This window comes from Falco biarmicus, chromosome 6 (genome assembly GCF_023638135.1).
Source record: "Falco biarmicus isolate bFalBia1 chromosome 6, bFalBia1.pri, whole genome shotgun sequence".
In the NCBI taxonomy this organism is placed as follows: domain Eukaryota; kingdom Metazoa; phylum Chordata; class Aves; order Falconiformes; family Falconidae; genus Falco; species Falco biarmicus.
Window position 1 is genome coordinate 41,711,291 of NC_079293.1, and position 288,358 is coordinate 41,999,648.

At 40.7% G+C, this 288,358-nt stretch overlaps 4 protein-coding genes and 1 long non-coding RNA gene across 15 annotated transcripts; 3 read left to right on the forward strand and 2 right to left on the reverse strand.

The window, feature by feature from the left end:
* Positions 1 to 10,562: 10,562 nt before the first annotated feature.
* On the forward strand, positions 10,563 to 90,515 carry AGPAT4 (1-acylglycerol-3-phosphate O-acyltransferase 4). Of its 4 annotated transcripts, none has more exons than XM_056343664.1 (9): positions 10,563 to 10,701; positions 25,690 to 25,920; positions 54,012 to 54,181; positions 63,862 to 64,023; positions 66,266 to 66,419; positions 73,029 to 73,131; positions 75,289 to 75,364; positions 80,576 to 80,774; positions 87,675 to 90,515. In XM_056343664.1, the coding sequence occupies exons 2-9, from the start codon at positions 25,743 to 25,745 to the stop codon at positions 87,764 to 87,766; spliced, it is 1,134 nt and encodes a 377-aa protein (XP_056199639.1). In that variant the 5' UTR covers positions 10,563 to 10,701; positions 25,690 to 25,742; the 3' UTR covers positions 87,767 to 90,515. The 4 variants fall into 4 exon arrangements, with proteins under 4 accessions (XP_056199639.1, XP_056199642.1, XP_056199641.1 ...); XM_056343665.1 differs by lacking the exon at positions 10,563 to 10,701 and adding an exon at positions 33,655 to 33,727 and having other exon boundaries at positions 25,785 to 25,920; XM_056343666.1 differs by lacking the exon at positions 25,690 to 25,920 and having other exon boundaries at positions 10,578 to 10,701.
* Positions 90,516 to 91,707: 1,192 nt separating this feature from the next.
* On the reverse strand, positions 91,708 to 168,226 carry MAP3K4 (mitogen-activated protein kinase kinase kinase 4). Of its 6 annotated transcripts, none has more exons than XM_056342781.1 (27): positions 167,411 to 168,223; positions 151,152 to 151,342; positions 144,179 to 145,560; positions 139,671 to 139,913; positions 136,127 to 136,273; positions 133,220 to 133,377; positions 132,706 to 132,822; positions 132,181 to 132,280; positions 132,008 to 132,091; positions 129,534 to 129,800; positions 127,493 to 127,642; positions 126,281 to 126,442; positions 123,183 to 123,316; positions 119,687 to 119,765; positions 117,593 to 117,659; positions 113,279 to 113,375; positions 112,214 to 112,330; positions 107,882 to 107,982; positions 106,660 to 106,740; positions 105,009 to 105,200; positions 104,266 to 104,336; positions 102,410 to 102,526; positions 100,511 to 100,670; positions 94,207 to 94,329; positions 93,557 to 93,663; positions 93,169 to 93,348; positions 91,708 to 92,254 (listed from the first exon to the last, which is right to left on the reverse strand). In XM_056342781.1, the coding sequence occupies exons 1-27, from the start codon at positions 167,476 to 167,478 to the stop codon at positions 92,234 to 92,236; spliced, it is 4,716 nt and encodes a 1,571-aa protein (XP_056198756.1). In that variant the 5' UTR covers positions 167,479 to 168,223; the 3' UTR covers positions 91,708 to 92,233. The 6 variants fall into 6 exon arrangements, 4 of the variants coding, with proteins under 4 accessions (XP_056198756.1, XP_056198755.1, XP_056198758.1 ...); XM_056342780.1 differs by having other exon boundaries at positions 117,581 to 117,659; XM_056342783.1 differs by lacking the exon at positions 112,214 to 112,330 and having other exon boundaries at positions 117,581 to 117,659.
* Positions 168,227 to 198,304: 30,078 nt separating this feature from the next.
* On the reverse strand, positions 198,305 to 206,796 carry LOC130151880 (uncharacterized). Its single transcript, XR_008822783.1, has 3 exons — positions 206,662 to 206,796; positions 206,217 to 206,315; positions 198,305 to 205,601 (listed from the first exon to the last, which is right to left on the reverse strand). It is a non-coding gene; the product is annotated as an uncharacterized LOC130151880 (long non-coding RNA).
* A 14,477-nt stretch (positions 206,797 to 221,273) lies between these two features.
* Positions 221,274 to 250,519, forward strand: LOC130151943 (plasminogen-like). 2 transcript variants are annotated; one of them, XM_056344732.1, is made up of 19 exons: positions 221,275 to 221,394; positions 222,756 to 222,891; positions 223,527 to 223,633; positions 229,687 to 229,801; positions 230,850 to 231,013; positions 231,536 to 231,665; positions 231,790 to 231,908; positions 233,355 to 233,517; positions 234,398 to 234,528; positions 235,340 to 235,499; positions 236,997 to 237,187; positions 238,177 to 238,325; positions 239,045 to 239,138; positions 241,126 to 241,243; positions 242,297 to 242,371; positions 242,922 to 243,062; positions 246,437 to 246,543; positions 249,053 to 249,198; positions 250,207 to 250,519. In XM_056344732.1, the coding sequence occupies exons 1-19, from the start codon at positions 221,346 to 221,348 to the stop codon at positions 250,363 to 250,365; spliced, it is 2,454 nt and encodes an 817-aa protein (XP_056200707.1). In that variant the 5' UTR covers positions 221,275 to 221,345; the 3' UTR covers positions 250,366 to 250,519. The 2 variants fall into 2 exon arrangements, with proteins under 2 accessions (XP_056200708.1, XP_056200707.1); XM_056344733.1 differs by lacking the exons at positions 246,437 to 246,543; positions 249,053 to 249,198; positions 250,207 to 250,519 and adding an exon at positions 244,190 to 244,411 and having other exon boundaries at positions 221,274 to 221,394.
* Positions 250,520 to 259,330: 8,811 nt separating this feature from the next.
* On the forward strand, positions 259,331 to 287,286 carry LOC130151944 (plasminogen-like). Of its 2 annotated transcripts, none has more exons than XM_056344735.1 (19): positions 259,331 to 259,440; positions 263,549 to 263,684; positions 266,140 to 266,246; positions 270,713 to 270,827; positions 271,682 to 271,821; positions 272,701 to 272,821; positions 272,942 to 273,060; positions 274,364 to 274,526; positions 275,127 to 275,257; positions 276,010 to 276,175; positions 276,915 to 277,081; positions 277,994 to 278,142; positions 279,664 to 279,757; positions 281,299 to 281,419; positions 282,142 to 282,216; positions 282,578 to 282,718; positions 283,814 to 283,920; positions 284,821 to 284,966; positions 286,596 to 287,286. In XM_056344735.1, the coding sequence occupies exons 1-19, from the start codon at positions 259,392 to 259,394 to the stop codon at positions 286,755 to 286,757; spliced, it is 2,409 nt and encodes an 802-aa protein (XP_056200710.1). In that variant the 5' UTR covers positions 259,331 to 259,391; the 3' UTR covers positions 286,758 to 287,286. The 2 variants fall into 2 exon arrangements, with proteins under 2 accessions (XP_056200710.1, XP_056200711.1); XM_056344736.1 differs by having other exon boundaries at positions 272,704 to 272,821.
* Positions 287,287 to 288,358: the final 1,072 nt, after the last annotated feature.

The window sequence follows — 288,358 nt, forward strand, 5'->3', positions numbered from 1 at the left end:
TCTACAGGATCAATAACCCAAGAGGGTAGGAAGGACAGCTAGTAGACCCAAAACATCTGAAAATGCCCTGTGAGATTTGCCAGTCTGTCTGCTAAAAAGCCCCTCAGCTCTGTCGGTAAAGCACAATGTAAAGGGCCACAGCCTCCTCTAGTGTAAACCAGTACCTAGTGTCATGGAAACTCATGGAGCTACACCAGGTTTACACCAGTTAATCAGTTACATCTGTTCACAGTTCATGCCCTGATAAATATTTAGCCAGCAGAAGGCAAGGTGCCCTATACTCCATCGACCAGATGCATGTCAGGCCAGGGCCCAGCTTCCTCTCTACGAAGCTGCAGGTCCATCCCATTCCCACCTGCCCCCACATCACACCACAGAGCTGCAACCACCTTCCCCAAAGTGATTTGTAGTCACTCAGGTAGCGAGCTGAATGCAACATTAAGGAATTCAACTCTTGTCTAATTAAGACGATGCAATCAACTGGTCCACAAACACTTAAGGATCTTCTTACTAACTCTATTTTTATCAGCTTGAGTGCCAGACACTTTAGTGTGAGGTGATCATTAGTGCTGATATTTTAAGTCAGAGAAGTTTTATCTTACTGTATTTTCCCTCATGAGCATTTGCTCTCTGCTAACCCACTCCTTCTGCCATTACTGTGCTGGCTTCCATTTGCTGCTAGCATCCAATATAAAGTCATTTGCTCTAAATTACTTTAAAAGTACTGATGGTCATGCTTCCAAAAATACACTCTTAATAACCAGCTTCTAGGCACAACTTTAGGATACAGGAAACTACAAGAAAAAAAAAAAAAGGAACAAATTTGAATTGTTCTTAAATGAAAAAAATTGGGAAAAAGGTTGTCAAATGCTACTTTCTTGTGGGAAGATGCATATTGTCTATTTGCTTACCTTCATTTCCTAAATCAGAAATGGCCTTTAGGTTCCCAAAGATATTTATAATAAAATAATTTATGTATAAAGTTAAACAACTGCTGCTGCCCAAACCTCTCATTTGTTGCCTCCATTTAGCTGTGGATTAGTAGTAGTAGTATTTTAGCAGCTCTTACAAAGCCTTATTGTGCTTCATATTGTCTAGCATTACAGCAAAAGAGGACTGTTCATGCCCTTAAGTGTCATGACCCAGGTGGCTGGTATTTCCTCCCTCTCACCCCCTCTTGTGAGCTCTACTGTAGTAACAGAGTGTCATGGTTTAACCCCGGCTGCTCATTAAATACCAAGAAGCTGCTCACTCGCTCCCCCCTCACCCAGAGGGATGGGGAGGAGAGCTGGAAAGGAATGTAGAACTCGAGGGTTGACATAAGAACGATTTAATAATTGAAATAGAATAAAAATGAAAGAATAATAATAACAACGATGACAGTTATAATGAAAAGGGGGAGGGAAAGAATAAAATCCAGAAAGAAAGGAAGAAACGTGGTGCACAACGCAACCGCTCACCACCTGCCAGCCGATGCCCAGCCACTCCCCGAGCAATGATCTGCCCACCCCGGCCAGCCCCCCTGGTATATATATACCAGGCATGACGTCCCACGGTATGGAATACCGCTTCGGCTAGTTTGGGTCAGTGGAGCTGGCTGTGTCCCCTCCCAATTCCTTGTGTCCCTCCAGCCTTTTTGCTAGCAAGGCCTGAGGAGCTGAAAAGTCTCACATCAAAGCCAAAACACAGCACTGTACTAGCTCCTAAGAAGATAATTAACTCCATCCCAGCTGAAACCAGGACACAGAGCAACAGCTGAAGGGCAAGTTACTCTTGGAGACACATCATATTCCCACAAGGTCCTATTCCATTAAGAGAAGAGCTGAAACTTGATGGCAAAATCCACAAAATACTATGAAGGCAGCTGGCCCCCACCAGCTATGACACACAGTGATTCAGCCCATGAGCCCAGGAATCCCGTTTGGCTGTTGGATGGAGCACACCACGCTATGCAGGAGCCTTTACCACGCGCGGTGTTATGCAGCCTGCACTTATTTTTTCACATGCTGGAGAGTCCTGCACATGCAGGGCATTGCTGTTTGAAAGTCCTTACGTCTTGATGAGTGAACGTAACACTGGCTGTAAGACCCTTATGCTGCACTAAACTGAGCACTGGCAAATTCTCTTGTCTTTGTAGAAGCTTTGTTAATTTCAAGTGGATTTTGGGAAAGTCCCCTTGGCACAGATCTGTGCAGGAAGGAGGGTCTAAATAGGACTGCAACTGTTTGACAGGGCCGGTGCATAGGATTTGTTTTCAGAGCTCATCTCTTTGCCTAAATAAGGTATATGAATTAAGAAATAAAAAAATATTTCATACCTGCCAGGAAGACAGTCTTCCCTCTGGCAACAGAGTTTTTAGTTAGTTGTCATGATGGTATCACACTGCCTGATGTAGGTCTTGTAACAGTGCTAGTGTGAGGTAGAGATTTTTCAGCCATGGGTTTTGGAATTCTGTTATCTGTGTTGAAATAAGCACAATTTTTTTTTGATTGTGATTCCCCTTGTGAAGAAAAAGAGAGATGAAAAGAAGACAACAGGACTGAAGAGACATTTCCAGTGTACAAACAAACTCAGACTGCTAGGTCACTGATGTTTCAAACAAATGCTACAACTCATTGGGGGTGGCAAGAGAAAGCAGAGCCTAGGGAGTCAGCTGCAGCCATCTGTCTCCAAGGAGCAGCTGGTGATGAGATGCTCTTATTAATGAAATAGGATTGCTCGGTGCTGTTGATTTACTGCAGTTAGTGTAGCCAATTATGATTCATGCTACCATTATGGCTACCATGCCTGGGAGGCAGCAGGCTTTGTTGGTAGTATTGATAATACTTTGGACACCTGTGGCTCAAAAAAGGTGTGAAAAGCAGTAGATGCAGAGTGCTTATGTAGACTGTTTTGTGGTTGAATTGCCAGGTGACTGTCAGATCTCAGAGCTCAAAATTTCCTGGGCTAACGATTCTTACTCATCTGGGAGCTGGTGAGTAGGAAATGACAGTAGCTATGTTATTCAGATTGGAAAAAAATATGAATCAGTGGGGTTTGCAGGATTAATAACAGCTGCTAGCATAGAAGTGAGCATACGAGTAAGACGCTGACAAATCATGCTGAGAATGGTTGTGCTAAACATGTAGCTACATCAAACAGCTGGGGCCAAGTTTGCAGACCCAGGAGTTAGCACGGACATGGGCTCACCAGGCTGCGTGTGCACAGCAAGCCTGTTTTTAACATTGATGGCTTCAGCTCAGGGGCACCTGAACTCCTGTGGGAAACGACAGTTAGTACAATGACATTAAGGATTCTCTGCAGAGCAAAAGGTGTCTGTTAACAGCAGTCCAGGTCCTTCAGCCCAATCATTTTTTAATACGTCACACAAAAAAAGATATCTGGCATGTACTGCACTCAGCTTTAGTACTTCTGTATTTCCTACTGCATTTTCTATAAAACTGCATTGTTGATGTTTTTACGCCGCCTTCTAATACAAACACATGCCTAGTCAAAGCTGTTCTGATGCTGGGCTACAGAATCGGTCTTTCTCAGAAAACAGTCCCCTCTGTGTACTGTATGTAACAGTCTTCATGAGGCATTTTTTAAACTTGTGGTTGTGACACTCATCTGACACAAGGTCCTGGGTGTTTCAGACCCATTTGTGAAGTCGGAAGCCCTCTGATGAGGTCTCACCTAGCAACTGTCTAAGGTACCGCCTTAGTATCTTAGTACCCGGTTTAGGTGGCCATCTCCAGGAGGTTTGCCCCTCCAGGACCAAGTGGGAGAATTGCCCAATTTCTGGCTGAGCCATGTGGGCATTTAGCCAGAAGGTCACTTAGCACAGTTTCCTACTAGAGAGGTATTTGGAGCAGGGCGTTTGCCTCAGGCTTGAGGAACATAGTAAATTGGTGACAAGGGACCCAGCAATCTCAGGCAATGTGATGCTCAAGGAACTTGAGGATTGGTTTCAGGACAGCCTGCCAATGGTTTGTAAGAGGTTGCTAATTACTATCAATTGCAGTGATTTTTTCCAAAGGAAGTGGATTGCAATTGCAAATTCATAATTGCAATTTCACATAGACCACAAAGGAGTTGTCTGAATAAGCAGCCTTTGATTCACCACCATCTTCTGCTGGATTCAGACTGCTGACTAGCACCATACCCTCTTGTCACACCCCTAGCTATCCCCCAGGTCCCAAGCGTTTCACTGAATCAAAGAACAGAAGGGAGGAAGATACAATGGAGCAGCTTGTGCCATGAAGCAAAGATGGAGGGGCTGATTTCTAGCATACAAAGAGAATCAGGGCCCTCATACTGAAACAGTGCCGGGGTTGCTGTGATTTGTGCTGGAGGCCATACGTAGGACTGAGGCGGACAAGAATATGGACAGCACATGGGGGCAACCGGAGGCAAAAGCAAGCTCTTACATAAATGACCTGATCTTTTGTGTCTGATAGTGCTTATGAAGAGGCTCTGCCATGGCACAGTGGCTGGCACAGTCCTAGAAAGAGAAACGGTGTGGTATCATCACTTAGTTTGCATCTGCCAAAAGGCAGCCTGGGATTACACGCCTTTCTCACACTTCTGGCAGATCCTTTGAAGTTTTGCCCCATTCACAGGCTGCAGGACAACAGGGCATAGTACAGAACTGGAACCAAACATGTATAAAATATTACAGTTAAGGATTCAAAAGTAAATAATTAGTAGATGCCAGCAAGGCACACACAAAATCTTTCACACTGAGGCAATTTTACTTCAGAAAGTATACTTTTAGCCATGTTTTCGTCACAGCCTGCCTTAAGAGCATTCTACTGTTTGACATGGCCTAAGCACCACAAGGCCTAGGCTCCTGAGAACTACTTTGTCATTTTTCTCACAGGTGTCCAGTCTGCTTTTCATTTCCTGGATCCTTTCCTTTTTGAGCAACTGCTGTTGAGGGATGTCTTCATCAGATTTCTACCTATTTTATGTAAAAACATTCCTGTTTTAAGGTTTTCACTCTCATTTAAGAGTGTCATATTCAGGAACTATTTTCCTTTTCTCTGGAACCTAGTACTTTTCTTAATACAGCATCCTTATGCAATAGCTAGTTCTGGAGCTGTGTCTGCATCCACTGAAATCAATGAAATGCCACTGGGAGCAAGATCAGGCCAAATCACAGGAAACAAAGAACTAAGGGATCAAGGCAGGAAACCTGTCTCCAGCTGTGACATTGGAAATACGTAGGTTTCCAAGACCATAGCTTCAGAGGGGAGAATGATGAACTTGAAGAAATTAGAGGAAAAGTAGTGTCCTACATGCTTTTCACACAGGACTGAATGTATAGTGTACTGTGTTTTTTTCAGTGGTATCACAGGTACTTGGCAGCCCAAGGCAAAAGCAGTACAAAATCTTATCTGACTTTCATTCCTTTTCTCTAAGTCCTGACCTTCTAATGCTCTTTGTATGCTCTGGTATCATGTCTTATGCAATCTGTTTCTGCAATTTAGTATGAAAGATATTGTCCCAAATGTTTTCATTCCTTAATGTGCATAACAGACATTTACAAGAACTGTAAGTATTCAGCTTTTACCCAATTACCTTTTAGCAAATGCAGGCTCACATAGCTCATCCCTACACATTATCACAGCATAAAGCAGCCTTGTCTTCATCATACCGAAATAATTATTTCCTCTTATAAGTGATGAGCAAAAAGAATGGTTGTGTGGATTTGTTTCTGACTGTTAACGTCTGTGTAACTACATATGCAGATTAGGTATTGCTCTTGAAGACCTGGAGAGCAGCCAGTGTGTCTCTTCCCCGGTAAACTTGTTGTAAACAGCGTTATGCATAAGCAGCATTGGTTATTACCAGGGCTGAGCTACTTCAGCCTCCAAGTCATGCAGACTAAGATTTTGTTCTACAGTTTCTTATCTCTGCTTCTGGAGGACTGGCAGTTTCCTGAGTACCCTCTAAACAGCACTTACTTTTTCAGCTCCAAAGTGATCCTTTGGAAATTTGAGGAATTTCACCCCCTTGCACAACCCCATGACTGTGACACTAACAGACATTGGCATCTCTGTGTTTCCAAGGTGCCATTGAAGCCCTCACCATTTTGTACTTTCTGAACCATGTCTGATCAGAGCTGCAAGATTTCCTCCTGCCACGGGGCATGGCGGTGGGTGTCTGTGCACATGTGTGTGTGTGTGTGTGTGTGTGTGTGTTTGTGTGTGTATGTAAAATTTCTGCTCTGCATCTGCATATACAGGTATCTCTAAAGCCAGTCACCTGAGCCACCAAGTTTGGGCACGAAGTGGTCCACATAGAAGTCTTCATTTTAATCAAGTTTTAAGAAACCAAGGAAGAGAAACCTGTGGCATTTTGTATTAGATACATGTGTGGAGAGAAACAAAAGCCCCTCTTCTCACAGGTAGGCTCAAGCTGCATACTTGAAACAGCTGTGGAAATAATATTTGCACATGTGTAAAGAGGAGTGTTTATTTTGTTGATGTCAGTAGGTGTGGAAATATTTGGACTAATTCTGCAAACAGTAATTTGAAAACCTTTTTGTATGTTGTGATCCTTGGTATTTATTAAAGGAATGATATTCTTTAAAAATGAAAAATGCACCATAATTAATTAGTAGCCATGGACTTGTTGCAGAAAATGAAGCATGCTGAAAGAAAAAACATGTTAAAAGAAACATATTTTTTCTGCATCTCAGCCAATATTCTTTCTATATGTGCTACACTTTGTAAAGGGTCAAATTGGACAGTTTGGAGCTCATATTCCTGTAATGCTTAGGCCATGTCAAACTTTTTTTTTTTTTTAAAAAAAATCCTCACACAGCTCTTTTGCTGATGCATATTCAATTAAAGAATGAGTCTCTTCGAAAGCTAACTGTGGCCCCAGGGTTTAGTTTTAACAGGATGATTCCACTTGTGGGTACCATGTGGCTTCTGTGCAGGGAAGTGGGGTTTTCTATATAAAAACAGTGGATCCACTGTATAGCTGAGTTAGAGAAGCTGGCAGGTGTCACAGGGTTAGTCCGCACTAGAAAACTTGCCCTGAAAAGCTAGTTACGCAGGCTACGTGTGTGCGTGTGTGATTTTCAATGCCAACCCCCGACCCTAGAAAATTTAAATTGATAACACCTGCATCTGTATTAGTACTTCTATCATCACAACACTGCATTGTATCAGTACCTTTCATTTCTGGTTTCCATACTTAAATAAACTGTTAGCATATATTAACCTATGTACACATATTTTCATCTGGTTTCCTAAAGGAAAAAATTGTGCAGTCATGCTACATGCAACAATCCTTACAAGAATTCCTGAACTTGTTAGCTGATTTTAATCAACCCCAAAAAAGCAGCAGAGATCTCAGACACAATTACTTTCCCACAGATTTCATAAAGATGGATAAATGAAATACAGGAAAGACTTCCTGTTATTGCCTGCATGGAGGGACAGCCTGCAGTTCAGCCTTTATTACACTTAACCTACACAGAAGAGGAATATTATGAATGCTTTTAAATGCAGGAAAATGTGTCTTTTATAATCCGCACTTTATTAGATACTAGAGAATCTAACTAACACACGCAGCCAGAGCAAACTGGGCTTTCTGAGCCCAGCAACTCACGGCAGCATATCACAGCATATCCCTATACAATATCTACCTTACCAGCAACAACACAGGGGTGCTGCCTCTAGAATGGCATAGCTAGAACCACAGAACTTGCCAGAACAGACAAGCTTTTGCCTGCAATTAAATTTGTGAAATTGAATTCACAAGGCACTTAAAAATACGTGTGGTGATCAGAGTTGGGATCCAGCTGTTAGAACCAGCAAGCAGTTAATTTCACTTCAGCTACCAGAGATAGCTGGGTTCCTTACTAACTGGAACTTGTGCTTTGCCCAGCAGGAGACTGGGGTGTGTTTTTTGTTGCTGTGGTGGTTTTGTTTCATTTTTTTCTTACAGGGAAACTCATTGAAAGTTACCCTTTTCACACACAGTGAGAAATGGCCTTAGGATAGCTGGGAGGAGTCATCACCTGGTTTAAGTTCATAACTCAACTCTTAAGTCTTGCTCAATGCAAAAAGGGTATTTGCATGCCCACAAGCAACAAGGAAAGAACTTCACTGAGGCTGCAAACTCAAGCACTCAGAACAAAGAAATGCCAAAACTGAGACCCGAAGAAACTTGATTTAGCTGCCCTTGGCCATATAGTGTGGGGTTTTTTAATTAGCTGTACAAATCTTAATATACTCTTCAGCACTTTGGAGGGTAGAGCAGCTTAAGGAAAGAAAATCTGGTTCCTTTTTATCATCCTTGTTCATAGCACCTACAAAAATACACAGTGAGGACCCTGCAAACCTTGTTTTTAATACATAAGTATTCTTTGGCTATGAGCTTTCCAGTCTTAATCTTTACCATGGTATCTCACAGCTTCATAACATTAATATTTACCTTTAAAACCCCAATTTAAATGAGGGGTTTATTATTCATAATTTCCTGGTTAGACTTTTGAGAAACAGATTTAATGCATCAAAACTAGGATTTCTCTCTCCACTGGAGAGTTTTCTCAGGTGTAAAGCATCCATAAATCCTATTATATTCAGCCGCAGCTTAACACTAATGAAAGCAAGAAGCCTGATTTTTATTATGGCTACCCAGGAAATGGGGAACATACAAATAATCATCTGCAGAGTCTGGTCTCAAGGCCAAATAAGTAAAAGATGTTCGGGCACTACCACATTCAGCATCAGGGTGCCTGACTTCTGGACCCTTGGCTGTCAAAACAACACCTAGATCCTGAGTGAGATGCCTCAGAATAATATCCCAAAAATCTGTACGTGTAGTACACAAAGCTGCTTAAAGTAACTAGTAGGGGAATGCTTAGGACATAACTATGCTACGAATGCAGCCACTCTTCAGAATAAGAACCTTATTCAGGGATCTTAAGTCTTCTCCCTCTGCCTGGAAGTGTCCCTTTTTTAAAATGCTGTGGCTGCATCTTTTAAAAGACTGGCTGTGACCAGTCTTTTAAAGTATGGCAGGAGAAATAGGCTTTATCAATGTCTTCCCATATAACAGTTCAGCAGTTAGACCACTGGCTTGTGAATGCCAGTGAGCTGGATTCAACTCTGTCGTGACCAAATAGGAGGAAGGTTGCTAAAGCTTCAACTCCTGAAGAGTACACTCACCCACCCCACCAGCAGGAATCTGTTAGGCCCAGATGGTACTGCTAGGTCTTAATGGCCCTGACCAGCCTCACCTGGGACCTCCACTTACACACTCTGCCAATGGACCAAGGGCTCCATTTAAGCTCAGGTCTGAGCCTTTAGTACCTGCCTAAGCTATCTAGCAGATAGATGTGTTTTCAGTTTGGTCTCCTGCCTTGTTTCCTGGATGGCTCCATGTTGTAGCCCTATCTCCTGCTGCTCCTGACTAGATTCCCTGTACAAACTCTACACCTGATTCACTGCTTCATCTTGTCTAGGGCTGTCAACGGGTGCTGCACTGTGCTGTGGATGCTCTGTTCAGATATTGTGGGGCAGTGCTCTGGCTGGTAAGGATACTACCTGCACTGTGGTCACCCTCTGCTCTAGGCTTCAGCAGCAGCCTTGCTCTTGCTGCTCTCTGAGGGAGCTGTTGTTTTTTGTCCTTCCTAAATGTGGTATCTCTGTGAGAACAATTCCCTATTGCTCCCTAAAGAATGTCCTCCAGTGACTAGTCCTATATCCACCTATATAGACTAGGTGCTTATATCCACCTTCTGCACCTGTGTAATGCATATTACCACTTCCATAGTTCAGTGTTTCCTTCAACTAATTATAAAAAATAATTTAAATTGAGGGTAAACAGTAATGCTAGCTGTTCTGGATCAGGGGCTCTGCTCCAGCCAGCTCAGCCCAGCCCTGGTGCAGCCCCACACTCTGCAGACCCAGTGGCGCCTCACCCCAGGCATTATCCCCTCCCAGCGCTTTGGGTGTTGAATAGACTCTGTTCTTGCTGTTTTCTATTTGGGAAAGCTGCTTTTTCATTCCATTCAAAGCCTGACAGCAAATGTTTGCATTTTCACAGAGTGAATGTGGTGTGTTGGTGTAGTCGGTGCTTGGATGACTGCCACCTGCATGTATTTTTTTCTCCACGGTACTCAGGCCACGGAGCTGGTGTTCTGTTCCCCAGTTTCTACTCGAAGTGGCAGATACTCACAGGTGCCCTTCAGCCTGCGACAGCTTGCAGCCTGCCCGCCGGGAGGGCTTCCGCGCGGGCACAGCCCAGTCTGCTCCCTCCAGCGTTACCCCGCGTTTGCCCCCGTAAGGGACGACGAGGGGTCAGCCCGGTCACCGGCGGCCCTCAGGGGACGGGGGCTGCCCTGCGCCCCTTCCCCCGGGCCGCCGCCGCCCCCCCGCGCTCCTCGGCGGCAGAGCCCCCCCGCTCCCCTCCGGCCTCCGCCGGGCAGACGCCCCGAAGGGCAAGCGAAGCCGGTGCGGGGAGGTGTCGCCCCATCCCACCGCCCCCGGAGGAAGTGACATGGCGCGGAGGGAAGGCGAGGGGCGCCCTTTTCTTCCTGGAGCCGCCCGGCGGGTGGAGCCTGGCGGCCCCGCCCGAGCCGGCCGCCTCCCGGCGCGTGCAAACTAGTGGCAGTTGGTGCGGCTCGGCTGCCGCCCCGCCGCCCGCCCGCTCCCGGCGCCTCAGCGCGGCACGCATGCCAAGGCCCGGCGGCGCCAGGTACGTGCTCTTCCCCTGGCGGCCAGCGAGCTCCTCAGGTGTGGGGCTGTCCTCCTCCAGCTGGCTTGGTGCCCATTCGGGAAAAAGCAGCCCCACACCAGACCCTCCCCGAAGCAGCCGCCTGCCGGTGTGCCGTGGCTGCAAGGCGAGGGGCCGGCGGCGTGTGCGAGCGAGGCGGGGGGCGGCGCGGCGGGAGGCGGGCTGCGGGCACAAGTTCCCCGATATATTCGCCACCGGGCCGGGTCTTTCTCCTCCCCCCCACCCGGCGCCGCCGCCCGGCCCCGCCGCGCCGTTTCTCCCGCGGCCGCCGAGAATTTTCCTGCCGCCCGTGGGCCCCTTTACGGGGCGAGCGCTGCCCTCGCCGGGGTTTCCGTGGAAACAGCCGAGCTGCGGCGGCCTTGCCCCGCCGGGCCCCCTCCGCCGGCGGGCGCGGGGCGCTGCCGGCCGGGCGCGGCAGCCCCTTCACTTTCCTTTCGGGCTTCCCCTCAGGCGGCGGCGGGGCCGGCGTGGGGGGGGGGGGGGGGGGGTAGGGCGGTTGCCGTGGAAACGGGCGGGTGCGCTCGCCCGTTCGCTGCCTGCTCCCCGAAGGCCGTTCTTGGCGGGAGCGCGGCGAGCCGCGATGGCGGGGGGCGGGGGGGGAGTGCGAGTGCACAGTCAGCGGTCCTGGCGCTGTTTTCCCCGTGGTACCTGGAAGTGGGTGAGCCGAGGCAGCGGGAGCGGTGGTTAGGCGGGGAGAGGGGCCGTCCGCCGCCCTGCTGCTGTGTTCACGTGCTGTAGGAGCTCTGCCTCCCATCTGGCTGTGGCTCTTCATAAAAGACTTTTCAGCCGAATAAAATAATGGCCACGAACTGACCAGGTCTGTCGGCTGGTACCGTGGTGCAGGGAAAACTCCAAGGGAGCTATTGTTTAAACCCGAAGTAGTCTTTTGTAGCTTTTATTTCAACAAGTGAGCACTCACTCGTATGGCTGCAAAGACAACCAAGGAAGGAGTCTGAACAACGTCACACGGAGGCTTCTGCTCTTGTTCTTTGTTATGTGCTTCTCAGAGTTGCAAGTGTTTCGAGACCATGTATAAACATCTAAGAATGATGTACCTTACACAGGTGCTTGTGTGGGAAAGACCAACCTTGCTGCTAAATGAAAACTGAAATACTTAACAAGAGGTGGAAGTATGCAAGAAACTAAAACCAATAATAATAATAATCTCCCAGGCTTTTCTTTAAAAACAGTGATGCGTCCAGCTCAGGAAGTTGTACCAGGCAATTGTAGCCTCAGCTTGTACTGATAATCAAGTCACACTAAGAGTGTGTTGTGAAAGAATTAAAAGCTGGTGGAGTGGAGAAACTGACGTGGAACAACTTAAGCTGAAATTTGCAGTCTTTTTTCTCTAAGTTCTCATGTGAATGATAAGATTACTGTAGGCATACAGAGGTCTGTTTACTGTGTGCCATGGCTACCTCTGTTTAAAGACTGACTGCGTGTTTGCTGTCATTTCCTGACCGGCACCTTTCTTGAGCTGTTTGTATCTGATCTAATGCTGTGTTTTTCCAAATACTATGGATTAAAGTGTCTTGGTTCATTTTAGGAATTTGTGTAAGTATTATGCATAGCTTTGCTCTTTCCTATTAGTGTTTTGCATAATAATGCCTGAATAAGTTGTATTTAAAAATGAATCTGTGTTTTATGAAAGACGGAGAGCCAGGATTCATGTGGAAGGATACATCTGAAAGTCTGAACAGAGAAAGTATTGGAAGCTGCTGATAGGTAAAGGTTGCTCTTAAGCAAAGTTTGGTTGTGTTGTTGGCAAGCACTTGTAGCAGATTTTTAGTAAGTGCTTCACAAGAAGCTGTAAGTATTGTATTTTAGGAGGGGGAAAACTGCACAGAGATGTTAGCACTTGCCCAGAGTAAGGTAATTAATTGTGTTTCCTGAAACCCAGTATATATCAGTTTGGTGGGGAGATTGTTCCTTCAGTAAGTCTTGCGTCCAGCCAAAATCCAGAGTCATTGAACAGTGTTCATCTTCTCTCTGGAGTGAGGCATGCTTTCCTGGAGTAATGGTTGTACTTCACTTACAGTTTATTGTACTCACTGTACCATAACAGAAAAGAGCTCTGTAGGAAAAGGATTCTTTAGCAGGTGACGGATGAGAACCCTATGACTGTGCTCTGCCCTACTGAAAAGGGGTGGTTTATTGCTTTCTGTTGTGTAACCTGATGTTATTGCTGGAAGGTGAAGATGGAATAATGCCCTTTGAAATCTCTTCGATGTAGGAAGACACTGTCACAGCTGTGCTGAGGTCAGCAAGATATTCTTGTGTCGCAAATGTGCACTTTTGGCCCTTAAGACCAAATTACTAATACAAGTTCTAAGTCTAAAGTCGAATATGCACTGCATGATGTAGAAGAACCCTTTCCTAACTAATTGCATCGCTACTACTGCTGTTGGTATGTCCTGATAAGGGAGCAGATGAACAAGAGGGCAGCAACACACTGTAGTGCACTGTGCATGTGCTTTAGTTAGCGAAAGCTTTTGCAGATGTGGGCCTCCCTCATTAGGGAAAACACCGTGTGAGTCAAGGCAACTGTCTCCTCAGGTGTTTGATTTAGCTGTACTGAGTGCAGTGGGCTTTTTTGCAAGGAAACTAGAAATGTGACTGAGAGCAGTACCCTGTATGCTTTGTGTTTCAGCACTGGTACGCAGCAGCTGAGTATGTGTTTCTTCCCCAAGTGCTTTTGTCTGTAGGATGGTTTTGCCAACCCGATTTGGTTTAAGGCATTTGGAAGGTTTGCCTTCCAATCTGTTGTTTGGTGGTCTTAAGCTCATTCACATCTGATTGTGTCATGAGTACCCTGATCACCTCTGACTAATGCTTATGTGCTGCTCGGAAACTGCTGACTCACTTCGTTTTTCTGCTGTTCCCCTGTCCTCCTCCAATGCCTCAGACTGGAGATGTGGCAGGTTCAAGGTAAGGTCAGGGAAAGAGGAAATGGAAGTGAATGAGAGTAACTGTGTGTTGTGGTAAGGATGAAGATGCTGTAAAGACCCCTCTTTGGTAATGTGAGAAAAATACGTTGGCTGTAATGGTTTTCCTGAAAAGGTATATAAACCATGTGTTTGGAACTGGGCAGAGCGGTCTAACTGTAGTGAGCCCAGAGATAGGAGATGCTGGATTAAGGTCCTGCTAGAGGTCTGCTCTTCATTGTGAACTTAAAGCCTTTTTACTTCTATGCCTCTGTTTTCACCTTCAGCCCTTCTGTCTGTCTTGCTGTGTTTTGCCACGAAGAGCTTAACACTGAAGTAATTTTCTGCTGCTTGCAGAAGGGCTGGCCTCGCTGGAGGTTTCTGCTGTAGCATAAATAAATGGAACAGGGAAAGACAATTAACCAGGTCTAGGCTGGAAAGAAGTCTGAGGTAGAGGTCACTGTGAGAGGGTTTACTTGCCCGAAGGTTAGGAGCTGCAGGCAGACAAGCACGCTGATTTCACTTGCATGTGTGACTGTTTATTAACATCAGAAAAAATTCTGACATGCACCAGATTTAACTTTGTTGGTTAGATTAAAAGGAAATTTCAATCACATTTTTCCAGCAGGATCCAGGTGAATGAAAAGGTTTCTCTGTGCAGATTCAGTTTTTAGATTATGCGTGTTTTTTCACCTATCAGGAAAAAGTGAAGATCTCACTTAAAACCTGCTGTTAAAGGCAGGGAAAGAACATATTTGGGGGAAGTCTATGTGTAGGAATGGCACACTATTTGATCTGTTTCAAGCGGTAACAACTATATGAAAGTTAAACTGTGTCCTATTTCTCCCGCATCTCCATGTTATCCCTGTCCTCACACATCATAGTTTGCCTCTTACCATGTTTTGCAGCACTTTGGAGAACACCATTAGTACAGGTGCTGCTTTGCACTTTAGGAAGGTCTGGAAGCATTCTGTCTGCAGCAGCCTACATCTGCACTTGAAGGGGGAAAACCTCATAAATGATTCAAGTTACAGGTGGTTTGTCAGGGCTTAACAAGACTTTAGATGATTTTATGGTTCTAAGGATATGTTTAGACAGTACCAAAACTTGCACAGATATTTACATATCCCTTTCCCACCCCACTCCGCCCCCAATCTGGTATTAGTGAAAATTACCATAAAACAATGCAGTAGCATCAGTGTTGCCAAATGTGCAGATGGTAGGCTGGAGCGATACCACTGTCTTCCCACAACCAACAAATGTAAAACAAGCATCTGGAGGAACAAAGTAACTGAAAGAAACTGTCCGTTCCTGTTGCCCAATAGTGGTAGAGGCACAATAGGGTTATAATTAAGCAGAAAGATAACTAGGAAAGTGCTGTTCCCAAGTTCGTTGAGCCTTCAGCGTGTCATGTTTAGTTTTTACATGCCTGTGCCTCTGAGACTATGCATAAATACTGCATTTCACCCAAGATGAAGACAGAGAAAAGCTTCGTTCTGAATTTAAGCCTTGTAAAACTGTCTCAAATTTGAAGTTAGCAGGACAAATGCTCAGACCCAGGCTTTTAAAAGGCTTTAGGCACCTGAAGTTATGCTGAGTTACAGAAAATCTAGGTAGGTGTTGATGTACCTGATGCTTAATTTAGTGAAAATTTATAAAAATGTTACTGGATTCTTACCAGCATGTTTAGGAATCGTAATGTCTGCACATTTGCCATCCAGTAAGGTAAATGCTGTTGGATCAGGCACTGTTTGTGAATGTTTTTGTTAGAAGTTTAAGGTGGTTTTGACTAGCTCTGGTATTAAGTGCTGAAAATACAGTTCACTGATTAGTTATATCACATTTGGTTGGCTGTTTTTGAGGGATAATGTTTTCCAAACAAGGACTACTGAAACTTGTTGAGAGATTTCTTTTGGCTTCGACAGTACTTGAATCTGGTCCAGAATGAAACCTCCCTTGATAAATCCAGTGCCGGTGATAAAGGCATTTATTCTGTGAAGTTCTCAGATTAAATCAGGCTGTTAGGGGATTGATGATCAGGGAGAAGGAGGAAGCAGGAAGTATTTTGAGTTCATGGTGTAGCAAAAGATTCTGAACACTGGTGTCTTGGAGGTAGAGATGAGTGAAAACTGGTGTGGAATGAGACTGCTGAAATGTGGGTAAAGCAGGCACCATGTTTGTTTGGATTTTTACCTGGCACCTGGATGTCTGTGTTTTTGTGTGGGTGCAACTGAGCCTTTCACTGAAGCTGGGCATCTTATTTTTTGGAACCATGCCAACCACATCTCAGCTGTAAGACACATGTTTTTCTAAGTATTGGGTGTTACCTCTTTAAGGCAGGAGGTGGTTTTCTTTGACTAATAAATCTGGAAGCTTCTCTGCCACATCCATTCTTCAGAAAGAAGCATTGGAAAATACTTTAACGAATAAATATTAATGTCCTGTGTATCCCTGTCTTGGTGTGGCTACATCTTTTGTGTACATTGTCATTTCCAATTTTGGGATGTGATTTTCATAAAGGAGAAATTCAGCTGCTTCATACTTTTCAGTGTCGTATGATAGAATACATCCAAATTACATTAATGCTTAGAGGTTAAAAAAACCCCTTATGAATCTTTTTAACACTTTGGTAGTATTCAGAAAGCATACTAATGATTTTTTTCATATTAATTAAAAATATGCAAATGACTTAGCTGAAGGAGGCAGTCTACTGTTGTGGAAGATGGAGAAAACCCTAGCAGCTCACTTGGAGCTGTAGTCAGGTGTATAGCACTTTTCATTTCCAGCACTGTTAACAGCATCTTGTGATTTGTACTGGCGACTTTTGGATCCCCTCTCAGATGAGGACAGCACTGTTCCCTCATATCCCTCTGATTCTGAAGCATGGAGGATGTGGTCTGTCCCATGTGCCTGTTGCATCTGTGGCAGCATTGTCAGCAGGGCTCAGATCTGCCAAGTGGGAGAATATGGCTGTCTCCAGGAGGCCATGCTGCTCTTGGAGAGAGAGACTATGGCACAAGTATTTATACTGGCTTGGGGGCGGGGGGGGGGGGGGCAGTAGAAAACTTACTAGCCCACAGTCTGGTGATGGAAGTGCCACTTGTAAATCAGTGATACTGCCACCGTGGTGTTTTTCTCAGCTCAGTGATTTATGCCCTATTTCTGCCACTTTCCAGGTCTTTTGGTTTTATAAGATTTTTTGCTGCCACAAATGCTTTATTATTCATTAATTGCATTTTTCTGGCTTGCTTAAATAAACAAAACAAAAAAGCCGCACAAGTTAGGAATCAGACTTCTAGGAAAAGGCTTAAAGAGACTTCCCAGAATTAAAAAAATGTAAGTCACAATTCCAGAAAATATAAGAGGTCATTTTATGGAAGCATACTGAGGAAAGGATATTATCCTTTTCCCAGTGCTGATGATTTTTGTCTTTTGACTGTTGTCCTTGAAGCATCTAGCAATACCTTTAATTCCTTCATGGGCAGGAATAATGAGAGTTGTATGTTTGTGTGCATGTGCACGCAATACTGTTGGTTCGGTGCTGAAGCTGTAGCTTCTAGTTTGTAGTATAAAGTCATCCAAGTTGCTGAATACTTGGTTTTCATTTCTTGAGGAATGGAGAAAGTAAGGCAAAGTAGAGTTCATCAGCACACGTCTGGTTTGAACCACCTGCATTTATACCTGTTGTCTCAACTGCTGCCACTGAAGGTCCCTGGCGGAAGTCTGTTCCCTCTCTGCTCTCTACATGTGGCCTGTTAGAAGCTGTTGCAAGGGAAACTTGAGCATGGGCAAGAAGGCAAATCAAGGAGGATTAAAAGTACCATTTTGTTTGTTGAAAGCTGGAGCCTGGGAAATGCAGGTTCTGGAGATGGATTTGTCATGTGACTGTCACAAGCTCTCAAAGAATGTTGTTCCAAGTTCCCCATGTGTAAGATGGCAGCAAGACAGATCTTGCCAAGCTTACTTCACTAGCATCTTCTAAATGGTTGTATATTTCCACGTGAGAGAGGATAGATAAATTCAGGAAAATGGAAAAAAATCCATAATCCTATCCTTAAAGGACTTGATTTTGCATACAGAGATGGACTAACTTATGCTTCTAAGCCTCCTGTGTGGATGTGAAATATCTGCCTAGATACAACCGCTTACCTGTATCAGTGGTGTGGAAAGCTGTCTGTTGCAAAACCAGAGTTGTTAGGAGGCGATACTTTTGTAGTCTAACTTTGTAACTAACTCATTGTGGGTAAGAATAGGAGATTAAATATTTAAAGCTTTGAACTGAACATGTGATCCGTGTTTCCTTGTTGCCTCACATGTAAAGCTGGTTTAGATGTGGGAGAAGTATTTTCTTTGAGAGTATAGGCCAGTTCCTGTACCTTTTACTGACCCTTTGTGTTGCCGTGAATGTAATTTACAGTTCTTTAAAGCAAGATGAGCGATCAGTGTTTGGCAAGCACAAACCATGAGTCTTCATAGGAGAGACCTCCTTTCCAAAGCTTCTCTTACCAAGAGCATGTTTGGACTCCCAGCACAATTTAGAAGAAAGGAAAAGAAAAAAAACGCCAAACAAACCCAAGACTCCCAGCAACCCTGGGTTTATACCTGCTCCTGAAGAATCTGGTTTCTGCCTTCCTCCCTCCCCTCCATTTCTTTGGGCTTGTCTGAAATAAATGTTTTTGTAATAACTACTGGAGAAGTTAGTAGCTACTCTTGTGTTGGATCTGTGTCTGAAATGCCCAGTGCAGAGGTGGTCAACCATGGTGCTGTGCACCCTTGATGCTGGATAAATACCACAATGCCGATGGCAACATCCTGCTGTACTGTCCCTGCTGTCTCATTTTTAATGTGTTAATTTCCCGTGCAGGAGTGGTGGTGGGGATCTCACCACTGAGAGATTTCACACAGGCCATGCACTGAGGACCAATAGCTTAACTAGACAGACTCTGCTCTCTGTACCTCAAGTGTGCAGTTGCCTCAAATGGTCCATGACTGTTCTGTACACGGCTTCATATATCATAAACACAAAAGCATCCCTACCTATGTACGAACCTACATTATTTATATTTGAGAAGGTTTAGTTTGTTGCAGTCTTTCAGATTCTGTTATCTGGTAAGCCACCTGTACTTTTGCAGCAAGTCAGGTCATTCACTGAAGTGACTTGTAGAAACACATTTTTTGGGGGTGTGTGTTTTTTACAGAGGATGGTGCCAGGTGACAGTAATGTGTGGGCCAGGTTACCTTTGACTAAGCACTTAATGTTGCCTATAAGAGCAAATACTAAATTGGCTCTAAGCACATGATATAGTTGCTTGTCCTAGACTCTTTGCTGTTGTTTACCCTGGTTATTTTTGAGGAACTATTCAGGTTGCTTATATTTGTGTGACAGCGTAGCCCACATCCTGCTTAGATTCTCAGTATACTTCCTTGTAAATTTTTGTTTGCTGTGCAGTCATGCTCCCTTGCTCAGTCCCTAAATTTGACTTGTGTATGACATTGCCCTTGGCATCACAAGTAACTTGTTAGGTTAATTGCCCCAGGTAAAGTAAAAGAGGAAACAAGGGACTCTGTAGTCTGCAGACCTGAACTCCAGGGCTGAACTCTGATAAGACTCCTCCAGGCCTTAAATATCTTAGTGCAGCTCTCTTATTTTTCCCAAGCAATTTGCAGATAATTGTGCTTTGGAGAAATACACACACACACATATATATATCTAAAAATGTGTTAAAATACAGAAACTTGTGTGGGATATGGTTGAAGAACAATGCTTGGCATGCTGGAAAGAAGCAACTTGCCTTTGACTGCTGTTTTTGTGAACTTAATGTTCTGCACCTGAGAAAACTGCTGTACTTCACCCTGACGTATTTTTTGAGGATCTGTCAAGGAGCTTGGAACAGAAGCGCTTAACTCTAAGGGGTTTACTCTCTTCCAATAAATGCCTCCCTCATCATCAAGCCCTGCAGTCCCTAAACACGGTGCCTCCAAGGAGTTCTGTATTGCCTTATATTTAATACCAATTCCATATGGCTCCTTGTTCAGCTCCCTCCTTCCTGAGTATTTCATGCTTCTGGAAGAAGAAGCAAGACTGAACTTCTCACCAGAACTTGGGCACTGACTCTTCATCTTTCCCACTCCTTCCCATGTCCCAGGCTGGAGTCATACGCCCTGCCTCACCGTATAAACACTTTTCTTTCTATGTGGTAAGGGGACAAGCACTGAGGCTGTCAGGGCTAACAGCAGTTGTGCTGTACATTTTACCAGCCGAGAGTTTGCACACACCGAGAACTTGTGTCCTGGTAGGCGTGCAGAGTTCACATAGCTGTTTTGCTCTATATTAGATCACAGCCAGAAGAAAATACAGAAGGGGAAGAGGAAAGCATTATGATATGGTAGCCATTTTAAAAAAAACCCTGGATTACTTTCATTTCCTCTGTTTATACTCTGTTATGCTAATTATCTCTCTGCTAAATAGAAAGTAAATAAAAATTCAGTTTTATAGCAAGTCTATAAAGTAGAAATCATAAAATGTGCTGGTAGAGGCCATTCATTCTTCAGCCTTTGAAACAGCCAGACTGACTGATCCTTCCTTTGTAGTGGTGTCTGTTACAAAATATGCAGTTCAGGAATGCATGACTCCTCAGGAAAACCTGTAAACATTCTTAAATTCCCTTAACTTTGTGGGAAGGACTGAAGATAATCTCAAATTCTTCCCTGATTTGTGTTTTTTCTGGGGAGGTGTGGTGGCTTGACCTTGACTGGCTGCCAGGTGCACATCAAACCTCTCCCTTGCTCCCCCTCCTTCCTCAGCTGGACGGAGGAAGAAAATAAGATGAAAAAACCCATGGCTTGACATAAGGACAGGAGATCACTCACCGGTTACTATCATGGACAAAACAGACTCCACTTAGGGAAGATTAATTTATTGCCAATTGATAAAAGAGTAGGGCAATGCAAAACAGAGACAAAACTAAAACTACCTTCCCCACAAGCCCTGCCTTTCCAGGCTCAGCTTGACTCCTGACTCTTCTGCCTCCCCACCTCTTTGGACCCTGAGCAGCGCTGGGGTATGGGGAATAGGGCTTGCAGTAAGTCTATGGCCGTTCTCTGCTGCTCCTTCCTTGCCCTGTTCCCCTGCTCCTCCTGCTGGGGCCTCTCCCACAGGGTAGGGTCCTTCAGGAGCAGGCTGCTCTGGCCGGGGTTCCCTACAGGCTGCAGTTCCTGCTCCTGAGTGGGCTCCCCTGTATGGGCTGCAGCTTCCTTCAGGACACCTGCTGCATCGTGGGGTCCTCCACGGGCTGCAGGGTGGATATGTGCTCCACCATGGTCCTCAGTGAGCTGCAGTGGGAAAATCTGCTTCACCAGGGTCTTCGCCACAAGCTGCAGGAGAATATTTGCTCTGGCACCTGGAGCACATCCTCCCCCTCCTTCACTGACCTTGGCTGTTTCTCTCACATTTTTCTCATGTTTTTCTCACTTTTCACTCCCAGCTGCTGTGCAGCATTTTTTACCCTTTCTTAAGAATGTTATCATAGAGGTGCCACCAGTGTCGCTGATGGGTTCAGCTTTGGCCAGCAGTGAGGTCCCTTCTGGAGCTGGCTGGAACTGGCTTTCTCTGACGTGGGGGGACAGCTCCTGGTGCCTTCTCACAGAAGTCATCCCTGCAGCACATCCCCCCCCATCAAAACCTTGCCATGTAAACCCAATGCTGGAGGTAACTCTAGTAGTTGCCTTTGGGGAAGGTGGGAAGTGATTCAAACCGTAGTTAAGCATGAAGCAAATAGATGGGTAATTCTTCCTCCAGACTTGGGTTTGTGCTGGGTTTGTTTGTTTGTTTGTTTGGGTTGGTTTGTTGGGGTTTTTTTTGTTTGGCATCTACAGATATGTTTTCCTTGAAGGTGAATACATACATGGACACAACCTCATTTTTGCTAACTTTTGACGCTCACTGGCAAAGAGAAGAGTTTCCCGTGACTTGCCTTGCATATGTATTTTGTGTACAGAAGCACTATTAAAATGGACTCTGATATGAAATACAGTGCTGCTATCTGTGCTGTTCTCATACCAACTGAAATTCACTTAGGGGCATTACTGAAAGTACTGTAAGCTGACCTGAGCATATTTTCATAGTCTTACTCTCTAACGTGTCCATCCAAGAATCTGGTTTAGATGAGAAAATGCAAGAATGGGCATCGTCATTATATACTTGGTTGTTCTTAACTTGCAGCAAAGTATTTAAGGACTTTATCAAAGAGCAGACATAAGTGAAAACTTTGGCGTAGGCTTGAAACATGCTATTCTGAAAAAAAAAAAAGCCAAACCAACAGGTATAGTGTTGTCTTGTCTCTATTTGTAAGTATGAAAGATATTAGCTTAGTCTAGGTGCTGTCAGGTAGGTACTGTGTTGCTTTCCACATGCCAGGGACTCTGCTTACTATCTAAACTTTGGACAAGGTGGGCGACAGTTTTTGCTTCATTCTTGTGCTTTCTGTAAAAGTGCAAACAGTAGTGTTCTTTACAAGATCACTAGTTGTAGTCTCAAAACTCTTACAGACTTTGAAGTACAAAATAGGATTGTTAATTGGCAGCATCCTCTGTTGGAAGGGAGGTGTTCACCTTGCTGTATCACTTCTGTGCCCTCCTGGTCAGCTGTTCTAAGCAGAAGGAGATGCTGAGATTAGTTGTAGTAGAAAACATAGTGGATCTTGCTGAAGAATGAAACTTGGAAGGAAAAGAGGTAGAATGAATAGTGGTGGAGTTTGCTTTTAAACCTGATCCTGTGATCTCTTAGTCACATGAATAGATGCTTGTTGACTTTTTCCCAAGACAGACATTTGAGGTTTGAATCTTTTGTTTTATATCCAAAGGAGAACGTCCTTATCTGTTCTCGATGCTCTGGCTGGCTGATTTTTCCTGATTTGTTTTAAGGGGTGTTCGATAGAAGAGAGCTTCTTGGCAGCTCTCCGATCTTAATAGCTTCTGAGAAAATGCATTGATTGGCCCTTTTGTTTTCAAAAGATTGCTGTAATTTTCAGACATTATCTATAAGGAAATCAGTGTAATTTATTAAACCAGCATCATGGATTAAGAATTAAAGACCTGCTTCTTTTATCACTTAAACTGGTGTTATGTTGATGTTACCCTTGAGGAACTTTAATAAGAGAGCGAGCAAGTGGAAGAAGTTCCTATGAACTCTTAAAAAGCAAATTTCTAGACCTCTTTCATAAGCTCAGAATTGAGTCTTGAAAATAAATTTTCACATTTTTGTTGCTTGTACCAATAATAAACGACATTTCTTGGAGTTTGGGTAATGAAAAGAGTCTGAAAAGTGTCATATTAAAAAAAATGTTCTAAGAATGAGCTTATGCCTGAGAAACAGAACACTTAGCTAGCATTCTGCATACAGTGCTTGGGTTGCAGATTTTTTAGGGAAAACAGCTTGCATTTAATCAGAAGAGAAAATTAATCTCGTCTCCCTACTTTTCTGAAAAGCAATTTTTAAGCAGTGACTCTTAATTTCTTGTTCCTCTTTACAAGCAAGTTAGGTTAGGTGCATTTCAGTGGTATTGCTTAAGTAGATTTTACTCTGCCTTTAAAACATATCTTAGAAGTTTTACAGAATTGAAATTTGATGACTGAGGTATGAAAGTGAGGAATAAATTACTTTCAAACATTGCATTGCAGCTTTGTAAAATTGTAAGATAGTAATTATACTTTATCAGAGTCATCTCATTTTTGTTTATTTTAAAACTGTGAAGTTTTGTTTTAAAGACCTGGTATGAAGTAAATGATTCACATTAACATAACATTTTTAACACAGTTTGACTACTATTACAATGAAAAAAAACCCCAAGGAATGGGTGGGCTAAACTTCTGGTAATTCTTCCTTGTCAGAGAGCCTGTTGATCATCGGCTTACTATTGTAGATTTCTGTTTATTATATCAAATACTGAATTTTCAGATCTCCATTGCAAGTAGACTATGCTTTAATCTTATTTTATGCATTATTATTTTTTTATCCTGTCCCTTACTGATCTCTGGGAATTGTATTAGATTAGAGTGATCCTGTGGGATGGAATTAAACAGGCCAGCTAGCACAAAAAAACTTTTGATCAGTTTTAGCCAAGGACCCTAAGATAAACCCAGACATCAGGGTTTTGGGCACTGCGCAGTCTTTTAAACCATCCACTTTGAACTAACTGGTTGCTTCCATTCCAGTTGTTTTAAAGAAGTGATCTAATCCTGCTACTTGGTGAAGTCTGACTTAGGGAAGTGACATCTTGTATCTTTCACTGTAAACTTACTCAAAACCTGGGTTTGCTTTTTTAAAACTTTTTTTAAGTGTTTGGCTCTGTCTTCAGAGTGTGCAATGGAGGGCCTGGGACATGAACCACTGCAATGGTTCCTACTAGACAACATTTCTCATTCTACTTGGCCAACAAAACCAAAGCATTTGGTCAAAGCCCATGCTAATAAATTATCTGCCACCCTCAGAAACATGTCTTTAACAGAATGGTTGGTTAAAACTGGAAAAGCTTTTTGCAAGCATCATGACAGTAGTTACTACAATGAACAGAGGCCTGTGCTGCCGTTCTGGGCTACATACAGATGGTGTCTGCTTTGGTACTGAATAGTACAGCAAGATAAAGAGAACAGTCTGTGATACACAAAGGGCACATTTTGCCTGCTAATAATAGGCTTGGGACTGCCATCAACTCTTTATATAAATTATACAACAACACAGTTTCTTGTTCTTAAGTTTTTCTTCATCTTCCTTGCAGTTGAATACCTGGCTAAAATAATTTCCTATGGCTTTGCAGCAGTTCTTGTTTGTGTGCTTTGTTACGGTAAGCAGAGTCAGCAAGGGCAGTAAAACAAATGTTTCAGGACGCTGATCTAGACTCATTGTGTCACATAATAGGGTCTCATATAAACTCAAAAGATGGGCATAAAGATTTTTTTCATCAGTTAATTCACTGGGATGGTGAGAGCTGCTGTTTTGTTACTGCCTGTGACTGGCACATTCAGAAGTACTGTCTCAGGTCTTCCTCAGAGAGAGAAACAGTGGAGGAATGGAACAGGATGGCAGCATCTCCTGCTTGACTGTATTGAGAAAACTGGGCTGTTGTTTACTGAGAGGTCACATCTTTGTATGAGACCACCTGCACGAGACTAGTGTTGGTGGTAGTGATGTTGAGGGGACGTCAGTATGGTATTTGTAGGCCAGAATACTTGACAGAGTACACTTCCTCTGAATGCTCAGCTCCTAGGGTTGGACTGGTCCTTTCCAAAATTATACAAACGTTTCTTAAATAACCTAAGAGTTGATTTTTTTAATATTTTTTTTTTCTTCTGGAAACACTGCTGGGTCATGAGTTAGTACTGTTATTGATGTTTCCTTTCTGGGTTTATGGAGTATAACTGACAGAATTACGGTGTCAAGGAATAGTTGAACAAACTGTATGTATTGTGCATAGCCAAGCTTTTATTCTCTTGTCAAAATCAACCGGTATTTGACTGTTTCAAGGGAGCAAGACAATAATGCTAAAATTAGGGGCTGCTGCTTTTTCTTGGTTGGGGAGCATGTGGCATAACCTGTAGAAGAGGACACAACTTCTAACAAAGCTCGTGTTTACTTTGGAGCAGCTCTTGAAGATATCAGAAGCCACAGTATATGTCTTATGAAGTACAGAGAATTCAAATCAAAATATAAGTGCATTATTTTCTCATATTTTATCAAGAAAGACCTGAAAGAGGAGTACTGCAGTCTATGGGATGGAGTCATATGCTCTTCGGTTTTGCAGAATTACGACTGAAAAGTAAAAGTCTCCAAAGCCAAATGTAAATTAATTCAGAGATGTAGTATTCTCTTTCCGTACTTACTTTTGCAACTATTGCCATCAGGCCTTTTTATACAATAGAATTAACTTTCATTTTAGTGTATTCAAGTATAAAATGGGAAGTGTATATTAACAGTTTGTTTATAGACATAAATGCACTCTGTAACCACTGATACTATTTGGTTTTGCAGGTTGTCTTCTGAATATTGGGTCTGAAGGTACCCTCTTGCTTTGTCAGCAAATCATGGACATCGTTGGCTTTCTGAAGTCTCAATTCATTTGCCATCTTCTGATCTGCTACATATTTATAGTGTCAGGACTGATCATTAACTTCATTCAACTCTTTACACTTATACTTTGGCCAATCAACAAGCAACTGTTCAGGAGGATCAACTGCAGGCTGGCTTACTGCATATCAAGCCGTAAGATTTCATTTTGTTTTTAAAAGTATTTTCATATTTTGTCTTGAAGGAATTGGTAGGAAAGTTCTGAAACAGATTTCAAAGTAACCTATATAAAGGTCATTACTGCTTCCTACAGCACTTGCCTTTGTGTGAAGAGGTGTATGCTTTGTTGAAATGTCCTGTTCTGCTGAAATGTGTTGCTCTTATATCGGGATGCTTGCGTGACTCAGGATTTCAAAGAAAGACTGCCTCTGTTGTTTGGCTAGCCATCATGTTCTATTAAGCCAAATGAGAAATATTGACCAAATAATAACTGCACTTGCTGAGATGTGTTATCTGTAAGCTTAACAGTGTTAAAAAGTCACTTCCAATAATGCTTTCAGTCTTCTTGTCATGCGTGATTTTGCTTATGATCTTGGTTCAACTGTTTCATGTGTGAATATTGTTCAGGACTGGGAAGTAACAGTAAAAAAAGGAAAAATCTTTGATTCCATTTGTGTCTTTCTTAAGCCAGTTGTAAACTCCTGTTTCTTTGAACAGGCATTTCAGACCTTAAGCTGCATCTGTATGTATTCAGTATATGCGTGTAGTTACAATGTAGAATATAGCAGGTAGGCTGTAAGCATTGAAAGAAGCAGCAGTTGCATTTTTTTTTTTATTTTCTGGGTGGGATGGGAACATAAGCTCAGGATATTACTTGTAGAAAGACCAGAATTGTGTAACAGCTGGGAGACTTGGCAGTTCACTGACACTGGACTAAACAGGTAATTCCAGTGGAATGAATGAGACCTGTATCCATCCAATTCTCCTTTGTTAGTAGGAGGTCGGTTGAATCTCTACCTGTCAACAGTGGATTGTAAGAGCATGTGTAGTTTTCTTGATATTATCAGTCTGCTTATATATTTGTTTTTAAAGAGCTATGACTGCAGTTTCAGTACTGATTTATAGCAGTGCAACTTCTGACTTCCATATAATTGCTCTCAACTTACAGTAGAGAGCATTCTCCACAGAAGCTGTTTAAAACTATGGTAACGTGCCAGCGTTCAGTAGCTGGGAGCGTGCTGTTACGTGTGGCAAACTTCTTGAGAGATTTCCCTGGGCCTTTCTGAAACTGAAAAGTACTTTCTAAAAATGAAACTGTTGCAAAGTGGATGCCTTTTAAGGCTCCCTAAAAATGATTCAAGTGTGATGTCATTGTCACTGCTGAGTGTGTTACGGAGAGTTTCGTAACACTGAAAACTGCCCTCCAACACAGTGTTTAAAAATGGTGCTGTAGAAATGCAACAAAATGGTATCCTTCAGGTCACCTGTTCTGCTACTAGGAACCTGAAAAGGGGAAGAAGCATTGTTAGGATTCATAATAACTGCTTATAAACTGCTTGAGATAAAAATCTACCACATGCGTCAAACTGGAGGCCACTAGGGATTATTTCTCCCTTATAAGTGACTCTGATGGGCAACTATTCAGAGCATTTTTTTAAACATACTTTTGACTTAAATGTTAAAGCTGAGTCAGCATGTATAGGCCCAAATAAATTGAGGGTGCTTGGAATAAAGAGAGGACGTTCCCACTGAAAGATTTCATTTTTGCTGTCCGTGTGTATGTCCCTAAGTAATGAGTTTGCAAGTACTATTCATTTGTATGTATGAATAGCGGCATGAATATGGCTGGATTTTTACCTTTTCTCTGGTAGCATAGTGTTGAAGCCATAGAGTGTAGAAGATACTGGACAGCTGTATAAAGGTATATATAGGTATTTTATTAATATTTTACATGCAGTGTCTTCTGCCCCATTCTTCCTCTTGGATACTTCATGCAGAGACATCAGCTACTCCAGAGTCTCCAGACTGAATCCTTTAGCTGCCCTCAATCTAGTTTCATCGATGCTGGGGACCGATCTCTGTGTAAAAGCGAGTAATACTGCATGCTTGTCCTTGGTTGGGCGGATGGCTTTGTACTCAGGGTTGCTGATCTAGTCTTCAGTGTTGATGCCACTGGAAAAGTTTGTGTTGTGAGGTTTTTGCCCAATCATGCTCAGAACAAAGTAGCTCTGTGTTAAAGACAATTATTTTAGCTTTACAACAGAGCAAGCTAGCATTTGATATGAGTCACTTTTATCTGAGTGATATTTGAAAAAGCTAAAATGATAGTTAATTAAAAAAAGTGTTTGGAAGAACTGAAGAATGCAGTAGACCAATTAATCAAAATGCATTTGTTTTTCTAGCAGTGTATGTGTAAGATAATGGCCTTTGCAGGCCATTGGTGTGCTGACTGATAAATCAACTTAAGTTGGATCTGTATGGGTGTGATCAAAGTCACGGAAACAGCCTACAGTTTGAGACAGTGAAACCTGGAGAACGTAGAGGCATGTGCTTTGCAATGGTGACAAGTATCATGTTTCTTTGAGCAGCTGTGATTTATTATCCCAGTGGCTATATATTAGTATTGGGGAGAACTTTCTAATGATGGCGTTGTGAATGAAAAAATACTGATTCTCATAAACTGCTGGTTTTTCTGTCATAGCTTTTTATGAAATTTGGATTGGGTAAATGTTCTTTAATTGAAGATTGGGAGCCTTGTTCAGCTTGGGTCTCCTGCTCCCCAAAGGATGTGTTAGCCATTCACCAGATTTTGCAGTTTAGGTTGCTTTTATGTCTCCAAGGTACCATCATATGTTTTACCATCATAGAATGGTTTGGGTTGGAAGGGACCTTTAAGATCATCTAGTTCCATCCCCCATGCCATCGACAGGACACCTCCCACTAGACCAGGTTGCTCAGAGCCCCATCCACCTGGCCCTGAACAATTCCAGGGATGGGGCATCCACAGCTTCTCTGGGCAACCTGTTCCAGTGCCTCGCCACCCTCACAGTAAAGAATTTCTTCCTAATATCTGATCTAAATCTACCATCTTTTAGTTTAATGCCATTACCCCTTGTCCTATTGCTACATGCCCTTGTAAAAAGCCTCTCCAGCTTTCTGGTAGGCCCTCTTTAGGTACTGGCAGGCTGCTATATGAATAAACTCTTCCTGTTTGATCCATTATGGAAGCAAATATTTACAAGGTAATGGTTAGGTCTAGTCCTCCTTGCTCTGTATGTCTTGACCTTTACTGAAGAGTGTTAGTTGCAGAGAGTGGACATTCAACTTGAAAAGAACAGGTTTCTCTCTGTGTTGGTCTTGAAATGAGCTAAAAGACTAGTAAGTGTTACGCACCCTCGGTTGTGTTTTAAGTTTAAAGAAACAAAACAAAACAAGCAAACAAAACAGAAACCCAAAGCCACTGGGCCTCTAACTTTCCGAAAATATTATCTGGCTCCAAGTATATATTTCCTGACTCATTCAACTGCCTGTTAATCCCTCTTTTGTAAAATGAAAACCCTGATGAACTCTCCCTAATACTGAACTCCACAGAGTGCACCTCTAATAAGGAAATTGAACACTGCAAACCTCAACGAGGTGGTACCAATAAAAATGTTAAAAGTAAGTGTGCTTGAAAGTTGGCTTTAGAATAAAGGTTGGGCAATCAATCTATCTTATTTTTTTATTTTTTAATAATTCAGGGACATCTTGTCCTCAGTCTTTCTTTCCAAAAGACTGAGAGCTAAGATGTATGCCAAGGAAGGAAGCACTTAGTGTGGAATACATCACAGTTCTCATGGATGCCATTTATGCCTGAATTGGAAGAGGTGGGAATAAACCTTCCTCTTCCCTCTTACCTGAGGACAGCAAACCACCACAAAGGGTACACAGAGGTTTTCTGCCGTAGCTTGTAAAGTTGTGCCTAACAGAGGGGGAACAGGTTGTCTTGGGTATTAGTGCTGTGTGTGCACATGGCTGCATAGCCTGCTGGGGCAGTGGGAACTGAACCTGTTTGTGCTTGGTAGGCTGGTGCAGTGCTACCTCAGGGTGAGCAGAGCAGAGCTCCTGTGGGCTGTTTGGGGTGGATAGAACTCTGTCATGTGCCAAGACTATGAGAATAGGGTGCACACATACAGGACAAATTACTTCTTTAGTGGTGCTGGGTGTATTTACTCAGGAAGGTACTTGCCTGTGAGTAGTGCAGAGGTTGATAACTTGTCCTCTTGCCACCACTCTGTTGGGGGAAAATTAGCTTCTCCTTGTGCCAAGATCCACCTTGTGCTCTCAGGGTGAGTGGCAAACTGGCCTCCCACTGACTTTTTGCACAAGGTGAAGTTTGCATAAACAAAAGATCTGCCAACAATGGCACAGTTCTGTGGACAGGTGCATAAGGGCTTTAAAAGCAATTGACTTAGCTTCTAATCTGCCTTCATAAATAAATTATAGTAGTACTAATACCTGTCTTTGTGCTATGAAAGGGGTGTTATTACACCTCTGGGTAAAGTTACACTATGTGGGCTGCAGTTTGTAAATCCCTCTGAGGGGAAGGCTTTTCTTTGCATGGGAAGAGGCACCCTGATACCTGCTCACTGACTGCAGCAAAAAACAAGATGCAAACCGATTCTTCCTAGGACTGAGCTTTCTAGAAACAAAATCAGAAGAAATGGAGACCTGCTTCCGGTTAGTCATCTTGGCTGGCTGTTAGGAGGCAGTAAAGTTGATTTCTTCCATGTACAGCTATAGGTTTTCCAATGTGAGAACTGGGCATCCAAGTAAGACTCCACAGGTAGTATCAGGCCCATGTTAATCCTCAAGGTTATTTTGTTTGCCTGCATGCAACCCACTGCCCACCTGGAGTTTGGAGGAGTCCATGGCTGTTTTGCTTGTTGTTCATACCAGGGTGGTGCTGGGGCAGAGAGGAGAATTCTGTCCTCTGGTGCAGTTGAGTAGGTGGGAAGAGGTGGGAAGCATGAGGGCCCTGGCGAGGCTGGGCCTTTTTCTTCCTCCATTTACCTCTACCACCTTCTTACACTGCAGAGGAAGCAGTCTCCCACTATTCAAAGTATGCCACAGTGCCCTTAATATAATCCTGTAGTGTTTTATTTTACAAAGCAAACTGAGTTACGTTTGTCAATGTAGATGTAGCAAAGGCACTTGGGACTGTTTTCTTAGCCTGTTTGCAATGTTGTTCAAAGCAGTCTCTGCAAAATGACTTGTTCTCAAGTGTTACTTGTTCATGTATGCCTTTGTTATCTTGGTTCTACAGACCACATACATATGAAGCCATGGGTAAAGACTATGAAAAGTTTACTGCAAATGAGGGAAAACCAGAGGCCAGATTTGATAGTCGTACAAAGAGAAAATGTTGATTTGAACCTTTGAGGAGCTAGAACATCACTTTAGCCTTCTTGTTTTCTCCCAAGCCACACCATGTGGATGCCTGTAGAAACTGAGTGTACTGGGGAAATGCCTGTGTTATTTTTAACCTAGATCAGCTCTGCTGCTGAGGGCAGGATAGTTATGGTAGCATGGAGATCTGAGTAGGGAGGTGCCCAAGTACCTACCTGGGCAGTGAGGTGTTTGTTGCAGCTTGCATTGAGCTCCATGGCAGTTTTATTCTCAGCACTTAGGCTACCTTGGGTATCTTCAGACAAAACATTGCCATACCTCTTTTCTGTATGTCTTAGGTTTCTTCCCATGTTCACTGCAAATCTGAAGTAGGGGTTTGCATGTCAAACTGGGGGGTTGCCCTGCTTGTAAGTTCCAGACGTTAGTGTTGATCATTGAGCTGTGTACAATAAGGTTGATGATTAGCAGTCTTTAAAATGTACTTTTGTTAGAATGATGAATATAATTGAACCTTCTGATTCTTTTGCTTTCAAAAATAAAATTCATAAGGATATATTGTGCGTCACAGATTTTGTTAAATACAAAAATATACTTGGAGCAAAGAGGAGAGTTTATGTATGTGTCATCATATTGGTAATGTTTAATTTTCAGACTTGCTCTGTCTTCCCTTCCTTAGAAGTAACGTAGTAACATGCATAACACTGCATCATAAAAAAAGTTCTAGTGAAAAATGAGCAAACTGACAGGAGCGATCTCACCTTTTGTTGCTAGCAAGGACTGTAATATCTGAGAAAGTAGTCTCTGATTTACTGAAGCCATCAAAGGGCAGCAGGAGTATTGCTCTGATTTAGAAATAGTGTATAAGTTATGAACTCTGTAGCAGTTTATTGTTAGCTTCTAAAGCTAGATTGCCTTTTAGTGTTAAAAAAATATCCATTAATGTAGGGCAAAACTACACTCCAGTTTTAAGCGGGTCATGTATCTAAATTTTATGACTTCAAGGTTTTGTTTTTTGTTTGCCCAAAACATACTAGTAGTCTTGCAAATAGCTCTCTGGATTGTAGCTCTCCAGAAAGCACATCAGTTGGTAAACAAAATGTGTCAGTATTTGTTCACAAAATAATGCTGAGAGATCAGTAGGTTAAGTGTTTCAAGATATGAAGCACACGGCAGCCTGTATTGGTGTGTTTTCCAGCTCTTGCTTGCTGCATTCTGGAGTTTGAGTATTCTTTTAGGGATGGAGGGGCACAAAGTAGACTTAGGGACATACACTATAATACTGAAATATGAACCTCTTGACTCTTCCAAGTCATAGGCTGTACAATGCTATCGGTGGATCATTCAGGATCCATTTTAGGGGTAGCCGGCAGAACACATAAGGGGTTTTTTGTTGATGCGATTCTGAAGTGTTTTCTGTTTGTTGCTGAGTATTTTGTCATATGATGGCATTGAGTTGTTTGAATTACTGTCCCACAGGCTTGTGTGTGCATGACCACATATGAGCATATGCAGTTTCCTTCTGGTAGATCATATTTGCTTTTATCGTTGATTTCCCGTTTGATGCCTTCCAAAGGGTCCAGGTAGATTGTATCACCCTGAAGTGAGTTTTGCCCTCAAACAGTTTGTTTCCTTTGCTTTGACAAAGTAGGTGTTTTGTTAGAGTAGAAGTTATCTAAAGTGTCTTTTACTCTAATTCATTAATGCCTTCCTCCAGCCTGCGTCCTAATGCCTTTGTATACCTGTTACGTGCTTGCGGCAATCCTGCTAGTTACCTGCACCGTTCCCCACTCAGACCAAACCTTGAACTTCTCTACTTCAATTTGGAAAGGCTGAAGGAGCCGATTGCTGCAGTAGGTTCTCCATTATTTTGCTTATGGAGTAAGACAATGTGTTTGTTCTCTGCATCCAACACAGCTTGAACTTTCTTTTTTTTTTTTTTTTTTTCTTTTTTTTTTTCCTCCAGATTGTGTTAGTGGAATTGTATTCATCGCTACAAATAAGTCCTCTTGCAGGAGGGACCGCAAATGCCTCCATATTTTCCCTATTACTGTTGACTTGCCGTATCAACTAACGAAGTTTCAGTCTCTCTCATTTTATGCCACTTGTAGGCATTGTTACCCAGTTTTCGTCATGGCTCAGATATTGACAATGAGCTTTAGTGGATCAGCCATGACGCTGTGCTGACTGCAGGCACGCTGTGTGACCATAGTGCTGTTCTATTCATGAAGGTGTCATTGAATGACATCTATGCATGATCTTTAGCAGAGGTCCTGATTCAACCTAAAAGGGATATGGTCTGTTAATGACCAGCTCGTAGTTTAGGAGGAAGGGGCTACTTTCTGGGAAAATAGAAGTGAAAAAAAGCTTTTGATACTGATGCTTTGTATCCAAGACTGCTGAAGAGCTAAAGAAGCATGTAGTCTGATCTTTAATGAAAAGAGCATCTTTGCTGTCACTGATACTATTTTGCTGTTGCTGGAACATTTGTAGAGGTTGTTTGTCTTCATTTTCCTTTTTTTTTTTTTTTTTTTTTTGCCTCAGATTCCTGATCTGAAGAAGGGTGATGGTGATAGCCTGCAGACTGGAGAGAGGGATGGCAGGGAAGCAATAGAAGGTGAATCACATTCTGTTTGGTGTCTGGCATCTCACATCACAAAGTTTCTAGCGTCTCTTGTTAAGCATTAGATCTGGCCAGCAAGCTTCCTAGATCCCTGAATTGGGGTAAATCTGGAGTGTTTGTATGAAAGTACTTCCATCTGACATGACATAACTTAGGAACATGGTATTTAATGATCCAAGTCATAGCATAGAATATGGAAACATTAATGTTTGTACAAGTTTGGTGCTACAGTTGTTTATTCATTAAAAGTCAACATCACGGTCAGAGGATCAAATTCTTAAGAGACACTGTATTTGTAGAAACCCTGTTTTAGGTATAGGCTTGATTTTAATTGCTAAAATCGTACTAAATTTGAAGGATAGCCTCTCTATCCTATGTAACCTTCCTGTAAAGATGCAGAGAGTAGCTCATTGATCACCATCACCAGTTACAAGCAGAAACAAACTAGTGGTAATCCAGCCCTGTCTGGGGAAGAACACTACTACCTCCATAGGCAGAGCTGCTGGGGAAATTTTAAATTCTTCTGTGTTTGGTCGGGGAGTAATAGATCTGCTGGTACAACATCCAAGTGAGGTGCAGCGTGTCTTGTGTCATTTGCTATTGGTGGACTACATCTTCTAGCTCCCTGCTCCCTTTTGAGCAATGTGCATCACTGAAAGTGTATAACCTACATGATTCTCCCTCTCCCAAAAGCATGAAAGTCATGTAGCAGCAAGTTGTTGTGGAGAAGGTTTTTGGGCTCATCCTGCAGCAAGGATTTCAGCAGCTGGTCCAGTATCTGGTGTCTGATTAACTTTTTGCAGGAAAATTTCCAAACCAGTAGGAAGCAGTATTTCCTTTCAGTGGGTACTTGAAGTTTTTGAGTGTGACACTTGAGATGAAAGATCTTCTGAGTGCACATGCTTGGTACTCCTCTGTGGCTGGGTGGTTATTTCCTGTGACTTGTTCGCAGTCTTCAGGTTAAGGCTTTTTACTTGTGGATTATGTTGTGTTCTCGTTTTGGAGACTGTTGCAATGTAGCAGGGTCTTGTTGGGGAGTCTAAATATGTGTTGCTGAATTTCCTTTACCATCCATCTTGGCATGGTCTATGATTAAACATGTTTCTTCCAACACCGTGCTCAGAACTAGGAATCATTTAACTCTGCATTAGAAACCAAATGGAAACGTATGCAATGCAATTATTTGATCTGCTTGGTTTTGGGGAGGCAGTTACTGTTTTGCCAGTTGCATTTTGGTCCTTGCTGAAAGAATGTTAGAAACAAAACAAGGAGCCAGAAAGAGATTACAGTGCAGTTGTTTGTGGGTAGATTGTTTTGCTTTTCTGTTAGCCCACTTGTATTAGTATTTTACGTTTGTGTGCTTTTTCTGTACTCAAGCAAATTGCATTGGAGTGTCACTAACTAACATTTCCTTTCTCTTGTGGTGTTAAAGAAGTGGGAAATACCCTTCAGTCTGATTATTCTTCATTTCACTTAGCTGTGTTTCTAAATTGAATCTCCAGTATGTAGCATCTCTTGAGTGTGGGGTTTTCTTTGAAAGTTAAAAAACAAGTGAGCTTTAATACATGAGGGATTTTCCATTGTACGTAAATTTCTTACTCCTCATTGGTACTTAACGTGGCTCTGTGAAAACAAACAAAAAAATAATCCAGGAATCAATATGCACTGCCAGTGAAAGATTTTGATGAGTAAATGTGTATGCTGCCTGTGTTAGGTAAGGAAATATAGCGAGTGATTGTACAGACTTAATTTCTTGCTGCAGCTTCTAAAGAAGCTTACCCTTTGTTTTTTGGGAAAGCGTGGGAGATCTGCAGCTGTGAGGCTTTTGACAGGGGTTCTCATTAATATAGCTTTGCTGCTGTAAAGGAGCTCCTTTCCTGTACCACACTTGAATGCTGTGGAGAGTCTTCTATTGGATTTTTTTTTTCTTAAAGCAAACAAACTCATACCATTCTCTGACATTTTCCAGGCTTTTCCCCTAGCTCATGGTGTCTCATCTAACAGTGTGCTAATACTCTGCTGTTTTGCTGAGGACTCTATATTTGCAATGTAGGTATGGAGAACTAAAGAATCTGTTACTTCCTTCAAACTGGAACCATTTATCTGAAGGGCCTGTGTGCCCTTTTGTAGTGCTGTTCTTTGTACAAAAGTAGAAGATAGGAAGGAGGATGCTAACTTTGCAGTATTCAGAAAAGTGCTTTCATTGGCTGCATTGGGTTATATTTCCAGAAATTGAATTCAAACTGATCTCAGCTGAATTTTTATCAATGAGCTGTCCTGTCCACCAAAATAAATCAATTAAAGCTGATAAAGTCAATATTTGACCAAGTATTGCCTTTTCTGCACGTAAAGAAGGAGGAAGACACACAGACAAAATAGCTGACATACCTCTTTAGTTCTGAGATGTTCTTAGTTTATCTAGAGTTTAAAATTCAGACCACAGTACATTTTTCTCTTGGTATGGCACTACATTTTCAGTATTTTTTAAATACTAAGACTTCAGAAAATTTCTGGTTAGATTGAAGCTTATCATAGAGTTTATCTTCCTTGCGTCTTCATAGACTCTGACTTGATGCTAGAAATCTGCATTACTTCATGCCTAAAATTCAGGGTTTCCGAAAGGAGATTTAAAGCTTGTAGCTTCCTGTAGATGCATGCGGTTCTCAGGCGAGAATTAGAAAGGCTGGAATGCCAGATCCATGAGTCTTTGAGACAGACTTTATTCTGGTAAGAAGTGATAGATTTCTTCATGTGGAAAGCAAATGATGGTTGATAAATAGACCATTATGCAAGCGCAGGTGAGCAAAAGGGCAACAGTGTCCCAGGAGCATCCCAAGCTGTGTGGGTTGCACTATTGGACTTAGTGACTTAATGTGAAAGACACGACCTGATACATGCTGCTACTTGACATACAGGCCATGTAAATAAGTCCTTGAAAATTTCTTTTTCTGTGTTGGAAATATGGGATTTTGACCTCTATTAAGAACAGTGGTATGCTAGGTTCTTCCTGTGTTACGTAGGATGTTGGAGTGCCATAGTAATCTACAGGACTGTTTTTCAAAGGTGGTTCCTGTGAACAGTGTGAGAAAATTGAAAATACTATTGAATACTTTGTCCCGGATGGGTTGGGAATGATAATGCTGTCTCTGACCTTCATACAAAGGTAAGAGTCAGGCTGCTGTAGTCTGTCTTTTATTTCTAGCTTGTGTCATTGATTTATTGCTGTAGAAAAGTCCTGTAATCATGGTTGCATTTTTAAACATGGAAGACCAAAAAAGTGATAGGAGGGTTGTCTGCTTTCATATATGAGCAGGTGGGTACTTTTGTAAGATGTCTTTCTTGAGATATGAAAAATAAATATTACTGGAGGAAACCTGTGGGACCAACCTGTGGGTCTGGAAGGGTACTTTTACTGAATTCTTGTGTTAGCGTTGGAAGTACGTTCCTGCTGCTCTCTTTGGTGCCTCGTTAGGTCTTCAACAAGGAGTCAAGTGCTGGCCTTTGGAGGTGGTCCTGATGGGCTGAAGAACTGGAGGAAATGCCTGCTTGATTGTTATCTGCATTGACTGGTCCTGTTGCACGAGGAACTGCTGGTTTGTTGAAACAAAAGAGTATTGCTAAATTCCTTGGGGAAGAAGGATAAGAGGAGCCTTCAAATGTGAGACAAATATCTCTGACACGTGGCTGTTGAATGATTAATTTCCCCAAAGGTTTGAAAAGAGCATTTCAAAATACTGACTACTGCAGATCTGTATGTGTGTTAAAGCCATTGTACTTGCGAGGCTGGCTTTGTTCTACATGCTGTGTAACTTGCAAAGAAGAAGCTGTTTTGTAGACAGATTGTATAGGGATGAAAGACAGAAAAAAACTGTGAAATGAAATTTTTGAAGTGTGCAGCTATTTTTTTCTGAAGGGAGGGTTGCTTTTAACTTTCAACATGGGGATAGTTTAAAAGGAACAGTGGCTAAAGACATGTACAAAACTTGTTTCCATATTCTTCCACCCCCCTAGCTCAGGACTGCACTAGAGAAGGCAGCAGCAATTGAAACCTCTTGTTTCAAGAATACGTATGCTGACTTCAGCTAAGAAAAATTGTGGTTTACGTTTTGTGTGTGTTACGTTAGAAAAAGAGAAGCTATTTGGTCAAACTTGAATGATCACTGTGCATTTTGAGAAGGGAGGCAAAATGAAAATGGGAGCTGGGGGGAAGGTGAGAAGTGAGGTGGTGTTCCAGTACGCATGCAGTAACTGGAAGGGTCCTGTGTAAGGCTTGTGCCAAGATCAGAGCTGCTGGCTCAAATACTAGAGGCATGCCTTAATGTCGTACAGGTTTTAACCACAAGTTCTCAGTTCCTGTCATAGACCCTACAAGAATCTGAAATACTCTAACTTTCAGGATATGTTGAAGGCTTGCGCATTTAGGATCTTGCATTAAATCCGATTCTGACCTTGGTTCCCAAAGCAATTACAGCTTGGCTGTGTTACAGGAATGCAAGCTTGGCCATATTAAACTGTCATTTTATCTTGTTTGGTATGTTATATCTGAGAAAACATTGATGACACTCCATCAAAAGGGTGAAACACTTTTTATCAATGAAGTGTTTGTTGTCTTCATTCTGTAAGAAATTGAAATGGATTGTGTTCATGGAGCTGAGGCACAGCAAGAACCAGAACTATCATTGTGTAATGTCAGCCTTCAGAATTACAGCCATAATGTTTCAATAAAGCAACATATTTTTCACTTATTACACTAATCAGTTCATGCATGTGTACATGCAGGTTTTAATTCTATGACTAAGCAAGCATTGAGGTTCTATTGCCAGGAAGATCAAACCACAGGTAAAACTTTAGCTTTGTAATGGGTGTGATGAGTTTAATTCATATTTTATGTAAGTCAGCATGGTGTAAGTGACTGCATTGGAGTTGAGGATAATTGGTTTTATGCCAGTCGAGGATCTGGCTAATTTAAGTAAATGTCGGTGCATACTTGAGGCAGGAATCTGTATACCATCAGTCTTTGGTTTGGTCTGGTTTTTAACAATATATTGTATCATACTCTCTCCTAATCTGTGATTTTTATCTTGAAGTTATGTTGCGAAATTACTAAGTGTTGGAAGGAGTTGGTTGTTGTTTTAAAGGTTTGCTTGTACTTTAATATTCCAAATAAATATTCCAAATGACACACTTCTGAAGTGTTCGTTTTAGCATATTATTCTTTGCCAGTCAGAGGCTCCCTCTGCATAGAGCATGCCTTGGAGCAGTTATCAGTGAGCTCAGCTTTCAGCAGCCTGTGTGTGCACTGTGCCATATAGAAGAACACTGCCTTGCATGCTTGCCTGGGGACTGTTTCCATGCGCTGCGTGCCCTGCCTGTGCTTTCTACATCTAAAAGGTGAGCAAAGGCAGTGGGCTCTGTGGCCAGCCTAGGGCTCTTGTGCCCTCCACCTGGGGATGTTAGATGAAATCCTGCTTCCTGTCGATATGCATCGTTGAGTTGTGTGGGCTTTGCTTTACAAATGGACAGCTCCAGTTAGAAAATGGAAGGTTCTTTTAAAACAGTTTTGAATCATGTTTTAGATTTTTTCCCTTTGCTCTTTAGCTATTTTTTCTTAGCTAAGAGCAGAGAGAGAGACTTCCTTTTCAGGTTTGGGGTGGTCCCCTTGATCTGGACCCTCTGGAGAAGAAGCTCTACTCCCTCCTGTGCGTCTTCCTCTGCAAGAGGATGTACCTTTTGCACAGAGTTCGTAAATCCAAAAGTGTTCCTTGCTGAATGTTTTTTAAGATCTGCTTTTTTGGCCCACTGCTGTACTGTATCAAGGGCAGATATGATGTGCTGTTGGACCTGGATTTGGGGGACTCTGGGTTGAGTTTTTCCCTATGGAAGCTTCATCCTGCAGATCCAGGCTGTTGAAGGAGCCTTTGCATCCCATCTGGCTGGAGCGTTGTCCTCTGCTCCCATGCTGTTTTTTTTGCAAGCTTCTCAGTCACACCCTCAGCAGCCAGAAAAAAATCGAAAGGGGTGATGCTCACAGCAACCTGGGTCATCGAGTGATTGCTGTCCTTCAGCTGAACTTGCTGACATTGCTTCTTCCACTGCTGTCAGGGTGCATGACAATTCCAGTTGGAGAAAGATCTGAACTGGTAAAAATTACACAGGTTTCAAGTAACAGGCCCATAATGAGAGGGCTGGAGTATCTAGGTTCTTCCTGTCCCTTTTTCTTGGTTCTGTTGTGGTGTAAGCTGTTGCAAAGACAATGAAGCAGCAGTGTTGGTAACACAGGGAGGTTATTGTCTAAACCTTCAAATAAGGTTGGCAAGTTCAAATGCTAAATAGTATTTATTTGCACTGGCTTTCCAGCTTTTTAGGCTGAGACTTTCAGAGACGATCCGAATGGCCTGCATAGAACCTCTGAGACCTCAGGCACAGTGTCAGCTGGCAACCTAACAGCTCTGCAGCCTGCCCTTGGTGGGTCTGATATAGCACCAGTCCTGGTTGCTGTGCTTGTCTTAATTTCAAGTGGCTGAAGTCCTGTGAGAAGGCCAGGTGACCATCACGAAGGAGGGGTGATCTTAAAAAGCTGTAAGTCTTCCTAATGCAAAGAGGAAATGTCAGCATGCATGAGTTAAAGCAGAGTATTTCAGTACTTCAGTCAGTTGTAAATCAGTAGTGTGTATGGCCTAGAGGGAAGAGGATAACTTTGTCTCCATCACCTTGCAAGCTGATAAAACACTGCATCCAAGTCAGTGAGTCACATGGTTTCTGTGGATCTTTTAATTTTGAGAAAATTGGGTCAACAAAGGTGGTAAAGATAATTCCGAAAGGAATTTTCTAGCTAAGTTCAAGGAAATCACTGACTCTTGCAATTCTTCTGCCTTCTGTGTTCTGTGATTTCTGTACAGTTTTGATCAGTTTGTCATGGGAGAAAATTCTGGTGCCTGATATACTTTGTGTAATATTGTATCCTATTCTTAAATCTTGAAGTTTTTCCTGTTTTTTTTCTTTTTTTTTTTTTCTGTGATTCTGTTGTGCTAGAAATCCTTTTTTTTTCCTTTTTTTTCTGTGATTCTGTTGTGCTAGAAATCCTTGTGATAAAGTTGAAAGAAATGTCAATAGTGCATATGCATCTGATCTTGTGATACCTCTTTACTTCTTAGACATCCATGCCTTGTTTGTATGATAAGTCTTTATTTTGCTGCTGCTGTGACAGGTCAGGTTGTGCCTTTTAAAAGAAGCAATAGCTGTTCCTCCTCTACCTACTTGAAATGGTATGTCTGGCTGTTACTTTTCATAATTTGCAGAGCTTTGAACAGGAAACTGTCTCGGGTTATCAGAGAAGCACAGCCTGCCTTTTGTAACTGACAGAGGCTGGGTTTTTTGGAGATTGGGTGAAAGAGCATAAACTCAGAGCCTGCTGATTATGCAAGGTTCCCACATACCATATAAGCTATACCTGTGTGTCCTAGGAAAATTATTCAAGGCAAGTAATTCTAAAGATACAACACTGTTGCAGCAGACTTGCAAAAGCAAGAAGCTCGTTCCCTCTGTGCACAGTATTTCTGCAGCATTACATTGAGCCGCTGGGCTATAAAGCAGGAAGCTAGTAGTGCCTTATTTTATGGACACCCTTTTAGGCTGAGCAGTGAGAGATTAGGCGAGGTAGTGGTATCTTTGCACCTCGCTTGCTGGAGCACACGAGCTGCAGGCTGGCTGAGCAGGTAGTGATGTTCTGCCTGTGGATTTGTTTTCTAACTTTCCTGCTGCACTTGAGCTTTGAGGAAATACCAATGCAAGTACCATCAAACTAAATGAATTGAGAGGCGCTGGTGTCCTTAGCTGTGGTATAATATTGTTGTATACTTTGAGTGTATGTCTGTCTTAACAGAGTGTACTATTTCCCAGTTGTATTACACTGTTTGGTAAGAAAAAGTGGGGATTTTTATATATTTATATATTTGAATAACTTCAGCTTGAGGGGTTACACACTATACCCCGTACAAAAATCACAGCTTTATGTGTACTTGATAGGTGTATTTGATCTGTAGTACTTTATTTTTAATTCATGAAAGCCATTTGTTTGATCTGTAGTTTCTGACCTTATTGTCCCTTTAAGGAACACTTTGTGAAAGTCACTGTTCGGGATTAAGAAGCTAAAATAAGCACTGGGACATGGTCATGTCTCTCAAGACCTCACGTGATGAGATGCTGTAAGACTACAGACAGAGACAGGGAATTCATGGAGTGCAAGTGAAAAATGAGTAATGGTTTTGTTCTGAACAATGTTCTCAAAGTGATAGAGGTTCCGTGGCCATTCACCATTAACTCGGATGACTTAATACGGGTACTTGGTCAGCTTTTTGTTTCCAGTCCTGAAATGCAGATAGAATATCTTGTGCCTAAGAAGTCTAAGTAGATATTATCTGCCTTGACTTGTCTAAAAATAAATTTTGTAGCATATTATTTCTGATAATATGTGGGTATTTCTTATGAGTGTGCTAGTTACCTGAAATCAAAAGCCAAACACAAACATTATTGGAAAAGTACAGAACCTTAGGTACCATTACCCCTAGTTTTCTTGTTCTGCTGTTCTGCAGAGATTGTACTTACTTCTTTTTATGTGTTTACACCTCTCTGAAATGTAACTCTTAGTAACAAGGCTTTATTTAAAAGCACAGCAGATTTTCTAAGGATTTAAATTACCTTTTGCTCGGTTTCCTAATTAAATTAACTTTTCTTCCAATTTGTGCTAGAGAATGCTTTCTTTCGCAACTGGTAGTCTCTTTTATCATCAGTCATTTTTCTCTGAGATAAATTCACATCCTCACTCATTAAACGTGTTGATGGCATGAATTTAGAGCAACAAAAATAATGGGATTTTCTCTCTTGATGTGCCATTTTGTTCTGAAATAGTTTCTTTCCCAAGTCCAAATTTTAGTTTCAAATCAAACAAAAGAGGATAAACTTGCTATATGTAGAAATTAAACTGTTCTAAGAATACATGCTAGAAGGAAAGAAATTATGTGAAAATAGTGGGGATTTTTCCTAAATATCTGGATTAAACATGAAAGATTCACTTAAGAGTCAAAAAACTTTCCTAATCTTTAGATGATCTAATTAGTACATAAAAGAAATACATATGGCAAAAAAAGTCACATGAGTGTGTAAGCTGTGTTTCTGAGTGAAACTATGGGTCCCTAAGTATGGGCAATGTTGATCACCTTATTAATTAAGGAAATGTAGTGATTCATTGTATCAAAAGTTGACTGTGATAGAATAAATACAAGTTAGGGCTATGATATCTATTAACTTAGTTCAGTTGCTTTTGTGTGTACTTGAATTTTCAGATCCTGCCTCCCCTCCCCACCCCGGCCCCAGAAGGTGATTTTCAGCTGAGTAGTCTTTTGGGAAAGGTTCCTGGCTGGTGCAACCCTGCTTAAACAGAAGCCTTTGCAAGCCATTGCTCCAAGATAGTGACTTCCTTCTTGCCCAGTGAATACTCATTGTAGCCTGTGGTAGTGTAGCTCTGCTGTGTGTTTTTCAAGCAGCGATGGAAGCGAGGAGACATTGGTCCGTAAGACAGTCCGTTTGGAAAATCACACTCTTCTCCCCCTCAATGACAGGAAATGGTACTAGAAAGGAGTTCCTGCATCATAGAAGTAGATTTGTACTGTTTCTAGCAGCAGTATAATATACTCTTTTTAAGATAAATCTTGTTCAGTTTATAAAGCTGTTGAATATTTTTAATTTGCCAAAGTAATTAGAAGAAGCCTCAGAATATGTTTTCAGTCGCTTTTGACATGGTTGTTCTTGTGCTAGTGGTATTTAGCTTAAATTGTTCTTTTTCTGCGCTGTTAACCTCCTGCATCCTTAAGCCATATTTGTGGGAAGCAACACAATCCTCTTTCAGCATTTTTTGATAGCTAGAGTGAGCCAAGCTCTTCTATTTCCCAGACATCCTGATAGCCCTGGTCTGCATCCTGCTTTGTTTCAGCTTTTCCTTCCTGAGCATGGATGCCTGGTACTGATGTGCTGGCCCACAGTTTCTCTCAGTGATGCAATGTGTTATTCCCTTTCTCTCCAAGAACAAACATCCTAATGCTATCTTTTTCCTTCTTAAAGCTTCATAATACAAACAGAGCAGAAACTTTCAGTGGCATTCTCTCCCCTGTCGTTTCCAAATTATGAGGCTCTATTTTATGAGTTCTGCAAGGCATCATGCAGTGATTAGTCCTATCAAAATTAATTCCATTTCTGTTACCTTACCTCTCAAGGTCATCTGATTCTTAAAGTGTGTTCTGATTTTGTATTAGCTATAAAATTTATTAATTTGCATTGAATGTTTTAGGTGTCAGGAACACTTGGAGGAGATGTTTCTTTATTCAGATTGACCAAAAGGCAACAAAAACAGATAAATGCACTTTTTAGTTTACTTCTCCTTTACAGATGTTTACTAATCTTCATTTTTCCTTTTGTTTAGTAGCAATTTCTTTTATTGTACCATATGAATGGTTTAGTGTAGCCTGGTGCATTAGATTTGAAATCTCTTTTTTGTCTATAAAATCAGAGTTATTAGATAATGACATACAGACCTTCCTCTGAAAAATTACAGAGGGATTGTTTTCCTGAATTCCAACTCTTGCAGACATATCTTCTTGTTTGTTTGTTACGGTTTTGTTCCCATGTAGTACTGAGGCCTGATTACTATGGCTGTAGTTACTCTGATCATTTATCAACTCATCAGTTTTACTGGTATGTTTCTACTCTTTGCTGTTTTTAAAAACATAGTTCCATTTCACCTCTGATTCAGTATTTTGGGAGGTAATCTGGGTCTACCTGACTTTAAATTAATTAGATTGAGTTTTGCATTATCTTTTTTATTTCCATACAGCTTCCCTTCCTTGTTGCTTTCTCTTTGGTGATACTGCTGATGTAAAAATGTTTTGTTGTTGGGACGCTCTTGCTTATCTAAAATTTCTCTCATCCTGGTTAAGAATGACTGAATCATTAGTCATTCTTAACAGTTAGCAGCCTTAGTCATTAGTCTGCTCACCATTCAGAAACCAGAATTTAATCATAAAGGCCGAGTTCTTTACAGTGGTACTGGGTCTAGCTGGTACAGATTTTTTTTTTTAATTTGTCTTTTTTTGTGATAGCCTGTATGGTGCTGTGTTTTGCATTTGTAACTAAAACAGTGTTGGTAACACGCCAGTTTTTTGGCTGTTGCTGAACAGTGCTTGCACAGCTTCAAGGCTTTCTCTTTTCCCTTGGGAGGGGATGCAACCAGGAAAGCTGACCCAAACTGACCGAGGACATATTCCATGCCATGTAACGTTATGCTCGGAAAGAAAAAATGAGGGGAGGGCTGTTTATTGGAAGGCAGCCATTACCTTGAGACAGGTTGGGCGTCTTTCTGCTTGTGGTAGGTGATTGCTTTTGTGTCACTTCTTTTGGGTTTCTCCTCCTTCTTGTTCTTTCCGTTGCTTATTAAACTGTCTATATCAACCCATGAGTTTTCTTGCTTCTGCTCTTCATAGTCTCTTCCTGGCCCCCTGGGGATGGGGGAGGTAAGTGGCTCACAGAAGCACAGCTTTGCTTAGCTGCTGACCAGGGTTAACCCATAACATACGTTTTTCTCAAATAATATGGGGAAAAAAAAAGTTCCTTCTGTAATCAGATGAAGTATGGGGGTCATCCAACAGAATTCTGGGTCTGTCCCAGTGGAACAAATTTATCCATCCATTCCCCTACTCTCCCATTCACTGAAATCCAAACCAACCTGGCTTACTCATGCTGTCTTTTCACAGAAAGAAATGCCAGGGCCTCAGTTACTGATGAACAAGAAGTAATACTCTACTTTGTTTAAAACTTAGATTGCAGTCCTGACTGGCACTTCCACTCTGTCTCTCCTAGCCTTTTTTGTACTAGAAGGTGGATTCTTTTTCAGCCCGTACCATGCAAAAGTTTACAGATGTATCAGATGTTTCTTTCTGATCACTGAAATCCTGGTCAAAACTGGTAAAATTCTTTAACTGACTGTGCCCATCTGGTGACTCCTGTGTTTTAACAGTAGTTGTAATTTTTTCATCTTGTTACCTAGTGAGTTTTTTGCTTGTGTTTGCATCGGCAGTTACTTGCATTTCTTTCCTCTGTTTGTACATGCTGTAAGTCCTGTAAATAGCTGATGCTTCTTCTTAAAGTTTAAGGTATGCCAGATTCTCAACTTTTATTTAGAGCAAGTTGCTCCTAGCCCTTCTGGTATCAGAAAAGGGCCTGAAAAGAAACTGTAAAGATTCAAATACCTGGTGGCAAGTTCTTGTCCATATATTTGGCATTTTATAAAGGTTTGGGAGCAGATTCCTAACCACTGCATAATTATTTGAGTTGATTTTTTGAGTCTATCAATTTAAGATGGCACTTGCTTATGTTTAATATAGGTTACCCTGCTCTCACTGAAGCTTCTGTTTTTGGGATTTAGACAGTAATATGCCACCCCTAACCATGAAAATGGGAACTGGAGTAATCTTATCTACTGTTCAGCCAAGCTGTCGTTGCTGCAGCAGCTTCATCTGTGGGACACAGTAGTCCCTGCACACTTCTGGGCAAGGTGTGCTGCAGGGTCATACTTGATGAAGGCATACCAGGAGAGGGATGCGTGATGGATCAGGTGGTATTTTCCTTTGTACTAGGGTGGGTCTGTGTGCCAGAGTATGAAAGTTGTTTGGTTGTCTTTTTAGAAAGCGGTTGCTGCGCAAGCCCAAGCTGTCAAATACTGTATTACTGATCACTGCAGAACACGTGACACCTCCTTTTAAGTATTCTCACCTACTTTTTTCATGTTTCCTCTCCCAGCACTCATCTCATATGACTGTCAGTGCCTGTAGAGATGAATGTACTAGACTTCCTGGTTTGTGTACATCAAATACTGAACAATTTAATAAAAAGCATAATCTCATATTCACGGAAACCTGACCTCAGCTACTGCTCGCTAAGATAAAATGCTTCCTTCTACTAAGTACAGAGCAAAACTCTTCCTGATACTCCTTATGTACATTTCTTATTCAGGAAAGCTGCTTCATAGTACAGAACCACTGAGCATGCTTCTCCAGAATGCCTTCTGCATCCTAACAGGCCACCTCAGAAGAATGTATTATTGAAGTGCATCCTAGAAACCTATGTTAAACTTGAAGAAGGCGATGTGTAGTGTATAAATCCTTCGTTTTGAAATTAAAACTTACTTTAGAAATAGTTGTGTGCATGTCGCAGTCAAGATAGCAGATGATGCTGGTTGCTTAAGAAAGACAGTTTGTGCAAGCTAGAAGAGTAGGTTAGTGCTGTTAAATCAGTACTGACAGTTGGAGCCCAGCCTGCTTTTCCTGGGGGCAGTGGGGATTATCTGTGTGAAGCAGGATGTGTTAGACATCATGAAGTACTTCGATGGATGATGCCCGTCCACATGGATAACAGGAGGGTGGTAGTGTATCTGCTTTTTACTGTTTGGGATGATGTTCAATTGGCTGAAGACAGTTGGGATAGAGTTAAGAAAAGTGGATAATATAAATGATTTGCAGGCAAAAGTATTGTTTTTTATTAGACCAGTTGGCATACCTGGAAAACTGGAAAGGATTAATATGCAGAAGGCTGCCTTCAAGCTTAAAAGAGAAATTACAATGTTCAGGTTAAAATCAGACTGTGAACAGTTGATGGAAGGTTAATTTATTCATCCATTAGCCTGTGAGAGGAAGAAGGGTTGGTACCTACGGATTTGGGGAGAGTAGGGATACAGGACAAAGGAAGACAGGGAATTATGTATGGAACACTGATGTTAGCTGAAGGTACATGGAGGTGATGGAAACCATAACTTCATAATCATCCTTTACAGCTATCTTCTGACTGGTTTTAGTATATTATAGACTAGGCTTTTTTTGAGAGGAAGCAGAAGTTGGTCATGAATCCACCAACATGGAAAGCATGCATGCAGGCTCAGGACAGATGTATGTTGTTTCTTCTTTTCAGTTAACCTTCTCCTGCAGAGAATATCACTAACTTACTCCCCAAAAACTTTTTTGGGGTAGCTGGCTAGCTGGAGTTGGTAGGTTTTGGACTTTTTGAGGCTGTCATTTCTTTCCTGTTGATAACTAATTCCATGAAGAACTGAACGTTGAGGTCTTTATTATAAACCTAATGGTCATAATATACCATTCTTAACAGTTAAAAGGTTTACTCAGCTAGGTAATGACAGTATTTCTTAAATTAAAAGATATGCAAGCTTAAAAATAATAAAACCTACAAGTAGGCTGAAGATACATTACGTTTTTAGTCTGTACATATATATAAAGTTGCTTAAAAGAAAGTATTGAAACAAGGCTCATGTTCCTTTTACGCAGTGACTTGCAGTGGATGGACTGTAGTAATTTTTAGTTTGCTAAGCAGTTCCTCTGTGGTGGTGCTCCTGTACACAGGCAAAAGCCGGTGGTGGTGAGATGGAACTGCCTGGTTTCTTGCTCATACAAAGCAATTGTTGGTGTCATAGGAACTTGCCAAGTGGCATGTTTTCTTTCACAGTTTGTTGGTACTGACTCCTTTGATCAGCATATGCTATACTGTCCTCAGTCATTTGTGGCAAAACCAGCACATTGTCTTTGTTGGAATATAAGATTGGTGAAGAAAAGTACATTAAAAGAATTTCTTGCAAGCAAATGCTGAAATAAATGGGTCTTGGAGCCAGAATGTATGAGAGGGCTGGGCTGTGTTTATCTCTTTCCTTGCAAGTGCACCCAGTAACTTACTGTGATGGGTGGGGGATTAAGAGTTGTCATTACTGCCTTCCTCTCTGCTGGTAATTTCTGTCCCTAAAAGCGCAGCCATGTAATTCACTGAAGTGTTACTCAAGGGAGTTGCTTACAGGATCTCCTGTGGGGACTGGGGCAGAAATCTCCGAAAGTGGACCTGCAGCCAATGGGGAAAGGTTTTGTTGGTTTTTCTTTTTATATTTCTGTGCGTGATTTTTTCCTCACATCAGCTTCCCACCTTTTGCTTCAAAACAGCTTTAAAGGAGCAGAAAAGAAGTCCAAAGATAATAGCGATTATTTTGCCACCTCGGGTAAATGGAGGGCAGTTAGGTAGTAGATAGTGGTGCTGAGGCAAGAGGGGGCGGGATTTTGGTTTTCCTTTCTGTTTAAACCAGTCGATTTATGCATTTTCCTACAGGAGGCTGAAGACCAGGACTTCTGTCTTGGAGTGGACCAGATTATTACACCTCATTGGTGCTCACATGCATACCTGCATGTGTTGTTTGTGCAGAATAAAGAATGGAAGGGAATTTGCTTTAAGTTGAAGAGTTGATGCCTCCTCTGGCTGGGCACTGTGAGGGACCTCCCCTTCATCTTGGGGAAAGGAGGAAGGCATTATTTGTTTTTTCCCCAAGAACTAGCTTTTTGTTCCCCTCACAGGAAGTACGTATATGCTTTTTTATAATAATGTTATTTTAAATGTGTTACAGTGTTCCAGCTCTGAGCTCCAATTGTTTCATGTACCTAATCAGTGCAAGCTTACAGCAGAACTCCTGCCTTCAAGTTTTCCTCATAATTACTTGTAGCTCCTGCAGAGAAGGGAGACCAGAAATAAATGACTGGTCTGGTTAGATGGCATAGTGAAGCACTGGAATAGTCTGTGTAAGGAGGCTGTCGAGTCATCAGTACTTGGAAGTGTGTTGAAAACCTCCTAGGCAGCTTTGCAGTTAATATAGTAGCTATCATTTAGGAGTTTAATCCTCTTTGTGGTACACAGAGGGCATTTGAGTAGTCCAGAGAAGATAATAGACTTGCTTTTCTTAGTTACCTGTAGACTTAATTCATTCTATGGAAAGTATTTAAGAGGTGCACCTAGTAGGTGCAGTCTGAAAATCTGGAAAGATAGTAAGATATTATTGTAAGTAATTTTTCCACTGACAGGCATGGACTGGACTACACTATCTGTCTGTCTTTAGCCTTATTTTTACATATTTTTTTAAATGCTTTCCCCATCCTCAGTATTCTATGCATTGTGATCATTCATCATGCAACCATTTACCTTGTCTGGTCTTTGAAAGGGTGGTCATAGCTTGCCCACCTGTCTTGCTTTTTATTTGTACTGGAGAGTTTACTATGCTTTTACTGTATATTCCCATGAAAATTTTGAGTTCTCTTCCTTGATGTTGTCTTGATACATAGGTTAAAGAAAACGAAGAATGTCATATAGGGAAACAGTTCTGTTGCTCTTTAAAACAGGTTATGAACTCACTTGAGATCTTCAAATTATTGTACTTATTAATACATAACTGTGCTTTCAGTTTCAATTTTAAATAGTCATTTTATGGTTAATCTTGTAAGCAAATGTTTTCATGGCTTATGAAGAATCGTTAGCTCAAGAAATTACTAACAACTTCTGTAGAACAGTGTCAACTGTTTTAATGACTCATTCCTGCAAAACTTTGAGGTGGAAAATAACAAATCTCAGTAAATTATGTGTGTGTTTTCCTTCTTCCCTTAAATGTTTTTTCATGTAACTAGTTATAGTTCAGGTCAGCCTTGGAGATGTTTTCTTTTTAGTTATTTTATATTAGTATAAGTACAGACATTGAGGCAGTTCAGATTGGTGCAGTGAAGGGCTAGGAAACAGTTTACTTTCATAGTAGGTAGGGTCTGTTCTGTGTAGCAGGGTGAGGGGGGGTTCTTTTATTCCAGAAAGGTAGAAAACCTCAAAATTCTTAAGCAGACAGTGTGTCCATATTAGGCATTTGAAGGCAGGTTTTCTCCCCTAGCACCAGCATCTCTTGAAGCTAGTTGTAATGTACTGCAAGGATGCTGCCTTCAAAGCAGGAATAAGAGATCTCAAGTTCTTTTGGTTGTTTGTTTTTTATCTTCCTTTGCATTATTCATATGGAAGTCCATGCCTGTCTGTGGAAAAAATACTTACAATAATAACTTACTAGCTTTCCAGATTTTCAGACTGCACCTACCAGGTGCACATTTTAAACGACTGGAGGAGTTGCTTTGTAAGGTGGGAACCCCTGTGATGTGGGTGAATGTGTATTTACCAGCTCAGCTGTGATGTTCAAACTCTAAAACCTCGTGAAAGGAGGTGGGGAGAAGCCTTAGAAATCTTGGACCAGCCCTGGCTGGGAAGAAGAGAATTTCCCCCCTATACAGATTGATTTTTAGTTATACAGTCTGACTGATCTACAAAGAGGAGGAAACTTGCACTGATCATCTACACTGTGAAGGAAGGAAGGAGAGAGTGTGTACGAGTGACCTTGTGCTGCTGAGCCACCATGCAAGTTGCTGGGATAATACATTTCTGTGGCCGGTTGTGGAAGTAAGCTGGTGACGTGATGCAAGAGTAGCGCAAACTAGCACTACTAATCACTGCTTGAGAGCTGCAAAGAGAAAGGAGGCTGGGAAGAAGGGGGAAGAAAGAGTAGGGAAGATGAGGGGAAGAAACATGTTAAGAACTTAAAGGCTGGCAGATGGTATTTACTGTATTTAATACAGAGGCATTCAGTGCCTGCTTTGTCTTTTTGTGACAACTGCCTGAGCACATCAGTGACAAACAGGCATGCGAGATGAGGAATAGAGACCTGTTTCTGCAGTATTTATTCAAATAAAAATCCTGCTTGTGTGAAGCCAGAAGAATCAAACCACCCATAGAAATATTTTTGTCTGTGCTTTTTTGGAATGTATTTGAGACTGAGGATGTGTAACTGAAGAGCTCTATGCATATGACACACCCGTATAGTGAATTTGTGATATATTAATAGTTCTGTTCAGATTCGTTAGGAAAAGACAGAATTTTAAAAACCCCACACTTGGAAGTGCAATGTCTTTGAAGTTGTCTTTTTCTCAGGTAAAGTTTGGTGGGTGTTTTTTTTTTCTCTTCAAGAGGGCCTCATAGTCATCATCTCTACTTGTTACAGGCAATAGGTTTAATGGCAGTAGAGGTTAAAAAAGAGAAAATCCCATCTGGTAGTCATTTCTTCTTTTAGTTGGATTACTAGTTAAATGAAAGACAAACTAATCCTGCAACTAGCTTCCTTTCTTTTCTGTGATTGTGTGGGATTTTTTTTGGGGTGTTGTGCCCACCCACCTACTCTCCACCCCCCCACCCCCACCCCCAGTTATTCAATTTTGTGGTATTGGGGAGTGGGGGGCATTTATTTTCAGTACAAATCCAATAGAAAGCAACACTTTTGGAAAGATTTAAAGTTGTGAGTGTGCGCCTCAAGGCAGCTGTTAACGGGGAAAGTCTGGAAGCGCAGTTGTGTATATGCTTCTGTGTCCCCATAGCGTTCTTGCTTTAGCTTTTATTGAGAAATCAGCTTCCAACAAGTGAAATCATTGTTCAGTTAACGTAGGTGGTTGAGGTCTCACTCCACATCTCTGGCTATTGCTTTAATGCATACTAGCATGCATGGAATAATATGTGCTCCTGCCACGGTAGTAGTTACCTGCCTCGATGAGAAGGATGCAGGGGAACTGACAAATCAGTCATTTATCTGTACCATAAATATAGTTTTAGCATATTTAGGTAATTAAGAATAGAGATTGTTTATTAGCCTGGCTGTAACATTAATTCATGTCACTAATGCCAGTTCTCCAGTGTACAGCACAGTGTCATCTGAAAGTTTCAGGCAATTAATTTCACTAATGATGACTGAAAATGTAGATGACTTGTTCCTAGCTGTTTTCTGTTTTCGGTCACTAGTTGAGGCCAGTGGGGGGCCAAAACTGAAAGGATTTCCGAAGCATTTCAAAAACTGGCCTAGTCTTGATCTTCTCTGAGGTGAATGAGGATTTTGTGGTGCTTTCAGGCTTGCCTGAAGCCAGGAGAGTATCTGAGATGTCTTGTCCTTGCAGCAGAGACATTCATATGGCACAGGTATGCTCTGAGAAGGAGATACGTTTCACTTAGTAAAGAATAAGCCCTCACATTAGCCATTTGCTTTGGTGCAGAAGTTTTGTGATAGCTTTGACAGGAAGTAAATGCACCCTTAATTCCTCTTCTTTACCATCATGACAGACAGCTTTCATTTAGCCCCATGGTCCCCCCAGTTCAGGACATGGGGCTGCTTGCGGAGAGCCACTGCTTTAGGTTTTCTTTTTCCATCTCCATGGAGACAGAACTCCCCAAGCTTGTTGGCTTTACTCACTTACTTCAACTTTCCATGCCCCAGACCAGAGAGACTTTGCTAAATGAAGGTTTGATTCACAAGTCTTGTGGTCAGGCTTGTAGGTACAAGCAAAACGAATACAAAGCCTGCTTCTTGTCTGTGCTTGATAACGGAATAAGCAAATAGGAAGGTGAAAGCTATATATAGTCACTAGGAGACTGCTGAGAAACCACTCTCCAGCTCCTAAGTACAGCTGTGTTTTAGACAGCCCTCACTGTCCTACCAATCCCTGTATTATTTCTTAAATTAGGTTTTGGGAACAAATCTGTGTGCCAATCCAGAGTGGTTTTGAGATATTTAACAGTGATTTCCCTGTTTCTTCATCCCTCCCTCCCCCCCCACCCCCCCATTTGCTTCATCAGTTCATCAACCAAGGGATGTGCAGATAGTTATACTACTAATAACTGTTCTTGGCTCTACACACTTTGCTAGCCACCCCACCGGCCTTGTCTTTGGTCTGGGGATAGATGTTCTTCATCCAGTCTAAGCTGTTGGCTTTGATCTGGATGATTGATACACCCCTGTCAAATGTAGGATGCATCAGTTCTAGCAGGGCATATGGCTGTTAACAAGTTAAGAGGATGATGCATAAGATGTACATGTAACAGACGTGGTTCAAGATGTCTTGTCCAAACTGTTTTCTGGTCTATAATTGTACAGTTTTTAGAGGAGCGTGAGGTCCTATATGTGGCAGGAATAGTTATGTTTGTTTCTCCTGCAAACATGTTCTGTTCTGCATGTAATTTTGTTGTACTGTTGTAAACCATAAATGCTAATTCTGCGTGTACTTTGATAAAGTAATTTGCAGTTTTCAAATAAATTAAACTCCTTTTTCTCAATATCTCTGTAGAAAATTTCTGCTCCCTCTTTCAATTCAATCTTACTTCCCTTTCTTCTTTGTCTGTACCTTGCTGTACCAAGATGTGTGACTCTGTGGTTCATGTTCAGCTTTTCAGCTTCATTACAGCCCTTTCTTTGCCATGTGCTGTTGAGGTGACTGATGCTTTTCAACATATTACTAATTTGTGGCTTTGCATATACTATGTACATTCATATGTTTCTTGTTCTTTATTCCAGAGATGGTGATGCTGTTGGAATGGTGGTCAGGCACCGATTGCACCCTCTACACTGACCCAGAGAGTTACCACAAATATGGGAAGGAGAATGCCATCGTAATCCTTAATCACAACTTTGAAATCGACTTTCTCTGTGGTTGGAACTTCTGTGAAAGATTTGGGGTCTTGGGGGTGAGTTTTGTTTAGCATTTAAAATAAACTTCCTCTTCTTGGATGCAGGGAAAAAAACCCAAAACACAAATCCTTTGTGGTTTTGAAAGTTGATAGATCTCTGCTCAGATTTCACTCAGCCACCATCCAGAATTAGAGAAGTGAACCTAAAACAATGCAGTGCAAGTATATGTCATACTGAGACGGGATTGCTTGGGCATTCATCGAAGTTTTAAAAGCATTGTCATTAAAGCTGTTGGAGGAGATGTTTTTTTTTTTTTTAACCTGTGGAGGCCATTACAGTTGTATTTCTCTGTGTGCTTGCTAGGTAGCTCTTAGGGTTCATTGTGCTGCAAAAAGATGAGCTGTTCTGTGATTCGTTCCCAATAAGTTGTAGAATTTGTTTGCATTCTCCAGTACAGTCTTAAAAATCTACAGGTTTCAGACACGCCTTCTCTCTCTCCTGCTTTAATTAATGCAGTGAAGAAAGGAGAGGTGACTGGGGAGGGAGAAGGTGAAGACAACTTAGGGCCAAAGGAGTTGGGACTGATTGTGCTTGGCTGCAGGAGGCAGACAAAAAGGCTTTTGTTATAACATCCAGCTGTACCCTGCAGCCCTGGCAGACAATGGCCCTGCTCTTAACAGGGTCACAAGCATGTGTCCAAACTCTGTGTTTTACAGCTTGAACTTCTATTAGGTGAAGCCATTAAATGCTATAATTTTTTGTTTGATTGTCATGGTTTAACCCAGTAGGCAACTAAACACCACACAGCTGATTGCTTACTCTCTACCCCCAGTGGGATGGGGAAGAGAATTGGGGGAAAAAACCCTAAAATTTATGCATTGACATAAAGATGGCTTATTAAAACAGAAAAGTAAGGGAAACTAATAATAATAACGATAAAACAATTAGAATATAGAAAACAAGTGATGCACAATGCAATGGCTCACCACTCAGACTGATGCCCAGCAAGTTCCTGAGCAGTGGCTGCCAGCCAGCTTTCCTCCTAGTTTATATACTGAGCGTGACGTCATATGGTATGGAATATCCCTTTGGTCAGTTGGGATCAGCTGTCCTGGCTGTGTCCCCTCCCAACTTCTTGTGCCCCACAGCCTTCTCGCTGGTGGAGTGGTGTGAGAAGCTGAAAAGTCCTTGACTTAGTGTAAACACTGCTTAGCAACAACTAAACCATCATCTTATCAACGTTATTCTCATTCTATATCCAAACCACAGAACTATGCCATGTACTAGGAAGAAAATTAACTTTATCCCAGCCAAAACCAGGACATTGTTTTTGCACATTTAAAAACTAAACTTCCTTAGACCTGTCTGGCACCAAAAGGAAAAATAAAAAAAAATAAAGTCTTTCCCTTTTCCTCATCAGAAAACTGCCCCTCCTGGCCCGAGTTGCAATGATCAATCTGTGCATTGTTCTGCTTCTTTTGTCTCTCTTCTCCTGTACTGGCTTTCTTGTTTCTCCTTACAGTCAAACTACCATAGTCCCAGTAGGTTTATAATGCTCTATCAATGTGGTTCTGTTTTTATCAATGTCGTTTTAGTTTTTTTGCTGTTTGTGGAGGGGTGGAGTGGCGTCCTTTCTTGCATGTTGTTAGGTTTGTGAACCATGGTCCTCTTCTAATGACTCAGATGGCATGAGGTTCTCCACTTTCATGAAAGTTTTTGAATGGCTGTGGAAGAAGGTCTAGCACAAAGAACCAAAGAAGGTGCTAAGAATTGGAGAAGTGTGTGTGGACAAAAAGCCCAAGAATGACAATTCTAACATTTATTTTACTTATTAATTTTTTCTTTAATATGATACTTTCGGAGCATCCATTGAAAATTCTAGGAGGCACTGGGTTGACAGTGCTGAATGAGAGCCAGAGAGCCAGATATCTGTTTGTTTATAGTGGAGAAGGAGATAACCACATGAAGAAGCAATTCTATGCTTGCTTTTACTCTTGCAAGTTATTGTAACTATTGAGACTGTCTTGCTAGCTGCAGCTGAACTCTATGCAGCTGGATATACTAATGTGTAATTGTTTGCAGCACCAAACCTTAGAAGATTTTTTTGGTTGTTGTTAGAAATTAGAAAAAGGAAGCAAACTTAAAAAACCTAGGAGCTGACAGGAATTTCAGGCAAACCTGTGTTCAGCCCAAACTGTTTATTACTTACATCTGTATTCCACTTGTGAGCTTATTTGGGTTTTTTGGTTTTTGTGGGTTTTTTTGTGAAGGGATCTTCCTGTTTTGTTTTCAGTCCTTGATACCCATCAGCTACATCTCTTTGTGCGGCCAGACCTCAGTGATGTGTGCAGGAGGGAGGGAACATAGGGGTACTTGATGCCAAGTCAATATCATGCTACTGTGGACAGCAATGGATGTCCTAGGGAACAGCTGAATCCTGACTCCTCCTGACAGAGGCGGCTGCAAAAAGCTGTAAGGGAAGCAGGAGCTGCCTGCCAAATTGGCTTTCTGTAGAGTTAGAAACATCACAGCCCCAACAGGACGAAAATTTGTCCACACCAGTGTTTTCTAGTAAAAGACAGGGCAGCTGTTATGATCCTGAACCAGGGTGACTGTGATGGTTGTGTTGTGGATGCTCTGCTTTTCCACCCCATGCTGGTGCAATGGCTGGGGGAGATGCTGACTCCGGTGTCTGTGTGTTGCTCTGTTGTGTAAATAGAGATGTGGTTTTGGTGACAGGTCCCTGTGGTCTGCTGTGCCCTTCCATTTTCCTGCCTGTGACATTCCAGTCTTAGGACTTACCTTCTTCTTAGTGGTGGACAGCATAGCTGCTGTATCAGCATTTGAACACTTTAGTAGCATTTTGTTTCTTCAAGATGTGCGCTAAGCATCCCTTTGAATACAGACCCACTGGACACCAGAACTTGAAATCAGGACAGAGGTGTGTTCTGTGGAGGGAGGTTTTATTCAGGACTTACACCAAAAGCACGTTAATATGCTGTCTGCCAATATTCACTGTACCCTTCTACTTCATTGCTTGCTCTCTCCAAGCAGTGATAAAATAGCTTTTTTAGTAATTTCAGTAACCCTTTTTTCTGAGATGAAGACATTTATATTAGCAAAAATTGCCTGTGCTTTAAAGCTAAACCTGCTAGTTTATCTGTTCATCTTCTGGTATCTTGAGTTTCAAGTTATTCATGCTGATGGTCTTTCTACCTTGGCAAAACATAAACATTACTCTGAGTGGCTCATTATGTTGGCATCAAAATATGTGCATTTCTGAGAGCCCATAGTTGTTTATTTCTTGTCAGGGTAGACAAGGCAGAAAACCATTATGAAAAATTGGTTGTTAACTATCTTGCTTTAAGTTTCTCATAAAAAAATTGCTAAGCACATGTAATAAATTTTAACCCTGACTAACTGTTCCAATGCCAGGAAACCCAAATTTTATTTAAAAGTTGTTTATGCCAAAGCTTGCTGTTGGAAAAACTGAACATGCCCCTAAATATAGGTGTGAGAAGATACTTTGGTAGGTTATTGTATGGCACCAATAGGTGTGTGAACACAGTAGTTTGCTTGTACATTTTAATATATTAATAGATTTTAAACTAGGTTTGAAGGGGGAAAGGGATAAAACCAGACTTGCTAGAGATAAGCCTGGGGGCGGCACGCCAGTGTTTGAGATCTGGTGTGCTAGCCCGGTCCTTTGGTCTGCCATCTCAGTGGAGGTAGGGGATGGAGGTCCGTGTGACAGCAAAGGTGCAAGGGTTATTGATGTGTTAGAAACCATGGAAGTGCCTGAGAATGGTCACATAGGAATTAGGGCTTCTCCCCCCAGAAAGGTAGCGGGATCAATAGCCAACTAATGTGCATCTACACCAATGCATGCAGCATGGGCAACAAACAGGAGTTGGAAGCTGTTGCGCAGCTAGGAAACTATGATATAGTTGCCATCACAGAAACATGGTGGGATGACCTGCACAGCTGGAGTGCTGCAATGGATGGCTGTAAAATCCTCAAAAGGACAGGCAAGGAAGGAGAGCTGGTGGAGTAACCCTGTGTGTTAGGGAATGTTTTGGTTATCTAGAGCTTAATGATGACAATGGTATTTGTGTTTGTGGGTAAGAATCAGGGGGAAAGCCACCAAGGCAGATATCATGGTGGGGGTCTGTTATAGACCACCCAACCAGGATGAAGAGGCAGACAAAATATTCTGTAAGCAGTCTCACGATCACTAGCCCTTGGTCTTGTGGGGGACTTCGACTTAACAGATGTCTGCTGGGGATACAGCAGAGAGGAAACAGTCTAGGAGGTTCCTGGAGTGTGTGGAAGATGATAACTTCCTAACACAGCTGGTGAGTGAGCCAACTAGGGAAGGCACCCCCCTGGACTTGTTGTTTGTGAACAGGGAAGGATTCGTGGGTGATGTGATGGTTAGAGGCTGTCTTGGGCATAGAGGTCATGAAAAACTAGGTTTTGATTCTCGGAGAAGGGGTGGGGGTGGGGGTCAGCAGAACTGCTACTTCAGAATTCCAGAAGGCAGACTTTGGCCTTTAAGGAGACAGGTTGACAAAGTCCCTTGGGAGGCAGTCTTGAAGGGCAAAAGAGTCCAGCAAGGCTGGACATTCTTCAAGAAGGAAATCTTAAAGGCGCAGGAGCAGGCTGTCCCCATGTGCAGAAAGATGAGCAGGTGGGAAAGACGACCACCCTGGCTGAACAGAGAGCTTTGGCTGGAACTCAGGGAAAAAGGGAAATTTTATGAGCAGATCATTTTGAGCGCTGTCATGTGGCATGTACAGGACAAGCAGGAGATCAGGTCCAGTTAGCCCAAGTTTGAAAGGCAGGTCCTGCTTGACTAACCTGATCTCCTTCTATGGCAAGGTGATCCACCTAGTGGATGAAGAAAAGGCTGTGGGTGTTGTCTGCCTGGATCTCAGTAAAGCCTTAGGCACCATTTCCCACAGCATTCTCCTGGAGAAACTGGCTCCTCGTGACTTGGACAAGTGTATTGTTCACTGGGTAAAAACTGGCTGGACAGCCAAGCCGAAAGAGTGGTGGGGAATGGAGTTAACTCTAGTTGGCAGCCAGTCACAAGTGGTGTTCCCCAGGGCTCAGTGCTGGGGCCAGTTCTGTTTAATCTCTTTATCATTGATCTGGATGAGGGGATCGAGCGCACCCTCAGTAAGTTTGCAGACAACACCAAGCTGGGGGCAATGTTGATCTGCCTGAGGGCAGGAAGGCTCTGCAGGGGGGTCTGGACAGGCTGGACCGATAGGCCGAGGCCAGTTGTATGAGGTTCAACAAGGGCAAGTGCCTCGTCCCACACTTGGGTCACACCAGCCCGACGCAGCGCTACAGGCTCAGGGAAAAGCGGCTGGAAACTGCCTGGTGGGAAAGGGCCTGGTGGTGCTGGTCGACAGCCAGCTGAGCATGAGCCAGCAGTGTGCCCAGGTGGCCAAGGTGGCCAACAGCGTCCTGGCTTGTATCAGAGACTGTGGCCAGCAGGACGAGGGCAGTGATCGCCCCCCTGTACCCGGCACCGGTGAGGCCGCACCTGGAACCCTGTGTTCAGGTGGGGGCCCCTCACTGCAAGGCAGACACTGAGGTGCTGGAGCGTGTCCAGAGATGGGCAACGGAGCTGGGGAAGGGTCTGGAGCACAAGTCTGATGGGGAGCGGCTGAGGGAGCTGGGGGTGTCTAACCTGGAGAAGAGGAGGAGCAGGGAGACCTTATTGCTCTGTACAGCTACCTGACAGGAGGTTGTAGTGGGGTGGGGGTCAGTCTCTTTTCCCAAGTAACAAGTGATAGGGTGAGAGGAAACGGCCACAAGTTTGTGCCAGAGGGGGGTTTGACTGGATGTTATGAAAAGTTTCTTCACCAAGAGTGTTGTCAAAGCATTGGAACAGGCTGCCCAGGGAAGTGGTTGAGTTACCATCCCTGGAGATACTTAAAAGCCGTGTAGATGCGGCACTTTAGGGACATGATTTAGTGGTGGACTTGGCAGTGTTAGGTTAAGAGTTGGACTCGATGATGTTGTCTCTTCCAACCTCAATAGTTTTATGAATCTGTGATCCTAAATTATGTATTTGTTCATGTAGGCAGCCAAAACTAAATTATTATTTGTATTTAATACAGCATTTTAGCATGTGCTTGGGCATACATCCTCTAAAATATTGCTATGTTAACCTTTCCAACATGGAAAAGTTTTATTCAACGTGAAGCATTATAAATTAGGAGCCTAACTAAATTTCTGGAACGATGGCTTCGAGGGCCTAAAGAAACACATCTTTCCATCTTGATGTCCCAGAGAACATACTACAATGGAGTGCTACATTTCAAAAATAGGGCAAATGGAATCATCAAAAGTATGTCAATGCTGAGGGCAGCTTGGAGAGCAAATAACCTATGAGGCAAAGTGCTGGTGCTGCTAATGGTTTGTAGCTACAGTGCATTTGTTTTGAAACTGTGGAATAAATTCGTTAGACATCCTTAGCTTGCAGCTTGATTTTATGCTGCATCAAGAGGCGATGAATAACTGAGGCTGGATGTATAAATCAAGAGTTTCTTTCGGTGACAGCATAGCTGTGCAAATGCATCTGAAGTAAGCTTGTAAAAATACTTTTTTTTAATGTGATGTTATTGCAGTCATTCACGAAAGGAGAACTTCATGGGTATTTCCACCTGAACACACTTGGCCAAAAGAAATTAATCTGTATTAAAATGCTATTACTGTAGACAGGTTATCCCCGTCCAGTGATAATTTCATTAAACATCTGTTAAGAGTTACACAGTTCTGAGCACTGAAAATGTTTGACTTCCTTCATCAAGGCACCTTACATGGAATAAATCAGCACTTCTTAATGAATTTATTCTGTTGAACAAGCTGAATTTGAAGGTTAGAGGTGAGTGTCACATACTTAGCAAAGCACTTTGTTAAAGGTAGTAGCTGAAGTCAACCAGAGCTACGTTTTTGCCCTTGGATATTTATACAGGAGCTGTGCATGAGTAGGTGACTGAAACAGAATAGGTTGTAGCTCTAGTTATTTTAAGAGAAGATCGTAGCTTCTGAGGGGAGGCCTAATGTATTCCTCCCACATGAGAGCTATTCTTGCCAGTATAACGCACTAAGGGGTTTCCTTTCTCTAATTAGTTCTGTGTCATTAGCCTTTCTTCTACTTCTAGGATTGATGGGGCGCACAAAATAGCGTAAGGTGCTTTAGTTTCTTTTAATGTACATCTAAGAAGTTGTACTCTCGTGTGTCTAAAAGAGCACTTTTAAAAATGCATCTGCACAGAAAATTATGAGCGTGTGCCCTGAGGAAGAGTGCAAACATCTATTTGGCTTTTGTGGTTGTACCTGCGCTCTGTGACACCTTACCTCACAATATAATTTCTGTGGTTTACCAGGGAAAAAGAACCAAAACGGTGGCAGCTTCTCTCCTGCCCCTTAACTCATATGCTTTTAAAAATATGCAAAACATTAGAAAATAATAGAAAAGTGAAATAGTTACTTTAACTTCTTTTTGGACTAGGATTCCTGTGTTTTAAATTCTGGTAGGGAGGACTACTGGATTGTTTTTTCTGACTCTGTGCTCTGGAGGCCCTGTACATTCTATGCAGAGCACATTTGTATTTGTTCATGGTAGGTTTTGTGATACTGAACACTTACTGTAAATAAACTTCAAGAGCATAGGGTTTTTTTCTTTTCTTGGAGGGTGACACTGGTTGCTTTTTGCCTCATTGAGCATTGGCTCGTGCTACGCTGTGGCTGATGGCTGCCCTGGTTGAGGCTGAGGTAATCTGTAGTTCCCTAAGGTTTTAGTCCTCCCTGCTGGGCTAGAAACACTTTACATGACTGTTGCGGTTTCTGGGGCAAAGCCTTGGCTCCACTAGCTTCCTCAGGCATGTACAGGGGAGAGAAATGGAAGAGCGTATGAACTGGTCTGTGAGCTTTGAACGAAAGCTGTACTGTATGTGGCCTACAACAAAAAATGCTCTTTGGAGGCTTTTAAAGCTGTATGCTAGAACTATTTAAACATATTTTGGAAATGAGAAAATGACTGGTATTAAGAGGAACTGAGAAATGGAAGAACAGTAGTGTGGAAGGGCAAAAGAGAGAGCTAAGGAAAGTCATGGGAGGAAAGCCTGTTTCTCTGTGGCCAGTTTGGGGAGCTGGAGGAGGAGGCTGGGCTCTGTGTTACTGCTGCCATGCAGTAGGGACTGATGTCCAACATGGCTTGAAGCTGAAATGGCAAAAGGCATGCTGAATCCTATGGCTGCTCCTTGTGGGAAAGTGGGGTTTGGACACCTGATCTGGGCTCATCACTGAAATTCTTGAATGGTCGAGAGGGAACACTTCATTACAGAGTGTTAAATCATTTGATGGTTCCTGCATTCAGGAATACTGCATAACAGAATTGTCTCATGTTATCTTCTGCTTTGCTTCTGTGTAACAGTTGATAGTGAAGCTATGTGATGTGCACTTGCCTTCCAGTCTTAGGAGCTTAATTATTTAAGGTGTTTTCTTTTTCAAGGAAGAAGAGCAGATGATAGGAATAAGCCGAGATAAAGAATTAGGTCAAGTCTCTTCCCCTGGTAACCAAATGAGCAACAGTGACCAAAAAAAAAAATTTGTTCGTGGTAATTTCTACAGTTAAAAATTCCTACTTACTCAAATGCGATGTCCTGAAACTCATTTGTAGAGCATTTTGATGAGATAGCTTATAATGATATCTTCGATAGAAACTGGACTACAATTGCTCCACCTGTCCTCTGAGAAAATGTCTCTGGTTTCCAGGAAATGCCGAAGCAACTATTTCTATACACACACACACATGCCATTTTATTCTCTAAGTAACGAAGTGAAACAGAAGACAACTCACCAAGGCAGGCTAGCTTGGAGGACAGGAAAGGAGCAAGTGGAATAATTTCTGCTGCACAAAGGGATGCCAGTTTGAGATGATCACGGAGTTAAATTCTGGAGTAGAACTTGAGATTTGAAACTTGCTGAATGCTTGATAAACCATAGGCTGCCTGTGGAGGATCTGGACAAACACTTCAGTTCTGTCATGCCTGTGAGACAGGAACAGTACTTCCCCACCAGGAGTTTGCTTTGAGACAGATTCATTAGTGGAAGTATTTATGCTCTTCCATAAACAAACTTAAACGCAAATTAAGTATTTTTCTTGCTGTTGTTGTTTCTAGTGTTGTTTAAGGTTTATTCCATTGGTAAACCATGTGCATGCATCAATATATAGTTGTGTATCAATGGCTCTGTGACTCTGCTTCTCATTCAGAATAGATTTTTCCTGTCATGGTGGGATGTACCAGCTTTGGGGAGAAGTGTAACTGTAAAGTATCTTAAAGGAACTTGAGTTGCCACTGCCCATGGCCCCCTTGAATTAAGAATTTTGATTTATGTGGTTTGGATCTTTTGCATAGATTCCTCAGTGGTTGAAGGAATTTAGCTTGTGGTGTTTTGGGTTTCAGGGTTTGGGTAGGATAGACACACACACATATATTTAATTCTGGAAGTCTTCTTTCATGCATGTGTCTGAGATTAGATTAGATTATTCTGTCGTATGAGAAAAACTTATTTGTTTTGCTTTTGCACTGGTGTTAAAAACTGGGACTGGTCAAGATCGAATCAATACATTAGTGTCTAACAGTGCATGTGTCATAACCACAGAGAACTCTTCAGTGGCGTAACTGTTTTACTTGCTCTGACTGTCCTGCAGAGTTCCAAAGTGCTTGCAAAGAAGGAGCTCTCCTACATGCCTGTCATTGGCTGGATGTGGTATTTCCTAGAGATAGTCTTCTGCAAGCGTAAGTGGGAGGAAGATCGGAAAACAGTCATGCAGAAGTTGCTGAATCTCCGGGACTACCCTGAAAACTTTTGGGTAAGTGATGACCAACAAGTGGAGTGTGAGGTTCTGTAGTGCTTGGGAGGGATGAAGGGCATAGACAGTATGTGATGGTTGCCAGGTTGCTCCAGAGAACTGTAATTCACGAGCTTCCTGGCAGTATCAGGAGAATATTCTCTAAGAAATGAACTCTCTCTTGAATTTCTCATGTAGTAGTCTGTCTTGCCTCGATTCTTCCTCTGTAGTATGGAGCCTGCAGATGTTATTCCAAAAATGTCTCCACTGTGATCCATTCGGTAGACTTTGTGGTCCTCTAAATACAGGAGCCGGAGAGGGGTAAATGGTGGTTCATGGTGGTGTAACAGATGCACGTGACAATGTTGTATTGAAACACATTAGCTGTATTCTTTACCTAAGCTCCCCTCGTGCCCTAGATGGCAGAGCTCATACTAGTATTTTCTCCTTCCTTTTCCCTGTGATCCTGCCATTCCTGTGAAGTCGCTAGCTCAGATGTGGCCCAGTAGAAGTGGAAACCACAGATAAGCACCTGGTCTGGGGCCATTAGGTGTGTTACAGGGAGAGGATTGGTGCCACCTTTCTGTAACAGGAAAGTTATTTTTTGCATCACCATCATTTTTTTGGTATTGAGCTTGTCTGGCACTTCCTAATGTGGGAACGCAAAGCCTTTGAGTTTTTTCTCTTCTCAATAATCAGAGAAATTCTAGTTCTTTTGAGCTGGTGATGGTGAGAGAGGGATTCAGTTAAGGAAATGGTATTCTTAAGCAGCCTCTCAAAAGCCTATAGAAACTGTTGCTTAGGAAGTGGCTTCCTAGTGAAAGATGTATATGCTGTGTCTCATATTTTCAGAAACAAAACTTTTTTTTTTTAAATTGTCATTGATTTAAATAAGAGCTAAGCAATCAAAACTAAGTTCTGTGCTTCGAACGATTAAATGACTTCCAGGCAGGACATTGTCTAGTAAAGGAACAATTCTTGGTTTCTAGTCCCAGCCTCTCGCACAGGGATTTGCTTGTGCTCTGTGACTCTTAAAAGGTGTTGAATACCTTTCTGTACCACCTACGCAGTTCAGCTCCAATTCGTGAGCACAAACCACCAGCATACTCTGTATGCTGCTGTAGAGGGATTACTAAGGAGGAACTACGCCTGCAGTAAGGGAGATAGAGTTGCTGACATACACCAGAGGTTATTGCAGTGTGGACTTTTAATCTGCCTTTGTATCATGACATAATGTCAAAAGGCACATCAGCAGCACTTTGGAAGGTAGAAAGACAGAGCATGCTAATGGGGCTAGGAGAATTTTCTCATCATTTTAGGTTTCATATAGCTGTTTAACATGATGCATATGATCATTGACTAAAAGTGCTCTTAGATGATCTGGAACTGAAGTTGGCTGCTTGGCTAGTTTCTTCAGTCTGTCTTTGTTGGCTAAATCTTTGCTATGGGTTATGAGAACTTAGCTTGTGCAATTTGGTAATGCTCCCTGATGTTTTAGTTTGCATTCAAGCTTGGCAGAAAGCATGTGAGCAAGTGGTAAATCTCCAAAAATCTGTTTTCTCTCCTCGGCCTGCCAGTGGCAAAATTGTAATCATGCATGTCTGAGCTCTGAGGCTTGCATCTACTGCCTTGCATCTGTTACCAGCTCGGGCATTGGCATCCAAGTTACTGTCTGCAGTTGTCAGTGGTCCTCATGCCATAGTGAAAGCAAGTGGGTTGGAGTGAGGGCAGACAAGCTGGGCACTGAAACATCTCCTAGAAATGCGTTTGGTTTAGACACTTAGCAAGTTTTAGATATCATGACACTTGAATACTTCACCATCAGTGAGACATTTGCAACAGGAGGCATGCTTGAAGTGTTTTCTAACATCTCCATCATTAGAGATGGAGTGACCTGTTTAGAGAAATAGTGTAATTTTGATAGCAAGAAGCAGAGCAGATGTTAAAGCCTAAAGGCTAGATAGAGTTCAAACAAGAGCATGGCAAGTTGGATGGGTGCAGGTAATTGAGAGGGTTTGGGTTTTTGGGCTGTGTTGTATTTTTCTGTTGTTGGTGGGTTTTTTTGTTTGTTTGATTGGGTTTTTGGTTCTTTTTTTTTTTATTACTGCAGGGCAATTAAATTACGTAAATGAGTATGTGGCTACACCTGTCTTTGCTAGGAGTGTTCATTTGGGCTGTGCTGTTGGGAATTAGAGAGGCCTCTGGTTAGACAGATGTAGCAGACCTGAGTTGCTGCCTAACTGTAGTTCTCTCTTGGTTTCAGTTCCTGATTCATTGCGAGGGCACAAGGTTCACAGAACAGAAGCACCAGATTAGCATGCAGGTAGCCGAAGCCAAAGGCCTGCCCAAGCTCAAGTATCACCTACTGCCACGAACGAAAGGATTTGCTGTCACCGTGCAGTGTTTGAGAAATGTAGGTAAGGAAAGTCACAGGCAATAATGCTAAATGGTTATTTCATCTAACTGCTGTCACTTTGCCATGCTCTTCTTTTCCTTGTAGCATATGTCCTAGCAGAAAAGCCCTGGGACCCTTCTGACCTTTCTTCCACTAGCCTGCAAAAATTAAAGATTAGGTTTTGCTAACAAAGTCCTGGGCTTCTTGGTTATTTTTTTTAATTGTTTTGTTTTGTTTTCTGTTGCTGTGAGTCTGCATCGGGGGATCTCTAGTTGCATGTTTCATACCTATTACCAAAGGGTAATATTTCTTGGTATTTACTAAGCAGTCCTGTTCTAAATTAAGCAAATACATCACTAGAGAATCTGAGGCCCTGTGTCTTAAATTCTCGTGGTAAATATCTGCCTCAAATAACACCATTTAAAAATCAAAAAATATTTTGCTTTAAATTTCTGTCTAGATGTATTTTAGAGGTTCTCCATGGAGCTGGGGGAGTAGAACTTGACTGAAGATACATGTAGGTGAAACTTTAAAATAAATTATGTCTACATTACAGAACATGAGTAAGTTTTTCTTTGTTAACATTGTTCTGAACCCCCCACCCGCCAGTTATTACTTGCGTTTGCCAACTTTAAAGTGACATCAGTAAGAACATGGCACATGTGCCTTTGAAGTGATTTTTCTTTGACTAACACAAACCATCAAAGTCATGTACATTGCGATGTACTTCATGGGCAAAGGAAAGACAATGCTGTGTATCCATAATGCTGCAGTATCTTTGGGGTTTGGTAGATTTGTGCGTTGTTAGAAGGCTGATATAGAAGAAAGACAAAGTGGTTAGTGGTTTAGAAGAAAATGTTCTAGCTTTACTGAAGTTAATGTCAAAACTTCTTTTGTCTTTGAAGACATGTTTTCATGTGGCATATCTGGGATAGCTGCTGTAAAAAAAGCTTTGCAGTCAGCTGTCTTGCTATCTGTCAAGTTTTTTCTACGTATCCTCTTGCAAGTCAGGTAGATGATAGCACTGTTCCAGCTTGTCAGACATCCACAACTTCCCACCCCTAAAATGGATAGCATAGCTTGGATCTATCCTGATATGAGAAAAAGAGGTAAGTTATGTGCAGCATCTAGTAACTCCCTTAAGGGCACAGTTTAACCTTTGCTTTGAATAAGGGTGACCGTTTTGCTGAGGGTGGGAGGAGGAAAGCTTGGAAACATAGAACATCTGAGTCAAAACTCTTTGACCCCCAGTGCCCTGAGCTATGAATCAGAGACAGGTTATTTTGGTGTCAGTTTTGTTCTTTTCACTACTCTGTGTAAAGCAAGTGAAACATGGTATGATTGTGGACACGTAGGTGATTTGTGGGAAAACATTTCAAAAGGAAACAATTCTAGTGAACCCAAGTGGCATTTATAAAAAGTTTTGGGCATTCATGTAATGCACTACAGTAACACTTCTCAGGATCCTGAATATTTGAAATACCTTCAGAAAAAGAAGACTCAGATTCCTAGATTACTTATATGCTTAGGGAAGTGTATGTCACTACCTCATTCCAGAAGCTGGGACTTGCTAGATTAAACAGGGTATGGCTAATAAGAAGGTAGTATTTCCCTGTGAGGGTTCAAGGAGAAGCACAGAGAGTCATAACTTCTCATAGATAGTTTTTATTGAAACTCTATAGCTTAAAAACCCAGCCAACAAATCTCTGAGGGAAACAGCTGATGACCCCAGACTGGTGTTAGAAATTCTGGGTATGCTGTTATACTTGACTTGTTGCTTTTTGCAATGAGAAGGAGATAGTAAGTTACGCGGGGTTACTATATGTGTCTCTCCTGCAGAGACAAGGAATACATGTGAAGAGCATTTGAAAGACCTTTGTAAACAATACCTTATTTTTAGAGCTCCTTGTAATATTAATATGGGCAGGAAGTCCACAAATGTGTTTTTAGTAGAGAGCATTATGGAAGTCTCTTTTGACAGTCCATAATCTAGAAATGTAAGTTCTATCTAGAAATTATTCCTTTCTTGCATGAATACTGATAGGATTTGACCACTTATCTCTGTTAACCTGCACTGACATTTGGTGCCCATGTTATAGCAGTAGCGTATTGTTGTAGGTGTCAGTATATGAGGAGGCTGTATGCTGTAGTAATTTGGGCAATTTTATTTTTTTTTTTTAATATTTATGTTGGTAAATAGTACTGTTCGACTTGTTCCCTGTAAGTCCCCAAGTCTCATTGTTAGGCTCTACCTTATAATGTGGCCTGGCAAGTGACTTTATCCCTCTATTAAAGCCTCAAATTACTTGTTCCAAAGAGCATCAGTGTGACTGCTGAATTGCTGCTCTGCCTGTGGCATCTCTAACGATCTACAGGAACGACTCTTGCAGGCTGACCTCTCTCTGGTGATACAATTCACATCCATTTCAGTTGCCAGGTTTGCAGTGGGGTATCCCTGCATGTCTCTGAAGGGAGAGACTGGTGCTGAGCTGCCTGAGCCCATTCTGGGGGCTGCCACTTAGGCTGATGCACTTTCTGCTCTTCCACAAGGGGTGGTGGGCCTGGCTGCAGTGCCTTGCTAAGGGAGGTAGGTGCAGCATGGCATAGCAGCGGAGGCAAGCCAGGTGTTTGGATCCAGTTCCAGGCTGGGTGTGACAGAGGTCAGTGTTTCCTTTTTCCCCTATTCTTTGTTCCTTCTTTCTGACAAAGGGTGTGGTTCAGCCTCTCTGAGGCTGTAGTACTATAGGATGGATGGATGCTGGTTTCTGTGGCTGGAGAGGTAATTCACCCACAATAGCAGTGATCACAGATTGGTCCTTTTTGAAACTTTTTATCAATTCTTAATGCTACCTGGTGCAGCAGTTTTGTGTTTGTTGCAAACAGGCATTGGTGACATCAGTTTGACAAGTCCCTCTGTTTTGAAAGACTGAACTTCAGAAGTAGTTTATTTATAATGTGCATACATGGGAAACTACCTCCATACCAGTGGTGCCATATCTGTCAGAATAAGCAGGTGTATTTGGATTAAAATATTTCACACAAAAGAACAGGAAAAGAACCTGCCCTCGTAACTAATTTCTTTCATAAGTGATACTGGAATTCTTTTTAGAGACTTACTTTCACAAATTCGTTTGATTCTTGAAGGAGTGCTTTTAATATTTTTATGAACTTGTTCTGCTATTTTTATCCGAGGCCATCTCTACTAGTTTTGTAGTACAGACACAGTCCCCAGAAACTTCATTTCTAGAAAGTGTTTCCTGTCTTAAGCTGTTAGGTTGTGGAGTTTGCTATGTGTACTGTTCATAGAAGCAAATGAAAATACAGATCTGTTTGTAAACCACTCATCCATTACTTACAGTAAAAATAAATGTCATAAATACTGCAAAAGATACATTAACTGTTACTTCTTTTGCCTGGCTATGTATCAGACAGTTCCTTTCAGCTGTTTCTATTTAGTTAAGACTTGTATTTTAAAACATGGCTCATGATGGATTGTAGGTAATTCCCAGTTGTGCATGCTGGGAACTACTGTCCTAGAGGGAATGCATGAGAATAAATTCCAGGGTGATGTTCTCACAGAGTTCAATATGACGGTGTTTGGGAGTTTTGTAAAGACTTTTTTTTTCCCCGTGAACTGCACTTTAGTCCTGGATTGTTTTCAGTGTTAGTGAGGCTCCTGTCATCCTCCTGAGCAAGCTGCCAGGTTTGGGAGAATGAATGATTTTTGACCAAGAGCAGTGAAATCAAAGGATTGTGTCAAGGTGGCCGTCATACCAGCAGTACAGTGAATTCAACCATTTCTTCCCCTCCCTTTCCCAGTCTTCACTTCAGACCACTGTGTGCTAGTACAAAGCTGTATGTAGGCGTACTCATTGCCTATAGATTGATTTGTCAGATGATCATTCTGGCATAATCCACCATGTCCACAAAATAATGCATGAAGTTTGAAAGGACTGTTGAGGTAAGAAAAATCCTCTCTAGATATGTAATCCGAAGATTTCTTAGGTCAAAATTAAGAAATTAAATTCTTACGTATGTAGCGCTCTGTCAGAATGCTGTACAAGGAACCAGAAGTTAAAGATTGGAAAAAAAGCTGGGCAGATATTAGAAAACAAACAAAAAAAAAGCACCCCTTTTGTCACAACAGCAATTCCGATGGAAAAATTTTGTTTTCAGTTATGATCCGTTCTGAGCCTTTGCAGAAACTTCCAAATACTGAATTGTGGTTGGTTTTTTTTTAATGAAAAAGATGTTTTAAGGTAACTCTCTTGAGAATTTTTTTTTATTTCACAATTGAAAGAAAACTTCTCAAACGCTGCCTAAATTAGTCTGAGAGTGAGACAGTTACGTTTTCAAGATACTGTGGAGGTATTTTTTTACTTGGTTTAGAACATGAAATTTCTGGACTCTTCAGCTTTTGGATGAGAAGGTCATGAGATGTCAAATTCTAATTATGTAAATACGAAATACACATTTAATGAGAAACTATTCCAGTGTGTGACACAGCACACTAGTGCTGCTTTGACTCTGGAAGCTTTCTGGCAAATTTTAATTCTGTGCAGTCTTTTTCTTTGACACTTCTACTGTTGTTCTTTTCGTATACTTTCAAAATGGAAAAGCTTAAGTCTTCCTTTATTTTCTGTATGGATGTAACAGAGGTTTGTTTACTCCTGCATATGCTGTTATTGTCTTGAATTTGGCACTGCTTCACACCAAAAGATTTCAGTGTGATATTAAAAAGGACTGGACTGAATACCAAAACTACAGATCGGTTACAAATTGGAATGGGATATTTTTCCTGGAGTGAACACTCTGTGTTCGCTCACTCTGTGTAGGGCCATCAGCACATAAAGATGTTCCTGACCAACTCTGCAGAAGTTTTTTCAGAACAGGAGAAGCATCTTCCAGTGTCTCTGAACAAGCACACAATTTGTATCAAAACTCAAAGTAGACATCTTCTAAGAGATGAAAGAGTAAGTTCTGTGTTCATCATACTTTCCTTTACTACATCCCTTTTGTTGTTAGAATAATCTCATGCTATTAAAGAATGAACTAAGAAGCTTACCCTGTATAAACCAACTTGAGCTCTTGTCTTCCTTCAATTACATTGGATTAGTAAATTAGAGTAGATTAGTAAAATCCTTCTACACTAAGAAGCTTAAAAATGGAGGTAGATAATTTCTTCAGAAAAAGCCATTTCCTACTTACATTGTACAAGGGAGAGTAGTGTGCTTGAACTAGATTTTGGTTTATGTGTTGTAGTTTTTATTTTGGGCTAAAAACCTAACTTTAATAGGAAAACAATGAGGGATACAGCAGTGGCAGGGTTTTGGCCTCTGTTTTCAGGATTTCCTTGCAGCACTGAAGCTACTCTTCTGTTCTGTGCTATGAGCTCTGTTTTGCAGTAACGAACGATGTGGTGAGTTTGTGGGGGCGGGATGTTGTGGTGAGCCTATATTTATCTTTCATAGCTATAGGGGCTTCAAAACCGAACACAGATCTGTTCTGTGTAATAAAAGGCTTTGTTAGGTGGGTCAGAAGCTCTCACAACAAAGATTTGTCGCGGTGTGTGTTATGGCAGAACTCTAGAGCCCAAAATGTAAAATATGAGAAGCTACATGTGAAGTGCATATTAGTCACTTTTGTGACCAAAAAAAAGTGCTGTCATTGATCTTGGAATTCGTACCACAATGCGCAGTTAATTTCAGTGTCAGGAAGATGAATTGCTTTCTGGTAATTTTGTGACATAAGGAAAATAGTATCTCTAAGGATGTGTTCAAAGAAACTTTTTTGAAACACTTCATGTGGTTTAAAACAGGGAACACTTTTTTTTTTTTTTTTTTTTTTTCTGTAGAAGCTGCTTGTTTATGCTGTCTTGGTTTAACTACAGACCACCTTTGCAAACACTTTTACTGTTACTACACAGAACTGCAGGAGCAGCATTCTTGAGGCTGAAAGTTTGGCTGCAGTTTTGTTCTGTGGGATTTGGATGTTATATTCCTCACGTGCAGCAGCCCAGCTGACACAGGTGGTCAGTTAGTCTGTCTCTGCCTTTGCCGTACAAGTGCCTCAGTTATCAAATAATGGGCATGAAGGAGACGACGTTTTAAACCCAATTCATGGCTGCATTAAGCCCTCTTGCTGTAGGATGTGTCCCACGTACACACTTTACCCATTCTGAGTCAAACTGTATATATTTTTCATTGTTTATAAAGTGTGTATCTGCCTGGTTATTTACCCAGATTTGCGGGGGATTTGCGTCATTCACAGTAAGTGGAGAAAGCTAATAGTTTTTCAACCATTTGACTCCTAGGATGTCCTAGGTATATTCACTGTCAGAAACTGTAACTGTGTTCCCTATGCCCAACATTCTGCACCTGATGGGGAAGGAGACAAGGGTGGAAAGAAAATCTTTCTGTTCTACTGGTGCAGCTCCTGAAAGGGTCACTGCTTATTTGGCTTCTTAAAGTGTGCATGTTGAATGTTCCATTGTCGTCTTTACCTTGGTGACAGCTCACACTGTGGTGCTATTGCTGATGACTTCATATTTAAATATACTCCTTGTGTGAGAGAGAATGACTTACTTCCATTTTATTACTACAGTAACCACATAATCTTTCTCTTCTTGTAGTTTCTGCTGTCTATGATTCTACTCTCAATTTTAGAAATAACGAGAATCCAACATTGCTGGGAGTTCTAAATGGAAAGAAGTATCATGCAGATTTATATGTAAGGCAAGTAATCCATATTTTAATTACTTTTTGGTATATAGGAGTGCATACTTACAATCACAATAGCATAAATAAGGAAATATTTCCAAGTAGGTAACAGATAGCAAATCTCTGCCAACCTGGCTTAACGAAACTGCAGATAAAACTCATATGGGATGGAAGGGTTTCTTGTAAAGTTCTGTGACTATAAATATGTGGGGACCCTATAAAAGTGTACAGGATCTTTTGGTGGTTTTGTTTTGTTTTGTTTGGGTTACTTCTTTTTTTTTTTTTTCTTTTTTTTTCATTTGTGTGTCTGTTTGTCAGCTCAGCAGCAACAGTGGGGCCTCACTCACTCTGCCAGAATTCCAAACATCTACTGAGTGTTGGGAGGGAGTAGCTTTACAACTGTCTCTGACACCATAGCTCCCACTGAGGTGGAGGCCGAGCTCAGGACCGTGCCCGTCTCCATTTGGTGTAGTTGGTGTATTTGACTGCTACTCACTCCCTGCCAAGAAGGCGGTTGTTTAATGGAAAGTTACCTGCATTCTGTATCATTAATGTTTCTATAAGTGACGAAAACCCCAGTTGCTTCCCATAATCTTAATGAGAATGGGCCAATTCCAAGGCCCTTATTCCCAGGCCAGGTTCTACCAGCAACACCCATGCTGCAGGTACTCAGAGTATGTGATGGTTTAGGGTTGGAGCATAAGAGCCTAGAATTAATCCCACAAGTGACCAGGAGTTCATCATAACGCCTTTATAGCTATAATTGACAGGTCCAGTTGGTTTATGTTAGGTACCAACATGCAGTAGAGTATGCTGGCCTTTTCTCCTCACCTTCCCTTTTCTGTCTGTTTGAAAAAAAATACTTTCTTCAGAACTGATTTTGTGCAATGATAAAAAGAAACTTTATCTTGATTCCTGGACGCAACATGAGTTTGCATTCCCCCTTGGGTCTCACAGGTAGCTCAGCCTAGTGGCCTTTTGTTGGTGTACATGGCCTGCCTAGCTAGTGTTCATGGAGGAGCAGCTGGCCCTGCACGGGCTGACCCTTCTTCCAACAGCGTAGAGGTGTGTGTCTTGCTGTGTCTCCCTTTACACCCTTCCAGCCTGCTGCAAGTCAGTCTGGCAGAGCATGGAAATTGCTTTTCGTGACTTGGGTTAGCTCTTTGGCCTTCTGTTCTTTGAGCTTTCTGAAAAACTCACAGGCAGGGTGAACCTCATGGCAAAATTTCTTTTGGCAATTAACTGGGGAACATCACAGATGTTCTTCAATATCATCCATATTTGCTTATTGAAGTGCTGTAAGTGTTGCACTCAGTAGGAGTTTGTAAAATTTGGATGGCCTTGTTTGTCTCTGCCTAAATTGTGTTGGCTTCTAATGTTTGTCATGACTTTCTTAAATAAAGGAATAAAATAGTAGTATCACATCTCTTAATCTAAGTTTGTGTCCCAGCTGTGAAAAGTGCACTCTCCTGTGCCGAAGGAAGTTAATTTGATGTTGCTCTTAATGGATATTAATTAAAATACATGCTATACTGAAAAATGTAAAATTCTTAAATATGATATTAGCGTATCTAAATGATGATGGCAAGGGGATTCTTTTCTGTCACAGGATTATTGACCAAAATTCATGAAATATGATGAAAACTTTTTTTTTTTTGTCAAGAGAGGGTTTCCCAGTGATAGCAGCCATTTTGCTGGAAATTATCCAACCAAGCTGCACATAACAAAAATTATAGAAATAGGAATGTTACCTCAGAAATACTAGAGTGCTTTATGCTTGGTGTAAGGAGAAGAGTTCGGGATTTTTGTCTAATGCCTAGCTGATTAAATACAGACCTGAACTCCATAGGTAGCATAATAAATTAATTCATTCAAAAACTTTGTTTGGAAACAGAAAATTGCAAACCTTTATCTAGAAAGTAGCTCTAGTGAGCTCAAACATAATGCATTACTATTTCAGAAATCTAAATTTCTGAATTTCCGGTGCATCTAAAAACTGAAGGTGGCTGTAGAAGCAAACTATACTTTGCTGATCTGGGAGCTGTTACCACAGATTAAAGGTGGAAAATGTAGTGAGTCTCCTTTCAGATGGATAATTTGTCTGTGTAATATAAGTGCTTTTCATGGAGCTGAAGTATTTGATACTCAATTTCTCTTGTTTGCCATTGGCAGGCGGATTCCACTAGAGGAAGTCCCAGAAGATGAGCAGGAATGTTCTAACTGGCTCCACAAACTGTATCAAGAAAAGGTTGGGTTTTGTCTGCACAGCACTTAAGAGCTACTAATGCTCAGTTATTTCTCTACTAGTAGACCTTTACAACGTGCATGTGTAGTGGTCTTGCTATGGGGACTTGGGGTGGGTTGTTTGTTTGGTTTGTTTTCCAGCATGAGTGCTGTGTTTCCCCAGACATGAACTGGTCTTGTGCTGTCAGTCATGATTGCCTTTACTTTGTATTTGAAGAGCAACAGAAAGAAAACTTAAGCAAGCTTCGATAGAGTAGTTTTAAAATTCTTTAGAAAGTTGCATAAGGTTACAAAAAACACTTTCTCCTGGCTGGTAGAAAGATGCCCTTCCCCTTAAGGGCACCTCCTAAATCAAGTAGTGGGCTAATGAGGTATGTTTCGCTTTAGTGTATTACAGGTTTTGTGCCTTGTTTTACCCTGTCTTTTTTACCAAGGCAAAGATCCAGCGTTAATAGGACAGGCTGATAAATTGCATTCACATTGTGTGCGTAGAAGGCATGCATTTAAGATTCCCAATTACATGGGATGGGGACAGAATAATAATGACTGTGTGTTTGTAGATGCCTGCTGATTTATATTATTTTATTCCAGATACTTTCATATGCATCTTTCAGACTTTCAGAATCTGTTTCTCTTGGGTTTTGTTTCTATGAACATATAAGCTAATGGTTGGGGGATGCGGTCTTCGAATACAGACAGCGCTCCCGTATCAATCAGTGGGAGTTGTGGGTGTGCAAGGCACGAGGGCCTGGCAGCTCAGTTTGCTTCAATGAATTGATCTAAGTTATGTATCCGGACTGGAATACAGCAGTGCTTTGGATTTAGAAGTGAATAGAATATAGCTACGCTCTGGTTTCCTCTCACTGGGGCAGCAGAATTCTGCTGTGCCATTCGTTGTTCTCTACCCAGAATACGATGTTAGCATTTCTGTATTGTCTGTGTTCTAGTATTTTTCAGCTTCCAAACTATGCCTGTTTCTGGTTTAATTCATAGCCCCTCTTAGCAGCTTGCTTACAGGAATGCGAAAAGTAAATGTGTGTTGAGGCCTAGCTGTACATCTACTAGCTAACCTCTCTTGTAAATTGTGCCACGAACACCTAATTCAGAGATAGCCCCCGACACCTTTCTGCACAAAGGCGTTATGTTACCCATGGGTCTGTGGTCTCTACAGGCATGGAAATGTAAACAGTCCTTTCGCTGAACAGTACAAAAGTCCACTTCCTGTTAATTTATCTGTTAACCCTGTTTTATGTTCCTAAGAATTGTTTGGACATTTGCAAGACAAGAACATAAATCAAATGAGAATGTGGTGATTGTTATCCTGAATCCCTTACTACGTAGTTTGCATTATTGCATTAATTCACTTCAAAGTTTTTTTCTCTGTTACTCCATCTTTGGCAAACACTCAGTTATTTCTAGTGTAAACAGGGCATGCATCTACCCTGCTTTCTTCATAACAGCGTAGTTTGCTGGTTAGTTAGATCCATAGTTTCCTATTTAAGTATAGCAGGAAGGAATGTGTGTTCAGTTTTCCTTTCCATTAAAACCTTTTTGGCTGTGTGGCATTTTTTCGATTGGTTGTGGGTTTGTTTTTTTCGGGAGGTGGTTCCTCTTCCTTTCAGCTGTTTTACATTAGCGAAACTGTTAGTTCATTGCAGTCATTCCTGGTTTACACAAGCCCATATCTCTGTAAAACCATACTGGGGGAATACAGAGCAGGGGGAACTTCTTCAAGAGTTCTGAGATGATGAAAGCCCCCACCTGCAGGGTAAAAATGCAATTCTGTTTCATCTTTCTGCCATGCATTTTAGGTTGGATAACAAGCAGCATTGCCACCTAGATGTTGTTTCCAAAAATGAATTGTTTCAGATTAATACTTTCAGAGTCAGCAAATATTTATGGTAAAATGTACAAATCTGTATTATGTAGTAATTCATTGCAGGATAGACAAAGCAGGGGATGAATGCATTTTTTTGTGGTAGCACTCCACTTTCTGTTCCAAAGTCAGACAAGGTATGCATACTACTGAAAACCAGAACCTCTATTTTATCTTGCATTACTGTTGTATGTGCCATTGCTTAGTCTCACTGGTTTTCATAATTTTGCAGTACCTTCTCAAGACTTGCATGCTGTGCACTGAATTACGCTCTAGTAGCATGGTTTAGTAGGTGGGTGTGCCACAGGTACTGAGGTTGAGGCTGGAGTGCCATGCACTCATGATGATCAGGCCACAAAGCTGTTTGAATGAGTAATGAGATCAGCAGTTATTGGTCATGAAGGGACAAGACTTCTTTTTTACTTCTTTTTCCTCTTTTTTTTATAATTGCCATTAGTAAAGGAGTGAGAGTCATTGAGAAAAGCTTGTTCCGTTCTTTTTTACCTCGTTGCCTGATCTCAGTTACACATACCCATGTACCTCAGTCTGAGATACTGCTCTCTGGGAATCTGGTGTGTTTATGTTCTTGCTGCTCATCTCTTCATTTTCTAGTTTAGCCACTGCTGCAAATGCAATGAACAGGGCCTTGCCAGGTGGCAATAGCACCATGCTGTTCTACACCAAACACTGCGCTTCTTTTTTCAGACTTAGAGTAAGCACCATGTCCACATGCTTCTTCCTCACCTGGTGTGAATTTTGTCCTTCTGCAGATGGCCAGCGCTGTATCAGTTAATGCCAAATTATGACAGAGTTGCAATTTGGATTGCACATTGCCTTTATTTTTTATTTTTTTTTTTGCCTTTTTTTTTTTTTAAACTGCCATTGCTTAGAAAGGCTCCCTTTGACTTCAAGGACCAGGTTGAGCATCTTAGTGCCTGGTCTGAAGGAGTGTTGTGTATTAGTCACAACTCTGCTAGCCCTTGCATATTTGTTTCCTTTTTTCACCACCTTACAGCCTCAGCACCTGAAATAGAAATTCTGCTTGAGAATCTTGATTTCCATTAAAAAGAAAGCGAGCCTCTAACTCTTCTTACTTGTAAGAGAAGCATGGAAAACAGAGCATGAAAATATATGCCGAAGTGCCCCAGGGAGTTAGCAAAGTACAACTGAAGAGGGGAAGTGCACAGAACTCCCATATTTGGGAACAAAGGATGTATTTTTGGATACTCATTCTTTGTGAGCTTCCTGATGAAAGGGCAGTGGCATACCTCTGCAGTCAGAGCTCCCTGGGGAAGGAGGAAGAATCCAATTAGCCTCTCGCAAGATGATTGTATTCTCTGATTTCCCCCCACTGCACTACCCGCCCTGCTGTCTGAAGTAACTCAGATTTGGTGGGCTATTAAAAGGAGCATGTTTCTATGCCCAAATATGATACTTTGGTGGGTGGCACAAACTGAAAACAAGCTCTGTATGCAGGGGAATCAAAGGAACGTAGTGTGGACAAGGTGTTTGAGGGAAATTTTGAGGTACGTCATGGGTTTAAATGCTGACTTGAGCTGTTGGTAGGTACCATAGGCACCCTTGCAGACAGATCAAGCCACAGATCTGCAAGGAATGTGAACGTTTTTAAGGGTAAGGAATCGTAACTGAAGAGCTGTTCCCCACAGTGACGTAAAACAGGTAGTGCAGGTGATGGCATTGACATTGTTTTGCCCCTTGGATACTTCTTCCATCTCTTAAAACTCTTGGTGAGATGTGGTCAGCAGTTTTGCTGCCCCTAATGCCGTGCAGAGCCAGTAAAGACAAAAAATGCTGTGCTTGTTTTAAGTGAGTCTATCTGGCTCTCTGTAGTAATGGGCCCTCTAATGGCGATACCAATAATAGAAAATCCTAACTTTTCTGGGTAATAAGAGTATTTAGAAACCTAATTGTATATAGTAGAATTCAATTTACTGATGATTAGTAGCTCTGTGTTAAACCAGTCATAAACCAAAATCCTCAAGGCACTGTAAAGAAAATTTCATACGCTGTGTAATTTGTTGAAGACAGCTAATTAATTGGCCGTAGCAATCCCAGTATAATCTAGCTCGCATGCGCAAAAGAGTCATAATTTTTCTAATCTAAATAAAGAGAGTGCAAGGCTTTAATTACTGTGTAATCTCTTAAAAGCTAAATGTTCCCTTTGAAATAGATAAAATGCTAGCAGCCTATAATTGCTCAACTTGCCATTAAATAAGTAAAGAATTGTCTCTGTCAGCTGGAGCGTAAGTAAATGTAAAATCATAGCATAGTAGAAATAATGTTCTTGTGCTTGATTAGGACAATCTTGGCTTTGCCAGAATTCTTGGAAACCATCATGAAGCATTCCTTTCTTTGAAGAAATTTAGTACTTCATTCTGACTAAACTGAGGTTCCTTTTTATGTCAGTCTAATGCTAACTTAATTAATTAACCAGTTTTATGCAATAACACAGACTAATAATCTTTGGGTTTGGACAAGTAGGAAGGGTTCCCCACCCCACCCACCCCCCCCTTTGATATCTTGGGTTGATCACAATGCTGTTCACCCATAGGGGCTCTAGAGGAAAGTACTGAATTATAAGTCTTCTGTGCTTCAAAAACCACACACCACCAAACAAAAAAACAAACCCCACCCCATTACCTCGCTTCTATTATGCTAAAAGGGAGCGTCCTTTGGTCAAATCCAGTGAGAGATTCTAAACTGTTTGCATGCTCCACTGTCTGTAGAGAGGTTCAGCACCCAAACTTCCATACTGTTCATGGGAACAAGAGGAACAAGACGGCATTTGTGGGACAAAGCAGACTGGAGGGGGTGGTGTTCTTTGGACTATAGGACGAGATGGTGTCTGCTCACCTTTTCTGACATGGCTGTGGATGCTGTTCTAGAGCAGTGGTTGGAGAGAAAAAAGGGAACAGAGGACTGGCTGCTGAACACAGAGCCCAAATAATTCTCTGGCTTGCCAGCAGTATTTGGCCAGTGGCTGTGGCTCTTGTTGGAGGTTCAACAATGATGCCTGCATTGCTCCAGGAGTGTACATCTCCTCACCTTCCTTGTTTTACTGGGCTTGTTATGCTCTCCATTTTTCCAGCTTCTGTGCATTGGAGAGTGAAAGAATATACACATTAGTGTAAGCTTTTTTCTTTTTTCTTTTTTTTTGACTGTGTTCATTGACTTCAAAGTACAAGCTTTCCAGCCGTGACTTGGTGTTTGATCTTCCTCCATAGTTACAAGCATGCAGAAAGAGGAATATCAAAGTCAGGAACGGCTGGTTTTGTTAGCAGATGGAGATTTAATTGTTGCCCTCCTTTGTTCTACTAGGATGCATTCCAGGAAGAGTACTACCAAAGAGGAACCTACCCAGCTGTTCCTATCATACCACCTCGACGACCATGGACGCTTTTGAACTGGCTTTTCTGGGCCTTATTGCTGCTATATCCTTTATTCAAGCTGCTCATCAACATGATCAACAGTGGATCATCACTGACATTGGCTAGTTTTGCATTTGTCATTGTGATGGGTAAGTTTTTTGAAACAGATTACTTACAGGATGACTGTCAGATATAATTTATTGAGGCTTATGAAATATAAACACAACTTGTGAATTCAACAGACCAGCTTTAGCCTGGAATATGTTATGTAGATTTGTTTGTTTGTTTGTTTTGGTATAGTTGTATTATTTTTTGTAAGAGCTGCATCCAAAATTTTGTTTCTGTAGGAATCAAAACGGTAACTTTCCAGTAGGTTGCCTGCAAAAGGCTTTCTTTTCTTGTGTAGTGCTGGGTTGTACTTTGCCCAGAAAAGATGCTCAAGGATGACTTACTCTGTTGAGAATTCTTTCATCTAATCATAGTTCAATGTGTCAGCCACTGGAAATCCATCAGCTTGTGATTTATGGACAGCCTGTTGTGGCCATCTACTCTGACTTATGTAGCACACAGCATAGACTATCACAGGTGATTCCTACAGTTCCTGTGGTAGTTCTGAACTGCCTTGGTTTGTCTTTAAACTAGCATGTTATTTAAGAGGAAAAGGAAAACAAAACAAGCAGCTGGCCCACAAAAAAAGGAGGGACATCTCATTTGGTGTCCTTCATGGAAGCAGGAATCAGGTCAATTTGGCAAATAACATCGTATCTGTGTGTCTGTGCTTTATGGCATATTGGGTGCCTGTTTGAAGAATAAGTTCCCTTCCAGAGTAAGCCATACACATACAGTTTAGTTGAGTGACGTCACACCCCTCACCCCCCACCCCAAGTCCTATACTATCTTACTATCCGTGGCCTTTACAAATAGGTCACAACTTTGCTTTATCAAGAAGTGAGGGAAAGAACCTGTAAAGAAAAAAAGCTGTGATGCTACTAAGAATGGACAGCAAAAGGGCCCTTTTTTTTTTCTTGCTGTCTTACTCCCCACTTAGCTTGCTTGTGCTCCTAGCCACAAGGAAAGATTAGTAAGCAGGCTGCTGTGAGTCCTCTTTTGAATACAGTGATAATCCAAAGGACTTGTTCTCAGGTTATTCGTACGCTGGAGCTAACAGAAGACTACAGTCTGCTGCCAGAATGAGCACGAGCTCCCAAGCTGCAAAAGCGCAGCTGAGGAGCGCATTAATAGTGAGATTAATGGCCCACTGTGCAATGTGTATTGCTGCCCCATACATATCCACCACGTCTGTGGGATGGTGCAGGTCGCAGTCCTCCGCAGCTTTTGAAAGACCCCTGTGCTTAGCAACAGCTCTGTTCTCACCGAATACTTGGTGTGATCAGACCCGTAGTGCTTGTAATTGGCTAGGATTTGCAGCACGGCAGAAGACAGTGTTGCCTGTAGCAGAGGCTGCCACCTCGACTATTAGATACAGCCTATTAGATTAGGTTTAGATTAGACACAGCCAGCCAGCTCTTGCTGATGAGCAGGCAAAAAGAAAGATGATACTGTCACTTATTAGCAGACAGCAGCTGCCATGAAGAGTGGGGGGAAGAGAATCTGTGGGAGTGGAAGGAAGCTCAGTCCTCAGTGAAAACAAACAAAAAGCAGAGTTGGTTTATCCTGGTCACTTAAAAGTGGATGTGTTACTACTTGCCGGAAGAGCAACAGTTCCCACAGTGCATTATTGTCTGTTTCTGGTTTACTATACCCCTTCAAAAGCAATGCTACTGCTAATTGGGAATCATTGGTCTCTTTCTGTGGAAGCATCTCAAAACTTCAGCCAAAGCTGTCACATTGCCTTTTGTAGCCAATAGCTGAGTCTCTGTAGCAAGGCCGTTCTCCCAAGACTGTTTTACATCCTAAGGGGTATCTCTGTCATAAATGTCCTGGATGTGATGCAGCCATCATCTGACAGAGGAGCAACCACTGTTTTATTTTGCAGTTTGTCTCCAGCTTTAGGCAAGGTCTCAGAAGTGACTTCTGCAGTGGCTGGGAGGTAGTGGTACATGAACAGTGTACCTTGGAGGTTGTGACTCTTGGTGCCAATTCAAACTGCCTGGCAGATCCAGTTTGTAGCAAAGCAGGGAGGACTGCATTCGCTGTCTTTTCTAGTCCGAGCAGTAATTGGTAACTGGTGGCTTAACAATGTAAAAGGAAGATTTTTCTGTAAATGAGAGGGGTTTGCTTACCATTGTGATCAGATGATGAAACTGCCTTTTCACATTGCTTCTAGTGGATCTTCTCCCACTGCACAAATGATGTCTGGGACATCACTTTTTTTATGTGGCAATTTGACAGCTCACCTGATACTCCAGAATCAGGAAGCTTATTGCAGTCCCTGGTAGCCCTTTTAAAGTAGATTGTTGTTTCTAAGTTTCTAAGGGCAGATTTCAGTACCTAATAACATTACCTTTATTAGCATAGGTGCAGACAGCACAAGCATATGCATAAACCTTTGGTGGGAAAGAGCAGAGGAACTAGGAGATCCTTCTGCCTGATGCCCTCTGCTTCATTTGTTTCCAGAGTGTCATTTGTCTTTTGCACAGTCTCCGCTAATTGTGCTCTTCAGTAAAAAACACTTGCTGGCTTGTAAGTAAGTGACTGTTGAGGTTGAAAGAACCATGAGAGAAATGCCTCACAGCGGTCAGGCTGGAGTGGAAGCTGTAATCCCTCAGACCCCAACTCTCAGATCCAAGGAGTGAATAACCCATGTATATATAGCTCTGCTGGTTCAGCTCAAACGCGTTCAAACGCGTTCAGCCCTAAATAAATGATGTCTCCTCTTTATCCTGAGAATGCTGAGCCATCCCCTCCTGCTTTGCTGTGCAGCAGTTTGGCTATTTATACTCCTAATAATCATTGCATTGTGCTAATGTCTATCTACTGGTCTGGGACCAGGAGCCCTTTGTGGTACTACTTGAACCAACACAAGGCAGTCCCTGCTCCAGAGGATAAATAAATGCTCAAGCAGTTTGAGGGACAAAAGTGTCTTTTGGAAACTGGCTTTAGTATTATAGGACACGTGGCAAGAGATTTATGTACTTAGCTCACAACTGCTATTTAAAACTTGGGGTTGATGTTTTGGTGTTAAAGCAGTGAGCGACTCTGTCAAATGTCAGTATTTGTATTTAAACAGCAGCTGCTTTTTTCCCTCTCCTCCTGCTTCCCTGATCTCACTTGGCTTCAAAGAACCCACTGTTAGGTTGCCTTTCGTGTTGTGGTAACCAGTGTTGAAGGGCACAGCCTTCATGCTCTAGAAGTATTTTGTTATAGAGTTGTCAACAGCAGTTAAAAAGGGAACGCTGGCTCGTAAAGATGAGAGGGCTTCTCTTGGCTTTTAAATGGAGAAGTAACTCTTCCATGGCTAATGCCGTAAGCGCAACGGCATCTGGGCCAGCCATGAAGTGTCAGTTCCAGGCGAGAGAAGAATTTCATTTGAACCAAGTAGTAATGAGCCAGCGCTGATCCTGCAGGAGCTGGTGTATGTCCTAGTGGGCAGTGTGTGCACAGTGCTATTATCAGAAAATCTGTTTCCACGGATCACAGTACAAACTGTGAGTGAGTCCTCAGTGACTTGGCAGTGTCCTAGCGCAGAGCGTGGGCCCAGAGGGTTGGAGCGTGATGTGATCCCAGGCAGCAAGGCTGCTGATGCCCGTAGGCTGAGATGAGTAGAAGATGGGGAAAGCACAAACCAGCAGTCTTACACCAAGTTTGACAGAAAGATAGCAGGAGCTCGGTTACCTTCTGCGGTTTGCCACGGAGCACTGCAGGGGTGACTCAGCGATCTCTCTCTCCCGCTCTTCTGAGAGTGGGCTTAAACTCTCACAGCTGATTGTTAGGCACAATTCCGACTTGATCTCCCTTTCTCCCCTTCCTTGTAGTAAAAACCCCTGTCTCCCTTACTATAGTTGTATTTAAAGCAATGGCGGAGTAAATCCTTAAACATGATGGTATCACTAGGATATGCACGAAGGCCCCCAGGAGAGTTGAGGACAGGAGGCAGGCAGTGCAGGGAGATACCACTGAGGCACCTTAGCACTCATCCCCACTTTGCTTCCACAGGCTTGGCAAACATGAGCAGACCCTTCTCCTTGCACCCCACCTTCCCCAGGGTGCCGAGGGCTGCAGGGTGAAATGAGGACAGAAGGGCAGTGGTAGATTCTGCCAGGGAGCAAAAGAGAAGAAATAAAAAAAACACCTGCACTGCTGAACTAGCTATTTTTTGGTGTCCAGGCAGTGGCATTCTTGGAACCAGATGAAACCTGCAATGTGCTGTGTGGTTGCTATATAACAGCTGCTCTTACTTACGGCCTGTGTCCCTCTCCAGATGCTGTTACTATTCCTTGTAGTTAATGATTTCATGCTTACTATTATGTTATGATTCCAGATGGCAGGCTACATGCTGGATCTTCCTCTTGTCATCCCTAGCTCATGGCCAGTTAAATGTTGGAGGTGGATTTTTTTCTTGTCTGTTTGTGAGAGTGAAACCCCTCGCTTGCCCCAGTTGCGTGCATTTCCATTCATGGACTAACAGCGAAGTGTAAGTGACAGTGGACTCCAGAGCAGCCATCTCCCTTCCTGCACTGTTCGCTGCGCTGCTATCTGCCTGTGAGAGGGCTCTGCTTTCCTGGTGTCTTGACATCCAGAAGACCTGAGGGCAGCCTCACAGGCAGCCCAGCTTCCCCACTGCACCACTGGCTGTTCAGCCATCGCTGTGTCATCATGTGTGACTCACCTTGTATCCAATTACCACCCGCACTTCTAAAAACTGTCATTTAATTTATTGTCATACTGCAAAACATGAGCCTGAGGTTGTTTGGTTTGTTTTCAAGGGCTGGTATTTTGAAAGAACAAAATACACGGTACAAATCTTTCATCCAAGCACGTCAAACAATAGCTGAGGTGGGAAGGCACCTCTGGAGATCACCTAGTCCAAACCCCCAGCTCAGAGCAGGCTCAGCTACAGCAGATTGCTCAGGGCTGTGGCCCACTGACTTTTGAGTATCTCCCAAGGATGAAGGTTCCACAATCTCTCCAGTCAGCCTATGCCAGCGTTCAACCACCTGCACTGTAAAAATTCTTTTCTTCCTTTTTTTTCTTATGCTTAGAGGGAACCGCTCCTGTGTTTCACTTGTGCCCACTGCCTTCTGTCCTGTTGCTGAGCTCTACTGAGAAGAGCTTGGCTCCATCCGCTTTACGTTGTCTTTTCAGGTGTTTATGCACATTGATAAGATTGCACCAAACTTTTCTTCTCCAGGCTGTGAACAGTCTCAGCTCTTCCAGCATCTCCTCTTAGGGAATATGCTCCCTCAACTTTCTTAACCATCTCTCTGGCCTTCACTGACCTCGCTCTAGTATGTCCATGTCTGTCTTTTACCAGGGAGCCAAAACTGGGCTCAGCACTGCAGATGTACCTCACCAGCGCTGAGCAGGAGGAAGGGTAGTCTCCTTCGACCTGCTGGAAACACTAATCCTAATGCAGCCCTGGGCAGCTTCATCCTTCGTTCCCACAAGGGCATGCTGCTGGCATCTACCAGGAAGCCCAGGTCCTTCTCTGCAGAGCTGCTTTCTAGCCTGTCTTCTTACTTAAATAATATATTCAGCTTTTCCAAGTTGCTGTACTTAGTTACATTTGTTCAATAGTTTGTGCTCCGCTTCAGGACAGGTTGCTTGAAGCACGAGAAGGAGCTATTTAGAAAAGTGAGGGTTTTGCGTGGTTGATGTGGTAGCACCATGTTACAGGTGGACAAGCAAGCAACTGGTAAAGCACAGGGCAGCACGGGTTACAGCTGACAGCCGTCCTCCCACTCCTCTGCTAAAGCACAGCAAAGGGCGTGACACAGGACCAGCCCTGCTCTTTACAGCTGATGCCACCTGGATTCTCTTGGTGATCCTGGCTTTGACTTGTCCATAAAGAGTCCTTTGGCTGGTGAGGAATTGTTCAGGGTCAGCTTGGAGAGGTGACGACCGATGGGATGGGCCTTTTCACCATCAGTCTGGAAGACGGTGGAATTCGGAGGCTTAGGGGAGGTTCATGGCTGTCTTGTGTTTTGGTGGTTTGGTTTTGGGCGTATTTTTTGTGAAAAAGCATTCTGAGCAGAGGGAAGGTGTTCGTGACTTCCACGTAGGTTTAGGCCTGGAAGAAGCATGGCAGTTCTGGGTATGTACAGTAGCTCAGCAGAAGTTTGGGGAGCAATAGATTTCAGGCAGCTGAGACCTTTTACTAAAAAAAAATCCTGAAACTGTGAGGGGAGGGAAAGGGCTTAGGTTAAGTTGCATTTAACTTAAAACATTCACTTCAGGTGTACAAATAAAAAAGAAATTCTTGTGTGAATTTTTTCACACATAGTAATAATTATTCATGGGTGAATTATTCCCACTAAATCAACTATAAAAGTCTCTTAAATTAACCTAGCCTCTTATAAAGGCCCGTTTCATGAGCTATACTTAAAAAATGCGACAACGTACATTTTTTTTTGTTTGTTTACCAAGATCTGAAGTGCCCTTACACTTGCCTGTGCTCTTCCAGGCATGGGGGCTGTAGAAAACAAGCAGAATTCCCTTCCCCGTCACACCTCCCACACAGACACATCAGTCCACTTTGCCACTTGACTTCCGGGAGCCAGGTAACACCAGCAGCCCCAGAGCACCCCCATTTCACAGCCAGCCTTGCCCAGGGTTTAGCAGGGCTGAGCACGGCGTTCCTGTGCCTCTCACACCCACGCTGGTTCACGTAGCCTCTTCCCTGCTGGTGGGAGAGGACATCTTTAGCCTCAGGCCAGTGACCTAGAATCTTCCGGAATGAAGTATCACAGGCAAGTCACTTGGTGCAGGGGGAGGGTGTACCTTTAACCAAAGGTCAAGCAGGGGGAGTAGGGGTAGTTACCTTTAATGCTGTAACTCTGAGAACAGTTAGTCTCTTTCCACATGCCACACTTGTACAGATCTTGAATCTTTGCACGCAGCTTTTAACTTTACTTTTACTTACTTTGCAGCTTCTGTTGGTGTCAGATGGATGATAGGTGTTACAGAAATTAACAAGGGCTCCACCTATGGCAACAATGACAACAAGCAGAAACAAAAGTAGCATCTTCAGAGACTGCTTCAATCCAAAGGGAACAAATGCAACTTCTGAAAACTCTTAAGTGCATATCATGGTCCTTCAAGCGAGATCAGAGGAAGGGCAGGATGAGCAATTGCCATGCGTATCTGAATTTGCGCTCCTTGTTATTTTTTTCTCTGGGGGTTTGGGCTGGATGAAATGCTTGACAGATGGACTCCTTTGTATACTCTCCACAACAGGTTTGCATTTGTTTGGTTGGTTTGTTTTCCTATAAAGTGTCTTGAAGTTTTGAAGAAAAAAAATAATAAAAATTCCAGTGTGCTTGTATGGTTAAGATTGTACCTGGAAACTAACCACAGGTGCAGGCTTTATCTTAACTTGCTCTAAGGAATGAATACGTGTCAGAAGAATGTTACAAGATGATTAAAACTGATAGTGGTGTACATCACACGTTAACAGTTTAACCACCATAAATACAGTAAGATGTTCCGCTTGGTTATACCAGTATTGGACTGAGGCAGCTCTGCTGAACTGGCAGAACCGCAGTAGAGTTTTTCTACATCTAGAACTTACTCCACAGTGTGTACCAACCACATGGGCCCTTTAAAACTTCAGCCAGACCCCAGACATCCAGACACTGGAGCCTTGCAGTGGCATAACCTGGACTGGAATTTGGCCTTGTGGCTTGAGCACAGCTAAGTTACCCACTGCGACATCCTTCCCCAGGCAATACATCAGAGAGATAGCTGAAACCTCTAATTCTTTCGAGAGCAAATGCCATTTATAGTTTGGAAAAAACTGAGGTAATAAAATTCCTTTCAGCTTTAAACACCGATTAAAATTCTAGGCCTTCCCAACAATGGTGGAAACAAAACAACTGGGTATGCTGTAACCAAGTAAGCGCTAAGCGTGCTTTGGAAGTTATGCCCCGCTCCCATACTGTTGTGATCCCAACTGATCTGCTTGTCTGTCTTTTCTGATAAATTAGTTTACATGGTGCCTCAAAACAGTCAGCCTGAGGTAACAGTTAAATGATCTTCTGCTTTTCTTTCGGGGAGAATAGGGGAAATAGGAGAGAGACCTAGGACAGTGGTATGGCTTAAGAGTTTTTTATGGCTGTCTGGGCTCGCTTTGAAACCCTTCTGAATTAAATGAAAATAGAATCAAGCTCCTTGGGAAAACTGCGTTGCTCTGACATCCCCAGTACTGATTCCCAGGCAGCCTCCACTTGTTTTTAAACTGCAGGAGTTAAGGATGTGGAAGTTACTAAAAAGAGCTTGTTTAAGAAAATTAAAAAGAGGGGACCTTCCAACTGCCAGCAGTTATGACTAAAAAAAACCCCCAGTTTTAAAAATCTGAAGATACTGAGGCTGAGCAGTGGGAATCAGGACCAGCACGTTCAGCGGCGGTACATTTTCATTGCACATAGGACTAAACCGTGAGAGTCTAGGAATGAACAGCCTATGGAATAAACCACCTACATGTCTCCAAAGAAGAAAGTGAGCAGTCTTAGTTCTAACAGTTGGTACAAAAAACCATTCTTCTTGTAATAAAACCAAGGCCAGGAGAAACGGGCTAACAGCAGAATACGAGTAATTCCATGAAGTATGCATTTGCTGTTCAGTGCATCTGATCATCTAGAAACTAGTCTTTGTAGTATGCAGCACCTGAAGAGCAGGTAGAGTAGTACTATAAGTAAAAGTTTTTTGAGTGTGGGGGCAGTAAAACATACACTGTGAAGGAAGGAAAAGGCCTTGGGAAGTGTGAGGGACTAGGTTTGGGGGGCTTTTCCCCTCACCCATCTTACGTACTCATACATTCCCCATGCTCTGAACCTTTCTAGAATAGACTGTATGATGTCATGAATGTAAAACATGGGCTTCAGCGTAGCTCTTCCAACACATGGAACAGAGCCTGAAATCAGAAAATACTGCCATGCTTACAGAGCTGTTCTTTCAATAAAGCACGTGCCCTGCACTCTATCTACTAAAACAATCTTAACAGCGGAAAACTGAGTATTATAACCTGTAGTAGTGCCTGAAGGTCCAGCTATCCTGTAGTAATGCATCAGGCATGTTAATGAGCCAGACCTGAAGACACAATACCCAAGACACTAAAAAAACATGGTGGGGGTGGGAGAGAGAAAAAAACCTGTCCAAGCAGCATTTTGATGCCTTACCTGGTGGATACGGTGGGCTTTTCTTAAGGTGGTAGAATGAACCCTGTACGCAAGGGTGAGTAGCTCTGAGCAGCAGATACATATTCATGTAGTGATAGAAGTCGCTTTTTTGCCTTTTTAAAGAGCCACTGATTTAACACGCTGGTAGGGAGATGTTCAGCACTCCTTACGAATCGTAGACCTTTCTTCCAGCTGCATGCAGTGCCACTTCACCCAGAGGAAAATACCAAACATGTAAATACTTCTGAAAGAGTATTTAGACTATTTCTTACTCATTCCCCTGGGACCAACCCTTAGAACAGGCCGAGGGCCTTAACATGCCACTCCCAGATCCGTCCTCCCAAGCACTTCCAGAAGTTCTGGCATACCAGGACTGCAGCACTGGGCCCTTCCAGTGTTCACTGGCAAACAGAAAGATTCATGGTACTTGCCAAAGTTAAACTAGTCCAGGTCACTGTACTAAAAGAATGACATAAGTCATTAGGAAGCAGTGTTTGCCCCTTGTCCCCACAAGCAACTGTATGTTCTACAACTGCCTTAACGAAAGTAGTCTTAACGTTTGTTTATACAAAAATAAAAGTATAAAAAAGCTGATGTGCAGTGAATGAGTTTTCTTTTGGTCAGCAACAATGAACTAGTAAGTTTACTTCTCACCTTTACCCTGACTCGTAACAGCTGTCCACAGCTGCTGTTAGCGTACAAGGGCACCTGAAACAAGGCGAATGAGGACACAAACCACTCGTCGATACTTCTGATACACCACGAGGTGAAGCACGCAGCAGGCCAGGGGGCACACCTGCCTCAGGTACTTTCAGAGTCTGTTGCTGAGGATGCTGCCATGCTTCCCCTCCTAGCATGACTGCAAAATAGAGAACTGAAGAGAATGGAGGGAAAGTCTTCGTTTAAATTCAGCACAGTATTTCTTGAGAGCCTAGACACACTGCATTGTGCTTTTTCTAGATTTCAGTGAATGACCTCCGGCTTTTAATGTCATTCTTTATCAGCTCACTCAGCTGCTAAAAACCCCACACCTGTAAGAAAACCAAGGGTGATGTGGATTAAGAGGGGAGACGGGATTTAGAATAAAGCCAGATATTAAAAGCAAGTTCTCTGCTTTATAAGTTACCCATTTTAAGGTCTAAAGCTGTAACAGGAATATGTAAACTTCCACTAATACTTACAAGTAACAGTTTTCAGTTAGTCACCTGTAACAGCGAGCCAAACAAAATAACTAGATCAAGTGGTGCAGACTGTTTCTTCTAATTGCTAACCATTTCTAACCTGTCTCCATTTTCTGTGAGTGATGACAGTCAGCGAGGCGGGGGGGGGGGGGGGGGGGGGCGGGGCAGGGAATCAAAGTCCAGAATCAGAAATCAGTTTTACAAAGCTAACAGTGAGCTCTTGTTTTTACCAAACAGAACACAAGAATAATCCTGACTGAGTCTCCTCTTGGCCACAGAAATGCCGTGCAGACCCGTCCCTGTGCACAGCATCTGTGTTCAAGAAGAAAGTTATTTCAGACCATGACTCTACCCCTGACGTAACAGGTGATGTCAGGAATTGCAGTCACCTTTATTTCCTCAGGAGATTATGAAGGTGGGACACCTTAATTCTGTTATCACTTGTGCAATAAGCATCTTACACTGCATGTCTTGAACTTGACAAAACATTGACTACTGTGATATAAAAGAAGCTTATTGCGGTTAGTTTAGCTTAGCAGTCTTAAGCTACAGTGTGACAAAACCCCACATACTTATTTTCAGAAGAAAAACCCTTCACCCACAACTCCTAAAATAAACCATTTATTGAGAAAAAACTTTTTTTAAAATTTCATTAATCAGCCTTGTGCATAACAAATCTGAAGCTTGCCAAAAACAAATAAACAAAAAACCGGTAAAAGTTCACAGTCAGTGCACTCAACAAACAGATTAAAAAACAAGGTCCATAACGCCTGATAACACTACAGCATTTCTCTGAACCTAAACAGTTCAAAAATACTACATATTAACATTACGGTTCTCATCCAAATGAGAAACAGAAGAAAGAACAAAAAAGGTATGGTCCATATACAGTAGTAATGGCACTTTCACCGAAACATGCAGCTTCTTCCAACTTGCAGACACTGTCACATGAGCAACATGTGCCAAGTAAAACATAGAGGAGCAGCAGAGAAAGTGACGCTCGTCACCTGTGCAGTCTTCGTAATTTCAACTTTTATACTGTTTCTCAGCACAGTCTTTATGTAAATATTACATACAGTAGTGATTAAAAGGTATCTTGCCAGAATAAAAAAGGCCAGAGATTGAATAACTTCATTCTTCATCTGTGCAAACCTGTGAAGGGGACAGGAGACAATTCATTCAGTTGCCCCCCTACTGCAGCAAGATGACAGCAGATCAGTTTCGTCAAACATCTCTGAAGCTCCCTATACAGTAACAAATCAGAAGCACTGACATGGCAATACTGACGTTTCCACTGCCACCACGCTACTGTTAATGTGCCTAAAGAAATACTCTGCCTGCGATGGATGGGATCCGGCTACAGCTGCACTGATGAGAGGGACAGGCGTGATGATCCCAAACAGGCTGTTACTGACCCAGAATACCAACGGGAACAACTTCATGCTGGAAAATGGGACAGAATTCAGTAACCTGCTGTGCTCCTGCTTTTTCAAAAAAGAAGTTGCTAAGACACCTACATTTGTAGCTCTGAATATCTGCCTATTCTTAAGAAAAGAATCAAACCACAGTACGTGCAAGAACTGCAGATCGTGACGCAAACTGCCAGATGAACATTCAATATGAACAGACAAAAACAGCAGCCCCTTGCTCCGAAGGGTGGTCGAGTTCTCAAGCAGGTACTTGTCTCGCTGTTTATGGAGGGGACCCTCATCTCTATGCAGTAGAAGCCAGTGCATACAAACCCACTGAAGCTTTATGCAGAGCCCTTCAGATCCAATTAACCGACCTGAAGCTTGACAAGTCTTTCTAACATGAAGATAATGCATCTCAAAACAGCAGTGAAAGTTCACTGCGTGGTGCACGCCAAGGTTCTAGTCAAATGTTTGCTAGCAGCTTCGCGTGTGCCTCTGAAAAGTTGCCACACCTTGCTTTCTGGACAGCATTGAATTGATACCAGCCTCCCACTGGGATACAAGCCCTGCAGCTTAGCTGCAAACCATGAAGCCAACTAAAAGCTATTTCCGATTCCCATCTGCAGTCTTTGTAGCCAAAGCCATGAGACAAACCTTGACAAAAGGATGATCGAGGAGCTGGCTGGCCGTCCACCTCATCTTTGGGTCACTTTCCAGGCAGTGGCAAAGGAAGTCTTTCCCTTCTGGGCTCACTTTGTCAGGAATAGGAGGTTTATGACCCATCCCCACTTTATACATGATCTGGAAGTTGTGCTCATATTCGTGCCAAGGCCTCTGCAACAAGTAACAGCATTGCTGAGTGCAAGGTTTAGCGAGTAACTTGCTATCCAACAGGGCGTGTATTTCTGGACCCCAGGAAATTAAAAACCACCCCGGTACTTGCAGACTTAAGGGTGACAAACTGGTGGGAGCAGGACCAGAACTTGCAGAGGAACTGCCGCTACGAATAGTTTGCACTTGTCAGCATGCGAAACATCCCTACCTTGCCGGTGACCATCTCTATAACGACACAGCCCAGGCTCCAGATGTCTGCTGCGCGGCCATGCCCTTCTCCTTTAGCTCTAGTAATCACTTCTGGAGCCATGTACGCTTTGAAACAACACATATGATGTCATCAGTTAATACAGCAGAAGGACTAGTATAAACTGATTAACTGGGCAAACCAAATGTTTTTATTACATCTGAAACAAACTACCACTCAGCTTTTATTGCTAACTTTTGCCGTTTGCTGACTTCTTGTTCTTTGACGTGTTTGCAGCATAACTGTCTTTCAGTTTGAAAAGTAGTAGGGAAAATGTTGGTACAGTATATGCTTTCGGTTATTTTCTTTTTTTTTTTTAATAGATTAAGCAGCTGTTCACTAAGAACAGTACGGTTTCAGTAAGGCTGCAAAGACACAACCCCAGAAAACGTCAAGCTCCAGCATCTTATAGATCCCAAAAATACCATTTTATCTCTCCAGTTCCATCATTCACTGATTATTTTGGCTTCCGGATGTAAAGCACATCTAACCAGCTAAGGTAAAATAAGGTTTCTCTGAAACACATCATCGTACTCCTGCCCAGACTTTTGGCAGAGGTATCTTCTTTTATGGTAACTAGACAAATGCCTGCCTAGCACGTGCTTCCTCACCTGCAGTCCCCAAGGTACTGTTCACTTCTCCAGGCATCGTCTGCGTGTTGTTCTTCAGTTTCACTGAGCAGCCGAAGTCACCTAGTTTAATCAGTCCAGATGAGGTAAGAAAGATGTTGGCTCCTAGGAAACACAATGAAAAACAGGAACACTTGTTAAACTAGGGCTGAATTGAGGAGTAAGGGCTCCTCAATACACTCTTGGAAGTTACACAGTAGATAACAGCTGAATTCACACTTAGATCTTTACCTGTGGATTAAGTGTGGAATATGATAGCGTTAGATATGTCCCCCAAAGGGTACATTGCCATTAGCCAATGGGATTTTTGGTGGGCTTGTGGTAACACCAAGTGTACTGCAAGTTGACAACAAGAAGTGTTCAAAAAACAAAGCAGCACGGCAGGCAAACTCATCAGCTTTCCATACATGCTCATTACAAGAAGTTACTCCTCCAGGGATTTATGAATTCCAGTGCTTATCCTCGTAAGCTTTGCACTGCGAAAAACCACCTGTCCTTAAGGAGCTTCCTTGGCAGAGGCCATTGCTGCGTACCTCCCGCTAGCCATCTTCTCAGTTCTGCTGAGTCAAGACAGATGACATCGTACAGCTGTGTCGTCACGGCCAACTTGCAAAATGGAGCCTACAGCATTTTATTATATGTACTACCAAATGTCCACTCCTGTTGTGCTCTACTTCAGAACTTCTGGAGGAAGGCTACTGGTATATTAGCTGGCTACACTCCGGCTTACACTGGAAAAAGTTTCCCTAGCACAGCTGAAAATCTCCAAGGGGAATCTGCGGTTGGCTTCAAGTCACTCGCTCTACACAACACTGCAAAATAATCCAAGTGGCTTTGATAGCCACTGTTTTTCCTTCATTCACCATCCTGCCAAAACACGTGTTGACAGCCAACAGGTAACAGGTAGAGCAGAAGGAACTCGCTATACACTTGTCAGGCCAAATCCTGGATTCTGCAGGTATCACAATGAAACCACAAGTAGGTTGCAAGAGTCACCTGGCAGAAACACAGCTTCAGCTGTGATCTCTCTTGAGGAAAGATGAATGGCACACACAGAACAAAACTGTATGCCTGCTCTAGGAGTAGGCAAATATTGGGGACTTCATTACACACAGCCTTTTCCCATGTCACACGGAAGATTCTTTTAAAAATGGCACATCTAAATACAACCCTCAGAAGTTTCTCACTTTTGTTCCACCTTGAACATAGCTCAGTGCAGGAATTCTTGGCTGTTCCTCCTTTGTGTTATGTTCTCCTAGGTAATGACTTTTTCCAGTTAGCTTGGCTGGGTGTCCCTAAGATATTCATGGAAAATGAAAAGAATCTTCAAAAAGCTCAAATCAAAAAAAGGCAGTGCAGGTCAATGATGCCAAAACCCTGCCCATTTCTCAAAGGGCTTCTCTAACTACTATAAGAATGCTTGATAACTACAGCAAGATTTATTTAGTCCAAAAAGCGTTGTACAGAACTGCACCAAAAGGAGGTGCGAACTCATTAACAGAAATAAACCTTTACCTTACTGTAAGCCTTTTACAAGTTCTGAAAGAAGAATAACTTTCAATGAATACAACTCTTCCGCACACTGTGTCCATAAGTCTTCCACACCTGGCATTCAGGCGCCTGCACATACTCAAAACTAGAATTCTTTGGCTGGATTCTGCAGTTTGCCATCAAAGGGACGTACATGCCCCCAGTCACCCTACAATCACAGGCATGTGTAATGGAGCTCGGCAGACCGCCCCTCAGCTCCTCGAATGACACGGAATCCAAAAACACACCACAGCACTACAAGAAGGCAGCTCGATGGGACACAAGTGCAGGCAGTGCATTACAAGAGTGACAGTTACTCCATCAACAACTTTTTCCTTTGAACTACTGCCTGCAGCTTTTCTTTTTATAATGATTTTCAAGCAATTACTTGTCATATAGAAAGCAAGTGCACTTAGCCCAGACAAAGAGTTTAGGAAAAATGGCCGTCACTAGCAAACACTTCTACAAGGTGTTTCGGAAACCTGTGTTCCCATTCCTCAAGAAAGCAACATGCAAATTTCACAGAAGGCTGCAAAGCCGTTTCTGACTATTGCAGCAGGTGGAAACGGGCAGAGCTGAAGTGCAACGATCTCTCTTCTGACTGAATCTAAAGCTATTGTGATAGTTTGGTTTAATACAGTTCAGAACCTACTTACAAGGCCTTTCTAATTAAAGTTTGTCCCTTTAAAAAAACTAAGTAATGACAATTCAGCATAAATGTTACTGTGAAAGCTCCTGTGAGCCTTTTCCTGAACTTTTCCCGGACTATCAAATGGAACAAAGCAACAAGCCAAAGCTTCGCCACAAAGAAAGAGACAGCACTTGAAGACTCATGTGGCTGACATTTTCTGTCAGCTGAATAAGGCTTCCACTGACGCGCTGTCTGCTGGAGCCTCTGTTCTGTAAGACACACGGTCTCTGCTTCAGAGACAAAGACCAAACTCCAGGAGCCTTTAAAAAGGGTGTCCTTGTTAGATGAAACCTGCACAAACACAGCAGGACCTGGGTAAGAGAACAGGAGACACAAGGGCAGCACTTTGACGATGCTCAATGCTCTTTATGTTTGACAGTTAATACTGCTGGGAACGTAACAAAATTCCTACCGTATCTGAATGGTTAATAAGCAAAATAAAACCAGAGAACATGGTTTAAACAACAAAAAGGCACAACATGCCCATCTGTGACTTCTCTCCTCCTACACGTACACTATCAAAAGCATCTTCAGGGAGTACCTGGCAGATGCAAGAAATGGCCCAGTTCTGCACTGCCCTATTGCCATTTATACCACAAGACCTTCTGGGCAGACTGCAAAGAAAGCGCAAGTGTCAAAAGCCATACCCTTACTAGAGCAAACAACAGGAACAACCCAAAACATTTAAATGAGGTTCCATGCCTTGTATCTCTGTGCTGAGTCAGCCACATATTAAGTGCAGTGAAAAATGCACTAGCGTGGTATTCCAAAGGTGCTGGTGTAAATACTGTGAGCCCAAGCAGCGCAGCAGCCAAATTCATTCAAGAAACAAGCAGGTCAAATGCTACCCTTTAATGCGAAAAATCAGCGTTGGCATCCTCTTTTACTCAGTCTCTTAGAAAGAGTGACACATGCCCACAGTCTCCCATTGAAGAGCCTTCCATGCTCTTGCTGAATGACTTTCCCTCCCTTATGCTCATCATGAAGACAGGAAGGCAAAAATGGCAGAAACTTTGAGCTAACAACAAAGTTAACAAGAGAACACTAACACTTTGATGAAAACTTCCTGGCCTGGAGCGTCTCCTTCACAGGTTTCCGATTTGCTGAAGCTTCAGATACGATCCCGTCATTTTCTGTATTCACTCTGAAAACAGCCTAAGCGTTCGTCAGGAATATGCCCTTCTCCCCCAGAGAGAAAGCACCAGACATGACCTCAGCGATTAATTCCTCTCAATTCAGCACTTGTGAGACCACGCTTGGGAGCGCTGTGTCTGGGTTTTGGGCTCCCCGGTACAAGACAGACATCGACATACTGCAGCAGACCCAGCAGAGGGGCATCAAGATTGTCCACGGGCTGGTGCACATGATGTATAAAGAGAGGCTGCGAGACCGGTTTGTTTGGTTTGTTTAGCTTGAAGAAGGGAAGATTGGGGAGCGCGTGCAGGCACGGAATTTACTGCTGTTTTCACCTGCGTAATGGGAAGATACCAAGAAGACTGAAACAGACTTTTTCCTCAAAGACACACTGTGAAAGGACATTGGAAACAAATAGCAACCCCTGCAAATTCCCAGGAGGTATCAGGAAAACATTTTTTCACAATGAAGACAGGTCAGTCATGAGGATGGGGCGCAGAGAAAAGAGAATCTCCATCCCTGGAGATGCACATATCTCAACTAACCAACGTACTGAGCAATCCCATCTAATTTGGCATTGGATCCAACACTGAGGTTGACCCTGTTTTGAACAGAGGGCTCAGCCAGAGATGTCCAGAGCTTCCCTTCTGCGCTAAATATTCCATCATTCTCAATCACTGAGCAGAACAGCTTCCTTGCGAAAAGTGAAGTAATTACAACTGAAGAATCCCACCTTTGCCACAGGGGTTAAAATCCCATACCCAGAATAGAGATTAAAAAAGTAGCCCAAAAAACTTAAATCGCCTGCTACATACTAGCACCAACTACTTTACACCTTGATGCAAACGAATCAAAAACAGTGCAGCCAAGTGTAACAACAACCAGCCCTCAGTGTGCTCTCACACCCACAGGTTAAAAAAAGATTGGAGGCAGCTGTATCTTGCTTCACCTCTCATACTCACAGAACTGGATGCTGTAATACCATCTAAAAGACACCGGTGGCACAAGCAGACACGACTAACCGAAAGGCTCAATTTTTGAGCACAAGGTCCTTGCAGACAACAACTGCAGGATATGTATAAACAATTACTCTAAGAATTTATTATCTGCTAAAAGAAACAGGTCCACAGTGATTAGCAAACTGGCCATGAGAGATCTAGTGTGATCCGACAGCAAGATTTCCACAGAAAAGCAGTTTTAGCAGTCTCAATGACATCATTCTTCCCTACCAGAAAAAAACAGAGAATACCTGACTACATAAGAGCTAAAATTAAAACCAGTTTTCTTTACTGTTAGCCTGAAAAAATGGGGATGCAACATTAGCATAAATGGAGACAGAGAGCAAAAGACTTGCAATGTAACATCACGCATCCTTTATAAAAATACCCTCTGTGGTCTGTCATCATATTCTGTCATTAAGTTTCATGAAGCTCTATACATAGATGTGTCTGGAGTCACCCTCTGTTTACAGCTGCTGTTACTCTCAAGGAATACCCCAACCTTAAATATGAGGAACCTGTTGCAACAGAAATGCTCTCAGATAACACAGCATCACAGTTCTGTTAACCAGCTCTTCTCGCTTCACTGCATTTCCCCAACGAGAGGAAGACCTACTTAGAAATATATCCAGAAATCAGCAATGACATAGAGCAGCACAAAAGAAATCGCTGTCAGCCAGCCTTGGATTTTGATCACAACAAGCTTCCACGAGAGTGTAATCCAGCTAAACAGAACCTGGATATGGAACGATCAAGTAAAGGGCAAGGAGGGCACTGTGAAAAGCACAGAGGGAAATTCACAACTAGCGAGAAACCTTTGGTGAGGAAGGAGAACCAGAAAAGGCAAGATTTCCAGGGAATGGGAGTAAGGGAAAGTATTTTCTAGGAAAAAAAAGCCAAAACTGACTCAAGAGTGGCCTACCTGGGTGGGAGGCCTCTGGATCGTAGATAGTTCTTTTCCCAAATGAGAAGCACGAGGCCAAAGGACCAAGAGCAACTGGGAACCTCCTACACTGCTGCGGTGATTCAAAACCCTGTGAGCAAGAGGGACATAGAAACCCAGCATCGTTGGGTTGCACTGCCTTGTCATAAAATGAGCATTCGCAGGGCATATCGTGTGCATTGTTTCCCCTACCTTCTGTTAAGTTTCTGCCATAGGTGAACAAAATATGCCAGACTAATAAAACCAAGATAACTAGACATGGAGGATGTTCTTGGAAGGTGCAGGAAAAGAAAAATGAATGTGATATGTGGACTGACACTGGGTGTCTTAAGCAAATGCCATAACCAACCCCCCTTCAGTTATTGTAGTTCCAGTCTGCTCATTTTATAATCAAATGCTGAGAGCCAGGCATGAGTAGATAAATGTATGGCAAAAAAACCACTAGATAAGTAATTTTACCATACCCCATTAACTTCTTTTAACTTCTTTTACTACCATGCTTAATCAACCATTCATCTGAATCCTAACACTCTTCTGGAAAATGGGGATCACAAGGAAAAGTTCTGATGAACAACTCGAGCACTGTACACTGCTCGTCAGCTCCCACAGAACGCAACTGTTTCTTGCATACATGAGAAGAAAAACAACATTACATAACTCGGTATATAAAAATACAAGGACAGAAATTTGAGTTTGGATGAATCCCAACAATCTTAACCACCTCTACAGAAAATATATAAATCATGGGCAGAATGTATGAGTTTGCAATGCCAACCGTGAACATTTTTTTTTATGTTCTGCACTTAAAAAGGAGCATGTAACTAGCCAATAACTTACAAACTGAATATCGAAAAATGAGTAGAAGGCTTTATACACTTAATGACTGTATAGATAATGTGCGCTAAATCTGCAAATACGTCTCCCATCCCTCCCCCCCGCCCTCATCTACAACACTGAAACAACAACATTACCTTTTTGGGTTAACATTACCTTTAATGTCTCGATGAACAATACCATGTTCATGTAGTACATTGATAGCAACCGTGATTTGCTTTGAGTAGAGCCTAATGACATGCTCCTGAAGGCCCAGTTTTGATACCTCCTCCAGAGTGCCCTCATCACAGTACTCCATGAAGATGTACATTTCTTCCTGTTGTGGGAACCAAACCGGATTTGATTGGGTTTTGTTTGTGTTTTTTTCTGGGGTTTTTGTTTGTTTGTTTTTGTTTTGTTTTTTTAAAACTTTTTTTTTAAAAAAAGAAACAACACTGAATTAGGATCAAGTTTTCCTTCCATCTTTCGTTGTTTGTGAAAAGTAATGGAAGTACCATGTAATGTTTTAATGGAAGTATCTCTCACCATGGGATCTAATAAATCACCTCTTCAGAGCTCTATTCTCTTGGGTAGGGGTCCTCAAACTTTTTAGCCAGGGGGCCGGCACGCGGATGAAGTGGCAGGAGGTCATCTGCAGCTGCTTGGTTTCCCCCCCCCAACCCCCGGCGGTTCTGTAAATGCCGGGGGCCGGACTGAGGACCCTGGGGGGCCGAATCCAGCCCACGGGCCGTAGTTTGAGGACCCCTCCTCTTGGGCATTCTTCAACCTAATATATTCTATTGCACAGCTAAGGAAAATCAAAAACCTCTGCTACATGTCCATCTGCATCGTTTCTATGTAGTTGATACTATTTAGTGATATAAAATGTGTTACACTGGCATCAACCAAAAAGCACTTTGGAAATTCTGTAGGTATATTACACAGAAATACAAAAAGCTCCTTTGCATGTTTAGAAAAAAGGCAAAACGATGTTTTGGGCTTGGTGTTGGTTTCCCCCCTGCCCCATTTCCTGCAATAGCATGTGTTGATTGCTTGGGGAGGGCAAATTTTTTGTTGCTTTCTGTGGCTTGAACAAGCATACCAACTCTAACTATAAGAAAAAGTTAGGTTCTTGTTGCCTCTCCCTGTCTGCAAGCTCAGGCAATTTCAGCCAGACTTAATTTAACACAAAAAGATGGCAAAGCCACTATGCTCTTAGAACTAGCCTGAGAAACCAATGCCCCAGTGGCACAGACACCCAAAGTTGTGTCCCCAAGCACAGAAATGCAGAGAGCAGCCTTTATGCCCTTCTAAACCAGCAACTGGTCAGCAAATCAACTCGCTCATACTGAGCGAATCAGTCAAACCCACACACTGCTTCCCAGCCAGGCACCAGGTGTCCTGTTCCCTGCCCACCTCACTGGGTAGATACAGGAAGGATTGAGACTCACACGGGGAGGTGGGAAGGGCATGTGGGAAGCAGAGAGCAATAAAAATACTGGATGTCTCAGCAGGCAGCTCTGAAATCCAACTCCGTAAGAAAACCAGGCTTCATTAGTTCTGCTGCTCAAGCAAGAAAAGTCATTCTTCCTTCTGAAGAGATGTTAGCCGAATCCCAAAAGATCTTTCTTAATATACTTGCTGGCATCAAGATTTAAATGCCAGCACAAAATTTTTCCAGAAATCAACAAGATATTGGGTGCAAGCTCTGCTGCTAACACTGAAGGGTTTTAGGCTGTCTAGTCTTTATCTGCATACAGAAGTTACCATACCATATACGATATAGCTTGCTTTTAGAGTAGTTAAACAGAGTAGCAGCATACAATAGCTCCAGCATTACTCAGTCAATTCACTTCTTGTGAAACTTCTGTGTTCATGTACAGGTTCCAAAAAAATTGTCCAAACTATTTCAGAGACCTCAACAATCAGAGAAAAAAAAGACACACTGCAATTCAGAGATATGCAGACAATTAAGCTAAACTAGAATGTTCTCAAGTGAAACCTCCAACGATCCAAAGCTGCTTAGAATTTTTTCGCTGCCCTATCAGACAGCCCCAATAATTTATGTTTTCTTACCCTATGGAGCTCCACACCAAAATAACGAACCAGATTAGGGTGTTTGATGCCTTCAAAAATCTTCAGTTCATCAGCTGTTTCTTTGATGGTTTTGTGATCATTAGGCTGAAATCTTATCTGAAAGAAAGAATTTTCATTATTTTGCCACTATTTCAAATTGCTAAGGAACAAAAAAAAAAAAAAAACCCAAAAAAACCCAAACCCCCCCAAAACAACCCCCCCAAAAAAAAGACCAAACAACCCATTATAAACACAAACACAAATGAACAGTTTTACATTCTTTTAAAAAAACAAACCAGCATCATCACACTAAAAGCCCCAAAATACCACCCCAAACTTAAACAAAAATGAACACCAAACTGTTTTTTTGAAAATTGCATACAAATATGATGATTTATAAACATCATAAAAGCAAAATGTTGTTAATTAAATGTATCAATACACACATGTATGCACATATGTATCTCTTCTGAGCCTGCCTTCTAGCTTAAATGGGGTAGACAGACAGTACAAGAGAATCTGAAAGTAACATCAGGAAGAGCTCCGTCATTTGAAGAGATTTTAATGACACTGTGGTTAAGACACTAAGGTCCAAAGAAATCTCAGGGGGCAGGGGGAATGTAATGTTTTTAACCACAAATAAACAAATAAACCTTCTCCCAAGGTATTCTTAAGCAAATCCAGAAAAGCCTTTTATTTGGAAGTTGCAAAGAGTTTGCATTTAAGCCTGCAATGGGAAGGCTGGGAATGTTTCTTGGTGAAATGATTCTGGAAGTTAAAAATACTACAGGAAAAGGCAGCACCCTGTGCATTTAGCCTGCTAGTGAAGTGACTCCCAAACAAGGTCCATTTAATTTACTTGAACTTCTGCTAAAGAGCACGCACATGCTAATCTGTAAAAAGCACTTGCATCTAGAAAGCAACTCTGAATTCCAGAAACAGACCGCTACTCATGGGCAGAAAAATGTTATTGCATCAGGAGAAAAAAAAAAAAAAACAGAAAAATTCCAAGTGTTTGTATTAGTCAGTGAATTAGTGCGTTACAAGAAGTTAAGCACAAACCCAGTCTTGTTTTTTTTTTTTTTCCCACACCTTTGAGATCACATACATATTGTATGTGTGGAGGAACTGGCTCATAAAACATAACTGCTCTGGCATCAAATGGCTGGCATGGTAACCGTTGTGAACAGTTGATGCTCACAGTTGTCTGAAGATGCAGAAACGCAATAAAACTAAACAATACAAATATTTTTAAAAACAAAGTGCCGCAGGGAAAACAGATCTCTCTGCCTACACAGCTTTACTTTCTTCTATCCTGAAAATTAAATTTTCTGTACCCACCAGGTTAGTCAACAGTTTTGTGACTCAGCCTAGCTCATTTAAACTACAGGAGAAGCGTAAAAACATCCAATGTAACACTTCCAATTTTCTGCTCTAAGGAATGAAGAAAAAAGGAATAAGATGTGAGAGGGAATATTGCAAAGTAAAATATAAGTCTGTGTACAGTCTTCACTAATCAGAAAAGTCTTTCCAAAATAATTTAAGATCTCTTAATGGGAGTTCACATATATTAAGCAAGCATTCATTAAGTTCACAACACCCCATGAGATTAGTAAAAAAAAAATAAATATCCATTTTACATAGATTTAAATTGAAAATGGTAAAATGAAAATAAAAAGTTTAAGCAACAAGTAATAATAACAGATGTGGCTACATGAAGAAAGAATTCGTCTTCCCATTCTTTCCCTGTTACTTAACAACAGTGTTCAGAAATCCTTAATGCCTGCTAAAATCATGCCCATGTGGTTTGGGAAAAAAACAAGGACAACAGTGATTCTTGTATAGAGAGTACTCACTTCCTTCATAGCCATCAGCTCTCCAGTGTCAACACTGATACAGGTATAGACCTTCCCATACTGGCCTTCACCTGCACAATTAAAATAAGAAAAACTAATTACACTACATTAAATAAGCAACATGTACATCAACTGCAATAAGAAAACATCGCTGAAAACAGCTTGCCAAGGTTATTTACCTTTATTTTAATTTAAAATTTTTAAGTAGCTTTTAACCTGTAACATCTAATACTACACTCATAGTCCTGAATTCAAGCTAATGAAGAGTAAAAACATTACATTAACAGGCTGACCTGAAAGACACCTTCTCATGAATATGAGGATTTTCCCCACAAATCCCAAACCAGGGAGTAAACAATGACTGTATGGGGGTAACAACTGGTGAATTAAACAAATCCCAAAGTTTGTGCTCATTTCCATTCATATTTCTGGTTCTTCAAAAGCAGAACTCATCAAACATTTTACACAGTTAAACACATGCAGGAATCACAGGACCATACCTAAATAATTGTCCTAACCAAATCCTTCTCCTCATTTGTTTCTTGTTATTTGACCAGTGAAAACTTCACTGAAGTCCTACATAAAAGAAATCCTAGCTACTACAGTATTTTAATATTCTGATTTCAGTAAAGCTACTATTACCTATGCTGAGACCCAAGATTTCAAAAGATAAGTCTTAAATTTCCTTCAAAAATACTAAGCTTGGTACTTTAGCCTGATAAATGAAGGTATAATAAACATACCAATTTTGTTTCCTCTCTGCCACTTGAAAGTCACTTTTCTCAAACCTACATGCATGACATTATCATAAGATTTCGGTGTGTCACAAACTTGGCCAATGATGTTCTTCCTCCTCATCTCTCTGTATCTCCTTTCTTCAAACAATCGAACAGACTTTTGAACAGCTTCAATCGGTGCTTGCTTGGAAGCAGTGTCTAGAAAGAGTGATGAACAATTTCCTTGATTGAGAAATATTCACTGTGTTTGTATTTTGTTACCTTTTGATATCACGTGAAGCGACCTGAGTTCAAAGACAACTATTTTGTGAGTCTAATTTAAGTTGTAGGAAAAAAATAAAACATTTTAGTAATCACATACGAAACTACCACATATGAAACTAAAAAAAATGCTGGTACTTTTCTAATTATCTTGATTCAAGGAAATTGAATGTATGAAATGCAATGCACTTGTTTGCACTTGGTCTGCAACTAACCACCAGTGGAAATGTGTTAGGGTCACTAAGAGCACCAAGGAAAGAAGGACAGGTAATGTTTTGCTCTACAGAGACATGAAAGGTTTCTCGGAAAACTCACAGCATCTGTTGTTTCAAAAGATTTAGAAGTATTATGTATCTCCAGCTTTCCAGTCCTACCATGAAACTGAATCTTAGCGAGTGAGTCCAGAAGAAGTGTCAGGGCAGCATTAATTTATCCCCTCATTGTAAAGCACAAAAATTACACATCTTCCACTGTTGACTGACAGTTGTCTAAACTGTTTCTAACAGTCTCCAAAAGATGGAGATATTGATACTTCCAAATGGTAAATTCTACTGCCCACCTATAATTAATACCACTTCATCTACACTAAATCTGCCTTGCTGTAGTTTTAAACCAAAATCTTCCTTATTCACAGTGGAGAGTAAAACCAGGTCTCATTACAGCAGTCTTCTAGTAATTTTCAAGTCTTCCCTCATTCTTCTTTTCCAGTTTAAACAAACTCAATTCCTTCAATGCTTATGTTCTAAACAAAAAATAAGCCTTCTAGAGCTCAGAATTTTTTTTTGCTGTTCTTCCTGTATTCTGTCTCAGCCACATAATGAGAGACCAGTTTTTATAATGTTTCATGAGGTTCCACCCTGCCACAATATATGCAAGCAATCAACATGTACGTATCTGTATGGTATAGGAATCTCGAAAGTAATCATTACTTAAGTTTCATGAAAACAAGCAGCAGGACAGAGAGGAAGGGGACCCATAATAGCCTTGAATTTGGGAAAGTATAGGATCATGCACTGTTAGACACTCAAAATAAAAAAATCCCATGCTGGGGAGATCTCTTAGGAAGCCAGGAAGTGTTTCCTACTGTCATGCAGTTCATAATGGGGCACTGAATAGGGACAGCAAACTTCTACACTTGGTATAGTAATGAATGTACTCATTTTGAAGAACACTGCTACCATCTTTCAGAAACTGAAAAGATGTAACTTTTATAGAATTTAACTACTCCTACCTCAAAAGAGTACACTTTGTGATTTTGTTAGCAGTATCTTCTATCTGCAGTCAGGATTTTATTTTTTCCCTTTCCTATGCACGACACTGTGAAAACTAAGAGTCATCCTTTTATTACAGCACTATTTTAATTGGCATTACATTATGGTGACTCCTAAACACCTACCTTTGGTCTGGTTAATTAACGTTCTGAGCTCCCAACTCCTCCGGGATAAGCCACTCGAATCTCCTTTTGGATACGATGGTTCTAGAGAAATAATACTGTGAGCATGAAGGTGGCTTTATCTCACATTAAAGATTATGCCACTATATTCAGTAGAAGCGGAGATCTTACATATCAGGACTTATAACACCTATCAAGTATATGAGGCAACCATATAGCAACGTATGCTCTTGAATTCAAAAAGGGCTTCTCTTCAGAAAACAAATTGTGAAAGCTATTCCGAAATAGGGTTTAATTTATACAGGAACAGAGACCTCCTTCCACAATTGAGTGAAGCATTACAAGTCAGGGCACTCATAATCAATCAAATATGTAAGAAATCTGCAGGAAAACAATCTTCTAAGGTTCCTTAGGGAGACCTATATTCATTCCAATCTAAGCTAGTTTCCCATTCATACAGATACATTAAAAGGGGAATAAGCATGAGGCAGACAGTATTTTCAACATCTGCTTAAAAAGCAAACCAAAAAAATCCCTCACACCTCTTAGTATAAATTTTTAAGGCATTTCTTTCTTCGAAATCGCTTTCATTTTGCAGGATGACCACATCAACTCTACTTCGCTTGGGATTTTGTAGTTCATTTTAATTTGCACAGAACACACTATCTTAACAATCAATGTGTCCGAGTATTTGTTGTAATAAATACCACATATACAGCGGCTGTGGAAACCTGAAGGAGGAGCCCTGATCAGGACATCAAGCTACACACCCTGTCCCTTCTTCCAGGATTCAATTAACAGCAAGTATTTCTGTGATGAATACCACAGTGGTAGTCAAAGAACTGGTCAGAAAACTCTTCACTGTCTGATGGGGCCAGTTCATACCTCATTAACAGCATTTAGAAATTTGCTATCAAATGGGGTATATAATTCAGCAGTAACGTTACCCATTTCATTTTGAATGCTGTAACTTAGTAAGACACCAGGAAATTCCTTCAGGTACAATTCAGAAACAATATGAAAGGCAAGAGAATAGTGGATATGTCTGAAAACAGAAGAACTTGCTCTGACAATATAAGCCTGAAAGTTTAAAATCTAAGATTTCTGAATGGGAAAAGGTGAAAAAAATTTTTTTGCAAGGGTAAGAACTGGGAACAGAGAGAAATATGTTAATGACATAAATCATCTGCACATCCAGGTCACAATCTGTTACTGTGACAATCACCTTCTCGCTCTTCAGTGGGACTGGAGTGACGACTAAGGGATCTGAACTGCAACTCAGCTGCTATTGAAGCCAGTCGATCATTTTCAGGGACACTGGAACCCCTGTTAAAAAGAGCCATTGTACTAATTAACTTAGCATTGCACTAAACTACTGGTGACAATTTAACTGCAGTTTCAAAGAGAAAGAACCTCTGAAGCCTAGGACGTGAACCATGAAAGTAACATGAAAGAAAAACTGATGCTGAGAAGTAAACTGAAAACCCTTTCTATCCTATTTTTTCCCCTGAACAAAGACTTTTTATATAATTTTAGTTACATCACTCTATGAAAATACCCTAAGCTTCAAAAGCTTAAACTACTTCAAACTGTTACTTGCCCATAATAACAGAATCCACTTTAATGACTTGTAACATACTACTAAGCTGCTGCAGGATGCAGCTGGTGCCAGGTTTGGATATGCAATCCAAAGCGATTCAGCTGGGTGACAATGTGAGCCACATTGTCAGATGAAGGGTGGTAACTGCATTCATATGCTTCTAGTGCGCTGCAAATACAGTCACTGCCCGTAATCATTAAGTCAAAACTAGTGGGCAGAGCCACAAGCCAGTTGACAGGAAGGACAGTTGTTAAACGACAGCAGCTTGACTGCTTGGAGGCCCTAGCTCTTCCAGACAGCACAGCGCAGAAACAGATACATCAGAAAAAGACCCAGATGAATAAGCATGCTGAACAGAAAGCGAAACAATACTGAGAGATATGTCTTAAATCTTCAGGCACATTCCTCCAGCCCAAGACATCGATCAATCCACTCCCGGTTTAGAGCTATAAATTCCTCATTAAAGTCTTTCTACAATAACTCCTTTCAGACAAGGCTCCATTTCAATTTTTAAAGCGTGGGGGGAAAGAGCTGTGACTGATGACTGCTTTAACATAATGCTTTAGAGGTACGAGCTAAACATTACTGGAAAGCAGGGAACACTGTTAAATCCTTCACTGAAGGTAACAACTACAAAAAGATGAAAGATCTCTGGCATCAAAGTGCACACAACTATGAGAGGACTTCCCTACATCCCTGAAGTTGCTTCTGAATTGTATCCAACTATTACCTAATCATAGTTTAAAAAAAAGAAAGAGACACAACCTTCACAATCTTGAGAACCGAAGCCAAAAATCCAAGACACACTATTCCCACATGAACATTCTCAATACGATGCTTGCTTTCCACTCCCTACTACTGCCAACTAAATCTTTGAAGTTTGTGGAGGAACTGAGACTGCATTAGTGAAAATCCTCGGCACTCTTCAGGAAGTTGAGATTTTAATCAGCAAGAAGGCTGAGGTTATTCTCAGCACACAGGAATAATTCTAGAGGCACAAAGAGCTTAAAAACAAGCAAAGCTAAACCACCTCTAAAATGAGGCCAGTAGCTGAACAGAGGACCTTAAGTATCATCACTTGGAATGCAGGTGTCTAAAATCCATTTCAGGTCCCTCTTAGCCACCCAGATCTTTTACTGTTTGCATCCAGAAAGACTGTGTGTATGTTGCCAGACAAAGAAACAAAGAAAGAGAAGACTTGCTAAATTTCTGCTCCAGTCCTGGATAAATACAGAATTATGAATAATAACCCTAGCTAGCTCAGGAATTAAATACTAATAAAGGTCATTAATACGAACATAGTGTAAATGTAATAATCAGAAAGCATAATGTAAACAACCAGGTACCGCTGCTATGGATCTTACTTTCTAGTTATATTAAGCTATTTCTTGACAAAAAAAAACCCAAAATAAACAACAAACAACTTCAACAGAACTATGGTGGCATTTGTGCACTACGCAGTGCCTAGTACAATTGATTTTCAAGTTCCATTCAGCTTTCAATAGATATTTAATGCCTACAGTCATGTAATAAATGTCTAAAGAGTTTCTGGGAAGCGTATGAAGTTTTTTGGTTTTGTGCTATTCCAGCAGCTGGACCTGAAACTTCTTGCATATAAAACCACAAAAACACTTCTTGATCCAACAGCTTCCATTTCTCTTTTGGAGTACAAATAAATGAAATACATAATTAAGACTGCAATGTGTTAAAGTTTGCAACTTTCTTTTAACTATATTAAAACCAGAAATTTGCTATAAATATATTATGTTGTAATATTTTGCCTTTCTCAATAAACAAAGCCCCTAAACAACCCCAACAGCCTCCAAAACTCTGCCTCTGCTTTAGTAATTTTTTTCTTCAAATTCTTCCTAGGCAAAACAGGGGGTTAAACAATGCTACTTTATAATCCAGGGAGTGAATAATAAAAAAAAAAAGTGTAATAATCATGGGATATTTTATTAACAAGAAGTAAAAACAGAGCTAAGAGAAATGCAAGTCTTTGAAACATAGGCATAGGTGATTCAACTAAAATGCTGCAATCACATCACCTTTCATGTTACAACCCATGAAAATATTATGCATTTGATTGCAACTAAGAAGTAGAATTCTCATTTCTTTTCTTCCTAATGACTACCTCCTTGAACTAGAAGAAACTGTCAAAATGACAACCTTCACACTTAGATCAATATTTGTAAAGGACACACATGTGGAAAACATTAAAAGAATATACTACTATATTCAAGTGTGTCAAATTATAAACCTGACAGTTGCGTTAGGTGGTATAAAAATCACAACAAAGCCTTCAAGAATTAAAAACTAGCCTCCTACCCCCCTCCCAAAAAATTAACTAACTTCAAAGATCTGCCTTGGCTCAAAGTGCTGTACATATGAAAAATTTCCCTTCATATGTTGTGTAAAGACTAATTATCAAAAAGTTCTTCATTTTAAAAATCATAAATACTAATTAACCATCACCCTTTCAGCTTATAAAGATACCAGAACCTGTCAGTGAAAATCTCTAGAATGTTACTTGAGAAGGGCTTTTCAAATAGATAGCGCTGCAGACTACTGACTGCTCTTTTTCAACAGTGGACTTAAAAGCATGAAGGATATATAACAAATTCATGTAGTCTGAATGACAAAAAAATCAGGATGTATTTTCAACCTAAAACAAACAGGGCCTAGACTCACAAGCTGTACATCTAAAGGCTACTGTAGGGTGCAAGTCATATCTTCTCATAAAAATAAGCTGAAAAGACTTGCAGGGAAGATCTTATGTAAGAAGTGGCAACTTCCCTCTGAACACCTGAACACATGATTCTACTGTGCATCTGGTAACAAATCTACAAACCACAACAGTTTGTTAGCTAACAACTGGAAATTGTTTATTAAAAATAAATAATTCATAATCAAGTCATATCTAAGTTCACTTTGGTCACCATCAATCTATTGTTCCTTCATTACCTGTCCTTTATTTTCTCCACAGCTGTGTGAAACAGTCAAGATCATGTGTCTCCATTCATACAGATCTCTTGCAGAAGGGAGCTAAAATCTTGTACAAGAGTTCTAAACTCTGCCGTAGAAATAAAAACCTAAAAAGCTATTTACAAATCCTAAGATTATATCATTGTGTGAATAGCAGGATTTTCAGAGGCAGGGGTGCAGGGAAAATAATTTTTAAAAATAAACTTACAAAAGAGTAACATTAGGGAACTTGGGAGACATGTCAGAGGTCTGACTGTGGTGTGGGAAGAAGGAACAGTCTGAAATACTACTGCCAAATCAGAGGCCAAAAAGCAAGAAAGAGTACTAACACAGGTCTACCAAAAAATCCACTCGTGACCTCTGCAAACAGACGACACAGGAGTGGTTTCTGTTACATATCCTGATATAGGAATGGTTTTGTTCGTAGTAAGTTTATTCTGTACAAGTCTGAGAAGCCAAAGGTGTAACAAGAAATAAAAAAAACCTCCTGAAATCTTATGTGTATAATTCTGTGTTTGCCACTATATAGTATTTCAAAGTATTTATGGCAGACAACAACAATACCAAAACTGCTAGCTAACATGAAACAAATATATCCTAGGGCTTATTTGCATGTTACAGTCATCTTAGTGTAGAGTTACTTATCAATCCTAATTATTTAGTGAAGTTACACCAATTTACTGACTGGTACATTTTAATTTCATGGACATTTTTACTGAGTACATTTGTAATCTACATCACAACGGCATGCTTTAACAACCATATTGTTCAGACGTTTCAAATTGAAAGTGGTCTTATCTCTTTCTAAGACATAGGATTTTGCTCAAGTCAAACATGAATGAAGGCACCAGTGGAAGACACAATGGGACGGAAAAGTACGTTGCAAATGATCTACTAGGACTCAAGTTTGTGGAAACAGTTATATGGGTGATGTAAGTAGAATGAGGCTGCTATGTCATGGAGCAGAGCTACCTGGTATCATTTGCACTGCTGACAGGTTTGGGTTGAGCTGAGTCGCTACCGATGGGAGCGGGGCGACTGACAGCAACGCTGCAATGGTTCCGTGCATCACAAGGGACACTCCGTGTGCTGTGGCAAGAAGAAAAACTTCAAGAAACAGTACAAAAAAGTACGGAGTTGAAAGTTTATTTTAAAAATAAAATTCTGAAGTGTGCATAATAAGGCCTGACTTTAAAGCTTTTTCAAGTACATAAAGACTTTTATGTGGAATACTTCAGGGTCTCAGAAGCTTCAGAGGCTACCAATATGTACAATAATCACCATCTTCAAAATAAAAATCTCCAAATCTTTACAGTAGTACTAGTTTCTGCCAACAGCAAAGCAACTTAAAAAAAAAAAAAAAAAAAAGTCAAATGAAATGCTTGTCACTGTGCTGATCCTGAAAAACAAATCCCTCTCTTTGTGTGAAAATATGTATGGCGAAGTTTATTTTTAAATTTCTCAAAACTATTTTCGCATTAGTTCTCATGTCAACTCTTTCAAAGGGAAGGAAAATTATCCATTGCTTTAAGCTTCCTCACAGCAGTTTGGTAACTACGCAGAAATGCCACCATATTCCAGAATGCTAAATTTTTAAGTCTTATCTATGCTAAGCTACAGAAAGTAACGTCACAGGCAAGTATGCAGCCATTCAAAGTGGGGAAGGAAATAAAAATGTTGTTGATGAGCAGTCTTCACTGAATTAATGCTTGTTACATTGAAAGACATTTCAGGAAAGACAAAGGGGATAAGAATGACTTCTAAGTGAGAAAGCATGCACCAACAGAAACCTGTAAAATAAAGGGGGAGGGCACAGAGGAGAAAAAGAAACAATATTGTCCTTAAAAGCACATTGATAAAATTCAGACCACTAACACAATATTGTCCTTAAAAGTACATCGATAAAATTCAACCACTAACATGCTAGTTTTTTCTGCTGCTTTGCCCTCAACAAGAAAGAAAAGGTGTTCCACTTACTGACAGCCAGCGTAGCCAAGAGAGGATAAACCAGTTTAGAACTCTACTAATGCTAAATACCTGAAGCCTTCAGGAGTAGGGATGATAAGATGAGGATTTGGTGGATCACTATGGCACCGAGGTACTTTTACAGGACGGGGACTGTTTCGATGAATTGCTGCAAACATAAAAAAGGTAGCACATTTACTCAGATGCCAGAAAAACTCTGTTAGGGCCATTTCAAGGCAGAAAGTTTTTAAAAAATTCATTTCACAGTTAAGTATGAACTGGCATATGTCTTATTCTTTAAGAAAAAACCAAGGCATTTCGATTTTAAATAAATCTATTCTATGTATTACTATTCATACTATTGTATCATGTAACTCATCTATAAAACAATGAAAGGTCTCCACACAAAAACTAGCTATCAGAAGATGCGTACTCGCTTCACTAGAACTACATCTTCATTATTTCAACTTCACAGATGAAAGATGATTTGTTATCTTATTGCAAAATAAATATTAACAAAGCGTATAATTATTAAAAAGCAGAGTGTTATTATGTTCCTTTTGCATCAGAATTTGTTTTCTCAGTCAATAACAGTGAGCAAAACGAGCTGGGAAAAAGCCTCACATATGACAGTTTTACCCATACTAAATGTCCCCCATGACAGCCTGCCCCGAGAAAGCGGTACAAAGGAACCCAGTCAAACCTAAATGAGCCATCACTGCCCTCATGCCTAACTCATTCAGTGCCCCTCAGAGTAGTCTGCAGTGTCTCTCCCTTCCCTCAACCTCTCCCCAACCAGTCACAAAAATACTGCGGCAGTCAGGTCACAAGATAGCTGACTGCCCATCAAAACACAAGTCAGTACTTACTGGCAGGCTAGGTTAATCACAGTGAGCTTCTGCCTTGCACTACCAGGACAAGTAAAAGATGTCAGGGCCAGGTGTTGGCTGCCCTGTTGTAATTTGCAAGGACACTAGCAGAAGATGCAGACAGCAGAACCCACTTCGGTAGAGATAGGCTGTTTCACAGAGCAAAAAGACAGGATAAAACACCAGGAGCCCCTAGCTGCGTGCCTACAGGCAGCAGCATGAACACAGATGGATCCTCAGCTTTGGGAAAAGGGGTCAAGATCACAGTCAGTTTAAAGTCCCTCAACACAGTATGCAAATTGAACTAGGAATTCTGACTTTTCTCTTGTTCACAAGATAGAAAGGGGTACCTGAAATATGGCTACAGTTTATGTTTAGTTATGTTTATTTCACACGTATTGAAGTTTCAGCCTGCTGTTCGAGTCTGCACCATCCATCTGTGTCACCCCCTCCCCGTGCCTCTGAGCCAAAAGCTGTCAAACTAGTTTGTGTGATCCACTGTGTCTGCAATAAGCATTTGCAAGAGTTTCAGTACTTTGGGATCATCACGCTAGTGATTTACCTAAAACTGACCTTCCTCTGAACAACAGCATCAATAATGAATATAGAGGTTTTACATCACAGTACGGAATCTGGCCAAGATATATTTTAGACTATACTTTTTTCTGCAGGATTGGACTGACTTTCATTGTGAAAGGTTTCTCAGCTATAAGTTTCTCACCAAAATTATATCAAAACTGAAACTGTCCTGAAATACTGAAAAATCTCCTCTTGCCCGAGTCAAGTTACCCTCCCCTTCATGTCTTCTGCTATCAACCCTGTCCAGGAAGTGGACATCAGGAGAAAGAAAAGATGTGACAACGTGGTATCTTGAAAGTTAAACCTGTCAATGGACTTCAGAGGAAGAAGACAGAAACAGTACTAAGAAAGATGCATAAAAGGGAAACACAGCTGAGGAAACATCCTTTTCTCAAGATAAACAATGAATATGTTGATTTCACTCTAATGCCAGAGATATTTTTTATACTATGATAAATTCTGTGATACTGGAGAACTATTTCCCACAGCTCTACCATCAAGGCCCCAGGTACAACTCCTCTATACCTCGATAATATAATGTCCATCAGAAGTGTAAATACCCGCACTGCCACAATGAAACTTCATGAAAGGGAGCTGTAACTGCCTCCTGTGGTGGTGCATCTCACCCCCTCCCCTGGGTGGCTCTACAACCTCAGGAATCCCCATTAGGCCTAAGCATCTGTGTAACAACTTGGGCAGTTCAGCATCCCTTGACTGTACCAGCACCTCTTGCACAGCCAAGATGGGAAACGGCATGGCTGTACCAGAAATATCCCCTATCCGAACACCACCACCACCTGCTATCTTTGGAGCATTCCTTATCTGGATTGTATCATCCCTAACAAGCCTGGGAACACTCTCTGTTATGACTCCAAATGGTATGATACCACTGTCAATGGAATTCTGAGAAAAATTCCATTGATTACAGACTCAGATTGCAGCCAGCATGGACAATTACTGATGACTAAAGCCTATCACCTCCAAACTATGAACAGCAGTCCTGAGCGAGGCACTTTGAGCACTCCTGGACTGCAGCGGGCTGCAAACAGCATCTCCCTGAGTGAGGTGTCTCTCAGAAGTCACAAACACCCAAGTTTGTGACACTAGGGGCACCATCACCAAAAGCTGACGATGGGACCTGGGCTGATTTTCCTGCTTCTTGAGGCTCAACCTTTAGCCTGCTGAGAAATGCAAAAGCATTAAACGTGTGTATTTCTCTGAATTCATGGGGAACTTTGAACAGGTATAGATTTGTAAATGTATCTCCACACTTCTATTCCTTTATGTCTGTATGTATGTGTGTGAACTGATTTAGTAACTTTGCAATAAGTAATACAATATCTAATCCATAGTTCAGCCACTTTCATACTTAAGTAAATCTTATTTGATTCACTTTGTAAATGATAAATGAGTCAATGCTTAAGTGCTGCTAAAATCCTACAATCAAACTTAAACTACAGATGTTCCTTATATCCTTTAGACATAAACAGTTGATCAAGCCTGAGACTGGTATTGGATCTAGCCACACCTAAGCTCTATTAGAATAAATATTGAGAGGCTGTACTCTGCACAGCACCTGCACTCCCCGATTCAAAAATTACTAATGTACCTACCACAATACCCAATTTCTGCTACAGCATGAAAGGGAATTTCTGAAGTCACAATTTGGAAAAGTGATAAATCATCTCCAGAACCCACTCCCCATATAATTCACCTGTTTGGCCAGTCTGAAAACCGGACAGGAGATGAAGTCTTACAACTTATTACTGGCACTTAAATGCCAATACTCACCAAAATTATATCAAAACTGAAACTCTCCTGAAATACTGAAAAACCTCCTCTTGCCTGAGTCAAGTTAGAGTCCTACTAACAGCCGCAGTACCTAATACTGCAACGCTAACAGCAGCTCTGCAAGCAGCTGCACACCCATGGGTGGCAGCACTGGATGTAAAAGATACGTCCTTTATGGTCTACCTGCAAGAGGAGGACAAAATGAAATTTGTCTTTACTTGAGAAGGTATACAATGTATCTTTAACAGACTCTCACATGGCCACAAACATCCATAATTGCTCATGCTGCCCTTGCTGAACTTTTATGAAGAGTCTCACTTCCTCAGAATGTGAAACTGTACCAATATATACGTCATCTATATATTCTTGTCAGAGGAGATTCCCCTGAAAAGGTGGAGAAAGCAGCAACAGCAGCATGGCAAGTGCTACATGAAGCACAAATTAAGACTCCGTCTGAAAAATGTCTGGGACCAGAGAAGCAAAGTTTTTAGGTACTTGGTGGATAGGAGGCACTGCAATGATTCCTCCAGGTACCTTGAGAAAAAGAGCATATGCCACAATCTAGGAAAGAATTACAATAGGTACTTTAGGATATTGGAGAAAACATGTACCTGGATTTTTTATCATTGCTTGCCCACTATACTCACTTTTACAAAAACCATGGAAATGGAACACAGAACATGAAGCAGCAGTCAAAACTCTAACACAGAAATTAAAAACTTTGTGAAGTCACACTCCCACAAATTCCTATTACAACTCTTTCACTCCGGTCTTTGATGATGATTCTTTAAAGCAACTTAACCTAAATCACTGTTTGTGACACCTCCTTAAAGTTATAATCACGTCTTTACACAACCTTTCAAAATTACATTCCTTTTCCTGAAGATCTGCAAGACTTCACCGAAATTCAAGGACAAATCAAGAAGAAAACACCTGTAAAACTTTTCAACTTCTTGGGTAAAACCACCATGGTTTACATCACTTTGTCAGGCAATAATGGTTTCACATCAACAATCACGACAAGCTTAAAAATACTTTTATCGGTATTTCTAGCATTTTAAAAGTACTTTACAGTCAAAATTCTCTAACAATAGCAGCAAAACTCCAGAACAAATGCCAGTAACTTCTGCCTTACCAAGGTACAAACCTGTAACAGGACTGTGAGGTTTTCCAATAACATGACCAATGCACTCATTCATCAGAGCTTGTAAACTCTAAAAAAGACAAACAGAAAAAATTGTGATGGTTTATGTTACAAAAGAGTTGACAGTCATATGGTGAAGCTCACAGTAATAAAATTACATTGGTTAAATATGTAATTTGTCAAGTAAGCACCTCTACATGCTATCAATTACATTAAAGTTTTGGATCCACATTAGGGTTTTTACTATTTTTTTTTTTTGTAAGCTAGAAAGTCTTGGTCTTGCCTTGCCTTTTGACCTTGTCAAAATCACCTAATCATAAGAACTGAACAATGATACATCAGAAAGAATACTTCATAATATAAAGCTAGTAAAACTTAAAAATACTCATTGTTAATAAAATTAAAAATTGAAATTAAAAATTTCAAGCGTGCAGGAAAAAGCTGCAAAAACCTCCACTGTCCTCCCTCTCCCCACCCCAGGAAAAAACACCTGAAGAAATTGGGTGAGAGTATGATGGCCTGAATCACAAGACTAAAGCCTGTAAAACAACAAATACAAAGCACTGCATATCAAAAGAAATTCACTTTCATTACCTACCCATGAAGTTAGCAAAACTTTCATGAAAGGCATTCAACAACTAAACCACTGAACTGGGGCTCAAGCAATCTAAGCTTAATTGCTAGGTGTACTATTCACTGTCTATGTAACCTTGGACAAGTTATTAAATCTTCCTCTGGTTCAGTTTACTTGTCAGAACCACAGGGATAAAATATGCCTTCACAATAAAGAATTAGTTTTGTTCTTTGGTACAGCTGCTATGAAGGCTGCTTCTATATACCAGTCATTCAGACTAGTCAAAATTTCTTCCAGAAATCAAAAAACTTAGTGAAGACCAGGATCTCAAAGGTCCTACAAAAAAATATGAAAGAAAAATAGAAGCATTTAGCATGGGATTAGCATATTTTACCAGTCCAGACTGAGCTAGAATCTCAGCTTTAAATCTAGACCATCATTCCTCTATGACATCTGGTATTATCTAAATAAGAGATTAGGATTGACATTGGCAAAATGCTGTGGCCTGCATTATACAGGAGTCAGATTAATCAAAACAATGTGATCCTTCAAGTGATGCTCTCCACAACTAAACCCATTTTAAGAAAGCAAAAGTTCAGAAATGTAGTTAAGGTTTTGGGTTCCCCTCTTTCTCTCCCACTTGTGCAAAGTCTTTTTTAGCAACTGTGTCAAAGCAAATAAAGTTGAGGGGCTACTTCCTAAAGCTAAAGTATCAGGGTATTTCAAATACAAGCTTAACTTTGTCGTTTCAGAAGACAACCCTTTCCCAGCAACATACACATGGAACTAAAACATAACTTATTTGAGAGCTCTTGATAAAAAAAACGTGAAAAAAAGACTAAACTATCGTTTCTGTATTATGCAAGATTAATGTGGTTGGCATTTCATAACAGATCTCAAAATTTATAAATATCAGAGGTGCTGACACTCACATTCTGCTATTTTGTGGCAACTGTGCTTTCACTTCTCTGTAGTACTGTACCAAGATCAGAGAAATAACTTCTCAGAATTTTATTTCCACAGGAAAAGGAGAAAGGCAGAGCACACAAAAAGCCAGTTTTAGTCGGATTTTTTTCACAGTAAAAACAAAAGAAAGATGCTTTAAAGTCTTTTTCACATTGGCACAATTTGAAAAAAAATTGAAGAAATACCCTTAAACAATTGTGATTTTGTATTCATACCCATAAATGAACTCTGGTGCTAAGCCTCAGGAGCTCACATTCAGAAACTTATAACAACAACTATAAATTGTAACTCTGCAGAAAAGCTGCTGTAAACTTTCCCAAGAGACAAAGAAAGAGCCTCCCAAAACAGCAACTTGTCAGCAATTTGAAAACATTAATGCTGATTGTCACAAACATACTCTATTCGGTATCTTACAAACTGAAGAGGTATCAACAGTTACATACAACACCAATCAGCATCTGTATTCAGACTGTTTTATAAAAACTATCCCTGAAAAACATGTACTGATAGCTTCACAAACATTTAGAAATAAACAAGCAGAACAACTTATTCCATACCAAGAAGTCATCTTCTGGGAGAGCTGAAATAAATGCTGGCTCAATGGCTTGAAGAAAATCAAAACCTTGAGTTGCCCACCTAGCTCAAAGAAAAAGAAAAGACAGAAAATTAACCGCTCTTCAGCTAAAGTCATCATAAGAGTTTCAACAACATCCAAGAACAGTAAATGGCAGTTATTTTTCTTCTAGAAAATATGGTACAATCTTTGTAAGAAAATGGATTAATACGTAAGAGGCAAAATATTTAACTTGTATTAATATTTGCCCAGTTAGTACTGAGATAAAGTCTGAGTTTAGCAAGGACACCACCAAATAAAGTGAGCAGGTGATGCCATATATTTCAATCCATGCACACGCTCTCTTCAGGAACAGTATCATCAAGTCACTCATAATATGTATGCTTCAAAGCAACAAGCCAAACCACTATGTTCCCTGCCTAAATTCTCATTTCTGAAACAAGACTGAAAGTGTACTAATGATTTCACGACTATCTGATAAGCAGTAACGGGGCATCAATGGTTTCAAGCCCTACACTGGTAAAGCAAAATAATTAATGAACTTGGTTAAAGTAAGTTGTGCCTTCAGTTCAGCCACATGCTCTCCCTGCACTGCCTCCTCTTAAGACCTCTAGGTAGAATCACAGGATACACGGAGTTGGAAGAGACCCATGAGGACCATCGCAGTCCAACTCCTAACTCCACACACAACAACCTAGAAGTTAAACCATACACCTAAGCATTGTCCAAATGCTTCTTGAACACCAACAGGCCTGGGGCCATGACCACTTCACTGGGGAGCTTGTTCCAGGGCTTGACCACCCTCTCAGTGAAGAACTTTTTCTTAATATTCAATCTGAACTTCCCCTAACGTAGCTTTAAGGCACTCCCTCATATCTTATCACCAGAGAGAAGAGCTCAGCGCCTCGCACTCCACTTCCCCTCCAGAAGCTGTAGACAGTAATGGGGTCACCCCTCAGTCTCTGCTTCTCCAAGCTGAGCAAACCTAGTATGCACAACCACTCCTCATGTAAGACTTTCCCTCCAGTCCTTTCACCACCTTCATTGCCCTTCTTCAGACACACTAACATTTTTACATCCTTCTCATATTGTGGAGCCCAGAAGTAAACACAGTACTCATGGTGCGCTGCACCAATGCTGGGCACAGTTGGACAATCACCTCTTTCAGCTGGTTAGCTGTACTCTGCCTAATGCACCCCAGGACACAGCTGACCCTTTCCACCACCAAGGCACACCGACTCACACAGAGCGTACCGTCAACCAGAACCCCGAGATCCCTTTCTGCAGGGCTGCACCCCGACCTCTTGGCCCCTAATCTATACATATATCCAGGATTACACGGTCCCAGGTGCAAATCTGGCATTTGTCCTTGTTAAATTTCATAAGCTTGGTGATTGCCCAGTACTCCTCATCTATCAAGCTCTCTCTGTAAGGCCTCTGTACCCTCAAGGGAATTAACAGCTCCTCCTAATACAGTGTCGCTGGCAAACTTACTTTGTACATACTCAACTCCTGTGTCCAGATCACTGATAACATTGACGAGAACTGGGCTTAAAACTGAACCCTGCAGAAAACCGTAGTGACTGGCTACCAGCCAGATGTCACCCCATTTACACCAACTCTTTGAGCCCAACCCTTCAGTCAGTTGTTCACCCATCATATTGTGCCCATGTCCAGCCGTATGCTAGATAGGCATTTTGTCCAGAAGGGTACTGTAAGAGACAATATCAAAAGCTCTGCTAAAATAGTCATTTTAAAGAAACCAAACAAACCACACAAAAAAACCCGACCACGTCCACTGCCTTCTCTTCATCCACTTGGTGGGTAACCTTGTCATAAAATGGCAATTAATAAGGCATGGCTTGCCCTCTATGACCCCATGTTGACTTTGATAAATGACTACATTGTCTCTGAAGTGTTTTTCAGTAACTCCCAGAATAATCTCCGTAATTTTACCAAGGAACTGAAGTGAGACTGACAGGCCTGTAATTACCATGATGTTCTTTCTTGCCCTTCTTGAGAATTGGAACAATGTTTGCTAGCTACCAGTCAAGAGGGACTGCTCCAGATTCCTGAGACTGTTGATAAATAACTGAGAGGGGTCTTGCAATAACATCAGCCAACTTCTTCAGAACCTCAGAATGAATTAAGGCCCTCTGGACTTGCGTGCATTCCACTGCACCAGCAAACCTTGTTCAAGTTGAAAGTCAGCCAGGAGTTTACCACTCCAGGGGTCCCAGGGCCCATCATTTGTGCTTAAGACAGAGGTGAAGGCGGCATTAAATGTCTTTGCTTTATCTTCATCCCTATTTGTGAGGTGACCAGTCTCACCACGTAATGGACCAGTGTCATCTTTAAGTCCTCCTTTTGCTGTTAACATACTTTTAAAAGCCTTTTATGTTGTTTTGGGGTTTGGGGTTTTTTGTTTCCTTTTGGGTTTGTTTTTTTTGGTTTTGGGGTTTTTTTGGTTTTGTTTTTAAGATCAGCAGACCAAGCTAACTAGCCTATCCACATATGGTTCAGCCTACCCACTCTTTCCTCCCCCTCTTCCAGTAAGGAGAGCAACCCACCTCCAGGACAAACTGATCAGCCCTATACTTTAAGGAAACAAAACCGTCACTTCTGTGAAATCTGCTAGCGCAGATCAATATAAAAGCACCTATTTTTATGCAAAAGAATTCTACTACATTTCTGATATACCAGCTAAAAAATGCTGCAAAAACACCTAAGTTAACCAAGCAATGGTATTGTTCTGCTTGGACCAGTCTCCCAGTTCCTCCACTTACATTGTCAAAGTGATGCAACTTTAACTTTTTTCATTAGCGCCCAGCAGTAGAGTTTCATAGCACCAACTGTAAGCACAATTTGAGCGACCACTGGGCACAACACTACTGCCAGACAAGACAGAAAATATTTAGACTACAACAAAAAACACCCACAAGTGCACCCATTATTGCAATCATAAAACTAAAGAATTTTCAGCAGAGTGGAAACACTTCTTCCTCATCTGTGGGCCATACTTTGGACACTTTCAGAAAGGACTAACAGAAGGACTTCTACAGGAGGTTCCATACATATCTCATTTCTGCAACTGGCAGAAAACAATACAGCTTTCTCTGTAGAATACCCAAAGAATGACTGTTGCATATTGACTCCTGATCACATAGCACTTTTATTCCAACTTAATGACCCTTCTCTAAAGTCTTTTAATTATCTGGGTCCAACAACCTCCACTTTTTCTTCCCATTTTCTGTCAGTTAACATGAGGCAAAGCATTCCACAAATTCTTTTGGTACGCAGCTGGAGCATTCATTTGGATTTATGCATTTATTATTCAAATTATTTTCAAAATTTAAGAGCCAGAAGCATCAGTAGTTCAGAAGAACTACTTCTACACAATAAGGCATTACTCAAAGTGTGAAAATTCCTGCATGTTATTTAAACACACACTACCATGGCAGTCACAAGTTGGCTGTTACCTGGGTCGAGTGCCCCGGCCACTCTCACATTTTGTTAGCACATAATTCATCCATTTCCTGGCAAAGCTGATATACTTGTCTCCAATTTTCTGCCTGAATTCTCCAGACATCAGACGAACAACTTCTTTATGGTACTGTAAGAAACACTAAAGATTACTTTTCACGTATTAATAAGAAGAACAAAAATACCATTTGCAATATCCACTGGAGTATTTGCAGGCTAACAAAACTCTACAGTATGGTAACAGTCACATCCTATTCTTAGACAAAGAGTTTATATAAGCAGATGCATATTTATAGAAAAAAATCATAAAAAGTATATGATACAAAATGTGCCACAGTGAGAGGCAGCACTTGAGCCATACTGCATTCTTATGTGTATACAGGCATGCGCTGATGGTTAACGGTGTACACACATCATTTAAGAAAAGCTACATAAACGTTCAGTTCTGTAATCAGAGACTGAACTGCAAAGTAGCGTTCATTTTTAATTATACTGCAGGTAACATTAGGGGATAAAGGAGTTATATAAGTACATTTAAAAAAATAAACAGAAACATCAGATATTTTTTAGCAGACCATCCTTAGAAATATGTTAGTATTAAATCTTAAAAAGTTTTTACAAAGCTCACAGGAACCAAATAGTGAAACAACATACTAAAAGCACCTGAACATGACATTTCTTTATTGTGTTTTTTGCTGAGATAGTTTTCTTCACAGTAGGCTAGTACGGGGCTATATTTTAGATTTCTGCTCAGAACAGTGTAGATAACACTGGGATGTCTTAGTCACTGCTGAGCAGTGCTCACACAGAGCCAAGGGTTTATCTGCTTCTCACTCCAGCCCACCAGCAAGTAGGCTGGGGGTGTATGAGAAGTTGGTAGGGGATACAGCTGGGACAGCTGACCCCAACTGACCCAAGGGATATTCCACACCATATGACGTCATGCTGAGTATATAAAATGGGGAAGAAGGGAGGGGGGTGTGTGATTCAGAGCGATGGTGTTTGTCTACCCAAGTAACCGTTATATGTGATGGAGCCCAGCTTTCCTGGGGATGGCTGAACCCCTGTCTGCTGATGGGAAGTGGAGAAAGACTTCCTTGTCTTGCTTTGCTTCTGTGCACAGTTTTTGCTCTACCTATTAAACTGTCTTTACCTCAACTCACAAGTTTTTTCATGTTTACTCTTCTGATTCTCCCCCATCCCATGGGGGGGGGGGGGGCTGCAGAGAAGACAATGAGCAAGTGGCCGGGCGGTGCTTAGTTGCAGGCTGGGGTTAACCCATGACACTCAGCAGCTGTTTCAGGAAGGCACTCAAAAGCTATAGGCACTGCATCAACCACAAACTTTGAAAGAATAGCTCATATTAGTGTTATGCTGTTCTAGGATGAAAAACTGTGAGAAGCCAAGTTACACAATGACATTCAACATCAAAGGATATTTCTTATTTCATCTAAAAAGCTGACAAGTAGCAGAGTCTACAAGACTACACCTGAAATCCTCAAGCTCTTAAAGCTTTTTAAGAGTTCCAGGCATTGCTAATAGTAGTCTGAATGTAACAGATCCATCTGTTCTTTTTCAATCATTTTCACATAAGATTTCTGCAGCAACACACAATGTTCTGCTAGAACTGGGAGGTCCTAGTTGACTGGAACCTAGCAAATGTAACTTCCATCTACAAGAAGGGCTGGAAGGAGGATCCGGGGAACTGCAGGCTTGTCACTCTGACCTCAGTCCTGGGGAAGGTTATGGTGTAGATCATCTTGAGTGCCATCACACAACACATACAGGACAACCAGGTGACCAGGCCCAGTTAGCATGAGTTTATGAAAGGCAGGTCCTGCTTGACTAACCTGATCTCCTTCTATGACAAGGTGACTTGCTTAGCGGAAAGGGGAAAGGCTGTAGGTGTTGTCTGCCTGGATCTTAGTAAAGCCTTAGGCACCATTTCCCACGGCATTCTCCTGGAGAAACTGGCTCCTCATGACTTGGACAGGTGTATTGTTCACTGGGTAAAAACTGGCTGGACAGCCAAGCCAAAGGAGTGGTGGGGAATGGAGTTAACTCCAGTTGGCAGCCAGTCACAAGTGGTGTTCCCCAGGGCTCAGTGCTGGGGCCAGTTCTGTTTAATCTCTTTATCATTGATCTGGATGAGGGGATCGAGCGCACCCTCAGTAAGTTTGCAGACGACACCAAGCTGGGGGGAGTGTTGATCTGCCTGAGGGCAGGAAGGCTCTGCAGGGGGGTCTGGACAGGCTGGACCGATGGGCCAAGGCCAATTGTATGAGGTTCAACAGGGCTCAGTGCCGGGTCCTGCACTTGGGTCACACCAACCCCACGCAGCGCTACAGACCTGGGGCAGAGCGGCTGGAAACTGCCTGGTGGGAAAGGGCCTGGTGGTGCTGGTCGACAGCCAGCTGAGCATGAGCCAGCAGTGTGCCCAGGTGGCCAAGGCGGCCAACAGCGTCCTGGCTTGTATCAGAGACTGTGGCCAGCAGGACTAGGGAAGTGACTGTCACCCTGTACTTGGCACTGGTGAGGCCGCACCTCAAACACTGTGCTCAGTTTTGGCCCCTTGTCTGTAAAACAAGTCTTATGAGGAGTGGCTGAGGAACTGGGGTGTTCAACCTGCAGAAAAGAGGCTCAGGGGAGACTTTATTGCTCTCTAGAACTACCTGAAAGGAGGCTGTAGACAGGTGGGTGTCAGCCTCTTTTCCCAAGTAACAAGCAATAGGATGAGAGGAAATGGCCTCAAGTTGCTCCAGGGGAGGTTCAGATTGGACATTAGGAAAAAATTCTTCACCGAGAGGGTTGTCAAGCATTGGAACAGGCTGCCCTGTGGTTGATACGCCATGCTTGGAGGTATTTAAAAGACATGCAGATGTGGTGCTTAGTGACACAGTTTAGTGATGGACTTGGCAGTGCTGGGTTAATGGCTGGACTTCATCTTAAAGGTTCTTCCCAACCTAAACGATTCTATGAATTCTTTGTATTTCCACTGAGTTACACTTTTTCATTTGCACAAATGCAAAACCAAAAATTTCAGTTGGTTCTGACTAAAACAAGACAATGTGTCATTAATCTTTTCTTTCCTTACCTCAAACCCAAAATTATAACCCTGTATCATGGCTTCCCGGTAGTATTGCTGCAAAGTGGCAGATTCAGATTCATCAACTTCAGCATCAAACTCAGATGTGAACATGTGATCAACTCTGTCAATGGCACTGCTTATCTTATTGCATAGCTGTAATGCATCACTCTGAGCAACAACAACAAAAAGGGATGGGGGGAGCATCAAATTATTATTTATATTCTACAGCTGACAAGACTAAAGCAAACATGAATCTAACAATTACATTATTTTAAATGGAAATGTACTTTAATGCCATCACAATCCATTCAGTCTTGGAATAGCACTTTCAAGCAGTTGCACAAAGCAAGTCTTAAAATTAACTGAAGGATTATAGTTAAGCTTGTTTGCTTGAGTGACATTAACTTTAAAAACAAAAACAGTGGTGAGGAGTCCACCAAAAAAAAAAAAACCAACCAAAAACAACAACAAAACCAAACCCAGAAAAAACACCCAACCAAAACCAGACAGAGAAAATTCATTTTGCCATCTATAACATGACCAAGCCTTTGGTTGTATTTTCACCCTGGTATGTGGGCACAGCTCCTACTGAACTCAGGGGGAAATGTAGGGGCCTGATATTGCAATTTCAATCTAATAAATCTTTGCTTTTCTGGGTCCTCCACAAAAACCTAAGCTAACAGAAAAAAACACCAAAGAAAACCCTCATACAACAACAACAAAACCTAAAAAAAACAAAAAACACCCCACCAAAACCAACTCACACACTAAAAACAAAAGCAAAAAATCAGAGAGAGACCTACCCACTTTTACATCACAAAGCAGCAATCTTCCCCAAATTTGAGGAAAAATAAGTTGTTTCTTTCAGATCATGGATTTTGATGGAATTTATTTTTATGAAACTAAACACTTTCTTTCAAATCAATAGCTGACATTTATCAATTTATTTATTCTATTGCTATTCATATTGCTACTGCATTATGGACTTGCTTCCCACTTCCCAGTGCAAAAATGATTACACCAATATTGTTCAAAAATACACTCATAAATCCTTTGCAGAAACAGAATGAAAAATGTACTGAAAGTAAAGTCCATAGAGGTTATATAAATTATAATTGCAGAATATGTCATTAACATTGCAATCTCCTTGCACGTTTTTACTTATCTTTGAACAAAGCACTATCAATTTTGACCAAGATAATCTTGAAAACTGCTTACTTTTAGCTGTTGTAGAGCTTTGGCGATGACCGGTTGGCTAGATGTCTGTTCCTGGTGCAGAGAGATGAGCCCTTCAATAGACTGCTGGAAAGCTTTTCTCTGACTCACAAGGTGAGCAGACTGAATGACTACAAGGAGGAGGTTATCAACCTAGGAATACAAGATACCACAAGTTCTTTAAAAAAAAAAAAAATCTCTCTATAAAAGATATCCCATATCAGCAAATTCCAACTGGTTATTTTTCAAATTCTAAAATATGAAAGACCTCTCTTGTTGCTCTTTATGAAAATCTTTAAATCATGCTTGATGCTGACAACTGAACTTGATAAACTCTCATCTTATGAGTAGAGTTCTATTAGGGCAAACAACACAGCAAGTTTTCAACGGGAACGCACTCCTATTCACTTCTGGAAAGGTTTGGGAAATACTATTAAAATTATCTTCAGAACAGTTACACACAGAAAGGCACCATCTAAGCAAAATAATTTTATTTTCTCAAAGCAGATGGAAGTAACAACCATCACATAAATAAGCAGGTTTTATCCAAGTAATGTAATACACTCAGGACAAAAACCTACTATTGAACAGGTAAAGCCATAGACTTACCACACAGTATTTGCTCAGACTTTGAAAATTTTTAAGATGTAAGAATATGTTTTATAAACCAGAGCTCTGACGTTGCAGAAGTCTGTAAAAGTACAGTCACACACAGCATTGCCTTTGCTGTGGCACTGAGTTACATACTAAGCTCTGTTAATTTCAAACTACAGACAACACATATCCAACAATTTACTCTGCAAACAAGACCTACTTCATCTCTGTTTTCAATATCTCATCCCCAAAGAATAATTTCATGCTCAAAATTCTTTAAATGTTGATAGGATTCTTCTATTTTATAAGTATTTTTAAATAAGCTTATGTTTTTTCTAGTTTGCAATTAAAATGTTTTTTTAAAAAAAACACAGGATGATTTTTTAAAGGTTATTTTACTTCCTAACCTTTCAATACTGGATTTTAAAAAATTCATAAACAGTGTTACACATATGCACATATAAACACATACACAGTGTTTTATGTGCACTCACATATGTCAGATAGAATACCACTTGCAACCCAGATTCTATTTTTTGCTGTTTTCATTTTCTGAGTGAAATGCTAACTTTGATAGAAGTCCAATGAAATTCTAAGCACTTAATCAAAGGCTATTTTTTTATTGTTCAGTCTGGGCAACAGACAAATAAGTCGTAACATGCTTGCATGTTAAAAGCAGCAGCATATACAGGAGCGACTTTTTCAACTGCCTGTAATTGCTCGAGCCATTTGAATGCTAGAGGCTAGGCACAGCGACATGGAAAGTCACTCTGTTCATGGACAGTAAAGCCCATTTATGGTAGAGATCTAAGGAACTGCATGACATACCAAAGGGAAAATTCAGTTAGCCTAACATAAGGGTATGAGAACAGGAGGGGCAAGGAGCTGCAGCTGGCTCAGTTGCTACAGCATAGCAGAACTGCTGGCAGGCAACCTCTGTTGGCTTGGGATGAAGGAAAGTATGACTGGAAAGATTGCTTCTGCAGAACTGTTAAAACATCCCGTAGCTTCCACAGGAACGTGACTTTAAATGTCACAATTCATCCGATATCGAAAGTAACTGCTTTCATGCCTCAGTGTGTGGAAAGCACACAACCACCACACATTCTTGGGAACTGGTGCCTTCTTAATAAAATGTACAGTTTTCAAGTCTTATCCACACTTCTGATACTGAACGTTCAACTAGATATTGACAGTATCTCTTTATGATAAAAGTCCAGACCTGAAAATGCACATTGTAGAGATTAATCCTTCTAAGAAATGCTAAACCCCATTGAATTTAACACTTGCATTAACACAACTAAGAATCAATCTTACCCTTGAATTTAACTTTTAATTATCTATAAAAGGACACATGCCTCACTTAAATTACTGTGGTTAATATGAAAGGATAAGCATTCATGTAAGTGTGGAGATCACAGGCAGGGAAAAAACCAAGACCAAAACCCACCGGCATTGTGCGCAGTGTGTCAACAGTTTCTACTTGTGGCACTACTTTGACTGGCTGACCCTCCCATGCACTCCAGCTGTCATCTGATTCATGGTCTTTATCACCGTGTTTGGTCATTACTAAATAGGCCTCATATGCAACCTCATCTGAATCCTTTGAGCAATCCTTTCCAGCAGCTGCATTGAGGAGCTGCAAAATCAGAGACTTTTCCCCTGCGATACTATTTGGTACAAATACTTGTAAATTCTCAAGTCCAAGAATTTGTACCTGTAGAAAAAAAATAAAAATACACTGAGTGAATCTCACTGTTTTCTATGATACACAAAATAAATAAAAGACACATGTAATCTCATTTATGGAACAGAGCTTCCAATTTGAACAGATGCACAATATACACACAAAACAATGCATTCAGCCATTTTTCTAGAAAAACTCAAAATGCATTTTAAGAAATTATTTGTCTGGAAATCTGCTAAATCACCAACTTTCAGTGGCATCTTTCCTTGCACCTTCAATTGATCCTTCTACGCACTCTTCTAAAGGAATCTTGTTACAAAAAAGTCTAATTTCACATACATACTATACCTATGCATATATGTAAGTACAAAATTATATATACACATATTTTACAAAGTAAATTAGTCAACACTAATTTAAAAATGTGTGCTTCCTAAGTCTTAAGACTGGAATATTAAAAAAAAAAATAAAATTCCTTCAGGATCCCTAAGAATCCACACAACATTTCTCAATGGCTACAAAAGATAAAAGTAAGCAAAACTATGGCTAAAAGAGTATCAGATATTCTTTCACTATTCATGAAAGATTAATTAAGCCCAGTAAGAGTGCTCTATTTTAATAAAATACTACTTATACTACTTAAGAGCTACTTCTGCATTGTATCTGTCACATTAGTAACAATACTTTAACCAAGTCAGGCATCAGAATCAGACTGTGAAGACAGTGAAATAGTTGATACCTCTGATTTGACATGAGGTAACTGACCTATAGTGAGGTTTAATTCTCTCTTTTCAGAGTTTGATGTCATCAAGCCAAGACAAAACACACTGGACTCAACATTTTTACCATTAGGCAGCAATATTTTATAATTAAAACCATTATAATTTATAGGTCAATATAAAAACTAGATGGGTGTCACTGAAAGCTAATATAGTTTCCCGAAACTAATGAGCATCTGATTGATAAAGCTGTTAAAAATTTAAACTCCCTGCATGATGTTAGAGGGCCAATATATAACGTGTTAATCACCAAAATGTGCGTCATTTTGAGTGGTGGAAAAAAGGGGAGAGGTAATACATAAAGAGGGATAAATACTGAGATTCAAATAATCCACCTAGATTAGTTAACCCTTGTGTTTACACAGATTTTTTCAAACTCAAGATTCAATTTTTTCTTCAAAACATGCATAAGAACAGTAATACTATCTTTAACTGTAAGGTGTACCAAATGTAATATTGTGTCTCAAAGCAGCCAAGAGTGGATATTTGGGGGAAAATGTTTTTTAAAAGTAAACGTATACTGATCTACCTGACTATTCTCCTACTCTTAAACAATTCACAGACCAGGGTCCTGCTGAGCCAGATGTTTCATCCATGTATTTAACAACCTTTTATGAACTTCTCTCCTGTAAACTTGTCAGTGTCTCCTTGGACCAATTTCTATTTTCAGCAATCATTTATACAAATCTAACAAGAATTTTGTAATGCAGAAGTTAATAGATTATCTCCCAATTGTGAATTATATATATTCAATGTATGGCAAGACAAAAACCAGCAGATCCAAATAAATTTAATCTGTTGAAGCAACTGATTTAATTAAATTCAAACTACAGTAAAGACTTGTACACCTAGGAGTTTTTAAGGAATAAAGTGCAAAACCATAAAGGTGGGAATTTATAGTACAGCAAATACCAGGCACTGCGAACTTAGCCTACTTCTGTTGTACAATAGTTTTCTAACAGCTATTCTGGAGCAAAACACAGTCCCTCACAACGTTAACACTCTCAAGGAAGCTTGCTAGAACAGACCTCCACTATATTGTTGCTTTATAAAAGCATAAAACACGCAGGTCCATAGTTCGAGATTATCTGTTTAAACTTGTCCATTTACTGATGTATCTGTTCACCTCAAATTTTAAAGCATTTATTTTTCATAATACTCTCTACTAAGTGTTATTACTCCCCTCTCACAAACGTGTAAATACAATTGAAGCAAAACAGCTTTTCCTAAGTCACAAAAAGAATCTTTGGGAAGACAAGGAATTGGACACTGACTTCCCAAAACATAGACTAGCATTCTCACTCACACGAAGACAGGTACAGAAAATAATTTGACTACCACAATTCCGTATTACATACGTGATGTTTTAAATTGAAAACTGAAAGTATGTCAAAAAATATCCTTCAACATTTTGCTTAGCATCCCCACTCCACTTTCATGCCTCTAAACTGAATTTACCTTCACATACTCTTTCGTTTTCAGAGCATTCAGAAGATCTCGTACAGGGGCTGACAACGCAAATTCTGCTGCTATTTCAAGGTCCTACAAGTAATGACAAAACCAAAGAACATGCTTTCAGATTAAATTTCTTTAAAGCATATATGTAAGATGAGACTCTACTGTTAACTTACTTTCCTCAGCATTTTAGCAAATCCAAGAGCTTTGGAGGCTCGCTCCCTAGCTTCATGAAACAGCTCTTTGAGTGCTCGGCTGGTCTCTATAACAGACCTCCTGAAACAGTCATAAGAATGAAGTGACAATGTTTTAATAAATCATATCGCATTTATATATGTAAATAATCTTTATTTCCTAACAGCTATATGTCAATAGAAAGAACACAGAAAAGATAAATAATTATAAGCAGCTGACTGAAATAAATTGAACTCACAGGTATATTTTTGATAACGATATAAAAAAATAATTTAAAGAATGTTACATAAACAATCTCTCATACCCTGAACTAAAAAGAAGGTTACTAGACTTCAAACAAACAAAATGATTGGTCATTACTACTGCACACAGAAATATCAGCAATAAAGTCCACAGAGTCTTGGATTTACCAGGTTCTCATTTTAAGAAATAAAATGCAGTATGTACCTGTCAGGGGTATAGAAATATGAGCGTGTTTATTTTTATTAAGCTGAAGGGCTTAATACCTGATTTCATCTGATGCAGTACTGTCATCGGCACTGGCCCAAAATTCATCACAACTGTCCTGTAGTCCAGAATCTAAAAACATTCCTGTAGATTTCAGCAGCATTCCTGCAATATCACTGTAGCAACACAAATGGTGGAACTTCAAAATCTCATTCAGGTAGCATAGCACCTTACAGTTCCTACTCTGTCCAATGCAAAAAAGACACATTGCCAAGTCTGCCTGCAGAACTAAGCAGCATCTTGGGGGCCCTCAGTTACTCTGCGTGCCCAGTGCCAGCAGGAACGGGGACTCTCCACAGAAGCAGTCGTTACTGTTATAGCCAGAGCAAAAGCAATCTGCACTTACTGCATCCTATAGCTACAGTCATTGTAATAATCCACAAAATCACAAAGACTTAACAGCTGCGTATATGGCCTCAAGAAGCCCAGACTGGGAACCCTGAACAACTGCTGACTTGAATATGTAACTGGCACAAATCAACACCATAAGCACAGTAATTAAATAAAACCTACCAGAACAGTTTGCCAGCTTGAGCTTCACCTCCTCTTATATAAGGAGTTATTTCTTTGGTGAAATTCCATTCTTCCTCCAAAAGATTTTTTAAACTATGAGACGCTTGAGGTAACTGCTGTAGCATTTGGATCCAGCTTCGCATATAATCAAAGTAAACCTGTACATGGGGAGAGATAATTTAAACAGAAATTGCTACAAAACCTGTAATCAAGGACTGTAACGTCTCAAATCGATGACCAACCTCAACACTATACAATTTGTAGAAAATATTTCTACAACACTTTTCATTGGCTATGACTTAAAATGAGCTACATATTTCCACACAAAAGGTCCAATTTATGGCTTGGGAAGTAGCAAGTGCTACTAAAGTATTAAATACTATGACTCCATAATAGTTTTCTAAAAATGTTGACAGTATCACTACCTTGCTTGCTGTGCTGCTATTCACCATTGTATCAGCGAATACCCTCTGTGGTCAGAGTTTTTAAAGCTAAATTACTGAAAAACAGTCTCTAAATCTTTTAACTGGATTACTCCAAAAGGTTTTATTTGAACATATCCTCCTGGATAAGTGCAACAAACAGGCTTCTTAGATTCTACATTATACCTTGTGTTCCTTTACATCATCTATCTCTCACCTTTATTTAATTATTGATTTAAACCAACATAAAAAACCAGTTAAGCACAATTCTTCATACATCTGCCTTTCAGGATCATACTGAATGCAAAAAATGAGCTGCAATTTGTTTTAGTTCAGTAATCCCTACCATCAATCAATGTCCCTCCTTAGAAATGGTTAAGGCCCTTCCTAATGGTTTCAGGTATTTTCAGACCACACTGTAATTATGACAAGGTTATAGAATCATATAATGATTTGGGTTGGAAAGGGCCTTAAAGATCATCTAGTTCCAACCCCTCTGACACAGGCAGGGACACCTCCCAGGTTGCTCAGAGCCCCATCCAGCCTGGCCTTGAACACTCCCAGGGATGGGGCATCAACCGCTGCTCTGGGCAACCTGTTCCAGTGCCTCACCATCCTCGCAGTAAAAAATTTCTTCCCAGTATCTAACGTAAATCTACTCTCTCTTAGCTTAAGACCATTACTCCTCATTCTATCACTATACTCTCTGATAAAAAGTCCCTCCCCACCTTTCCTGTAGGCCGCCTCTAGTTACTAGCAGGCTGCTATAAGGTCTCCCCAGAACCTTCTCTTCTCCAGGCAGAACAACGCCAGCTCTCCCAGCCTGTCTTCATAGTGGAGGCTCCCCAGCCCTCTGATCATCTGTGGCCCCCCTCTGGACCCACTCAATCAGGTCCACATCTTTTTTACACTGCGGGGCCCAGAGCCGAACACAGTACTGCAGGTGGGATCTCACAAGAGCAAAGTATATCTGGAAATCCTTAAAACTCTACTCTGGGTTAGGTGGGTACTGTGCTTTGATAGTCTCAAGCTGTAGCCCCATTCTTGCCCCATTTATTTAATTCACCTTTCCCTCTTAGCCTAATTCCTCTTCCAGTACTCTTCTTAGCTATCTTGCCTGTGAATACAAGGAGTCCACAGGAAAAGACAAAGTTTCAACTCTCCATGCCTCATTAATCCTGCCTCAACCTTCAGAGTGCATACAAGTTTTCCCTGTCCCTATTTTCAGTCCAGATCATCTCTTCAGCTTTCTTTGCCCAGCTGTCCCAATCTTAGAATCGTAAGAGTATCTCAAATTGGAAAGGACACATAAGGATCACCCAGTCCAACTTCCTGCACCTTGCAGGACTACTCTGACAACCCTGACCATTCATACAATCTTTCTCCAGTGCCCCTAGTGCTACAGTAATCTGCAACTCCGAACAGGCACAAACTGTGATTCTTTCAAGTCTAATACATTTATTACTATTTACATAGTCTTATACCCACCCCTTTCAAGACCTACAAAAAGCAAAATCCTTATACAATTAAAACTGCTTTTGAAGTTCAAGCTCGTGCCTCAAAGCACAAAAACACTACAGCTACAGCCACCTAAAAAAAAAAAAAACCCAAAAAAACCAAAAAAACCAAACAGGTAAGGAATTTCAAAATGGAGAAGATGAACCATTTCCTTTCATCTAGCCAGGTCATTTCTGCTGGAAGTTTCTAGAAATTTCAGGTGGAAATGAAAGCAGGCATGCAGCATAAGAAACTTTAGGTAAAACTGTCTATTTTCACCATTGTAGGCAATGAATAGCATGGAACAGCAAAATCCATGTGTACTCAACAATAGATGGTAGCAACAGCTCTGCTGACAAAACACTAGTGATGAGTTTTTGAGGTGTATCTTGGCGGGCTTTCTTGCCCTCAGAATACTGCAACTCGCAAAACAGTAACAATCAAGTCACATCCAAGGGAACAGTAATTTAAACTGAATTTACTAAAGAATATTTCATTTAATATCTTTCAGATGCCAAGTGTTTGTCTTGAAAATACTTTGTCATGTTTAACTTGTCATAACAAATACACATAAAAAATAAGGTATCATTAATAGATTAATACAATACAAAGATATTAAGACATGATGTTAGTCAAACAACTGTATGTATTTTTATTAAATACTGAAAGGTTATTAAAAGTTTAGTTTAAACATATGGAATTTACAGTTCTATATATGAACCAGTATTGTAAATACAAGCAATTTACAAATACATTGTAGCACTGTTCAGTAAACAAAAATCAGTATTGCTAATATCATTGCTAAAATGGCAATGGCTACTTTGTTACCTTTACAAGTCCATTAAAACAATAAAATTATGTTAAAGTAGTACAACAAAAAAACTGGCAAGACCTACACCCAACAGGGACAACAGATTTCTATTAGCAGTATTCAGACTAACAGTACACTTACTAGGACCCCAAATATTTTGTCCTTTTTGAAGCTTACCATTAACATTTTATGCAGGTCCTCTTCAAAAGGATCAATGTTGTAATCAATCTTTTGTAAGTCATCTAACACCTCCCGTAACATAAACTGGTAATATTGCTTCATTAACAGGCCGCCCTTCAGAACCTCTTTACACTCTCTCACTAGCTGAAGAGAAAAAAACCAAAAAGTGCCATCAGTCAAGACATTACTCTTAAATTTCCTTGGGAAGTAAAAGCTTAATTTACCAGTCCAGTTTGTCTAAGTATGTTAGCTTATGACTACATAATTTCTACAGGTTTTAGAAATTAATACATGCTCTACATGCTGGCAGGAAAGATGTGACTCATTTTCTATCACAGGCTGCCCAGGGAAGTGGTTGAGTCACCATCCCTGGAGGTATTTAAAAGAGGTGTAGATGGAGTGCTTGGGGACATGCTTTAGTAGTGCACCTGGCAGGGCTAGGTTAATGGGTTGTACTCAATGATCTTAAAGGTCTTTTCCAACCTAAGTGATCGTATGATTCTATGCCATTTGCCACAGAACTGTAAACGCAGATGAAGCTGATGTTTTAGATCCCTGCCCAGGGCCACAGCAAGTAACTAACTGGATAGGTAAGTTCAGAAGTGGGCAAGAGGGCTCACAATCATCAGATCAGCAGTTTAAATGGAAGCAAGTCAGGAATAATAGGCAATGTGTTTGGCAGATGCTTACAGAACAATGAGAAATGTTTTACTACAGGATTATCAATCTACTGGGCAGGTGATCACTCTCAAAACATGCCAGACCTGAAAGCAGTTAGTGTTTCTTTTGTTGCTTCCCTGGGCAAGGCTAACATGAGGAAAGTTATCTTTTCAACTGAAAAAGTGGTCACTTTTGGCCAAACAGCTGTCAGCCCTCCCTGAAAGCTCAGAGGTTTTGTTTCTTTGAAGAAACTTGCACAACCACAGACACAGGAGTACACAAAGAGCACCAACAGTTTCAAACCTGCACTAACAAATGCTTCAGAACCACTACTAGTGCTAAGTGACTGCTCCTCTGAAATTATCATCAGTCTCCAGGTCTGACAAGCCCTAACCTTTTCTGAGCAACAACTTCATTAAATCAAGAGTATGAGAAGAGGAGTAGGATTCATGCGAAGGGTCAGTGGGAATGGAATTGTTGGTTGGTTAATCTGCTTTTAAAAATTTGCTTTTAATGGCTATCCTGGCAAAATAATATATCAATGTAGTGGATTCAATGTATGTGAAATTATAATGGCATGAAAGCAAAATATATACAATAATGTTATTAATATGACAAGAGTTTCTGGATTCTTTTACAGGCCAGAACATGTTACTCTGTGCTTCCCCGTGTGCAGGGGAAACATGGGTAATATTTTGAACTCTGTAGTTTAAAACTTACTAAGCTAGTTGAAAACCGTGGGGGAAAAAAAAGTATTTTTTTTATAAGGCAGAAATACAAGAATTACACATTTATATCCCTAACATGTCACATATTTAAAAATAAATGTGCGCTCTTTGCTGTCTTGGATCCACAAGGAAAAACATAACTTGTTCAAATATTTTAAAATTGGTATTTAACTACCCATTATTCACAGAGACAAATGGGAACTGGCAATATCACTTATCCATAAAACTTTAACATCTAGTATGGCATATCTTACAGATACAAGCAAAGTTCACTTCTAAAACTTGCAGAGCAACATTTGTCCATTCAAAATAAAAAAAAACAACCCTCAAAACTTCATTAAAAATAGTGATTGTTTTTTGTTTAAATAATACTGCTTTACAGTGATGTGTAGTGCTATTGAATAACAGGATATAGGATTTACAAAAAACTCTGTAGTGCTCATTTTAAGTCTCAACTTTTGGAACTGAAACTCACAAGGCAAGAGGCAAATAAAAATATGGTCTATAATGAGCACACTAAAGAATGTGCAGCTTAAACCGAAAATAATATCATATTATTGGTTTGATGGGTTGTTTTTTGTTTAGGGAGTTTGTACAAGAAATTATATTCTGCAGAGCAGGTAGGGCAGGTCACACAGGTACTCTACAGCAAGGAAGTTAGAAAGTTTATAAAGTCTTCTGGAGTTTTTTGGTGGTTTGTTTTTCTCTGTAATTCTGTAGTACTTTGTGAACTTGCAGAACACCCTAGACTTGCAGAACACTAGCACAAAACAGACCCTAGACTATGTTTTGAGCCTGCTCAAGATTTTAGGCATTACAATTCTTCGGGAAACAAATAGATCTATTTATGAAATATACTCCACAGCTCCTTTGCCTGTTCAGAAATATTGCGTGGGACAGCAAGCATTTGCTGACTTGAATTCATTTTTTCAGTATAATTAGCAAGACAGTATACATCATCAAAACAGTCTGTAACACACAAGCTGTTTTCCAAGAAGAAAGTGTCATTTTTACTTAACTTGAAGTTCACAAGGAGAATACAAAATGTAAGGGCAAAAAAACAGCCCCAGTCTCTGGGGGAAAAAAAAAAGGATATATTGTCCTTTACAATACAGTATGCTATACTATATTTTACTGTAACTATGACTCTTAAGATTGAAATTGTAGGTACCATGCTTTTGGATATTAGGACACCTAAAATCCTAGTATACCAAAGAAAGAAAAAGAAGGGGTGAAATAAGAGGAGGAAGGTGGGCAACAGAGAGGACTGAAATTTATTTGGGACCATAAAGTAACTTAGCAGTTGATGTGGGAGCAGCAGATAACTGGAATGTGAAGTCATAATCAGCCCAAGAGCTTATTTAAATGTTTACCTTTAAAGACCACCTGATAAAATCCTGATCTGCTCATGATTGCCAGGGAGCAGGGAGATTACTTCAGACAATTTTAGTATGTCCTGGACTAGACTTTGAAAAATGGCATTGACCTAAAAAGCCTTCATTTTATTAGATAACCACCAGAAAATAAATCCTCATACAACATTCTCAATCAGTGACAAGACTGATAGTCTTGGGTCACTACCCAGAGGAAATTTACACACTTTTATGTTTTTAAATGAAATGTATGTATATTTATATAAAACAATATACTAGGAAAGAAATATTTTTTAAGTATTTGTTTTTCTTCTTCAACAGCTTTCACTATGTGACCACCACATGTTGGCAGAGGTCCTACGTTTGCAAAGAAGAAAAGATCAAGTCAAAGAAAAGAAATATACAGACCCTTAAAATTGGATACACTGCCTAAGAAACCCAAATGGAGGAAGATATATTGGACAAGCTTATATAACTTACACTGCAAATGGAACAAATTCTGTTTCTCTTTGCTGGCTGGTAATTCTTTAATCACCAGTTTTGTTTTGGAAGTCTAAATCAGAGAGGTATTTATGACCAGTTGTTTACTATGCAAAAAAATAGATCTCCATATGAAATATAAGACTATTTATAAAAGTTATTACATAATTATACATTGTCATTTCTTCAACTAATCCGCTTTAAACTGACCACCTTACCATAACAAAATGACAAAGTTATTTCAAATAGGAAATAGGTATAAAAAAAACCACCAAACACCAAAAAAGAGTTGATGCAAACCTGTTTAATACTCAAAAGAGATGGTTCCCCAGCAGGTCTTTGTTCCAACCTTAGCTTGAGACATTCATGGATAACATTGAGCAGGACTCGGCAAAGGACCAAGAATGCAGGTTCAAAAGACGGTAAGTCCATGGATTTCAGCTCCTCCCACGACACAGTGCTGCATTTTTGCTCACAACAAGGTGGGGAATTTAATAACTGCACATAATCTGAACACAACATGGGATCTGGAAATTCTGAAAACTATAACAAGAAATAGGTATCATGAAAAGGATCCTTAAATTATTTAGGATTTAGCATTTGTTTACAGTAGCATGCAAAAACGCCCATTTTTAAAAGGTAAGATACTATTAACTGGCAAATCAACCACAGAAGTTTCAATTTATCTCTTTTGTCTTTAAAGCTAAACTTTTTTTTTTTTTTTTTTTTTTTTTTGGAGGATCACCAGGCTGAGGAAGATAATTATGGACCCTTGGGAGTGAACAAAATCTCTTATTTTATGTTTCAATATTAAAATGACTAAAGCATCCATTAAAGCTGGAGGTCACCTCTCACTACACAGGAAAAAACTGCTGTTTCAGTTATGTTATGATAAACATGCAAGTTAAGCCTAATATATCGGAACATACAGTCAGGTCATTATAAGATACAATACTTGAGAATTTCAAAATATATTAAAAAAACAAATCAAAAGGTCTTACACTGACAACTGTATTGAGAAACAAATGTGTACTTGACTACATCAGCTGAGTAACCTTGTTCCTTTTCAAATCTATAGGGCGTATATTATGTAAAACTCCACACTGTAAACTAATGCAGTATTTAAGAAAGTGTCATTAGTTAAACTGAACAGAATTATTGAAAAAATAACTTATGAACTTTGGTAGATGTTAAGAAATTGAAACTGAAACTAAAAAAGGAAGATAGGTCAAGCTGGTTGGTTTTCAGTTAATAAACTCATTTTTCATTTACATTTAAATGAAATGGCATTTATAATCAGACAAAATAATTGAAACTATCTGAAATAGACATCCTAGATATCTAAACTATATATCTTGTGATAATATGCTAAGCAGAGCTGTACATGGAGGCACTCTGGTGTTTAATTTAGGAAGAAAATTTGGACTGCAATCTGTGTGCAGCTCTTGAAGATAACACACTGTACATCAGCTAAGGACAAGACTTGTTTCAGATTAAGTTTGCTTTATTCTAATCCTCATTTCACAGCTTCTATGACACCTGAACTACCTTCCTTCATATATTAGGCATAACTGGCATTTTTTAGGTTTTTCCTCAGTACCACATTTAAACACCACCACTGCGAAGGAGAGGAAAACGTTACCAGAAATTACATCAAAGATAAAGCACCACCTAGAAAGTTAAAAAAATTAAGCCACTTTTAAGCTTAGTTAGTATCTAGCAGACAGTAAAAAAAAGAAATTGTTTATTCCTTTACATCTACACACACATTTTTTACATTTGTGCCTACAGTGTCATACAAGCTCTGCTTTCTCAGAAGAGCCACACAAAATTGCAGTTACTGACAAAGTCAGGGGGTTTAGTGGTTTTGGGTTTTAATATTGTGATGTTTCTTGGCTGTCACGGGGCATAGAATAGCATATACATTACTCTCCAACGTTGACACAAAACACATTATGCACTGCAGGTTCTTACATAATTTATAAAACCACTAGCTCATTACACAGAAAGAGCAAACATGCACGAGCAGGGATTTCCTCTATACCTAGCTTAGCTGAAGTTGAACCACTAGTTGATATACAGTATAAGAACTTATCTTCTTAGATGCTATATAAATGTCCTCTTTTTACTAACTCTTTTCTAAAAGAAACAAAGAAACGTATAGCACCAGAGCTAAAGGTTTTTATAGAAGTTTTCATTAATAACAGATCATGAAAATACTACACTTCTACAGTACAACAAAATATTTAAAACATACAATCCTCACTGTGATGCAAGTACAGCACTAGAAAATTTAGTTCTTAGGTAAGTATTAAAGAGCTAGTCTATAAGCAAAAATAAACAAAGAAATTGAATAAATGTATTATTACATTTCCTACGATTAAGGATAACAACATATGACATGAGATCTTAGCATTAGACACCTAATTTAATATTGTTCAGTTTGACTAATCTTAATCTTCAGTGGGCCCAATCTAAAATGTTTCATGTGACTACCAAATACTTCTTAAAAAAAAAAACCAAGAAAACAAGGTCCAAGCCATTTATTGAGATCATACATAAAAACCATACTCAAAAGCGCAGCCAGTTGATTAAACAACAAACAGGCTTAAATACTATTCTACTAAAGTAACACCTAACTAAAGCAAGAAATACTAGTCATTTTCTTTAGGGATCAGCGCATACAACTTCTACACAAAACAGACTCTATAGCACCTAGAGCCTTGTTAAAGTATCAGAGCCCATGACCAATGAAACTTGTATTTTAAAAAAATGCTAAAACCAGCTATCTGTATAAACATTTACATATATTTAAGATGAAATGAACATTAAAATGCATACAGTAGAAGAATCCAGAAAACACATTTTAGATGAAAGACAGTGTTTAAGTAACAACAGAAATGAAAGTTATGTCCAGAGATTTTAAAGTGTATGTAATACACAAACACAGAGTCAAGATATAAAAGTAACAGAAGTAACAAAGATTAACAAAATACTAGCAGCTCTGGCTGCATACAGATATCAAATTGGACTGCACTAAAAAAAAACCCAGGACACTACATTCAGAGTACTGTCAGATGCAGAGACCCAGCAATTCAAAACCATCTCTTCTATTTTACTCTGATGTCATCTTTTGCTGCAGCAGGTACAACACTTCTGACAAACAGAATTTTCCTTTTTTGACGGCATTTTTTTAATTTGAGGGCAGGAAAGAAGTTCACAATTTTACAGCATTCACCTTTCATCATAATTCTTAAAAGAGGACAATATTCCAAAGAAAATGTAATAATTACTGAAAACGAACATTCAAAAAAGTCACAAAGATAGAGAAGACAGGAGGAAAGATGAACCTTACATCTTAAACAAGTCATCCAATGCTAACTTACCAAAAAGTTTAATTCTGTGAAGCTGCAGTAAAGACTCTAGCTACTAGTGTTTCATTAACTTGTTTTGAGAAACCTTATGAAGTCAAACATTTGAGGTATTTGGAAATTTCAAAAATACTTTCATAGTAGTTTTCAATAGCCCCAAATTATGTTTTATTTCCTTTGTTTTTTTAAAGGTATTTCTGCCCATCTATAAAGCTGAACTTCCTATCTACGTATATATGGTTTGGGGATGCTTTTGATTACTGTAACAGATACCTGCAAGTTTTACTTAAGCATGTGACTTTTTAGAATTTCCTAGAATACAAGTTGAAATCAATTAGAGAATAAATAAAAATTCAACCAATAGCTTCATTTTTTTACAGTAGTATCTACACTAGAAAAAGTACGAATAAAAACTTTTTCAAAATACGTACCTTCATAAATATAAATTTATTCATCCTAAAAACATAACCTCCAAAGGAGATAAAACAATTCTTGTTTCTTTTCAAATGTGACAGTCAAGAGATCAGCAACGTGTCAAAGGCCACATGTGGTATCCATATTAGAACAGGCACATTGGCTAAGAAACTCCTTTGTCCAGAATCCATGGTAAGGCACCACACACAGTGCCACTTTATCAAGGAGGGCAAGCAAACCTTACTACTAGTTCTTCCTAGTATAAAGATGCCTACAAGTTAGGTAAAGTTTATATTAAGGAACAATATTCTGCCTTGAACGAATTAGTGGCCACTACTTCAGCTACTGTCCTTCATTTACTGCTTATTTCATTATTTTTTTTTTATTAACTCACAAGCATTCTTGATTAAGAATATACCATGACCCAACGACAAAAAAAATTAAACTAAGATCCAGCTAAAGAATGCAACATGCTAACATGACTTGCTTACATAGATTTCAAGGTTAACAGAGTCCATTCATTTATCCAATCTGGCCTCAAGCATAATGTGCCACCACAGTACTTCATTCATTTACATGAGGAAAACCCCAAAATAATAGTGATGTTTTCATAAAGGGTGTCTTGCAGAAAGATATCCAGTCTTGAAGGCAAGGAAAGGACAATGACCACTTCCATTGCTACTTTTTCTCATGATTCAACTTCTGTGCCTTATTTTCCATTGTAATTTTTCTGACATTGCTTCAGACATTAGAAAATGTAATGAGCAAAGATGTTATCATAAAAATGTCATTTCAAATACAAAGAACAGAGAACTAGCTCGTGCTTCACACAAATTCTAAATCAGGTCAACAACAGATTCATTCCCATGGAAGTAGAGGTAGGCTCTTAATCATAACATACACTATCTTTCAAAAGCCAAAACAACTGTAACTTTCCTAAGATCCCAATTCCTCCCGTTTCAGTCAGAAACAATACAGCAGGGGAGGTACTCCTGTTACCCGTTTACACTAGTAGCAACCTACCTCCAGCTGGTGATCACTCCTTACCAACGCCATTCGGGCCCTTTGCAATGAGCCATGCATTAGCTTGTGCAGTCTTAAAATTAGCTTCCTCAACCCCATTTGCTTCAGTGCTTTATCTACAAATGGCCTGTAAATAGAGGTCAAACAGTGTTGGCTGCAGCTTGCCTCAGCACTGCATTCTGGAATAACCCAAGAGGTGGAGTCATCCTCAGATTCAAGCCTATCAAGCCTCCTTGAAAAATGGTCCTGAAAGTCAAAATTTGGCTTATTAGTAAAATTGTTCTTGATGGCTTGTCTAAGTTCCTCAACATTCTCCTCAGAGATTTGTTCATCACCATCACTCTCCTCTGTGCATGTTCCTGAGGATTCCTTTACTTCTGTTTCCCTATCAACTTCTTCATCCTCTGGGTCATTGTCCTTAGATGGTAAAGGAGAAGGGATTTCAAACACTGGCCAGCCAATGTCAGAAAGATTTTTGATGCCCAAAACAGTTCCCATAATCCTTAGTTTTTGATTTAAGTCTTTTGTAATATTTAACCATAGACAGAGTGCCTGCACTCTGTCCTGGAAGTCCTTCGCAGCATACTTTTCATAGTCCTTTTGAAGAGCCTGCAGAGATGGGTAAAGTGCTTCTATATACTCTAGCTGCTCCATTATCCGCTTTACTTGCTCAAATGAGACCCGCTGCCGATGGAGGTGTTCATGGTAACTTGAGTAATCCAAAGCACTAGTTCCATGTGTTGCTTTGCAAACTCCTTCTCCTGAAGTACCATTGAGACTGGCTCCGTTTTTTACACAGGAGAAGCTTCCATAGTTCACTTTGAAGGTGAGGATTTCATTGATTATATCAGGGATATCTTGACGGGCTGCATAGAGATAGAGGTCTTGGTCATTAATGCTCCGGCCAGCATGCCAAGCTTGCAGCTCTAGCCAGATCAGTTCATTGGATCGGTTCAGCCAGACAGAAGAAGTGTTTTCCTGTCCTCTTTGCTCCCTGTCCTTTTTCTTTGAGACTGAGGTAAGTTTTAACAAAAGCCGCAGGGTTTCAAAGAATTTTAAGCGGTCTGCTGGACAATCAGTCCTAGAAGTCTGGCGTGCAGTTCTGGGTATTGGCATGGGCACAGAGACTGGAAGCTTAGCATTGCTACAGCCAAGGCTGAGGTAAGGCTTATTGAGATCAATGTCTGGAATTGGTTTTTTTGGCAAAGACCCACCAACTGAGTCTAACATAAATGAGCACTGCACGTTTTTCTTGTGATCTCGTTCTGTTGTCCTTAGGGTATCTCGAATCTTTTTCCCTTGCTTATAGCTGTGCTCCTCCACATTCTCGATGGTTTTCCCATTGTCTTTATGCACAGTCTGAGTTGGCACACTCATCTTTTCTGTAAGAAAAAAAAAGGGGGAAAAAAATGTGACTGCAGCAACAAGAAAAAACATCAGTCAATCCAGCTCCAAATCACATTCCTTAGGTCGAGCATCAAACATAAAATATTGTTTAATACCAATAAAAGAAAATAGGCATGGATAGAAGAAAAATACAGTCTTGGAAATTACCATCGGTATAACTAAATCAATAGCAGCACCAGAAGAATTTTTCTTCCTCTTCTATAGAAAGGACCTCAGAGAATTCTCATTATCTTGAGTATGCTGTCTGCTGAGAACTGAATATGATGAAAAGAAAAAGAACAGTTTCCAAGTTCATTTTCCACACATTTGTCAAACAACCTCCCCCCCAAAAAAAAACTCAAAAAGCAACAGAGCGTTATTAAGGTTTCCAAGTCACACAGAACTGAAGAGATGCCATTGCACATGCAATTTCATAAAAACTTGAGCATGTACAAATTCTGAAATTCAGCTTGAATGATCTGATTCTGCCTCCTGGCGGGGCTTGATCTCAGTTCTAGGAACCCCTCTGTAGTCTTAATACACTGCCTTAACACCACAAGCCTACCTCCCCACTCTCCCAACACACACACACACTTGCTTTCTCCCTTACCTGCAGCCCTTCCCCGCCCAGTTGTGAAATCTCCTCTTCCCTCCCTGTTCCTTCCTCAGAAGCAGCTGGCCTTACCACTCTTCCATAGCACTAACAAAAGTGCTTCAACCTAGGCTTTCCAGATCAGGACAGGAGGAACTACTTGGTATTAAAACAGTGATTCTCTCTCTTTTACTTAAGGAATTGGTGGCAGGCCGGAGGGAAGCAGCTGTATATAGACTAGTTGCAGTCCTGGGACCGGCAGTTGGAACACAACAAGCTGCACAGTCACAGGGCCCCTGCTTATTAAAGCACAGAACAGACTTTCAGAACAATGGCTGAATACTTTGTCTTCTTTTCATTGTTCACTGTGACTCTAAGGATTATCTGCTGCACATGGCTCATTCCCCATGCTAGCAGTAGTAATTTCCTTAGAGTCCATGCTCCTCACTATACACTTAATTAATACCAGAAATACCGGTAAGTTTATTTACAAAACAGACCTGCTCAGTGGAAGAATATTATTTCCTTTCTATATACGGAAAATCACGATAGAGAAAGATCCATCACGCCAGCATACTTTTGGGTGCCAATAATGGGAAAAGCTATTGCTCAACATTTCTGACCGTTGAGCACAGCGTTGAACGCTCCCTGACTTCAACTGTACCTTGAATTCTACACAATTTGCAAATCACATCCCAGAATCTCCAGCTTGCTTCTAGGAAAACATGACACAGACAGATTTTAATTCGTGCTGCTTGCCTAGTATCACACAAATTTTCATGACAGAATTATATTATCACAGGATGCATTTCACCGACTTAATTATTAGATGGCCCTTCATTCTTCTGTCGTTCACTACTTATCTTCCAGCATTTGCAACAAAAGAAGGTACAGTCATGTATAAATCTGTTTCTTTCATCATAAAATTAAAAAAAAAAATCTCTACTCATGTAAGACAGCAATTCTCTGTAACAGAACTGGTGTGGTAACATAGCTCAAAGGTTATCAGAAGTATGCACACACCTTGTATTAAGGTTGCAAAGATGTCTGAAACAAAAGTGGAGAGGTATGTGGTCAGAGCACCTTATTTGTTTCCATTACGAACCCTGTTTTCAGCTGTTAATGAGCAATAAGTGAGTTAATAGGGGTGTGTCTTGCCACAATGCCTCCTTCCAATCTAAAAAATACATAATTTAACCCTTGCCATGGTTGTGTAAAAGTGGGACAGGTCACAATGCACACAATGGCACTTAATTATGGAAAAAAATGAAATTATGTTCTGAAGAACATGAGGAAGAAAGAACTAGTCATCACAAAAACTTGTTTCTTGCAAATACAGACTTTATTAATGCCTCTTATTCTACTTTTATTTCAGGTATTCATATACCTTTCTCTGACTAGCTACCAAGTACCATAAGCAGATGACAGAAAAACCTAACTCAAACAGTTTTCCTCCTGGAAATTGAAACCTATCAGTGTTTCTAAGAAACCTGCTACAGAATTCACTGTCATGGATGTTACATTTATCTACCCAAACACTACTGTCAGACAGCAGTACCTCACCCTCACTGGTTACTAACTCATGAGACAGAAGGTCTACTGAACATAACAGCTTGAATCCCACACCACGGCTGGCACTACTGTGAGGAGGCAACAGCCCAAAACACCAGGACAGCCAAGCAGCAGGAAGACACATTCTGCACTGGCAGGAAAAGAGAAGGAAGATGAAGGAGGTTGGCAGAGATGAAACACATACACACATTCCTCCCTGCCTCCCAGACTCTGGGGTAGATTAGAAATGATTCAACATTTAACAGCACTTTGATGATGAAGATTTTGGTGACCTTAATAAATGAAAACTCTGGCACATTTAAAGATCATTTTCTGATTATACACTCTAGATAGGGGTCCTCTAAACCCCTTCAGTTTACATTTTCAACATGTTATTCTCCTTCAATATTAATCTTCAGATTCCCCATCCCACCAAAACACATTAAAAGAAAGGCAAGTTAAAAACAGATTATTAGAAATCCAAAATCTCTTAACACTTGAACATTCATCATTCTTAACAAAGCCCAGGCACAATAATCCACAAAGTGTTTCAAAATCCTCTCATTTTTTCACATAAACAGGTGTCAATGATTCAAATATACTGGACAATTCTGCAACAAATAAATATCAATGTCACAACTGGACCAGCTGCTACTACAAATTTTATTGTAGTTCTGTAATATAGGCTTAAACTAATTCGTAAAACAAGTTCAGCTGCATTAACAAATTTTGAGTTACAATTACCTTTAGTGCTACACAGGGCGGGTAGGTTTCACAACCAAGCAACTGGTTGGTGAGAGGGGGCACGTGGTTGAGTGAGATCTTAAACAGCTCGTAAAAGAAAAAGTGACAAAATGAGCTTGAGGAACTTTATAGGGTTAAGAAAGTGGAGTGGATAGAGGTTCCCTTTCAAGTATCAAGTGGCAGAAGTTTCATACTAGAAAGCAGACAGAGGCACTGTTTTTTTTATAGTTCAAGAAGCTAATACTTCAATAAGCAAGCAAGCACTGCTGGACTGACATTCCATAACCTTCGAGTCAGAAAAAAACAAACAGGAGACATATGTATGTCTTAGCAGCAGCTATGAAATTTAGCTTAGAAAATGTGAATCCCATGGGTTTTGGGCTATAGGAGAAATGATTCAGAAACTATTTTAAAACAGATTATTGTGTCAGTTTATTGATAATAAATGCATGTTCTAAGAAACTTGGTGTGACAGAATCAAACAAATATTGGAGAGGCAAGTAAGCAAGCCCCTAATGCCCACAATTCTTTCAGTTGCCTAAATAAAGATACCTTAAATCTGTGTTAGATGTAAATGAGAAGTAATTTCAAATTTATTTTTTAAACTGGTTACGGCAAACTAACTCCTGAATGAATTCTCTTACTGAAGTAAAACCAATTCAATCTCAGTAACAGTGTATGCATACACATTCAAGGTAAATCAGACGGTAGTCCACTTTGATATCTTTGGTTTTGGGGTAGGGGGTGAGGGAGTGTTGTTGTTTGGGCTTTTTTTGGTGGGCTGTGGTTTGGTTCCTCCCCTCCCCAATGCAGAATAAATTTTCTGAAATTGTACACATAGTCAAAGTTAAATAAAATGAACTATGAACTCTCCAGAAAAGGTATTTTACAAGATACAACACTATCCAACTCATAAAACATTAAAAAAAAAAAAAAAATCAACCCCAAACATATTTTAAGATACATTCACAGCAACCAAGAACAGGCTATTATTATTCCAGAAGCTAGAACCATTCCCCTCACAAGTAGAAAGATGGACCTTGCTCCAAAAACTCAAAATCTATGAGGGAGCTGTTGTTTATCGTTGCTATTTCTTACAATGGTATCAATCCTCAATATGTGCTCAGCACCAAAGGGTTACTATGAAACATTACGCATTCTAGTTCTTTAGTATCACAATTTCTCTGTTTAGAACCTAACATGTCTTTTTTTTTTTAAAGCACAGAAAAAAACCCAAGAAAATCATAGGAAGCAAGGAAAGTTATGTAATAACTACCATATACAGAACTAAGTAAGGTTAATGTTGCATTCGAATAGTTTAACTTAACCAAAAGGCACAATTAAAAACCAGTAAAAGAAGCTTAATAATGGCAATGCCTATACAGCTAACTGGCAAGTATAACAAGAGTTCTCTTCAATTCAGTTCTAGGAAGAAGTCTTTTGGTGAACGGTCTCTTCACAGTGACACCATTCAGAGGTTGTATGAAATGGAAAGGAACCAAAAGCTTTGGAAGACATTTGCATGGGCCCTTCAACTCTATGCAACTGAAGAACAGACTGTATTCCCTTATCCACACTAAACCATTTACCTTCTTCTCTCCTACACCTTACCTTGAAAATGTAATCCTTGCAAGTAAACGCACTCTGTGATAACATTTCCTGTTTCATGTGTAGCAATTTAAAAAAACTGCTTCCAAATTATTAACTGGCAATAGCCAATCTGCCATAACAACTCTGGCAAGTAACCTTGTCTAACATAGTTGTTTAAAAACAAACAAAAACCCCACAAAAAATACCAAAACAAAAACCCCAAACAAACCTAGGTATGTTCTGTATGAAAATACTGAATATACAATCTTAAAAAATGGCTTTTTTGTACCCACAAGCTCAGCAAAACCACCAAAATTGCATCATTTTTTTTTCTTACAAGGTCTGCTTGAAAAGATGTATTTACCGCATTTTTTTACAATTACCTTTTCAACAAGCAACTACCGTATTCTATATATGCTTAAAATTAAAGAAATAAAAACTTAAAAATATTACTTTAACCTAACTATGTTTAATATCAGTTATTGTTACTTAGTAACATTAGGAAAAAACACATATCAAGTACCTTTTGTCTCTTCACAGTTACGACTTTATGATAAAAACATCAACACAAGTAAACGACGGTAACTACACTTTAATTGCTTCAATGACACTAAAGAGTAAATAGTCACTGAAAACTTCATACTTCTATAAAACATACTGCAAAGAGCTTCAGAACATGAAACTGGGGCAGAGAATCAACTACACCATTACTAGAGACCATAGAACTGCAGAAAAAAATCAGAAAATACCTCTGAAGGTCATTTTTTCCAGCCTCCTGCTCAAAGCAAGATGTATTTCAAACCTAGTTTATCCTGCTCACGATCTTATCCAGTCGTGTTTTGGAAACCTCCAAAGATTCAACAACCCAAAAACCTCTCTGGCAAACTGTTCACCGTTTGACCACTCTTGTGTTAAAATTTTTCTTCTAACACCCAAACAATTTTCCCTTGCAGCAACCTCAAACAGCCGCCTCCTGTCCTTTCGCTGCACCTCAGTATCTGGTTCCATCTTCTGCGTATCTCCTCCATCAGGCAATGAAAAGGCTACTACAAAACCTTTATGGTCATTTTAGTTAAAAAAAAAAAAAAAAAAACAAAACACCATACCTACCTTTCAAAGTAGAGCGGCTAGCAGGTCTCCCAACGTTATTTTTCTGATGCTTTGTTGACATACGCTTCATCTGGCGGGGTGTACTAGGAGGGGAAGTTCCATAGAAGGTGTCAGCACTTGCTTCATCTGATAATTCCTCAGGGTCAGATACAGAGATCTTGCAAGTAGCATCTTCTGATTTGCACTCTTTCCTGTAAAGAACAGGTATAAACCATGATGTCAAATACAAAGAATTTTTACTTGCAATTTGTGGTATTTAGAGAGCTAATCCATCAATAAAGCCTGACCAAAGTTAACCTTCTATATTTATCCCAAGTTTTTTCACACCCGTAAGGGCAACCTTCCAATCAAGCAAAGTACAGACAAGATACAACAAGGAGGATGTATAGCCAGAGTGTCACGAAGAGAACACCATGTAAACATACATGTATATGGAATACATTTGTCTCTGAGAAAACTTGTAGCAATCCTAAACTAAGAGGTACATGAAACAAACAAAGGTTCAGATACACAGACACAATACAAGACAGTCAATCTAATTAGTGGCTGAGGACAACAGCAGGTCTTCCCTTCTATCTTCTACCCCCTAACTTGTGCACACCATGAAGACAACTTCTAAATTCACCGAAAAGGCTCTCCACCCTTCACAGAACTTCTCTAGCATAGAAAACCTGAATGTATTTCATGTATTTCCCACTGATTTAAATATTAAGTAAGTTTAACCTCAGAACTTAATTTTGTTACCAAAAAAACTGAACAAAAAAGAACAAGAAAAAAAACCACAAAAACAGAACAGGGTCTCCATAGCAACTTTTTAATTAGTCTTGATTACTTTGGCACTTTGGAAAAAATACTGGTAGTACTTAAAAATAAGTCAGAGTTCATGCAAACACAAAATTAAAATAATGCATATATGTTCTTCCAACCCCAAATCCAGATGGTCAGCTTAATCACGCTCTATCACTGAATTCAACAGAAAGCATGTATCTTTGCAGGATTAGTACAGAGACCCAGCACAATAGCTTTCCAAACCCAAGTAGAACCTTTCATCGCTATCACATCTAGTAGTATCAGCATATATTGCAGAGTAGCATTACATACAGTATTACAAAACAGTTTGTTATTTTTAAAATGCTGACTTGTCTTTGTAATTTTCCAAGACTATTTTGATTTAAATTGTTCAAAGATAAAACCACAGAGTAACATTTTTTTTTCCTTCAGTAAGGAATAGGCCTTTAAAAAACAAACAAACAAAACAACCAACCAACCACACAACAAAAGAACAACTGCACAGTATCACATCATTAACCCTAGCAATGGCACAGTTCCATTGCAGAACAAGACGATCAAAGACCAGACTGCTATGATTTCAGTCTCCCCTTCCGCCCAGCCAAAAACTCCTATACCTTCCCTTTGAGTCAGTTCTGGCACTCGTACAATTGCCCACTAAGCCAATGACAGGAGCTGATGTATCTGTAAACTTGCACGGCAAAAAAAAAAAAAATAGCCATCCGTTTTCATATGTAAACTCTGGGCAAGCTCAAAGACAACTTCCAGTGCCAGCTTCCTCTCAGAAGAGGAGGTCAGATGTAAAACAACCACGATGGGGGGGGCGTGGCATACATGCACACTTATATTAGAACTTGCTTTAAAAATAAAATATGACAAATACAATAAATGACTATCACGTCAGATAACCTTTCCTTCCTCTGGGACACTTGCTGTCCCACCAAATAAGATTATGTCAGTAGAGTGGCAGTTGGGCACAATACCATTAATAGCTGGATCTCCTCTGCACGACCAAGTGACACAAAGCAACGAAATTACTCTCAGGCTGTGAACAGCCGAACTTCAGCACATTTTATGCTGCTCACTGACATATTAGAAAGTTTCAAACTCATAAACGGAAACAAACTATTTTAAGATAATCTGTGAACTGTAACATCACCCCCACCAATAACATATAATTTGAATTCTTCACCATTTTAAAAAAGCCCTACAAAATAATGACAATCCCCTGGCCAGTTTAGGCTTCAGGGGAAAGTAAATGGCAGCAGGACAGGATTTTAACCTTTCCCTGCTGTCCCTTTATACTCATCTGATGTCTACCTACCCAGCGTAAATAGAGAAGGGGGGAAAGGGGAGGAGGAGGAGGCAAGGACTCCAAGGCCAAAACAAGTCCCCAGCTGATTGAATCCCATTGGTATGCTGAAGCTCAAAGTGACACCAAGACCTCTGCCTTCCCCCAGAATATGGGACCCATTATCCCAGCACAACCCTCTCATCACCACCGTTCCCCACCAGTGCCATACATGGGACTCTCTTGCTTTAACACACATCTGGGAGGAAAACATGCACCACTAGCTCTGAAGGGGAGGAACCACGCAGTTTGTCTCCATCCCCGCACATATTTTACTTCTGATGCTGGCATGCAAATAACACCGTCTTGACTCTAATAAAAGACACCGAGGCAAAGAAACATTTGACCTGTATCAGACAGCACAAGACTAGCATCAGTACCTGGTCAGCTCAATTTCAATTTCACTTGAATCACAAATGACATTTTACTTGGTACTATTTTTGAGGCAGATGAGGAATGTTACTCATGCTCTGGTGGAGCAAGTCTGCAGGAAGAAATATGCCAGAATATTCCCAGCCAAAAGAACAGCAGTAAGGCTAACAAAAAAAAAAAAAAAAAAAAAAAGTTATCAGATAGTGTACTTTTTCTTTGCCTTTAGCTATAAACAGAAATAAATACCTTAACATGCAGAACAGTTATGTGCTCTACAAAGCCATGGAAACATTTAGTGTGTGGAATTACTCTTCGCATATTACAGCTTTGAGAAGCAAGTTCACCAGCTACTGTAGATAAACTTTAGAGGTTACCTAAGAAAAATGACAGAGGTGGTACCACAGCACCACTCGTAGTTTAAGGAGAGCCCTACACTGCATCTAGCCATAAGGACAACCACACAGAACCACCAACGTATTCAGTCCAGTTTCCTTGCCTTGGGAAATCATGCTGTCTGCATGTCTTCCAGAAATCCGACTTAATTAACCTCTATTGGCCAAATATAATAGTCTTAATTTTTTTCCTACAGATCTTGTGAAAATTGGTGGATGAGTAACAGAAAAGGATCTTGTAAATGCTGAACTGGGAAAGGGGAACTCAGGTTTCCATCTTTTTGGACATCAGAAAATTTTTATTCCTGAGAACTCTTGCAAAGAGCCCTACTGCAGAAAACACTTCAGGCAGAGCACAACCCCCGATTCTGCCAAAGACAAATCAACCACAGGAGACTAACCCACATGAAACAGAAGTCACTAGTTCCAGTGCTTATGGAACTATTTATTTTTTCAGTGATCTCACTGGCCTGGCAAGGGACAGGGTGGGGTGCTGATGCTCCTGCGGGGCCTGGCAGAGCAGAATCTGTGGCACTTGCATCAGGTCTCAGTGCCAAGGCAGCTTTAAACTAGGACAAGTTACCTCATTATAAAAGACCAGTGAAAACGCTGCTTTCCTTCTGTTCTTAAGTGAGTAACCTTTTCTAAGAGTGAAACGATCAAACCTCTTCACCAGGCTGAATGAACTCTCTTTAAAGACCATGAGCTGGTTCTTTACTTAACAGTCACTACCTTGTTTGGTTCTTGCTATATGTCTGATGAGAGGGCATGAAGTCATCGAGTATTCAAAACACCCTCCGATCTCACCCAAATTACACACAGATCTATACAGTGGGATCCAGTTTGACTGACTTAACATTCAGACATTTTTTTAATGGGTAATCTAGTAAGCTGTTCTTTAGTTTGTTAAAAACCACAGTAGATTTATCACAAATCATGCAGCACTAGCAGTCAGATCACAAGAGAGCAATCATGCTCTACAGAACCACTCTTGTTAGCAGCTGATGAGATGATCTAACTGGAGCTGGCTGGGCTGCTTAAAGGGTGGAAGGCACAGGTTACAACTCAAGTTTAAAAATTCAGTGTGATCGGTTTAGGGTTGGTATGCGAAGATTCTATCTCAACTCAGAGCTCAAATCAATGCCAGGGAACACAAAGATTCAGTTTCACCAGAGAAAGCCTTACTGTACAACAATGCACTAAATATATAGGGTCTACAGCAAAGCAACTACATCAGTTTAGTCATGCTGGTATCGATTTTTCTCATCCAGACCACACCAGGCATATATGACCATCAGCAAGAAACCCTCAGGTATTAAAACCAGCTATAATTTTAACAGGTTACTGACACAGCATTTGTAATGTTCCTGTGCTCTTTTCTGAACTAGCCAAAGACCAATTAAATCTGCAAACCTATAAAATGCAGTGCTGGCAAACCTAATTCAGATTACAGTATTTGTTATTAGACAGAATTATTGGTTCCTAAATACTGTTGCAACCAGAGCTGGGAAACATTATGAAAAACTAATTTCTTCTTTGCCACCAGGAACTGCAGGTTTTGGCCCCACACAGCCAGTGAAAACTATCTTAACCTGGCATACACCCCAAAAAGTAAAAGCTCCAAGTGTGTGTGACAACTGAAGTTACTATTTGCCAACTTTAACACCAATGCTTATGAGGAAAACTGAAAGTGCACAGTTTTCACATCAGTCCATTTACAGGCTGCTCCCAGTCTTAATTTTAATAAGCAAAATGCTTCTCATCAGTTTTAGCCCAGGACTATAAAGAGACTGTAGGCAGGATGCATAAATCAGGAACACTCAGAAAGTTGCAAGAGCAGTATGGTAAAAAAACAAAAAAAACAAAAAAACCACAAAACACCACCACCACCAAACAAAACACCTTGACAGCTCTGAAATGCAACAAAATGAAAATAATAAAGAACGTTTCCAACAAGTAACTACTGTATGTTATGCCAAGGTGCATTCAAACTAGAATCTGAAAAGCCATAGATGACAACAGGATTATTTTTTTTTTCTTTTAACTAAGTCAAAGTGTATCCACAACTCCAGCTCAGTCATGAAAACTGAGATAAGTCTTCAAGATCTTCAAAGGCCTGCAATCAGGAGAAAGGGAAAACTGAGGTATGAAATTTGGAGCAGCAGGACAGGGACCACAAAGTCTGGTAACCACTGCTGTTGATAAAGGCCATGAGACTTTGGAAAAATAGTTTGTTATCATTAAAAATAAATCAACAAATGAAAAAACCACTGAAGATGATCACATGAGGACATGTTAAAATTACATAGGCTAAAGTCACACTAAAGGGTATGATTTTTAACCAGTATAAGCATTTTGCACTCTGCTGAAGAATTATTCAAACTTTCAAAGTTTGTAACAATCAATAATAAGAGGTCATGCTAAAAACTGTGACAGCTATATGGGGGAAACTTTTTTAATCTTCCCTTTTTATCAGCTACCATTGATCCTCATAAGCAGGAGTTCAAATGTATTAGGCATTTAGGCAATTAACTCAGGTTCAGCCACTGCTTACCATCCCACACACAGCTTAAAAACTTGCTGGGAATCAGAGCAGTAGAGGTCAACATTGGACTACAAGCACGTAGCCATAAATTTGAATGAGGCATTACAATGCAGTAGGCAGGATAATCGCCCACCACAACAGTTACTGAGCTGTGCGTTCCACAGGCTGCTGCTATGAACAGCTTCCTCCCATTTCAAAGACATTTCACCATTCACACATCAGTAAGGCTCTTTCTCAACCTTCCTATAGCACCTGGCCACTTCCACAGAGAACTGCAAGATCTGTGCAAGGTCCACCACCAAATTATCAACTACTAGTTCTTGATGCTCAGTGATTTTGTTTTAAAAGCAAAGCATCTATTTTTCAAATATATGCTCCTTAACAGGGATTCAGCTGGACAATGAAAGTATGTAAGAAGACAAACTTTCATTAACCTATTCTTAGTAATATACACTGCCAATTAGCTACGGCAGCAGAAAACACAGGCACTACACACTGCCAATCAATTATTTTTTAAGCTAAAGGTAGCTCTCCCTAAATGTAGTTGCAACTATTCTATTTCAAAGATAAACAATGCTCAAAAGTAATTGCAAATTGTCAACATCCCACAGCTGCTGGTAATGTAAAGAGCAAACAGGATTATTAGGTAACCACCTCTGCATCTGTTAAAACTGAAAAACAAAACAGCATCCAGTGAGAGCTGCGAAACACCACACACAACACAACTCTGGAGTCAGCAACTCTAATTTCTGTGGAGCAGTACGGGGTTTCATTTTATCTGCATAGCACAAGAGAATGTAATGGTACTCCTGGACCAACAGCACAAGGAAGGAACTTCATTAATCAACCAGTAGCACTTGGGAAACTAAGACTGAGGATTAGACAACCTAATCAGCAAAACAAATTAAGATGAAATGACCTTACGTTCTGCTCAAGTGCAGGACTGCTATCTGCTGTAAACTCCTAGTGCTACACTCCAACATTATGAAAGCATCACACAGTCCTATTTTAATCCTTTTAAAAATTCTCTGCACTGATGGAAGCTATAAGCTTAAATAAATGGACTTGGTTGTGAAAAGCTCCTGAACTGAAAGCAGAGGACTATAAACCCCATTTTGCATACAGTGTTCTCTTAAAGACCTGCTGCATTTCTGAATACTGAAAGTAAGTGCTTGCAGCCATTGCATTTGAAGCAGTTACTACAAATTACTGTAAGGGGAGCAAAAGAAACAGTAATAAAAAACCTTGAAGGAAGAACTGTAAGCACAATTCCAAGGAAGCCTTCAGTAAAAAGCAAGGAAAAAAATCTTGGGTATTTTTTCATTATTTTACTTTTTCTTACAGACCAGCAGGAATTTGCTCAGTTTGTACAAGTAAAACTTATTTTTTGCTAAATACATCCTGTGTAAATCTAGCACATTGCTGGTGGGTGGTGGGGGATGGGGAATAGCCTGGTTAGCAAGATACAAAAATTCTGTGACTAGCATGGACATTTAAATGGTGTACGTTGCATATTTCTATAATGACTGTATCTCCAGAGACTATAAAAAAAACCCATACTGTTCACATTAAAACCTAATACTGACATACAGTAATGAAGATCCTTGACTTCGCATTCACACTTGAATCTCATATGCCTGAGCTCAGCATTTCTGAGCAGTTAACGTTAAATCTTGCTCACCAATAACTTGTGATTGCTGCCAATATATTAAAGGACTTACTGTTACAAACTTTGTAACATGCTTAATAAGATTTTTAACAGTTTTAACATTTTAAGTAGAATTAAATGCAAATTGAAACTAAGGACATGTCTGACTCTTTCATTTGCTATCCTTAGGATAATTTGGGTAAGCTATAGGAAAGCACCAAGTTTTACTTTTTTTTTTAAATCAGAAACACTATCATGAAGATAAATTGCAGATACAGTCCTTCTTAAAGTTCTTCTAGTAAAAAAAATTTTTAAGAACAGAAAAGTCTTCAAACTATGAAGGGTGAATGCAATTAGACTTGTAAAAAGCACTGCATCTCTATTAAAGCCTGGATCAGCCTCCTGAGGAAAAAAAAAAAAAAAACAAAACAAAAAAACAAAACCCAATTTTATTACTTTTGGAAGATATCACTGCTTGGCAATGAATACTCCTTTCAATTCCTTACCCAGAACCATGGGTATCTGTTACCTGTTGCCATCCCAAATTTTAGAGAGGGCAAGAGCACACAGATCCATACCACATCCCACCAGCAGAATGAAAATCACTGAAAGCAACTTAGATCTCAAGGGGAGAACAGCAACAAGAGCTTTGGTGTTACAAGTTTCCAGCTCACAAGGATCTCACAGACATTACTTAACTGTAGAAAAAAGGCATCTGAATAACCTGACAATAAAGTCTGGCAGAAAAACACCTAACAGCAATCTCACAGTGGAAAAGGGGAACTTCAGCGTATCATCTCTTCTGGCAAGCAGGCTGTACAAAAAAATGACAGAGAGGAAACACAAAATAAAAACACTTATTCTCTAAAGCACCTGTTGCCATTGCAACAATTCCTCCAATTGGTAAGTAAAACGCAAGATTGCTAACTACTTTAATTTCTCAGGACCTGTTTTTCAACCACACTTCTCTAACCCCATTTGCATATCCCTATGATCACCCTTACATCTGCACTATTCTTCCAGTCAACAGGAGGTGGCTAATCCTATCTAGCTAAATGCAACCATTTCCCATCTCTTCTGAAAGCTAAAACATAAATATTCATGAGGGTCACATTCAACCTTTCATCGATTTCTTTAACCATAAAAACAGATATTATGTAAGGCACACCAGTGTCAAGACTAAAATGAATGGGAAAAAACAAACTTGAAACTTATCTAAAAATCAGAAGAAAGTCTGAAAGAGATAGAGATGCTAAAGGTAATGCCTGGAAGTAATCTGAGGAACTAAAAAAACATTTTGTCATTGTTGTCATCTTAAAACAACATCCTAAGACAAGAATTTAGGGCTTTTCTGTATTCATTGAGGATTTCAAAATAACATTTTAAAGAAGAAACAGTATTAGCATAACAGTTTTAGTTTTAAGAAATACGTGAACTCAAATTCAGCCATACATAGCTATATTCTTCCTCCCAGAGGGGGAAGGCAGGATATGTGATCAGTTGTCTCTGTAGTCTTGAAATGAACAAGCAGCACACTGCGGAAAAGGTGGCACTTGGGCAGTGGGAGGAGAATTTACTTGTAACAGAGACGGTAATTTTACTATTTACTGCTGATGCGAACTGAAAAAAAGCACTTGCACCTTTCATCAACTAAGTCTGTAGATGCAAATTTACAGAATCTAAGTTTTCTTTAGAACAGCTTATAGCAGAGAAGCTTGTAAGAGCACAAAACCCATAAAGTAATATTTTAAAAAAACTTTTTAAATCAAGTATGAAATGTAGTGAAGCTTATTAACACAACTTTCTACAGGGATTAAGTGAAGAATTACCAAGACTATAGTGACAGTAAACTGGCACAAAAAGGGGAACCTGTTCCAGTGCACCTTTTGTCTCCCAGGTTGCACATCCCTGCCCCCTCTGCACAGAAATCAACAATCATGTGAACTCAAGTCACCAATTTGACCGGGGAGCAACCACACAGATTTTTTTGTTGCATTGGATCAATAAACTGAAGCAAAAACTCCATAGGACAGCTAGATCCAGAAAAAATACAGTGGAGCAGCTCGGCTTCCTCTTGGGGAGAGAGACCAGGAGGATAAAAGTAACATGCTGTTCCAACACATTGAGTGTAATGGGAAATCATGCCCTCAGTCGCTCTCTTCTGGCTGCAGCTGAAGCATTTTACAAGGTGACTGTCCTTTTCTGCTTTCCACCCACAGTTTGCCAGAAGTTACCATCCCTCAAGATGCACAGGTATAACAAAGTACCAACCCTGGCTGTTCACCCGTGCTGCCAAAACTATCCGGCTTAGCTGGACTGTCTTCGTTAGCAGGACTTTTTCCCACTTCAACCACTTTAATTTTGATTATGCAACCAAATGTATTTAATATTACACTATTCGTATGGCAAATATTCCTAGTTGTGGGGAGGGGCGGAGACATAGGGATGTTAGGAGATGAGAACAGTAATTTCTAGTCTGGGTCAGCTGCAAAACTAATGTGATTTTTTACTTGCAGCAATGATAAAAGCAAAACACTTGGGCAGGAGGATGCTTAAGGTAATACCTGTATCACTACTAAGAACTGATTTCATTACATACTTCCAGCAGCTTTTTTATAAATAAACCTATGCACAAGGGTTAGTCAACATAGCAATAATTACAGAAACACTGAAACTTCACTAGTAAATAGTCAGAATGTAATAGTAGCCATGTAATAGCCATGCTTTGCCTCTATTTATGCTTTGTCTATCTTTGAAGACAAACATGTAGCATGGCTGCACAAATGCAAACACCCAATGCCGCTACGAAGCCCTGACCTATATCTTGCCACCTGCTTCCAAACTATGGGTTTGCGCTACAACAGCCCTGCTAACAGTTAAGCAGTCCCCAGACCAGCTAAGGCCTGAGAGAAGTACAAAGCAAGTATTTCTGCTGCAAGATCAACATTGGTTTGTAGCAAGATTTCACTGTGCTGGAATCACCATTTCTGCAGAAATCTACAAGCAAAAAAGATAATTATTGGGGAAAGGACTAACATAAAGCTTAGAGCTAAACAGTTAATCTGTAATTGATTCCCAGTTACATCTTTTCACCCCTGGTAACTCTCAATTAAGCTGTTTAATTAGAACAGAAGGACCCAGTAAGTGTGAACATACTTCATTACTACAGTAGACCTCAAGCACATGCCTGACTAGCCAGTTCCCCCCATTACAAAGTTCCTTACAGCACTACTGTACTGATTAGCAACATTTATTTTAAGAGACAAATTCAAACAAAATCTTCTGCTTCTCACAATCTGGAAGCTACCACTGTCAGTTCTGTAAATTACTAATACTTGTGGCACTTTTCCCAAAAATTCTTCTATATTCTTGGGCAGAAGCTTCTAAGTGCTTGATTATTATGACAAGAAGACATAGTCACAGAAAAATGTAACAAAGGCTATTGAAACAGCAGACAGGTGTTGAAGTACCTCTTAACTGACTGAAAATATAGTGAACTTCAGTAAGACAGAAATTGTCAATGACTTAAAAATAAAGCAAAATGCAAATTATTACTCATATTTCTCATTGCAAGCAGAGATAAGAGCTATTGTGACCTATTTAAATGATCTACAGAAGTATTTTTTCTTCTGCAAGTTACAGCAACTAGACATTAGTATAAAAAAATAAAATAGAGCTCTTGTAACAGTTTTGGCAGTTCTTCATGTTCTCATCTCAGAAAAAAATAATCAGAACTTCCTGTTCTTTTTTACTAGTAAATCTGGAAACAGAGAAAGTTAACTATTTTTTCCATCTTGGATTATTATAAATTTTCATGCAAATCTGATTATGACATAACAGCATTTGGAGATTATGCATGTACATTCATCTCTGAGCTTTTTTTTTTACCCCACTCACAAACAGATTATTTTATTAAAACTACGCCTTATGTTATTTCAGCAAGAAAGAACAACAGATATATTTAATTCTGACATTGCTCTATAACGTGTAAAAAAGTGTCAAAATTGTTGATGGGTTTTTCAGGTTTACACATCCACATTTAAGCCTACCAGGTGAGGCTGCAAACGGATCAAAGGTTAGAACTTTACAAACAGGAGCTAACGGAGCTTCACCCAGCCCAGCTAGTATCCAGCTCTCTTCAATGCCTCAGAACTACTAATGTCAAAATATCAAATGATTTCAGTCACCGTGCTTCTCCTTAGTGCTACTTTTTCAACCTCAACTACATTCTAACTCATCTTTGGGGAAAAAATAAATTTCCAAGAACAGCACCTTTTTCTTTTTCTTTTCTTTTTTTAAATGAGAAGCTCTGAAATATGTTTTCATCGTTAAAGTAAAGATGGTTGAGCATTACACAGCACAGTATAAACCCAAAGGGTAAGTGCTGCAGTTCTTGGCACCTACACAAATCAGATCCCAAGGTCTCAAGCTACACATCCAAAAAATAAAGTATATTCAACTATAAACCACTTACGAAAAATCTAAACTAACAAATCTGGACAGATTTTCAGGAAAATTTAAGCCACACCAGGAAAAGTTACATACTACTGGGAAAAGAGCTACTATGACAGAAAGCATTAGGCTGCCAGGCTCAACTATAAATATATCATAGCAATGACAAATTGGGAAAGACACAGGACTAGGACAGAAGATAACAAGATCTGTAACAGTCATTCTTTCCCCTCTCTCCCATGCACAAACTCGTAGTTCTATTCCTAGACAAGAAAAAGCTACAAACTGATTTTGATTCCAAAGTTTCAGTTCACCTTTTAGATTAAGTCAAATTCTACAAGAAATCTGAAGGTGAAGCATTAAAAGTTAAACATGTTTTTAGCGAAAGCTGGTGCCTAAGCACTGGATGCTGGACTACTAGTCCACAACCTTTGGAAAATCCAGGCAATGCAATGGAGCTGCAGTACTCTGCCCTACTTGGAGCATCCCAAATGCTCAATGGACATGCCCAAGGAAAGTTCTACAGTGCAGCCGAGAAGCAACAGAGGCATATGTAACTGTGGCCTTGGTATCATTTACTAGATGCATGTTTCATAGCTAAAATGGTAAAAACTTACAAATACTGCTCTCAGAGGAGCCATCAGCAAGTAACCAGCAGCACACATAAGCCAAGGGCAGACTTAATCATAAATGTATACCACATTACAAACCAGCACACCACAGTCAATACCCTCAGATGCTAGCAGGACACAGAAGGAACGGAACAAATTTCTTCCTTCTGTCCCGTGACAGCAGGAAATATTCACCAGGACAATAAAACTAGAGCCCATCTTGTCTGGATCCAGAATAAACCTGATCAAGGTTCATGGCAAGCTGAAATGATTTTACATACATGGTTCTTGGATTGGACATGACCGAACATTTGACAACACTCAAACTCGGGTATTAAGAGCAAACATTCCGGCTTGCCTTTATGTTTACCAGTTGGCCAAGGATGAGCATGGGAATCATCAGCTCTTTAGATGAATGAACTCCGAAGTTGTTGGTTGGTTTTTTTTAATTCAAAAATTATTTAGTTAATAGATTACAGGCTAAACATAGCATCAATGCTGTTAACACTTGAGAGCAGAAGAAAACTTTCGGCAAGTAACAGCCCTGCAAACAGAAATAGCATATACAACAGCAAATCCAACCACATAGCTTAAGTAGTAAGAGCTAAGATACCTGTATCTTCCCATGTTGACAGAGGTCAGCATACCACTGGACTAGCAGTGGGTAGTATAAAAACTTGTCTTCTAAATCTATTTTAGATGCAGTTTAAAAAGAATGGTTTGTATATAATCTAAGAAATCTGGTTGTCATGGAAGCCAAATCTTTATAAGCCTCTAAAAATCCCAATTTGCTCCCCTGAATAAAAATTACTGCACATGCCTTATTCTTTGCTTTAAATTCAGTAGATCTGTTTTTCACCACAGCACGGTTTGCATTCCACAAGGGCCAATATCACTAGCTTACATAATAGTAAAACCAACCTTGACACAGACAGCCCTAATTAACAGACATAAAAACATCTCAAGCAGCCACACAACGCAGACTAATCCTTGATGCTACAAATGCCAAAGACATCTCAACTAGCACTTTGTGTATGTTTGTGTGTAGGTGGAGCAATCAGTCATTCATCCCAATCTTGCACATGTAAACAAGAAAATGCAATACATGAAGATCAGAGATTACATCTTACCTCATTTAAATGCATGGGGGGGAAAAAAAAAGAGTAACAAAAAAAAAGGATGGTAAAGCTCTATAAACTTAAATACTTTTTCCCACTGAAGCTATAATCCTCAGTTAATAAAATAATTTCAAATTCTTTCACTGCTGGTACACTGTCAGTCATACAGATAATTTGGCAAACAGAAAAATAGGTTGAGCACAATTCATAGCATGACCTCAGGCTTCCCCCAAACAACAGATGCTGTAGACTGGCAGCCCAATTCATTGTCATCACATAGCCAACAAATCTGATAAGACAGACCACTGAAAAATCTCCCAGCACCAAGGAAGCCTCCACAGTATACACAATTCTGTCCTGCTTTACTCACAGCCTTCCTTCACCCCTATGTTGGATGTATGCCAGGAGAAAAGAGGGCTACAAGCAATCAAGGCACAAGTTAAGAATAGCCCTACGGCTCTTCATGCCTTCACAGTGCCACCAAAATTGGCATCCCAACAAAGAACATGCTTAAGGCCTCATTTTCCTCTATAGTGGATTTTGTGTCAGAAAATTCCTGGGAAACCCTAAAATTGGGTTCAAAAAATTTAAAGCCTATAGGCCATAACCAAGAAGCACCAAACCTACCTGTTTCAACCAGTGTTCTAAACTATCTAAGTGGAAACATCTTATCTTGAAAACTGTTTGCTTTGTTACAAGTAGCGATACTTCAACCTGAATTCTTCCCAAAACTTTTCAGCAGTATCTTTTCATTTATGCATAACCACTGCAGGCTGTCCAATGTCCAAGTGCAATGCTGCCTCAGAATCAACATCTGCTCATAGGTTGCCCAAGTATTTTTCACTTTGGAACTGCCTCTCCTCTCTCCCCACCCCAAAGGGTGTGTTTCAAAAAAGAAAGGAAGACCCGGAAAAAACAGTTTGTAGATGTATTGCTAATCAGAATGACTGAGTACTTCTCCAGCAGAATTAAACTGAAAGAGAATGCATTATACCAAAGCACTTTAGTGCCAGCCAGAAGAACTCTTTAGCACAAGAACACACATTCTACAAACAGGATTAAAAGCTACTTGCCACCAAATGGATTTCAATTTCCCAAGCCTGCACACAGTCCCACTGATTTCAACAAGATTCTGACCTCACAGCCACAAGACTGAACACCTAAAGACAACTCCAACATTTAAATCAACTTTGATCATATTTGAAAAATATTCAGATACTTTATTCCTGTATTACATTCAGGAAAAAAAAAAAAAGCAAGTAATGCATAAAGCCAGAGAAGCAGTTCTGTTCTAAAGCAGATGTGAAGTTGGTACACGAAGTACACACAGAAGTGAATCACTGTGGAGTACCCTGCACAAATTAAGGCTACCTAATTGTTTTGAGACATCTCCTTCCCACCCACCAGCTCACTCTAAAATAACTAATTCAATTTTCATTTGCTGGGTGAAGTTGCCACCACACTATCCACACCCACATCCGACTCATAAACTGTCTTTTAATAAGCAGAATCCAGCAGAGGTCAGAAATGGCCCTAGACAGGAAATGCCTGGGTGTTTTCCATTCATGCACTGCAGATTACTCTTCTACATGAAGACAGCCCAGGTCTAGGGTCATGCTGTTGTACAAACTTCGTTTTCTGCTTAACCTGCACTATCACTCTTTGAAGATACTGTAAAAAGTAACTTGAAAGCTTACGAATTCAGTTGCCCTACTGGCATATGTATTTCATAATATTTCTGTTAAATCTAATTAACTGTTATATACCTTCTGGTTTTGGCAGTCTCATGACATAAGAAAAACAAATCATTAAAATACGCTAATGAAAACTCCAACCAGATACTGTTCAACTCCATAGCTGTGATCCAAACCGGAGTGCATTCCCTGTTGATACATCAGTACGAAACAGTAGCTTGCAATATCCAAGAATGATCTCGGGAACACGACAGCACCAAGGTTTTTTGCACAGCACACCTGGAATACAACACGCCTGACTATTGCCTTCCAGTACTAATTGATCACACGAGCATTTTAAAACACGTTTCCCGAATGCCTCCTAGTGACAAGTGAAGCGCATCAACAGGATGTTATTTTAAAAGGAGAAATAATTGCCAGGGAATTAATAACTTGGACTTATGCAACACTTCTACAGCCAGTTGGAAACACTAAACGATGAAGTAATTTGCATCCCCATCTCTCAGCAGGGCACACATGGAGACTTGCAAAAAGCCAATCTGCAGGTCAGCACATTCAGGAGGTAACAGCAGTCACAAAAAGCTTGAGGCATCATAACGTTAGCCCTCTTTGTGGAAGACTTTTTTTAAAAAAATACCTGTTATCTTCTGACAAATACCGATTGCAACGTTGCCAGGAGCGATACTCCAAGATCCTGCTGTTTTATCGGCGCCTCAGAGAGAACCTAGCTACCCGGCTTTAACCACGGCTGCTATACACACGGGACAGCCTCCTGGAAGGCAGTGTTTTTATCTCTGCAGTTCACAAGTCAGCGAGCATAGGTCACACCCCGCCAGCCGCGCAGGGGGCTCCGACAGTCGCTCCGGCCACCGGCACCGGCTGCCCCCGAGAGCCGCCCCCGGGAGCGCCCCAGCGACACCCCCGCTCCTGCCGCTCTCCGCGAGGGGAAGGAAACCATCTGGGTTTAATTGCAAAGTGCCCACAAAACATTGCCTTACCCACCGCAGCCACTAGAGATTTCTTATCGAAGCACTTTCTCACTCCGTGGGCGCGTTACAGAAGCGCTGAAGCGGCAGCCGGTGCTTCCGCAGCGCAACGGGCCGAGGGGCGGCCAGGCCACAACCCCCCAGCGCTGCGCTCCCGACGCCGTGCCCCGGCGGGGCGAGCTGCGCCCCAGCAGCGCAGCGGGGCGGCTGGCACGTACCCGGCCCGGCCCCGCTCCCAGCCCGGCGGGCGGGCCGCCGCTCCCCGCACGCAGCTCCGTGTTCGGCAGCGCGCCGTACTGACCTCCCCGGCGGCGGCGGCGGCTCCTCCATGGCGGCGGCGGCAGAGACCAGCGCGGCGACGTCTCTCATGCGTGCACCGAGGCCGGCATGGCGACGGGTCCCAGTGCGCGGCCCGGCCTGGCCCGCTGCAGCGCCGGGGGTGTAGCGAGGAGCAGGGGAGAGCTGGCGGGGGGTGGGGGGTCTCTACCCAGCTGCAGGAGCCCGGCCGCGCAGAGCCGCCCGCGCGGCCGCCATCTTGGGAACAGCCTCGGCGGGCCGAGGCGCCGGGAGCATCACTACGGCGTGCGAGGAGGGACCGGCCGGGCCAGAGGCGCTCGCTCCGCCGCCGCCGGGCGGGGAGAGGCACGGGGCGGGGGCGGCCGCTGCCCGCTGCCCCCGCCGGGGGGGTGCCTGCCCCTCACGCCGTCGGCGGGGCCGGGACCGTGCGGGCTGGCAGGCAGCGGCGTTCCGCGCTCGGGAGGCCGGGGGTCCCCCGCCGCTCCCGGGAGGGGCCGCGTGTGCTCCGGCGCCGGGCGGCCCTGGAGGCGCGGCGGGAGCTGCCGCTCCGCCAGCTGGCGCCTGGCTGCCGCCCCGCCGCGGCAGAGCTGCTGCCGTTACCGGGTGCCGCTCGCTACGGGCGCCGCCGGCTCAAAACTTGCACGTTGCCACCCCGCTAGCAGCCAGGGATGGAATTAAACACCGAATTGCCGGGAGGGTGGCGGTTTAGCTCGGCGGGTACCAGCGCCCCGCAGCCCCCTGGAGCGGCAGCCAGCGCGTCCGGAGGCGGCAGCGCCTGGTCCCCCGGGGGGCACGGGGCAGCGGTGAGGGGCGCTCACGGCTCTGCGGGCACGGGGCGGGGGGGGAACAGCGTCATCTGTGGTGCTGCTTACAGACCAACGTGTTTCGTTTGATAAGCCTCGTCTTTCTAATGCCTCCCGCAGCACTGGTTATCAGGCACTGGTTATTACCCATTTGGAAATACAGGGGGGAAAAATGTAATTTCCCGAACTACAGCTTGGCTGGAATGCCAGCGATAACGCCCTGCAAAGGCAGAAAAGTGCCATTGAGTTATTTAATTGTTACGGTTGGTGAGAGAGCCTCATCTTTTGTTCTGCAGGGCTGGAAGTACGGCAGCAAACGCTGGCATCGGTGGTGTGTGTACAGCGTGTGTCGGTTCTGAAGATTGAAGTTTGAACTTGGGCTGGAATCAGTGCCAGATTCTGCTTTATGCACAGTTCCTTCATTAAATCAACTGTACAAGAAATTACGCAGTTTTCTAGCCTGATACTAAAGTTCAGTTGTAAAGTCACTGTTCACAATACAAAGTTGTCTGTGTATCTACTGAAGTTTAAGAAACAAAGTTTCTACAAATTGATTTTAACAGGCCTTTTGAAATACAAGGATTAAAAAAAAAAAAAAGCTGAAATGCAGGAGATACTTCTACTATACATGTATCATGTTAACAAATACATGCATCAAAATGTGGGACCAGATGAAGAACATTATGCAGGAAGCCAGTTCCCTGTTCTCTATAGGTCAAGAAAAATACCCAGATCATCATGACCCTGATGGACATGACATTTAAAAATCAAGACATTCAGCATTTACGTGCAGAATAATTACTTAAGATTACATCATGTAATGGAAAAAAAGCAGTATTTAACATGTTGATGATTTTTGGTGAAATACTTGAGCCCCAAACCAAAAAGCAGTTCTAAAGGCAGTTACACAAACTACATCCCTACTGATCTGTCATGGTGAACAAAACCTAGAAATTATAGATGAAGAAAGTCAACATCAGAAATTCTGAAGTGGCAACCTGATGAATTACTTGTAGTCTCCATAAAAACATAAATTCTCTAAATCTAAAGCAAAGCTGCTTATTTCACAGTATGCTCTTTTTTCAGTATGATTGCAAATAACAAAGGCTCAATGTCGTTGATGAAATAAGTGCATAGCGATGGCTTTCTAGCATTATTTTTGGCTATGCTATGGATTATCGTCTGACACCACCTCTTCAGCTGTTTGCAGGGCAAAGAAGTCTTTAGCAATCACAGCAAAATTTTTCAGCTTCTTTGCTTCTTCAGTCAAAACAATCAGTGTAGTTATGTTACGAGCACCGAGTTTTCATTAACTAGGAAAAAAAAATATATATGATATTGCCTTTTGCCACAGATGTGATGGCACAATGGTGTGGATGTGTAGACAGCCGGGGGGGGCTTGGCAAAGGTAAAAATGGGGACTGCTCACCTCCACTACTTACTGTAAATATTAAGATGATTTACTGAAGCAAACTGGGGTTCACTGCAGCTCCCAGACAAGGAGGTCCAGAATAAACTTTCCCACATGCCTCTTCCCCTTTCCGTTTAGGGCAACCCAGCATATTGGGTTGCATCACATTCTTGTGGTATACCATACAGAATAGGCTAAAACTACAGATGACTGGCCAAGAAAAGCAAGGCTGTGTGTCAGATACAATGGCACTTCTTTGTCCGCAGTAGGCCATAATGGGCAACACAGCTCCTATTGTAAGAGGAGAGGTTTATGAACGGCCTACAGGGAACTTGGAAGGAAAGGAAAAGAGTTGCAGGAGTATATGGAGCCGATAGTACAGGAGACAGCAGATAACATTAAGACTGTCAGAGCCTATGTCGAGATAATATTTAGCAAAGGCAAAATTTAAAGAAGTTACAGAAGTCTTACGAAAATTGATATGCACAAAATTATTTTAATTATTTTTGACTTCTTTTAAGGAATATCTTTTAAAGACTCCCTCACTGCCAGTTTGTGAGTCTAAACATATCAGCATTACACAGGTGCATGGAAATTGATAAATGAAATTGTTCACTCTGGTTTCCACCACTGGAACAGAAGAAGGCACAAAATTAAAATAGATATAAAAAGAAATGATGTCTTCATCTGTCAGAAAATTGAGTTGAAATATTAGTAATGTTAATGGATTTTATTCTCTGATGTGGCAAAATGATGATCCCAAAATTCTAGGCTTAAAAAAAAAAACACCTGAGCAACTGTCAAAGTAGACAATAATTTCGGATTAACTTCTGTTTTCTGAAGTTTTAGGATAAATTTTCTTCTTTTTTTCAGCAGCCCTGTGGGTTTGTATTTTTACTAGATACTGTGTTTGCTTAGGAATCGTTTTTTATTCCAGCAGCATGCTTTTTATTACACTGGCAGTCCTAGAACTTGCAATAAAAATTTAAGAGATGGCAATAGCATCCTAGTACCAAAAACAGGTCTTTCAGATAGGTTTTTTTTTTAATTTCTACTGCAAATACCCGTTAAATTTCTATCTATTCCTGGGGCATAGATTCTGTTACCCCTTTCTCCTCATTTCATCACACATATCAGACTGGATTGTACATGCAGCTGTGCTTTTGCCATTTGTGAATTCTACAGCTGTTTTCTATATACAAAAAAATACTAATGAGGAAAAAGAAAGATTAGGTCCATGTAGGTAATTAAATATGTTACAAGAACATATTCGAAACTTTTTCTCCCAGTACCTCTCAAAAGGCCAAACTTCTATTTCATGCTATGAATGTTAAGCAGAATAAGGCACAACTTGCTCTTTTTTTAACACAGTTAATGAAACATAGTAATTGGAGGGTTCTTCACTGTGAACTATGTGCAAAAATGAAATTGTCGAAAAAAACAGCTTTGCAGATTTAGTTTTTCCTTCCAATATTTTTTTTTAATTCCACTAAAATCTGTTTAAAAGTAAAAGCAAATTTAATTAGACATAGACCCTCTTTCAGCAGTAGACACTGGAAAGCAGCCTGTTAGCTATAGTTAGTCTAAATCTAGTAAAATGTGCTGAAGATAGAATTTTCATTTTTTCTCAGTCACAGATTAGAAATGCTCTTCTGCAATGCAATTAAGAGCAAAACACGAGCAATACCTGCATTTAATATCTAGAAGACAATCTGACACCATCTTTTTCATATGTAGATATGCAACTAGCTACTCCAGAGTCAAAATAAAACACCAACATGTATTTCTACCTGGAAATACGCAGATTCTTCCATCTACAGTTTTGTTGTTTTCCCAGAAGGCCAGGTTGGGTGTTTTTTTAAAGGAGCAGAACTCAGTTTTCAGTGTCGTACAATCTGAGCTTTGCTGCAATTGATTTGAAGTGTGAACCTGTGAAAGAAATTAAGGAGTCACACTGTATATACCCCTGTTCAATCATCTGTTACTGCTGTGATTCATTCACTTCAGAAGCTCGCATGATAGCTGCCAAAGCTTGTTCAGCAGCATGGTTTAACATCCATCCTATAATAGGAGCCAGCTAGCTTGACAGAGTTAGAGTATTTCTGTCTGAATACTGTCATCTCACATGCTGCATGTCAGATCACACAGGGCTTGATATCATTAACTCATCACTATTAAAGGAGTATCTGTTAGTAAGAGTAGCATGAAGTCAGAAAGATTCCTGGGATTATTGTTTTATCACTTCAGCTGGGTGTTTTTTCTTTTTGCTTCCTGTCCTGAAAAGCAGCTGTATGTAACACTGCCTCTGCCATTATTAAAATGATATGACCTACATAAAAGAAGTGTAAACCTCAGTTGTGGTTAAAGCAGTATGCTTTTACTGTGTAAAGCTGGTCTTCGGGCTCAGTGTCTGTAAAGCTGGGCATGGGTAAAACTGCTGGCTGGTATTCAAAGGTACCTTGGCACCGGACATAGAAATTATTGTCCTTAGGTATAAATAGACTGAAAATTATTCTGATTCAATACCTGTATTGTAACAGTCTGGCTACAGTAGCTTGTGTCTTCCCAAGAACTAACTTTGGACCTGTGAAAATAAGCTGCACTGAATTTAGTGCTACTTGAACTTGATTATCAACGACAGAGTAAGCTTCCTTAAAGCTGGCTTGGCTCCTGCTAATTTACACTATAATTCTTTCCCCAACTGTATCATAGATATAGTGACCAGCTGTGGGATATCTATAAACAAGACTAAGATCATTGCAGTGCTTGTTTGCATTTGTGTTCAATAGAGTCATTTCAAGTTCAAAAGAAGCTCTACTGAAGAACTGGGGCCCATCCTCTGAAACCCTGTTTGTAGACTGAGAGCATATCTGTCTTCTGTGTGTGCCTGACAGTGCAATTTAGTTCATTTTTGCGTGCAACTCTGTGTTTTCAAGCATCTTGCAAGTTTGAACACTTGCTTGTATTAAAAATTTTAAAATGATGCTATTTATTTTCATCAGCCCAGAAAGCAAAAAAAAAAAAAAATATCTAGACTATATCTTTTTAAAATATCTGGTTGTGCATCTGAGATTCTTTCTATATCCGCCTTACAGCAGCTGCGTTATCCCAGCAGAAAACAGCTGTGACATCTATATCAAACTTCCCTGCCTAGGGACATCTTCTGTAGCTCCTGTCCATTTCCTCTCCTTCCAACAGCTCTTTCTATAACGTGAGAGCAGTCACAGAAAAGCAGCATAGCTGACATATTCCTTTACCCGTGAAGTTCCTGGCTGTTGCATCAGCTGTGTGGAGTTATAAGCAGCCATGAGAAAATTTTAATCTTCATTTAATGTTAATCCTTGCAAACATTTCTATGCACATCAGTTCACTTATATAACAGGCATGCTGAAATCAGTGGGACGACCCTGGGAGAACAGTTACTCATACATATAAATGTTTATAGGATTCATTTCCTCCTTTTGCTCTGAATCACCTGAAGGAATTTAGCACCCGCAGCTTTGCAAGGTGAGTTTCATGGTGTAATCCTGTTGATAGCTCATTTCTGGCGAACAGCGATAGGAACTAAGATATTCTCCACTTATCGCAATGCACCCCTGACTAGAGGATTGCAAGACAGCAGCTCATTCTGCAACTCCCAGTTGTCTCCAGTTCTGCGGTGTTACAGGTTTCATCTTACGCCTTCATTTCTGTCCACTTCATTACTTAAAAAAAAGCTGTTACCTCATTGTGAACATAACTATTTTCATCCTTCTAAATACTTACACAGTTCCTACAGTATAAAGCACTCTAAAGAGAGAATCGCCTGCCATTTGACATTATTTCAATGCATTCAGAGTTTTTTATTCTCATTTGAGTCTTATTGGCCCCCATCATTATTTCTATACTTTTAATTATAATTTCCTCTTCTCTGCAGGTACTGATGCTTATTTTAAGGCACATCCATGCTAGGAAACATAGCACACAGCACTTGAAATAAGTTTTGAATGATGTGAGCTAATCTGCTTTCCTGGCAGCAGCAGTAGTCTCTCCAGATACAGCCAGCTGAGGAATTCAGTTTATGACCCTTGCATTAGGGAGCTGAGATCCATGTGACATACTCTGCTGAGCAGCTACGGAAGAGGTAGCCCTCCCATGCATTTTGCACCTCTATGAGGCAGTTCAGGAGGAGTCATGGATGTTAGTTATGGACGACACAACTTCTGAAACCTTGCTAGACAAAAATAACGGAGAACCATAAAGGACAGTGCTGGAATCTCTGGAGGATCTATGAAAAGCTGGACAGCAAAGCTTCCTCTGTTTTCCTTTCTTTTTTCTTCCCTCACCAGAGACCTTCAACCAAGCAAAACTTGTATATTCCACAGTGTTTTAAAAGAGTCTTTTTTCCCTATCCATTTTGCATGATGGAGTTCACACATCCTTCTGCAAAGAATCAGAGCACCACGGATCTGCAGGTATCACACAGCATTTGGCTCCCTTAGTACCTTCCACTGAGATGACAGATCCCCAGGATCTTCATGTGCAGTATAAATGCGTACTGGTTCTTGCCCACGTGATAAACTGTAATACAATTTATTATGCCTGTTGGTTTTCTTGACTGAGACAGGTTTCTGAGCCCTTCTGACTTTTTCTTTTGCCAGCTTAAGCAGCTTTCTGGTCATCTCAGCCAGGAGACTATGAAGTTTTTTAGGGAGGCTTTTGTCTGCTTGGAACTGAGGAGACCAAGTAGCAGGTAGAGTGGATGGTCTAATCATTCCTATTATCCCAGAAGCATAGGAGGGTATATTAAATAAAAGAATGTGGATAATCCCAGTGATCTCAACTGTGTTATTTGTAAGGTCCATAACAGGATCTCTCTAAGAGTTTCAGCATTTATTTGGCATGGTCTTCATGCATTTGTGAGTAAAAAACAATGCTGTATCACACATATTTGTGCTCATTGGCTTTCTGGAACCTACCTTCAAGTACTCTATATTTTGACCTCTCCTAAGGATGGATATAGGTTCAAGTAGCAAGGGTCAGAATCAAAAGCGACACCAAGCTGACTGTCAGGACCATGGCCAAAGTTACTGAAGCTTTGTGTGACTTCTGACTTCAAAAATCTTGTATTTTCATCTTTACATTTGCAACTGTAATATTTCAAGACTGGCATGTATGTGTTTAATCTTTTGAATAAAACTGCTTAGCCAAAACAAAAGACTCAATCGTTTAATGACGTACTCCATGGAGATGAAGTATGAACATTTACCATGGAATTCAAGGGATAAAATTATTCTAGAACAAATGTGTTTGATACCAACACAGGAAATTAGATTGTTGGGTTCCTGTTTTTTTGGGGTGGTTTGGTATTTTTCCTGCGGCTGCAGAATCCTCTTATGGAACTATACAGAAGTTTATAGTCGCAGTGAGCACAAATCTTAACCCAGTTACACCTTTTTCTAATGTCCTCCTTCCTCCCCCCCATTTGCCTGAATAATGCTACATGCAGCCATCACAGTTGCAGAGGCTACACAGAACCAGCAGAACTACCTCTGTAGATGACTTGAAAAAGTTTTGTCTTTGCCATTGGGCACCCTGCGGAGTTTTATATATCCCTGGTAATCCCCTTATCCCACACGTGACATTACAGTTCCTTCTTTTTTAGTTGTCGGGAGGAAAATATGTTACAAATAAATGAAATACAATCTACTTTTCCTATGTTGGCTAACATGTGATTTAGGTTTACCCAGGTAACCGTGACATTTTTGAAAAAGGAAAAGAAATTTGGGGAAAATCTGAAAAATATTGTTACATTATATTTTAAAGTATTTTTAATTACCATAGCAATGGCCTTAGTGAAAGTGTGAGAGGATGCATCATTCTTCTTTTTTTTCCTAGGCTAATAATTTTTTTTTTACATAATCTTCACAATGAACCAATATTTTCCAGACCCAGACTCCATCCAAAGGCGGATTTGTCAAAATTGGGAAAAAACACATTTAAGAATTTGGAATCCCATTAATGTTCTTTCATTCCTAAGAAAAAATATCATGGATTGTTTTCCTTCTTTTTTTCCTACACATCAAAATTCAAAAAACATTAGTGAAGTAGCATCGAAACAATTCAGGTGAAAAGCATCTCAAAAAATAGTTTGCTGATAGAACCACGCATACATAGGTAATCCATGTGAAAATTCGTCTCAGTCTAAGGCCAGTGGAGTTGCTTTGCAGTTGCTACTATACTAATGCTTAGAGAAGAGCAGAGTATCAGGGAAATAATTATTTCTATGCACCTGGCAAAGTAAAGTTCAGTAGCACAATCTCAGACAGCAGTGTCTGTTAACAAGCATTAGGTGTTTATATGGTTCTGCTTTAAAAGCTGAAGATAAAGTTCCTGTTATCTTTATGGGTATACAGTTAGTCTCATCAAGATACGGCAATGCTGTCACTGTGCAAAACACTGAATGGCTGTGTTTTGCTGGAGATAAAAAACAAAGTTATGTCACTGATTTTTAACCAATTAAGATGTTAAAATACCACGTAACCCAAACATAACTTCTAACTTTTTTCTCTTTTTCTTAGCACTGTGACTGCTTTTGGAAATGCTCTTTTTGTGAAAGATGGTTGCTATCAGCATCTTTGGGTGGATTTCACCATGACTGTGAGGATAAAACAGGCTTTATTTTTCAACATTAACTCTAAATTGCACTCTGAAGCCGTTCAGTTCCACAGCAGTTGCTCTCAGCTGTGGTGATAATCAGAAATACAAATGAAGGCATCAAAATTTTGCTAGTTCTTGTTTCTATCCAGGTAAAATAGAATGAGATAGTGAATTGTTGGAGAACGGGATGACTTTGTTTAAGCCAAGGATCTCTCACTGCCCACTTTCTCCTCTCTTACAGGCTGACTGCTATGGCATGTTTAAGCCCTATTTCTGCTGTTCATCTAGATACACTCTGAAGTCTGGGAGAGAAATTTTCTTCACCCTTAATCCCAGCAGAGTCATCAGTCAATTACCCTTACTACTTAGCCAAGACATCAAGACACTAACATAAAATATACTAAACTCAGTTAAAAGGCTCCAACTTTCTAACAATGCATGGATGTTGCAGCATACAGAGCTAGGAAAAAAATGCTCATCAGCAGATTCAGCACCCAGTTTCCCACAAGGTGAGCACACATCATTCTTTCAGTAGTGCTGGAGAAGGACCTAGAACTCACTAGAACTTGCTTGTTCACCTGTCAGAAGCATTCCATGTGGGTCAGCTACAAAACTTTATCACATGTTGCATAACTATAACCTGCCTGAGATGAGACTGCAGAATTATTTGACTCTTAACTAACTCTTCAGGTGAGCACTAACAGTTTAGATGGACATTTGAGCTATAGCCCATCCGTCTGAGGTAGTATCTCATGGTCTTGATTAGGCATAGATGACTACTCACAGAATATGTGTTCTATCATCTATGGAAGATGACTCTGATACAAACTATATTTACAAAGGGACAGTTAAGGTTAATATAAGAATAGGACTCATCTGGATTTAAAATTTCAAGAATAATGCTTCAGTTTAAATTTTTGCATTAAAATGTAATATTTACATGTTTATAAAACACCTCCAAATGAGAGCTGAGTTCTGGGCTCCCCAGCACAAAAGAGATGTGGACATGCTGGAGTGAGTTCAGTGAAAAGCCACAAAGGTAATGAAGGCTGTGAAGTGTCTGAGGTCTGAGGAGAGGCTGAGAGAGCTGAGACTGTTCAGCCTGGAGAAAGAAAGGCTCAGGAAAGATCATACCAATGTGTATAAATACTTGATGGGGGCTGTAAATCAGATGGAGCCAGCTTCTTCCCTATGGTGTCCAGTGAAAGGACAAGAAGCAACGGGAACAAACTAAACCACAGGAAATTCTGTTTAAACATAAGAAAAACTTCCCTTACCATTGAGGGTGGTCAAACAATGGCGTAGGTTGCTCAGGGAGGCTGGGGAGTCTCCATCCTTAGAGATATTCAAAACCTGACTGGTTGTGGCCCTGAGCAACCTGCTCTTGCTTACTCTGCTTTAAGCAGAGGCTTGGGATGAGGTGATCTCCAGAAGAACCTTTCTACCTCAACCATTCTGTGACTGATCTCATAAATACTTTTGAGAGTTAAAGATTAGCAATCTTTAATACAGAAAGTTCATTAGGAAATACAACTATTTATAAGCACAGCACCACAAAACTGTGTATTTTTTATCTTTTTGTCACAAATTGTGGTGGTTTTAAATTACAGATTTTGAATAAAGAACAATTGCAGGTAAGAATTAAGTTATTCTAAAATGTATCCTTCACACTGCTGCTAACTAGCCACTTCTGCATATTAAACTTTAACCTCCTGCCAGAAGAAGGTGCACAAATAATGTTTATAGAGACAGAAGGACAGCTTTGTGAGCAAGCCCTTCTTCTCCTCCTTTCCAAAGCTGTGTCACTTCTTACAATGAAGTTTTACAGCCAGGCTGACCATACTGCCTTTTTTAAAAATTTATTTTATGACTGTAGGTTAATTGTTTTAAGAAACTTCTAAAGAACAATTAACATTAACAATGTGTTTTGCTTTTGTTACACAAAATCCTGATATTCAAATTGTATAAATTATAAAACATTGCATTTTACATGTCAAAGAAACCAAGCCTGTTGTTACTTGTATGTGGTCAGCTCTACTGCTCCACAGAAAGTGAATGCAACACCCTTATTCACTTGTACAAAGTAAGATTCTGAAAATCTTAGACTCCTCTGATTTCAACAGTTGATCTCCCCGTGTGAGGTTTGTCCAACCAAGAGATGAACTGGTTCTGTGCTATTCCCCATTCATGGCACTGCACCTCAGCTGAACTTTCTGATATATATTAATTATGGCACTGCCTGTATTTGAAAATAGCCTGTAAGCATGTTTAGTGTGGCAAGTACCTAAAATCTGTATTACCAACATTTTTCAGTTACATTTCATGCTATGTTTATTACAGCTATTCCAAATCTCCTTGCCATATCCACAACAGCCTGCAAACCATTTTTGAATAAGAGGATTTAACTGTGAATGGATCTTTCTCCACGAAGTAACTAGCTCACATAAACTTTAGAAAGGGATGTTTTGCCTGCCTCATCACTTGTCTAAAGAGGGTAAGGGCAGAGCTATAAAAATTACTCTGATGTAATGCAGGGAGTATGATTCTCCTAGAAAACTTAAAGTTGTAGGTGTCGCAGTCACAGCTTGTAGGGTTATCATCACAGAGTCCAGTTTCCTGTGAACTGTCCGGTCAAATGATCTTTATTTGAATTTAAAAGTTTTCTGCCAGAAAAAACAGTAAGAAGTAAACCAGCCTTTTAAATATGCCATTGAATGTCTTTCGTATTTGATCATCAGCATTTTGGTCCACAGCTCAGTAACTAAAGTGCACTGACAAGTTTTCTTCATATTATACTATTTGCAATTTTTAGTGAAAAACAGAAGTGAATCTGATTACCAGCTTGACATTCACAGAGCCTTATATTCATGCATAAATATGAAGATTCAACATAAACCAGTTGTGCTCATATTGGTTGTCAGAGTCCTAGAAGGTGGTTATGAAAATGTGGCTATTTGCAAATAAAAATAACCTGAAAGATACTGTTTAAGTGTACAATGTCTGTGTTCAGGCTACATAATCAGTCAGCTTACCTACATGATGTTACAAAACAAGTCTGCTAGGTTTTCTAACTGTCTCTTTTTCACATACTTCATCCTTTGTTTTATTTATTATGATTTAGAAATATAAATTTAGAAAAAAATAGATATAGAAATATAAAAAACAACAAATTGCTGTTGTATGATATGGGGAGAGAGGAAATTATGAAATATCCTTAGATAAATACAATTACAGCCCTGACAGGGCATCCAGATGTGATATTTAATGGAAAGATCTGTTAGTAATTGTAGTTATATACAGCAGATATAGAAAAGATGGAACACCAGAAGCAAGAGCGTAACTTGTGCCTTATACTAACCTGGCTTAAGTATTCATTTAACAATGGTTGACAGCACTAAATTGAGCTGATTTTTTTCAAAGAAGTCTGCCTTAAAAATAAGTCATTGAGGTTTAATTTATGTTATTTATTATGATGCGTTTATGAACCATGCTTCTCACCTCTGTATATTGCTTGTTTTTTCTGCTTCCATATGCTTGGATTACATTGCACTTTTTTCCAGAGCATTCTTACTGAGAGTGATCTTCATTTCTATATGAACTGCCCAGAGAAAAAGGTTTTCTTGATGCATTTCTATTGGGAAAAACTGGCAGAGCTGTAAGTAGAGCTCCAGCAGTGCTTATGAGCATAATTGAATCTCTTCCCACTGCAGCATAAAGCTATAATAAAGTGTGCATTTTTTACCAGTGTAACCAAATCAATAATAGAGCTGCTATTGGCATACATCGTACACACCCATCATTAGCTTACTGTGAAAGTCTCATTTATTGTCCACACAAGTAGGAAAAAAAATTATTCTGATAAATAAAGACCCAGTTTCAGTGCCAGAAAGATGCACTTTTTTTTGCCAAGGGCAAGGAACTCTCTAAGGAGCAGGCTGCACAGTTTAGCTGTTGAATGCTCATCCAGCTGCATGCTCCCCATCTGCCAAATATATTACCAGAGCAGTACCCAGATTCCTTGGCTATAAACAAAGCCTGGATGTTCTTTTTAGTGCCACCAGCAACCCTTGATATTCAAGGTTCATATTTCCTTAAAGTGCTGGATAAGAAAAGGAATTTTTCCAAACCACTACCCTCCCTCCATGTAAGATAATTAACATTTTTGTCTAGTTCAAGGTCTTTAAATCAAGCTGGCCTGTTTTGCATTTTCTGTGTAAAATGGAAAGGCACAGAGGGGATTGCAATGTTTAGTATTGTTTAGTATCTCTGAACACCTTTGCAAGGGTATGTAGGTATGCATTTAATATGCATTTGGTAGGGCTAAACCTTAAAGAAAACACTGGCAAAATCAAGGAGCTGCAAATTCAGCAGTGACCTGGCAAGAAATCCTTGTGATTTTGCAGGAGAGTGAGGTCACAGCAGAATGCCAGGCATGTCCTAGGACAGCTCATTTTTGCAGCAGGCTGCCTTGCTCCTGGTCTGCAGAGTGCTGACCTACCATAAGCCTGAAGGGGAATTGCACCGCGGAGCTGCTGCTTGTCTCTCCCTTGCCCGAGTGCTCCATGCCCTTACCTCCATGAGTAGTGGCAGAGTGCATGGCCCATACTGACTTGACTTTCAGGTTATTGTGGTGTGAGTCATAACCATGCTACATGTTGCATGGGATCTGCAAGGGTAAGGGTACAAACAATGTGACTGGGGAGGTGCTTGTTTGGACGTCAACACTCAACCACAGGAAGAAAACCCAGAAGAAATTGTTCAGGGACACTGGTTCTTTCCTCCCAGCTCTCTAGTACACTTGGAAGAGTATTCAAGTTACACCTGTTTAGGGAAGGTGTAACCTCTGACTTGGGCTGCTTAGCTGGCTCAACAAGCAGGAACGGGTCAGGGTGATGCAAGCCCTGCCCATGCCCTTCCCTGCCAGACTATTTGTTCCCTCACAGATATCAAGCAGACTCTGAAGCTTTAAAGAAGGGGGGAGGGTTAAAGAAACACACAAACATCTTTGAGAACTACAGACAAAAATGACCTGGCATTATTACAGCATTTGTACAGAAATACATTGAATTAGTTTGTTTAGGCAAAAGGATGCCCCTGTGAGGCAAAACACCAAATTCACGAGAGTAAGCAGGAGACAGAACAGGTATTCACTGAATGGCTACTGAACCAATAATTCAGATGTTATGGTGCTAGGACAAGTTTTTTTTAATTTTCAGCAAAGACCAATTTAGAGTCTTGCAATAGAAAAGAATGCTAAAAGTATTTATAGAAGGGAAGCTTGCTAATCTGTACTATTGAAAAGGCCAATATAGTTCCTGTATATGAATTTGGTTTTCAGGTGTTCCCAGGAAAAATGCAATAGTGAAAAAAGGATGCTTCATCCACAAAAATATGTTTTCGAATACTCTTAGAAATGAAACAGTCACCAGCTCTTATGACACTGATTGCTTAAAAATGGATCCTTTCAAGGGAAGGAGGACAATCAACCATTCTTGCAGGAAGTCTCGGTTGCTAGCAGCATTGGCCAAGTTTAAAATTTGCTGGCAAGCAGAAGCTGAGGATGTACTAAATCATATAAGGCTTAAAGTTACAACTGGGCAAGCAATATATTGTCTTCATTTCACTGCACAAAGTTAGACCCTTGTTTTGCTTATGAGCAGCTTTTAAAATTGCAAAACAAACAACAAAAAAAACCCCCAACAAAACAACCCTCCCAAATGCGTCACAATTTGGAATTACTTGTACAAAACATTCATCAAACAAGTTTAAGCTAATGCCCGTTGCAAGTATGCCTCAGAGTATGTGACATTTGTGCCACAATATCTGTGTGCTGTGTGACATTTATGATGTATTAATGCTACATAAGCAAGTGCCTCACTAAGAAGGTTGCTGCTCTCCTTCCATGGGTTGACTAACGTCATCCCTGTACAGGGGGGCACTGTGCTCCCCTTATATTAAAACTCTGAAAAGAAGGGAAGGTGGGAGAGGAATGATGCCTTAGTCTTATTCTGGTCTGTCCATTCACTGGTGATGTGTATGTTTCTGATTAAAGAAATTTAAGTTACCTGTATAGTAGATACTTTGGCAGATAAGCAAACAAAGTCTCTTGTCTCAGAGCATTAGGAAGAATTCTTCAAGTCCTAGCTCCAGGAACAATGTGAATTACAGGCAAATATAATCTCAGAATAAATTTCTGTCTTCAGTTTTGAAGCAAAGTGCTCGAAGACATGATCCAGAAGTATTCTGAAGTTTCAGTAAGCAAAACAGACAGCAAATATAAAAGCTTCTACATACTTAGGCCAGCCTTCTCTTTCTGGGGACCTGAATCATGACTTCTGAATGCTTGGGTTAGCAATTCTGTATTTAGCAGTGACCAAAATGTTCAAAAATAGCTTCTCACTATTTGTGCAGCTATATTTATGCTTGGTAAAAGCCATGCTAAGCTGCTAAAAAAAAGAAACCGAGACCTTGGTAGTTAGCAGGGCATGTCCACAAGGATCAATATGCAACATCGCCTCTTGAACCTGAAGTTCTCTCCTATTGTCTCTCCACAGTGACAGAAACGGATGGGAGCTGCTCTGAGGCAATCCTCCTCCTCTTCTGTCACTCATCCTTTAAGTGTGATGCATAAAGCAAAAGTATTCAAATTGATTGAACTTCCTAAAGGGTAGATTCATCAGGCAAAAAATTTATTTCCTTTTAAAGTGAAACAAGCTGTAATCTCTTGAGCTACATATTTGGAAAACTGTGGAAAGTGTTCCTGATTAAACACAGACAAGCCTTAAACAATTACCTGCATTTCCTGCTCTTGTCTCCCCCAGTCTGATTTATTTGTTGGTCTTATCCACTCACATATGTCTTATCTTCTAAACAGTTGGTAATTTGGGACAGAAACCATCACTCTCTGGTTTTTTTTTAAGACAACAGTGGATAATCTGGCTGGACTTTTTCACTTGCTATATTTTAAGTGTTAAATAAATAATGATTTTGCTCAATTCGTTCTCTCAGTGTTGTGTCCAAAGCTATAATAGGAAGCAAATGAAGTACTGGAAATCAATTTGATCAGCCCTTTATGTGGGAGACTTCCTCATTCCAGAATACAGGGTTTGGAAGCTGACATCTGTAGTAACACAGATAAGTTTTCTTCTCTATTATACATGCCTTCTGACATATATGTGTAGTTTAGATGCAAATTAAGACTATTATGTTAAAAACGTGTTCTTCCTCGTGTGTTGGCAATCTCAACACTGTAGAAACTCCTTAAAACTCCTCCAGTCCAAATCCCAAACACTAGTAGTTTAATGTCCAGAATCAGAACCTTGCCAGCCCTTACTCAGAGGAGCAACCAGCCTTCCTCACCCTAACGTGGCTTGTGGAAGTGCCAGCCAGAGCACAGGTGGGTCTGTCATTGGATTATCAGTACAAAAAAACCCTCTAACCGAAAAGCAAAGGCAAGACTATAAAATGAGAATGTATACTGCTCTGATCAGAACAGGGAGCTACTGTGGGAGACTTTTCTAAAATAAAATAGAGCAATATTGCAATACGGTAGGTCTGAATGCAAGCCTGTGTGCCCACTGTTGCCTTGAAGGTATTATGATGGAAATTTCTCCATGTCTCATTTTGATTTTCAAATTACTTATTCTGCCTAGAATTCCTGTATGTCCTTCCTTTCTAAAACTTGTATCATCCTGTCTCTGTGGTGCAAAATCATGTTGAGCTATTTATTGCTATCTGTACATTTCTTATCTGTACATATCCATATGAATATCTTAGATATATTTTAATGGGACATATTTGTAAAATATACTGGCATATGAAACTGTGGTAATGAATCTGAAGATTAACAGGTTTAAAATTATGCCAAAGGTGTTTGGAATGACTATTTGCCAAATGTAGCTAGCTGTGTGATGATGTTTTGATAGCTCCTGCATGGCAGATTCTTACACATTATTCAATAGAGCTTAACTTTTCATTAAATATGTATAAGAAGGACATGGAACCATCCCTCATTTTTATCTCTCTAGTGTCCTTCAGGAATAGGTTGCCGCTGTTCAGGATTATACGGGAGATATGATCTTAGAATCACTCCATTTTACACCATTAGTATGTCAGTGAGGGGTTAGGATGCATTGCCAAGTAATTTACCCAGTTAATGTTAGAAATTACAATTATATGTAAGATGAAAAAATATGCAGAGTGAACTAAGCAAATAACAATGCAATGTGACCTGCCACAGCAGTCCTTCTGCATCAGTTCCTCTGAAGATTTTCTGTCACCTCAGAAGCTGCACTTCCCGCCATCCACCTTCCCTCAGGGACAGCAAGCTGTCTTAGCAGCAAGACACTGAAAAACAAACAGGCCTGAGCCCCACAAGAAAAAAAAGGAGTTTTCTGTCCTTCTACAGGTTCTAGCTCTGTAGAAGCAAAATCCTGGTCTTCAGTCAACATTCACACCAGCTGCATGGGGAACCACCCTTTCAAGACTACCTACAAAAATAATAGGAAGAAATTTTTCAGTTGGGTTCTTTTAGCCTGCTGCTGATATATATACACACACATCTTCTCACATATATAAATACTGCAAAGCAGATTAAAAATTGCAAAATATTTGGCTGTATTTGATATTTGCATATTCTGTAGCTAAAACATTTTATTAATGGTTACTGCTATTATGCTACCCAGTTGCCTAATGAAATGCTTTTGAGTGAAATGCAAAACCCACATGCTTTTCCAGAGGATTTAAAAAATGTGATTATAATAATAACACACAGTCTATTTGTCAGTCCAGCTTTCAACCCTGTACCCAGCAGGAAAAGTCACAATGAACGTAAGCATGGAAAAAAAAATGTAAAAGGTCCTTGCTAGTATTACGTTTGTGCATCTGTAGGGACAAGGACAACAGTTAGCCAAGTGCCCTGAATGCTCAATTTCTCCTTTGAGAGAAACTGTGTTCACAGTTTTTTCTCTACAAAGACGCCTCTTAGCTTGGATTCTTTCCTATGGTGCTGAATGCCAGCTTGTTCTGCAGAGAAAAAGAAGGGATTTAAAAGGACATGAAGCTAAAAGGATTCTGGATAGATGGGCAATTGCGACAAAAGAAAGTTTGCGTTATATAGAGAGGCAGAACTTACTTAATTGCAGCATGTACACAAGATAATTTTATTTGTTAAATACTTTCCTTTGCTAGCAATACCCTTCTTGTGTCCTAAGTGACGACTCTACGTGTGAAACTAAATAGCTACTAGAATGGCATGAGGAGGTCCTCATAAAAGTTCTAAGACCCAGCTTCTTTCTGGGTTGTTTTTTTTTTTTGGGGGGGGGGTTGTCTGCACTAAGACCATATGACCCAGAGAGACGTCTTGAAAGTGTAGAAGCCTCCACTGCAGTTCTTGATACTCATGAAATGTTTGCACTATTTACTTTTACTGTTTTAGCCCTCTTGGCTCCCGCCACCTTTCTTCTTTGCTGTTTAGCCCTGGGGAGGATTGTCCTAAGGCAGAACCAGCACCAGCAGCACAGGCCGAATGAAAGGCTTCTCTTGCCCGTCAGTGAAACAAATGGGCTTATTGGTTTAGCTTGTCCACCGCAGCTCCCCCACGCTGGCTGCTCGGAGCGGTCCAGCAGGCTCTGAGAGCTGTAGCTCTGCAGCCGGGCCAGGATACATTGCACCTTTTTCCATTTCTGTCTAAATGCGTTGCATGGCAAGGCCCAGTCATTTTCCCCAGGCCCTATCGCGAGCCAAATAAAAGCCAGGCTTGCTATATGTTTGCTTGCCACTCTGCTGGGAATGATTTACTGCCTGACCCGCTTACAGGCAGCAGCCCTCCTGGGCAGAGGGAGCCAGCGGGGCATCCCGGCCGGATGGGCAGCCCACAGGCAGCTGGGCCTGCCGTTCATGAGACATGCTGGGGCAGAAGCTGAGGGATCAGTGGCATCTGGACAATGGAGTAAAGATGATTTACAGAAAGGAGGCTGCTCCTTCCCACACTGGTCTGGTGCCAGGGGCTCCATAGCCAGCGGCAAGGCCAGGCAGAGGCGACTCACTGAGCTCACCTCTGACAGTATCTGCTCTCCTGGCCAGAGTTTTTCCAGAGGAACAGCTGCTGTGGAGCCTTCCTCAGTATTGAAGGGAGCTGTGGGGTTGTCTTTGGGTTGAGGGAGACTTCACCTCCCTTGCCATCTGGCACACACCACCCTGCGATCTGCTGGAGAGCCCCTCTAGCAGCAGGTCTCCCCAGCTAAACCCTGCGTGTGGCCGGAGCCAAGCCCTCGAGGTTTGTGTGTGCAGAGCACTCACAGACCCGCTGCTGGTGTGCAGCAAGGGGTGTGGGCGCTCACACAAGCCTGCGAGAGGACAAGTACCCAGAGCAGAGGTGTGGGAAGCAGTCACACCTCTGGCCACCGGAGTATGGCCTCATCCCTGTCAGACTGTTAGTCACACAGCGCGGTACGCACTGCAGCTGCTGACTGCAGCTGTAGTCATGTCTGCTACCACCACAAGACACACCACTCAGTCTCTGCTGCTGCCTTAGTCACTTCGATCTGCTTTGTAAAGGGAAGTCAGGTGAACTCCTATGATGAGCTGGATTAAAAGATTATCACCCCAGCTGCTTGCTGCTGCTTCACCGCTCCAGCGCTTTTACTGCGCAGCTCTTCCGTTCTGTGGAATTGTATGAACGAGGAAACAAACCGAGCCGCTAATAGCAGAATATGGAGGGACAGGTTAATGGTGTGTATAGTCTGGGGGATAATCTGGTCTTGGGGACAGCTGAAATATTTTATCTTGCTGCAATCTAAGTCAGGTTTTATTTGGAAACAGCTGTAATGGCTTAAAATGTTACCATTTCCTAGCTGTCCCTTGCAGCCTGGTGCTTTTCTGCAGGCGATGACTGCCAGTCTGACCGAGCTCCGCTCACAGGTCGCTTGCCTGAACGCAAGGCGTCAGCTTAGGCTGAGCCACAGCAGATGGGGGCTTTTAAACTCAGCCAAGCAACTCTGCCCGGAGGCTGGCGTGGAGGGCTCTGATGATGTGCTCCTTTAGGACGGTGATCCCTCAGAGCAGACAGTTGAAACCAAATGGTCAAATGTAGGAAATAGTATCTTAGAGCACCAAAGCTATTTGTAATTTAAAGGTTAAGCCACCCTGTTTGGCATTTTAAATTCCAGATTATCTGGATTTTCTACGTACTTGTAAAAGGAATACTTTAATAATTAATCAAAGTACCTTTACAAAAGCAAAATATGTTTTGAGTATTTTGTGGCTATAGAATGATTTTTTGTGTTTGCCCTCATGAGTCTGAAAATTTCAGATTTGAATGTATTGCATGTATAACTCAGAAAAGCTGCAGCAGAACACCATACTGGATTTATTTGCCAGCAAACCCCTCTCAAAATACAGAATTTATTTGAGTTCTAACAGCACTGTGATAAACTTCATGGTTTGCTAACTTTATATCTGTAATATCATACAGTACTAGTATGTAGGAACTTCAGTCAATTTTTCTAGAATGCAGAGGGTGTAATGAAATTTTCAGGTGAGCCAGTCTGATTGCTTGCTCTCATCTCACATGTAGAATAACAAATTCACATTCCAAACAACAAGGAAAGAAAAAAAAAGACAAGAGAAACAAAATTATTGTCAGACTTCCCCTAAGAAACAGCTCCCAACCTAGCCTAAAGCATCTCTGGAAATGTACCACACCACTGGGGCTTCACCAGATTAGGAAAGCACAAACAACTAGAAAATCATATTTCTCGACCAGAAAAGGAGAGATCACTTGCTACTGAAAATATAGAGGGTCTTTTATTTTTAAGTTAAACTCAGTCCAACAGTGATCTGCACAAAATCGTAGAGGCTAGGTATTTAAAATACCAGCTCCCCGATGTGTTCAGTAGGAACACGCCTTGAGCTCACCAGTAACTCATGTAACCATAACTCCAAGCATATGGCAAGGCTTTTCATTTTTAAAACTGTTAACAAGCACAAACTCATTACCCAGAAATCAAGGAAGCAGGTGAGCACGTGTTGTCACCCTCATTTCACTCACAAGGAGTGCTAGCGCTGCTTTACCCAAAGTGGGTCATCAGGTCCTGGGGCAAGTATGAAGGACTTGGGGTGCCACCCCCAGCTGATGGTGGCCACCCCACAGGGCCATCTGGGCCAGGGGTGCCTGCACAGGGAGGCAGCTCCGCTTGTCCTCCTCTGCACTCTTCTCTGGAGGTGGAAAGGGAGGTGGCTTGGCATTGTGAGAGATTTTGTGTGAGAAAAATGGAAAGAGCTCTGCAATGAACATAAGTGACCAAGGCTTTTGCCCTTGCCACTCTCTTGTTCCCTAACCTTGGTCAAGATTTTTTTATTCTTCACACCTGCATTTCACATCCCAGGCCCTTTCTTCTGGCCTCTTGGCTGTATGGCACCAAGCCCCGGGTCCCAGTCTCTGCTGGGAGAACTCATAGCAGTACTAATCAGAATAATAGTCATGATTAATAAGAAACAATTATTTTGAATGTGGCATTTTGTAAAACAAAAACAAACAAACAAACAAAAGCTACCAAAGCAATGAAAAAAACCAGGCAAGACTGGAGCCCAAAGAAAGCAAAACACAAAAGTTTAAAGAAAAATTCTCTACTTACTGCATATATAGTGGCCTGTTCCAGAATCGTGCCGTGCCGAATGTATACTGGGGTCCAGTGGCTTGGGTGGAGTAGTAGTGGCTAAGAAACAAGCTGCAGAAGCAGCAGGAACAGATGTAAAGGTCACCAAGCTCATTCACTTTGGAAAACAAGTGAGCACTGCGATACTGTGAACAACACTGTGCCTACTGTCTATTACACAACTCCCTGTGACTGTTATCCTACTCGTTTTTCACTGTCATTCCAATATATTTTTCAGTGGAGAGCTGTGAAACATCAGATATTAGAGGAAAAAATGCAAAATAGCAAAGGAAATAGCTCATGTACATGTCCCTGGTGGAAGGGTGATGTGCAGGTTCTCACACTTCATGGAGACCGTGACTTGCTGCTGGCTCCATATAACAAGTCAGACCAAGAATGTATGAAGACCTGTGTATTGAAATGCTTTTTCCTACCCTAACAAAATACATTTAAAATGGAACCTGTGTATCTAATTTTCCATTTACTTGTCCAAAAAATACTATTGTTTCCTTTTATGCTCCCTACACTTATTTTCCTCCTGTGCTGGTTTTGGCTGGGACAGAGTTCATTTTCTTCATAGTAGCCTGTATGGGGCTATGTTTTGCATTTGTGCTGAAAACAGTGTCGATAATACAGGCTTTTTTGCTAACAATGATTTCATTACTGCTGAGCAGTGCTTACACAGATTCAAAGCCTTTTCTGCTTCTCACCCCACCCCACCAGCAAGTAGGTGGGGGTGCACAAGATGTTGTGAGGGGACACAGCTAGGACAGCTGACCCCAACTGACCCAAGGGCTATTCCATACCGTACGACATCATGCTGAGTATAAAAGCAGAGGGAAGAAAAAGGAAAGGGGGTCATTCAGAGTGATGGCATTTGTTTTCCCAAGTAATGGTTATGGGTGATGGAGCCCGGCTTTACTGGGGATGGCTGAACCCCTGCCTGCCCATGGGAAGTGGTGAATGAATTCCTGTTTTGCTTTGTTTGCATGAGTGGCTTCTGCTTTACCTGTTAAACTGTCTTCATCTTAATCCTCGAGTTTTCTTACTTTTAGTCTTCCGATTTTCTCCCCCATCCCACTAGGGGGGAGTGAGCAAGCAGCTGGGTGGTGCTTAGTTAGAGTTAAACCACGATAGCTCTATGTCCCTGTAACTTGGTTCTAAGGTGTACACACCACATAACAAAAGGCTTGGCAGAAAGTGCATGGAAGCTGTTGGAAGCACCTCCTTGCCACTGCCTGCAGGTGTTTGGTCAAATAACTCAGTAAGAGAAAGGGAGTCCCTTACCCCAGCTCCTCCCGGGGCTGTTGCAGGGCAGCCACTGGCATCACGGGCCAGGTGGGAAACCTGTCAAGATAAGCCAAGGGGTGGGGGGTCTCCCACAGCACTTTCAAGTTGAGGGGGGGTTACCACTTAGGGGGTGTGGGACCCATGATGGGATGAAAGGGAAGAACATTTTAGGATTGTACAGTACTTATTTTGGGATGTTTCAGGAAGGAAACAAAGGCAGGGAATAGGAGGTTTTAACATCATTTGGAGAGGAACGAGAGTGGGAAAACAGAAGGAAAGGGGGGTAAAACTTGTCTAGCCACAATCTGCACCTGATTGGTGCTGTGTATCCTTTCTTCCCATTAAGCTCCATTTTTACCTTTCTGGGTGAGGGAGTCTCTGTTCTGTGTGCATGTGTGTGTATGGAGGTTTAAGTGCAGCAACTGGAGTGAGACCATGGGTCATAGCGGCAAATAGAAAGAGCAGTGTGTGTATATTGTGTGTGAGTGTGTCCATCCGTGTGTGGTCACCAGCGAGTATCAAGCCCAACTAGCCAGTAAGTAGGGTAGGGGTTTGGGAGCTAGTTATCCAAGCAGCCATAAACCCATTCCAGTTACTAGAGAGATCAGAGATGCTGAAAGCTCATTACTGGTAGGACAAGCGGGTTCCATGGTCACGTGGCTGGCTCTGCGGGTCTGTGTAAATGTGTAGCTGGCTGTGTGCATGTTGGGAATAGGTGCTCAGCCTCCCTGCAGGCTGGACCTGGAAATATTGAACTGCATCAGTTCTGTCAGGCTAATGGATTTGGCAACCCTTAAAAAAAGTAGACATATATGTGTTCAAAGTAAGTAAAAAAAAAGATGAATAATATTTCTTATTTATATATTATCCTGAACCTTTATCTTTGCCTATTATGTGCCTCATCATATGCCTCACACTTTTCATTTGCTGCAGTTATTGAAATATTTATAGAGTCAGATTTTTGCAAGCAAGTTTTAAGAATTCATAAGATTAGTTTGAGACCCTTTAATACATATCGTTTCATTACCCCCAGGTGTTTTTTTTTCCCTAATATGTGCTTGCACATTAAATAAAACATTAAGATGCCTTTTCTAATTAATGGATACTGAGGTCTTCTAGTTCAATTTGGTGTGAAAGCTTGATTTTTGGCCTGCTATTTTTCATGCCTTTCATAGCATTTTCATAGCTTTGTCTCTGTTGTTGTCCTTTTGTTGCTGGTGTCTGTGTCACTGTTTTCCTAATTAGTCTTCTACATTTTATTTCAGGTCTGCTTCTCTTTTCTCACCTGGGTGTAATGAAGCAGGAATCTAGCAATATACTTTCCAGGGTCAAACATTTCCACCACTGAGGGTAGGATGATGAATTCAAGGCAAAGCTATTCTGAGCTATTTCTATTTCAATAATCAATTACTTTCTTAGGGAGAGAAAGAAAATGCCAATGATTTAGTTATCTGGCTCCCAAGCTGCAAGATAAGAATTAGACCTTGAATTTTCTTACCTTTACTAGGACCTTCCTTCTTGTTCTTACTCAGTTAATTGTTGCAGCCTGGTTCAAATCAGCAAGACTCCATTTCTGTTATGGGAGCGATCTGGCTTTGGAAATAATGGCTACAGTTCTCTGCAATGTTCCTGTGACTTTGCAAATGAAAACAGGTAAAAGTCTGTCCCTGGGTATCATGTTTAAATTCTCCATTGCACAGCTCTCCTCTCTTTCCATCAGCACTGACATTTCAGTCTTGAATCACTTTTCCTTTCTTGTCCTTTTAATCATTTCAACAAGGGAGAAAGCAGTAGAGGAAAAAGAGAAGGGACTGGAATCAAGTTTCCATATAAATTTAGCTCAGTGGAATGGGCAAGGAAATAGCAAAGGAGTCGTGAATTAACTCTGTTAATAACCAAATACCTCCCGCCTACATGCGACAATGTGGTTACTAGGATCTTTATCATTTCGGAATGTGTGCTATATAAGCAGCACTCTTCCAGACATCCACAGAAGAGCATTTTTAAAAAGAAAATTTGTAGAATTACATAGTCAGATCGAAGGATTGATTGGATGAGCAAAAATTCAGTTTTCATGCTTTTGAAAGCAAAGTCTACTTCAGCTTCCATCCTTATGGCTGATCTGGAGACCAAGGCAGATTCAGTGGCAAAAAATGTTTCAGTATTATCTTCTGCCCAGACTGAAGTGTGTTTTTAGATCACGTGTCTATACATACACTGTATGACTATTTGCTGCCTAAGGACAAAAAACTGGCTCCCACATTTCTTATGTAGTGCTTAGCTAATTGCAACCACAGTAAAATATTTTGTAAATCAGAGTTAGACCAGTTAGAACGTACATTGAAAGTACATGCATTTTGTTACTATTTTTGCTTTTTCCCCTCAGGAAATTAAAACAATTTGTGGAGAAGGAAGAGATTTTCGTTGCCGTTACACATTCTTGAGCTGTGATTTTCAGTGAGCACAATGAAGAGGAGATATAGGTAAAAAAGGGGCATAACTGTTGAAATGAAAAAGTGTCAGTGGAAGTTAGCCATGTCTGTGCAGCCTTAAACAGAGATCTTGTGCTTCCTTGAAAGAAGAGCAGCTTCTTCCTCACAGATTTCACATGCTGCTTCCTACAGAGGAGGCCTGAACATGTGTGTGTATGCTTCCAAGGGAAAAAAAAAAAAAAAAAAAAAAAAGGTGTACACTGGGTTTTTTTTTTGTCTTCAGAATCAATTACTGGAAGAGGTGTTGTAAGGATTTCAGGAAAATGTATGTAATTTCTCAGTGCAGTATGCTATATGTAAAGTAAAAGAATAGATGAAAAGGGCAGCAGATATTTGTCTTATTTCTGAAGTCTGACTCAAGACATCTTGAAACACAAATAAACTGAATTTGTCTGCAAAAGGGAATACACTAGCTGTTTTAGTGTCAGGATATATATTTTCAATAGCAGTAGTAGACACTACTGCTCTAAGAAAACCAATGATAGATGATAACATCCAGGAGATCTCAGTGGACTAATGAGTTTTGCAAGTGTGCATGAACTTAGACTTGGATGCCATACCTTAAATAGCAGATATTTTCTTGAGAAAAATAGTCTTCTTGTTAACGCACTCATAATAATGATTTAGTAGAAGCATAAAAGAAGTTGCATTACTGTGAATGGAGAATATTGATACAGCATTGCTAACAGACCAGGTATCATTCAGTTTCTTTTCTTTATGCAAGTACATTTTAAAATCTACTCAGCCATCTGTACCATACTACCCAGGATATTATGAATCCATTGAAGTCTGTGACAACTCCCCTTGATTACAACAGCACTTTGATGTTCTCATGTTTATGTATGCATTGAATGAAATACAGTAGTCTTTCATTTGCCTGTTTAACATTCTTATTTTGGTTTATGCAGAGGAAAAATTCTCACCAGTTAATTATATGACAATAAAAAACTAAATAATAACAAAAATAGGGTGATGAGTGACAAACACATGGAAATGTCAAAAAACCCCATTCTGATGGCATGAACATATCTAATATGGAAAATGAGGAGACTTGTCAGAGCATGTTATGAGGGCCACTAGCATGGAAAACTGCATCAATGAATACTCTATCAGTTGCACATCCCAACTGAAGACTGATTAGCAAAACACCTTAGATACTGCAGTCATCATAAGTAAGTCTGCACCCCAGTACCTCAAAAGTCATCACAAAAAACATCACAAGCATGCATTCTTCTGTTTCAAGAAGATCTCAAGATGATGATACTTTAGCAGTTTCTGGGGCTTTTCACAGCCAGCTAGGCAACTCCTGCCTAGAACCTAGGATCTCTCTACACTCCCGTAGACTCTTCCCTAGAGTTTCTTCTTTCTCCATGCGAGGAAAGCACTTCACTGTCACAGCACTAGCAAAACTAGCCAGCTGTAACAAAGCTTTTACCATCCCATACCAGGTTAACTTCAATAAGCAGTTCCCATGCTTTTTCCCCGGCACAGCCACCAATGCCCACAGGGCTTCAAAAGTTCATCTACTGTCCCTGCTGTTTCTTCATCCTCTTCAAGCCAGTCCACCCTGCTTCTTGCCTCTGCTGCATCTGGATTCTCTCTTTATCCTGGGCTCCTCTTCCAGCCAACCTCTCCTCATCCAGGCCCCCTTCTTCTCCCAGGGCCTCTCCTTGTCTCCCCTACATCTAGGGCACACATACTCTCACTCCCTCTGCTTCTTTCAGGTCTCTCTTCATACAGTCTACCTCTTCTACACCCCTTGGAGCTATTTAACTACTTAGTAGGAACCAGCCACAGCTGCACATTATCCACGTCAGCCCACAGCTGGGTATTATCAATGTTAATTAACCCAGCTTTATTCCTCTGCAATTCTTCTATACTTCCTCTACACTTCAGTTTTGTTCTCTCAGCTGAATCCTGACACCTGATTGTCAGCATTTCTCCCCTCATAACTGAATAAAATGGCTGAGGCACTAGGCCACCTAGGTATGAGAAAGAAGAAATACCAATAAAAACAGAAAGGTAGTGCACAGAAGAGTTTGTAGTCATATATAAAATCTTGCATTATGGCAGAAAAGACTGCTTGACCACCTTGTCCAAAGAAAGGATGTGTGGTCACAGCCAGTTGACCACGAGGGTCTAGATGAAAAATTAGTTTTCTCATGTAGTCTCTCAGTAGAAAAAAAAGGAGCAATTAAAAGGCCCAAAGGTTCTCTGTTTTTCACATCCCTTTAACGGTGAGCATGTTGAAGTGGAAGGAGAACTTGCTCAACATATTCTTCAGAACAGACAGAAGTGAAGCAAGCTCTCTTTCAATGGCTTTATGTACACTGTAGGCGGATTTATCTGATCAAATGCAGAGATCCACAGTGTAGATGTCTCCTGCCAAGTTCATCACACTGAATTCCTTTTGTAGTCAACGAGAGAAATGAGAATTCCCAGGATGTGGCTCATCCCAAACTAGACATATATGTCTGATCAGACAAACTGTTTCCAAACACTTATCCCTCAATTGATTGGAAAGGGAATCTGAAGGGTGACTAGTTAGTCACAGACTAGTTAGAAATCAGTACTTACCTAATAACTTACCTTCACCTTAAGTAAGTTGAATTCCACTCTGCATTTATTTTCTAGTAGGAGCAGGACACCGAAAGATTTCCCCAGGAATGGTGCTGCCGTTTCACCTGACTGTATGCTTGGGCTCAGCGGAGAGGTACTGAGTTTCAGAAAATCCCTCTGTTAATCTGCCTGTTGGAGAGTCCCTGCATCCCCTCCATTTTGCATTGTTTATTTCCTGCAGTAACCCCAGGCTTCATTATTGGATCTTGGTGACTACAATTAAAAAAATATCTTGTTTTCCTTGTCCGTTCCAAAGCTCAAGTCCAAAGGGTGTACCTTATTTTCCTATTAATTTAATTCTCCTGATATCCAGTAATCCTATAAATGCTTGAATATCTAAAATAAATATTAGAGAATGTTTGGTATATTCTCAGTGCAGAAGAGATAAAACATTAAAATGGCAAAATTGGTTTTCTTGCCATGCCATGGCAGATCATTCTTCATGTCTGTGCTGAGCCTTTCAAACTTAAATTTGAGCTTAGCCATCATGAGCACAGAATCTCGTACAGATGTGAAGAATTCTATTGTGTCTACCTACCTACTGCCACAGAACTGCAAGTTTCTCGTCATGACAAGAAACCTGTGTCTTGCAGATTTTATTCACAGATAATATTTCAAGATAATTGACCATTTTTAGTGTCTTATCTCAAACGGTCTTTGGAAATGCTGTGCCAAAAGTGGACAATTTTGGTACTAAGCCCTCTTTGAGTTGTGAACAACTGGAATGCTCAGTCTCTTTTTTGTAGACTTGCTGTGCATCTGTCTATTTTCCACTCCATTTTGCATAACTATTTTGTCGGGATAAAATTATGCTCTTGCACTGCCCTTTTTTCCTGACTGCTCCTCCAGTTTGTTAAGATAATGTGCAATGCTACTCCTGTGCTTGTATGTGCCTGAACGCAGTCAAGCTTTGGGTCAATGTTAATTATTCCATCATACAGCTGAGCCATGGAGACTTTAAGTGCTGGAGAGTGTGGTTGGTACAGAAATTTGACCTCCGAGGTCAAATGCCAGGACTATTGTGCATTTGGCAGTGTTTTCAGTCCTTCTTTCTTGCATAACAACTATCCATTGTCAAGCCAAAGGACAATTGAACCTTAGTCTGTGGAGCTAGGAACTTCCACAAGTGAAAGTCAGTTGTAATAAGGCACTGGGACTCCAGGCAGAGCCTGCCTCTAGGTAGGCTGTGCACTTCTAGGCTTTCCCAAGTGCTTTCAAATAGTTTTCACCGCAAATAAAATTCTGTTAGAAGGTCCTATTAAGAGAAATTTAAGTTAGAGAGAATTGAATCTAAACTCTGTGAAATTTCACAGCCTTGTAAATAACAGCTCATCCAGGTCCTTGCTTTCATGTTTTTACCAGAGCTGTAACAGTTAAAACCAGCTTTCCTCATACGCAGGAGAAAAGCTTTTGACATACACAATTTTGCAATTGACTTTGGTAATTTTTTATGTGTGACGGCATGGTACAACTCTCCAGTTGCAGAGAACTAAGATTGAAGGTCCTTTTCAGTCCTGTATTCCTTATCTTGTAGGTAATCCTTTCATAACACAGACAGTTGGAATTAACATGTAGAGTCCAGGATTCTGCTCAGAGACATTGTTCATGATTTTCAGCAATATTATCTACATCTTTAGTTGAGCAAAATGAGGCATAGCAATTTCAGAACAACACCGTGTTTAGTAAGATGAGAGCGCCTTCACGTTTCCCAGCACCTAGTACAAACATTTAAATATTGTTTTGTAACATCTTACATTCCAGGTCATGTTTGGAGATTAAAAAATGGAGATTGGAACTGAGGAAATTATTAACTTCATTTACCACATTTGTTTACCGATGTGTAACTCCAGTGGGAATCAATAAAACTTCATGCACTCACACACACAGCTTCCAGCCCCAGCCAGCTGGGCAAAAATGGGGATTAGCAAAGCTGTCTTTTGCATTTTTATGCTCCAGTGAGATTTCTTTGCCTTATATTTGAATCAGTAAAGTTAAAACCAAACAGTTTCAAAATCAAGATTGTAAAGTCAGGTTGTGGTTTTCAGATTTGCTGACCAACTGCCACAGTCACTGCAGGAACATCAGAACCATGGTAGTTCAGGATTGCAAAAAATCAAGGACCTTTATTAAGGTGTCCAACTATCATCCGAAAATGGTGATATGCACATTTAAAGCACAAATGAGAGTAACTGTGTTCCACACTAAAGACCTGTATCATATCAAAAGAATCTGTAGCTCTCACCTTGTCTTTGAGAAATATCTTTTGCAGGGGCTGGCACAGGCATGAAAATGGGTGCCACACTCCTAACAAGCTGCTGCAAGATTCTGTGTGATTTAGGGATGGGCTTAAGAAACAGAACCCAAGTACCACACTTGGATGGGACAGTGCTAGAGAAACTGCTATATTTGGATACCCTGTTATCCAGGGTCACTTCCCTGGTTTTCCCTATATAATTACTTTTGGGGAAAGGATGGAGTCTAGACAAGGATGTCTTTCTGATGTTCTTAGAATTAGACTTTTAAAATTCTAAAAAAAAGCCCTATTTCATTTCAGCTAAACCATTCATTAAACTCCATGGAAATGTGGATCTGGCCCTGTATCTGCTTATTGCCTCTGTTACTATGAAATATTTCACAGTTTAGCAATCCTAATTTTAACCCTCCTTTTCTGAAATCTAAACTTGTAAAAAACAGCATGAACAAGGCACAGAACATTCACTCTTTTCTATGACTACATGGTGATGAGGCTTTCTTATGGCATATAAAAATAGGAGCTAAATAGGCTTTTAGCACATTAAAATATAATTTTCAGTTGCCTAGATGTTGCAGGATTAGTTTTTCAGGGACATATAGGTGGATTTAAAAAAATATAAGCAATATGGTAAATTTTTAAAAAGATTTATGTTGCTTTTTAGTTTATCTGTAAAAACTTGGGACATTTGGGGTAAACATTTTAGTGAAGACAATATTCAGTCAGCTTTTGTGTAATGTTTGATATTTATTTTCATAATAATAAATATTTTCATTTAGGCATTAGATAGGCCTATTTGATTGTTGTAGCTGCATTTTTAAGGTACAGTAACAAGCATGTCAATACATTTTGTACAATTATGTAGTAATTCAGAAATACTATATGATAAATATATCGAAAAATTAAAATATAGCAGTCATGTTCTGTGTGTACATTGGGTTATTAAGAAAGCATTATTTTATCTGATCATCCTTATTACTTCCAGGTAATGAGGTATTGTGCCTCTTAAATATTTTGGATTAATCTAAATTAATTTCTAAGAGAAGTGTCTACAAAGCAAATAGATCAGTTTATTTTTATGGTTGCACTGATCAATTTTCCTGTGCTTAGAATGGGCTTCAAACCATGAGGATGAATGTTGCTTATGTTTTGAAATGAGTTTTTAATTTTTTGTTTTGAAGCTCTTATCAGACAGTTTAAGACACATTTCCTTTTCTTGCTGCTGCTTAGAGATTCAGTTAGGTCTCACTCCCACTTGAGTATGCTTCCCACCAAAATTCTCTTCTGTTCAGCTTGAACCAGCTAGAACACATATTTCTATAAGAGCAAAAATGAATGAGTAGCTGAACTGGAACCATTTTGAAGAACACAAGAAATTTGAGATTAGAGATGGAGAGTCACAGATGGCTCACAAATTCATTGATTTATAATTATATAAGGGGGTATTAGAGAAGTGTTCTGTCTTACTGTCTGCTTATTTCCAAGGTCCTCTTTGCTATCACATTTGATTAATTCATAACTTTGCATATATTTATCCTCCTGACTCCTTCGTGAACAAGGCAATTACAAGATAAAGAGCTAACATGCAAGGGCATGGCAAGTGAGATCTAAAATGAAATTATGTGAAGTCTCGGGGCACTGATAAGGAAAACCCCTCTTCCATGCACTAAGCTAATATTTGTCTTTGGAGGGAATGCTCTGTACTGCTGAAAGCTCTGTCTTTGCCCTGCCTTCTCCTATGCTCCTCATTACCGATTCCAGCAACACTACCCTATATCACTCCCAGAAGAATGAAATGACAGAAATAACATTTTAATGCAAATACTACATGGGAAGCTGGAGATAAAGTCACACAGTGTCAGAAACTGTAGCAGGAGCACAAAATGGCCTATTGCTCCTCATATGATGCCCCCTCAGTTTCAGCAGGGCTTTCCTTTAGCAGGACACCTTTAATGAGTTTCCTTGTACAAGTACTCTTAGTATCTCTAAATTTTTATTGATGATAGTGGAATAAAATGCATGTTTGTGTAGGACTGAGGTTTGAAATTTGCTAAATATGTTATAACTAGTGCGGAATGTCAGTTAGGTAAGACGTAAGGTGATATTGATTCATCAGCAGTGTATTTGTTTCAATTTACCTTCCAGAGTGCAAGAAAAGAATGGAGGAGGATTACAGAGGAATAAAATACTTAACTCAGAAGGGGATTCCATGCCAGAAGTGGGCAGGTAGCACACTCCACATATCAATTATTTGTCTAAAAATTATGAATGATCCTTTCGAATTATCCATTAATAGTGTGCTTTAAGCAATTCTATACTATAGGTTATTGAAGATAGTTAATTATTGCTGAGGTTAACTTATAATGAATAATTTCCTTTACATCTCTCTCACTCTGACTTTAATCTCTTGCTACAAAAATAAGCAAGACAGATATGCCTTTAAGACACTGTGTAATTTGTCCCATTTTGATTAGAATGGCATCATATGCTTCCAGTTTTTGTAGTTCTTGTTCAAGCAAAACACTCACTTAGAAAAAAATAACATAATGAATATTTCATCCTTAAATGGGGCCAGGATTTTGTTGTTTAGGTAAGAGATAGTATGTGAAGAATGAAACTGAAATAATGCTGTTATATTGATAAGCCTCGTCACTGCTAATATGTTATTGTTACTGTATGAGAAGCATGTGAGGTCTATCTGCTCTTCAGCTAGATTCATAAAGATATGACATTTGTGTTACTGGAAACCCTCCGTTGTTTATCCAGTGTCCTTTCTCTGTGTCTTCTGAAGAAAATGTCACATTTCTTTATATGAACCTCTTCTAAACCTTGTAAGTTAGAAACAATAGACATAACAATAAAAGTCAAATAGATCAGCTGCTTGAAAATACAGAGGAGTACTTGACCTTTGAGACACTTGAATTTTCTGTAAGCTGGGGACATGAGGCTGATGGTTCTTCAGGGCATTCCAGTGGTGATAGAGAGACTTTTTATGACAGTTTATCTTATGGAAAAATATTCAAGCAGAGATATCAGATCCACAAGACAAATGTCCATTTCTTGGCTCTCATGTTGCATGAACTGAGCCACAAATATTTGGAAAAAAAAAAAAAAAGCTCTTCTGTAATGTTATTTTTCTTTCTATTACGCCTTTACACATGAAAATTTTACTCATGGGGGTTTGAAGAAAACTACTGCAGGAATCCTGATGAGAATGAAAATAGACCATTCACAACCAGTCCTGCTACCAGATTAGATTACTGTGGCATCCCAGAGAGTAAAGGCCACAGTATGTATGTTTCCTCCTTCCTTCTCCCCACTATGTTCTCTACTGTGATTTTTATTTTCTTTGGTAAGATATATTTAAGTATGAGAGAATATTCAGATTCTTCTGTGCTTGCTTAATTTTGAATCAGGAATTTGCTTTATATGTGAATTTAGAGCGTTTTTATTGATAAGGCTGAATTTATTCATATGGACTTGTGGCATAACCCAGCCACTAAAATGTTTGACAAAGTCCAGTTATTGTGCATAGAAGAATGGACTTCAGTTTGGCTGCTCTTTAGGGCAGGGTTCTTCTACTTCTCTGTACCCTGCAGTGCTTCTCCTCATACCCGATTCTTGTTTATTACCCTCACTTTTTCCTGCTCTCTCCAACTTTGCTCTTCCAGCTGACTTGTCACATTTTTCTTTCCAGTACTGCCGTTCATTTAACCTACTGATGCTATACTCGTGAGTCTGGTGGAGTGGGATCATGTTCAGCTTGGTCATGTTTCTGCTTGATTGCTGTTAAAGGAAATGCAGAACATACTTCAGAAGTCCAACTGTGTTGGAAAACATATTATCAAGATAAAATCCTCCCTGAAAAAGTCAGAGTATGTCTCCCCATAACTGGCCCAGTGCAAAAGCCACCTGAGACTGGTCAGCACTTTGAATATGAGCCAATCTTAGTGGACTGGTCAGCTGTCAGTACACATACCACACAGTAGGCATATTTTACTGCAAGCATAAAGGAGACAACTGGAAACATGAAAAACTTACTGTATAAAGGCCAGTAGAAGAATGTTTATTACCAGGTTTGTTGATCACTTCCAAAACAGTTACTGAAATAATGTGTCTCTAGCATGAACAAACAGCAACATGGGATTATGCTGTATCTGTGATGATGACTCTCCAGTAAATAAAACTCACATTAAACAGGTCAGAAAAATACTTTATACCTTCCTACAACAGCTGGTTTCAGATTTCCAGAATGCTGATATTTTCATTCTGTGTTTTTATTTCAGGAGTTTAGATATAAATTATTGTAGGAAGCAAGCTGGTAAGAGGCCCTGATGCTATACCACCAACAACATGACATGATGGCAGTATTATGGCATTTGTGAGCATCCAGAGACCGCGTCAAAAAAACCTGGGAATGCAGAGGGGATACAGCTGTGCTACAGAAGCACAAAATAGGTCAGAAGCAAAAAAAGGTCATTTTTGTTGTAAAAAGTTCAGCTAAAACTCTGCTCAGTACTATTGATTGTTTCTTGATCTTGTGGGCATGCTGCAAAATTTCCTTAGTCGTGGGTAGAAAGTAGGGCCTTTTGATCCCAAGGGAACTAACACTGTATGTTAAAAGTCTGCTGACTGACAAAGTAGAGAGTTCTAGTTTTCCTTTTATATGTAAGTAAATAGAAGAACATATCAGAAATGAACACAACTAAAGATATATGTAAAATCAAAATACTGGACATCACATCTTTTATTGCATGTATTGGCAGGGTGGGGGGGAAATGAAAATGAGGATGAAGAAGAAATAAATAAAAGGATAACAATATTTTTTTTTTAAATCCTGAACATTAATCTCCTAAATAAAACTCATGAAAAATTACATTTGAAGAAATTTTACAGCCACATGTGAGATTTTGCTTCCCTAATACAAAACAAGCAGCGTGCAGAAGTGAAATTGAAATGCAAGTGCTCCTACCAAGTACCATCTGTTGCATGAAGTCGGTCCAGACACCCTTACAAATGCCTTCTGTTCTTTATTTCCAGACATTCCTGTGACTGCCTACTAATCTGCATGATTTTTCTAACTCATTTTTACCTATTTCATGAAGGTTATGGAGGGTTATTATTGTTTTTTAAATTTAAACACATACATTAAATTAAGGGACTGATTTCTGCTGTTCATTACAGATGCTTATATGTCAATGCAGTCTTCAAGTTCAGAGGAGTGCTATCGAGAGAGAGAGGCTTGGATTACTATGGAACAGTTTCTTTTAGTGTCTGTCACGGGAAAGAAATGCCAAGCCTGGAGCTTGGTAATCCCACATTGTCACAGCAGAACAGGAAGGGATTTCCCAAATGTGTATGTTTAGTTTGCATTTTTTTGTCTTATGTTAGCCGGTTGCTCTTGCTTGCCACACAGTTGCTTTACAGTACTTGAAAGTAGAAGGGAATGTGCTTGATAAAATAAATCATGTGTCCAAACATTAAAAATGATCCTTTAGTCATTTTTTTGCAAAACTTAAGTTGTGGACTAAATGTCAATGAGGAGGGTCCCTTTAAATTGTCCTTAAAAATATTAAGAGTTGTCATTACTCTTCAAAAACACATTGAGGAACAGCAATTCAGACATATGGCAAAGTAGCTGTCTGCTTTCCAAAACTGTCTCTTTATAAATATTTGAGAGAGCTGCAATAGCCTTTAAAGTGCTTTAGACAGTAATAGGTGGAAGAATTGAAGAGCTTGACATTTATCAGTAGCCTGGACTGTGTTTTATATGGCAAAGCAATAATGGCTAGCAAGCCTGCCCTTAGCTGAAAACTGAAATGGAAACGATAAGAGTGATATGATTAATTTAACTAACTCTTGTCCTTTTCAGTTTTCTTATCTGTCATTTTCCCCCAAATCCTTCCAGTGTATCATTACTTCTTCCCACATAAATCTCTGTTTAAATCTGCTGACAGCTCATCTCTTATTTTCTGTTCCATCTCAAATCACACTTTTTAGATCAACAATTTTTTATGTGCGTGAAAAGTTTTTTTGTGAAACTGTTGGCGATTTTGTAACTTGTGATTCAAGACAGAAATCAATTGAGTTCTTCAAAGTTCTTGGTGAGAGGAAGACCATTGCCTTCACTGTCCCATCCAGCCTTCACTGTGCAATTCAGTAGAACTATTGCTAGATAGGAATCCCTACTCAAATTCACATGCATATACATTCATGGGTCCTTGGACCTAAAAATTATAACTAACTCCCGTGTTGTCTTCTCTATTTCTAACAACATTTTTAATTTTATGGTGAGCTTCTGCTTATGAAAGATATAGTTTGGTTCAAATGTGAATTTTTAAAAAATGGATATTTTCTGCAGTTGCATGTATATTCTAGTGAATGTCAGTAAGAGGAATACTATGTCACCAGGTGTTACTCGGCCATGCAGAACATTTGTAGAGTGTAGTTAAGATTCTACAGACATTGCTAGGTTTTATCAAGAATGAAATGGACAGTTACACTGCTCACTGGGAAAGTCCCCAGACTCTCAGCCCCCACACTATGTTTTAGCATTATGTGAGACCATGCTAGCCAGCATGGGCCAGAGCTATGCCAGGGAATGTGTCAACAACTGAATAACTTGCACCATCACGGGACAGTGTGCAAGCCCAGGCTCTGGCTATGTTTAGTTTACTAGTATAGACGTAGTCTTTGTCCCCTCTTCAACAGACAAAGGACATCCTGATACTGAAATCATTACCAGTCAGACTGGAAGGACTAGGACTACTGCAAGAACATTGCAGCATTGGGATGAGCAGGGGACGAGGACAAGACTATATGTATTTACCCAGGGAGTCAGTAGTGCATCCACCTCTGGGCATGGATGCAGATCACCCTCTGAGATGGGTTGTAGATGTAGTTGCTGAGGTGAAGGCAGTCTTTTGTGTGCACTTCTGAGTCAGCAAGAGAAAGTATGATCCTGGCACTGTGGCAGGTTGCACTAAAGACCTGGCAAAAGTGGCAGATGACTTAGGACTGGGGAGTGTGCCAGGGCAAGGGAGATGTCACAAGGCGCAACCACAGCTTAATAAAATGAAAGAGACAAACAGAAACCCCTGCCCTTCCTCAAGTTCACAGGAGCAAAATTTGCAATGAAGGGGAAGAGGAAGGTATAAAATTATCTGAAAAAGAACAATGTGGCTCATGTTCCCTTTGAGTACTGCAATAGAAAAGGTTCTCAAACTTAGTCTTGGTTATGCAGATATATTTATGTGCCTAATTGTTTATGATTGTCCACCTAGAGAATACATTGCACTACTGAAAGCAGGAGGGAACACAGACTGTGGTATGGTCATTGTTAGCCCCTTGGAGGATGCATCCCCCTGCCTACCAAACACACTGATCTTTAGCACTTGTCTCAGACTCTGAAGGAACTTGTAGAAAGTGGATTTAACTGTAACGTGGGTAGATGGTGAAATAGCAAATGCACTAAAAATAATTTAGGAAAGGTCTAGTTTCAATTTCCAGCTAACACAGTGAACTGTTACATATTCCTAATGTAATACTACCTCCCTAATATAAACAGCCAGTACCCTTCCCTCTCAATGAATTCCTCTGTCCTTCAGCTCTGTAGCAAGTTCTTCATTCTAACCCACTGACTGCTTATCTTTTTCTATCCTTACTGCAAGCCTGTAGAAAGTACATTGCTCTTAGAAGTTTGGTTTTCTGATTCTTTGGTCCTGTCAGTATATTCACTGATCTCCCGTTTTATTGTTTATGACTGTATTTCAAATTTCTGCTTGACTCTAAGCAAATAAAAAATTCTCTGTTAGTCTTTGTAGTTCAGTTCTGAGATTATTACTCAGGTGATATATGCTCTCTCCTCCATCTAGAATGTAAGAGCTGAGAGGAATGCACTGTGCCTTGTCCTTCCTTTTCTAGTGCTTGAATAACATGACTGCACACCACATTCTGCCTTTTTTTTTTTTTTTCTGTTAACCAATCAGGAAGAGAGGCTGTAGAAAAGGATCACCCCATTACAGCTCTTGACTCCTAAATGATGTAAAAGATAGAAAAAAAGCTAGTTAGCCATTGTTAATCAAAAATAACCCCAGAGATGTGATGAGGACTCAGGAGCCAGCATCCCTTGTACCCCGCTGATGATGCTGGGCAGACCACTTGGATGCCCAGAGGTCCAGCACCAAGAGGTGCTTGATTGCATGTGGTTGCAGGAGTGTGAGCAAGTAAAGTTTATGAGACAATGAGTTTGAATGGGTAAATCAACTCCCTTAGACATTTTAAAAAGAAATCACCTTTTCCTTCCATGAGTTTTGTTACACTGATCTCCTGCAGTGCAGATTCCAATGCAGTGCAACAAAAGCTGCAGATAAGCTCCTGTCAGCACCTGAGCTGCTGCAGAGGACTCACTAACTCCTGTTGAGTACTGCACTAGTGCTGCTACACCACCCCAGGAGAGGAGACAGTATCTTCTGTGGATTTCAGTAACCATGACATATAATACATGAACATACTATCTCAGACAAGCTCAGGAGTGTCTATACCAGATGCTGTTAAGGCTAATTACTTTGGCTGCTGTATCTTGTTGATGTGGCTACCCTGCTTTTTACTCCAGAGCAGAGTTCAAAGCTCTTTTTGTGAATCACATACCTGGCAGAGACAGGTAGAGGGAGGACAGGGATGACTGTAAGTGAAGAAAAGCAGTCTGACTCATCACCTGCCATTTGCAGAAATATCCCTCACATGGTCCTGTAAAAATATGAAACGTAATGAAATGAGTTGAAGAATGAAATGACATGAAATAAAGGGCCAGTCTTAGCTCCCGGCTGCCTTTTATGCCTTTAGAGCATACAGATTTATGATAACTGTGTAATAAATAGGGAGAAGTTGTCCCTAGCCAAAATTCAGGTTATGCTATTTATTTCCCCTTGTACAGCTGTGGTGATATATTCAGTCCACTTCTGCGCTTCCTTTTTGCACAGTAGTGATGACTGATGTACTGTCACTAGCGTATTTCCGTACTTTTCGTCTTCAGGGAGACAGAGGACAACCTTTAGTTTGTCTTGTCCAACAGTTTTGTCTAATATAGACTCACCTCTTGAGGTCTTGGTTGTGCCATGACAAAGAAACTTTCTGTCTTCGTCAGAGTTTCTAGTTAAACTTCTTGAATTAAGAGAGCAATGGGAGCCAACCGATCCTGGGAATGCACTGCCCTCTCCTGGAGAGCAGTATGCCTATTCAAAAATGAGATTCCAAATGTTACATTAAATTTACATTAAATTTTAAGAATAAAGATTAAATATAATCCATTATAAATTACTGTAAACACTCTGATAAGTAGGCAAACTGATGGCTTGTTTCCCTCTTTCACTATTCTCTGTATGTCAGTGCATTCTACCATAAAAACAAGTGAAGCACCTATCCACCACATCCCGTTCTCTGTGCAGCTGAATCTCACACCAATTTCTAGCTCTTGTAGAGGTTTTATTGTTCTAGGTCTTTTGTGCTCTCAACATTTTCATTGACGTCCTGCATTATTAATGGCCATACTTCCAGTTTTCTCTCAGGGCCTCCCATAGGTCATGAAGACATCAAGTTGAATTGTGGGAGACAGAGGTTCTCCATAGGTGGGCTTTGGGCTGTGAATGCCTTTCAGATAGCAGTATGTGGCTCTGCTAATCTCCATGCTCTGGAATTTACCTAACAACCACAGTGATTGCCAAGCATGAGGATTTTTTTCCTTTCCAGATGCTATGCAGGCAGAAGAAAAGAGTCAGCAAAGAACCCTTCTGTTTTAGAAGTTACTTGTACATGACAATCAACATTAGGCAGGATTTCCCCAGGGTCTGGTTTAGTGGAATTGGAAGAGGCCTTTTCTTCATTTTTGCGTATGGCAAATTCAGAACTGCTATTGAGTCTTGACGTGGGATTACACATGGTGCAGTAACATCTGAAATGGCTAGCTCAAAAACTTCTCTGTCAGGCAGGTTGAGGCAAGTGCTCTTCAGCCCTGCCGTTGCCAACCAATTACGGTGCAAAGTAAAAATGGTATCAGATACTTAGTACCCACCTTGTCTCAGTGTGTAAACATCAGAGGTAGTACGCCCAGAAATAGATGGTTAGAGTTATTTGGGAATACTCAGGTTCTTGAGACATGTGGATGGGGCTGGCAGACAAGTCACAGGTTATGAAGGAGACCCAGTCCTTTCTGGAGTGGCAGCTGTAGTCCCCACAGTATTCCCGAGGAAGTCTTAAAGTGGTATCAGATGCTTTGCTTAAACAAGTCCCAGCCCCAGCTGAAATCTTCTACCCCATTTGGAAAGAATTTCTATCACAGTGAGGCTAATGAAGGGGTTTCCCATTAGCTATTAAGATACATAAATACATTTGACTGCTCCATGGTAATTTAAGACATGCAACAGAGGAAAAGAAAGCAAAGCAGCTCTAACGCATTTGAGTCTTTGCCATGCCTTGTAATACTAAAGAACCATCAGATCTCAGTATAGCTACTTTAATGTATTGGTTTGCACCAGCACATTCATTCTTCAGTAGCCCATTCCATCATGGTTGTCCCTGTGTCCAAACAATACCATTCTTTCTTTTTGACAATTAATGAAGCGCTATCTTTAAGAAAAAGACTGACAACCTGTCTAGAAATTTCAATACACCCAAAAAATCATCTGCATTCATAGCCTGAGGAATAATTTTCACCCTGTGTTTAACTAACAGGCACCCTGGACTAGATTCAAATATCTATTGCACAACACTTTCATCATTCTGCTCTTCTCCTTGGAGAGCAGAGAATAGACAGAAACCATTTTTATGGTTTCTGTGGTTTCAGTGTTGAACTGAACAGTGTCAAACTGTTTCAGTGGTGAACTTCACTGTCCGTGGTTTGGTCACATTCATTTACTTTTTTAAAAAAATGCATATTTTGTTCATTTCCCTGCAGAGTCAACAAAGATACAAAGGCCAGCCTGACTTATTTTTCCTCTTCAGCATCTGTTTTGTAAATCCCAGTGACAAAATCTTTATTGTTTACAATTACATGTATGGCAGAAAACGCACTGTTTCACTCCAGTCCTAAAGCCAGTTTGGCTGTGTGATGTCAGTTAAAATGTTGCTGTCTTTTATCCCATGTCCTCACTTGCTGCTTTTACTGGTTCAGAAAGCTTTTGAGCAAACACCCGCCATTTCCCCCATTGAATATTCTCTACAGATTAAAAAGAGCAATTGAATAGCTGTTTCCTAAAAATCTGTATTTATGTTATTAGATTTATTATAATAAATGCACACTTCTACAGTAGAAAGAGAATAATAGCATAGGACAGGTATGAATATTGACTAAATTTTGTAACAAAATAAAATCCTGTCGGTTGTTACCATGCCCATTATCTTGGCAAAAGCTAAGCAGACAATATGTGAGAACATTACCGCAACAGTTCATTTTCTAACTGAGCAACCAAACTTGCAGGTTTTATCATTAAAGTATCCGCTTTATACATATATTTATATGCAATATGTATTAGAAGATATAGCCAGTAGACTCTGGCTATCTTATTTAATACTGTATTTTCATGACTCATATTATTAGAAAAGTAACAGTAGTCCAACGTGAATTTTGCTAGTATCTTGACTTCATTGTCTCATAAAGACACAAGGCTAAAACTTCTCTATTACTTGACTTACAAAGATTTCAAATTCAATGCATTAAGACATTACAAAATTAATAGTCCCTATCAATCCCCTAAAAATATAATCCCTCTTTCATCTTAATCACTATGCACTTATTGTCTATGGTTTCACTTGTGCTGTGCTTAATAATCTTACATGTATGTAATAGAAACATCTAACTAGGTCTTTTACAAATCTGATTGATTTCTGTGTTGATTTTCTTTGCCCTTTTTTCCAGAAGAGTTAATCTAAATAACAAAGACTACCATTGTGTAGATATGTTCCTTTTTTCTTCTCATATGAAAATCCTATAAAATAAGAGAGAGAAAAAGGGAGAAGAAAACCCCAACTCAAATAAACAAAAATTACTTTGAAAACCAGAAGAATTTGACACAGGATGATTTACTTACCCAGGCAGTTTTTAGCATCAGTTTACACAATTCAGTAGAGAACTAGACTGATTTAAGACTACCAATCTTATTTGTGTTTATGTAAACTTTCTCATTCTATTTTGCCTTTAGGGACAGTGCACTGTATTATAATAGCCTACAGATTTATCTGTTATGCTAGTTTAGAAGGCATAGGCTGCATAACTATAGTTTTTGATCTTCTGTAGGAGGCAGAAATATCTGCCATGTCAAGTATATATTAAATATTTTATACCTTCCTAATAATCCCTTTCTCCATGGCAAAGGTAAGGATACTATAATATCAGTAGCAAGTTTTATTAATTATTTCATTGAATTGCTGTATTGTCAATCTCACCCTTGCCTGTGAACCAAGTTTACTGGTTTATCATGGTTCTAAACATGAAACATGCAAATATTTGTATGATGACTTTAAAAAGTTGCTGGTGGCTTTTAATTTTGTTAGAATTACTGTACTGATTCTTTATAGCAGCTATTCTATGTAAGTCACAAAATTGTTCAAAATACTGTTTTGATCTTATACATAGATTTTCTAGCATTAGTGTCTTTCAACCAGATGTTCTTGTTCAGGAAACTTTGGATTAAATCCAGTCAGCAGTTTGATGTTCTGTGTGTGAGATCACTTCCATTAGGGAGAAAGTAATAATCTGTTACAAATTCTTTTTTTCTTAGAAAATGAATGAAAAAAAAGAACTTAAACCACTGTTGAAATACTTCTAGATGAGATGTAATTCCAGGATCATATTTATAAAATGGAATCAGTTAGCTAGATCAGATTTGAGTATTTTCAGTAAGCCTATACAAGAAGACTTGCTTAAAAGTAAATAATATGCTTTTACAGTGTGTGTGAACCCTTTGTATGGTTGTCCCTCTGTACTCAGCACTGGTGAGGCCACACCTTGAATACTGTGTTCAGTTTTGGGCCCCTCACTACAAGAAAGACATTGAGGTGCTGGTGTGTTTCCAGAGGGCAATGAAGCTGGTGAAGGGTCTGGAGACCAAACTTTATGAAGGGCAGCTGAGAGAACTGGGGTTGTTTAGCTTGGAAAGGAGGAGACTGAGGGGGAATTTCATATCTGCTTACAAGTACCTGGAAGGATGTTGTAGGCAGGTGAGAGTAGGTCTTTTCTCCCAGGTAACAAGCAACAGGACAAGAGGAAATGGCCTTCAAGTTGTACCAGGGGTGGTGTTAGATTACATGTTAGGAAAAATTTCTTCACTGAAAGTGTGGTGAAGCATTGGAACTGGCTGCCAAGGGAGGTGGTGGAATCACCACCCCTGGAATTGTTTAAAAAATGCGTAGATGCGGTGCTTAGGGACATGGCTTAGTGGTGGACTTGGCAGTCCTGGGCTAACAGTTGGATGTGATGATCTTAAAGGTCCTTTCCAGCCTAAAGGATTCTATGATTCTATGCGCACCTGCTTGCTGAAAAATCCTTGACTTAGAGTGAACACTACTTAGCAACAACTAAAACACCAGTGTATCAGCATCATTCTTATACTAAATCCAAAACACAGTACTGTACCAGCTACTAAGAAGAAAATTAACTCTATCCCAGCCAAATCCAGGACAGACATTTTGCTTAAGATGCCCACAGATAAATCACTATTCTGACCACTAAAAGAGGTCCCCTAAAAGTGGGTGAAAAAGCCCAGTCTTTGCTCAGTGCAAGGAACAATTTGTTGAACAAGCACACAGCTGAGCTGCTGACAGCTGAGCCGCTGAATTTTAAGTAGCTTTCCCATCCAGCTACACGCTCTATTTGCCAAGCATATTATCATAGCAATACCAAATATCCTTGACTGTGAACAAAAGCCTGGATGCTGCTTTAGTAGTAACCCTCTTTCCTCCCTTCTTTTTAGCAGTAGGTAAGGTTGTTGAAAGAAAAGACATTTTTCAAACATAAAACATGGATTATCTCCCTGTGTAAACGGTGATTAAAGCTAACATGCTTTCTGGAAGAATTACCAAGATGGACAGCTAAATCCATTTCTAGCTCAGTAGATCAAGTGGGTTTGTTTTCTTTGTTAATGTGAAGTCCAGGTGCAGAATAGGAATTTAATTTGCACAGTGTCTCTGAACATCAAGGCCTCTTTCCCAGGGTACCTAAATATGTATTTAATTTGCAAATGTAGGGCTAAACCTTAAAAAGGCATTTGCAGGCCCCCAAATCTGCAAGTTTTCAAGATAATTAAGGGGCCATACTGTAGAGCTCCTGCTTTCTTTATCATTGCCTGAGTGTTCTGTCCCTGAGTTTGTTCCCTCATGTGGAGGCATGATTGCAAGGGAAGAGGAAAGCAACATTTTCTGTAACTGTCCAAATGGACATTTTCTGCAACTGTCCTACCTTTTGGTAGACAGGTGTCTCCTCCCTTTTACCCCGGACAGCCAATTTAGATCCTTTTTTACACAAATACCTCCTCCTGGTGTTTCCAGCCAAGAAGCAGCAGAGCTAAAGATGGTACTGTTTCTCCAGGGAAAAAGCATAATGTGTCAAGAAGGAAATCTGCATAACCTGACTGAAACTCCAGAGGCAGGGAAGAGGCCAGTGGGGAACCTAGGCAACAGCTGCACAGACGACAGAGGATCATGGTGCTGAGAAGCTGTTTGCTAACTCACCAGGGAAAAACATGGCATGATCTCACGTCAGAAAAGGGAGGAGGATAAATATAGTTCATTACAGCATGTGCTGGCCAGCATGTCCTAACATAAAGGCCAGTAGCTTCTGCCTGTAGGAATTTAACGTCAATTAGTTTCCAAGGAAAATAAAACTGTTATTAAGGGACTTTATCCAAAAGCACATATTCTAAAGTGGATTTAGAGATGGAACAGTTTCAGCTCTTGTGATTTCCTAAAAACATGTCCTTTACAGGAAAGAGAGTAATCAGGTGGTTTTTTAGTTTACTAGAAAGTCCAATTGCCAACAACACAAACTAAGTTTCAGATTTGCCGGAGAGCAGGAGCTGAGGTTATCTGAGATAATTTTAGGTTTAATGTTACAACCAGAGAAACAATATAATATCTTCATTTTACTTGACAAAGTTAGCTCTTACCTGTGTTCTGAGCTGACTGCTGACATTACATTAAATTAAATGTATGCAGTTACCACATTTGTTTGGTATTTATTTTATGCTAATGAATTTCAGTCACTGACAAGAGACCTGTAGCAGCATATGCAGATGATCACTGCCACGACTATCAAGGAGAAAGGAGAGGTTTGGGTGGGCAAGGTTCCCCTCAGATGGACAAGATTCCTCTCAAAGGGAAGCCCAGTTTAAGACAGAAAAGTAAATTTTAACCTACTACCTGAGAAATATGGAGGAAAAAGGTAAATGTAGGGCTAAGTAGTCCATATGTTGTGCATGTAAGATATTGTTCAGCAGTGTAGCTTGTTGTGTTCTTATGTACAGTTTTGACATATACTTTAAACCAAATAAAACCTGTACTAATAGATGTCATAGCAGATTATTATCTCCGGTCAGTGAAATGTCTCCACAAAATGAGTAAGTTTTTCCTGAGGGCCGTAAGATGCTCCCCATGCCAGCCCAGCCCTCCGCCCTGCACCCTGCACCACACAGGAAAAGTCACAGTGGATGTAAGCATGGAAAAAATCAAGGAAAAAGGTCCATATTATTGCTGCACTTGTGCATCTGCAGGTGCAAAGATAACAGGCAGTCAAGTGTCATGAACTTTCAGTTTCTCCACTGAAAGAAACTGCTTTCGCAGGTTTTTCTCCACAGAAATGTTTCTGACCTTGAGCTCTTCCCCACCAGGCTGGATGCCAGCTTGGTATGGGGAGAGCGGGGAGGGATTTAAAAGGCATGAAACTAAACTGGCTTGCTCTGGCCAGATGGCGTTTATAACAAAAGGAACTGTGCTGTGCACAGGAGAGGGATGACTTAGTTATGGCATGGGTGCAAGACAGCAAAATAAGCTCCTGTTACCTCAGTTTCCTGGCCTGTAGCTGTCAGGACCCTGACAGTACCACCAGCTTGACTGTCCCTGCTCGCCCCCCTTCGCCCCGAAGCTCCCCCACGGCCCAGGACCTAATGTCAGCCCCTGCCCCAGCAACCTGCAGCAGGGCCGGTCTCCAGCTCCCCACAGCTCTGCCCAGCCACAGCCCTGCCCAGCCAGGCCCACCCACGGGCCCACGGCCCAGCCAAGCCTTGGCCTGTCCCCATCCCCAGGGAGGTGCCCATGGCCCAGGGCTGGGGCTGCCCCCCAGTGCCCCAGCTGCCTGCTCCTGGCTGGGGTGGGATAGTCCCTGGCAGCCAGCCCCTGCCCTGATGGACCCATGGGGAGCTCCTCAGGGAGCCAAATGATTTTCTCCATGCTCCTTGCCATCAGGAAAGGGTTTCCACTTTTCAGTTTGACTCCCTGCTCACACCTTGGTTGTCCCCAGGCAGTGATTCCCCCACGGGGAGCGTGGCGAGTCAGAGCTGATGCACACTAAGTGTCCGTCTCGTTCAGCTGGCACTGGGGGGGTGACTGGCTCAGCTCTCCAGCAAAGCCCGCTCACAGCTGCTGAGCAGAGACACTTTGCAGACGTCAGGAGCTGTCATACTCTACATTCAAGCCAGCAGTACTTACACTGTCTCCAGCCCTGTCTGAGCATGTTTCACAGGAGGTGTAGGAGAGAGCCACTCATGAAGTCACCCTATACTGAATTTCTGGAGAAAAGCCCTTAGCCCAAGGTTTACCATCTGACAAGAAGGTATTTATCACCTAGCGTCTCAAGAGTGCCAGCTGGCCTAGCTTTATCTACAGCTACAATGAATGTGCTTGAGAACCTCTTGTAAGAGAAGTGGGGAACAGCAGGGATGTAGCCCTTCTTGCGTTGCCTGTGTGCAAGCTGTACTCGGATAAGGAGCAGCCTGGCTGGAACAAATGAAGCACAACTGGAGGAGCAGAGCCTGGGACCACGTGGCACCAGAAAGGCCATAAGACTGTGGCTCGGTAGAGGGCTATGAGACACAGCTGGTGTCTCAATAATGTCAGCTCAGGTTTTCGTTCTCAGACAGCTTTTTGAGCCACTACTGTCATACACTTACTTGCTTGAGTAAGGCTGAAATTTATCAGTAATATATAACAAATATGTATTATTTACATGAATACAAATTAATATGTATTAGTTATATGTTTTATTCGGTGCTCTGCATGTTGTTCAAACTTAATATTGCATCCAGTTGTCTGAACACATTTCAAAAAAGCCTGCCATATTTTTTTTTTATGTAAAGATAATCCAGCCACATAGAGGAACTACTAGGAACTACTAAGGGTTGTACTATACTGGGTTATTTTTCACAAAACTGCTTGATGCCTTGCTAAATTCTCACATGCTGTAAGACATGAAAGAACTAAAATACAGCAAAAAGCTTCAGTTTAGGCATCAGGAAAGCCTTAACAGTAAGGAGAATTGTTGGCTGCTTTCCTGAAAAGGGTGTGGAGTTGCCATCCTGGGAGGTTTTTAACCTGTGGTTGTTCAAGCAGCAGTCAGGAAGGACATGGTAGAATCGGTTCTGTTTGAGGGAAGGGAGATGGACTAGGTGGCTTCTAAAGACCTCTTTCCAGCCCTGCAATTGCTATAACAAAAGGCACAAATTCACACTTTGGGGGTACACAGAACATTTCAAATTAAAGATTTAGTTGTTTGTATCCACATGCAGGAGAAGAAAATACGGGACCAAAAAATTTCAGGAGGAAATGAGCTCTAGACCTGTGCCTCAAACCTTCCTCAAAGGCAACAAGCTGTAGAGACCTTGAATTTTGGAAGGAGTTAGGCCTAGAGAACCAGCTGTTTATGACTATTAACAAGAACATAATTCCTCTGAGTATGCTCCATCAAAGTACTCTGTCCTTTAGGTGGGTCTCAATTATATACCAATATGTGTGTGCAGGTCATACAGACTAAAATGAATAACAGTCTCTTATTTAGCAAGGTCATTTAGGTCAAGATGTTTTTCTGTAACATATTATTATCTGATAATTTATTATCTGACTATTCTAAGTAAAGAGCTTTCAGCAGTGCTGGGAGCGTGCTGGTAACGCCTGTGGTGCTGATGCTGAGAGGCTGGGTGGATGAAAGCCTGAGGCAGGACAGCAGCCACTGGGTGGGAGCCAGAGCCCCAGTTTGGCAGGTGCCAGGAGGACATAAACTGTCCCTCAGTAGCTACAGGAGAACTGGCAGAGGCCAGGAGATCAGGCCTAAACAAGTCTGACTTGCATGTATTTCTCGACATAGCTGGGGGCACTCCAGCTAAAAACAACTGAATTGTCAAGGTGAGGCAACTCCAGAAGTTGCAATTATGTTGTGAAAAGCAGGGGCAAACCAACTGTGCTTGGTGTGCCCCGGGGCAGGGGGAGCTGTCACTTGAATGAAATTATGTTTGTTGTAGGCTCATACTGGAGAGCTTTGAGAAAGGAGAATTCTGAATGTTCCCAGAGTGGTTTGGAAAAGATTTTTCTTCTTTCTCTGAAAAGAGTTATTCTGCTCAATTAGTCTTCCCGGGGGAAGGATTCAGGGTGCTGTACTTTTCCCAAAGGAAACCAAAGTGCTCTAAGAGATGACCTACAGCACTGAACTGGAGCCTGCCAACTACGCAGGGCATGTAGATATAACCAAGGTGGTTAATGAGGGCAGTGGCTGCAGGAACTTGAGTACATAAAGCTCTGGGGTCCTAGAAACAGTTCCTCTTTTCATGTCTATGAGCTATGAGAGAAGATCAGTGGAGCAGAAGGTGCAAAAGCCATCCTGCAGAGAAAAGAGGAGGATTATTGTCAGTGCTTGTGGAGAGCTGCAGTACAGCTGTCTTGAGGGATTGTTTAGGTGTCACAAATCTAATTCACAGAATCAGAAGAAAAGGACAACAAAAAGGATTATCTAGTTCAGCCATCATAGTGTAGGAACACATACAGATCCAAAATGTCTGTCAGGCATCTATCAAACCTGTTCCTAAAACTTCCAGTCCTGAAGATCTCACAACCTCCCCAGGCAAAATTCCAGTGCTTCACTCTCCTTTGCATGAAAGAGGTATTTTTCTGAATCTTGATTTTAAATCTCTTTTGTATATTTAAATCCATACTGCTTGCCTTATCCTCCACACTTACGGTGAATAGACTATCTACTCTTCTTTGCAGTAATCATTATATATATATGCACACACATATATATACATACATACATATGTTATAATAGACATCTATTTATGTCTACATTTGAAGGTTCTTCTTGTGTATTCCTCTAGTAATATAATCTCTAGCCAAAACAACCCAATCTTTTTTATTCTGTCTCCTTTCCTCTGACCCATCCCATATACACCTTCCCAGCAAGTTCTGTCTGATTTGCAGTTCTTTAACTTGGGAGGAGCAAGATGTTACTCTGTCACAGAGCTTGATTTGATTTTTCATGTGTTTGGATGAGGCCTCAAACCAGTATTATTTATAACATTTCAATAATTGCCTGTAGATTTTGAACCATACCTGCCTCACAGCCTGGTAAAAGTATTATGCTTAGCACTTATGCCATCCTTTCCTTTCCACTCCCAAACAAGCCTGAATTTACTAACCTCACAGCAGACAGGCAATGAAATATTTTTTGCCCACATTTTATAAATAGGAAACTTGCTGCAGTGTTTTGTCCAGGTGACAGTGTCAATGGGACAAACATTAACATGCAGGTGCCTCAGAAACAGTCCTGAGCTCCTGGTACACGTTAAGCAGATGCATTGCTCCAGGTGGGGAAGGCACTAGTTTCTTGCCTTCTTCTCATGTCCTTTCTCACAGACACTCCCTTTACTAGTTAAAAACACAAGCAATAGGTTGCTACATGTGAAGCCAAGTGCTCATGTGCAACGATTTCTGAAGTGGGCACAGCCAATGTGGGTTTCTGCTCATGCTACTGCCTTGGCCATACCATTTTATTTCTTCACCCCTTCCTTGTCTCCTTCCAGAGTAATCTCTTCAGGGTTGAGAAAGTCTCATACATATCTCAAGTACTTAGTGCTTGGGCTCTGATTTCAAGTAGATGACCTGATAGTAATAGTAATCATCATCATCAGTAGCATTCTCTGGAAAAAATGTAAGTATCCATGAGAATAAGCAAATGATCTGTAATGGAGACCCCCAAAAATGAGGTACTGAAATTTATAAAAATGTCTTTCACATGTTGGTGATGAATGGAGCTAGGTTCTGCTCTGTGCTCATTGTATCTGAACAGTGCCCTAATAGTTCACCTGATTCAGGTGATCATCAAGTCCAACCCTCAACCTAACACTGCCAAGTCCACCACTAAACCATGTCCCTAAGTGCCACATCTACAAGTCTTTTAAATACCTCCAGGGATGGTGACTCAACCACTTCCCTGGGCAGCCTGTTCCAATGGTTCACCACCCCTTCAGTGAAGAAATTTTTCCTAATATCCAATCTAAACCTCACCTGGTGTAACTTGAGGCCCTTTCCTCTTGCCCTGTTACTTGCTACTTGGGAGAAGAGACCGACCCCCACCTGTCTACAACCTCCTTTCAGGTAGTTGTAAAGAGCACTAAGGATTCCTCTGAGCCTCCTTTTCTCCAGGGTAAACACCCCCAGCTCCCTCAGCCGCTCCCCATCAGACTTGTGCTCCAGACCCTTCCCCAGCTCTGTTGCCCGTCTCTGGACACGCTCCAGCACCTCAATGACTGCCTTGTACTGAGGAGCCAAAACCAAACACAGTATTTGAGGTGCAGCCTCACCAGTGCTGAGTACAGGGGATTTTACAAGGCCTGCCTAAAAGCCCTCTGAAGTCAGTAGAAATTTTTATATTCCACTGACAGAATTTATTGAATCAGTGGCTGGAAGTATCTCCTTGATTAACTGACAAGTCTCCTGTTCATCACTTAAAGGAAATACACACTCGAAGTCAGTGCAGCAGAGCTGTGTGACGTTCCTTAGCAAAGGTGCAGGATGAGCAAGCATGTGTAAAACTTTTTCCAAGCTGAAAGCCTAATGAAAGTATTTTATAATTTGACACTTGACATTCAGATTCCTTTTAGTTTTCATTACTATGCAGCTCTATAGCTACATTTTTTCAAATTAATATAAGAGCATTAGTTTGAGCTCAAAAATTGTTTATTCATTTTATCCTTAGTTATTTTCCTTTTTAAGGATGCTGTTTCTTCTCCTTCTTATTTTTCTAAATAAGACAAAATCTGCATTATGCTGTCACAAAATCTGTGGGATTTTTTTGTTCCAAATAGGTCCCTCTATTTTTCACTACCTCATAACATTTATTAGGTTTTTCAGTATCTATCTTACAGTAATAATGATAATTTGGCTTTTTCCCCTTGCTCTTTCCATTCTGTTTTTTTTCTCTGTATTTCACGCTTGCATGCTGTCTTTCCTACATGGTATATTGCTTTGAGACAATCAAGCTTTTGAATCTATTAATATTACATGACTTAAAAACAATCAACTTTAAGCCTCTTGTATTGTGGTGGGAAGGAAAAGGGCGAATTGAGAAAAAAGAAAAGCATATTTGCATTAGACAAATTTCCTTGCAAGCTGTGATATGAGCAGCAAAATAATAAATCCCTTGGGATTTTTTCAAGCATATGGACAAACATCTTCTGCCAATGTTTCATATAAGCATCTGACGCCTTTGCTTATGCTGGGGGTTTAATGTCACCCACTTTGTCAAAAAAGTATCATTTGCTGCACTCTTCTGGACATTACCAGGACAGCACATTCTGCAGAAAATCCCAAACAAAATCAGGTAGGATTACAGCATAGTTTTCACGAGCAAAGGTGTGGCTTCCATTGTTTCTAATAGAAAATGGGCATAAAAATCTCTCTGCTTTTGATTAGTCTAAGATTCATATGAGATCCAAAAGAATTTTCCATGCTGTTTACTAGCAGATCTAGAGTGGCTTCAGACTTCTGCCTATATAGTCTATGGCATTTGCTGTCTGAGGGCAGAGCAAGTAATGCTGTCAGTGGCGGAACAAGAAAGGCTTGGCTCTGTGTAGTTCATATGCCTGCTCATCATGTCCTCCTGCACCTCTTGCTGTCCCCACCTCTCTCCCATATAAAACTGGGAAATCTTCAGGTCCTCCACACCCTCCTCACTCCAAATGTTCCCCTAATCCTGCTTCTTCCCATTCATGTCTCCATAATCTCTCTGTGATGTACTCCTGCTTCCATTAGGACAGACTGTCTCTTGCACATCCATATGTATGAGGTAAATGTTCCCAAGATTTACCTATGCATGCGGTGACAGACCTGCTGACTGGCCAAGCAGAAATGAATGGTGTTTGCTTCCACCATGAGTGTTCTTACGGAAAAAAAAATTGATTTCTTTCCTCTGATGACTGATGTTGATGTGCCTTGTAGGAACATCAGAGTTCCATCCCTCTGCCAGGTGTGGTGGAGGTTGAATGATATGCTCAAAAAGTAACTGTGGAGGTAGGAATGTGGATGAGCTGTGGGTATGGTGGTACATGGACACAACTGACCACAAAACAGCTACCAAGACCAATCATTCAGTTTTCCTACTGGCATCACTTCTGCCCACCCTGACTGCAGGCTACACACTGGCTCCCTACTGAGAGCCCTCTGCAGTGTCCCAGAGCTGAGGCAGAAAGGCCACTTCCCCACTGCCTCCCTACCAACCCAGGGTGTATTTCCCACCTGTACCCTGGAGGCATGTACCATTTGACCAATGCTTTTACCCAAGGTGACCTGCCTAGTCATCACTGCTCACAGGGATGTGGTTGTTGTACGTGGCCTTTCCAGAACCATCATCCTCCCAGCACAGAGGAGAATATGTGGGACTCTCACCTTGCTCCTAACTGTTGTTCTCCTGTGCCCCACCAACCCCAGCTGAAGGCTATACCCACTTGCCAGGCAAACCAGTTTAAAACTCCTGAGAGCACTCTGGCTGGGGATGCCTGGCTTGCCTTAGCTGAGCCCCATGGGTGTGATGGAGGTGGTGTTGCTGAAATGTGTGGCGCACCCTGCATGCACTCTGAGGTCTGGGCAGACCTGAGATACCAGGAGCTTTGCCTGGAAGGCAAATGCACATCATACACTGAACCAAAGTGAACACTGCCTCCCAAATAATGAATAAAAAACAATCCAGAAATGGGAAACAACTGAAGGAAGGAAGCTTCTTTCCCCCAGGAAGGACTCTGGAGATTGTTGAAAGAAATTCTGGTGCAAAGTTAGCATTATCAGGGTTTAGTTTTGGGGACTGGCTTACACAAAAGTGTAAATCAGAAGCAGTTCCAACTAGAGCAGTCCAAGTCTGTGACTGAAAATACTGCTGGGACTGAAAGCTGAATATAAAGGACTTGTAGAATTAGATTGTGCCCAGGTTTCCATACTTTACCACCACCATGATCCCCATCTTTTACTTCAGCAAAGCGAGGCCAAGCAATCTCAGAACACAAATATGCCCCACAAAACAAAAGAGTACCTTCAGATTTCCCAGCATCCAGTACAAATGATTGAGTCCGATTTGGTAATCCATCCAATTCAAGGCTGGTTCAATGGCCACACCACGGCAAAGGGGGTCACAGCATGGGAGAATGATTAACTTAATCCTCCTGCCTTGTTTGTTTGATGCTGCCTCACTCCACTGCAAGTCAATAAAACTTTGTGCACGGACACACACAACTTCCAGCACCTGCCAGCTGGGCCAAAATGGGGATTAGCAGAGCTGCCTTTCTCTTTCTTTTCTTGCTCAGCTCAGGTAAGAGTCCTTTGCCTTCCGCTTGCCTGGGTGACATGGGGATCAAGGGCTTGCAAGATCCATTTGATGAAGGTGGGACCTCGAATCCCTGTTTCATCATTTACCTGGACGATGATGGATTTGGGGCTTCCTGGCCAGAGAGTTGCTGTTGAACAACAACTGTGCTGTGAACAACCACAAGAGCTGTGATTGCTCCAGTGTTGTGTTCATTAAAGACACCAGAAGAGCAACAGCTTTGGGGAACAAATGGCTCCCTGAAAACACACCGCATGGCCAGAAATGGGGATACCTTTGGAAAGCATCCCAAAAGCCTGCTACAAAACCTATAGCAGTTAGAGAGACTGCTTTCTCTGGTTTTAGCAGGCTTTGGATCAAATACTAAAGCCATTTTACTGCCAAGCATTGCTAGGCACAGTGTTCCTGGTTTTCATCCTCTATGATAGGAGTTTTAAAGTTTTAAAATTAAATATTTAAAACAAAATTAAAAATGAAAAAGCTCCTTTATATTCCAGCAATTTCACATTTTCTGTTGTCACTAACAAGAAAATGTTCTCTCTTGTTTTCCGGGGGGCAGTAGAAATTTAATCTTCAATAACTAGATCAACTTTTCCAGGAATATGCCTAGAATTGTTTTTTGCAACTCCAAAAGAAGACAGGTGTTCCACTAAGGATAATATATGAATTTCAAGCTCATCTACAAATTCTGTTAATAAATATTCCGTATGTAGTATAAATTTCAATCAGATTTCAATCAGATATCATATTCCTAGTACTTTAACATTGCATATCATTGTATGGCACTTAAATGACTTTTACAAAGTACTGTTAAAAACATCTCGGTACAGTTTGTATGCTTTTCTAATAGCCCAGGCATTTAATATGTCAGAATACCAGGAATGTATCATTGTGTGATTGTGCTGGGTTAGAAGAAACAGCTAATGACGTTATTTTTATTTGCTTATTGTTATCAGCTCTAACTCACTTGCTCCGAGGTGATGGTCCACAAAACTGCCTTAAAAATATTATTTATGTCTTCTGGATTAGTACTGGTCAAGTCTGGAAAGTTACATATATAAAAGAAGAAAATGGTTTGCTCACATATATTTGAGTATTCTGTTCAATTATCATGTGTCATGTCCAGGTTTATAAGGATTTGGACTTCAGCCAGAGTAATAAATTTCCTGCTGCATTTTCATATGTATTGTATTCTTTTTTAAGTTTATAATTTGCAGTGTTTTCCAGGTAACTAACATCACATTTTCTTTTCTGTTAGCTAAGCTTTTGCCAACCTGTGTTGCCTTGTAGATTCTTAACTGCAGCATTCTCATTTTTAATGTCTGATTTCTTTCCTCCCTTTGTAGTGAAAGGAGATATACTGGATGACTATTTAAGAACAGATGGTGTTTGGCTACTTACTCGAAATAAACAGGTTTACAATACAAATAATGAAAAAGAATGTGCAGAGAAATGTGAAGCAGAAAGAAATTTTAATTGCAGGTAATTTCTGTTGAATCTTCAAACTATGTCATTGTGGGTGCCTGCATATCAATGATGTTTTCCTACTGTTGCTCAGAACCAACAACCCCATCCTGCTGCAGCAGTGCCTCCCATGCCTGTGCCTTTATCTTGTGGCTTATCTCCACCCATAAATTGCCACAAGGTCAAGTAAAGCATGGATTTACAATGTATTACTCATTCTGTAGTAAATGCTTAAGTTCCTGCTCTTACCCAATGTTAGGTGGAGAGCTGCTTACGCCTCTTTAGCTGGGTGCTGCCTTGTTTCACAAAAGAAGAGTGAGATACTTCTAATTCATTGTAGGGAAAGGTGCTGACCTGAGCACTTAGGATGCTGTTGACAATGTTTTGCCAATGGAGTAACTAGCTTCCCACACACCAACTTACTCACGTAGTCATACATCCTGAAAAAGTCATCCACTTTGGTGCAGTAGAAAATGTCAGTCTCTTACTCAGTGTCTCAGATACTGAGTGCAGTATCTGAAATACAGAAATTGATACAAGGCAGTGCTGATAAATTAATAATTTATAGAAAAATAATTATGAGTTAATTAATTTGAATTTAATTTAAAATATTTCTTCCTACGTCAATGTTGCTTCCTTCTTAATTTCAACAGGGCTTTCCTATTCACCAGGAAAAAGCTACAGTGTTTAACACTGGCTGAAAACACCAAAATGACAGTGACATTTGACAGCGTGGATGTAGTTCTTTATGAGAAGAAAAGTATGTATATAGTAAGATGCTATACTTTACACATCAAACCTATTTTAATGACATCCTTACACTCTCTGCTGCAGTGATGGAGCAGCCGTTGCAGGTGGGGACAGTTTCAGTGAGGTGGGCCTGCACCCATTATGTACTGGGCTGAAACTGCCAGAGAAGTCCACATATAGCATCAAGGCTTCTTATATTTGAACTTGTATTTAACTCCTTTGGTCATGTATTGTTGGGACCAGGCAGAATAAACATACTCCAAAGCAAAAATCATGTATTTCTCTGCCCTTTAAGTATTTGCAGTCCTCTGCTTCATGGAGCCAGTGGAGTCCTTGGTCATACAAAATCTCAAGACCACAGGATTATCTATGCCTATGTACCCACTTCTCTAATTTTCTGTGTAATAACTCAGTCAAGAATTATTTGTCTTAAATAACTGTATTGACTTATAATTGTTGTGTTATTTTAAATTATAATCAAATGTTCGCATTTTGTAAGCTGTTTTGTTTATGCTTAATTCTTATTATATGGCAGGCTCAGATAAGTGGCTTGGTTTTAAGATTATTTTTGGAATTAATGCTTTTCTAAGTTTTGAATACATTCTATATAGCTGGGAAAATAAATATTTTTTTAATAACTAGATTATCTTCATAAATTTTGTGGGAACATAGATAATGCAGTCACAAACACTAACTTCAATGAGTCTTCTGGGAAAAATAAATCTATTGCTAACCAATATGTAAGATGAATAGTGAACATTTCTTGTTAAGAATAATTCACTTAGTTTCAGATTATTTTTGGTGTCTTTACAATTCTGAAGCATTTGAAAGATAGACAGAAAAAGGAACCTGCATGAATAACCATGCTGCAGGTCCCATTTACCATATCAAAGTTTTAAACAGAAAGCGGTTCATGTCCAAATTCCCAGCTAGTATGAACTGATACAGTGCTGATGAATTCATTAACATCTGCTGGAGATTTGGCTTAAACATAACAAAAACCTAAAGTGTTAACATTTACACATCCGTAACCTAATTCTGCTACTAGGCTGGATAATGGGTTGCCAGGTTCACAACACTGGGTACATCCTGGTTCATAACAGATATGTTCAGTAAGTACTAACTGAACCTCTAGCTGATTATCAGCCAGTGACATTTTGTTCTTATGGTGCAATATGTGTCCCTTGGTGTCTCCTTTCTATGCAAATGACAGGTGGATTTTCTCACCAGTTTTCCTGAACTTGCAGTTTATGCTTAGCTCAGACAGATTGCTAAAGCCATAAAAGCTAGAATTTGAAGTGTACTGCTTGATCTTGAGTGTGATTGTGGTCAGATTCCTTCTTGTTTTAAAAGGCAAAACTGCTGTTGCGGCTGCTTTGATCAAAAGATTTTAGCTCTATAGTCCTGTGCCCCCATGCCCCAGTAACAGACCTCACAAGGCTAAAGCCTATGGAGAGCTCTTCTCCACCGTTATTTTTCACATTTCTCATAGACCACAGATGTGTGAGTCACCATTACAGAAAAATATTGGAGCAGGTTCAGCCAAATAATTTCTGGCACAAGTGGAGTATCTGTGGAAACAATGGGTGTAGCCAGTGCCTCAGCATTTTAAATGTGATGTTTTTTCACTGAAGTCAAAATTGGTTGGAGTTTTCCTTTGAGGTTAGAACAGGATAAAGGATGAATATGTGCTCTGAAAATTCCTCTGCATATGTTGAAAGTGAATAGGCACATGCACAAGTCATTAATTATTAAATTGAAATGAGCCCTTCTAAATGAATAAATAATCCTTATTGATCCTAATTGTATGCTGTCAGAGGGCCACACGATAACTCAGGCTTAAAGGGGTACAAATTAAGACAACATCCCTAACCTCGTCAAGGCCCCTTTACATTGCTTGCCATTGTCCAAGCTCTCCCAAACTTCTGAAACATCTGAAGAAACACACCTGAGCTTCTGCCGGCAGCAAAACGCTTGATTTGATACCCAGGAGCCTTGGTGTCTCAGGAAAAGGAGACAGCATTCTTTGGCTTCTCTTCTTTCTTGCCTGCGTCCTCCACAGCTATTCCCTGGAAGACAGGCCTAGTGCCTCCAGCCTCAGTGTTCATCCCAGTGACCTTCCTGAACACAAGTAACCTAGAAATTTAGTCAGAGCCCTCAGCTCTGCTGCTCACACCCACGTTGGAGGCAGCTTTTCCTGAAAAAAAAAAAAGGCAAAAAAAAAAAAAAGGCCTAGCTTGGCACCTTCTCATGCTTCAGGATGGATTTGTCTTGTTTACATTTTAGCTTTAACTGAAACTGTAGGGTGAGATATAGGTCTGCTCCCCTCCCTCCTCATCCTCTTGGAAGCAGAGCTTTTCCTTCCTGGCCATGAGCAGGACTGAAGGAAATGTCACCACCTGAGTCCACTGCAGGAGGAGACACCGTGTCTGGTTCCTCACACCGAGGGACCAGCTCAAAAGCCTGTAGATGACTATCATGGCAGGGGGTCCCCACCGAATGGAGGCACTTGTCTGGCTGTCAGGCCCAGGACAGAGACGTGCTTACTTGCTGTCCTTCCGCAGGGTGAGAATCCCACCTAAGCATGGCAGGCAGCCACCTCTCTTCCTTCACTGCAATCACTGTGTAGGCTGTCATAGCAAACACATTCAGCTCTAGCCCTTCTGCAGTTACCAGTCCTTTGCTGTGGCTGGGAGACCTTTCCTGATAATTTTAAACTAGAGGCTGGCTCTTCTCAGCTCCCACTGCAGACTGAGTGGAGGTCAAGTCTCCCTCATATTTAACATCTATCACTGTCACTGAAAGCTGCAATTAGGCACTGCCACAGTCATGAATGGTCATGGATACCAAATCCTTTCATGTGGAACCTATTTTCTCTTTCCCTGATTTATCCTTGTGCTAATGGTCATGGTTATTTGAAACAACCCAACCCACATACCTGAGCCTTGAGGCAGCTCGATACTAGCGGGGGAAAAAATCTGCTTCACAGACTCCTCATTTTCATCTAATGAGTTATCAGGCATCATCTCCTCATCATTCAGCATTCTTACAATCTGCAGCAATTTGGGAACTGCTTGTCTCAGCTTTATCTCCTGACACCTTCTGCACTCCAGGATGCCCACCTCTGACAGGTGGGGGACACACTGTCACCCTTGGCTATACCATTCAGCTCGTGTGCTGCTGCTATGCAATGCACTACCTCTGCCTTCATAGGGATACCTCTTCATGAGAGTCTGCTTCAGCAGGAAGTGCTTTTAGCTCCAGCAGCCAAAGAGTTGCTTCATTTGTTTTTCCAGGGCGCAGATTTACAGTGCCTAATTTTTTTTATTTTTTTTTTCAAACAGAGGATGTAGAGTCATCTTCCTTCCACTTTCCACTAGCAGGAATATATGACTATCTCGTTCCTTCTGAAGCTCACAGCTACCACTGCCAACATCTTTGTGGAGTCTTTGGATAATCCAAATGTCAGCATTTTGTATTTGTAATGGCCCCAGTCCACCTCAAACCAGAGATATTTCTCAAAAGGCTGTTAAAGTGCATCATAAAAGTGATACTCACCTTCTTAGAAGCAACAATCACCACTGAAGCTGGTGAAGGGTCTGGAGCACAAGCCTTTCAAGGAACACCTGAGGGAACTGGGGTTGTATAGTCTGGGGAAGAAGAGACTCAGGGAACCTTACAGCTCTCTACAACTGCCTGAAAGGAGGTGGTAGGCAGGCAGGGGTAGGTCTCTTCTCCCTGATAACAAGGAACAGGACAAAAGGAAATGGCCTCAAGTTACACCAGGGGAGGTTTAGATTGGCTATTAGGAAAAATTTCTTCACTGAAAGGGTGGTGAAGTATTGAAACGGGCTGCCCAGGGAGGTGATGGAATCACTGTCCCTGGAGGTTTTAAAAATATGCATAAATGCAGTGCTTACTGACGTGGTTTAGCGGTGGCCTTGGCAGTCCTGGGCTAATGGTTGGACTTGATGATCTCAAAAGTCTTTTCCATCCTAATTTTTTCTATGATTCTATTCTAATCTAATTAATCACAGCCAGCATCCCCCTGCCTGAACTTGAATTTACAAATAGAGACATTTAGCTCCCTTAAGCCTCACAAAAGTTTTCCGTCCCCACCATGACTCCTTAGCACCAGGAAATAGCTGTTGTAAAACTCCTTTTTGCTGAGATATGATGAAATCTGTTCTGCTTAAAGAAAGTAATCTACAGGACATTTTGTGACCCTGCCACTCCCTTAGGTTCATGGTGACTGTACAATCTCATGTATGCCTGACTCAGACCTTGGAGTTCATAAGAGCTACTCTGACCCCAGTCTTTGCCAGAGCTCATTTTCCTTGGGACTGGATTCAACATATACATACAAAACATCTACTTTAAAACTGAAAGGTTCATCCCTCTGGAAACTCCATGAATATATATCTGGCAGTTACAGTTTTACTTACCTTATGTTAATGGAAAAACCCTGTATGAGGAATCCTCTTTTGATTACAGCCTCCTTGTTAACAGCAGGAATAATCCACAAGGCCCAGATACATAGGTTTTGTGGGTTATGCTCACTACATTTTGTTGAGTCAGATTTCCTTTGGTTCTAATTGGCCTTTCAGAGTTCAAGAACCATGGCATTTTTATAGACTCAGTGGCCATCTAGGATGCTCACCCTCTTGTAGGGTTAATAACCAAAGTTTTGGGAATTAGTCACTGAAATGTTTTGTAAGAACTTGGTTAAAGACGTCTTCTTTACAGAGCAGTTTGCCCAGTCAAATCTTAATTTTGTCTTGACATACAGTTTGGCGTTTGATCCCATCCCTCTTTTGAGGAACACAGACCATCAGGGGTTATAGGGCAGCACAGGCAACTCCTGCCCAGGACAGAAAAGTAAAAGAGACTTTGGGGGTCAAACAGCAAGAAACCATGTTACTAAATGCTGTTTAAGAGGGATCAAATATCAAAGCATAAATCCATGGTGGTTTCCACATGTCATTTGAACTGGGAAGTTACTTGCTTGTCTTCATTCCTGATCCAGCTCTACAGAGCCTCCACCCCTTGCCCCAGGTGTCAGATGTGTCCAGCTTTTTTTTAGGCAGGCTAAAACCATTTAGAAGAAACCTGGCAACACCAGGAAGTCCATGGGCAAGGCCATTGACCAGAGATGGTCATGCTGGGACCTGCTACTAGAGTATCAGTGCTGAAGCAGTAGTGACAAGACTTTTGGGCACACCAGTAGCTCTCTGACAACCAGGCAGCAGGTCCCTTTTGGCAAGACAACGCAGCACAGACATTAGTAGTCCCAGCCACACACTGCGACAGCAGTAACTGTTGCAAGGTGTCCAAACAAGGCTCACCTTTCCTATCAGACTGGTCTCCTGTTCTTGCTTTAGCATTTCCATTTTACATTTTGGGGTTTAGGGGGAACCTTCTTGTGCAAGCAAATATCTGAAAGGGGAAATGAAGGTCACTCCCCCAAATAATTGGTGGTTTTTCAAAGTCTGTTGCAAATAAAAGCATCATCAACATGCTTTGCATTCTTTCCGCTTTGGAATCCCACTAGAAAGTATCTGGGAGTCTGAGGGTGAGAGGAATCAAAGATTTGGGGGCTGCTTATGTGACAAACATATTTTGATAACTAAAAATTTTCTGGCCTGAAGGGATAGTTGCATGACACCCACACTGTGAATGTGCTTATGAGCAATGCATTTCAAAGAACCTCCAGCTACTGGTGAAAGACCTTCCTTTTTATCCCAGTAGTATAGCAGTATAAGCATACATCTTATACATGTCAAAAACAATTGCAACTTGTTATATCTGTTCTCTTAACTAGCCTTTACTAGCTTTATAGAAATGCTTCAGGAATTTTCCTCTGTAGTTGCTTAGTACTCGGTAACTAATTTGTTTTTAAATGCCTTATGGAATCACAGCTGTTTGCATGCACAAGAGGTTCAAAACATGCGTAAAACATGGTCCATCATGAACTGATGAACTTCAGAGTTATCTGAAGATTCTCAGTTTCAAAATATGCAATGCTGTAACATCATTGAATTAACAAAGCCAATTCCATTTCAGTTTACCTTCTACAGTGTAAAAGAGGGATTGGGAAGGACTACAGAGGAATGGAAGCTAAAACTCGGAGGGGTATTCCATGCCAGAAGTGGGCAGAAAAAACACCCCACAACCCAAAGTATGGTCTTATTTAGATTTGTCTTCATGTTGTTCTGAATCTCTTCCAAGCTTTCTCAACTTAATGTGTATAAACAACTTTATAGTACATGTTATCAAAGGCAGTTGTCAGGTGACTTTCTAAGACAATTTTATCTTCTTCTGTCTTGTTAATTTGGACTCTACTGGAAGAGAACTGCAATGACCTGGGTAAGGAAAAGGTATATTGTCAGCTAGAAAAGTTGTGTCTAAAAGCTGGGCCTCTTAAGAAGATGAAATGCTCCTTCTGTCAACACATGAGGAAAATTTTGTTGGTGGTGACAGTAGGGCCATAATTCCTCTCTTCTGTATAAGGTGTAGAAAAAAAGGCTGTGATAACTGTCCACGTCTGTGACCCCCTGCCTGTCATCCAGACAGTCAAGAAGAAACATCCAGCAAAGTATCCAAGCCCAAAGGGACCTGCCCAGGCAGAGTTTTCTCCAGGCTGCTGCCACTGGGCTCGCTGAAGCCAGTGTGGGAGCAAAGGTTCTGTTTTCTTTGTTGGAGATTTATCTGTTAAAAAAAAATATTTTTTGTTGTTCTAATGAAACTTGGATGTACATGTTTAGATTTTTTGTTTAAAAGCCATTTAGTCTTCTCTGGGAGGACTGCTATAGGAAGAAGTCTAAGGTCACTTGCTTCAAAATCTTGCAAATTAAGATGCGGTTGTGTTTGGTGAATACTCTCTAGAAATACTCCACTCAAAGTAGCTCCACTAAGAAAAATACATGGCAGAGCCACAGGTCATCAACTGGATGCAAGTATTAAAGACAATACTTATCCTTTAAGACTGTCATAGTCCTTACAGGCTGTAAACTCACTCATCATTTGCAACTGGGACCTAGGGAGAAAGCTACTAACAGTAGTTATAGAATGTTTTTTCAGATTTCGTTGAAAGGTTTCAATGGGAAATCTGTTTCTCTCATTATTACTGGAATTAATAGAGTCCACAGCTGCCTAAGCAAGTTGTACATTTCCCTTCTGCTCCACTAAATTACTGGAATTAAAACAGAATTTTAATGCTGTTACAGTCATACACCTGAAAAACACCCCAATGCAGGGTTGGAAGAAAACTACTGCAGAAATCCTGATGGGGATGAACGTGGACCCTGGTGTTACACAACAGATCCTGCTACCAGATTTGATTACTGTAACATCCCAGAGTGTGAGGGCCAGGTCATGTACACTGGAGAAGGTATATTTCTTTTTCAGAGAAGGAGTGTCTGAGTAGGTAATGTTATTGTTATTCCTGCTATTTGTTCTTGCTTTATTATTGTAGATTGGTTTCAAATGTGAATTTAGATCAAGCTGGGACTTAAGTTCTCAACACAAAGGTTTTTTCTTAATTGGCTCCAGTTATCAAAGTAATTTTGTAAATTTTTTTTCTGAAATTTTAAAATCTTTTGCTGATATTGTCCTGCTCTTACTCCTGGCAACTTATTTTATTTGAATGAGAGTAAAGATTGACCCAAGTTCTGTTTTACATACATCCCATTGCTATTAGTACATACAGATATGTGACAAAGTTCTCCCTCCAAATAACATGTATCCCTAAAGCTTTATACATTTGGCTAGGCTGTAATTTGTGGTTTTCTGCATTCCTTTCATCATTATCTGGAGCAAAACCCTCTTTTCCTTTCAGTGTAGTCTCCCATGAATAGATCAGGATCAGAATTCACAGCTCTCGTAAACCTTGCTTTGTTTTCATTCTGCCTAGAACCTACAGTGGAATGCATGCAGTGTAATGGTGAAGACTACCATGGAGAATTTTCCAGAACAGAGTCTGGGCTTCAGTGCCAGCACTGGGATGCCCAAGAGCCTCATATGCATGGATTTACCCCAAAACAGTGAGTCACACTCAGTGCTGGATTAATTCCTGCAGTGCCTGGGAGACCCTGCCTGCAGACAGCCCAATTGCTACAGCTGGCCATAGCTGACTCACAAGCTCCTCTTTCATTTTAAAATACGCAGCTTTCCAGAGAAGGACCTGAAGATGAATTATTGCCGTAATCCTGATGGTGAACTTCGGCCCTGGTGTTTCACTACCAGCCCTACTAAACGCTGGGAATATTGCAATATTCCTCGTTGCAGTGAGTCTGATTTCCTGAGATCACTCCAGAGGGTAGCTTTCACATTAAAATCGTTCAGAGAAGGGAAAGGCAAGAAATCACGGTTCTGACTAATCCAAGGAAATCACTGTGAACCAGGGAAAGTGCAAATTAATAAACAGAATCACTCTTTAAATTTCTATTACATAAAGTCATGTAATGTCAACAAGGATGCAAGTATCACGAAGTGCAATAATGCCAAAGACGTTATGGAAACCCTAATTTGTCTTCAACCACCTTACTATTCAATTTGCCTGAGAGGCAGGGCATTCAAGTTATATGAGGTGGTAGTTTTCAGCTCACCTGCTAACTCCTGGAAAGCACCTAGATCACCATGTGGGTGTACTGTGACATTTAACTGGGTCTGGCCAGCACAGCCAGCACTGCCTTTTTCTTAGCAAGGGATGAGTCTGGGGAAACAAGCTGAGGCCTCAGGAGAAAAACCTGATTTATCAGTGAGCTAGCTTAACCGATTAAGCTGAGCACACTAAATCTGGACATTCCAAAGCACTGAACAACTAGATTAGCATTGCTGTTTGTAGAACTGGCCTGCACTTTGAGAAAAAATGTTTGTGTTTTTGTCTCTAGAGCTTGCTTTCTTATACATCTGCACTTGCCAGTGCTCTAAGCAGCAGCATGTGTTTGCTAGATGTAGTTCACCTCAGCATGCTCAATTAGAGATGGAAGAATGACTATTTATAGACTTCTGTGATACATATGATAAAGTAAATTGTGAATGTTACCATAGCAACTCCATGTTGTGCTTAAAGTTTAAGGAACAGACTAACCTTTGTCTCCTCAGGAAATTCCATGTGCAAAGTATATATAATAGGTATGCACTGTATATTTGTTTTCCCTCTGTCCTCTGCAGTTCTCTGCCTCTGATCGTTATTCTTACTTTCTTTGCTGTTCCCCACATGCCAGACTAACTCACTTTCCTTCACTCCTGCCCCACTTGCCCAATTCACTGACTCCAGGGGCTCAACACTGAAGGCTGTTTTGCTTTCTCTCACAATTTTTCCTTGGCCCTTATCCTTTCTGCCCTTCCACACTACCTGTGTGTGTTATATGAATGTGCTCCCTTCATCCCACTTGTTTATACAAGGCTGTACTGGACTACTTACTGCCTTTCCAGCTCTGCTCTCACGGGACTGCAGGCACAAAGTCTGGCTCAACCCAGCAAAGTTATTTACTGACTACTGTAAAAGGGCAGGCACAGGACAGCTGTTTGGCAGCCTGACTGCTTGTGAAAATGTACACCTTGATTTTGTCGTAGCTTTCAACCAATGTCACCTTTGCGGAAAGAGAAAAATATGAATGTTTCACATTACAGAAAACAAAGGGATTTAAAATATATTTGAAAGCACTAGTTAGCAGCATTTTTCATTTCTTTTCTTTTTTTTTTTTTTTTTTTAAATCCTGTTACAGCTATGCACCTACCAGTCTCTGGCCTGGGCTCCCAGTGTCTTTCAGGGAAAGGAGAAAACTATCGAGGCAGGATAGCCGTCACCGAATCAGGAAAAGCCTGCCAACCCTGGAACACACAGTTTCCTCACAAACATGGTTGGATTCCTGACAGATATCCCTGCAAGTATGTTGAGCATCATCATTTTTTTAAATACCAAAGAACATAGTTATTCCTTATTGATCCAGATGCAGAGGCAAGAGAAGCACAGGTTTTCCACAGTTATGTTGATAAATTATTTTCTCATCTTTTGTCAGCTCTCATTACTTTTGTTCAGGTCTTGATCTTCATTTTTTTTCTTCATTCCTTTTTTTTTACTAGCTATTTTGTTCTCACATACTTGTCTCACATGTCTCCTCCACATCCCACTGCAGAGCTACAAGTATTTACTACTTTTATGTTTAAAATCTTCTGGCTGTGTTTTGGCACACTTTCAATAAGTTACTTTTCTGAAGGTCTAGGATGCTTCAATACATCTTTATGCTCCAAGGTCAGAGGAGCGGGGTTTGCAGAGCTGGGTAGCTGGGACTGACCAGACTTTTGACTCCGTATTTTCATCCTGTGGGTGTTGAACTGGGTCCTGCAAGTTTTCCTGGGCATGTGAAACCCTGTCCATTATCACAGAGCAGAGAGCAGCATGCACTGGTGCTCATCTGCGCACTCTTCCAGGATCAGTTCATGACACCCAGCCTTGACTGGTTCTTACCATAATAGTCAGGTACACCAATGGTGCTTCTATTTTGAAGTCAGCTTCTACTGCCATATCTTGGCCTCAAAAACCAGAGCAGAATGTGTAAGCATTGGAAAAGTTCTGCATATCATCAGCATTTAAGACTGTAAATTTGAAGGTTGTTGCTTAGTCCCAAAATAGTGGTGCACAAAGTAAATTAATCTCTAAAAAGCATAAATGTAACCACTGAGTTGAGTCCTGCATGCAGTAGTTGTTAATAGTCTTGCACACAACTCTTTTGGATTTTTGTGTGTAAAGCGGATGTTTCTGTTTCAGGGGCTTAGAGGAAAACTACTGTAGAAACCCTGATGGAGAGAAAAGGCCTTGGTGCTACACCATCAACGGCAACGTTCGGTGGGAATATTGTGCCATTCCCCACTGTGATGGGCCAGAACAAGGGATTGCTGGTACAAGTAGTGGAACATACTTGAAATAAGGACTTTAAACTAGTGAGAGATTTATTGTTTCTCATTGTAAATGTGTTAAATCTTTTTTCCAGTCAACCTTGTCATTGTTGTTAATGCAGTTTTTCTGCTTGGCGTGTTACAAAACCTGCCAAATATTGAAAAATTACAGGATGAAAGAGGTTGTTGGGGTTTTTTATTATTATTCCTTTTTTTTCCCAAAGATAGGGCATTTTTAGCAAGTTAATTGAAACATGAAAAACAGGGATAAAAAGATGAAAAAGTGCTCTATAAAATGAAGTCCCATTTTTTGAAAGTAGCCACAAGAGAGGACAGGAGCTTCCAAAGTAATAAAAGTATCTTCTGAAACTTCCATTCATTTTAGCACAAAAAATAACAAGAAAGCCTTAGTGCAATCAAAAGGATAATAGAGAGTATAAAGTTTAAAATAGTGTCCATTTTAGAAATATATTGGGGCAAAATCATTAGCATCTGATCTTTGAGGATTTTTTCGATGAACTTTCTGATTTTTAGTTCAAACATGTTCACATATACCAAAATGAAACTGAGTGGTGATTGCTCCACTGAATGACACCTGACAGATGAGGGTAATCTGTGAAAGTTTTCTAAATATCTTTGGAAATGCCCTTCTGTCCTTCTGCTTTTCATGCTGGCCATGATGCTCTCACTGGATGCTGTCTGTATAAACAAATAATTTGGTTTTGTCATCCTGTGTGTTTGATGCTTTCTTCTGCCTACTCAATAAGAACATAAAATCGTGATGCAACAGACCAGTTTCTGCTGTTTGCTGCAGATGTGCCTGTGCAGGTTCCCCTGCCAGAGGAGTGCTACCAAGGCAGAGGCCAGAGTTATCGTGGCACAGCTTCCATCACTGCATCAGGAAAAAAATGCCAGGCCTGGAACTCCATGTTCCCACACAGGCATGAAAAAACCCCGGACAGATTCCCAGATGCGTATGTTTATCTCACTTTTTCTTGCTTTATCTGACAATGACTATTGCTGCTTATATTATCTTTGCACATCTGTGCTTTAAAACACTGTCAGGGTATGTATCAATAAAAGACAATTTTTCCAAGACACTGAAACATTTTCTGTTACTCTCATTTATAAAAACTGTTTTCTTGTTATTTAAATTCTGAGTAAAATACAGATGTGTCACTTTACTCTTAAATGTGAGCTTCTGTAACCAACCCTGTGAGACTTGTATCCAGAGTCTGGGGATCTGTTGAAATATGCATTTTGTTTATTAATTTGAGACCTCTGTGGTGGCCTTTCTACTTATTTCATCTGGGGACAACACAGCATTTAGGCTGCAAAACACACAGTCAGATATATTATGATTAGAACTACCATTTAAATGTTCTTTGTAGCTGGAATTGGTCGACCAGAATTACATATACTGAATTTTCCCTCTTGGCTGGTCTTCTTCAGACTAACAAAATTGGACCAGCAATGACTTAGAGAGCTAATTGAAATTACTAATGTGCCAGTTTTTAATAGGGTAGGACAGCACCAAGGTATCAGCTGCTAGGAGATCCATCATTGCGTGGTGAATTACAAGTATAAGCAGGAAGGTTGATACTTTCTGTGTTTTTGGGCTTTTTTTATGATGTCACACTAAATAATTTTTTTTTACATTTTCAGTCATATTTTGACATCAAAAATAATGATGTAGTGAAACTGGAACATCCTCAGAGGGGTTGTTTTTCACAAACATTTAAAAAAATTGAAATCAAGCTGTGAAAATGTGTAATTAAGGTGTTCTGACATATCCAGAAAAGAAGCATTTCAATTTTTGTATTCTGTGACAGTGATGTGATTCAGGATGGGGAAATATTCCAACTCTGCAAATTACTTAAGAGAGAAAGAGAAATTCTATTTCCCCCTGCCCCAGCAAGCACAGGCATGGGAGTGGTCCCACTGAATTCAGTAGAAATGTTGGAGGGTGGGGGTGAATCATTTGCATAAGTATTTGTTTGCCATTCTTCTGAATATAAGAAAGAACCCTTTGACATTTTAAAATAAAAATTTTGGGAAAGCATAATTGCCCACCAACAGTATGGATGTTCCTGCGTATTTATTACTAATTCACACATTCACAAAATTGTGTATGCTTATACATATATATTTAGAAATTAAATTATTAGGATATTGGGCATTTATTTAGCTACTCAGCACACTGATACATTACAGCCAGAATTTAAGCCAGTAGTTGAATTTTGTTTCCTTACGCATGAATGTATGCATGACTCTGATGCGTCTGTGAAACACAGCTCCCCACTCATTTCACAGGCATAAATGTGTTTGCTGGTAATAGGATATCTGGCAATAAGTAAAAACTTAATAAATGAATCTATCTCTGTGTAGTACAGATGCACATCTTTTTGGCAAGACATTCCTATGATCATTTTCTGTCTCAGGCAGCATGACTATTGTGTGTATTTTCACAGGGATTTGAGAGACAACTATTGTAGAAACCCAGATGGTGATGAAAGCCCATGGTGTTTCACCACGGACCCCAACATGACATGGGAGTACTGCAATCTCAAGAGGTGTGATGATCATACACAAAAGCCCGCACCAAATGATCCCCCTGCAACAACAGCACAAAACAGTGACCTGACTACTCCCACCACATCTGGTAACAGCTGGCTATAAATGTCACCTCCTGTAGAGTCCGTGGGTAAAGGAAATAGTAATCTATAAAAATTATTCTTCAATAGGGCTGCAACGTAAATCACATCCCTTCTCCAGCTTTCAGAACTGTAGGGTTGAATTTTGAAGCATGTACTCTTTAGTCAGTTCGTATCCTGTAGCCTATATATTTTTAAGGTGCATTCTGTGGGAGATCTTTTTCATTTAGGGGAACGAGGAAAATAGACAAAATTTCTAGCATTTCTGTAGCTGAGTCCTATTGATACTATGATTACAGTGAAAAGTATTATTATAGGAATTTTGCTTGTCCTGTGCTTTATGTTTTCACGAGGTCGACGTTAGCTTGTTGTATTCTTCATAGGCAACCATGTTTTGCACAATGTATGCACCAAGAGAAATGGATTTTTTTCTATCCTGCTTTGTTTCTTCCATAATAGTCCATGTTGGTCAAGGTGGTGTGACTTTTCTGAATTTATGGTGGAACTTTTCACAGATTATTTACTTTGTAAAAGAAGGTGGCAGGGCTGGATAAAAGATACATTCCTAAATGGTGCTGTGTACTCTTTCTCACATGCAGAAGAAGAAAGTACCTGAAGTTAATGTCCTTGGAAGCAAAAGTTGCTCTTTCAGCCTAATGAGCTGTTAACTGAAATACACTTCTCCCATGGAATGTGCTTACTCATACTGACTTAGCAAAAATCCTGGAGTCCTTTCAGATATTTGCAATATGTTACAGAAAATGCTTAGCCTGAAGTTCCTCGAAATTTTTTCCAGTTAAGTTACTCTGTACATCCAGGAAAACATCCATCCTGAAAGACTAAGAGCTCATATCACAGGGCACATTTTTGTCTTTCTGCTGTAGACACTAGGGAGTGTGCTAGTCCTAAAGGTACTTAGTCTGGCTTGTTTCTGCTTATCACCACCACATATAGATTCAAGAGCTAACGATTATTTCCTTTTCCTCTTTTTTCACAGACTGCATTAACGGTAACGGTAAAGACTACCGTGGCACAGTAGCAAAAACTGCAAGAGGCAGAACTTGTCAAGCGTGGAGTTCTCAGAAACCTCATAGCCACAAATATTTCACTCCCGTGACTCATCCAGGAGCAGGCCTGGATAAAAATGTAAACAGCTGCTAATGTCATTGGTGTCATTGAACATTGTCTTCTTTGTCCATGACCCCTCAGTAAACACTTCACGTTCAGTCTTTATAGACCAGGTTAAGCATATCTGGAAGTCACCACGTTGATAGTCCAGACCTATAATAGCACTGAAGAGGGAAGGATGCATTTTATAGTACCTAGGATGTTGGTACCTTAAGCACAGAGGTCGACGCTGACAGGCAAGCAGCACAGAAGAAATCATACAGCACTTCCCTGATTTCTGCAAACCCCAAAGCGATGTCTTTTGCTGTTTGCCACAAACTAAGCAGGCTTCTGGCAAATTCTTGAGGCTGACCTAATTTGCTCACACTGACTTTAGGGGAAGAAGGATTAGGCCAACAATAAATGTTTTAGTGTAAAGCAATTATTCATCCTACTTCAAACTTTATTTCTCATAAGGCCTTAAAAAGCACTAGAGCTAGGATGAGTCTTGGTGGAAGAAGAAAATGACAGCAATTTCATCATATTTTTCAAATTTCACCTAATGGTTTTGAGACACAGGAAAGAGAATTTTCTGATCAGGGGAAATAGAAAGCATCTAACATACAGTGGAATAGTAGTTAGGAGAAAGAATTCAAAGTTTTAGTTTAACACTTTTTTAAAAATCATGCACTTACAGACTTCTTCATTTTCTGGCTAACATTTGGAGTCTTCATTCTCTGTTTTTGTAATTATTACAGTTTTGCAGGAATCCTGATGGAGATGTAAATGGTGTTTGGTGCTTCACAACAGACCCAGAAAAAAAATGGGAGTACTGTGAAATCCCACGCTGCTGTAATTATCCTTAAAGACTTTTCTATCCTCCCTATCTACAACTTGTTATGATAGTTACAAAATGTTTTCAATCCAACCATAAAAAACTGCAGTAAGCAGTAGCTTCAGATTTGAATTTAGGTTTATATGGAAGTTTGACACAATCGGGCACCTCTAACAGTCAGCCAACGTTTAGATAACCTGGTGCTAAGAATCATCATTAAGATTTCATAGGTATCAATGTGTATGCCCTTTATTGTCAGTGAAGCTAAGCACTCTGAGTTGCTAACTCAATTTGAAATATCCAGTGAAACTCTGAAGATAGGCATTTTTTCCCTGGGCTCCTCAAACATAAGAGAGTGATTCCTTGATGTTCATGCTAGCCTTTCCATGCAATATGTGGCAGGACTAATGCCTCAAGAACCTGCTTATATACTTTTCCAGTTAGTTAGGAGCACCAGAGATGACATCTTTTGAAATCCTTTTCATTCTCTGCTGAGTTATTTTTTATTCTGATCTGAATGTTCAAATAATCTGTCCCTAGAATTTTGCCTTTTGTTTGAGGTCGGGAGTGAATTTGGTCCTAGATATTTTACACAGATTTCCTTAACTCTTTTTTTCTATTTTGAGATAGTAAGCAGTGCACTGAGCATGTATAGTGTTTGCTGAAAAACTCAGCAGTGAAAGAGATTTTACCTTTTGTGGTGCCCTGGCAGTGGGCATCAACATACTGTAATCACCAATAATTACAGCTGTAATGTACTGGGAGTGCTGCCTGGTACACCTGGCACTCATCTTGTTTGCTCTTCCCTTCCTTGCCTGCATTTTGACAGGTGGTTGTTGTGTTTGGTTTTTTTTTTTAACATATCTGGCAGGGATATGTAAAGTCTATTTCTTCTTCACCTCATCTATTGTTTTTGTTACGGTAACATCTAGAGGCCATGTCCCTACTCTGTTGGCCAACGTAGAAATACAAAATAGCGAAAAGTGGTCACTCCCTCAGGAGTATGCAATATTCTTCATGCTGGCCAGCTCATGTGTTCCTCTAAGCAGCAATGCATTATAATTGTACATGTTAATTTTGTCAACGAGGCATAAGAGCTGTGCAGTCAAAAAGAATAACGCATGGCATACAAACAACATAACACAGCTGTAAAAACCTGCTCCCTGGAACTGCTGTGGCAGAGCTTCACTTTGAGATCTGATCTCTTTTCGAAACAGTCTTTGAATTATAGATTTTTAAAGTAAGGGGTAGGAGAGCCTTACAGTCTCTTGCCTTTGATTACTTTATTAATTGTCTCATACTGGAACTAACAAATTTAACATCCATAGCACCATATGCGGCTCTGGAAAGAGTTAGTTGGGTCCTTACTGAGCACCCAAGCTCAATCCATTTTAAAAAGTTCTGAGAGATAGGGATTAACAAGAAAGTAAAGTGAGCAGTGTGAGGGCAAAATTGGAGTATTTTAAGATGAGGGGGCAGTGACTCAATTTTATTTATAATCTAGGGATTGGTTTGAACTCAACCAAGGTGTAAACCGTAAAGTTTTAAAGGATTTAGAAAATGGTATTATTGTCTGGGCAATAAACTCTTCCATTTTCTTTAGCTTTCTTTCTCGTTCAGCTTCTTCCATTGTCTTTAGCTCCCTTTTCCCTTCAGCTTTCCTACATATTTTCTTTTGGGGATGGGGCTTATTGTAGTTTTAGTTATCTGACTACATCCAAGTACTGACATAGTTAACAATTTCTTCCCAGGTAAATTAGTATTTTGTCATGTCAAATGTGATATATGAGCACCAGATTTAAATGTTCAAGGTAATGATAATATAAGGGAGTCTGAAGGTTCTGATTGTTTCTTTTTCCTTAGTTTCTATTAACCAATGTAAAGAGTGAGAGCCTAAGGAAGATTAAAAAATGTCTTATGCCTTCCTCTTTTCATCTGATTGCGCTGTGGATGGCATTACAGAACTGCTTTAAAATTCTCCATTGTAGCTTTTTTATTCCGTAGCTTCTTCTGAACATGACTGTGGAAAAGTCTCAACAAGGAGTGAGCGAGCCTGTGCACAATATATCATGTGCAACGCATCTCCAGGGTCTTGGCCTTGGCACATCAGCCTCAGGATGAGGTACTGATATTCCAGACTGTATCACCATCTGTGAGCACCAGGGTTTCACAGGGAACAGGCGTTAGAAAGAGACTGACAGGAAACAATGCATATTCTTCCAGAGACTGGCCTTGGTTTCTGTATAAAATGCCTTAACATGTAAAATAAACTTCTTTTTTTTTTTTAATCATAATGTTCACAGATAGCTACTTATTGGGTTATTGATCTCAAATGCCCCACTTTCTCGTGAATCTCTAGAGGGCAAACTTAAACTGCAGACATTAAGTACACCTTTATTTACTGAAATGGGGAAGAAATAATTCCCACTGAGGACAGTGACAGTTAATTGCATTCTGCAGTGGGGGATTTAAGCCCAGGAACATGGCCACAAACATGTATGAATTGATTTTGATCCTCCTTTTTCATCCAGCATCCAATCTAGTTCAAATGTAAAATGATGCTGTGACCACCATAATTGTGTTAAATATCACAGGAAGACCATGATCTTTCAGTATAAAAAAATGATTATGCATAGCATTTCCGCAGTCACAATGACAGTGGCTGAATAGGAGATGAAGAAGTGCTTACAGAAAGGCTAATGAAAAAATGTATAGAGTTCTTGATGGTCACCATAATAAATATTACCCCAAGAGAAGTTAAAAGTCCACAGTAAGGTTTATTTAAATACTAGTCCAAAGCAACTCCACAAATCAGAAGGATGTATCATTTTATTAATTGCTCAACAGGACAAACCCATTATATCAGAAGTAAAATTGTTAGGAAATGTAATTGTTTTTATTAAATTCCTGAAAGCAAGAGCACCCTGTTGCACAAATTTTACCTGGGTGTCAAATTTCTTTTCATGTCCCTCATGTTCTGGAGCAAATAAAGCTTGTCCTTTGAAATTCTGCGTTTGATTTCTCTTGCCATTGGCAAAAGACAGACTATGACAGGTGAAAGGTTCGAATAAGGAGCATATTGCTAGCTTGCTAATATTTTCGATTGTGCACAACATGGATGGTGGAGAATTGACTATACAGTCTTAAATGAATGTGATTGTCTTCTCTATTCTAGTAACAACATGCACCATTGTGCTGGCACTCTGATACATCCACAGTGGGTCCTTACTGCAGCTCAGTGCTTGCAACAGTGAGTATCCGCCAGAATGAGTGATAGGCATTTCCTAAATAAATCTGTATGATTTGTTATAAATCAACAGAGCAGAAAGATGTACCCAATAGGGCACTTTCTTTACTCCTTATTTCCTGTCTTTCTTGCCAGCAAGCTGATTTTTATTTTCTACTCTTCAGTCAAACAGTAGCAAAGCACAACAGAGGCTACTCCTGTCTGAGCTCTCCCCCTCCCCAAAGGTTGCCAAAGAGGGTGCTAATGATGCGCTCGCACTAATTTCACTTGGAAAACTGTGGCTAGCTGATGATCCTTAGGGCTTTAGGAGTTGTGAACAGTGCAAGAAGGTGCCACATCGTTTACAGCCCATGGGATTTTTCATCATAAAAATCAAACTGTTAAAAAAGCCACATTTTCCTTCTCCCCAAGAATAAATGATAGCATCTATGATCAGAAGAAACCTGACCATCTTGCTAATTGCAGTTCTCCAGGGATATCACTGAATTTTGTATGAGTGGCATTCCTGACTACATGTATGGATGTATAACCCTGCCATTGTCATTTCTTCCAGGCCAACAGAGCCTTCTTCCTACAGGGTGTTTCTTGGGATACAGAATCTCGTTGCATCAGAGCCATCCCTGCAAATACGAAGTGTTCAGAAAGTATTAAAGGAACCGAGTGGAGCAGACATTGCTTTGCTGAAGTTGAACAGGTATCATTTCAGTCCAAGGTTTCCACCCCTAACACCTCTATTCTGAAGTCACAAGTTAGCTTAGCCTGGTGTTAGCTCTCAGGGGTGGTTGTGAGTGGTGCAAGAGAGTATGAGAGTCCCTTCAAGTGTTACCATAAATGTGTTCAAGGGTGAACTCTGAGCATCTCTCCTGCTGAATAACCCCATTGGTATAATCCTTGTGAGCTTTTTACACAGTTTAGGGAAGGCAAGGACTAGTTAGGACGAGAAGGATTGTCATGAGGAATTGCCACCTGCCACCTGCTAAGAAGCAGCACCACTGAAGCAGGGAGGGTGGAGGCAAACCAAAGAAGAGTTGTGTCTGGAGGATCTTCTGCTTGGAGACTTTTCCTGCTCAGCTCTGAGGGCTGTGAGCACCAATTGAAGTTCTGGCCAGGAGGCACCCCACTTCTGCACGGAGCAAGTAGAAGTGTCCAATTTCACTGGCAGTGCTCCAGCACAGGCCACATGCATGTTTCACAAGCTGCAGACTTGGCCAAAACTCAGTAACACTAGATCCTGCTCGTGAAATAGTGAAAACCCCTATGCCTAACTGTAATTGCCTGAAGTCCTTTTCTGTACATTGCTTAGATGTCTGAGCAATCTGCTCCAAAATGTGTGCAGTTATTTCAATGTTATTTGTTCCCTTTTAGAATGCTCCTGAAACTTTTCTACTTACTCATAGGTTTCCCTCTTTTTCTATGCTCGCCACACATGGATTAAAGATCATGAAAAGCTCATGTTTGACCTGAGAGGACGTTTCTTTTTAAAAATCCACCATACAGCTTTAATGAACTTAGAACAATTTCCATTAAATTTCAGCTCAGGTTCTCTGGTGCCTGATTAATCAAAATCTCACTGACTTCAGGTTAGTAGAAGGAACTCATGCTCCACTGGTTTTACTCTTGCTATGCACATTTGCACGGTAGATACATGCATGCTATAGCACTGTAGTCCGTTTTGCACCAGCAGTACTCACCATCTGAACACATTCTGCATGTGAGATGCCATAAATAACAGATATGGGCACCATATCCCCCAGTTTCTGGCTTAGATCAACTTTGCTTATTTTCGGCTTCATTAACTTCCTTCTTTACATTTGTCTTCAGCTTTCTTCATGGACCTTAGCACTTCCAAATCTTCACTGTTCATAAAACAGATCACCCAAGAAAACATGATGTGAGAAGACTGGTTGCTACTCCTATACCTGTATTTTGTGGCAATAGACAAGACTTCTCAGACAACTGATGCAGGTCTCTGAAGATCTTGACCAAAATCATCCCAAAGGAGGGCTGATCTGTTGAGGAAGACCACTAGTTTTGGTAGAAGTCTAGTCCCAGGTAAATTATGTGTCATGCTCTTGAGAAGATGTGCTCTGTCTAGGACTTTATACTTCCATCTCAATGTCATGTCATCCATACTCTACTACATCTTCTGAGGTCTTGTTTCCTGCTCTCCTGTTCATTTACCTACTCAGACATGAAAGGCCTCTGAGAAGATGCCAGTGTCCACCTGGTGTTCATTGCAATCCCATTCAAAGGCCAGTTCCTTCTGTGCCAACAGGTTTTTTAGGTGTTGTCTCATCTTAGGATGGATGTTAAATTTTCTTGGTGAAGAATAGGAGCATAGGTAGAAACACAGTTAACTTCTTGATGCTGGAGAAGCAGAAACTGCATTGCTGTAGTAATAAAGCAGAAGCTCTACTGCTGTAGTTCAAAACTGTTTGCCAGGCTACTGTCACACCAGCAGGCCAAGTAAGAGCCAGAGTTGCTGCTAGGGCCATACTACCAGTGGAATTAGACCTGAGCTGCTAAGTACAACCTTGAAGATAAAGGTACTAGAGGAGCTAGAAACTTAGAAACTTAGAGAAACCTGGAAACAAAGCAAGCCCCTCACCAATCTGAGCTTTCTCACTTTAATCTCCTCTTGTCTATCAGTTCTCAGGAATTCTTTTGATATAAAAATGGACTTTATTGAAAAGTGAATGAACTAGTTTGGGAAGCTGCAGGACTGATTTTCATTCTTAGAGGGAAAAGAATTCACACAGGATTAATTTAACGGAACCATGTGAGAGTGGAGGTTTGAGATCACCATCTTGGACTTCAGAAGACTGGAGGATAACGTTCAAAATGATCGTGACAGCTCTGGCACAACTGTAGCTTCATCACCCAAGCTGGTTAACATCTCCTACCTTCCTGGACTGCTGTGTTCATGTTTCATACAGATTTTTGTGTTGGAGAGATCTTTATTGTAAGATGGATCAAATTCTGTTCCCTTTGGTCTCTCATTCTCTTGAATTTTCTTGGGGCCAATGGCCCTGGCATGACTTGGTTAGGAACAGGAGGATTTATTTGCCTTTAATTGGATATTGAAGATCTTACTAGCTATCACATCACATACTTTGAAAATCATTCTGGGCCTGGAAAGAGATTATAATGGTTCATTTTACCCTGACTGAACACCTGGAGTTCATTCAGGTCCTTTTACTTTCTTTAACAATCAGAACTAAACTTTACATGGTAGGTTCTTGGCAGTGGTAGATCTCATTTAACAGCTTGTTCAGATTTACTTTCACTGTTTGCACTTGTCTGACTCCTAGGGTGATATACCTTCCAGAAGCCACCTTATCTTTTCACATCTACATCTGAAAGTCAACAAGGGATCAAACAGTCCAAAGCAAAGACCTCCCTATGCAATGTTTTCATCTTCTGCAGAACTGCTTCCCAGGGCCCTGCCCCCTCCATATCAAGCTTTATTCCAGTGCTGAAGCCTCCAGGCACAATGTTGTGATGCTTAAGAGATTTATATTGGTATTTACTTTATTGATGTGCTAGACTTAGTAATGTGTGAGATACTGCATGATGACACCCACAGTTGTATCACCCACATAACCAGAGGAGAAAGGAATTTTCTGCAACTTCAACTGTGTCTGCTTATTTACTCAGTCATCCATCCTTTCCTCCTCCTGCGAAGTCACTGAAAATGTCCACAACCACTGAGGCAGAGACAATCTGAGATGTCAGGCTCACACCACATGCAAGGGCTGCTGAGAGCTGGGATTGGTCTTGTGCATGTTCCTATACACACCAGAGTTAACCAGAGATCAGCGCTCTAGCACCATGCTGCAAACACCCTTGCACTGTGACTGCCCACAAACACATCCCAGAGACTTTCAGTTGCTAAGAACATCTTTTTTTCACTGACTAGTCACCATTTTACAACCACCTACACAACACCATCAGCTTCTCCACCCTTCTCCACGCCATTTCCATGCAGAGCCTTCTGAGTATGAAGACTGAACAAGCTGATGGTAATTTTTCTAAGGATCTTTTAATTACTCTTTCTTTGTTTTTCAGTCCTGTGACAATTAATGACCATGTAAAACCAGTTTGTCTGCCTGAAACCAGTCTGATGATAGGAAGAAATGCAGTATGTTTTCTAACTGCCTGGGGGAAAAAAAGAGGTAAAGTATATTTGGTATGGTTAAAAACTTAGAAAGGTTTTCAAATCCTATCCCAAAATATGTGCACTCATGGGAACACACATTTTACTGAAGATTTAACTAGGTCATAGGTTTACCAGGCAATGTTATTCCTTCTATTTCTTTCTCTCAGAGCTTTATTTTTCCCCCTCATTGCTCACATAAACTTGATTCATTAAACCACAGAAAAGAGAGAGGAGAATTGGACTCAAGACTTTACCACCTTTTATCTCTCTCTATTTTGATCTTTCTTCAGCTTAGGTATGCACTGTATTTGCACAAATGTTGTGGTTTAAATCCAGCCCGTAATTAAGTACCATGCAGCCACTTGCTTACTCCCCCCTCACCCAGAGGAATAGGGAGGAGTATCAGAAAGGAATGTAAAACTCAAGGGTTGAGATAAGAACAATTTAATAATTGAAATAAAATAAACCCAAAAGAACATTATTATTATTATTATTAATAATAATAATAATAGTAATAGTAATAGTAACAACAACAACAGCTATAATGAAAAGGAGGGGGAAGGAAAGAGGAATGAAATCCAAAGGGAAGGGAGAAAAGAAACCAAGTGATGCACAGTACAGCTGCTCAGCACCTGCTGACTGATGCCCAGCCAGTCCCTGAGCAATGATCGGCAGGCCCCAGCCAACCCCCTCGCCCCAGGTTATATACTCAGCATGACATCCCATGGTATTGAATATCCCTTTGGTAAGTTCAGGTCAGCTGTCCCGGCTGTGTCCCCTCCCAATTCCCCGTGCCCCTCCAGCCCTCTCGCTGGCAGGGCCCCAGAACCTGGAAAGTCCTTGACTGAGTATAAACATGACCCAGCAACAGCCAAACCCATCAGTGTGCCACCAACAGCGTCCTCACACCAAATCCAAAACACAGCTCTGCACCAGCTTCTAAGAAGAAAACTAGCTCTGTCCCAGCCAAAAGCAGGACAAGAAATAATGATAATACTCCAATAGTGCCCCTGCTTTTAATTTTGATCTTCAGATATACATTTTTTTAACATCTGAATGAAACTTACGTTTGCTGTCCTATAGTCTAAACATTATTGTCTGCATAGACTTCTGCAGGGTCCTACATTGACTCCAGACTGATAGTATATATGGGCAAGCACCAGTCTTAAGACCTTGTATCTAAGATAAGATGGCATCCCGGGAACTGTGAAGCCTTTGAGTCAGAGCTTGCTCAGATCCAGGCACCTTTGGGGCACAGGCAAAATGAGTTCAAGCTGAAGGGTTTTAATTGTCACCTGAGTTTTGTTCACAGTCTAGCATTAGAAACAGACCATGGGGTTTCCTGCTGCCCAGCTCTCACTCCACTTATGCTGTGGGTTGAGAAACGCAGCCCTCTTTGACCAGCTTTTGCTGCAGTAGGAGGCAATTCCTCATCCTTGCAGCTCCTAGCAATGATGCTGGCATCTGCTCTCATTCAGGCTCAGCTCCCACGTACACATTTTTGGCCTTCCTGAGCTACACGCAAGGGATGCCTTTCCACCTCATTTGCCAGACAGCACCTTATTAATACTCCATCTGTAAAATGAAGCCAATTGATTTTTCTTCATGTGTGCATCCACAGAATTAAAAAAAAAAAAAAAGAACAGAACATGTCCCTATCTCTGAGTTTCGCCATAAAAACCTTCCACATAGATTGCAGTGCCTTTTCTGCCTTCTCGTGTCATTTAATTACAAAATCGATGCTATGAAAATAATGCTTAAGAATAATCACTCTACTATTAGTGTAACTCATCAGCATTATCAAGTAACGCTTTTCTCCAGCATAGACAGTATTCACTGGCTTTTCACCTTTTTTCCCTTTCATACCTTGCATATTTTTCTTTTTGTTCAGCTTGCCACACGGTGGCAGCTACTTCCTATGTTCTAGTGATCACAGCCACTGAAAAATGGTACAGGCTGGATTTCTTCTGGAAGCACGTTAGGATGGGAAAATCAACAGACCATTGTTGCATTTAGGCAGTGGGAAGGAGGGTCCTGCCATCTCGCGCAACTAGTTCATGAAATCAGCAGGCGAGGGCGAGCAGAGCCAGAGCCAAATGTCTAAATGAACTGTTTTGGGAAAATGCAACCTTGACTTAAGGAAAATCCTCCTGGAAAACACTTCAGGCTGGAAAGAGTTCAAATTAATGTAAAGTAAATCCATGCAAACTTTTTCCCCCCTGAAACAAGCCATTGCTACGGCACCATGATGATAGCCTACAAACTGACACAAGCGATCAGAATGCTAAGCATCTGTTTTTATTTATTTATTAATATTTTGCAAAGAAGAATAATCTCTGCATGTTGATGGTAGGCATGATACAAGTACAAAATTGCTGATAGATTTAACAAGGTCCTTCAAAGGAGCTCAGACGCTATAGTAGAGCTGGGGACAGATCCCAGTCCTCTCATTACTGAGGCTTCACCAGATCACAATGACCATGATGCCATTTATAACTGTTATGTTTTCTTGGTTGTTCATAAAGGTACTGATACAGACAACAGATTAAAAGATGTTGAATTCCCTGTGCTTGAAAACAGAATATGTAATCGCCCTGAATTTCTGAATGGAAGTGTCAAAAATAATGAATTTTGTGGTGGATTTACTTTTGGAAGCATAGATAACTGTGAGGTAAGAATAATCTAGCTTGGAGTGTAAGCGGGTCAAGTGACAATTTGTACTTTCAAGGCTCAGAAATAGCTTAAGCAACTCAAGGCTTCTGCATGAAGCTTACCCAGTCAACCAGAACAGCAGGGAAATTGTGTCAGGTAATTCTGCCTTCCTTTCAGAACTGCATGCTGACGTACCCTACTTATAGCAGCCTAGTGTTGTGAATACCCCGCCTCACCTGAAATAAAGCCTGAAATATGCTACCTGCACTCCCCTCTGCTCCTAGAGACAGAGGGGAAACGAGTGACTGTTTCTGATGCAGCCTGGAGTTGTACCACATGTTTATTTAATCCCTTGATTATTTAATCCCTTGATAATGCTTCCAGTTTTCTAATTTTTGCAAGTAGACAAAAATACTTTTAAAATGTGGTTTTCTTAATGGAGGCTATCATGTTGGGAGCTTTTGAATAAAAAGATGGTAGCTACTTGGCGACAGAGTGAGAAAGCAAATGCTGGTCTGTCTGAGCAGGTATTCAAGACTGCCGGTGCGAATGATATCTTTGAGAGTGTGTACAGTGCATTCATGGATAGGCTCACACATCGCTGGACATAGGTATTCATATCCTGCCCCATGCCTGGATTTTAAGGCATTAAAACATTAAAAACATTAAAACAATTAAGTTCATTTTGTCCAGGATGAGGTAGGTCAGAGGATGTGGAAAATTAAGAACTTCCTTTTTGTGTGTGTAATTGGCCTCACAGTGATCTGGGGATGTTTCCACATCCATGATTGGTAGATCTTCAGACCAAGGGAATGGCCTGGGTGCTAGGAAACAATTCTTCCCCCCACCCCCCACCCCCAGTTTTTTTACTCCAGCAGGTCTAACAAAACACTCTCCCTCTCTACAGCCCTTGCCTCAGTCATATATTGAGGCTTTCGGAGTTACCACAATATTATTCTTGCCAGTATTTTACTGTTTGCATGTCTAGTGTCTCTAGAGGAGTCACTTTATTATCTCTTCTTCCTAGGCTGAAGCTGGAGGGCCTCTGGTCTGCGAAGATAAGGACAGATTTGTCCAATATGGAGTCACCTCTTGGGGACTGGACTGTACCCAACCATCAAAGCCTGTTTTTGTCAGAATTCCTAGTTTTGTTTCCTGGATCAAGAATGCAATGGCAGCCCACTGAATCTGGATACAAGCTAGCTTTTCTGGAAAGCAGTCCCTGTGTCAGAAATATTGCAAGGATGGTTTTAAAATTTTAATAATTCATAAGAAACTGAAATAAATTTCATTACTGGCTGAGCATAAGTAGCTATTGCAATAGCCAAGTTGACCAGTTATTACTGTCTGTCAGTGTGTGTGTGTGTGTTGTGCCTGGGTAAATCAACCATGTCACATGTGGCAGCAGCTTGGGGGTTCCTACTTCACCCCTCTCTTTTGAGATGTGCTCCAGCTCATGAAAATGGCTTCCTCTTTGTTCAGACACCTGCTTTCCTCCTCCGTACATGCAAGCAGCTGGCCTATCTCTGTGTAGAAGTTCTTCCCTGTGCAAGAAACTTTATCCCAAATCAGGCCTGTCCCTATACCCATTGCTGGCATCTGCTTCCCCTCCTGTTGCTGCTCCAGGAATAAGAAGGTAACAGCCAAACCCAGCTGCTGCCTTGGGTAAGAATAGGCCAAGTTGGGCTGTGCCTGTGCTGCTGGGAGCTCAGTGAAGGCCTCGAGGGGTTGCTTCTTCCTGGGACTAATTACCCCCACTCTCGCCACCCAAGCAGAGCTTTGTGCTGCACCATGCAATCATCTGACCTTCCTAGGTTAGATATTTGCATGGAAAAAAACCCCATCCACTCAAGCAGGCAAAGTGATGCGTGGTACAGTTAACATGTTTGTGAGGCGCTTGCACAGAAATCCTGCTCTCACTTGTGACACCAGCAGTTCAGCCCTGACAGAGTTCAGAAATTAATATAAACTGTTCTTTCAGTTTATTTCCAGAAGAGGCAAGGTTGTCTCAGAGGGCTGGACAAGTGAATATGGGTGCCAGTGCACTGGTGCTTGCCTTATTGGGCTTGGCAGCTCGTGCTGCTGTGCGCTCTGGAGGTGGAGAAAGAACGGGCACCCCCAGGTTAGTGAAGCCTCCCAGAGCCAAGGAACATAGCCTCTTGCCTCCCTGATGTACCTGATGGGAGAAAAGGACTCCTATCGAAGCTATCAGGAAAAGGTGGATGAGAGAAAGGCTCTTCAAGTTGTACTGACATGGCCAAAGGAAATTGCTGAGTAGGACATCTTCCAGTAGCATCAGAAATCAACAGAAAGCCACCTGTCCCATTGACTCCAAGTCAGTTACCAAAGCTAGTTTCAGCTGTTGTTCCAATTTTGTTCCAATCACTTCAAAACATATCACTTCCAAACAGTATATGTATTGACCCAACAGCAGAAGAAATGCACACCTCCTATGGACCTGTAATCTGAACATGGATTTCTGCATTTTTTCAGTCTTCCAGTTCTATGCCTGATTTAAAGTATATTATAAATCTGTATCTAGTATTTAGATACTTTATTACTGCTATAAAAAAACTCTACAGAGATCAGGGTCTATAAACTAACTTGTTTTGGGATTTTTTAAAAAGCTAGACTGAAAAAAAAATAATTTGCAGACTCCTTACTCACTCCTTGATCTCTAATAATTCTTTATGGTCTCCATTATGACCCACTCATCAATTTCCTTTGCTCATCATGATACTGCTTGAATATCTGTTCTTTAACCCAGTCTTTCTTGACAGCTTTTTCTTAGATTCCTTCCGGATCCTAAATATTGTCTCCCTCTCCAAGCTACTGCTCTCCTTCCACCCAGTCTTCCCTTGCTTGTGTACCCCCACTGCAGCCATAAGAACAGGCCACCTTTCAAAGGACATGGCCTTTAGCACGGAGTTTCCCACACTATCACAGACCTCTGCACTCTGACCCAGAAGAGCTGGAGATGGTGGCGCGTATCTTCCACTTTTTCCTTTGTGATCAGCTGAACACGTAACAGGCTGTTACAGGTGACCCTGTTTCAGGCTACAATCACTTCTGCCACCTCACTTAAACCACCAGTGATGCAGGGTTGGAGAAAAAATTGAAGTGTGAACTTAAAAACAGCTCCTTTTGCTCTGACACCAATATAATACATTCTCTAGTTGCACAAGCTTTCTGCTCAAGCATAGTACTCAGAGTGTCTCCCTAGCTGTCCTGCAGTAATACAGCCTCAAAGGCTTTTCTGGAGTTGTGTGCTCAGTCAACTTGGATACTTTCAGAACCTCTTGAGCACAATGTTTCCTGAAGCACATGAAAGGTTTGTTGCTGTTCTGTACTTGTTTTCTATACCCCATGCACTGCTGCTTTTGCAAATTCTGCCAGAAGTGCTGTTCCTCCTGTGTAATAACTGGCCAGACCTAGAAATTGTTCCTGCTTCTCTTGGTGCCTGTAAGCCATTCTTCAGTTCCTACAGGCATTGCCTAATGGAAATTTCAGGTATTTGATACCGTCTTTTGCTAGTAGATACCGAATTGTGCCTGCTGGGGGTCTGCCAGCCTAAGCGATAAGCTCCCTGCAGAGGTTTTGTACTGTCTGCCCATAACTCACAGGCTGCAGCAGCCCAGCTGTGTGCAGCTGCATACTCCTCATGCAACCCAACAGCCCGGCACATTTGGCACTGAAATGCTGCTGCTGTCTCATGTAAACCAAAGGTTATTGTTCTTAATTTCAAGGTCTAAAAAAGGTTATTGTCCCCAGATGCTCTTGTCAGCCTGTCTCTCAGTGCTATTTGGTTAGATCTGGGTGACTGTCAGTGTAGCTCTCCCTGGACACTTTACTAAATACGACAATTCTCATGTGGTTATACATCACATTTGGGAATCAGGTTTCTTTCCCAGAAATCCATGCGGTTCATTAGCAGTCCGTCTTCTTGCTACAAGATGTTTTCAGGGACTGAAGGCTCTCTTTGGACTTCACTTTACCACATTCTCTGAATTTTCTGTCTTGGTTCCACACTTATTTGAGTCTTTTCTGGGTGTCATTTTGTGACTTGGGGTTGGGTTTTTTAGCTTTTATGAGAATACAACCTGAAAATCCTGCATTATTTTCTCCAGCTGAGAAAATGACTGTGGTTTTAGCTGTTCTCTTGCAGGATGGGAATTCTTGATTTACTATCAGTCATCTGTCCTGGTTTTGGCACACAGTGATACAATACTTCTGGCAAGTCTTCTTGCATTTTCCAGTCTTTTGGTGTGTCTAAATAATAAAACTATTTTTACATTTATAATGCAACTCAATACTACTTACAGTACCTTCTTATTCTGTCACACATGCAAATGTACCACGGGATTTTTTTGTCTTCCTGGACCTTAAGCCTGTAGACAACTGCAGCACTTCAAATCTTTCTGAGTGCTAGAGAAGCATTTTCTTCAAGAAGATACCTTATGCAAGATGTTGCAAGACTAATGGGCAGTTTGCAACTAGGGAAGATGTTGCAGACTTTGAAAACAAGTTAGAAAAATAAGTTATGAAGGTAAATCCAGTAGTTCACAGCATCATCTGTTCAAGTTTTCATCCCACTTTCATCTGCCTTCCACCTCATTGTTTGTGATGAACCTTATATTTCTGCACTTCCTTTGGCAAAAATAGAACATGATATCCTACAGTCTTTTGGACACATAGCATATCCTTCAGAAAAGCACTTTAAGTAAAAATATAATAGGAGCAATTTATAAAGCTGATCAGCAAATTTTCCATGATTTCTAATGCAAAATTTCTTGATCTTACCCCAGATGTTTACACGAGAGTCAGGGGGCAGGGGGAAACCAAACAACTTTTCCAGTGCTGCTTCCAGCAACTGCAAGCTGTGGAGTATAACGGCAAGGTCTTTTTGCATAGGAACATAAAAATGATTAAAGAATAAAGGATTTTTATACAGCATCTATCAAACTGGAACAATCATAAACACTTTTATAAACTGCTTGTAAACAAAGAAGGTATTGTATGTTATATTCACACATACAAACGCACTCACACACACTGCCAAAATATTAAACTGAATCTGAGGTGATATTCTCATCTCACTGGCGTATTGTTGAAAATCTCATTGTCTCAAGTATTTTGAATTGATCCCATTCCACACAGCCTTGAACAGAGTATAACAACATCATTTGTTGCCTTGCTCTTCTAGCATTTTGTTTCAATAAGATTAAACTGGTTAGAACACCCTTCCTTTATGCAAATTAATGAGTCAAGAACAAATATGGAAATAAACCTACAACTAAGTGACAAGTAGAAACTTAACTGGCAATTTCAATATATACATTGTGTGGAAAATAGAGGTTGCTTGTCCCTCTTTTCTGAAATTGTCATAGAAGCAAGAGCTATAAACATCCATGTCATTTCAGTGGCATTTCTAGACAGCTGATTTCATCATTAGCTGGAACCATCAGTAAACAATACACTGCTGCTGAGATAATTTTCTGTAACTGTGTAAGTGTGTAGAAAAATACCAGAACAGCACCTTACAAGTAGCGGGCATTTGCTGGGGTCTTTGAAGGCACTTGGGCAATTGGTTAAAGTGCAAAATCTCTCCACACATTCTCTCCTCTGCTTTTCTAACTAGAAGTAGAATAGTGGTAATGCTTCTTCTCTTCATATTTTCTTCCCCATTCTGCTGCTCTCGTTCTTATCCAAGGGCTCCCCAGTAACGTCAAACATTTTAAACAGAGTTAAAAGGGTTAAGCACCAGTACATGTGAGAGGAAGGACTGATCAGAGTTCAACAACCCTCCCTCCGTGTAGGCTCCAGAACAGCAGTCCTTTGATTTGGGGCAGCGGAGACAGGAGCTGCTTGTCCTCTAAACCCCAAAAAAGCATAGTCGTCACCTGCCAGCACCAGCCTTTTAGGAGCCTGAGTGCAAACAGATACTCACTGCCTTATAGACTCTCCCAAGAAAAAAACAGAGTTAAACATAAAAATCTACACACACGTTGAGTTTCAGGTCCTATTACCTGCTGCTTCTCTGTTTCTGTTGTGCAGCCCCATGTGTCAAAAGTAACTAGCACCTGCAGCAGGGTGGCAGTTGCAGTACGGTCAGAGGAGGACAGAATCAAGAAAAGACAAGGTTGTGTGCAGGCTGTGCTCCCACTAACAGAAACATGGAGTAGGCTGCAGCAGATCACCGCAGTGGTTTTGCTGAACCATTTCCCAAAGCAGTGCTAGTGCTGGGTACTACATGCTGGGATGCTCAAGCAGGACTCAAAGCTGCCCACCAGCTTACTCTGCTGTGCACCATTGTTTAGCTTGGCTGTGGCTTCCCCAAAGCTCTCCATCTAGGAAATGGAGAATGCTTTTGCCCTCCTACCTAGCAGTGACGTGATGACGTTGTCTGTCATGTATGAATTCTAGCTCACCACATGCTCAATGCCACAGCTGCTGAACTGGGCACTATTTCTAAGTATTTACAGTTGAATGAATTCACTCTTCAGCCGCTTAGTTGTAAGGTGGGGAAAGGACTGCATTTTCGCTCAATGGCCTCTACTAAAGACTGCTGTCAGATTCTCTGTGGCATTAATGCTGTTCACAGCTCTGTTAAAGGCAATTGCAGGGTCCCTGTTTTTCCAGATACTTTTACAGAAGCACAGAAACCCCTGTAGTTAATTCTTTAGATCTTTGTACCATAAAGATGATGCTCAGTTTGCTCGCTTCCTAGCCTCTCTGCTTCTCATACTTCTGACTTTATCCTGCTGGTTTGTTATATCTGGCAGCAGCCAGAACAAATGAACATCTCAAAGACTAAACTTCCACTACTGAAAAACCATTCTTTCTGTGTCTCCTTACTGTCACTGTCACTTTCCTTTCCTTGGATACATTAGCATCCATGACCAGAAATTGCAGAGATGGGCTTATCCACCAGGTCTTCTGCTCTCTGTGTTCCTTCATGTAAAAAGCAAAGACAGAATTTCTTTTTAATTTGACTACCTTTTCTTTTCCTGAACCCCTTCCCACCTTACCCATAGCAGCTCCTGCTGTTAGAAACCATCCTCATTATCCCTCTAGGGTCAATGCCCAAAGTTCCCTCTGGCTGTGTGAATCAGGGCTATTTAACTCTCAGTTTTGTCACTTGTTCTTGTTGTCTTTGAAAAGAAAGTACAAATACCTTCCTTATTTCCCAGCTGGCCATGGATCCATGCCATAGCATTACCCTTTGGAGCTCTTAGATGAGCTCCTTTAGCTCACACTCACTCCAGCCTTGCAGCTGTGCCCTTTCTTAGAGCTGCTTTGGAGATCTCCCCCCCAAACAACCGAATCTTGCCTTTGGTCCTTTCTCCTCTTAGCAAATAACTGACATCTAAGTGGCTGTTTTCTGACTTTTTCTGATTCTGAAATCTAGGGAAATTGTGTTTATGTGAATTTATTCAATAAGGTGAGACCTATGTTCTGACATTGCTTGCAATTTCTTTTGCAGGGGATTTTTCTGAGCTTACAGTAAACCCAATTTCAAGGGTCAACTTTTATTTAAAAAGTCTCCTACTGTTGTTTATATTTTAACCACTGTGCTAACTAATACAGCTTGACTCTGAAATAAGATCTGATAAACTTCCACCTACCGTAGGCCTCACAGTGGTCAAATAAATGAGAACAAACACCTCAAGACCAGAACTGGGGAAAGATTTAGACACTGTGTGGATTTATGAGGGAAAAGAGGAAAGCACGAAAAGGCACAAAAGGAGAGAGATAAATCATCAGTTTACAAGAGATCCTTTCAAACATAGTGCCTTGAGAGGTCACATTCTTGTCACAAGACAGCAGTAAGGAATGCCAGTCTGGCAGAAGAAAGACACTTCTCCTGTTTTGACATTTTCTTGTGGAGAACGTATAGAATGAGCATTTTTGTACCAGGAACAATTGCTGACAATATCCCCAAGTCCAGTATTCCAAGATCAGATCCATTAAGACAGAAAGGAATAACAATTCTCCAAAATATGCATTGTCATCTTTGAAAGAAATGGCAATATCAGTTTTCTTTCTTTTCGTCAGAAATAAGTAAGGACCATCCACACTGAAGTAGGTGCATTTTAACCAGGTTCAAGGCAACAAGACTGAGAGAAGAATCAGACCCAAGCCTAAAAGTGGCAACTGCTACAGATCTGAAGGAGTGTATGCAGACCTTTAACATAAGGAAAGCTTGCAAAAGCATACTTACTTACATGCCACATGCTGATATTCTTAAACTGTCCTGGACACAGGACACACCTTTGGCTACAAAATTAGCTTCTTTGGTTTTGAAAACCTGTAGGAAAAGCTGAACTGATTAAAATATCTAAACCATCATGTTTATCAAAGAGTTTGATAAACTCACTGAGAACTCAAGACTTTTCAAACCTCTCCCATGCAGGAGAAACAGCAGCTTGTAACCCACATGCACAGATTTTTTCTTATACTTTAACAACCAGACATGTACCATAGCACAGTAACCCAGCAAATACCCCAGTGGAAATGGAAGATACAGAGGGATGGGGAAGTTGCCAGAGGTGCTGTGGAGTGAAGGGCTGTGCAGAAAACAAATTTTGCATTGGAGTAAAGAAAAAACCCACCGTCTGATAACATCTGATGGGAAGGAGGCACAGGGATTGGCAAGCAGATGCTGGCAGTGGCTGGGGTAAAGAGAGTGGCCCAGGGAGTCAGGGGATGCAGAGCAGGACAGAGGAAACCCAGGTTGTGGAGTGAGAATTGAAAATGTGGTTAAGATTGTTAAAAATGTGTGGCTAATTGCACAGTATCCAACCCCTTCTCTCTGTCACCCTTCAAATGTTCCCCTGAGCTGAATCCACCTCCCACCATCTCCTCTCTTGGGCCCATCTGCTTTGTCTCCCTGTCCTGGTGTGAGAGGTCTGCAAGACTCTACAGATATCCCACACTTTGATGCATTAGAACATCTTCAGGTACAGAAGACAACTGGATAACATGGTATTAGAGCACCCTACAGAAGAAAAATAGCACAGGACTACAATCAGGATCAGCTCTAGATTTTTCACATAATCTGTAAAATAGCAGCTACTCTGGTTGCCATACTAGAACACCTCTCTGATGTATTTACTCTGCACCCGTAGCTTTATATCAAGCCCATATTACAGTGCAATTTCCACTTAAAGTAAGCAGGACAATAGTGAAGTGGATAGGCTCACTAGTTTTTAGAAGGAACTCATGATTCTATGAGCTTTTTACCTTCAATTGCAGAGACAACTGCATGAGCCAGCAGCACCCACTCAAAACTGTTTTCCTCATCCAATATTTAGACCCCTCCGGCCTCTGGTGAGTCACTCACACATTTGATTAATTCCACAAGTTGTTTTGAAGCAACAGCAGTGACCTAACATGCAAGAGATGCCATGAAATGGTGCTGCAGTGCAACATTTCCAAGGCAAAGGCCACTTGGGAAATGCAGAGTGAGCTGATGTTGAAATCAGGATAACACATGGATGAGCAAAGTCTGACACCCTCACTGGATGAGTTTATGCGTGCAGTGTGAGGTTAAATGTCTGGTAAGGAAGAACACTAAATAGCTGTCTATGTGTCTTAAACTTGAAGATATGCTGTTGAACTAAAATGAATTCTAAGCCTTACTCCCAAATAGAAGAAAAAAAGAAAAGACTAGCTCAAAGCAATATAGGGGAAAAGGAATTCTTTAATAAAAAAAAAGTAAAATTCAACTATTTTACAGAGCTAATATTATCTAGATTTGATAATAGTGCTTACCCTGAGATTAAATGGGTAATTGGTCCTTATAAATCTATACACGTAAGCATGGCTGAAATTGCCATTGGGATTCTAGTGTCAGAAGAAATTCAAGTTGTGCCTGGACACATGATTTCCCATGCTTTCCAGCAACATCATTCCTGTCTATTCTCTAACAAAGAAAGACCTAACCATTTGAGAATAAAGCATGCCCCACAAAACAAAAGAGTACCTTCAGATTTCCCAGCATCCAGTACAAATGATTGAGTCCGATTTGGTAATCCATCCAATTCAAGGTTGGTTCAATGGCCACACCACGGCAAAGGGGGTCACAGCATGGGAGAATGATTAACTTAATCCTCCTGCCTTGTTTGTTTGATGCTGCCTCACTCCACTGCAAGTCAATAAAACTTTGTGCACGGACACACACAACTTCCAGCACCTGCCAGCTGGGCCAAAATGGGGATTAGCAGAGCTGCCTTTCTCTTTCTTTTCTTGCTCAGCTCAGGTAAGAGTCCTTTGCCTTCCGCTTGCCTGGGTGACATGGGGATCAAGGGCTTGCAAGATCCATTTGATGAAGGTGGGACCCCGAATCCCTGTTTCATCATTTACCTGGATGATGATGGATTTGGGGCTTCCTGGCCAGAGAGTTGCTGTTGAACAACAACTGTGCTGTGAACAACCACAAGAGCTGTGATTGCTCCAGTGTTGTGTTCGTTAAAGACACCAGAAGAGCAACAGCTTTGGGGAACAAATGGCTCCCGGCAAACATGCCCCATGGCCAGAAATGGAGGTGCCCTTGGAAATCATCCTGCCCAGGGCTTGCTACAAACACATGGCTGCCTCTGGTTTCAGCAGCCTTTTATCCAAGGGTTGTTTCTTTTTTTCTGTTACTGCCAAGTGTTGTGATCTTTATTTTGATTGTTTTAAAATTTGTAAATGCATTGCAAAAAATAAAATCACAAAAAAAAGGAAAAGTTGTTTTACACACTACAGTTTCAGTCTTTCATAGCCATAATCTTAACAGGAAAGTTTTCATACCATGTGATAGAGAGGCCAAAATCTGGTCAGTGTTAGTTTCTGCCGTATTTTTGGTGCTGCAAGACTATTTTTGTGGAAGATAGTACAAAATAATTTGTAACACACAGAACTGAGTAAGGCTCTTTACATATATCTTTTTGGATTCAGTAGATTGTAACTCTTACAGAATTTTCGAATAAATATTCTCTGTCCTGAAAACTTTAAACTTCAATGAACTAGGCAATTCATATGGCTGAGCTTCTTTCAGGCCTTCTGTATAACTACACAGCTTGTTGTGATTGCAGTTAAAAATGTAGCTATGAGTTTATCAACATATAAAAAACCCCCAATAAAATACAAAAGAATTTTACATACGTATTTTTAAAATATTAAAAGTTAACAGTTAGAAAAACATTTGGGTAGATTATAGCTAGAAATAGTAGACACATGCCTAAGCTTAAAAAATTATAGATATTATGTAATGTTAAGAATTATCATCTTAATTTAAATGCTAGTTGCTAAGTCATGTTGTTGCAGAATAACAGCCTCATTCAAATCAAATACATTTCTCAAATAAATAAGAATTTTATACAGGGGAGGAAATTACAGGATTTGGGGGGTTGTCTGCAATATTCTGCTTTTGTTTGCAAATCCTTTATCAAATGGCAGTAAATATTTGCATTTCTGAATAAGGCAGTAATACATCTAACACTGAAAAATCCCATAGACATAGGAAAAATGGTAGCAAGAAAATGTACTGCATTTTTATCCAGTTTGCATATGTTTCTGTGGGTTTTTTTTCTTAAAGTATTATGCCCTGCCATGTAATTACAACAGAAAAGGGTGGAAAATATTTTCATAACCCAAACCAATTACGACCCTTTCAATATTTTAAAAGTCAAATGCCATAATTATAATGACAATATTATTGCAAAGTGTCAAAATGGAAGAGAATAAACATCATATGGAATGAAGCTGTACCATAATAGGAATTCTTTACTTGTATTTCTTGTCCTTGTGGAGGGCATTTCAGCATCCCTATGATATTGTTTTAACCTAGTTTAATGTTTTCTTTCAAAACTTTTTTCTTCTTAATGTCATTTTTGTTTTGAAATAACTAGTGGAATCAGTGATTCCTGTGCCTGCCATGTGAAATTTTATGGTATCATTTTTCACTTTATCTTTTTTTTTTTAATCAACTGTCTTCTTCTTTCATGCATACTGTTTCATGCAACTGTCAACCCTTGGGGCCAAACTCCTCCCTAGTTTACATGTAGAAAAAAACTTGCAGTAACTTCTCTGGATTTGCAATGGTATGGGAGGAAGCATAATTTGGCATTTGTGCCTATTGTATCAGTTCCATCTTATAGGTGCAAAATTATCTTAGAGAAAATGAAGTTCAGTAAGGTCCTGCAGCTGGGGAGGAACAGCCCCCTGCACCAGTACAGGCTGGGGCTGACCTGCTGGAAGGCAGCTCTGTGCAGAAGGACCTGGGAGCCCTGGTGGACAGCAAGTTGCCCACGAGCCAGCACTGTGCCCTCGTGGCCAAGGCCAGTGGGATCCTGGGGGGCGTGAGGAGGAGCATGGCCAGCAGGCCGAGGGAGGTGATCCTCCCCCTCTGCTCTGCCCCGGTGAGGCCCCATCTGGAGTGCTGTGTCCCCTGCTGGGCTGCCCAGTTCAAGAGAGACAGGGAGCTACTGGAGAGGGTCCAGCAGAGGGTCCAGAGGCGGTGAGGGGGCTGGAGCATCTCCCTGGTGAGGAAAGGCTGAGAGAGCTGGGCCTGTTCAGCCTGGAGAAGAGAAGGCTGAGAGGGATCTTATCAATGTGTACAGATATCTTAAGGGCAGGTGTCAAGAGGACAAGAGGATGGGAACAGGCTCTTTTCAGTAGTACCTCGCAACAGGACACGGGGCAATAGGCATGAGCTGTAACACAGGACTTTCCATCTGACTATGAGGAAGATCTTCTTTACCTTAAGTGTGAGAGGGCACTGGAACAGGCTGCCCAGAGACGGTGTGGAGTCTCCTTCTCTGGAAACATTCAAAACCCACATGGACATGACTCTGTGGAACCTGCTGTAGATGAACCTGCTATAGCAGGGGGTTGGACTAGATGGTCTCCAGAGGTCCCCTTCAAACCCTGACCATTCTGTGATTCTGTATAATACTCAACTGCAGGCTGAGCTAGCACTCAGGTGAAGGAATTTGACTGTACCAGGAGGCATGTGAACCTGCCTCACATTTCAAAAGAGTGTTACTGAGGAAAGGGAGGAGTAGTTGACTTCCTCAGCCTTTAAGAGATTTCACTGAACATCTCTGTGGAGCCTCCCAGTCACAGGCTGAGGGTCTGACCTGCATGAGGCTGCTTTCAGTCCCTTCTGCTGGCACTGGGCTATGGCTGAGAAAGAGAAGGGTCAGCAAAAGCTGAAGAAAGAAGTCCCTCTCTTCAGCATGGCTGCCTTGCAAGAGAGGGAAGCCAGGGCCTGGTTCATTCCCTGTATGCCTTCAATCCAGCAACTGCGTAAGGCTGGGCACAAAAGTGGGGCACAGAGCAGGACTGAGATGTATCACCAAGACCATGGGCCGACTGTCTGTCTGGGGCTGAAACCATACAGAACAGGTAACTCCCAGAGCCAAACATTTGTCAGTAGAGATATATGCTTGTCTGATAAAGAAACTGTAAAAATCACAGGGCTCATGCAACTCTCTGACCCTGCAGCTGGAAGTTATGAAAGTCACAGCGCTGTGAACTGTAGCTAAGCATTGAGAGACTGCACAGCTGTAACGGAGAGAGAAAATACTGAATGGCAAAGTCCTTTACAAGAAGGATTGTACTTGAACATTTTGGAGTTTACTCTTAAACATAGCTGTACTTTTTAGTATCCTATGTTTTTCACATGCAGCTATAGCCCAGAGGTTGTTAGGGGAATTTATTCATCAGTTTCATGTCTTGTGCTAATTCACTGCAATGGAGGGCAACATACACTACCTTGATTATTTAAGTAAGTTCAATACAGAGTTATTACAAAAATGGTAAATTGGATATGAGCACAGTGATAAGCTCATGTCTTGTTTAAGGATGGCTTGTTTCTTGCAAGAGTAAGAGCACTGAAAAGAGGCAGCTATGGGGTGGCTGATAAAAGTGAAGTTGTTCCATGTGGGTAGATACCAGCAATGGACAAGCATTGTTTCACATCCTTCTTGAGTCCCATTTCTCCACTTTCCCCAAAATATGGGTGACCAGTATTTTCTTTCTGAAACACTCCTTTTTTCCTTTTTTTTGCTCCTTGGGTCATCTTCTCTGTTCCCGTATTGTACACCCTAGGTTTGTGCTACCTGTTACGACTTTCAGAATGGTGCAAAGCGCTGTTCAAGCCACTTCTCTGTCCTGCCTTACATTGAGTTTTCGGTGATGCTGCCCTTTACCATACTAGGAAAGAAAGATTTACCCATATTTTGTCATCATTCATCCAATTATTCCAGAAATTAAATTAAATTATGATGCTACTCAACTAGGAGACAAAGAATTTAACATGAAAGCTTGAAATAAATCATATCAGTATTCATATTTTTACCTTTCCTTCTTTTTCCTTTTAGTGCAAGGAGACATACTAGACAGCTATGTGAGAACAGAGGGAGCTTGGCTACTCAACCCAAAGAAAGAAGTTTATAGGACTAATAGTAAAGAAGAATGTGCCGAGCGATGTGAAGCCGAAAGTAAATTTACTTGCAGGTAATTTCCACTGGTTCCCATATGTATCTTTCACTGCAGATGATGGAGCAGTCTGCCTTATTTATCAGCAGTCTGAACTTTTGAGGGATTTCTTAGGAGTATGTGTGTCTGAGATTTGCTGGAAAACCAAAAGATGTATGGAAACAAAATGCCTGGGATGAAGACAATAGAAACAGAGAAATTAAGCAAATTATGTTGAATTTGTATTAGAAAACTTCCTGATATCTTAATCCACAGCTTGGCACACTCTAGACCAACTTGACATGGTTTTATCAATGCTCTTGCACTCATTTAGCAAGAGTCATAATTAATTGTTTGGAAATTTAGGATAACAATAATAGCATTGCTTATGTCCCTTGCATTACCTATTATCTTGCATATACATCCATTCTGAATTTTACCAGAATTTGGACTTAACATAACTTCTATTTACTTTGAGAAAGAGGTGGCCATCTAAACCTTACTTCCTACTTCCAGCCAAGCCCTCTCTCTGCATTTGCATTTAACCAGGCCCAGGGGGGCTAAAAAAACATGAAAGATGTCATCTAGTCTGTACCACTGGCCTTTGCCCAGGTTCCTGCCTCAGGGGAACCCATTGCTTTGAGCCTAAGGCTTCTGAGCCTCCTGCACCAAAGCTTCAGAGCCCATTGAGCTTCAGAAGTGCAGCAGGCAATGAGAGTAATGAGGAATGAGATCCATTATTGTGGTGGGATGCAGTCCTCACATACGAGTCAGGGAGGTTTCCTCTTCTAATCTTCTTGAGTTCTTGATCTATAGCTTCTGCATCATACCTTTTTGAACTCAGCAGACTGGCTGCGGGGCTGTTTCCACCATTTACTTCTCCATCAGGCTTTTATTCAAGGCAGGGGTACCCTGGCGTTGACTTTCTAAATGTGTTTTGTAACTTTGTGTTTTAAATCAGAAGGGAAAATGAGATTTATTTTACAGAGGTGTAACCCTGAAGGATGACAGGGATTTGCTGACTGAGAGTGTGGAGTACCACCCCATTCTTTTTGATCTGACTCCCCTCTCTGAAAACCACAACTAGAGGACAGAGCTTCAGTAGTACTTGGCTTAGCAGGGCAGGGAGGAAGGCAGAGGGCAGGTCTGTATATTCAGATTACCTGTTTACAGTTTGCAGAGGATTATTGTTCCCTTTTGAGGCATATTCTGACCCAGCATCGTTCCTTAGCCTCTGCCTCAGGTCTAGCCTACCATCACCTGGCACTAGAATAATATCAAGGCCTTTTGTCCTTGCCTCCCTAATCAATTATGTGAGACCGATTACAATCAATAAAGAAGAGATGCTATCTGGCAGGGAAGGGTCTGGGGGAGGAAAGGTAAACATTAGGCAGAGCTTTAAGACAAGGCCAGCACTACAGCACCCTCACATTAGTGCTCAGACCAATATGTTCATACCAATACTTCAGACTTGTTATTCCACTTTAGCAGTGTGTTGGACCATGCTCATTAGCTACATCCTTACTTATAAATTTAACATTATTGAGAGCTGGGCTTGGATCAGGGTGAACAGACCCCAGTGTAGTTTTGTCCCAGGACAACCAGCACCCCCCCAGACAAGTCACAGACATAGTTGCCAGCATTAAGTCCAGATGTGATCCCTCTCCTTTGGGGAGAGGTTGTGTGAATTTACAGATACAGGCACACAGACCATGCTAGTTGGTTGCAGGGCTACAGAATGGGCTTTGTCAGCATTTGCTTTCTTGGTATAGACATGCTTACTGAATGCCATGTTGCTATTGCTGCTTTTTTTTTTTTTTTTTTTTTTTTGTTCAGAAAAGCCAATTGTAGAAATTACTTAGCCTGTCAGGAGTTTTCCTTAGATGCTGTTGCAAAGGTTACACCATCCGCTCCAGTTTTGCAGACTTACAGCCTAAGCAATTGCTGAAAAGACAAACGGCAGTGTTTTCCAAAGCACTTACATTGCTTCACGTATGATGACTCAGAACAGTTATTGCAAAATAATTTAAGGTTCTGCCTTGTTGTGTTTTACTTTTTCCTTGGTAACTGCTGAATTCTGTAGAATAACTTGCTCCTTGAACGACCGCTATTTTTTTCTAAATAAGGCAGATATATCCTCTTCAGTATGTTCTCTGGTGTCTCTGGCACATCATAAACCTCCTTTTTTATCCCTTGTCATAATTTGTTCATGTAGCTCCCTTCCAACCTAAGCTTGGTATGACAACTTAGGAGTCAAAGTTACCACTGAAAATGGGAGCTGCAATACTCAATGATTTGTGAAACATCACTCAATGTTAAATATCACTGAAGTGCAGTGTCTGCTAAAATTATAATTTTATGTATTTATTTGCATATATAAATAAATAACATCTATATAAATATATATTCTGAATACTAGAAAAGGTGTTCAAGAAAACAATGCACATATTCAGCTATTATTTCTTATATTGCTCTCTCCTCTTAATTTCAACAGGGCCTTTTTATTCACGAGTAAAGACCAACAGTGTTTAACATTGGCTGAGAACACGAAAACAGCAGTGATATTCAGAAGAACAAATGCAGTACTTTATGAAAAAAGAAGTATGTCTATGTCTATGCCTTTTTAATATTATTTCACTGAGTTATGCTTTCCAGTGGGACTCACATAACCCTAATGACAATGTGGGCTAAGCCTTCACTGGGTCAGATGAAGTGAACAGGTCAGTCCTTACCTAACACCTGTTTTTTGCCACATTGCTCGTATACAGTGGTACCATTTTTCCCCCTCAGATTAGTGCTCCAGCATCTTTCCTGCTCCCTAAATCCTAGGGTCCACAGGCAGAAAAGAGCACTGTTGCTCAGGGAATGCAGAAGATGCTGGGACTCATGGAGATGGTAAAGGACCCTTCCCTCCTCTCCTTTTGAACTAACCAATAACCTATGGCTGCATCTTCTCTATCTCTGCTGAGGGTTCTAGGGGGAACTACTTGTGTTGGCAATGGTTTCTGAGACAGACCTTTTCCCACAGAAAAACTGATGGAAACTACCAAATAATTTCATTTGTATCACCAAAGAAAATTCACAGTTTACTTGGCTGGGACTCAAATCAGTTTTATATTAGTTGCACATGTTGTCAGGAGTATTAGAGTGTTAATTGTGCTTAAGATTAAAATGATCTCTTTTTGTAGTATTTTTATCTCGTTATATGATGCTTGTGCTCTTCAGTTAATGCATTTGGTGAAACTTTTATCCTAATTAATATTTTTATGGTACAACTAATTGACACGGTGAATTATTGTATTCTCCTTTTGTACATGCTTTGTTTCTGATCATTCTTGTCATAGGTGAGAATTGACTGAAGTGTATTTGATCTCCTTGCTGAAAATAGGAAGTTTGCCCTTAAGAAATGGCAAATATCCAGTTTTTAATCATATCTTTTAAAAATCTACCACCTTATGCCAGATACAGACAAACAATTGGGTTTTAAGACTATTTTTTGATTACATAATCAAGCATGGAACACTTGCTATATACAGGGAAGAAGGAATGTGTTTTATTTTTAATGTAACATAAGTTTCATTGTGTTGTTCTCTGATTTCAGTAATACACAAGGGAGAACTAATCTTACTGATCATTTAGACATAAGATAATGTGGTAAACTTTAAATAGAATTACTACTGTTCTGTGTTAGATGACTTCATGAACATTGCCTTTCACCATTTGCTGATTTGTAACTTTTAAAAAAATATTAATGCATTTAAAAATATTCAGAAACTGGAAACTATAGTATCTACCAATAAGTTGGTGTCCTTCAACAAAGAAAGGTGCATGAAAAGGAAAAATGAACCTGGTTCTCAGCTGCTGCAAATCATGCAGTGGTTTCAACCAGACAGTTTCTAATAAAATGTCAAGAATCACAATAACTAGACTGTAAATACCAATAAGCTCCAGAAAGCTGCATCCTTACTCCTCTGTTGATCTGCAAAGACTTGTAGGATAATATAATGCTATGTGTATAACACCTGCAAGAAGGTTTTATGTAGTAGTTCAATCGCTTTAGCTGGATTGCAGCTGAGTATGCAAATGAGATTTTGTTCAGACATTGTGGATATAAGAAAAATATTTTTTCACAGGGAGGGTGGGTAAGCATCAGACTACATTGAACAGAAAGGCTGCAGAGCCTCCACGCTTGCAGATATTGACTGGACAAAGCTCTAAGCAGTCTCAGCCAGCTCAGAAGCTGGCCATGCATTTTATGGGGATTTGGATCAAAGACCACTGAGGGCCCTTTTCAGTCTGATATTTTCTGAAGCCTATAGCCAGCTGCCTTTTTTTGTATATGTAACTGGTAGGTTATTTAATGTTCAGAATGTAAGATTTTTTTATTATATCCAGAAGCTGGTGGGAATTTCCCTGAATCATGATTAACTCATGCTAAGAAATCTTCTGTAGTTCCTATTAGAAAGAAAAACTGAACGGATCAATTGGCAAGTAATGAAATTTAAAGACTGATCAACTAACTTACATGTAAACAATCCTTACTGACTTTGCTTCAGTACTGTGACCAGGGGCTAGGCTGTGATTCTGATTTATTTTTGAGCCATCCCTTAGATTTGGTGAGGTTAGAACCTTGATGTGAGTCCTGCAATATTCAGTGAGGATTTGTTACTGCATCCTTCTAAGGCTTTTGAGGTCACAGCCATGGATTTTAGTTTCTTGAAAAACAGAACCCCATCAGGAAAGGTGTGAAAAACTGTAGTTCTACCTAATAGGAATGTCAAAAAATTGTGTATCTACCTACAGAAAACAAAAGACGGACCTAGGTGTCATGAATATCAAACCTGCACCCTGTTGTGTATGTCTCAGATAATTTCTCTGTTGCTCAGCTCTTCATTTGCAGAGAGTCTCAAATAATTACATGCCCATTCTAATGATAACATCCGACTAATCTATTGTTACAGAACAGAGTGGAAAATGTAGCTTTTACCTAAGCAGATCACACCACTTCCCTCAGCAGCTGCTGCTGTCCTGATACTACAAGGAAATTCCTTTCACATGTCCAGATGCTTTTGCAATACTATCACTGAAAGCAACGTTAATTTTTTCAGTTGAAGCAATTACTTGATGAGAGCTAATTGCTCTTTATCACTGCATTCAAAGAAAACTATGACAATTCATATAAAATTCAGTTTTTAAAATTATTTTTTTAATGGTACGTGCTATAAAAGAGAAAGTTACCCTTCCCTGACTTACAGAAAAAGTAATAAGAAATTAAGCTAGCATTTGGGAATTTTTATCCATGTAGTTGTTTGTAAATAGTTAACCCAAGGAACATGGGTTGAGTTTGGGGATCAAAGTTAGTTATGTGTCGTCAGACAGAAAAAAGCCTAAAGGTTATATAAACGGTCAAAAGTTTATGCAAACAAAAAGAGTCAGTGCTTGAGTGATTCAATGTTCAGTTACTGAGGTATTTAATGTTAATTTATTGCAAAATTGTTTGAGGATCCAAATGGCTTCCAGCTAAAGTTTCTAGAGTAAACTCGCCTACATATACATACATCGAAATAAAGATGTGCTTAAAGGTACATCTATAAATCCAGATCTAAACTGCCTATCATCCCACAGAAGAGCTGGACTTTATTTCAGATGCAAATACTAGTTTCTTTCATTTTGACAAGACAGACCTGTGTAAAATGGTATTATTTCTCCAGATTTATGTTAATTTCCCACTTGTATGTCAGCTTTGGCATAAATTTGATGCTGAGAAAAGCTGATGCAAAACTGCACCTCCACAAATACCTGATTTGGACACACCTTAAAGATGCTGAGACAAGCCAGGTCACAACCTAAAGGACGGATTGCTTCATTGCAGCTAGGAAGAAGGAACTGGTTGATGAAATATGCCCTGTGCATAGAGAAGTGTTAAATGAGTTTTCTGCTTAGTTTTCTAAGCCAGAGGAGACGTTACTTGACAGTGACTGTCCCTAAACTGCAGATATAGAAACTCTGAGGGAATGTGCCAAGATCAGAATTCCTTTGGCCTTGCCTTGGCAGAGCCACACCTTGTAAACCTGCTGTTCTCTCACAATCAAAACTCTTTGCTAGGAAAGGCGTTTCTTCAGTCCTCCCAGGAAAATGTTAGAGGTTGCAATGGGGAGATGGTTGCTCCCTCCTCCTGGGAAAAAAAATACAACATTGAGCTTTCAATTCTTACTTAATTTGAGGATTAATAATCTGGAACAATGTAATGTTTTTAAGCTTACCAATACAAACCCCAGGTTTATCCAACATTAAAATTTCCCTCAACTTATATAAAGACAAGATTTCATTGCTAATTCTTTCACTCTTTTTTTTTTTTTTTTTTTTTTATGAAGGTACTACTAAGTTCCAAAATCTAAAAGCATAAAACCATATTTAATATGTACCCTCAAACCACTATCCATTTTATCTTGGACAGCAGAGAGTCATTGTTTTAGCATACCATGAATTATTTAAATCTCATTCATCATGTGGTGAATGTCAATAAAACAATGTAATCCACATTGATATGAATTGAAAAATAATTGCTTATTTAAAGTTGTAAAATGCTATGTGTACACACCTATGATTCTGTCCTGTTATCTTCTTCAGCTGAATTCAGGTGGCTTTCTTTTAAAGTTTGATTTCAATTACTGTCCATAACTTTAATAACATCATAGGAGGCAATGAAAAAAAGAATGTGTTTCTATTTTGTGAAAGTGCATATTTAAATTTTAAAAGCATGTTTTATTATTTAAATCTACAATAGCATGTTCTCAAAAGAACCAGGTTGTTACACTTTTGTCTCCAGAATTCTGGTTTTTGGAAATTGTTGGCTTTCACATAGATTTTTTAATGCTAATTAATTCAACTTAGATGTCAGATAACTAGTAGGTTTTTGCAACATGAGCTGTCTATTTTTGATGGCATAAGAAAGTTGAAATATGTCCAAATGTATTTAAATATATTAGCATGAAAAAGAATTTTGTATATGCTAAAATCTAATGGATATGTCATGATACTGATTAATTAAGCACATGTCATTTCAGTTTATCTTCTAGAATGCAAGGAGGGAAAAGGAGTCAATTACAGAGGAACAGAAGCCAAAACTCAGAAAGGTGTGCCATGCCAGAAGTGGGTTGATACTGTCCCACATAAACCAAAGTAAGGCCTTTTCATATATGTTTATAAGGTTTTGTGAAATTTTTCTAAGCCATTTATACATGCTAAGTAGACATAACCAATTTGTTTGGTGTTCAACATCTTCTTATAAAATATTTTTTTACAGTTATCTAGAATAAGGCAATTCTCTAATCTGCCTTGTTACTCAGAGACCTGCAATTGAAGGGTCTTTTATTGAAATTATTGAAATCAATACAGACATTATCAATATTGGCAGTTGCATTTGATTGAGCAATTAATTACATGAGCAAGCTAGACAGGAAAGCACTTGGTTCTGCTGAAATACAAATTTTCCATTAATCTCACCAGGGCAAGAACTTCTCTTAGATAAAGGTATGACATGTGGCAGATGAGATAGACGTACATTGCTTTATCAGTGAATCCACAATTAACAGGGCAGTATTTCTTGTATTTAATGAAAAACACCCAAGTGAGTTTATTTAGTAACCTCCTATTGAGAAGGCATAGCACTCAGGTTACAGAGAACTTGCACATTTCAGCAAGTGTCTTTTCATTACATCTCCCAGGGAATACGTCCCAGGGGAGAATTTTCTCTACATGCTACGTGGTACCTTGGCTGAGCAAAAATTACTTGAAACTATACAGCTGGAGTAAATGCAAGTATTAAAGACATGACTGGCCTTAGAGGTACCATATTTCCTGAAGTCTATAGCTATGGCACTTCTAACACTTCAGCAATGTCACAGTAGCAATTAGAAGACTTCTGAACACCACCTACAAAATGGTCTTTAGATAAAGATTTAATTTGTAGAGTTCTCAGCTCAACAGCTGGGACACTCTCCTTATTCTCTAACCGCATTTAAACTCTGTTCCAGTTACACACCTGAAAAATATCCCAATGCGGGACTGGAGGAGAACTACTGCAGAAATCCTGATGGGGATGAACGTGGACCCTGGTGTTACACAACAGATCCTGCTACCAGATTTGATTACTGTAACATCCCAGAGTGTGAAGGTCAGGATATATATACTGATTTCTTTCCCTTTTTGGAAGATGTGTTCAAGAATGTGAAATTATTCAGATACTTAAATTTTTAATTGAGTATTTGTTCCAGACTTGAGTTTAGTTCAGCCTGAAACTTTCCGATTAAATTTTCAGCACCAACAAGGAAGATATCAGAAAACCCCCCAAAACAGCTATACAAAGTCTTTTTTTTTCCCTAGATAAAAAGAATGATACATGAGTGTATTCACATATGATAAGCCTGGAATTGAACTAAATGACAGTTGCCAGTGCAAAACTCAATATAACATGACAGCAGCAAGGCACAGATTTTCAAGTATAGCTTAGTAGTTTTAATTTAGCTTTTAAAAAAAACGCAGTCCATAAAGTTGGTTTTTTTTAAATCGAATACCATCATAGAATGGTTTGGGTTGGAAGGGACCTTAAAGATCATCTAGTTCCATCCCCCATGCCATGGGCAGGGACATCTTCAAGTGGGCCAGGTTGCTTAAAGCCCCATCCAACCTGGCCTTGGACACTTCCAGGGATGGGGCATCCACAGCTTCTCCGGGCAACCTGTTCCAGTGCCTCACCACCCTCACAGTAAAGAATTTCTTCCTAATATATCATTTAAATTTATCTTCTTTCAGTTTAAAGCTATTACCCCTTGTCCTATTATATACTGTATAATGTAATCAACTATAAATGTAACCAACCATTGAAGTCACCTTGCTAAGAAAAATAAGCTTTTGCTTCACCAAAAAAAGACTGTCCTTCAGCCTTGTGCTCTGATCAGGCTCTTGAGTTTCATGTGAGATGACTATGAGTGTTTACAGACCAGTTCTTCAAGGACTTTCTGTCTCTTGTTCTCATTCTGCCTTACTCCTACAGTAGAGTGTATGCACTGCAGTGGAGAAAACTACCACGGAGTAGTTGCAACAACAACATCTGGGCTTGAGTGCCAGCGCTGGGACTCCCAGCAACCTCACTCTCATGGATACCTCCCAGAAAAGTGAGTCAGACTCTGTGATGGGTGGTTTATTGCCAACAATGGCCTGAAGACCATCCTGCCCCAGACAGGGTAACCATTACAGATTAGTGACATCTTTTAAAAATTATTTTTCCTGTTCAGTTTTCCAGAGAAGGATCTGAAGATGAATTATTGCCGTAATCCTGATGGTGAACCTCGGCCGTGGTGTTTCACTACCAGTCTGACTAAACGCTGGGAATACTGTGACATTCCTCGTTGCAGTGAGTCTGACTTCTAGACCTCTAGATGTTGCAGCACTAGCAAACTAGTAGGCTACAACAAGGCTTTTACCATCCCATACCAGGTTAACTTCAATAAGTAGTTCCCATGCCTTGCCCCAGCACAGCCACCGATCCCCCACAAGGTTTCAAAAGTTCATCTACTGTCTGTGCTGTTTCTTCATACTCTTCAGGCCAGTCCACCCTGCTTCTTGCCTCTGCTGCATCCTTCATTGTCTCACCTACATCCAGGGCAGGCAGGCTGGCTGGCTGGCTGGCTGGCACACTCTCTCTCTCTCCTCCCTCTGCTTCCCCCAGGCCTCTCATCATTAGCTGCTCCTTTTCCATACCTCTTAGAGCTATTTAACTACTTAACAGAACCAGCCACAGCTGCACCTTATCCACATCAGCCAACACACTGTCCCTGAAGGAAGCCCACAGCTGTATACTATCAATGTTAATTAACCTGCCTTCATTCCTCTATAATTCCTCTACATCTAGACAGCTTCTATTCAGAGTGATGCAAGGAGCTAGAACAAACAGAAGAGGCCTCAAAGATAAAAGAAAGAATAAAAGACTGCTGTAATGTATCTCAAAGAAAAAACAAACAAACTACACATGTCTGTCATAGGCATTTCTAATGGTTTTGCCTGGAGCACATCTCCATTCCTTGATGTGGTTTTCCATGACTAGGCCTTTCAGTGGTTATGATGTTTCTTCTGATGTTCCTCTTTTGATGTCAGAAAGTTCCACTCCTCTTGAAAATCTTTTGGCTTTTGTTTTGCTCTTCCAATTTGATTTTCCACCTTTTCAATTTCCTTTTCCCCAAAAAGCCTGTCCTTGCCACAATACTTCTCCTTGAGGCTTCTCACATCTCACCCTTGCTATCTCTAACTCTCACCAGTTAGAGTACATCTCTTTTATATCTGCCCCTATGTCCGTACCTATCACTGATGGGCCTGCTACTTTCACCCCAGTGAAAGTATTGCCAATTGCTCCCTTTCCAGCTTTGTTCTGATGGGGCTGCTAGCGCTCGGTTGTGTTGTACCCTGGCTGCTCTAAAGGGGCAGACGCAAATGTCCTTCTGGCAGCCTGACTGCTTGTGAAGATGTTGAAAAGGAAGAAAGTGAAGTTATTTTTAGATATTTTCTCTACTTTTGGACTTTCCAAACATTTTTATATTTAAATCTTACCTGCAAAGAAAGCTAAAAAGCCTGCTTAATTATAAAGTTCAAAGGGGTTTTGGTATTGCTTTTTACTATGTCTAGAAGGCACTGCTTAATTTCAGTTCCTTTTCCTGTAACAGCAACACCCCCACCAGCTCCTGCACCGGGGCGTCAGTGTCTGTCAGGAAGAGGAGAAGACTATCAAGGCACAATATCTGTTACTGAATCAGGAAACACCTGTCAGCACTGGAGTTCCCAATCTCCTCACAGACATGCTCGCACTCCTGAAAACTATCCTTGCAAGTAAGTGAAACCTTTCCATTGTTCAGTGTCCATGAGAAGTACCAAGGCACAGAACGACTTTGTTTTTCTTCAACTGTATTGCAAAGTTCTTCATTTACACTAGCATTCATCACCTGTCGGATTCCAACTTTTCAATCTTTTTGCACATTTCTTTTTATACACTTCTTTGGTTTTGGATGCTAGTGTCTCTTCTGACTTTCAAGCTCTGCTTAATTGAATTTTTCCCTCTCCAGTTCATCATTTTCCATATTGTTGCTCAGGTGAAGCAATGTGGAGTAAGAAAGTTACAATTATAATATATGCTTGGGGCTAGATTCTTTCACCCTATGTTTCTGCTGTGCTGCTCTTGGCCTCATAGTACTACATGAAATACAATCTCTTAGTACATTGATCAGTTTAGCAGGTGTCTGGTGTAGCACATCCAAACCACCAGCACATTGCAATTATTCATCTAGTAAATGGCATCAGTAAATGACAGCAGCATTTACCCACCAGTAAATACAATAGTAAATGAGCCAGCAAGGTGCATCCTCCTGTTGTTCGTATAACCTTTACTAGCTTTCCATGAGAAGCTTTTCTTAGCTAAGTTTTCTGTTTCAGGAACCTAGAGGAAAACTACTGTAGAAATCCTGATGGTGAGAAGATGCCATGGTGTTACACCACCAACAAAACCGCTCGGTGGGAATACTGCACCATCCCCTCCTGTGATGGGTCAAAGCCAGAGGCCCCTGGTAAGAAGAAAAGGAGACATCTGAAGTGAAGGGTCTCATCTTGATGTATTTTGAAAAATCTTGGGTGACTCTGCTTAGTTGTATTGTTGCTGTCACTCTAAGTATTGCTATGTATCAGTTCAACTCCTGACACTGGTGTGGAACCCAGGCTGGTATGTTCAGTCTGGTGCACAAGTGAAGTAGGTTTTAAGTGACCTGCTGACGCAGATCAGGAAAAATTACAGTAACAGGGGTCTCCTCCTTTTGCCAAGTCATGGTTCTCTCCACCTCTATATTTTTAAATGACCCATGGAAAAGTTAATTAGTCTTACATGCCAGCTCCTGAAAAATTGAATCCAAAGCAAAACCTAAGACAATTTAAGAGTACTGAACCAAGATCCCATAAAAAGCAATCAAAAGAAAATTGTCCTTACACAAGGCAGTCTTGTTCCACACAGGTACCACAGACATTCCCCTACCCTGCAGAAGTTTCGGTCCATATGTGAACTATTTGGATCATTAGCTAAAATAAACCCCCATGCATGACAGTAACATTGATATACAAGTGCTTTTAATCTAGCGTATCATGAAATTTTTACAAACATTTTTAGGAATCTTCCATTTGATCTACAGTCTGAGAAGGGTTCTGTTACAGAGAGAGTGCTGTGGTGATCACTGAAATACTTTGGCTTGTTTTCTGTTGGCTTTCTATTCTCATGTATAAATATCAAAGTATTAAGATGCAAGGGACTGGTTTCTGTTATTCACTACAGCTGTTGATGTGCCTGAGCAGGCTCAAATTTCTGAGGACTGCTATCAAGGCAATGGCGTGACTTACCGTGGCACAGCTTCTTTCACTCTCACGGGGAAGAAATGTCAAGCCTGGAGCTCGATGTCACCGCACCGACACAATAAAACAGCAGACCAGTACCCAAATGCGTATGTGTATTTCCCATTGCCACATTTCATTGGACAATGACCAGCCATGAACTCGTTTTGATTTGCTCCATCTTTACACAACAACGATTTTAAAACTGGGGAGTGTACTTGATGAAAATAATCGCTTATTTTATTTCTTCTTTGTTAATGTGGAATCGTTTTCTATTAACGTCATCCTGAAAAAAACCACAGTTGTCACTATTATGCTTTAGACTAATTAACTGTGTGTTTCTACATTGCTTCTAAAGAAATTAAGAGTTACCATAAATTTTCCCTTATACTGAAATGAACTGTTTCTATACATGAACTTCTTCATGAGTTAAAGTCTTTGTTTCCTAGTCTGCAGTTCACTAGAGCTTTGAGGAAGGGATGGGTTGTTTTCTTATTCTTAATATTTAATACTTACTTATTCAAAAATGCAAAAATCTCTATCTTCTTAAAAGCTATTAATGCATTTGATAAATTAAAAGGGCTTCAATATACTTATGTGCATTTACTTATCTGGATTTGTAAACAGTGTTCTACTATAAGCATTGATCAGTGAATAAGTATTTGGCATGTTTAAATATTCTGCATATGTTTCTTGATTTCTTTATGCTGGAAAAAGGATTTCTGTCACATACTGTACATGATAAATGATATATGCTAACTCTGTAGCAGACCTGCTTTCTAAAATGTTCTTTCAAATTCTCCTCAGATCACTGGCATAGATGGGTACATAATATGCTTATATTTGTAGGGACCTGAGGCAGAATTATTGCAGAAACCCAGACGCTGATAGCCGTCCATGGTGCTACACCACCGACCCCAGTGTGAGATGGGAGTATTGCAACCTGAAGAGGTGTGATAGTCGGGTACCAGTGACTTTACCAAAACCTCCTCAAACAACACTGGAACCAAATCCTGGTGAGAATACTTTCCACTTCCCCCAGAAATGCTTACAACCAGCAAGCTGATTTTTTATGGAAATGTCATCAATAATTTAAAAAGGATGACATACAGGAAACTCCAGATAATTACAGAATTTAACACAATACTGTATCCACTCTCTTCATTTTCTGAACTTTCTTGTAGAATTTTATAGCAGGGTTTCTGTATTTGATTTTAGATTAATATCATGTCTTTTATCTACTACATCTGGCAATACTGGAAACACAAGCAAACAGATGGCTAGTAGTCTTCACACTCCTGTGGGAGGGCTACTAACAATGAAAGTGGATACAGACATGATGGCATTTTGCTGGAAACTGCTCCAAAAAAAGTACTTTCCTGGACTCCATTTCCCACCAGAGGACAACTAGCTTTTTTAACTCAATTCAGATGCAACTGTGTTATGCAGTAGATGGTATAGAGGGCTGCAGCTTTCTTTTTTTCTTTTTTCTTTTTTTCTTTTTTTGCTATGACATGTTCTTCTGATTGGAAGGCTAACAGTTTTGGCTGAACATGTATTACTGCTTTTTACCTACTCTAAAGTGTGGCATTGGACAGATATCTGTATCTGTAAGGAAAAGACTTTATGAATGCATGGTCTTTGTGCTACTGGTTTCTGGAGTCTCGAGGGGTCAACTTAATCTAAGCTTCTTTGTTTTATTACTTTCCTGATCATGAATAACATGTTTAAAATGCAAGGAAACTAAAATGTGACTGTTAGCCATCATTGACACTACACTGTCCTTCTTCCCTTGTATAAACATTATGTAGGATGTGTAAGTCCTAGTAGTATTTTCTCAAATTTATTTTTCCTTCACCACCATCAAGTATGGATGAGACCAAATAGCTCACAGCTAACAATCATTTCCTTTTCCTCTTTTTTCACAGACTGCATTAACGGTAATGGTAAAGACTACCGTGGCACAGTAGCAAAAACTGCAAGAGGCAGAACTTGTCAAGCGTGGAGTTCTCAGAAACCTCATAGTCATGACTATTTCACTCCCATGACTCATCCAGAAGCAGGCTTGGATAAAAATGTAAGCAGCTGTTCATCTAATACTTGCTGTTGTTGACCTTTACGCATCTTCTTCATGGTCCCTCAGCAAGCATTTCATGCCAGGTCTTTGTAAATTAATTTATTTTCTTCATTTCAACCCAAGAACCTTATTGTGCTAATTCTTATTGACATGAGCAGTCTGTATTTCTGTGGGACACACAGATGCCCAGAAGCTCTGCTCTATACTTCTGCGGCATAAACAAGGGGCTTTGGATGGGCACTTGCTTCTCCTCACTACTGAGGACTAACTGGAGGTGGTCTGTGGGCAGCATCTCTACCTCCTCTGCCAGAAGGAGTGCCTGGGGTCATAGGTTTTAGCAGTAACAGTGGCAGCTGAAATGGGAAAGGATCCAATGTTCAGTGCAGGTTCCTTGAGATATATAGCTGATGGATTGATGTATATTGATATATATCCTTGAGATATATAGCCCCCACCCTCTATTAATTCCCCCTCCAGCCCTCCAACTTCTGCCACAGACCATCACACAAGGTTATATATGCATCTGACCCATCCTGTAAGTCATTCTCCATCTCTAACTTTCATCTCCCTGGTCCTAACACAGGTACTCATCACTGCTTCCCTAGACTTGTAACACCCCATACACAATACTTGCCTGGTTTGTGACAAGCTGTGTATGTGATATAAAGAGCTTGTTTGATGTTGCTAGCTTGAACTATTTTTTCTCCAGGTACATGATTTTAGAGCTTGCTTTAATCAATCTTCTGATAACATCACATACCCTGTATTGAATTCCAGCTCATATTGGGGAAACTCCCTCTGAAAAGCTACATGACATAATTTTTTTGGTTCTTGCATTTGACAGAGACTCTTGAGGAAGGGAAGCATATGTTTTCTCCTTTTTCCTAAGACACGGGATATATTCCAGAGTAGGGAAGAAACTAGAAAAATATCTGGTAGCATGCAGTTGTGTGAGGTATCTGTGCTGAGCAGAGATCAGTCAGTATGGCCAGCAAGACCTAGAAAGTGATCCAGCTAACCAAGCACCCCGTGTCAGGATGAACACTGCATCCCTGCCCCCGGGAATCGTAGGCATCACCAAGTAGTGCAAAAGCAGCTTACACAATATCCACTTGCCCTGGAGTCATGAGACACGCAACCAGAATGGGTGTGAAAGGACCTCAGGGTTGACCCTACTGCTCCTACTAACTGCAGTAGAAGCAGGAGTAGACAGTTTAGGGCTTTTGAAAAGCCCATCCTAGATCAACATCTCTTACTTTTTGAGAACTCAGAGGTCCAAGCTTGCTAATGAAGCTCACTGGCTGAAAACAGTGGAAGAGGTTTCATTTTTGTTATTTTTTTCTAAACTCAGGAGCAAATAGAAAAAAGAAACAAATTTTGACTAAAGGAGCTGGAAATCACTCATCAGAAAGGACACAGAAAGAAAATTTCCCAAATTTAATTTGATTTTATTTTGAAGCATGCATTGGTAGGCATTTTTGTGCCCTGGTTAATAGCTGGTGTCTTTATACTTTGTTACAGTACTGCAGGAATCCTGATGGAGATGTGAATGGACCTTGGTGCTACACAACAGACCCAAGAAAAGCCTGGGAGTACTGTGACATTCCCAAGTGCCGTAATTATTCCTTTAAAGACTAGTGTCTCCCTTTCCTGTAACCTTCTATGACAACTGGAGGACATCGAGTGATTAATCTGAAAGACTGATCTAAGACAGTACAATAGCTTTAGACTGGAAATTAAGATTGTGGGGAAGTGATGCTCAAAAACCCTGCCTGAAGTCTTAAGAATGGAGCTTATTCCTTGGAAGTGCAAACCCAGCACGAGGTGTACCTGGAGCCCACTGAAGCTCAAGGGTGGTTTTGCCATGTGTTTCAAAACAGGGCTGTTCCTGCAGATATTTGCTCTGCTCCTGTCTGGTCACCTGGCATAACCACATGTGTGGCCTAGCTGAACAAGGGATGCTCTTATCCTAGCAAAATTTTTGCACCCCCTTCTCATGCAGTTCTGGTTCTGTCCTGGATGTAAAGCAGATTTTTACTCCTCTGATATTATACCATATCAGATGTCTGAAAAGTGGACCTGGCCCTAAATATTTGACCAAATGCGCTTGTCTTTGTTACTAGTAATCAAGCCATTGAGTACTCTGAGCTGGTGCAACGAAGTGTACAATGATAAAATCTTACATTTTGGTTTCAAGTCCTTTCATGTCTATCAACAACAAAAGCTATGCCAGGAGGCGAGGTAGTTCCTACTCAAAAGAAGGATGACTTTCTTGCGGCCCTACCCTCTCAACTGTGAGCAGCAGAGAATGTGCTCTGATCAAAACCCCAAAATGGAGCAAATACAAAAGAGAAAAATGTTCTATAACATGCACATACTGTAAGTGTAAAAATACTACTGCACTAAAAGTGTTGGTCTAGGACTCTTAGGGGGGAAAATGGCATTTTCACATGGTTATTGTATTAAATTTCAAGAACCAATTTTTTTAAAAAAATAATACTTTCTTTGTTCAGATGTTCACCTAAAGAACAGAGAGAATGTGGCTTTTGCCTTTAATTTCACTAGTTAGCTCCTTTTGCTGACAACAAATCTAAGTTCTGTGTTGATAAGAGTCAGTTTCCCACGGCTAAATAAGAACTGCCCTTTTTTAACAACTCAGAAGTACCAAAAGACTCCAAGATAAGAGTGGACAAAATATTGTTACATAGAGGCAGTGGTTGAATTCCATGTGCTGTATCACCAAGATCAGTTTGAAAACAGTTGCCAGTGCAGTTTTGCATTGCTGGCATCTGTAAGAGTACATTTAAAGATGTTGAGAAAATTATTTTTTTTCTTTTTCTCTGTTTCCTTCTCCTTCCTGCTCCAGTTGTTGTTTGGTTTTGGTGGGTTTTTTTCCTATGTGACTGTAAATATATGTGTAATTTGCCGACCACTGAGAAGTTTATGTGAAAAAAAATTGCCAGGCATTTCTAAGCATTCCAGATTAAGGTAACCTAACAAAGTACATGTGGTGCATAGTATAGAATTGCCTGCAGAGAGTCAAAAGCTGAAGTGATAAATGTAACAGGTTCACCTTCTAGTTTTCTGAGTGCATAGTGAATATATAACAAATACGCTAAAGTTCCTTATAGTAGTTGTTTTTTTCTTATTCTGTAGCTCCTGCTCAGTATGAGTGTGGAAAATCCAAGTTTAGACCAAAGCTGTGTGCTCAAAGGATTGTTGCTGGATGTATTTCACATCCACACTCCTGGCCCTGGCAAATCAGTCTCCGAACAAGGTATGGCCATTCCCCATTACATTAAACTTCACATGCAAGGGACATTTGTCTCTCATAGGATGTTATAATATGTGGTTGCAGCATTCTAAATTTGATTTTAACTTAAAAATAGCTCAAGGCTATACATTATATGTGCTAATCTTAAAGATGGCCATTTAGACAACCAAGAGTGCTCTGTTTTATGATAAATACCTATAAATACAACCATTGATTTCAAGAACACTTTCACTAAAAGGCAGAATGTCTTCAAATTTCTCACAATATTCTATGGTAGAATCAGCATCCTGTGAGCAGAAGCAACAGTTTGAAGTATGGCTAGTACAGATCTTGATCGATCCTTCCATGTAAATGTTTGATCCTATTGGCAAAGTTATTAGCAAAACTAGGAATCAAGGCCAGTTGCAAAGCTTTCAGTGATTTGTGTTAGATAAAAGCCAGAATCTCTACAACGGTATACATGACTGCATGTAAGGTTTTCCAGTAATAAAAATACTGGTTAAGAATGAAGATCTAGATGTTGTCATACAAGGCCTTATAAGAATGTCCACAAAACACTACGTCATTGTAAGAAATACTGTTCAAGGAAAGTTAAATGTTGATTCTTAATGAAAATGTGGCACAATGTCTTCAGTTTATAAAGATGTACATGTTAGAGAGATCACCTAATTATCTGCTGTAGAATTAACTTCCCCACCTTTTTATGCCTTTCTGCTCTATTACAGTTACGGCCTACATTTCTGTGGAGGAACTCTGATAGACCCTCAGTGGGTTCTTACTGCTGCTCACTGCTTAGAAAAGTAAGTATCTGTTATAGCCTGTGCCAGCATTTTCTTATACTAGACTGAAAATAGGAGAATCAAAATGTATCCTATAACCAACACGAGCTGTATCTCAATTCAGCTTGCAAACAGTTGAGAATTGAACCATCTGTTCATCATTCATTAGAGCAGAGTTTCATCCGAAGAAACAAAGAGTGACAGTGATAACTTTTGCCAACTTGATTTCACGTGCCATAATAAGGGATTAAGAAATCAAGTTTACACCAAAGCTGTCTGTATTTTTATGACTTTGACAGAACAAGGTGCCCAGTAATGTCATTAGTAGTCCATGTCCCGAGTGTGTGTTCATCAGCTCACCATGTTCAATCATTTCCAATAGGTCCTCACGGCCATCTGCATACAAAGTGTACCTTGGATTACACAGAGAAAGAGCATCAGAGGCATCAGTGCAAAAACGAGATGTTGAGAAACTGTTCAAGGAGCCACACAGGGCAGACATTGCTCTGCTAAAACTGAGAAGGTACCCTTGCACTTGAAGCATTCCTTCATTTTGATGGGACAAGTTGAGTAAAGAGTGGTTGCTGGTGTCATGGATATGTGTGTTTCTCTACACACAATATTCAATCAGTCATTTAAGACACTCTCTTCCCTTTCTGCAGAAGCTCCAGTGGAAACCAAGGTGATTCAGCTGCAGGGCTTCAGAAACAGAAAGGGCTGCCTTGGGAGGGGAGGAAGGCTAGGAACACTGACCCAGGTTGGCAGTGCACTAGGTGCCAGCTCCTGGGAGGCAAGGCAGTGGCAGCAGAGTAGGAGGACATAATGCCTAGAGAAGATTTCAGTCTGTGTTTCTACATGCCTCTACCTTGATAAGGTAATGAGGATTGAAAGCAGCCATATTAGCATGATGTCACCTCATACTGTTTTCATGTAGTGGTGGGAAGATTTCTTCTAGCAGGTCTGTCCAGTATACGTGTTTGATGCAATACCCAGCACAGCCCTTCTTGCATCTGTTTCCACTCATCTGAAACTCTTACCAAGGCACTGTACAACTAAAAAGGAATACATTCGTACAGCTGCAAGCAGATGGAAACATACGGTGCTTGTGCTTTGATTTCTGTGGCTGCAATGCAGGTCCAAAACAGATGCAGGGTCAGCACAACTAATGTGTGTTCGGAATTGAACCTAGCCTTAGCTGCACTCAAAGGCAAGTCAGATTGACTTGTGTTCTGCTGTGTGCTAAGTGTCCAGTTTGAAAATGATTTAAAAATAGTCAGACTGGATGCAGACAGAGCAAGCTAACCCTATGTGTTAAAAGCCATTAATTCATACCCCAAAGTAGCCTTGTAATTAGGTTTTGTGGCCTATACATCAACCTAAGTTAAAGCATTCTCCTGGATTTATTGTAGTAATTTTAGTATTCAAAAGCCTCTAACTTTTCCTTTTTGTGTACCACATTCTGAGGGTTTAGAGCCTGAAATAAAAGTGGGTTTGCACATTAGGAAAAACCCTTATCTGAATGTCACACTGTATAATCTTTTTAGAAACATGAAGGTGATACCAGGGATAAATGTCCTAATGATTGTTCCTGTACAAGTCTCTTGTTCGTTTCTTTCAGCCCAGCAATCATTAACAATCATGTAATCCCCATCTGTTTGCCAAAAGAAAATGCTGTGTTAGGAGGAAGAGAGGAGTGCTATGTGACCGGCTGGGGGGACACAAAAGGTGAGACAGCATTAACACATCTGAAAGTTCTGTGTTTGGAAATTGATATATACTTTATCCAAAGAGTATTCTCTTTGTGCCAAAAACACCCTGCACAAGCTTGCATGCATACCTATTTCATCAAAATTCATCAGGTACTGCCATTCTTTTCACTGTTTCCATCTGATTTAGATTCTCCTAAATCACTCAGAGCCATGTAAACTGAACCCCTCTAAACCAATACTAAAAGAGGAGAATCAGACTTAAGGAGCTTCTAACTCTTACATCCCAGTCCATTCCGCTTTTCCCCAGACTGGGCTTTCACAGAGTCAGAAGGAAAGTTTTTCTACATTTAGGCCATTTCTTAATCACGTGAAGGTGATTTGCTCATTCTCTTGAATTTTTGGGGTTTTTTTTTTCTCCCAACCAACTTGGTTCACATCTGATACAAATATAAACATAATTCTCATTTTCAAAACTTCCCACTCTGTCTTGGTTGAGAAGAACATCAGTACCTTCTCTGCCTCCTTGCTTCTGCCCATCATACCATTTTAAACTGTTTACTTTCTACCTCCTTTCTTCCACAAAGAAAACTCAGATACAGAGAAATAAAATGGCTTAGGAATGACTCCCACAAATACCATTGGATACTGGGTCCATATGGATGTACTGTGGAAGCAGGAATGCAATCAGTGCAGCATGTATTTGATAGTTATTAGAGAGCGAGAAGTACCATAATACTGATAATGCTTACTGATTTTGGTATCACTTCATATTATGCATGGGAAGTATATGCATAGTGCATAAACCCTATGTTTATTTTACTGTTTATCCATATCTCAATATTTGTTTTGTGGAGATGTTCATCTACCTTTGTCATTTATTCTGGTTTGGTTTTTTTCATTATTATTATTTGCAAAGGAACCGGTGGTGATGGCCTCTTAAAGGAAACTGGCTTCCCCGTAATCGAGAATAAAATATGCAACCGCCCTGAATTTTTGAACGGTAGAGTCAAAAAACATGAGCTCTGTGCTGGGAATATTCATGGTGGCACAGATAGCTGCCAGGTAAGAAAGTCTGTGAGCATTAAGAGTTGGTTGTCAGCATATTCAAATCAAACAGCGCTTTGCTTTCTGGGCTTTAGAGGCTCGAAATTAGCCTTGGGATGTTCCTACACCACATGGCATGTGAGCTGAAAAATGCACATGGATTCTGCTCTTCCCTTGCTCCCTTGCCTGCTACTAGGAAGTAGGGCAGGTAATTTTTCAGATAAGCCTGTACTACAGAGTGAATGGTAATACACGGCTGCCCAAGCCAGGTGTGTGGAAGCCAACTTAGAATAACTAACAGTCTGATATTTTTTCTCAGACCACTTTGCTTTCCTTGGCTACACTAGCTCCAATGTTCAATCTAGCTCAGTTAAAATGACACATCTCAGATAGCAGTCAAGGAACAATGGCAGAGCCTGCCATGCAGGCATAGCAAGGGCCAAAGGAATTACTAATTTCCAAGTGTCAGTACCTGTGAAAATCACACAAGGTGAGGCAAAATGCATGCTGGACTTCCCGTTTGCCGAAAAGGAAGAATATGGTTGGCAATAGGTCATCTCACAAATGTGGTACAAAGGCTTTTTCCAGAAGTCTACATTTTGAAATTGAGTTCTTCAGTTTCTTTAACTCTTAGAATCACAGAATCATTGAATCATTTAGGTTGGAAAAGACCTTTAAGGTCATCATGCCCAGCAATTAGCCTAGGACTGCCAAGGCCACCACTAAACCATGTCCCTGAGCACTGCACCTACATGATTTTTGGACATTCCCAGGGATGGTGATTCCACCATCTCCCTGGCAGCCTGTTACAATGATTGACCACCCCTTCAGGGAAGAAATTTTTCCTAATATCCAATCTAAACCTCCCCTGGTGTAACTTAAGTCCATTTACTCTTCTCCTGTCATTTGTTATCTGGGAGAAGGGACCAACCCCCACCTGTCTACAACCTCCTTTCAGGTAGTTGTAGAGAGCAGTAAGGTCCCCCTGAGCCTCCTTTTCTCCAGGTTAAACAACCCCAGTTCCCTCAGCTGCTCCTCATCAGACTTGTGCTCTGACGCTTGTGCTTTCAAATATGTGAAAGGGCCTAGAAAAGCTTAACATACTGAACCAAGACAGAAACTTTCCTCCCTGAAAAGCTAGAGGTAACTGTAAAGAGATGTGAAAACAACAGACTGCCTGCCCTAGCCAGGAGGTCAATGCCATTGCCAACACAGTGTGGGTAATTCTCTGCACTAGCACTGTCACAGGCAAGCAGGTCACTGAGGGGTGTGCATTTTGTCTGAACACATGCATTCACTTGATCTTGGGTCATCTAGTAACAACAGGAAGCCATGAAGACCACAGAGAAGAGACTGAGGGCGGAGGCGCAGTTTAAGTTACTAAGGGCAACCAGATTCCTTCTCACCAAATCCCCTTACTTCAAAGATAGATGTAATACCTGGGTGACGGGAAGAGATGATTTTACAGAAATGTTCAACAACATGCATAAAGAACTCTTTTCTGGATAGAGCTCCAGTTTTCTTACAACCTGTGCAGCCCTCACATGCGAGAGGTGCTTCTGTTTCAGTGCCTCCTGTGAAAAGGCTACTCTTGCACATGTGGCTGTCCTGTCCATGAAGGAATAATTCTGTTCATTCTCTGTTTAGGGGGACAGTGGAGGACCTCTAGTCTGTCTGGACCAAGATAGATTTGTCCAACACGGAGTCACCTCTTGGGGCCTTGGCTGTGCCCAACCCATGAAACCTGGTGTTTACGTTCGAGTTTCTAATTATATTCCTTGGATTGAGAGTATAATGGAAAACAACTGATCCTGGGTATGAACTGCCCTCTCCTGGAAAGCAGTATACATGTTAGAAATACAAGATTCCAGGCACAATATTAAAGCTACAATCATTCTTAAGAACATAAAATAAATATATGTTCATTCATTTTAAATTGATATAAATTAACAATTATTGCCAAGAAATCCAGCTGATGATATGTTACCCTCTTTATATATGTTCTGTGGGTTGTTATGTTTGACAATAGACTAACCTATGAAATACATGTCAAAAATCTCAACCCCAACTGTAACTGGACATCTGCATTTCAATCTTTTATTAGGCTCAACAATTACTTTTTCTTCTAAGGCTGACTTTTGCAAGATGCTGTGCTTCCAACAAATGAAGAAAGTGGAATAATTCTCATTTTCTATGAGTCATCTGAGCCTTTTACCAATTTAATGATACAAACCAAAGACAAACCTCACTGTACATGTCTTACATACAAGTGAACTTTTATTAGATATATTCTATAGCATTAAATACACAGGATTGAAAAAACAAAGAAGCAAACACATTTGGTTTGTATTTTCATATTTTTTATTGACATGGAAATCTGTGTGTCAGCAAAAGTACAAATGTTGCATCAGAGATATAAAAAAGTGAATACAACATAGCCTCAACCTAAAGTTAGTCCATAGTGAAGATGGATAACTGTCAATCATTACAGCAAGTAATGACAATGCATTTAATGCATTATAAAATTCAGTTGTCCATTTGTTTCACTGTCTAACTTTATCTCACTATATAACCTTTAAGTGTACATTTTTCTTTAAAAGAAAATGATGTACACATGCCTGTGGTTATAGGAAGCGAAAGCTTAGACCTTTAGGAATGTTTTCCAAGGACAGCTTGGCGCACACTTGCCAAAGTTAAACACTTGCTGACTATGAACCCCTGCTCTCATCCTGCACCCCTTGCATATCAGCCAGAGAGCACCCCACACATGTCTGGGGATCCTCAGCTCTGCATGTCATCCTTCCTGCACCCCCAGGGGGTGCTGACTGTACTCCAAGTAACACAGCCACTCCCTGGGGTGGGATTTGCCTTGTCGGTGCACTCCCAGGCATGCCAAGCTGTGTGTCACTTAATTTAGATTGTCTTTTTATTTTTTGTATGCATGTATGTACAAAAGGGATGGTTGCATCCTAGGAGTTTTTTGCTTTCTCCCATAGACTTAAAGGGAGATGAGAGCTATAAAACAGAGTCAGGTGGCAGGGCAATTTTTGCAGCTTCCGCAACTGGAGTCTGATTCTGGGAGAAGCATTGGTCTTGGAACATTGCCTTCCTGAGCAGGAACATCTCTGATAAAGCATTCCCCACTCACCTCTCTGGTCAGAAGGAATCACTGAGCACAAATACCATCCTGCGTATTTTCCGTATCTATTAATTTTGACCATTAAGCCGGCCAAGAAATTCGCACAACACTTCCCTGACAACAGAAATTCTTTGTTGTAGCTACGTCTTTGATTGGTTAAGCTCTTCAGATGTGAACTTTTGTGGGCATAGTTAATACCTGGCTTATAGACAGACAAACCTATCTCAGATGTCCATGCCAAACTGGCTAAAAATGCCTGGGAAAGCCTGAG

Bases quoted from the DNA above. Each gene is read 5' to 3' on its own strand.
- AGPAT4 (XM_056343664.1), top strand. From the start codon at position 25,743: ATGGACATCGTTGGCTTTCTGAAGTCTCAATTCATTTGCCATCTTCTG. The intron at 54,182-63,861 runs GTGAGTTTTGTT...ACTGTCCTGCAG, and splicing joins AAAGATTTGGGGTCTTGGGG to AGTTCCAAAGTGCTTGCAAA. The intron at 80,775-87,674 runs GTAAGTTTTTTG...CTTACTTTGCAG, and splicing joins TGCATTTGTCATTGTGATGG to CTTCTGTTGGTGTCAGATGG.
- MAP3K4 (XM_056342780.1), bottom strand. From the start codon at position 167,478: ATGAGAGACGTCGCCGCGCTGGTCTCTGCCGCCGCCGCCATGGAGGAG. The intron at 112,331-113,278 runs GTATTTAGCATT...TTCTTGCCACAG, and splicing joins CCTACTCCTGAAGGCTTCAG to CACACGGAGTGTCCCTTGTG. The intron at 93,349-93,556 runs GTAGGGATGTTT...TACTTGTTGCAG, and splicing joins TAGAGATGGTCACCGGCAAG to AGGCCTTGGCACGAATATGA.
- LOC130151943 (XM_056344732.1), top strand. From the start codon at position 221,346: ATGGGGATTAGCAGAGCTGCCTTTCTCTTTCTTTTCTTGCTCAGCTCA. The intron at 223,634-229,686 runs GTATGTATATAG...ATTCCATTTCAG, and splicing joins AGTTCTTTATGAGAAGAAAA to TTTACCTTCTACAGTGTAAA. The intron at 235,500-236,996 runs GTATGTTTATCT...GTATTTTCACAG, and splicing joins CCGGACAGATTCCCAGATGC to GGATTTGAGAGACAACTATT.
- LOC130151944 (XM_056344735.1), top strand. From the start codon at position 259,392: ATGGGGATTAGCAGAGCTGCCTTTCTCTTTCTTTTCTTGCTCAGCTCA. The intron at 276,176-276,914 runs GTATGTGTATTT...TTATATTTGTAG, and splicing joins GCAGACCAGTACCCAAATGC to GGACCTGAGGCAGAATTATT. The intron at 278,143-279,663 runs GTAAGCAGCTGT...ACTTTGTTACAG, and splicing joins AAGCAGGCTTGGATAAAAAT to TACTGCAGGAATCCTGATGG.